General features: G+C 39.3%; 1 protein-coding gene across 5 annotated transcripts; it reads left to right on the top strand.

The window, feature by feature from the left end:
• Positions 1-45,441: 45,441 nt before the first annotated feature.
• Positions 45,442-261,051, top strand: ntrk3b (neurotrophic tyrosine kinase, receptor, type 3b). Of its 5 annotated transcripts, none has more exons than XM_059350867.1 (18): positions 45,442-46,029; positions 83,677-83,751; positions 87,213-87,284; positions 134,285-134,353; positions 150,800-150,954; positions 151,524-151,666; positions 153,654-153,795; positions 166,015-166,314; positions 166,948-166,962; positions 172,349-172,404; positions 173,913-174,006; positions 216,383-216,571; positions 235,220-235,350; positions 240,116-240,288; positions 242,502-242,745; positions 244,066-244,134; positions 256,294-256,452; positions 260,055-261,051. In XM_059350867.1, the coding sequence occupies exons 1-18, from the start codon at positions 45,788-45,790 to the stop codon at positions 260,238-260,240; spliced, it is 2,514 nt and encodes an 837-aa protein (XP_059206850.1). In that variant the 5' UTR covers positions 45,442-45,787; the 3' UTR covers positions 260,241-261,051. The 5 variants fall into 5 exon arrangements, with proteins under 5 accessions (XP_059206850.1, XP_059206849.1, XP_059206851.1 ...); XM_059350866.1 differs by having other exon boundaries at positions 173,913-174,015; XM_059350868.1 differs by lacking the exon at positions 166,948-166,962 and having other exon boundaries at positions 173,913-174,015.
• Positions 261,052-275,811: the final 14,760 nt, after the last annotated feature.

The following is a 275,811-nucleotide window of genomic DNA, read 5'->3' as shown; positions in this document are numbered from 1 at the left end:
AAGTAACACATATGAAATACTTTTGGAATAGTTCAAACTATTTTTGTCTGAGCTCATTTGTCTGGATCTATTATGGCAAATACGTGTCTCATATGAATTTTAGAGCAAATAACAAACAGTAAAAAACTAGAAAGGGCGCTCGGACAGTGCAGACCTTCTCCAGAACCACGCCCGATCTTTGTTATCAAATTGTGAAATTGTAAAAAATTGTGTCTCTAAAACATATTTCTATCCTCACCATCCCTTCCACCAAGTTTCATGAAAATCAGGCCAGTAGTTTTTTCGTAATTCTGCTGCCAGACAGGCAGACGATCCATGTTGACCCGAGAACCAGTATGTGCTGCCAGGAGTCTGACAATGCACCCAAAACCAGTGTTATGCCCATGAGTTTTGGGCCCAAAGGGTGGCCGCTCCATAACGTTCTTCCATGGGTCAAGCCTCTCAGGTCTGGTTCCAGGAGAAATCCCCAGTGTCGTGCTGCAGCTCCTTCTATAACATAAAAAACACAGCATTCATAAGTTTGTGACACTGAACTTTATTAATAAAATAGCAGACTTTCATTCAGTGTCTGTGTCCTTGGTTACACAGCTGCAGCTCACTGCTTGAATGTGCCAGTGAAACATCAGACGCAGCCTCTCTTCTCTTCTTCTGTTTTGACCTCTGAAAGCACAGGCAGTTCCTGAGCTCATCTCAGTGGAAGTTAGCCACTTCGTGAATGGACGTATTGGCTGAGACACAAGTCAAAGTGTATAGCTCATACCTGGTTTTGTACCAGTGAATTACTGTACATTTTCTTGTTAGTCATTGCCAACCAGAGGATGACAAGACCTTCTGCAGGTATCAACAGAGTAACCAATGGAAGCACCACAACAACAGTCTGGTTCTGGATGTGTTGCTGGTTGATCCGACACATTTTATGCTGAATTTCCATGACTGACACCTGCACTGAGCAGTCGGCAACTTGGATGACAGCCTGTGTCTGGGGCATACCATGAGTGGTTTTCCAAGCCTGCAGTCCCCCAAAAATGTTGCCATTGTACATTTCTGCATACCTTAGATATACTGAGATGAAAAGTTTTCATGCACCATTTAGCTTTAACACTGAGCTGGTAGCATTGTGTGTCACAGTCTGCAGAGAGACGTGGTCAGGGTGGTTGAATGGGTCACACAGATGCCAGACATTCACCAAGGAGATCGGTGTTTTGGTCCTGTTTGTGTCTTGTTTGAGACCTAACTTCCCTACGCAAGTATGTCACAGTCTAACATCAAGCTCTATGGAAACCTGCATAACTACATCCAGTAGTTATTTTTTCCAGCCCGAACTCTGGTGTTTTGCTATCCTTAGCCATCTAGTTTAAGTGGTAGTTTTTGTTTAATTCAACAACATATTGTTTAAAACTGTGGGGAGGTTACAGCATCATAGAAACATCGAGATTCAACCCACTGTTGGTTTGTAGAAAGATTCAATACCAACATTTATTCTGTAAAGCAAAAATGCTGTACATTCGTCATATACGATTCAGAGACCTTGAACAGTCTTTGAAGCATTTTCTATCTTCATTCACAAAGCGTCAGTTAAATCCTTCGCTGGTTTCGTACTTGGGGAATAAGATGAACAATAATACATACAACAACTGGTAAATCTGTCTGCTGTCTTGTTAGCTCTGTAACTTTTAGAAGCTCAATGACAGTAAGACACAGTAAGAGCTCAGTATATTTATATTAATTAGGAAAGCTGCTTTTCAGCCAGGTGTGGGCCAGAGAAGTGATAATACAGACCATCTTAAAATATTGGTTTGGGATTTCGTACAAAAAAAATCTCTCAGTACAGACTCCTGCACTCCACTCCAGATGTGTGTCTGCTGCCCACTGGCAGTCTAATAATGTGATTAAATGAATGTGTCACATTGCTTCATATCATGTTTCATCATGTCTTACTAAATTATGTATAGCACAGGTTCTCCTATCTGCTCTTCTTATTCGTACATTGTATGATGCTGTAGATGTTTTTGCAGGGTTTTAATGTAATATATCGTTATCACTCATCAGTGCTGCATCATGGGCTCCTTCATCTCTGCACAAATGTTTGTATTAGAGTGGTGACAATCTATTCAGTCTGTTGGGCTGTTTTCACACTTGGTTGCCCGGATTTATGCTTTAAGACCTACTCACTGCTTTTAAAGTTTGTATGAGCAAACTTTGGTATCACCAACTTCTTCAGTTTAGTGTTTGGAAACATTAAACTTGAAGTCTTAGATCAGGACTAAATGATTCAGGGCCCCCAGACCGAGACAGGAGATCTGGAATGTTTGTCCATTTGGGCTGTTGTAAAGGGATGCAAAATTTCTAGCAGCGTCCCTTTAAGGACTTCTGCACTGAAAGAAGTGATGGAATTGATAAGTTAACTGTGTTTTGTCCAATGAAGTAACGAGGTGTTTCTTTGTAGAAAATGCTGTAAACTAACCTCTGGTGTCTGGGGTGGTAGAGCGGTGAAGAAACAGAAAAAGAGAAGCTGCAACTCAAACAGACTTACAGCCAGAACAGATCAATTCTGAATTAGAGAGCGCACAGATCAGAGACTAAAAATCAACAGAGGTAAACAGCAGGTCAGAGTCCAAGCTTGTTTCAGTTTGCTAAATTGCATTACTGGTCAGAATCAATGGAGTCTTAATACAACTGATGTGACACATGATGATCAGTTCACATGTCTGTCTTATGTTTGAAACAAGTGCCTGAGTTACTTTTATGTAAAAGTCTTGACAGCAGTCTTGATAAATTGATAAATAGGGCGGCTGTGGCTCAGTTGGTAGAGTCCAGTAACCGGAAGGTTGGTGGTTCAATCCCCGACCATGGCAGCTACATGTCGAAGTATCCTTGAGCAAGATACTGAACCCTAAATTACTCCCGATGCTGCGTTCATTGGTGTGTTAATGAATTCCCAATGGTGGCAGGTGGCACCAGGGTGCCCTGGTAGCCTCTAACACCAGTATGAATGTGTGAATGAGCGTAGTGTGTAGTCTAAAGCGCTTTGGATAAAAGTGCACCCCATTTACCATATGATCCTACATTGTAGTAAGATCAACACTTTGAACAAGGCACACATCTTAATTGACAGTTCTGAGATAAACACAATGTATGTTTAAAATGCACACATAAATCCATCCATCCATCTATTACCCTTAACCGCTTATCCAAACTTGGGTCTTGGGGGGCTGGAGCCGATCCCAGCTGACATTGGTTGAGATGAGAAATTCATACTTTAAATAAATTCATGCTTGTTTGCCTTAAAAACAACACTGGAATAAATGTTTCAGTTTATCATCATTTATATGGCTTTGACATGTCTCCTGAACCAGGAGACAACCAAAACTCAACGTTGACTTATTTTAACTTACGGACAAAACTTAATTTAGTTAATAACAAACATTTGTACATATTTTAACTAGTTATGTTACAAACATACTTAATTTAAGCCAAACCAGGATCTTTTTCTAAACCTAGCAAAGTATTTTTTTTTTAATTCACAATGTTAACCATGTGTTTTAAAACTACGTTCGTGTGCACATGTGTCATTTATTACTGTCATTGTTGTCTTTATTGTTCTAATTTGTGATTGTTTCATTGTTGTTTATTATTACTGCCATTGCTGTTTTATTATTATTGTTTTGTTTTTAATTGTTTATTGTAAGGTGACCTTGAGAGTCCTGAAAGGCGCCTATAAATAAAATGCATTATTATTATTATTATTATTATTATTATTATTATTATACCAACAAAAGGGCAATCACTTATAAAAACATCAGTTTATAGATCTACTTTTGGTCGGAAACTTTACAGCTACCTTGAGGTTAATGAGAAGATTCTTCTCATGTCAGATCAGTCTTTAAAATGTGAAGGGTGAAAGGGGAAAAAATGCACAACCACAACAGAACTCAGACCATTGCTTGTACACTACGGGATACTAGGAAATAAAATGAAAATGGTGAAATTGGTCATAAAACTTAATAGGAGGTTCACAAGAGAAGCAGGGGCAATAATTAAACCCTCAATTAGAAATCCTCCCTGCTTCACCCTGTGAGAGAAGTAAGTAACCTTTTCTTGATCATTACTTTCTAGCTCATGGTGATCTCCAGCGGTGCTCTCTCACATCAGATGCCAAATATTATGAGAGCGTTGTGGCTTCTGTCATCATGGCCCTGTCATGTGAATAAAGTGGTAAGGTGCATTTACATTATCTATGTCTGAAAGGCACAAAGCCATCACTTTAACAGATAGATGAAGCTGGCATTGTTATGAATTTTCTGTCTGATCGGTTTTATGTAAGTGTTTGACAAATAATGTATGGCACAACAGATGCACATCACCGTATGCCTCTGATATATATCCATATAACTGAAATGTGTCATATGCTCTACTAGTATACTAATAGCAGACTTGGACATGTCTCCATCACTGACTCAGGCTTGTGACGGATTGAATCATCAGATATTTATAAAATACATTAAAGATGCTGGTATCATATGAAACTAGAAGACTTGAGAAATTCATATTTGAATGAAAAATGGGTTATATCCGTGCCTGTGAGTCTCCTTTTCAAACACATGCCCACTTTACGCTAATCTCATTTTCTCATGCAGTAGAAATGTGTTGTTTTTTCGCCTATTGTATTTTAATATTTCTGCATACTGGGGACTCTAATGAACAACCTAAGAATTACATTATGGGTATGACTAAAGCTGAGATTCATTGAGCCCAATTGTATTCATGTGTGATTGTGTTCGTGTAGTGAGAGCATTTTTTTGACCACTATGATAATCACAACTTTGGGAAACTTTATAGCCACAAACTAGTACAGGATGTTTGGTTCGGTTCCAAAAAAACTCCAAAAGTTTTTCATACCAAATCACAGCATGGGATTTCACATGCTGTTCCTCAAGGCCTTGGTCTCTTAATGTGGTATTTCAGAGTATTTTTTAATTTTTTAAAATTTTTAAAAAGTGCTTGCGTGCTAAAAAATTGTAAAATTTAGCACCAAATCTGTGTAACAAATGGAATAAACCAAAATGTTGCTGCAATAACAGAACATGTAAATGGATATCATGCATTTATAATGTTATATTAGTTGAACCCCTATACCAGGGATGGGCAACTGGAGGCCTGGGGGCTGCATATGGCCCACATCCTCACTTGAAGTGGCCCTCAGTACAACTACATGCATTTATGCATGAAATCCTACAAGTGCAGTGTAAAAATGCACAAAATTACTTCTTGCAATTAATGTTGGTCTGCTGTTCTTGCACTGAAAAAAACTAAATCACAGTAAGTGGTTATTTTTTATTTGCTTCAAACCTTTTGTATAGTTATACTGTTATACATGCATTTGAGCATGAAATATGTTAAGTTACTGCACTGTAAACATTTTTAAAATTGCAGTTTCATCATATCTGGTTAAGTGTACGGTCCTATATGTGGTCCTGTGGTAGTGTCCATGAAAAATTCTGGCCCCTTCCAGCATTTAAGTTGCCCATCCCTGCCCTATACACACTCCAAATTTATTTGAATTGATTAAGTTTTTTTAATTTTTATTTCTGATTGCTGCATTTCAAATTAATCTTCAGATTTACTACTTCTATGTAGCATCCATTGTTGACCTGCTAACTCCCCCTAAAGACTCCCTGTCCCTCACTCGTACACCTTTACCCTGGGGGCGAATGGAGAAGGATTAAAATTGTGTCTCTTTCAGTCAATTAATACGATCTTCTCAAACAGTTGAATTTAAGCACATAATGAAAATGTGTTCCTATATATAATTTACACATCAAAATATATAAGTTTAATAGGGATTACCTTTTATGAGACTTGGCTTTTGGACCACAAATAATACCTAAAGATAGAAATAAATTCCCAATAAACAGGCACTATGCTATTATTATTTCTTATTAGGTTTGTGTCTTAAAGTTGGTTTGCCATGTGAAAGATAAAAATCCTCACTTGTGTATTATTTACAGCATTTTCTGTGGTGGGATATCACTGATGCCGATTGAACATCTGCAGTGGACACACTGCTCCACTGCAGTAATTTAAAATATATAATCGTGTAAAAAAAATAACAGTGCATAGCAGTGGTGAGTCACGAACTGGATAGAAAGATTTTCCAGCATTTCTACACTTTCAAACAGGTTAACTACAAGGTTAAACATTAAATTGGTTTCAAAATAAGAGATGTTGAGTGCTAACAGCAGTTGATGTGCATCCCGTCTCTGTTTGCAAGGTGCTGTAGGCCGATGAATAATTGAAACTGTGGATGTACAGCCACAAAGTGTAGCGCTGGGCTGGCTGTGATAGAGCCTGGCTGAACAAACCGAGAACAGCAGGAGTGTTTTAGCAGGCTGGCTGCCGCTCTGTGATGCCACCTCTAGTCTGGCAGGGACAGATCGCTGTGTAACGAGCCTCATTAGAACACAACTCCATCGCTACATCAAAGGCTTCCCTTTTTATACCAGGAGTGGGATCACAATCCTTGGGATATTTCAGCACCTACTCCGTCCCCAAACCTTCACATCTCCCTCTCTGGGAGCAGGAGGAGGCAAAGTCAAAGTTTTGGGTCATTTTTAGATCTCTGCTGCTGAGTAGCGGAGGCGGGAGCTGATTAATACAGAATTATGATAATGATCTGGAGGATGAGGAAAGGGCAGATGAGGCTTCTTATTATCTCCCCCCCGCTCAGGTGAGGATGGATCCAGGCTCTGCTGCTCTGCTCTGACTTTGGGCAAGGGACAGAGACAGACTTTTTAGTTTTGCCAAGTCAGCAGGCCTCAAATCAGGAGGATGTTTTGGGGTTTTGACTTTTTTTTTCTTTCTCAGTGCTGACGACATCGTCCATTTTTCGGTCAGGGCTTTCATGCTAGGTTGTAAATATCTCAGGGAGGAGAGTGTGACCTCATTTCCACCTGATCTCCCCAAATCACACACACACACACACACACACACACACACCTCCTCCTCCTCTGTTCTGCATTACTCTAATTGGAGCTCAGGCGATGCTGGCATTGCCAGAAACCCTCCTTCTCTCTCTATCAGTCCCCCTCCCTCATGCCATGTCAGAGTCACATTTATGTCTCTCTGCATGTCTTTATCTCTCTCCGTCTGTCAGTTTTCAGTTGAACTGGCTGTTTTATGTAGGGATTTGTTTTATATTTTGGTAGAGACTTTGTCAGGGTGAATATCTTCTTATAATCTGCATGCAGGGCAGCTGGGGGAGAAAGTCAAGAACTGGAACCTGATGTCTTTCTGTCAGCTGCTTTCCAGATGAAAGTCAACCAGATGGATTTACTTCCCTGACACTGTCAGTATATGTTAGTTGTGTCTACCATGGGCGGATCATGAGACAACAGGCCCCTGGGCCCAGACAAGCAGCAACCTCCGAGCCTGAAAAGTGAAACCAATGCGGAAGTGACATAAACCTGTATTCTATCCAGTGGCGGTTCTAGACCAATTTTACTGTGGGGGCCAAGGAGGGGCCAGTGTTTAATCAGAGGGGCCCATTAAAAAACATCAAAAATGATATTTAAGCATTCAAAACCTTAATTTTAGCTAAAAGTATCTTTTAAGTATATTTGGAAAAACTACACTGATTGAAGCAATGAGACTTACAAACATTAACAATTATTTTTGTACGACAATGACATTTCTCATTTTTGTGCACAATTACTTTTTTTAATCTTTATATTTAGCTTTTATTGCACAATTAAACTATTATACAATGTATAATAGATACAAATGTTCCTTTTGTGTACAATGCGATATTGTTTGAACAAAAAATAGGTAAGAATTGTTCCGTTGTTCATCGTTATAAATTGATCATTTTATTATTAATTTGACACAGGGGCCACAGCAGGGGCCAAGGGCTTCTTCACAGGGGCAGTGGCCCCTGGAGGCCCCTGTGTAGAACCGCCACTGATTCTATCTAATGGCCAGCAGGGGGTGACTCAACTGGTTGCCTAAAGAAGTCAGTTTGTATGAAAGTCATTGAGTCTCTTTATGTTTCTTTGCAGCTGCTGTGCATCTCTTTGTAGTTTTTTGTTTTTCTTTGTAATCATTTTATGATCTGATATGATATATTTGTGATCATTTTGAGTCTTCTTCCTGGTTGGGACATCACACTTTAAGTGACATTTTGTAGGTGAAGGCCTCTGACCCACTGGAGCACTGGGCCTGTCCCCGGGAGGCCCGTTCAGTTATCCATCCATGGCCATTAAAGCAGTTTTGGTGTTTGTTATTAATAAAAATCCAAGTAAACATCTCCAGCATTCAGGCATACACATCACACTCAGCACAACCTTTTTGCCACAGCAGTTCCGTACTCCCACTCAGCTCACAGTAGAATATGCAAAAACTACATTAAATACGATAGAAAATATTATCGGGGAATGCTATTTATGGATACTGCTAAAAACCACCACGAGAGTCAGTACACCTACATAGATACACAATTTCTCAAGTGCAATTTCTAATCTGGTAACACACTACTCATTTCCAGATGGAAAGCTGAAGAAAAGGGTCAAAAGGCTCCTTTCATGCAACACTAAGTCAAGAGCAATTTGTTGCTCAGAAACAATTGTTTAAATAATTCATCAAGTTTCTAATGAAACTAGATATTCCAATATCTGCCCAAATACATGTTTATTTGTTGAGACTTTACTAACATAGGACATACACTGAATGTGTTTAAAACAGACTGTCCTAACCCCAAAAAACAGCTGTATAGGTTGTCTATGCAAGCGGCGTATGTTGACTCATAGGGACAGCTAAAGGAACGGTTACAGTGCTTCGAAAACAAACTTAAAAAAACAAATTTTGTAGTAAATTTTGTAAATGACTTGTTTGGCCGGTTCACTACTACTATAGCTACCGTAGCATCCCTTCAGCTGTCTAAGTCTTTCAGACACTAAAACAGCGTTGAGGTATTGATGCTACATAATCTAAATCTAATACTAACCCAAATCCCAACATGGTCTCACAGGAATCTGTGAAATAGCCACGGATTTGCTTATCTCAAAATCCGTGGAATAGCCACGGAATCACTCAAATTTCCGTGAAACTGACATGGATTTCGCTACAATGCAAGTTAATGACAGTCATATCCCGTGGCTATTCCAACATACAAAGTGATTATGTACGTTCACTGAGTGAATATTTAGAAAATAATGCAGAAACTAAGTCAAAATATAGATTTTTCACTAAAAATGAGAGAACTGTCCGCCATGTTTTTTGTTCTGACTGCCAGGATCTTGAAAGTCACGTGACTTGGAACAAACCAATAGGAAAAAATATCCATTGAATAGCCACGGGATATGACTCATTATCATTAACTTGCATTGTAGCGAAATCCGTGGCAGTTTCACGGAAATTTGAGTTATTCTGTGGCTATTCCACGGATTTTGAGTTAAGTGAATCCGTGGCTATTTCACGGATTCCTGTGAGACCAGGTTCCCAAATCCTTGTCCTTTCTAAACCTAAAAAAGTAGTTCCTTTCTCAATGTTAGACACATAATCCACAGTCACAACATTAGATGGAACAATAGAATGGTCATTTATGTCATTTTCAGAGTCAATGCCAAACGACCAACTCTGTCGTTTAGTAATGAGGATGTGTAGCTTTAAAATGACGTAGTGCAACTTTCTCAAAATTTTCAGGCCTAATAACTTGAGCGCTTGTTGTGTTTCACAAAGCAGGGGACTTAGAAATTGGCGACACATGGAGATCAGATGGAAGTTTGCAAGCGGATAGGAAGCAGTAGTTGGACAGAGGAAGTCATACTGCTTTGTTTCCAAGCTACCTTATTGTAGTTTAATGTTTAGTGTGAATTGAAATATCAGAGTTACAGTTATGGGAAGCTATGTGAACTGGTTATACTGTCACAGCCTGTGAAATGACAGAAAGCTAGGGATTTGGGCTTTTTAATATTAGATAGTTTATAGCAGTTGCTTTTTTATTTTGCGTCTGACTTATTATATAATACATGAAAGGAGGAGGGGGAAATCCACAGTGATGACACATTAAAAAAGAAGTGTAAAATTAGCATATTTAAAAAATGTAAACCATCCTAAATAAATACATTTCAAATACAAATATAAATGGCAAGAAATAATTAAAACTACAGCCACATTCTTTGAAACAAAATGAACTTTTTTTTTTTAATGATAAAGAAGATCTTCTTTCCTCTGTTCCACTCTTACTACAGTATGCCCACCTCTCTCTCTCTCTCTCTCTCTCTCTCTCTCTCTCTCTCTCTTCCCAGATCAAAGTAGTTGCTTTAGCCATTCCTGTTCTGTTTAATGAACATATTTCCAGTCCACCCACCTGCTTATTCAGAGCCGCCCACATCAAAGAACCTAGGAGGAACCTTGACTTGCTGTGATGAAGACTAGGCCTACCGCTCCGTTATTCCAGCTCTGCCTCGGGGCTTCAGCTCCAGCGCTGGGAGTTCCTCCCCTAAATGTCCTCCTTCCTGACAGTGGAGAAGTCCGGAGCCACGATTAAGACCGTGCGCGAAGATTTTTTTACAGGCTTAGTGAAGAGGTCAACTTCTGTCTGCAGGTTTATGAAAACATGGGAGTAAACCAGGGAGCTTTGGCCATGGGAGCTTTACCCCTGGGTCACTATTGGCAACATTAAGATGCAAGTACATTACACATAGATGTAGATGTCTTTGATAGCAAATATATACACACCCACTCATACTGTTTTCAATGCTCTTGTGCTTTATGAGCCTGTGGAAAATGTTTTATTTTTGTACACCCCGAAAGATTTGCTCTAACACTCTCTTCCGTACAGCTACCGTATAACTCTCAGGTGCATCGACACAAGTTTCATCAGAATAAACAGAGCAGAACTGAATTTTTTTGCATTGAAAGTGGAGGCCATGTATATTTTCATAAAACAAACAGCCATAGAATCAACAGAAATATCACAGAAAAGGTGATAAATTAATCACAGAGAGCAAATCAAGCATGCTAAAGCGGAAAGTGACTGTATCAAAGCCAGAACTAACATTGGTATTGCCTTTCCAAGACGAAAAGCACTTTAAATAGAGAACTGAAGCTGCAGATGTGGCTCTTATCCAGCTCAAGACAGTCTGATTATGGTCAGCTCCATCACTAAAAAGATTCACTCAAAAGAGGCTTTGCTGCTCACAAGCCAGCTGGCTTTTGTTTACTTCTAAATAACAACTGATCTGATGAAATGATTTCTTCTACTGTAATATTGCATATTTCATAAGAAACACACTGGTTTCTGTGCCGGCTTATGAGTTAGCTGTGTGGATATGACGGCTGTCAGAATTGTCATCAGCAGAGCTCAGGATTTTAAGTGAGGAGGTGGTGGGAAAGTCACACGTTCCTGAGGAATCTGTCATGCTTAGCACTGATTTCAGAAATAGCAATAGTATACCGTCTGACTAAAGCACCAGAGGGACAGATGGCATTTTTCATGAATCACCTTTCCAACATGTTCACGACCAGATGGTCCGGTGGCATCAAAAAAATCCACAACAGAAATAATAAAAATTAAATTCTTATGAATTACAAAATTTCATTTGACAGTTTAAGTACAGTAGCGTGGGTGCGACAGTTTGGTTGTTTTACTTTCTACCATCTCTTAAGGCAAATCTCTGTCCTTTTGCCAGCTAAATGTGCTACTGTGTGTCACCAACTAGTCGCTAACTTTGTCTGTCTGCCATATGGTGCCGGGCAGTAAGCATACAGTAGATTTATCTGAGCTTTTTAGCTGGAAAAAAAAGCAGCTTGCTGCTGAAAAGTGGTGAAGCGGAACTAAAACAGGGTTGTAAGAAAGTGGCAATCTCTACGTCTGAAAAGTGAAGCAATTGCAGAAGTGTCTAAAACCGGCATTCTTTGTGATGGCCAGCAGGGGGCCAAAGAACTCTGATTACATAGAAGTTAATGAGAAAATTACCCTACTTCTCACTTGATTAATTACGTGAGTAAACAGTTTATGGTCTCAATTGCTAGTTCAAGTGTTCTGCAATACAGCATGATCTTTGTTTGTGATCCCATTTATAGTGAAATATATGATAAAGCAGGGTTTGCTTTAAGACTTGACTACATTTCTTATTGATAAGTTGCTACCACAGCTGTTTTCGTCTTACGTCGATGCTTTCACAGTGTGTTCTTTTCCTAACTTCGTTCGGTGTTTCACTCTGTTAAAGAACCAGGGATTACGAAGTAACCCGACATTTTCAGTTCATTATTTTGATTGTAAGATTTTGGTGGACTAAAATGTACTGTTCAGCATTCGGTGGAACTAAGACACTCTAAGGAGTCATTTTGAATTGCAGATGTACCTGGCTGTTAGTATGCATTTCTTAGTAACTCTCCACAGCATGCATTGGTAAACTCAGCACATTTGGTACTTATGGTATGTGTGTATTTTGAGGAACAGACTTTGTGTCTACTGTACATTTGAGTAAGATCTTGATATGCTGACAACACACTGACCACTTCATTCAGCTATGACAGTCTGACCATATAAGCTGACCAGTTTGACTACACCTGACACATAGATGTTTCATCTGTATGACACATTTTCCTGTGTATGTAATGTTCAGCAACCTGCAATGTCCAAAATAGCTGGCACCGTGCAATGACAACCATATCTATGTGTAAAGTCTCTGTCACAATTCATTCATCTTCTGTAAGCATGGCAGAGATGATTCAGACGTCGGGTGGAATAAATGTGCATTAAACAAACACTTCTCTACTTGTTCTCTTCCTCTATCAAACCACAAAATGCATCCTATCACTAGCTAAACAAGCTAGTAAGCTAGCGCTACCGTTAGCTGATAACTTTACAACTTTACATTGTCAGCTGCACCTTCTTGTTCAAATATGGTCATTTCTGGTCTCAAAAAATCCAAGATGTCAACAGCCAAAATGCCAATCTCGAGGCTTATCCACTTCTTTTATTTAGTCTATGTTTGTGAGCTGAAAAACTTAAGCTGTTCATCACATATAATTAGAGTTGAAGCAAACTGCAAACTTAGACAATACGTTTCTGTGGGTTCATTACAAACCACTTTCATATTATACATAATTTTTTAGCACATCTTTAAAACATTATTTCAAATATCTAAATAATATCAGAGGTACATTTTTGCTCATATTGTAGCCTATAGTCTGTTATATCTGTAGTAACACCCACATTCCTACGCCCCCTTTTCCTTACCTGCAGAAACACAAAGTTAGCCAAGGACAGTTTGGCCCTAAACTCCATTAGCAGTCATCTCTGGTCTGCTGACAATTGCTTTTCCCCACGAGCAATGCTGCAAGAGCCTCAGCACCAAGCACATGTGTAGTGGACAAGCCAGAATGCTCTTTATGCGGAGAGGTGCCGGCAGTGTTACAGATATTTTGGTTTCTCCCTGGAGCTGCAGTTGGAACACAATGATAGTGACGACCTTCTGTGCCAGAGAGGATGTGTTCAGGACCAGCCCTCCCGTCCCCTTACAAAGGAAGATGACTCCATGCCACCCACTGGATGACACTGACAGTAATGGCCTCCTGGCCATGTTTGTTCATTCAAAGTGATATTATTCTATTAGTCCAGCTTCTCCTCTCGTAAGGGATTTTTTTTCTACTAAAAGCAAAAACAGACTGCAGGAGCTGTAGACCGTGATAAAAGCACCTACAGCTTGTTTTCCTGCCACCCTCCATGCTTCAGCTGGTCATACTGTGGGCCTAAAGACAGGTGACAGGACTGAGACCTGTCTTTTGTTGCCCCCATAGTGCACAACATATGGGGGTGGTTGGGACCAATTAAAACCGTTTCGGTGGTCCTCCCATAGAAATGTGCAGGGTTGGTTTTGAGTTATAGTTATAGAGCTCCAATCACAATGAGGGGTTTTCTTGGTTTCTTGATGTATGGAGATTATTATGAGTTAAGGGGACATTTAACACATACAAAATGTATCTTTGACTGCTTCTAGGTAAAAAAAAATATTTGTAGCAATGACATGAAGTAGTTGTTTTTAAGCCCAGCTCTGTCCTTTTACCCTAACCATATTTAGGTGTTTTGTTTTTTTAAGTGTCTAAAAATTATTTTGAAAAGCCACTGTCTTGTGTGGTCGTATCAGAGACACAGGACCGTGACAAAGCTTCAGTATCTGATGATTTGGGATGAGAATGTATTGGTAACACACTGACTACGAATACCTCATATAACCCTACTTCAAAAATTTCCAGCTATCCCTTTAAACCTGCTAAGCTCTAGTACTTGCACTCTTATCAATGAATCATTTCATACCAAAGGTTTACTGTTGTAGAGAAATTAGCAGTGCACAGAATTAGTCCCTTGTTTTGTGTGAGAAGATAAGCAATAATGCTGATATTAAAGATTTCCATTTCATTCTTCTTGTCTAACCACTGAAAATGATTCGGCAAGCATTCAGAAAGAGGCCTCTTTTAATTTGTGTAGGAGCTTCTTAATGTTTGGATTATTCCTCCCACCTCACATCTCAGAGGAACAGCATAATCAAGCAAGTCACTGCACACAGTACATGCAAAACTGCACCTTGTACATACTGTGTAATCACATCTGAAACTTGAAACCTGACACTAGCTTGACACAAATCAGTAGCAAAAGGTAACTGAGATTGTATATGTTATTTGATCTGTTTTCAACAGCCACTATGTTTCCTAGTTAGAAAGAAAAGCCTGTTTATTCTGTGGAGCTTTGTTAGTGAATGTGAAGAGACAGACATGTTTATTGCTTCGATTATGGGTTAAATTCTCTGTACAGCATGATACCAAGAGCAGGACCCGTCTGAGTTATGGACTAGTTCTGCTTCTCTATGTGACTCCTGTCTATACACCTACGCTGAAGAATTTTTAGTTCATGAAAAGTTAGGTACAGTAAGACTTAAAGCTGGTGATCAAAGCATTGAGTCCTTTAAAAAGTCTGTAGCAAATGTTTGGCAACCTGAAAGTGCTTCATAGGTTATTTGAACCTCACCTCCCTGCACATCAAGCTAACAAGGCAACTGAATAACTTTTTTGACATGGTGGTAGCTGACAGAAACACATATTTGCAGTATGAGAAACTATAAACTTTAGGGTAAGAGAATCAGGGACTTATGTATTCCCACTGCAATCAGAATGTATAATTTGTGCCTTAGTGAGTTTAGCCAGCTGTGCCTGTGTAACAACTTTGTATTTTGCACTAATGATAGGACATCTGATGTCAATGGAACAACAGCAGAATGAACAATAGCCAGATTCGATTTGTGGAGGGAAAAAAACAAAAACAAAAAAACGGTTGTCCTGGATTTAACCTGTAGATTTGCATGAAATGTTCTTTAAGTCAAGTCAAATATGGCAATGAAATAAATCATGTCATAACCAAATGAGGCAATAAATATATAAATAAATGTACATTTTTCAAAGCTGTACTTTTATGTGTCTCAGTGGACCTTCATTTGCCAAATGCCAAATTTTAATTTCACATTTATTTACATTAATTCATTTACACATTGTGGGGGCCAGCCTTTCTCATGGGGACCAAATGCAAGTAAATCGTAAAATACATTTTAGGATAAATACTTGTCAAACGTTAGTGTACGGGTTGAGAAGTGACTGTTGCTGTGAGGGTGTCTTCAGAAAATGAATTTAAATAAATCCTCTAAAGTGATGGAAACAAACATGTGTGTGTATGTGTGCATGCATGAGCCCAGTGGGTTATATTTTGCCTCAAGAAGACTATTTTGTACTTCACACTGTGTTTAAGGAAGATAAGTGTTTGAGACATGTATCTGTGAGCCCATTTCCTCATTTACATCTGTATTCCCTAATGCCTGGACTTGCAGTACAACTTGTTGGGGACTTCATGTCGCCTTTGGACAGATGGCATCCGATAGTACTGCAATCCTCTGGGCTGGATATTAGCAGCCGAGCTGATAACATCCATCGACACAGTCACCGTGACCCGAGTAATGACATTCACAAAAAGCCAAGCCCATTGAGCTCTCCCCTCACTTATCAGACGTGCATTAAAGTGATTTCCAAGTACTTTTCAATGATGGTGCAAATTGTAGTTGTGAGGTCTCTGTATGTGAGTCAGCAGTGCAGCAACATGCACTTTAGCCCAAGCCAGTCCTACTGAGTTGGCTGCCATACAATCCCTCCTAATATAATAGAAACCAATTAACTGAGTGGGTGGCTTTACCCAAATCTTGATTTAAAATGGAGCTTTATTAAAAAGAGTTACAATGTGGCAGCATGCTTAACCTGACTGGTGGCAGAGATATGATAAGGAATGTAATCCCTGAGGCGAGAGCTGATTAGCTTATCCAGTCAGAGTCACAGCTAGTGCAGAATGAAAATGGCTGCCGTCTTGGGAAAAAAAATTATTTAAAGTCTTGAGAAAAAAAATATTTTTTTGTTTTCGGGGACAGAGAGAAAGACATAGTGGCATAGTGAGAGCTGGAGTTTAGCTGCATGATTATTATTGCCCACAGTGGCTTTCACCTGTTTTCTCCTCTAAACACACAGCAGATTCTGGCCTGTAAATATGAGATTGGGCTCTTTTATTTAAAGCAGCTAGAAGGAACTTTCATTTTGTGTTGAGTTTGGCGGCCCCTGTGGACAAAAGTGAGTGTTTCCAAGAGCACCAGACTGCCATTACTAAAACCTTTAATTTTACTGCAGCAGAGTCTGACAGTCTGTCCAGCTCAGTCCTGGTTCTGTTTTCCATGCTTGCTTTTCTGCAAAATTGCATGAGCCTCCATTAGTGTGATGCTGGCTTCAGCTGAAGCAGAGGGCCAAAGTTCTGCTGGTGGCAGTGGCGGTTCTACACAGGGGCCTCCAGGGGCCACTGTGAAGAAGCCCTTGGCCCCTGCTGTGGCCCCTGTGTCAAATTAATAATAAAATTATCAATTTATAACGATGAATGACGGAACAATTCTTACCTATTTTCTGTTCACACAATATCTCATTGTACACAAAAGGAACCCAGATTGTGTACATTGTATAATAGTTGAATTGTGCAATAAAAGTTTGTGTATATATATATATATATATATATATATATATATATATATATATATATATATAAAGATAATTCTCACTGTACTGCACTTTCAAAATGAAAAAAGTAATTTTGCACAAAAATGAGAAATGTCATTGTCATACAAAAATAGTTGTTATTGTTGATAAGTCCCATTGTTTCATTCAATGCACTTGTATCTTCCAAATATACTTAAATTAGATTAGAATTAGATTTAAATAACCTAAAATAAAGGTTTTGTATGCTTAAATATCATCTTTGACATTTTTTAATGTGCCCCTCTGATTAAACACTGGCCCCTGCTTGGCCCCCACAGTAGAACTGGTCTAGAACCGCTACTGGCTGGTGGTCTGGGGTGAGTCCACTGTTGCTGGACATGGAGCTCTGCCTCACACCGGTAGCTGGTTGAAAGTGGCAGCGAAGTCAATCTGAGTCTGTCCACAGCGGGCTGGTTGCTACTGGAGTTTGAGCTGAAGGAGGTTCTGGATAAATTCATAATTGTATCTGAATTTTTCATAATCCGACCCAGTGGTACTGTGGCACTGGCACTGTGCTGAGAATAACTTGCTTATGGTCTCATTCAACAAGATCTCCAACCTAAACGACAGAAAAGGTCATTCATCAATATCACCCATAACAATGCACAGAAGTTCAGTGATGTTTAAATCATATACTTTGCCTATGTTTTTGCATTGGACATGAACCCCGTTCTCCTGGTTGAAAGTCCAGGCCCACCACACGTCCTGCACGCTCTGAGCGCGAGTTCTGCCCCTCAAACTCCGCCTTGCAGTCATTCATAAATTTTACGCCTGCGAGAGGGCGGGAGGACAGTATCAAACGTAAATATGAGACATTTTTTTGCTGCCTGTACAATCGACTTATGGGGTAGTTTTTGAGGGGAGACGAATGTGTCTCAGGGATGAATTGAAACTGTTTCATAAACACGTAAAAACTCTTTGTAGTACGTTTAAACTCATCTCATTTTTCAGTTTAGGGTTTATATGCAGCTAAACCTGCAGCAGTAGAGATCAACTGGACTCTGCAGGGAGAGAGCTTAACCCACATGCTCACTGATTGGATGAGATGCTAATGATATTTTAATGAGTTATCAATGAGATACTAGCACACCAAGGACCAATGGTCAAAGGATCGAAACATTAGCACATCCACTCAAATCTGTGCAAATTATCCGTCCATCCAACTATCTGTCTTTCTGAGTCTGAGAAGTAGTGATGTTTAATGTAAAATAATCCATAATGCATTATGTTTGTTGCTATGAAACATGCCCTTGCTCCTCACTCAGTGTGGGCTTGTGTTTTATCCTTGTCAGAGCCCCTAGATGTCAATCAAACAGTGAATGTAAAATGTAATGTAAATGAAGCTATGGTAGCAACCTCCAGCTGGCTTGTTTGACTTGGCTGGCCGGCACTCTGTATTGTAGGTACAGCCATATTTTACTCCTGCAGGCTTCCTGTTTGCCTGCTCCTTGTCAGTGTTTATCTATGGATTACACCTTGTCTGCTTGTCTGCATGTCGCACTCCAATTGCTGCCTCGTCTTCTTGCTGAACAAGCATCTCTCTTGGATGGGCACTGCGGTGCAAATGAGGAAAACAGCATCTTTTTACACAAAACAGGATTTATGGGAAAGGTGTTTAGGATTTAGTCCATGCTTTTTTTTCTGAAAATATAATTTTGTTCCCACAAATTGGCAGTATTACATTAAACCTCTTCTTTCAAGCTGGAAATTGAAATGTGTACAATTGAAAAGTATGTGTCGCTCCCTCTGCAGATTTGTGTTATAGAGGTTGAGGAAGCGGGCTGACTTGTTTCATGGAGTGGCTCTGCTCTCACCACCAGCTCAGAAACAATTCACACAGATGCTGTCTTCTCACAATCCCTGAATCTTTCAGGATTTAAAAAAAAACAACTTGTGCCACGCTTGTGTCATTTCCTCATCTCTGACTGGACTTGAAAATCAATGCAGAAAAAGTTTTATTACTAAGGAATCATCACCTTCTATCCACATTATTCCTGGTCCCCACGATACCTCGCATGAATTATAGGCCACTTTTGTTGGAACCTGAAGTGGCAACGTAACAAAATGCTAATCCTCTTCTCTGGAGCGTTTGGGTAATAAAACAATAAAACATGCAGTAGCGGGTGGAGAGACCACTTGTTACACTTGGATAATGTGATCATTCTTCTGCCTTCTACTAAAGCCAAATCGGGAGAAGTACCAGAAGCTAACAAGTCAACATTATTGCAATGACATCTCTGACAATACGCAGTTAATTAACGCAGGCTTTTAAAAAAATAAAATACAATTTTACACTTCTACCTTAATTTTTTTGGGATGTTGCTTGTTGTTTTTGCATGTTTAACTATTGACTTAGTATGTGGGCCCTCTTTTGGGTGGTAAATTATATACTACCACCATACAAACCAATACATATTGGATCATTGGCCATGCAATATACTGAACAGATATACACCACCACTTTAAGGAAGCCCCTTTAAGTAATCACCATAATGATTACAAAGAGACAGACCAACATCCCTTATGTCACACTGCTAGCTAAAAACCGTCCGATGTCAACTATCTTGGCTGTCCTAATTTCTCAAGACAAACTATTTTCATTTGAGGGCGGAGGGTTGGGGCTGGATGAATTTCACACATCTGCATATGACCAATCACTTTTCAGTGAGGCGAAAAGGTGGAATGCATTGGTGGAAATGCAATTCCTCAACCCTTCTACGAGGATTTCGATTTTTATTACCTTTTTTATCTGCATTCATATTAATATCTGTTTATAGAGATGTGGTGAAATGTTGTCCAGACTTAAAACAACTCAAAAAGTTTCGATGAACTTGCTAATCTGTAAACAATGACCAGTGAATGGAAGAGGAGCCCGGATATCTGTTATCCAATATCCAGATATCTGCTGGTTACATCAGGACTGACAGTCAATAGGTTTGAGATTGGTTATTATGAGACTTCACTAACAGACCAGTGTGAGTTTCAATACCAAACCATTTAAATGAAGATAAAAAGTAACCACCCTGATGAAGGCAATATTGCAGGAAACCTTGAGGAATTAATGATGCATTACAGAAGAGTTCCATGACTTCAACAACATTAATTCAATCTTTGTGTTTGCTCTCTCTCCTCCAACATGGTGACACGTATCTTATAACTGTTGGTTAAGTACTTTCCGAACACACCGTGACAAGCCTCTCTTTTCAGTTATCTTACTAACAAGAAGTCATGTCACCTCTGAATGAATAAAATAATGACTTTTTCATCTCCAAACTGTAATTTCTATTTTTCCCTTCATTCCATTTGGTCCTGGTCAGGCACATTTTGTGAACATTACTTCACACATAGCCCGCCTGTGCTGGATAATTGATCAGTGTCTGATATAGGCCAGGATAATGACAGACTGCCTGATTTGAATCAGTCTCCTTTGCAATGTATTATTTCTTCTTCTTGATACTTTCTGATAGGATTCTACACACATTGTCTGGCTGGTGGAGATAAAACAGGGGGGAAAAATTCTACAAAAGGAAAAAAAGCAGTCATAATCACACTGAGTCAAATAATAGTTCACATTTTTAGACTGACAAGCCATTACTTGATGAAACATCCACTTGACAGAGACTGTATGCTGCCAACATGCACGTCGATGCACAGGGGGCTAATTGCAGGGAACCGTGGTGGAACGTTGTTTGACACCACCTGCTGCGATGTAAGTACACAGAAGCATCAGACACCAGACGACTGAAGATGCTAGCTGAGAGACAACCAGGTCACTGCTTAATTTTGCAACCTGTAAAATTCATTCAAAAGACAGCCCTCCATCATTAGACTTGCCTTGATAGTTGTTTTCATCTGGAAGTATAGAAAAACAGAAATTCAAATTCAAATAAGATTCAAATTTGTACATTAATTACTTGATCTCTATTAAAAGAACCAGTGCAACAAAAAAAAAGAAGAATAGTAGTCGCAGGCATGCAGTAATTAGATTCAATACTTATTTCTTTGTAAATTGAGATCAGAGGCTGAGAAATACATGTTAAGCGGTGAGGTTAGTCATCTGTTTATACTGATCATAACCTCATGCATGAACTTCATTTCACCCTCAAGCGAAACACTGGTTGTAACATGAAGTAAATTAGTGGTGGTGTAGTAGCCGAGGGCTGAGTGAAGCACTGCTATACGTGCTGAAATCTAAATAATAATTTCACTCTTGCTCATTTTAAAATTATCTGCATCTTTAGTTGTGAAAGGCTTTTGAGGAATTATTTGCTCTAATGTTTTTAATTGAATAATAACTTTGTGTTTGCACATGAGCCGCTTCAGCTGTGTTTTTCTAACGGGCTGTCTTGTCTGTGTCTGACAGGACAGACAGTTTCCATTTTAATCAGTACAGCTGTGAACACAGATACACATTTTTAGGCTTCATATCTATTTACTTCTGCTTTATAAACGTAACTACAGTGATTGTATTCTGGGCTCTGAGTGCTGCCAAATCACGGGTGACCTACACACTGTAATCATGCCTAACGCATCCTGTGTAGACAATGATGGAGGACTGGAGCTGCTGCTGATGTGCTGTTTCCACCACACAGCCTGTGCAGACATTGTGCCTGAGTCAAAGCATCAAGACCTGGGTCCAATCCAAGTTTAAGGTCCCTCTTTTACCCTTTTTCAACCGCCAGTTTCCAGCCATTGTGCTGGTTAGCAGTTGGTTCAACTTGTGAACCAGCTCTGAACCTGTTTGCTTTTCCCTCAGCCTCTAGAGCAGGGTTTCTCAATTCCAGTCCTCAAGGACCACTTTCCTGCATGTTTTAGATGTGTCCCTCCTCCAGCACACCCGATTCAAATGAGTGGCTCGTTATCCAGCCACTGCAGAGCTTGATAACGAGCTGATCATTTGAATCAGGTCTGGTGGAGGAGGGACACATCTAAAACATGCAGGGCAGTGGTCCTTGAGGACTGGAATTGAGAAACCCTGCTCTAGAGCCACGTCATTACGTCACTGTTAACATCTGCAAATGTCTCCTCCCTCCCTGCAAGTATAATAATAACAGCAGACTACATGTCTGTCATCTGTGCTGTTAATTTTAATCACTATGGACCGCAAATAAATTAAACGCTGAACGTAAGATGTCAATGTTAGACTTTGTTGTAAACTAACGCTGGTCTGCTAACATTAGCATGCTATTGATCTGCTGCTAACGTTAGCAGGCTATCAATCGCCCACTAATGTCAGCATGCTAGCTCGCCCGTATCAATCATATTGTAATCAAACAAATCAAATAAATGAATGATACATGTTTTAGTTGGTCTCCTTAACAGCACTGAGTTGGTCTTGTTGGTCAGAAAGCCCCGCCCCCAGCGTAGTGGTTTGCGGTCCAAAACCAGCAAAGAGTTGGTGCTGCTACCAGTTTTCCTGGCTTGGAGCGGGTTCTTTAGCGGTGGAAAACCAAAGAACCGTTCACAGTTGGGCACTGGCCAGGAACCAGCTCTGGTCGAAAAAGGTTATATTTATTTATTTATTTATTTATTTGTTTGTTTGTTTGTTTGTTTGTTTGTTTAACAGGGACAGTGCGTGGCTCTCAGCCGTACCAGAATTAGCTACTAGCTAAATTTCATCTGTAGTCCCTGGCTATATGAGACCCTCCTCCCCTTTCAGCCTGAGATCTAAACTGTCTCTTTACACAAAGGCTCTGTTTGATGCCTGGTTCACACTACACAACTTTCAATGCCATCGGATTGTTGTGCTGTACTACTACACAAAAAACAGTCCAGGGAGGTGTATATGGGAAATTAGTTTTCTGATTTCCCATGGGCCCCCTTTGACTGGTTCTTGGCCCCTCCCCCATACCACCTCATGTAAAAAAATATCCTGGATTCATGACTGTGGTTTTTACACACGACTTACCAGCGGAGACAAGACACACACTCTTTCAATAGGAGGAAACCCCAAAGAGAGTGTCTTGTTTCCAGACTACGTATTGTCATGAAAAGAACTTAAAAGGGAAATAAGTTAATACCATGCCCAATCAGGCACTGGTGCCACTGCCAAAAATAAAATATAGATATAATAAATTCTACTCCATACCAGAATAAGCCATTCTTTTTTTATGTTGTTGGCACATAGCCTGTTTCCTCAAGGTGCAAACACAACTTTAGTCCATGTTGCAAATTCAATACATAAAGTATGTTGTTGCAGGTGACCCCTCGTCCAGGTTCCCCCTCTCGCTGCACTCTTATTGGCTGTAGCTCAATTTGGACTCTGACAGGTCCAGATATTTAGCCTGCGAGATATGTGGCAAGCAAATAACTGGTTTAGGGTTAGAATAGCTGGCAGGCTTTGTATTTTGCCATTTGCCAATACCTTCTCATTATCCATTGCTTGCTATTTGCCATTCAACTTTGGGCAATGGGTTTTTCATAATGCATCCTGCCTCAAAACAATTAGTGGTGTTAAAAACAATTTATGCATACTATCACATTATCTTTTCCTGCCCTAATTCTGATGTGCATATGAGAAAGTCCTCCACATCTTCTGACTATGTAAAGGGCATACGTCCTATAAACTGGAGGTATAATCTGAAGGACGCCTGCCTTACATGACAGCATCCATTCTTGAGAGCAGCTATCATATTTGTAAAAATGATGGACATCTCATTTTGGAAAGAGCCTTGAAATTGCTAAGCTGCCCGCACTTGCCAGTGTTGAAGTGTATTGAATGTGATTGCAACCACATTCCTACCTGTGCACCTGTCTCGGTAACGACTCTGAAGTTGCTATCTCACACTGTCTCTTTGCTGTGACTCTAGTTGTTCTTCCTGCCTTTAGTTTGCAGGAGTGTATGCCCTTAATCATTGTAGAAGAGCTACTTTTCACTTGACGTTTGCTGAATTGCTTCTCTACTTTGGCTCCATTCCAGGGAGAAAAAACAACAAATTTTATTCACTTTTCACCAGCAGAAATTTTCAAAAAAATAGCTAACATGTCGGTTTATTTGAGTATGCAAACATTAAAAATGACATATCTGCAGTATTTGTGCTGGAAATGAAGGAGTGATTCGATAATAACAATAAATGTACACATGCAAACACATCCCAAACACACTTATACGGCCAATTTTCTTGCCTCCTGAAAATGAAAGAGGCCTATTCTGGCTCTTTGGCCTTCATAATGCTCCCTCTCATTTCTCCACAGTGTTGTTTGTCCTCTCAGCTTCCTCCCTGCCAGCCAGCCAGCGCTGCCTCTGCACCTCCTGCTATTCTGGCCAAGCTAAGCCACAACTGTCCCACATGCCATGTCTGCTGGATGTGTGAACAAAACGGACCTCTTAAGTGAGTCGGACGCAGTCAGGCGGGACGGCTGGAAATGTCTTCCCCTTTGATTCCCTGAGGAACAGAGACGGAAAACAAATGGAGTCTGACTCCCTTATTTTCTCAAGGTCCTGGAAGTGACCTGCCGGTGCTGCGGAACACGGGCTGGAGCGGCGATGTTCGTCGCCTGGCCGCCGAGCTGTCCAGCGGTCTGTCAGCCAGACACAATGGAAAGGGCCCCTCAACCCTCCCCCCTTCCTTATCCCCATTCAATCCCAGCCCCAGCTCACAGCACAGCCTGCTCAGTGCCACTGCTGACAACTCAGTCGGCCTGCTCACATGGCGATGACCCGGTGAGTAATTGGTCGATAGAAGTCGGCAGGCATCGACTTGTGTGGCTTTGCAAGCAGTGATGACTCATTGTGTGTTCGCCCTCACTGGCCATGCTGCGGACGCACACGCCTGCTCCAAGAAATATACGAGATCCTGGGGGATAAAACGGATTTCACAGAGAAATAAAAATAACCGATGAATAATTAATGCAACAATAACAGCATACATGCACTCACATTTATCTAATCATTCCGCAGTGGGAATGTGTACATAATAAGAATATTATCCGTCTGCAGTGTGGCTGCCAACAGGCTCGGCCCATTTGGCTGGGAACTAACAGAGGAGTTTGGCTACCAGTTATTGCGCCGCTGCATCTCAGCAACTGGATAGCTGATTCTGGCAGATAAATACAGGGTTTCCATCTTCACACATCAGAACATTAAGTCTGAATTTAGCATTGTGTTAATGATCCAGATCTTCAGAGAGGCAGAGAGGCAGGAAAGGGGAGTTACAGGTTTTCTATGCACACGCAAACATGCACAATGATGTATGTGCACATGCGGAAACGTACACACGTGCATGACACACACTGCCTGCAGGGTGATGAAACACATGCTGCTCCTTTGTTCTGTGCTGTTTAATACGAGCCAGGTTAGAAAGAGAGATGCAGTACTAGGTGCATTGTCAATACTGACAATATCGACGTCAAAACACAAAATTGTGTCTTGCTCAAGGACACTGTGACAGGAGACGTGACTGGTAATTGGCACAAGCTGGTTGCAGAAGTTATTGAACGCATGAGATTACAGGGAGAGGAGGCTTTTCAGGCCACTCTGCTACCTCACTAATGTTCACCAGCAAATACATTTGCAAAGAAAGGCATGCTGCCTGAACCTAATGGACTGTTACTACAAAGGTATATCAATGTGCAGTGGTTTAAAAACTATGAATGCATAAAAGACAAAAAAATAATTGTATGCTGTAGATCACTTGTACTCACATTTTAAAGGTAAATACTTTTGTTCAGTAGTTTTTTTTATTCACAATCTGCAACATTTTCATACTGAATGCATCTGCAGCATATTGAATTTAGCACTCAGACCACTGAGTTAAAGCTTGCTTAACCAAGTCTGCAGTTTTCCTTCAGCTCTACAGAGTCTTTTTTTGCAAACCAATCCACACTGGAAGGTTTTTCCAGCTTTACTTCAAGTATTCAAGAGAAGGTCATCGATTTCTCTTCCATACTGACCAACAAATGAAACATACAGGCTACATTCTCCTACAAGCAGATGTCCTGGCCGATCTGCTCCGAGATTTTAAAACAGACCCACATGTCAGCTCATTTGTACACATATTCTTATATCACGAAAATAGTTCACAGTTGACAAATGTTTCTTAAAACATGGGTCGTAAAAAAAAAAATAAGCCATGCAGCTGCTCAGTCTGTCGTCATTTAACATCGATAACAGTTGGTTGAAACAAGCATCATTGCTGTATGACGCAAAGAATGCAACAAACATTTTTTATCATGTAAATTATTATATAGAGAGAGATGCAAAAACACTTTTACAAAAACATTAAAATTGACCACGAAGTGATGCAAAATGATGACAGAGGAACTCAAAATTACCACCACCAAGAGGGGCTGGAGGCATTTTACCATAACAGCAGGGAGTGGGATAACAGTTGGCAAGTTAAAATGTGTTTCAGTGGTAAGATTTTTTTAAATGTAAATATATAACATTTATACTGTCAGTAAATCGTTGTACTTCATCCCATTTAAAGGTCAACCATAGACCTTTGCAGGGGCCCTTTGACCCCACAGACGGCCAAGTCCTCAGGGGGCCAAAAAATCAGTAAATGCAAATTCAAGGTTTCGGAAAGATGCAGGCAAGCATTAGTGTTTAGCTTAATGGCAACTATCAACTTTCATTTTACAGAACAATACAGCCATTTCACACCTGGATCTGCTGAGCGTGACCTCAGTCACCGTGTGTGTGACTCTGCGTGCGCTCCCACTATCTCTGCGAGCTGAGTCATTTGGGTGTTAAATACATTGCCTAATGGCACCTCGACAGGAGACGAGTGTATGATGTGGGCATTTTGCTCTCATTTTTCCAGCCCATATTATCTCAGCAGATCACAGATTTGAATAAACAACCTTATGCTCACAAACACACATCTTTAAAGCATTTCAGGGGGCTCTTCACTCCAATCACACAGCCAGTGAGCTAATTGTGAGCTATCTAAAAATCACTTGTTATTCATTTTTTATTTTCTTTCTCTTCACAGTAGCCCCCAGGAAGCAAAAAGAGCAGCGCAAATCCAGCAGAGACAGGAAGTGAACATAGAGAATTCTGATTGCAGTGTCAGTGGTACTCAAAGCTGTGTTGGGCCAGTACAAAGAGAGTTTGTCAGATGGATATCTTTCCAGTCTTAAAATAATATCAGGAATCATGGATTGTACTTTTAAAGATATCTTGTGTCTTCAAAAGATGAAGGTTTGTGTCACAATGTGCACATTCTGTTTCTGGTTAAAATGCTGAATCATTCCATTGATTTGAACCTCATTTTTGGAAAGATTTTAAAAGTTTTTTTCAGTCCAATTTCTAAAACTGAACAGCTGTTTTCATAGATTCCTGATAGGGACATTTATTAAATGAACAATGAGAAATGGATGATTGAACTGGCAAGAGGGATCAGAGGACCTATCTTTGAAGTGATTTTTAATGTTTCTTATTGGAAAATCAATTAAACTACTACTCATTAGCAGAATAACTACAAGGAGACACAAAACAACCACAAAGAAGAGGAAAAAGAGTCCCAAAGAGACACAAGCAACCACAGAATGCCATACAATGACCACGGAGAGATGAAAAAAGGAGTGCAAAGAGACACAGAGCAACAAAGACACAAAATTACCATATAAATGCTCAAGACAACTTCCAAGACATGCAAAATAACCCCCCAACTACAACGAGACACAGAACGACCAGAAATAGATATGAAACAACCACGAAGAGACCCCAAAACAACACCAAAGAGACAGAGATCCACAATGGGATTCAAAAAACAACAGAAAAGAGACACAAAATTACCTTAAAGATACTCTACAGATACTACCAAGTGAATTATGTATGAGAATTTTTTGTATAACTGAATGACAATAAAGTCTCTCTCTAAGTCGAAGTGTCTAAGAAGCAAAATAACCCCAAAGAAATGTAAAACAACTACAAAAAGATATGAAACAACCACAAAGAGACTCAAAACGACTGAGAGGAGATTCAAAATACTACAAAGAGACAAAAAGACTATAGAGGCACAGAAATCAACCACAAAAAGACACAAAACAACTACAAAGAGATGCAAATGACCACAATGAGACTCTATATGAGTACCCCCAACAGACTCAGGGACATTTTACACTGTAAATTCATGTGAAACCCCACCAACAACCTTTGACTGGAAATTTAATAAACTCCCAGTTGCTCATATACACAAGTAAAACTGGGTGATTTTTCAGCGATTTCCCTTTTAAGAACACTTTTCATATCTTTTTTTTTTTTTTTTTTTACCCCTCCAAGGCTGTCAGGTAACAGGCAAGGCAAGGACATGGCTGCTGTCACCAACTTAAACAGAGTGAATGAAGCTGCGGTGTCAGGCCTCAGCTAATTTGAAACATCTAAAAACCTTTGTGCCTTGTTTAAATCTATCAACGCTTGTGATGTAATTACATTTTAAATAGGTCGGGGTAATAAATTGAATCTCTATACTGTTCTGCCCATAACCAAACTTGATTAATCCATTTTTAATCAGTTGGTGGCAGGGAGGTGCCTTGATGTTTCATTTAACTAAGGATGACAGCTGAGACAGTCATGCCTTTGTCACATGCTTAACATTGAGACCACGGGCTGGAGACGAATGAAAGGGCTGGAATTATTTTCTGTTAATTTCATCGTTTCCAAATGTTTGGTCCAGATGGGCACGCTGAGTGCTTATGTTTATTATAATGATGGTGGTGTGTTTGTGTAGGTTGATCTTAAAGAATGACTTAAAGCAGCCTTCAGTTACTGTACAGTGGGTGGGCGACACAACAGTCCAGCTAAGGAGAATTGCTTCTAATTATAGATGACAGAGACAGACTCCCCCAGCGTCTTCCTCCTCCCAGTGGCCACGCTGGGAAGAGAAACACTTCAAAATAAAGGAACCTTTGCCCTCTCATGTTGCAAACTATGAAGCTAAACGCAGTCAGAGGCCCATGATATAGTGTGTACTGAATATAGAAACAGTTGTTCTTCTATGAAACAGGATGTGGCAAAAGTGAACAGTTAGTGGTGGATAGTAGGAACTGGACTTTATCACAACTTGACATACTCAAATATTTATAACTTAGGAATACAATTGAATAGGAAAATTGTCACTAGATTGATTTGACATACAGTACAGGCCAAAAGTTTGGACACACCTTCTCATTCCTTTATTTTCATGACTATTTTCCATTGTAGATTCATCAAAACTATTAACACATGTGGAATTATGTACTTAACAAAAAAGTGTGAAATAACTGAAAACATGTCTTATATTCTAGTAAGCAAAGGGTGGTTACTTTGAGGAATCTAAAATACAAGACATGTTTTCAGTTATTTCACACTTTTTTGTTAAATACATAATTCCATATGTGTTCATTCATAGTTTTGAGGCCTTCAGTGAGAATCTACAATGTAAATAGTCATGAAAATAAAGAAAACGCATTGAATGAGAAGGTGTGTGTCCAAACTTTTGGCCTGTACTGTATGTTGTTCACAGTCTACAAACTGAGATTTACCTTAAAACAATTACATATAAAATATGAGCAGCATCAACTGTGGCATAAACGGTAATTATGCGGAAAAAGGTGAATCCTGAAAGCATGGTAACAGTGGAGAAGAGTCATAAAGTCAGACAGTTACTCAGCAATGTCGGACAGGGCACTCTGACCAGTTAGAAAGCCTCTAATTAGGCAGGCGAACTTTGTTTTGGAAAGGTTGTGATAATTGGAACTCCTTTTTGCAGCATTTTAGGCCATTTCCATTCATTCCTGTGTGATTGAGACTGATGAGAGAGAGTTTGGCTCAACATAGACTGATTATTATCATCAGAGCCAAATATAATTTCTTTTTTTTTTTTTTTTTACAAAAGCTGCAATTTCTTTTCTTTGCAAATTATTATTCTGCCATAACTCTGTGCTGAAAGACTTGTAGAAGCTTACATCTGTTCATATAGAGCATAGAATGATACATTAGTCTACATAAAATATTTCTGTTATTTAATTACGTCTATTTTTATAACTTTATTGAAGTTTGTATTACTTCTCTTACTGTATTAACATTGTAACCATATTTTAATTATACTGATAAAACTGAGCCAACTGAAACAAATAATATATAATAATAATAATCGCTTCATTTACATAATATTCAGTTCACTTCACATCTTTACATAAGTGACAAATGCTTGTTTTACATATCTGGGGGTGGGGTATCAGATGACAAGAAGTTTTTTGAAAATAACAATACATTTATATAAAGTGTAAATACATATATATAAATGCATAACTTGCATTGTCAGTGAATAAATAGTTGTGCGTCCCCCTCATTTGCCTTGGGTCTCTGTCATCTGTTTTGCTTTTCTTTTAACATAACTTGTGATCACAATAGTTGTTTCTATGCGCGGTTTGAAGATTTGCATGAGAAAAACTTGATAGAAACACCAACATTTTATAAACTTTCATAAATGCGGATAAACATTTTTACACTCGCTTGAGGTGGTCTTTGTCTTTTACGAAAAAATAGTTCAACGTAGATGGAAGTGCTTTTTCAGAATAAGTTCAAACATAGCGAACGTAACTGATCAGCTGTTTCCGCTCTGCTCTGACAATTGAATCTAATTCCTGAAGACATATTTTCTCTCATGTGTGGCCAAGGTTGTGAGATTAGCAACCTATTTTTTATTATGTTTTCTCTCTTCTTCAATCTCTCCTTCTTCTACTGTTTACTGACGGATTAGCCTACAGCAGTACATCACACTACCACCTTTTGACCAAAGTACGTTTACGCTGCTTTGTTTATTCGCTCTAAAGCAGTTGATGGAAACATCCCTAATTCGCATTATCTTTAATGCGATATTTCAAAATTTTGCTTCAAAATACAGTTCGACCTTAATGGAAACACGGCTTATGTTAGTTAATGGTGTGCTCCTTTACTTTAGAAACAAACTTTGGTTACTACTATGGATAGTAAGCTAGTTAGCTGGACATGCTAACACTTGAAGCTGATGTTACAGCAGATAAACACACTGTTTAACCCTTTGGAGTCGCCAATCATGCCGACGTGATCACGCTAACATGACTTAAAACGTTAAAACGAAGCAGTGTCAAGCCCTGCCGTCAACTTCCCTCTAAAGCAGCTATTCTCAACCTTGGGGTCGGGACCCCAATTGGGGTCGCGAGATGATTTCTGGGGGTCGCCAAATCATTTTGGAAATCAGCTCTGTCTCCAATGTGTTAAAGTGTTCATGTGTTAATGTGTTTTAGTCTTTTTGGTCACTTAATGTCTTTTTTTTGGTCATTTTGTGTCTTTTTATGATCATTTTGTGGTCAATTGTGTCTTTTTTTGGTAATTTTTTCTTTTTTGGGTCATTTAGTGTTTTTTTTGTCATTTTGTGTCTTTTTTGGGTAATGTTTTTTCTTTTTTGGGTCATTTTGTGTCTTTTTTGGTCATTTTGTTTCTTTTTTGGTCATTTTGTGTCTTTTTTTGGTCATTTTGTGTCTTTTTTGGTCATTTTCTGTCTTTTTTTGGTATTTTTTTTCTTTTTGGGGTCATTTTGTGTCTTTTTTGGTCATTTTGTTTCCTTTTTTTGGTCATTTTGTTTCTTTTTTGGGTGATCTGAACTGTGTGTGTGGGATTGTGTTCAGTGAGCGGGGGTCGCGGACAACATGCATGTTAAATTGGGGGTCACAGCTCAAAAAGGTTGAGAACTACTGCTCTAAAGTACTTACTTGAAGCTCCATGCCAGTTTTTGTTTGACACTGATAGGCCAAGTTTACCTGGAGATAAGGTCGAATATATTTAGTGTAAAAATATTGAACTTCTCCTCATTTTACCTCTTATACGTTATATTTGCAACCTGTGTCCACATTTTCAACATTCATGGGTTTTTTGGAGTTTTTGGGTTCAGGCTGTTGATCCAGTAAATTGAAGTGAAAAAATAATTCTTAGGTTATATAGGTGAGGTTGTGATGAAAACAAATTATGGCATTGTAAACATTTCTGAAGTGGTAATTAGGCAGAATGAAAAGGATTCAAAAACGGACAAATATCCCAAAACTCCAGAGGGTTAATCCATTTCCTTTTTTCATTATTTATGAGTAATGGTTAAAGGTTTGTCTAACACCCAGTTGCATTCACATAATCCAAGGGTGTAGATCAGAATCATGATTCACAAACATGATGTAAATGTCCTGCTTTAACTGCAATGTGGATATTTCATCTGATGATCACATATTGTCTTTGTGTCTACGTGAACCTGCCTCTTTTGAAGACGAGGGCAGACGAGTCATGTGTGGCTGCAGTTTTTCACACTACATCTGGTTACAGATCAGGTTAATGGTACTCAATGATATAGATTGAAATGGAGAAAAAAAAATAAAATCCACCATTTCCGCCAAAAAACATGAAGTGTCACCAGAGTGAGGGGATTACATCCTTTTTGTCGCGGCAGAGGCACTGAGGGGTGTAAATCTCAGGTCAGGATGACAATGTGTAATGCACCTTGACTAATTGACTGTAGCATTTTGAATGACAGGAGCTGAATGGATGTGAAAACAAAGAAACTATAGGGGCTGTTGTGGAGCGAGGTGGGGTATATTTTCTGGACTGCTGGGCATGCTGGCTGCATCCTCGACAGAGCTGGAGTGGCTCGGAGAAAAAAAAACATTCCTCCCATCCTGTCACTGTGAAGCTTTTCTTTCCAAATCCTGCTTTTTGTCCTGTCGCATTCATCTCCTCTTTCCTCCCACTCTCCTCATTTTCAGTTCTCATCTGTCGTCTTTCTACCTTTTCCCTCTTGCTTTCCTTTTCACCTTCTCCCTCTTCTTTAAAAACTCATAGAAAAAAATCTTCATTGCAACAGTTTACGTCATCTAACTATTCTCAGCAATAGAGTAATGTTAAAACTTGTGTCATTTTTCATAAATCTATTCATTTTCGCACAGATTCCCTAAAACATTCAATAACGCATTAGTCACTAATTGCTCTGTTAGCTCGTTGAGGAGGGTCTGACTTTTTGAATGAAATGTTGACACAATCTGTCCTTCAGGGATAGAATCAAACATGACTAAATGCAAACTGTTCACTGGGTGGAAACACTTCATACCTCAATGCCTTTTAAATGCGTCTTTCATTCTGCAAACAATAATTTCCTGAATTTGATATGAGTCATAGCATTTTAGGTTTGGGTATTTAGAATAAGGCCTTGTTCTGAATGGAGCATTTTCTGATAAAACATGCAGGATGTACCAATATTATTTGAGTTTTAGAAACTTTGGACATGTATACAGTGCATTCAGAATAAGCATCTCAACTGGGATTTTTTTACTGCAGCTGGCGACAGTTTATGGCCTCTTGCCCACTAGTATCGTTGTTGTTAAGGAAAGACTGATACTGCTCCTGAAATCAGATATTGGACCAATACTTAACCCTTTATAGGGCACTCCTGGAAATTGAAAATGTCAACCCTGAAGTGTTATTGGAGGATATTACAATAAATCGTTCATTTTTATATTGCAAATCGAGGTCAATTACGTCATTGTTATTATTATATTTATTATAGTCTCTTTCCCACAGCAACTCTAAATAGACAATAACACATCATCTGCATCCATCACCACTTTATCTTTTACCTTTAAATTATTTATTATCTTTTTAGACTACTTATTATATATGCATAATATCTGAATGTCTTTTTAAAGCACCTTATATATGAAAAGCACACGTAAATTTAGTTGCATACTTTTTTAATAAAATGGCAATAAAGGAAAGCTTGAATCCATGTGTTTTTATGAGGAGACCTGTTATAGATGTCCGCTCAAGTTACCAGATATGGTTCTTTGCCTGATAACGGGTTAAATAGCTGGATTGGGATCTATTCAAACCAATTTTATTGTATGTTTGTAATATATACACATTATTTTTAGTGTGATTAAAATTCCTGTCTATGTTTTTACTAATTTGTTGCTGCATTTCAAGGTCTTAACTTGAACCCTTGAAATTTAAGATTTTCTAACAAGCTGCTGGCTCATTATTTATTATTTTAACAATACATATCAACTCAGTAAAATCTTATCTACAATCATGGAAAAAATATTAGAACACCTCTTTTTCTTCAATTTCTTGTTAATTTCAGTGCCTGGTACAACTAAAGGTACATTTGTTTGGACAAATATAATGATAATAACAGCTGATAAGAGTTTAATTTAAGAGCTGATATCTAGCCAATTTCCATGGTTTTCTTGATAATAATTTGGGTTATCATCAAGAAAACCATTTGTCCAAACAAATGTACCTTCAGTTGTACCAGGCATTAAAATAAATTGAAGAGAACAAGGGTGGTCTAATATTTTTTCCATGACTGTATCTATTTATTTGTTTAATGTTATTTTTCAAAGTAAGGAATAAAACGTTTAAATCAAGCCTTGCACATAAGAGAATAATCCCAGTCCCAGTCAGTGAGCCATACATCTCATTGATTAAACACTGGTATCGGATTGGTACTCTAATTATTTGCACAATTAATGTTAAAATATGTGCATGCAAATGATTGAGGCATTGTCTTTTCTTAAATTAGGGTAAAAGTGGAACCTCTTAGTCACAGTGATGTAGTTGGAAGAGATACAATAGAGTCGAAGACAACAGGAACTGAATGAGTGACGTCTGTGACCCATCACTTAACCCAAAAGTGAAGTGTGAGTGAGAACTTTCTCAGAGTTTGAACCTTTCAAAGCGAGTGCCTCTCTTCCATGGGTGATGAGCGCCTCCATTAGTCCTGAGCATCACACAGGAAAATGGATTCCTTAATCTATTAAAACAAATTATGATCCTGATAATGCAATATCTAAGTAGAGAACACGTGTTTGATGGAAATTTGATCTTGACCAGATGGAACTTTGATCTCCTTCCTGAGGAGCAAAAGTTTCAGCCTGTTTTTTCTGACTCTGATTTTATTGCTTTTTGTCACTTTAGAGTTCTTTCATGTGATTATGAAGGAAGTCTGAAGTCCGTATGGCCCGCGGTGCCGCCAATTACAATCAGTCTCGAGCTGCCGGCAGCCTGGTCATCTTGGACAGTGCACATTCTCACGGGTAGCTGGAGGTTAAATGTCTTGCTGATGGCTTTACTTATCATAGTTACTGAAAGAGAATGGAATATTTTGGTAACACTTTACAATAACCAACCAAGTAATGTTTATAGATGGTTTATAGACCAATTATTAACCATTTACAAAGTGCTACATATATTTAATCTTTAAATGTTTTCAATCAATTTCTTTAAGGTATATGAATCATTTCAAAATCATTAACATACTTAATATGGTGTTAAAAATGTTAAAATGAGTGCAACTAAAACTATTAATAAACTATTAATTATTATTTAATTGTTTGATAATGGTAAAGTAACTATAAACTTACATTAATATACCATCTATTTGTCATTTATAAATGATTTAGTTAGTTAAACATTAATAAATTATGCATTTACCATTCTAAATTGCCTATATACGGTTTATAAATGATGATTAAACATTAATAAACTATCTGTTCACCCTTTATAAATGATGGTTATTGTAAAGTGTTACCAATATTTTTCTTTTATGATGAAGATTCAAAGTATTAACTTCTTAGGTTGGCTACTCCCAAGAATAGAGAAAGCAGCAGTGATTTGTGAAGTGAAAAGCTTAGTTTTGACTCCTGCGGTGCTCTCTATAGTGCACAACAGAAAAGAGGGAAACACTGTAGTTACCTGAAAGCTGGAGTGTAAATTCAGAAAGTGCAGGCAGTGTGGCTGCATTGTGGCCTGGTGGTAGGGGCGACCATGACGGAGCCTTCTGTTATATATGACCCTGAAAAGAAAAACTGGTAACGCTTTATAATAAGGTCCTTAATAACCATCAATTAACAAGTAGTAAGGCATTGTTCTCGCTTTAGATCCGGTAGTTGCAAAAAGCATAGTTAACTTATAGTTAACTTATAATAGATGAGCAATAAAGTATATTTTAATATCAATAAGCAAACAAAATAAGATTAATAAAGGCATGGCAAAGACATAATGGGTGGGTCATGGGTGTTTGTAATGCCATTATTAACACTTATATAAGCTTATAAACACACAATAATGTTAATAAGCATCTTGTAAGGACTTACAAGGGGCTTATTACTTGTTAATTAATGGTTATTACAAGGACCTTAATATAAAGCGTTACCAGGAAACTTAACTCCATTATGATTTTCTTACTGTTTTTCTTTTTGTTTGGAAATTGGTCAGTAACATATACTATAACAAAATTATACTGAAAAAAGAATAATTATAAAGCTGCAGTTAGAGAAGACAAGAGAGAAAAGAAGAAGGTAGCTCACTAAATGAGATTATTTTGCCTTATAATCAGCTGCAACCTCATAGGCCGCTTGTGTGTGTGTGTGTGTGTGTGTGTGTGTGTGTGTGTGTGTGTGTGTGTGTGTGACACTAGTGTGCACTAGGGCCAGTTGTAACTACTTCAAACTGCTTCCACTGCCTGCAAATTGTTGAATACATGTTGAATTATTATTATTATTTTTAAATAATTATGACCTTTCTGCCATTTTGGTCCAATGTAACTACTCTCAACCAGATAAAATATAAATTAATTGTAATTTGTCTTCTTGTAAAGACCCACATGGAAACATCATCAGAAACTATACTTGACTTAAGTCATCACATACAGTGGTTGCTTCCTTGATTTGCTGTAAAATGAAGAATAGGCTATGTATGTTATTTTCAGCATCCCTCTTCAGCTAGTTTGCAGATATGATCAGCACATGATGTAGAAGTCTTTCCAGCAAACACTGAATAAACAAGATGGTAGCAGTGAAATGTCAACTCGTTTCCAGGATATTTGTTCAGATTAATAATACCCGCTGATACGTGTTTAGGTAAATTTTCAGGCTAAAAGAAGTAAGGAAAGAACAGTTCTTGAAGCTTGTTTGTCTTTGTCAATATTAAAAAACTGAAGCCTACAGCAGGTTAGCTTAGCTAAGAAAAAGAACTGGATACATTTGAAAACAGCTAGCAGAGAGGTAACGAAATGTGCCTTCCAGCATATTTGTTGCAATATTAGAAACTTTGGGCAATGGATGTTATATAAAGAGTGCAGAATCATAGAACATTGATCCATACGTCACATTCTATGTCATGTTCTGTTCATTTGTCCTAACCTTAGCCAGTAGCTTTATTGCTTATACCTAATAATTTCCTGAAGTATTGTTTCGTGAGGTTTATTTCCAAAGCCACTATGCATGTAATGAGCAGAAACTTTGCATTTGATGATAAAACTGACACACTCTCTTGTCAATAACGGCCACTAGAGTGGTACCTATTGTACCATCTATACTGGACACCGAGGGGCACTGACCAAGCAGAGTGGTGAGAAAGAATGTGTTGGCACCATTTTATTGCAGTTTTTGGGTTGAATGGTTTAATGCTTCCTTGATAAGGAAGATAATGCATGATAAGGTGGGTGTGTCAGAGTTATTAACCAATCAGCAGCAACGCGTGATGAAGTTAGCCATAATGACTGTGAAAATGAATTCTTCTTGGATTTGTCAAAGGTTCAGTTTTGCCATAAGGTTTTTTATCAGTCCCAGTTGTGGAGACATTGGTATCTCTTTCTAGGGCATTGATTAATATTATTTTTTAAACCATGCTTTCTTATTGTTCTTTTGTATGTAATTCATTCTCTGTAATATCTTGTATTTTATCTGAACCCTGAGTCTAGAGTGAAGTTTTGATGAAACCCTGCTGTATTAAAAAGGCAGTGCACTTGTGTTACTCAACTGGGTGTTCAATGCACCACATTTTGCTACATTTTGCCTAGAGTGATGGCGCCCCTGTATTGAAATGTGTTCAAAATGAAAAAGTTGCATCATTGCATCCTTCAACATCTGAAGACTGGAGACATAATGCCAGAATACAAACCTACATTAACTACATTTAAAACTTAAAAAAGAACACATCAATGGGTATGCTGTGGTGCAGTTTCCAAATGTGCTAAAAATGATTCTTAAATCAAGATCTTGTGTTGCTATCCAACATATTTTACAACTGGTGTCCTGTTAATAAGTATATGCAGTATTTTAGGTGCGTGAACATTATCTCTGTGCAGAAACAAAGTATGATTGTACTTCTTTCTACCGAAGCAGATTGTTGGGACTGCTGATCACGGGAAGCAGAATGTTCTGATAAACTTTGAGTCTGATTCTGTAACTTGCCTATCTCTCCTTTCACTGGTGTACAAGAGATCTGAGAGTGTGTCTTCTTTTAAGTTGCTCAGTTTGGAGAGATGGCAGAACACTCCCTCCACTTAATTAGTCCTCTACAACTCCATGCTCTGCTCATGCAGCTCTTCATCTTCAGCTGGACCCTTTGAAGGCTGCACAGTCATATTGGGTGTTCCTGATTGATTTGAGCAGACCAGCTGAGTTGGTAGAGAACTGAAGGGAGGGTGGATGTCACGGCGAACACACATTTTAAATGAGATAGGCTTCGTGCGCGGTTGACGAGCCAACGAAGGATGATAATTGATTGAGCAGGAGGAAGTAAGGAGGAGGCAGGCGTCAGGGTGCAGATGGTCTGGCTTCATGTTGGACTTCCCAGAGAGAGGTGTAGTGATGGGTGACAGCCGCAGTGATGGCAGCCTGTTTGAAAGGAGAAGTGAAGATCGCCCGGGAGATCGGCTGATAGCCCTGGAGATTTTCAAACCCAGTGATGGCTCAGATAAGTTAAATGGAACAAAAGAGTGACGGCTCCACTCATTCTCATTTGATTGGAGATGGAAAGTTGTCATGTGCCCGATAAGGTCTTCACTGACTTCATTCATGGAAATATTTCAAAGACAAGGACAAATAGAACTTCAGGACGGGATCAAGCGGCCGGGCGTCTGAGAAACAAATCACATTTTGATCGAGCTCTGGATGACACTTGAAAAGACTATTCTCCACGGGCTTTTATATCTGTTTGGTTTTAAAAAAAATGAAACTTCACGTCAGATTAGGTCAAAAGGACCATGACAGGTGGTTGTTACTATCAGCCGCCCATCTGCCCCAAAATCTCCCCCAAAGGGGAAAAAGACAGATATTTCAAACAGAACTTTTAAATGAACTTCAGACAAGACCAAATGTGTCAAAATTATTTAAATTAATTGAAAAGTTGAAACAATAAAAAACAAAACAATGTGATAGGATGCATTTTGTGGTTTATTAGAGGAAGAGAACAAGTGGAGAAGTGTTTGTTCCATTCAATGTCAGACTCATCTCTGCCAAGCTTATAGAAGATGAATGAATTGTGACAGAGACTGGACCCTTAACCCATTGAAGCCTGGAAAGCGGATATGTCGTTTTGTAGTATTTGTATAAGCTCTCAAATACTTTTTGAATTTCATTTCTAAAAAAAAAACTATTATTTAGTAGAAGCGTTGACACTTCTGTTGAATTTCCAGAAAAACTTCAGGTTTAAGTGGCTTATTTTAAAATCGCCCAGAGGTTTTACAGACAGTTTTTACAGGTGTTTTAGGCTTCAATGGGTTAAATATGGTTGTCATGGCACGGTGCCAGCTATTCTTGGACATTGCAGGTTGCCGAACGTTGTACATACATAGTCAACGTGTCATACAGATGAAACATATATGTGTCACATGTAGTCAAACTGGTCAGACTGGCCACAGCTTATATGGTCAGACTGTTAGGTCAGTGTGTTGTCAGCATATCAATATCTTACTCAGATGTACAGAGTAGAGACAAGTGTAAATACACACCTACCTAAGTATCAAGTGTGCTGAGTTTTCCAATGCCTGCTGTGGAGAATTACTTTAAGAAAAGCATACGAACACAATGGAACATATATAATTGCTCTGAAATATAAAATACATTAATATAATAATATTCATTTGTAATTAATGTAAATTAATTTTAAAAAAGGCAGTTTGTGAGATGACAACTTTCTATTTTACACACGGTCGCTCACAAAGTTGGAATAAAATATTTTTTTACTTATTATTGTGACAATGTGATTTATTCTTGACAGATAAAGTGCATATCTTCTCAAAACTTTATTAATCAATCTCTTCCAAACATATCACAATGAAAATGAAACCACAATTAACAGAGGATTGTGTCCAAAAACAAAATTATTCCAACTTTATGGCCGACAGTGTATATAGTATCCCATTCCATATTTAATCAACCATTTAATCATCAGTCAGGTCTCTATAGAATTACACTCCCATATAACAAAACTGCGTTGTCAATTCTGGTTTTGAAAGGAAACATTTTTTTTTTTTTTTTAAATTACGTTTGTTGTTGACGTATTATGATTCGAATTAAAGTCTGGCAGTCCACATTGATTGGTGATTGGGATGGATGGATCAAACAAACACAGGACTTTTACCCAGGGGACTGGTGTTTGTTGGGATTTAGTGTTCTCTTTACCTAACCAAAGGATTCAAGTGCAGAACAATAACCAAAGTGTTTTAAAAGTGTTTTAAATAGCAGTTGTTGTGCATTTGTTCTGCTGATTGGGTGGTTTCCTAAACCTAACCTGAATAATTTTGTTTAAATTAACCACATCTTTAAAACTGCGACTGTAACCAGGGAGAAAATACGCTTCCCTCAAATTGTAATTTTAGATTGAAACATTTTTAGGAGACAGGGTTGCATTTCTCATTTCACTGTGGTTTATATACTTTTGCCACATCTTGTCTTCAATACAATATGGGTCACACCTGGAAAAATGATGCAGTTCTCAATGGTGAGAATTGTGCAGCACATAGAAAAAAATCATTGAAATTTCGTAAAAAACTCCAAAACGTTGAGCTGGACTGACGGCTAGTGACTCAGGTATCTACTGCAGTTAGTGTCATCTACTCCGTCTCTTCAAGTGTTTCATATTTTATTGGCTTTCAGATTGTATTAGCTTTATTTCTACTAGGAGTTGAATGAACATGCTCTGGGGGAGACTGTCTAATGGCGTAGTTTCACTGAAGAAAACTGGTTATTATCAGTAAAGTTACACACAGAAGATGTATCAGGAAAGAGACTTGAAAGAGACAGGTGGTTGGGGAACTGGGACATGAAAGTATACAGTAGAACAGGAGGAGTGATTACAGCTTGCCAGGCCTGTTTCATTGTTTATATGAACACCTGACTATTGTTTCAGGACAACTTATCCTTTTCCAAAATCCCATTATTTTACATAGAGGCAAGTAGCACCAGCCAAACATGCTGTTTATTACCAGTAAATTGATGTAAATATTTTTACATTATTTCAATAGAGGGGTTGCTATTAAAATGAAAAATAAGTTGTGTTGTGCTAGAATATGAAAACATCAATTCAATTTTCCATAATGGCGCTTTCCTGGGCTCTCTCCGATAAACGATTCAGGAACAACATTAATTTCATTTGATGCTATCTAGTCCCAAAACTGCCTTGATAATTACATTTGAACATTGAATCATTTTCATCCAGCCTCCCACTGAAGCTGACGTTTCCTCATTGTCAGAACCTACAGAACCCAGAGAGCACCAAATGCAGCATTAATATTCATATTGAACTGTCTATATTAAAAGCTTTTGTTATTCTGTGTTTCTTTATTTCTACGTCTTGTGTCCTCGACCACTTGTGTATGATGTTTCATCTGCATTGACAGGCTGACCATGTAAGCTGACCACAATGAAGTAATATATTACATCTGTGTTTACAACTTGACCATATCAGCACAATGTTAAGCAACCTTCAATGTAGCAAAACATCTGTCACTGAGCCACAACTGTTTAAATGCCGTCCTTGTGCTTGAATTCATTCTGCTGCATGAGAGATGAATCTGACGTCATGTGTTTTAAATAACATGCATTGAACACCACTTCTTCGACCGTGTCCTCCATTAAACCACATCTAGAAAAAACACATCATATCAGCTTCTATAATTTTTTTAAAAATACTGGGAAAAATTGGTGGGAAGATTTCATGTTTTATTGACAAAAGAAAATCAGTCAAAATGATATAGATCTCTACAAAAGGATTTCAATTACAAATAGAAAATATGTGTTTCCATTAGTAGGCTATTTGCCTCCAAATCTGTATTTAGATTCATCTTTTTTGGAGCTATTCTAGCTTTGAATCTGTGTGAGTCTTTATCGGTTTTGTTGCATTCCCCCCTTCCTTCTTTGTCTGTTTTTGTTGTTGAGACAAATAGTAAATACAACGCATAATAACATATACTGTAACATGTTGCCTGCAGTACATACAGACATCAGATTATATGGTCAAAGCTCCCATCAAATCAAAGATTTACCACTGATCTAACATAAACAATACATATATGCACCCACATACATCCACACAACTAATGTAAAAAAAAAAAGGGAGCAGACCATATTTGGACTGTGGAGGAGCCAGAGTGATCTGACGATACTGAGTACACACCTCTCTACACCGGCAGCCTGACTGAGTGTAGTCACTGCTTATTCATGTTAACATTAGTTGCAGCATTGACTGGGATGTTCATTTTGGCTAGCAAAAAGCAAAATGTACGTTACTTACCTAAAAAAAAAACCAGTAACTCCTTGGAGTGTCTATTAGTCCAACCAAACTTTAAACAAGACATTTTTAATGAACAAAACGTTCAAATAAAAATGTCATTCAGTTAAAATACAGTGAAAGGGTCAAAGTTTTGAGACCAAGGTCACAAACAAGATTCGCCTTGTTAGTGACCTGTCAATCAAAGGTAGCCACGCACCAAATCATACGATTATTTATCTTCTACTTTCTTCTAAATTGGGACATCATTAGAACTATTAACATCAAATTGTCTTGAAGAAGATTTTTTTTACTAGTGATTGAGACCATAGGGTTGTCCTACAAAAAAATTCTGAGGTAATAAATCAAGTGAGGAGTTTTCTCATTTTGTATTGAAATGAATGGACCCAAATACTTCTGCAACCTTTGCCAGCACCCCCTGCAGGAATTATCGCTAGAATGCAGGATGAAGGCACATCCTGGTTTGCCCCACTGCTCAGACCTGGAGGTTGCAGCCTGTTACACACACATGCGCTGGTAAGTCTGTGAGGTAGTGATTCGGGGGTACATTATTTTTTTTACATTACATTACATGTCATTTAGCTGACGCTTTTGTCCAGTGCATTCAACCTGATGGTACTAGACTTAGACCACAGGAATCAAGTACATAACTTTAAGAGCTAACTGTCATTGCTACAGGAGTGCTATATGTTAAAAAAGAAAAGAAGAAGAGAAAAAAGAAGCACATTTTTTATTATTTTTTATAAATATATATGTTAGGTGACCATGACTTAACAGACGGGAAGTGTTGGAAAAGATAGGTCTTGAGCCTGCGGCGGAAGACGTACAGGCTGTCTGAGGTCCTGATGTCGGTTGGGAGCTCGTTCCACCATTTGGTATAGAGTTCCCGCCCAAAACATGCACCCTATCCAATCAGAGTGCAATGCGAGTTCTCCATCCTGACATTAAGCCCCTGTTGTACAGCATCAAATAACTATAATCACCTTTGTGATGTGTACATTGAGTTTTAAGTTTGGCCCACGTCCCATGGAGGGGGTGTGGTTTATAAAATACTGCAACCAGCCACTAGGGGGCGAGCGACACGTTTGGGCTTCACTTAAGCTGCCATGCCATCCATCTCTAAATACACTTTATGAGCTGTGCATATCCATTGCCTGAACACATCTCTCAGCGTTGCGGGGCTGAGCCGGCAGCTAGCAGCTAACAGGGTAACCTGTGGGGGAACCAGCAGGTGGCTGTTACACATCAACAACAACAACGTGGAACGGAAGGTGTAATTTAACGATAACTGCCGTATGAGAGCTGTGCAGGGCGGCAATGAGTGAGACACAAATAGGGACTCACACGCCCTCATCACATGCACTTACATGCACGCTAGGCCGGACCAGCTACAAATCAATTTTTTGTTGCTTGTTGCCAACAAAGAAATAAGAAGCTTGGTTTCTAACATTCACAGAGGTAGCGGGATTTAATTATCTGGTCAGGATACCATTACATTACTTCATCTTGACATAGTAAATCGCTTTTTACTGATATATTAATGTTTTGTATGTTGTGTACAGCAACTTAAATCTGGATATGTATCTGAATGGTCCAAAACAAGAAAGCAAAGAAAACATAATACATAACAGTGATTGTTGAGTATGGTTGAATAATGACAAAAAATACACGGCCACCCATGAAGTTGAAATAAAACAATTTTCAGACACAAACCTCTGGTAATTTTGGTTTCATTTTCATTGTGATATGGTTGGAAGAGATTGATTAATAAAGTTTTGAGAAGATATACACTTTATCAGTCAATACTAAATCACATTGTCACAAAAAAATTAATGGAGAGGGATAAAAGGAAAAATATTTAATTCCAGTTTAATGGACGACTGTGTATATAATTTGATTTTTAAAAAATCTTCATCAGATCAATGAGGTCCTAACTGGACCACGGCTGGTCCATCGGGCATAGGACCAGCACATCCATTCTTCTCTACAAGAGCTGGCTCTCTGTCATGTTGCATGGTGATCATCAGAGCTGCCTTTTCAATTCTTAACTGGATTGAGATCTGGACTCGGCTGCTCAGACACATTAACTCTGTTGTTTTTTAAAACGCCAAAGACACATGTGGGACCTTCTTCCACACAGGCATATTTAAATCAATTAAAATCCACTGCCTACACACAGATGATCTCCATGTGTCTTCTTAACCAAATGGCTTTGACAGTGATTATTAAGGGTCCTGAAGGGTATGAATACTTCTGCCAAGACTTTTGTCATTTATATCATATTTTATATTTGTAACTGATCTTGATCACATTATCGAGATTTGTTTTCACATTGACATTAAAACAATTTTTCTATTGATTGGTGTAAAAAAAAACCCTCATTATTTACCCTTGTGTATTTGCTCTGTGGGGAATTAGTGGCATTTAAGATGAAAAGACATTATTGTAAATTATTTTTAGAGATATCTGCAAAGATATTACTCAAATATTATATTTGGTCATAACAATGGGGCTAATAGGGGTTTTACTGACTCAATTATCAATGTAAGGACCCCATTACTCTTTATTTATATTTTTATGTTATACTTATATTTTTATCTTATAATGTTGCTTGGTTTAACATTAACCCCCATATGAAAGTCTCATTGTAATCACTGTTGATTGCATGCAGTTTCTGCAGGTGTCAGTATGACTGTAGCCGGTAGGAGGGACTTGATGCTCCAACTTCTCATTTTGTGTCTGTGAGCTCTCCAGCCAGTCGTCCTGGTCCTGCTTGGAGAGAGACGACGGCATCAGCAGCAGCAGCAGCAGTAGCAGCACGGTATTCCGGGGGAAACACCATGCATCTCAGGCTGAAAAGACGACTGGAGCCTCACATCATTTCGCTTTCTTATTTTTGATTTCCGTTTTTTCTTTTTGTTTCGTCCTTTCCCCCCCTCTCCTTTCCACCCCAATCTCTGACGCGCAAGGACACTACAGCATCCATCCACGGCAGAAACGCTCACATAGAGCCTCCTCTGTACAGACGCACCATAACCACCATCCTCCTCCTTCATTCCTTCCTTCCTCCCACTCTCCTCCTCTCCTCTCTCCTGTTCTGTTCTAACCCAGAGGACATCGGGACCTTTTCTCCCCCCCTTTTTGCCCGGAGACATGGATCTATGGTTTCATTCGATCCGGATTTGCTGGTGGAGGGTTTTGTTTCTGATGAGTGTTTTCCAGGACTATCTGAGCTCCATGCTGGACTGCCCGCCGACCTGCAGCTGCTCTCAAATAGAGATCTATTGCAATAAGTCCGACAACGGCAGGTTTTTCCCTTTACTCGCCCTGCAAGATACTGGGAGCAATGGGACCAGTGTTGACATAGCAGAGTTATTCAAAAACATCACCACTATGTAAGTAGATGCGCATTATCCGTCCGTTTTTTTTTTTTTATTGAATCATTAATTGATGATCTCCTCAATGAGGCGTCTGTGCTTTCAGGGTGTCTGTTGCTTTCTTTGCAGTGATCTGACTTGTTGGCTTATTATTTCTCATTTTGAGACTTTTTGCACTTCTCCCAGTCTGCTAAGTAGCCTTTTATGATAATGCCATCAATGATAATCGGACTTATCTGTTGGCTAAATGCGCTTAAATCTGCCTCCTGTCTCCCCCGCACGACTAAGACAAATCCCTCGCAACCTTGTGGCGTCAAACTACTTGATCTTGAACCTCAGTGTGTATCGTGGACGTCTGATCGTGTGTGTGTGTGTGTGTGTGTGTGTGTGTGTGCTCATAAAGTTGCTCCTCTGCAGCGGCTCCGCAGGCCCTACACGGCCAAAATGACAGAAGGATGTTGCGGAGAACCTCAGATCACCCATTCACTTGATTCCCCTCGTCCTCGTGTAAGGCAAACTGCTCCGACAGATTGTGCTAAATGAAACAGAAATAAATGGTGCAGTAAGGTCAACCAGTTACATTTCAGCCCGCATCCCCTGAGAGACGACAAACTTTATTATGTGCACATGATGCGGGGGTCCAGAGGGGGGAGGGGGGGAGGGGGAGCTGCTGGAAACGTCACTTGTGGCTTTTTTTCCCCTCTATAAAAAGAAACGGACATGTAGCAGGATGCATTAAAACGCTTAAAACAGAGGAGCTATGATGACGGCAGGCTCTCCACCCCCCCCCCCCCCCCCCCCCCTCCTTCCCACACACCCCCACAAGTACATTTTAATTCTGCATCCTCTCTCTCTCTCTCTCTCTCTCTCTCTCTCTCTCCCTGGCATCGATCCTTCCTGCCAACATCAAAGCTTTCTTTCTTGAAAAGTCAGAAAAAAAAGAAGCAAGAGCTCGGGCCTTAAAATAAGACCTCTGGTGTCGATGAGGCTGATTTGCATATAAAGTAAACATCTCCCGTTAACGCACTGGAATTCCCTGCACGGCTTCCTCCGCCTCGTCTTACGCCACAAAGGACTTTTCCTCCCATCAGTTTTCCTATCCCGTTTACCCTTTATCCGTCTGAGGCAGACAACAACTTATTTTGTGACACGGTTCATCGCTTCCCTGTGCCACTAGAGGGTACCCTGGTACCCTCTATACACTCAAGTGCTGCTCACAACACTGGAGTCATTTACGTGACTGTTTTATCAGAGAGAGTTTTTAGTCAAATCAGACCACCAGAATAAAGCACAGCAACGTTAAAAAAGCACTGGATGGTAGAGAGATCAAAGGTCATAGCTCACTATTGGTGATTACTGTGACCCGAGAGTGACCCTTGGATAAAGATTTCCTCCTTGTAAAACCTGCTCCATCCAGGTTCATTTGTCTTTTTTTTTTTTTTTATCTCTCTCAGTAGAATAAACTACCTCTTGGAATTGTAAAAGGCCCAAATTCACTTAATAATAAGCACAAAGCCACACATTGATTGCCTTTTTGCCTTTGAGAAACCCTAATGCAATTGACCCAGGACTAATTGTGCATTTTATGGCCCCTCGCCAACCAGGCCGCTTGTTTTCTTGCTGCTCAGCATGGACAGCAACCTCCACCGAGCACCAGCGGCAGCTCAATGACAACGTATCAGAGACAATATCACTTCCCAATGTCACATCAGCTCACACATCTGACAGGAAGTCATGCAAAAACACAAGATATTTGTACGTATTGTGAATAATTTCATATTCAAATCGGTTCTATGTGTGCTGGTTATGTAGATTAAAGGTGTAAAAATCCTACACGGCTCATTATGTTGCTTAAACAACAACACACTGTCACTAACCGCCTATCTTTAACTATATATTGTGGTAATTGAAAAGTGTAGATTACCTGATGTATAAACATGCTAATTTATTATGTATTCATAGAACGTGCTCTATAAACAAAATAACAGTAACTATAGTGATACAGAGTAGTCAGTAATGGAGGCAGCATGCAGTACAAATTGTCCCCGGCCCTCTCTCGTTGTAAGGTGTCAGATGCGTGAGTTTAGCTAACCAGAGGTCTATTCAACTCATCACAAGGGGAACAGGCCGAGATGAGACAATTTATGAAGATGGAATACTAGAGCGAGGGCTCCTAGCAGGAATTGTGGGATGATCGGCCAGCCAAAGAAAACTGCCAAGTCCAGATAATAGTTTTCCAGTTCTCTCACATTAGAGATTCATCACAAGCGGCATCACTGTTTGAAGTGGATAAAGATAAGGCCTTGCTGTGATACTTGAAGAAAAAACGGTTTTCTGAGAGCAGCTGAAGCATTTGACAGGTTTGTGTAAGTGCAGCTCTGACTGCAGGTGCGCATTTCTTTGCAGAATCCAATCAGCGTTTCCACCTCTGGTGATGACGTTTGGCCTCATTTTGTTTCCCTCCTTTTTTTTTTGCACTTTTTGAGAGCGAGGTCTGTAAGGAGAGGCTAAAGTATCAGGCCAATCTGTGAAAGTCATTACTGTGGTGTGGCTGCTAAATGTCTCCAACTTCGTCTCCTCTGCTCTTAAGTACATCCTTCCATTCAATTCCTATTATCCAATGTCTGCTCACCAACATCCACACGTTCACTGTCCCTGCTCAAAGTGCTGGGCTATCACATTCATTTATGTGAGTTCGTAAAAGGTACATCTTTGATACTATAGTAGTACTTGTAGTCAATCTACACTTAAGCTGTGTTTTTTCTGTGGTGATATAACAGTCAAATGCCCCCATAATGTAATGTCCCTGTAATGTCCCTATAATTATTCTACAGGGACTTGTCTGTAGTCTAGTAGGAATTAACATAAAAAATGGAAAGATGGAATTATTTTTATTAATATATCTCTTCCAGGATATTGAGGCTGCATTTTTGACCAACACTTAAGTACAATGTGAATTTTACAGATAATTGTCCATAGAATATGCTGATTTTCATATAAAGTGTGAAAAGTGAAAGTATAACATTTTACAATTTTGTGCTCCACCTATCTCCACATCTGGCAAAAAATGAGGTTAAGCACAAGTATATTTTAAATGTCCCACAATTTTCCAGTAAAGTTTCTTCACTTCTTTAATACCACTGCAGAATATACACTATGGTGTAATGCCTTTCATAATCTTATAAAGATTTGTGGTTTGTAAATTATATTTAAAGACCCCCCCCCCCCAGACATGTCTTAAGACATAAAAAACACGATGCTTTGAATAATAATTTGTGTCTGATATAGCTCAATTCACTTCTCCTCTAAAAATCCAGAATCTATGAATATGCAAATATTTAATTACATTTAACTACTAGACACAAGAAGACCCTAATGGCCTGCAAAGTTGCCATGTCACAAAATCCTGCCCTTGAGTGCACGTCTTAAACTGAGATTTAAAGTGAGCACAGAGAAACACATGTTCAATTCTGCATATATATTATTCTGCAGTGTAGCTTGAACATCACAGTGAATAATAAAAACACATATTTGAGTGGAGTGGGACGTTAAAGAAACAAGTCATGATTTAGTTAGTAGAGTGGCACTAGGAGACTTCCGCCAAGGCCGATGGTGCATTCACATGCTCTACAGATGGACCCGTTTCCAGAGTTGGGAAGAGGTTTTTTGACTTTGGTGTGTTACTGAGGAAACAACATGGACGCTATGGAGAAGAGGTGTTGTTTTTCATTGCTCAGGGCGTTTAAACAAAGAGGAATCAATGCTGATAGCTGATTTCAGTACAAAATAAATGAATCAGGTGAGCCATGAAATATGTACCATAATATTTAATGTGAATTTTTTAACTTGGGAACAGTTTTTTTCCAATTATTCCAACACCACTTATTCATGCAACGTTAACAAAGGTGAAAAATAATTTTGTGTATCCAGATGATTTTGATCTGCTCTAAAATGGAATGTGGCCTTCCTTTGCCAATGCTACAACCTTCTTCAAAATTTCATGAAAATTTGGTATTCTTTATTCCTGCTGGCAAACAAACCGAGCTAAAAAACATGACCTCCTTAGTGGAAGTAGTAATATTAATAGCATCCAAAAATCTTAAAATGATGAAACAGCTCTTAAATTACTTTCTAACATCCAGCCTTGAGGACATCCCGATTTGGGAGCCTATTAGAAAATCAACAAGTTTATTATTACATTTAATATCCATCCTTCCATCCATCCATCCATCCATCCATCCAAAGAACATCCAAATCCCTGTACCCTAATGTCACTCGAATGTGTATCGTATATTATGCATATCTGATTTAACTCAAATGATGATTTAACAGTCTTCTAACAGTCATTAGAAGACACTGCCCTCCATAAATGTAAATGTTAAAATCAGAAGTCCTCTATTTGCCTTTGAAACAAGAATGCTCTTCCAAAAGCGTCATAGTTTTGGCTTCTTTAATGCCAACTCTTTCTTCAATCAAAGAGATTTATGTGTACTTGTAAAATTGCCATCTGTTTATCTGCAAACAAACTGAGACTTCCACACTCTGAAATGGTTCAGCGTTTATCTACATTGCCAAATGCGGCTTGAAGTTTATCGTTTGATATCTTTTAAAATCTTGATCATCCAGTCAATAAAAGTCTGTGTCTTGTCATTTCCAAGGATTCAAGCTATGCTTCCAAATGCATCATAATGTTATATTTATCATGATTAATCTTTTACTTACGGAAGGTGTCACTTTCAAACGCTAGAAGTCACACATCGGAATGAAGCTAAAACAGGTTCAGGTTTTATTTCAGTAACGTTGAATCAAAGACAGTCTTTAAAGGATAACGGAGTAGTCTCCTGCTGAAAAAAAAATGCAATTTTAGATGTAATATGCCACAGAAAAGGATCATGGGATAGGGTGTGATCTAACAGGACAGGATATGTTGTGAAAAAGAGGAAAAGAAAATCAAAGCTGTCAGATTCATCCATCCACTGCTCGACTGGCTGCATATTTCACCAGCCATCACTTTCAACAATTACCCCCAAACTCTGGCTCCATGCCCGTTACTCTGCTTCCTTAAAAAGTTGTTTGAGAAGTTTTTCCTCTCTCTGTTCTTTTTCAAATTTTAAAACAGCTCAGCTCTGCTTGAAACTATCGATCTGTGGACACCTTCAAATACACATTTATGAAATCTGCCAGCTAGCTGGCGCTGCCAAAGAAACCTGTTTTAATACAGGAATGTTTCCAAGGTCCGCTTATAGGTGACTTGTGTGGGCTGCAAGTGTCCCCCGGTTCAGACGCTGAGCATCTCTGCATTACATAAATTCAGCATTTTATCTACCTCTTAAAACTCCTGTGTAGCCCACGTAAGTGTGTGACTGTGGCCAACAGCAGCTCCAAACATCTGCTATACAGTTCTTGCGTAAGGCTTCTGAATGGGCACTGATAAGTTAACCTATATAGAGTTTCACTGAAATTGAAGTCAGAAGTTGAGTATTTTTTGAGTCTTTGCTCAAGTACTAGTTGACGACCCACTGAAAAATATCTTTTCAACATTTGGTTCATGTATTTAACGGTGCATTCAAACAATTTTGTATTGCATTTCTAAAAAATGCTGGAACCTACATTTCCCATCATGCATTTTTTGTGCTGTCTTTCATTACATCCTCCATGAATGCCCGTGTCTTTCAAACCTCACTCCTCCAGTTTGTAACATGGGGGCTGAATCCAAATGTCCACCCTCGCAGCCTTCAGACGTATGTAGTGTGATGTGTTCACTGTCATCACGTCAAGTCCGCGATGGCACAACACTGCAAGCCTATAAAAAGCCACTTATAGACAGGCTACACATACTAAAACAGAAATATTTGTAAATAAGACTAAAATAATTGGATGATTCTACCAATCCTTCTGTTGTGTTTCAGCCATTTCTTTGATATTTGAGACCACACTGCACATCTTAGCACAGGGCAGGCTGCAATACTAAAATGCAGTTAGGCTAAACTACTACATCATTCAGTACCATGGTGTGGTCAAATTTTATTTCAGGCCTACATTATTCAATTAATGTTTTCAAACATTCGAAGCTTGAAGTTGGAAAGTTTCCAGTTGAAATTTCCAACTTCCCACCTCAGAGTGATCCAGGCTCACAATGCCAGGCATAAACAGAAACATGCTTGATCGTGACTAATTGATATTTATTTGGCAAGTATAATCAGATGAGAACCTTGTTAATTTGTGGAGTTGTCTGGAATGCAGCATAAGTTTGTCTTTTTTATTAGTTGCCAATTGGAAAACTACAGCAATTCAATAAATTGTGGGTAATGGAATCAGTAAAGTCTGGTAAGTAATGCAGCCCAAGTGGACTCTCTGGAGGTCTACAAAAGGTCGGCTTGAGGCCCTTGGTGGACTAGATGACTGACAAAAAAATATTAGACCAGCCTTGTTTTCTTCACTTTATTGTTCATTTTAATGCCTGGTACAACTAAAGGTACAACAAAAATAGCTTATAAGAGTTTAATTTAAGAGCTGATATCTAAGAGCCATTTTCCATGGTTTTCTTGATAATGATTTTGGTTATTAACAAGAAAACCATAGGAAATGGCTAAATATCAGCTCTTAAATTAAACTCTTATGAGCTATTTTTGTTGTTTTCAATGTGTTTGTCCAAACAAATATACCTTTAGTTGTGACAGACATTAAAATGAACAAGAAATTGAAGGAAAATAGTGCTCTCATATTTTTTTTCATGACTGTATGGATCTGGACTGCCCTCAGTGTATTTGGGACATTTGGATTTAGCCATGGCCTCTTACAAATTTGGATGGCATCATAAGGGCAATAGAAGACCTTATACAACTGTTCCAGCTTTATCTCAACTTCCACAGGCTGATTAGTAAATTGGTTGACACGTAAAAACTGTGTTGGTCCCTTTAACAGTTAGATGTAGGAATACATGCTTGGATAAGGGCAAAGGCTTTGGCTAAATAATGGAAAATTAAAAAATCCAAATGTGCAAAGAATTTTATTATTATTTCTCAGGTAACTGGGACCCATTTAAAGAATCATTCCTAAAATCAGTGTTGGATTTTGAAAGCATTAATGGAGATAAATGATGAAATACAAACAGAAACAGAAAATCAAAAACTGTTTGGGACATTTTATACCATAATCTGCTTTAATTGGTAAAAACACTCTGCTAGAGTGTATCATGTTCAGCTATTCTGATAAATATCTTTTGGGAGAATAACTGACATGTCCATGGTTTCCAGGCCCAGTCAGCCTGAACCCAGTTGTGGGTTTTGCTCTGCCCCCTAATCTGGGATGTCAAATGGATGTAGAGTAGTGTCCCTCTCCATCCACAAACACTCACACACTTTGATTCTGACTGAAACACTCCTACCTTTCCCGCCTCACTGCTAGTATATGTGTTTATTTCCCCTCCTCCTCCTCCCTCCTCTTCTTTATCCGTTTCTTTGCCTTTGTTCTCTTCTCTGCTGTGTGAAGTTTTGATGTCTGGCTTTCTGATGCCCAGCTCACCTGTATCTGTTTGTCGTCTTGATTTATTTTTCTTTGTCACCTTGATATTTTTCTCTGTCGTTTCCATTTTATTGAGTTTATTTATTTCTTTATTTTTGCTCTTTAGGAGTGAGAAGTTTTTACAAGCCTGCTGGGGTTTCTTTGTGTGATCTGCAGCTTTCAGTGTGTTGGTATCATTTGAAAGCACAAATAAATTATACCTAAACCTCACTTACCCTCTGTTCACTGCTCATGAGGAGCGTAGCTCAGAGCTTTACATCTGTCTGACATTACTCCTGGATATAAGCACATAGAAAACTCACACACAGTTGTTCAATGCAATGCTGGTACACTGTTCTTACATTAGCACTGATAATATATTTGACACAAAAAACATACTCTCTATACCACATAAATATTGACCTGCAAAAAGAATGTAACAAAAAAGTAAAAAACACAGCATACTTGGACAAAGTTTACTTAAATAAAGAAATATTTATTTTAACAGACACACTTCATTTGCAGTAAAGCCGTATTGAGGTTTGACCACTAGCCTTACATTTTAATCTAAGAATGATTAACTTAGAAGCAACAGAGATTTGATGGCATCACAATTTGCCACATAAATTTTCTCAATGTATTGAATTTAAATAATTAAATCAATCAAACAACCTTTAAGAAGGGCTTCGCAAAGTTAGATTTTTTTCTCACGTTTTGGGATGGTCTGAGATGTTATTTGGAACCTATAATGTCAATTTTCAGGTTTATGTGTGTATTTGGGGTTTTTACTAGAACATATCTACATCCTGGAATTTGTTCTACCCGTATTCACCCTCTGTCTCTTTCACCACCTCCCTAAAAAGCCCAGTCTGTTCTGATTGGCTTGCACATCTTTTCAAAGGTAGTTCTAAAGCCTCATAGAGGGGGATGGTGTATTCTAATAATGAGCCAGTTTGTGATATAGGAAGGGGAGCCCAATCTGAAAGGCCTGTTGAATTCCGTGTTTTCTGATCAAGACAGCCCACAAATCAGTGATTTCCTACGTATAGTTTGTGGGTTAGTATTTACTCCAGACACCCAGATTGATGTGCACAATCAGTGAAAATGTAACATTTTGTGATATGTCCCCTTTTCCCTTTTAGTTAAAGGTCACGTAAATACTGGGCATGCAAGAACTTTGGCTCAGTAAAATAGTTCTACCCTGGCAACGTTTTGAGAATAAGTAAACAAGTTCTGGCCAGCCGCTGATTCTCTCGGCTATGGAGACATTTTATTCGTAGAAAAATATAAAATAAAATAAAATTTGAGGTTGGATTTGGAGCCCTAATTCAATGCTTTTAGAAGTTTCAAATATTTTTGTTAGAAGTAACAGAATACATGATGAGTGGGTTTGCTTACTCAGCCACTAACCACTACAGTATTTGAGAAATGTCTACAGTAGCTGCAGTACTTGTTAATGCAGGGTGTATGCAGCGAGGAGGACATTTTTGATGTCTGCCATTGTAGTTTCATGAGAGAGCTATTCAGACTCATGCATTAATTATTGGCTTGTCTTAGACAATAAAATGACTTTGAAATGAAGAGCTTTTCTTATGGGGTTAAGGTGATCGTGACAACCTTTAAAGCCCTCCCTGCGTCCCTTGTCCCATGCTGCGTCGGTGTCATCACCACGGATGCCGTTTAACCGCCAAGTACGGCGGTTGCTAACACACGTCCTGCCAGTTGGTCCTTACCGTACAGACCCCCTGCCGCCTCCGCATAGCGAGGCTCACCCCAGGCAGTGCACGACGGGCTCCTCTGTTATAAGCATATCATCAAGTTTGCATGAGCCTGTCTTTGTGGAAAGTAGGTCACGGCTGCCATCCGAGAATTAGGAGGAGAGAGCGGCGGTTTCGTTCAGATCCTCTGCATGCAGGGATGCTGTGAGTCCCGGCCATGTGACTGACCCAGCTTCTCCCACGCCCCCACCACCTCAACTCCTGCATCTGCAGGCAGCCTTCGCCGCCTTAAAAGATGCATACTAATGAAGCACCCCCACCCCCCACACCCCCACCCTTTAACAATCAAAAGATGCATTGAGGATCGTGGGGTGAAAAAAAAATACTGAAGGCTCTGCTGTTTCAGCCAGGATTAGAAAAACCCTTTAAAGCCTTGCAGCGGTATTCCAGGGGCTTTCTGTTGACATTTAGTTGAGCTTCTGCTTTTATACAGCAGATTATGAGTCAGTGCCGCTACTGTGGGCAACAGTTTATCATGTCAAATTTGGAAGATTGAAGGGAGCAGAATAAATCATGTATCTACCTATTTAAACCGCAATGTGTTCCATAGTGGCATGAAAAATTATGAAATTCCCTTTATGCATAAGCCATGAATTAACATCTGTTTACATGCACTGTTTTTGCTGTGTTTATTTTACTATTATAATGTGCTGTGATTGCTTACCAGTATGGAACAATTATTAAGCACCTGCTGCTGTTAGATATCTACTGATGAACACTTTTATGTCTAATCAGGTTGCATGAGCTCTACTGACGGTTTATTACAGTTAATCATGTTTAAACATGATATCTGAAGGCTCAGTGAAGAAACACTGAAAGCAGCATTATAGCTAAATCCTTCTTCTGCTTCCTCCTTCTTTATAATGTGTGATTGTGGCGGCTTGGAAACTCTTTTTTTCCCTCTTCTCTTGATCTCTTTCTCTTTCCTCTCTGTCGGTCCATCTCTCTCACACACACCATTAATTTCCTCCAGATAGCTTCTTCCCAGGTGCGGATGTGTGTCTGACCTCCACGGTGTCCATCACCGTGTGCTGACTCCCACCAGACATCACTGACACGAAAAACCCCACCTTTCTCCTTCCTCTCCCTGGGCAACTATTAAAACCTCCTGCTTATTATTCATGCGGGATGTTTTTTGATACAAAAAACATCAATCATCATGTATTATCAAGTAGGAGGAGTCACCCCACTGTCCTCCATGTCAGCCATGACTGGCAGAGCCGTGTGAATAATGCAGCTCACTCAGTCCTCACCGAGCTTCAGCCATGTTCTACACGCCGCGCATGTTGATGGATGCTGTTCAGCGGCTCTTCTCTTTTCCTGAGAAAGGAAATTATTTTCAAACTAAATCCAACATTAATTCATCTGTTTGCACCTGCACTCCTGTAATTGCCTGCATCAAAATCCGGCTTCCACATGTCGCGCTGTGACCTCAGATGGCTTCTGTTCAGGATCACTTGAGGGATGAAGCTTATCCCAGCTTTGCACCAGACTATTCTTATTATTTTTGTTATTCATTTTATCATTTTTAAGGCTGTGACATTTTGGTAAGCTCTAAACTAGAAAAACGTTTTGGTTTTTTTTCAAAACCTAGAAAGTAGTTGCTTTGTGTTTTTGGCACATTACCCACAGTGAGCTGCCCTTCCATCCGGACAAATGAGTGAGATCTGTTGGAGGCAATATGTGCGCCGATGTTTTGACGGTAAACACAGAATGAATTAATGGCTCCACAATCCTGGCTTTTTTAGCTTTGACCGCGATCATCATCAGCGGTGAGGACGGGATAAAGCATCGCAGCACAAATACACCTTCATATTTCCCAGCGAGCAGAAAGATATATATATTGGCCCTGAGCAGCCTCTATTTATTGATTACCTCAGATGCTCTGATATCTGTATTTGCTCTGTTCTGTAGACTATTGGTGCGTATTGCACTACATCAAAACATTATGGACCTGGCAGGCCGTTCAGCTATATTCACTGATCATTCTCAGCCAGCCGAGGACTCTCGGTGGCAGTAGACGGGAGCACCAGGAGGATTTTTTAAGACCCCGACAGAGCTTTGTGTGGAGGCAGATGAGAACACATTAAAAGTAAATGGTCCACTGGGACTCAACTCTCCTTTTACTGGCTCCCTGTTGGTGCAATGACCTTGCTACTCCAGTCAGAATATCACAGTCACTCTCCATCTTCCTTCATAGGCTAAAAAAACTCATCTTTTTAAGAAGAACCTGACATTACCCCCTCTTCCTGCTGATATCTGCCTCCTCTAATATGCTCTCCCCTTGAAGTTAAAAAACCCATAGCCTTTATTTCTCATATTCCATTCCTGCAGTTTGGACTCAAAGTCCTCTGGTTTGTAAACTTTTTAGAACCATGGCACCCTTTCCTGCACACCCCAGCGCACATATACGCCTCATGAATGCCATATATGAACTAAATCCATCATAAATTAAATATAAACAGGTTTACAGCCGATAGCCCCGGATATATTAAATGCCTTATTGGCTTTCTTGCTTAGAGTTTGATCAGAATATCGATGCCACTCTTATAGTTGTCTGCTAAATGCATTGTTTGATGCTGCAGGTCAGTGTAACTAAGCAGAAAGACTGGAAACCAGGGGAATGGAGACTCCAGGAAGACTTCAGGGAGTCACTGCGCCTTGCCAAGAAATAGTCCACATGGGAGATATAACATGTTTTACGGAGCAATGCTGTTATTGCAGTAAGTTTCCTACAGTTAGAATTCCCTCAGTGTTTAGGAGGTTTTTACTGGGAGCTGAATTATCCGCAGAGGCCTCCTTCTCTTTGAAACAAATCAGATGATTAAAACTTTCTCAGCATGTATCTCTGATTAGAAATGAGGAAATTGTGTGTGTATTTCCTGTCAAACTGTTGCTTTAAAAGAATTAATGAAACAATCTGTAGACTAATTGGTTAAATGCAGTTCTTTTTAAATTAGCTTACATAATAAGTTTTGAAAAAGTCATTCTATTTTTCATTTTACATCTCTGGAGACATGATTATAGCCCCCTAACTTAATCATAACCCTAACCCATGTCATATTAATCAATACAGAGAGAGGGAACATATTTTTCAGGTTCCCATTATGAGCTATATGGAGCTAGGGAACAGACTGACCCCATCATTGTTGCATTTTAATTTTTCTTCCGTGTAAATGAGGAACTCCATGCACTGTAAAAAAAGATAAACAATAGCTACTCAATAAAATTGAGGCAACAGATTGCATGCAATAATATTAATTAAATCTAACTACGTTAGAAGTTCAGTTAATAACAACTTAACAGGAAGTGCCTGTCAATTAAAAACGGAATAATTCTATTGTGTTGAAGTCATTCAAAATTCTCTTGATTTAGAATTACATACACATAAAGATTATATTTAATGTGGTCAAAATAAGTAGATTCTATCTCAAACATTTTTATATTAAAGTTACTTAAACAACCGCCTCAAAATCAAGGACGCATTTATATTTAATACATTTTACCAAATATATTAAGTAAAATGAAGTGACTACAGAATAATTTATTACAGCTAGCTGCCCCTCTCCAAGAAAAACTTTAATATTAATATAAGCAAAACAGAATTCACTCTGATTTAAGTTCTTTCAATGTGCCCAGGTTCTGAGCTGCCCCGTTTTTTATGTGGTAAACCTGGAACTAAAAATGATTAAAAACATAATGGATGGAGTGTTGTAGCTCTGCAACTTGCACTTTGTTCCTTGCTGTATTTAATGTTTGGGTTAGTAATCTGGGAATCCCTGTTACTCAATTGCATACCAAAAATATGAAGTGATCCGGGTGAGTGAGCATTGCATTGTTAATGAAGCTGAATGGACACATTGTTGTAGCTGCTGCTATGACTCAGATGTTCTTGAGGGATGAAGGGGGCTGTGGAAGCCGAGGCTTTAACACAAGGATGTTTGTCGGAATAGTCAAAGTAAATTAGCTTCCCTTTTGCTTTTTGATTAATAATAGGAGACATAGGAAATTTGCATTAACAGCTACAGAGAGTCTGATTATATTACATACATTATAAAATAAAAAGCCTGCCAAAGTCACGAATGTGGTGCAAACTGAATCATAATGTGTTCTTTGGCATTCACTTGCTTTCTTTTTTATTTCTTTTAAATAATTAATAGATAACAGAATCCATAAAATGACTTTGAAATACCTCCTGTGCACAATTTAACAAATCACTAACAGACAAACTTTTGACAAATGTTGACCTTACACAGCCGGAATCGGGACACAGGAGATTTCAGCAAATTTCATCATCCCATATTTCATGCACTTCATGAAACACAGACGTTGGTTTATAATTTATTAATCGCATGAGGTCCCCACATTATGTGAGTCAATGTCAACAGAGTCAACAGGGCTAAACAACAGCAACAACAACCATGAGTGCATACATTAGTGGCAGGAGTGGCACCTTTTGGTAGGCGAACTAATGTGATGTTTTAGCTAAATGAGCCTCCGTGTGGAAAAAGTGGCATCTCTTCCTTGACAAGACTTTGATGGAGAAAGTGGCTGGCGCGTCAGTCAGGGGATGTGACTCGGGGCGGCAGCTGTCTACATTTGACACTGTGAACTGTTGAGGCTTCTTATTTCCAGAGGAAGCCATCACCTGTCAAGCATCACTAATGTGTTTATTGTTACTGGAAAGATCAAGTTGTTCCCCTCTGGTTATTTTAGAGAGGAGACGGCAGGAGTGTCAGCAATTCAATGTTCAGTGATTTCAGGGCTGTTGAAGTGTGGTGTTTTAGAGCTTTAAAGTTATTTTTCAAAAATAATTATTCCACTTTTAACTCAGTCTGATACATGGGTGTATGTGGCTGGATAGATTATGAGACAAAACATGAGATTGACAGACACACAAAATGAGTATTGTGTTGTATGTAGTCATTATGTGTCTCTTTTTAGTCGTGTTGTTCCTCCTTGTATTTGTTTTTTGTAGTAGTTTTTTAAGTCTCATTGTAGTTTTTCATCTCTTTTATTGTTTTGCTTCCTTTTGTAGTTGTTTTCTGTCTTTGAAGTCATTTTCTGTCTCTTTGTAGTAGTTTTCTGTCTCTTTGTAGTAATTCTTTGTATCTTTGTAGTAGTTTTCTAACTCTTTGTAGCAGTTTCCTGTCTCTTTGAAGTCGTTTTCTGTCTCTTTGTGCTTGTATTTCAACCCTTTGTAGCCTTTTTGTTTCTTTGTGTTTATTTTCTATCTCTTTGAAGTCATTTTGTGTCTCTTTGTAGTAGTTTTCTTTCTCTTTGTAGTCATTTTCAGTCCCTCTGTAGTAGTTTTCTAACTCTTTGTAGCAGTTTTCTGTCTCTTTGAAGTCATTTTCTGTCTCTTTGTAGTAGTTTTCTGTCTCTTTGTAGTCATTTTCAGTCCCTCTGTAGTAGTTTTCTAACTCTTTGTAGCAGTTTCCTGTCTCTTTGAAGTCATTTTCTGTCTCTTTGTAGTAGTTTTCTGTCTCTTTGTAGTCATTTTCAGTCCCTCTGTAGTAGTTTTCTAACTCTTTGTAGCAGTTTCCTGTCTCTTTGAAGTCATTTTCTATCTCTTTGTAGTCATTTTCTGTCTCTCTGTAGTAGTTTTCTAACTCTTTGTAGCAGTTTTGTCTCTTTGTGGTTGTATTGCATCTCTTTGCAGGCATTTGATTGATTTTCTAACAAGAAATGTAAACAGACACTTCAGACAAAGGCTCTGGACCAGGGGCAGCTTGTCCCCTTGGACAAATCCCTTTCAGAAACCATGCGAATGTGTATAAGCTTATCACCCATGATATGTTCAGCAGGACTTGTAAAACATGCACTGAGAGGTGACAGCCAACTGCCAAGGCTTTACGTCTTGAGGTAGACTGATGAGATGTGTCCTCAGCTTGCCCTGTCTGGCTGGGCGGATTAGGAGTCACTCACAGACCGTCATTTTGATAAAATACTAAGTGTGTATGTAAGACAGAGAGAGCAAGAGAGAGAGAGGAAGAGCCAGAGAGAGACTGAGAGTGTGTGAGAGAAGCAGTTACTTAAATGGAGGCAGGGAGAAAAATAGCAAACAATCAAATATTCAACAACCTTGAGCTATATCTCTTCCCAGTTCCATCTTTCCTTCTGGAGGTAATTGGTTGACACTGTAGATTTATGTATGAACTCCAGTATGTGAGGACTAGATGTTATTGCGTTTCACATCTGAGTCAGAAAACAAGAAGACAAATTTGTGAAGAATTTAACAAGAACCTTCTAAGACTTCCCTTTCCCTTTCGGTAAATTGTAGAAAGTTGATGTTTATTGATTTGCAGGGAGAGATAGAGTCGTAGAGATTTTTATTTCTTGTGTATTGTGTTGTAATGAAAGGATTCTTCTGCCAAACACTGACAGTGTCAACTGCATCTATTCGGTAGTCCACCTTTTGGATTATTATTAGGACTGCACCAGCACATGTACTAACCTGAGACGCAGCTGCTCAGGATCGTTAAAACAGTTCCAAGGGATGTGTTACCATTGGTTTCCTCCACATCTGAACTAAGTGGAGCCTGATCTGTAAATTGCCAGCACTTTAACACATGAGAGCATTTTTGGTGTGATTAGGATTAAAAAACAAGCTCTTAAAATTTATATTTTCAGCTATGGTCCACATAAGGAAAAAACTCAACATTTTTATTATTTTTTTACCAAGAATTGAGCTGCCATCAGCAGCTTTTTAGCCTCTTAGCATGGAGCTTGGCAATGGGGAAACAGCTACCCTTGCTAGGCTTAAAAATCCACCTACTTGTCCTGCTACAATTAATCTCACAAATTAGCATGCTAGTTTATTCCATATACAAACTGAAGTTTTGTGTTGTTGACCAAATTATTGAGCTACAAAGTGAGCCAGTTGTTTGGTTCCTCCTGCTTGCAAATTGACTCCTACCATCCATCAATTTTCTCAAGTTACTGGGCAAGAAATGAAATAAGCATGTTCCCCAAATTTAACATTATTCCTATACACCAAAATTAAGTTTATTTGATGTTTGACCGTTGCAATGATTTTGGAAACAAAGTACTTAAGAATTTATGACATTTTAAAACATATTCCCATTTATGGGTTTGTATGATTTCTTATAAAAAGATATGCCAAACAGTTCATATGGTGTCTTTCGAAATATTGTATTCAATATGTCATTATTTTTGTGACGCTGCGTAGGTCACACAGGTCGTGTAGAATGGGATTGTAGATTGTGGCGTAATCACAAACAGAAGTTTATTTCCAAGTTCACTTAAAATAACAAGTTTATCCACCCACCACCCCACTGACCCACTCTGAAAGGATTTATCAGTATTTATATTTAAAACATTGACTCACTTCCTTCTTCCCTCCTGCCATAACTACTATAGCCACTAGAGGTCGCTGCCTGACAACTACAGTTTTTTCTAACCGCTTTGACCCGTTTGTCAGAACCTTAAAAACTTTTTCAAAACTGTTTCAAAACGCACATCACACCTGAAACACACAATTCCCCAAACAGTGATTTTCATGCTCAAAATCACACAGTGTAACTAAACACAGACACACACTTCCAAAATAGAATAATACACTAACACAGTTCACCAAATCTATTGTATCTATCTATGTAATCTATTCTATTGATCATACATGTAAATTAATGTTTGTGATGATGTTCTTCATTTTTCACTTGTTGGGCATGAATTTTGTTCCTTTTTTTTGTACAACACTCAGTACAAAAAGTGAACGAGCCATGTCAGAGCAGCTTTGCAGAATGTTTATGAAAGAAGAAGACAGTAAATGACAGGATTTGCAGTAAACACTTTACTGTGTTGCAAATAAAAAATGAATTACAGTAGAGTAAACAGGAAAAAAAATCAGCTGTCATTCATTACTGTATTGTCAAATACACAAACACATACACATACACATACACTGTTTTGACAAACTATGTGAAAACAATTGAAAATTCACCAGTTACAGCAACATTTACTGTTTTGGTCTTGATTGAGCTTGTGTGTAAAAGGAGTTAAAACTAATTTTAAGGGTTAGGGTTTGTGTCAAAAGAATATATATATATATATATGAATGAAAACAGCCTAGATACATTGTTTTATTTAAAAAAACATAAAAATTTGCATTGCACTAGGAGTCAGTGGTGAACACATCATGCTGAATCAGATGGAGGTAAATGGATCTCTTCTACTGATCAATTTATTATCATCTCGTTAAAGAACTTACTATGTTATATAAATTGTTAATTACACATAAATGCAGTCTCCTGGAAATAAAACTAAAACTCTCATCTGTATTTAGCTTGGACAATAAAATCTGGATGCACCTCTTATCTTAATCATCTCTCTTTGAGGTGAAATTTTAAATAAATCAAACCTTTGAACACAAAAAGTCTTTGATCCATTGTTTTTAGAACATGATAGTGCTGTATTTTTTCACTGTCTTTCAACACCCGGGTGTGTATTACTCCCCAAACCAGGACACATTCACTCGCTGTCAACCCTGTTAACCAGTGTCTGTGTTCTTGCAAAAATAGCATTCTGTTATTTTGACACCTGGCTAAATATCACCGCGGCTGAATCAAATTCCAGCTGTGAGCCTCGTTCTTTGCCTCATGTGTAAATTCCTCCTGTCAGAGTCCTTCAACATGGGAATGCAAATTTATCTGGAGCTCTAATTAGCACGAGGACTCAGGTGGAGAAGCGTCACACACATGATTCAGCTTAACCTTTTGCTTTGATTTCCCTCAAGTCTTATTTCTGGTGTTCACAGGCAAACAACTCTTGTTGCCCCTGTGGTTCTGAAGGTATGTCATCTCACCGTGTATCATTTTAGAACTGCATTTCTCATGTGCTTCAAGTTACTGTAATACACGGCATATTTTTCTTTGGTAACACTTTACAATAACCATCAAAGTAATGTTTATTGATGGTTTATAAACAGGTTCTTAAACATTTAATTATTATTATAAACATCAGTCGCAACTTTACAATAACCATCAAAGTAATGTTTATTGATTGTTTATAAACAAGTTCTTAAACATTTAATTATTATTATAAACATCAGTCGCAACTTTACAATAACCATCAAAGTAATGTTTATTGATGGTTTATAAACCAATTATTAACCATTTACAAAGTTCTAACAATAGGTCTACATATTTAATCTATAAATGTTTTACAACCAATTTCTTAAAGGTATATGTATCATTTGGAAATCATTAACAAATGTTTGTTAATGGTAAAGTAACTTTTAACTTACATTAATATACTAACTATTTGCCATTTATATATGATGGTTTAACATTAATAAATTATTTATTTACCATTTATAAATGGTCTATATGCTGTTTATAAATGATGATTAAACATTAATAAACTATATGTTAACCATGTATAAATGGTCTATTTACCATTTATAAATGATGGTTATTGTAAAGTGTTACCTTTTCTTTTTACTAGGATCATGTTACTGTGTGGTTGAAGCATTCTTATACATGTTTTTATTGTTGCATTACTGTAATCTTTTTGACTTTTTGCTGCATACAAATTGAACTGATGCTTAAAAAGATGTAATGCTCTCAGATCACCCCTTCAGACTTCTTTCCTCCACCAATATAATATCCTCTTCGGCTCCGTCCTCTTTTACCCATCTTAATATGCTCTTAAACTAAAATGATAACAAAAGGAGGGAATTGTTGTGCTCGAAGCACAATGCTCCAAGATGGCTAAAGATTGCTTTTAGAGGATGAAAAAGGATGAAACCTCTAATTTGTGTGTGCTATTTTTTATTCAATCATATAAAAAAAGTGGTTATGCACCAAAACCTTGAACACTGACTTTGATGCGTTTGAAAAATGTCCCTCTGATAATTCACCTCATGATACAAAATGCAGCCCACATGTTGGGATGAATATGAGAAAAGAAAGTGTCCAAAGTAAGAGCCGACCCATGGTGGTGGACTGGGATAACAATGGCCAGGCCCAGCAGGACCGAGTACGGTTCAGGTAGCGGCTGACTTAAGGATCTGATTGTTCAGTCAGATACCAGAGCACGCACAAGCTATAAGCTTGATCTGGGTAGAAGTAATAGTCATTGAAGTGCACACACAAGGACAAAGAACTGAACTCTACCCAAAGTTTCTAACTTTAAAGAAGCAATCTTAGAAATGCTTCTACTCAAAGGACACGTTCCTTGTCTGTCAAATTTTTATTTTATTTTTTCATGTTTTCAAATCATTTTTAAAATGTATATGTTGTTGTTGAGACCTAGATATAAATATTTAATTTACATTACAATATTTTATGTTTTAATATCATAATATAATTTAATCATTTAATAACTTTAATAATACATTGAAGTTGTATTTTCATTTTGCTTATATTTTATATTTTCGGGACTGAGGTCGTAGTTCAACTGTGATGTCATCGGCCAGCGCACTAGAGGAGCAGCAGTATGGTTTTCCTGTGTGTGTCACAAGTGTGTGTAAGCCTCGTCAGAAAAAGTGAATGTATAACCGAACCGGGACAAATAAACTTGCCAGAACTGTGAGACCGAGTCATGTCTACTTGAGGGTGCAACATTGTGATTATGGGAAATACATGCCTCATTTACATTGAAGAGCAAGAAAAAAACAGAAACTAGAAGGGCATTTGGAGAGTGCATACCTCCATCGAGGCAATGCATCATCTCAGAATGTTGCGAAAGTAAAAAAAATGTATTGTGTCTTTGTGGCTTCTACCTTTACTCATGCTACACGCTTCTATCCATCCATGAAAATCCTTTAAAATAATCTATTTTAAAAGACAGGAAATGTAATCACAATCCCATCAATTTATAATCTATTTGTAATCATCCCCAATCTTTCTTGCAGGATGTAACTCCTCACTGTACACATAGCTTGCTGGAGTGGAGTAGCCACTGTGATGCAGAATCACACATTTATTCCCATTTTCCTGCATCTGTTCAGACTGTTTCTCTGTGTCTGACTGGGTGCTGCACTACAGGTCAGCTCGCATCTGTTAAACCGGGTGTCCGGTGTACACCTGCAGTAGATGTAAAATGTGTCGTTGGTGCTCCTGAAATACATATGAATATTCAGATTTAACCACTTTTTAGCATTTTACCTAATTATTGCAACGCCTTGTAGCCAATCAGTACTATAATCATCAGTGTGTCAGTGTATAATCAGTGGATGTTGGGTTGTGCTCCTGCACCAAGTAAAAAAAAAACAAGCTGAGCAGGAATGAATGTATAAACTGGCAGTAAAATCATTACTATTGTATTTGAGATGTGTTCTAGGAAATAAACCACTTTTCTTCAGTGAACCTTGTAAATTTCAGGCTGAGGGTGTCATCAAAATGCTGAAATTTACATGTAATGGCAGCTTTGAGTTTACTGCTAGATTCCATATCGGTGTTGTTGCTACAAGTATGCACTAATGTTGTCTGACTTAGTAGCACCCTGTAGGGCATGCAAAAGGTAGTCCAATTAATTTTTGTGCTCCGTTTTCTCTTACAAAGCGAGGGGGGAAAAATAATTATGATATTTTAATGAATCAATTATACTCCTCAGGGATACAAGCAAAACGTAGCAAATGTAGGCACTGAACATAAACATTTGATAGAAGACATAAGACAATAAATCATAAATTCACTGGGATGTCTCATTTTAGTACTTAGCAATAAAGTCGCTAAATCAGAGTTTAAATATTAGTCATGTAGCTGCTCTATGCTCAGTGAGTTTATATAAAAAGCAGCAATGAAACAAGCATTATCTTCCGGATGACAAACATAACAACCACATTTAAAGAGGTCAAAGGTCAGAGCATCGAGACAGCAAATGGTGATAAAACAAAATGGATGATAAAGCACTGGCAGATACAGAAATGAAAAATGAACAGAGAAGTCAAAAGATCTTTAAATGTCAGTTTTCACCATAAACTGGAAGATATAGAAAGACTTCTTTCTGACCAGAATGCTGCGATGGAGTGCAGCGGAGTGTATCTCAAGCTAAACCCAGTAATTACATTTTTTTTTTCTCAGCTGATGGGACTGCCGGGATAAGGAAGGTGAGAGGCTGTTCATAGCTTTTTAAGTCCCTAAATGTCCAGAACTTATATAAAAATGGCACTTTGTAGAGAGATGAATGGCAGCGTCTGCAATGTTGAATGTTACATATTGTCGTTATAGCTAAAATGCCGTGTGATGCAGCGATATACATCCAGATAAAAGTGAATGGAGATGACACATTTAACCCAGGTAATTTCTCTGTTTCATAATTGTGATAATTGTCGCGCCTTTGTCACGTAATCTCATAATAGAGATTCTTATCAGATGCTATTAAAGCTAATTATCCTATTTATACCCGCACGATTAGGTACATCCTTGAGACTCACTTTCAGGACTGATCTCAGCTTCAGATAGAGAAGGTGGACATGAGCTGAATGTATACAGTATACACCGCTGTACTGTAGTCAGCTTTGAATACTGAGGGTTGAGTATGTACAAGATGCAAATCGTATAAATATAATAAATACCATCGCTTATATGGAAATAGTGTCGTTTTAGTCAAATTTTTGTTTACCGTAAAAGCAATCGACGTGGTCCGTATTCTTGAATAAATTTCATTCCCACAGAGAGAGGAAGGCCATTCAGAGTATATTTAACTGATAATCGAGATGTGAAGTAATTACAGAGCAGCAGATTTATCGATCGGTCTGGAGGATCTGTCAAGTCTTGCCAGGTTTGAAAAGATTACAAAGTTCCGCAAAGGTTATCTCGACGTGTTGGCAGGTGTCTGGAGCGTCGAGGCCCTCAGTCCAAACCGTCACTCATATTTCAATCCAATTCTAAATTTCAAACTTCTTCTCTCCACAATGACACCCAGCCTTTGGAGAGTGACTTTAAAAAGAGGATGAACTCTGAGCTCGGCTAGTCAAATCAATCTCGTCACGGTGGAGGAACGGAGCGGTTCATTACTGGGAGGGCTGAGGAGCTCTCCGATCAGCTCTCTAATATCACTGTGATCCTCTTCTCTTTTCTTACCTAATTGAATTCTCCAGGAGAGATGCCCCTCAGCTGCAGATTTATCATATCCTGAAATTGGAGGAGACTAGCTCCATGAAGGACGTGCGCGGAACATTTAATCCGCTCCTCGCGATGTAAGCCGAGCTCCATGGTCTCTGCCAGGACCTGACTTATCCCACTGTAGACCACTGGCCTTCAGTAAGGTGTCTTTATTCACTGTTGGCCAGCACGAACAGGAGCTGCAGCAGGAGGTGCACACATCCCGTATCAAATATGCTGCCTGTCATGTACAGTATGACCACTATTTGCAACAGATGGCATCATAATCTGTATTAAAAGCCCCTTAAATGCAGCTCACTGCACAATATGTCTCTCTCTACTTCAAACCTTTCTTTCTCTTCACCTTGCAGTGTGAGATATCCAGCATCTCCTTTCCTTTTGTCTCTGCGTTGTCGTAATGAACGGTTTTGACATCAAAGATAAGATAACCGGGCGGATTGTTTTTCAAAGACACTTCATCAGGAAGGTGGTCAAATGTAGGACGGGGTGTCTTGTTAACATAAAGATGGAGTGCGGATAAGTAGGTGAATCATAAAGAGGAGCTAGTTGTCGAGGACACAATGGAAATCAGCAGGAGGCTATTTAAATTGTTGAGGATCATGTCACAGCAGCAGATCCCATGACAACATGCCTCTCTCATTTAGATTAAGATCCTGTTCCTTCCTGTCCATTTACATGTTATCTTATGTTCTGGATTGTATCGTGTTGAAGGGCTGAACAATGTGGCTGTTTATAACTCTTTAATGCAAATGATCATGCGAGTGTGGGCCTTCTAGTAAATTAATCAGAAATTAAAGGGAACACAGCTCGTATGTGACATTTTATTGGACTTTAGTTTTGAAATTCCACATCATAATGTCCAGTGACACACTGAGGTGGTGTACCGTCAGTTTGTCTTGGAAATATATTCTTTTTGGATAGAAAACAGAAGTGCTCGTCATCCACTCACTGAAAATACAGGAATCTCAAAATTAACCAAAGTTTTTGAGACCTAATCACAGCATGGATTTGTCTGTGTTTTTCCAAAGGTCTTGGTGTATTGATGCAATATTCTGGAGTTTTGATCTTCTTTTAACCATTTTTATCCATTCTCAATATGACATTTTTTTTAAAGTTCAGCACCAAATCGGTGTCACTAATTGTATCAACCCGACCAAATTGCTACAACAACTTATGGGACATAGTTGAACATGGAATGAACTTCAGTGGGACATATATTAATATTCTGAACCCTCATACACCTTAATAGGTTTAATTAATTAATTGATTAAGTCATGTTTATGAGAGATTTTTGACAAGAACAACTTGACACACAGTGCTGCATCTCAAATTAATCTTCAGATTCACAGCTTTCAGATGATGTTCACCACTTCTATGTGGCATTTATTGTTGACCTGCTATCTACCCCTAAACATCCACAACCCCTGTTGTTTTTTCATTTTTTTTTTTTTTTAATAAAAGGAGGCCATTTGATATGAGTTTGACTAATATTCAAACTATTGAAATTCAAATATTCAAAGGTGGTGGTTTAAACAAACAAACAAAAATGATTAATATAATTTAATATTTATGCATTTTCTTTCATTTGTTTTGTATTCATGCTATTCTAAAGGCTAAAACCAGCAGCTCACATTTTCACAGCAATTGTCTGCTTCCTGGACAATAATCTGAAATACCTTTCATGCAGTTTGGATCCTCTCTGTACTGCACAGCAATAGATGGATGACAATAAGTCCCTCTTATCTAATAGTTTAGCCTTGAATTAGCCACAGCCGCTCATGTCTGTGTAGCCAGCCAGAGCCTCAAATCCTCAAGTCTGTCGTCTGAGTGCTTCACAGCTCCACACGTCTGCAAAGAGGCTCTTGTTTTCTTATAAAGAATTTAAAAACAGTCTCATAGAAATGCATGTGGATGATTGAAATAATAGACGAGTACTCTATCTACTATATGTTACTTTATGAAGTGTGTGCTTGTGAGCAGTTCACACCACTTGAATTATAATAGACTGAAAAATTATTGTGGAATTTTTTCCTAATGAGGCCAAATATTTCCTCCTTCCTTTGCTTTATGTGATGAAACAGATTTGTGGTACCTTCAGCAGCATTCGTATTGTTGCATATTTTGCAGAGGATAGTAGTTTGTTCTGCATCTGCTCTTCTGAACCACCAGATAGACCCCCTCTGGGATCTTCCTCCATTTTGAATTGATGTGAACTAAGGACAATTATTGGTGGTGTGTTAGGATATGTGTGTGTGTGTGTTTGAGAAGGAGAGAGAGAGAGAGAGATTCTCCTGCACTTAAAACACAGCCTGCGTTCAATGCATGAATAAATAACTAAAAGGCACAAGGAATACTTTAATATGACGATATGATCTTCTGCCATTTTGCACATAAAATGCTTGAATATACAGGTTATATTTGAGATACCCCTACCATATTGTATCCTATATCCTCTCCTATATCATTTTAATTCTATATCATGAATATTCTATTTAATTTATTTTCCTATCCTATCCAAAGCTTTGTATGCTCATCCATCCTATCCAATATATATCCTATTCTCCTTTATTCTAAATCTATGCTATCCAATTCTATCTTTTATTCTTTCCTATATCATATCCTGTGTCATATAGTAACCTTTTTATACCTTATCCTGTAGCTTATTCTATAGTGTATCTGTCCGATCATATCCCATCTTCTAACAAATCATATCCAATCCACTTTTATATCCTTTTCCTATCCTCCTATCTTGTCCTCTTCTGCCCCGTGCTACTTTTACACTATGCATTCCTTAATATAATCATAAATATAACCATATATATACTCTATTTTCATAGTCTGACTTTTACAGATTGTATCTAGTGTGTGCAGAGAATACTAAGTTTGAACTAGATCCAATGTATATCGCGCCAATAATTATGCATGTCTCCAGATGGGATGTATATTAAGTATACTGCATATCTCTGTACTTAAGGCCTCACACATTTGCATGCAGTATGGCATTTCTGGCAGAGATCCAGTGCTATACGATCACTTATTTGATTAAACATTATCATGCTCAGCAGGACAGTGGAGCTCTAAGAAGAGTTGAGGTATAACTGCTGACAGCAGCAGAAAGCCTTGTGAATCATTCGGAGGTTTTATTGTGGTAGTGAATGGTGGAGATCCGCTCTTCATCATCTAGTTTCTGTTTCAATAACCTTGAACCTCATAAAAATCTACCCATGATTAGGATCATTGTGATTTTCCCTGTGTTTAAAATAATTTCCTATCTCAGCTTAAATTTCACATTTTCTCCTCTCTTTCAGCGTTTTGTTCATTTATTAATGGTTTCGCTCTTTCAAGTTTCCTTTTTCTGCCTAGCAGATGTAAACAAAAAAACCTCTGCTGTAGACTTGTTTCATCTGTGATTCTCCTTGTTCACACTGGTAACAGACAGTTTCTAAAATTATTGAGAGTATTTCTTTTTTTATTTAAGTTTTGACTCAAATGTTCCATTTAAATAAATCAATTCCAAAATTAGATTACCATAACTGGATGAACACTTGTGGTTAACTTAAAGCTACACCTAAAGCTCAACATTTTTTTATATTACTAACAACGACATGTAAGGGGTTGCCTACATCCTGCTACAAAAAAAAAAAAAAAATTCACCCGACACTGCAGTTTCCCTCAGCGGTAAAGAGCATTTTAGCATATTTTGACCTGATGTTTTGGCTTTATGTCTTGCTACTCATTTGATTACTTGTCCTAATTCTCTTCTAGACAAAGTTTACAAAGAAACTAGTTGGAGTACATAGTGGATCATTTAAATGCAAAAGAGTGATATTTCCCTCAGGAGTCGGTGGAAACAAAACAGAGCTAAAAGTAGAGTGAATATTGGACTTGTGTCTGCCTGAATGCCAGAAATGTGACAGTGGGTGTACATGGACAACTCTTAGCTAACAGAGCCCATCGCCAAAATCTGTTCTCAAAACTAGCAGTTTCTTTAACCCTTTATTGGGCAAATGACCATATTTGGTAACTTCAGGAGATATCCAAATGGGGTCCCCATGCCTCTCCGTGAGGTCGTAGAGCCACATGGCTTTCTTCCAGCTAATCAGCAAAGATCAGGCTACATCACAGATAGTGACACCATGGCACCTGACCAATCAGCATAATAATAATAACAACAACAACAACAACAACAACAACAACAACTCAATTGACCTTGATTTGCAACATAAAAATTAAACATTTTTTTAAAAAGTCACAAAAGTCTTCAATGTCCAAGTATTTCATTGAGTGCCCTATAAAGGGCTAAATGCTTATAAGTTATTCAAAAATATTTTTCTGTTAATTTTCCACCGCAAAGCACTTATACCACAAAAAGAAACAACCTGGTCTCACAGGAATCCGTGAAATAGCCACGGATTCGCTTAACTCAAAATCCGTGAAATAGCCACGGAATCACTCAAATTTCCGTGAAATACACACGGATTTTGCTACAATGCAGAGTTCCTATGGCTTTGTGTCAAGTCACGTTACGTTCAAGATTCCGGAAGTCAGAACAAAAAACATGGCGGACAGTTCTCACATTTTTTGTGAAAAAAAAATCAATATTTTGACTTGAGAAAATATGTCCCATTTAAAGCTGGTTTGCCTGTTTCCTTCTTCCAATAAGTGGTGAAGGAAATCTGGAGCAAATGGCAGCAGTTAAATTTTCATTTAAAACATGGCTGTTGTGTTAACTGCATGCCAAATTAGTCAGAGCACAAAAATCCAAGCTGCCGACATGTGAACTAACGCGAAACCGAAGAACAAATATAGAGGAAGCACAACTGCAATTTTATTAATTCCTTTATCAATCAAAGATGCTGATACGCTGTTCTGGATTGTTACGGCCCACTTCAGCCCCTGCCTACAGCTGGTTCTGCTGCCCCCAAGTGGCTCAAAAATGAATTATTGCTGCTTTAAGTTTTGGATTGCCATGGCAACAGAGAGGACTGACTCCTCTCAATGAAACAGTATACATACATTTTCCAATTTGAGTGAGGCACTCACAGGGTGCTACTGCGCTGTATTTGGCCTGTATTTAAGATTTAGAGCATTTAATGGTGTAATGATAACTGTGGGTTGACAGTGTTGACGTACTCTGCTTATTATCCCGCACAGATGGAGGTGCACAGTGTTGAAAGTGACATCCGTTGATGTGCAGATCCATCGCCTTCAGAGCTACTGCTGAGTAACTCCAGAATGGAGCTGAATCCGGAGAGGATCATAGCCTGATGACACTTGGCAAAATGGCACACTAATTATAGTCATTTTCATTTTGGGCAGAAAGGCTTGAGCTTAGTCATGTGCGAAGTGTTGATACCTTTCAGAGCACGGACCAATGCTCCCACGACGTTTAGCCCTGCCAAATCTCTGCTGCGGATTGGCTGAGCCTGTAGCGAACAGTGACACTCAGAGGCTTAGGTAGTTTCCACCCAGGGCTGGATCGGCAGACTAGTGACACAGAACAGTCTGGGGGCAGCAGTGGGACGGCATCCTGGCTGGGAATATTAGCAGCGTTAAAACACTCTGAGCTGATGGCTTTGGCATGGCTTCAGTGCAGCACAGCTCATGCAGGAAGTGAACTGAATGGTAAAGTGGCTGAAAGTTATTTTCCCTCGGTATAGAGCTGCACTTTGACTTTATCTGCAGTTACAGAACAAAAATAATTTAATCACCTTACTTTCTGATAGAAAGGATTAGGAATCTGAGTCTAAAATTGCACCACTCTCTTAAAGGAAATGAATGGTCAAAAATTCAGCGGCTTCTACTTCCCTCTTTTATATATTATATTAAAGCGGACCTATTATGCTTATATTATGTATTATATAATATATATAATGATACAATGACCAAAGTGTCAAATAACGAGGTGAACGTATGTAAAAGTAATCCCTGTGAGCAAAAACTTCAGGTTCTAGACCATTCTGATTACGCTGTTTGAAACAGTTTTTTTCTCCCCTTGACTCCACCTGATGTCAGTTTGTGAGGAATTTCTTTACATGGACCTCTGCTTAAACACATTACTGCAGTGTTTACATTACACATACTATTAAATGTATCTAGCAATCAATTTCTGATTGGAAAATAAGTAATTTTGCAGTGGATGTGACATTCAAAAAGGACATTTTTTTTCTAATTTATTTTTGGGTTCCACTGTATCACCTGACAGGCTAATTGGCTCGACATGGAAATATTGACCAAACAGAGCAGAGAGAGACTTACAGGTGCTACAACAACCATTTTTTTTTTTTACATTAAAGCATGTAAAGATGTTCAAGTAGAAACCCGAAGTACAAGTTTGAACCAAGAATGAGCTTATTAGGTCCACTTTAAAATTATAAACACATTACAGCACCAAATAATAGGTTTAATTTGAAGAATGTTTCAGAATAAGGACTAAAAGTGCAGGAGGATATTAACAGCTGCAGTATTCTCTCTTTAAAAGCATTTTGCTATTGACAGGTGTACAGTTAAGGGTTGTAAAAGAAGTGGAGACTGTGTAGGTAGGCAGTATTAACTAATACAGAAACTACCCACACAGTCTTTGTAGTGCTCTTAAAAATGGCTGTAGACTGTTGTAGCCCAAATAATGGCCAGGTCCACTGAGACAAGCACTTAGTAGAAGCAACTGTTTGGCTGATCGGTCCATATTTGGGGCCATCCCTCCCCTGGAGGATCAGTCCCTGGGAAACCTCTGATAACTAAAGCAATCAATTGAAATTTCATTCCTGCTTTTTCCCCCCATTTCGCTTTGTACTGAGCCATACTCTCTCTCCCCCTCCATTTATCTGTCCCCATGGATTTTCAGATGCAGTTGCTGGAAAAATTGGGCTCCATCCTTAGTGCTGAATCCATCGTTTCTATGCAGGGGAATCATTTTTAATATAGCTGTAATTTGGTCAATTTTGGCTGTCACTTTAATATCGATATCATATTCTCCAGCTCACAGTCTCTGCTGTTAATGTAATTGAGACAAATTGTCACAATTTGCTCGGTTTTCATATTTTTTCCTGGAAAAGTGCGGTGGAGAAGAGTAGTGTGCCCATTTGTATCCATGATGTTTCTATCTGCCAATATGAACACTGAATCATTTTTTAATTTTAAACTTTATTTATCAAAGGGAGACTCAATGAGCACAATGCTCATTTTATGTCTTGTGGCCAACACAGAGATGGAATAAAAAGAGGAAAGCGAGTTATAAATCTCCACCCCAACCTTTATATGCACAACAAGTACTGTTAGTGTGCACTTGCATGGCAGTCCACACCCAACTCCTCGTGTAAAGCTTCTCAGTGTTCATCAGAGTGTATATGAACATGAAGCAGGGTGCGGCTTCGACAGCCTTCTCTAAAGAAATAAAGGGGAAAAAAGTACACCCCATTTGGCTTTGTATATTAATACTGTTGGAAGCCATTTTTTTTAAATCAGACTCTGACCAAAAGATGGAAGGCGGATATAATTTCATAGGCTCATACAAGGAAGAAGGCTGTACATCTGTCTGCCTGAGTGTGTGATTGCATTTGCATAGAGGTAGCAGGCGTGGGTTTGTCTCTGTGAGAAGCCAGGGAGATCGTAATACTTGATTCCTATTTACAAGCTTTGAATGCCAAATGTCCCTTATGATTGGTTTTGGGGGATGACTTGTTCCAGCCTACCAGTTGCAGAAAATGTTTAGGAGAAATAGCTTTCTTTCCTCTGTTTTTTTTATTTTATTTTTTATAAATGCCACTCCTTTTTGTGTCCTTTTAATGTGTCTTTGCAATTCAGCTTGCAAACACCTAAGAGTCAAGCAAAAAACAACAACAACAACAAAAAAACAGGTTATCTGATTGATGCTAGGCGTGTGCTTTAATCTCGAGGAGTGCTACTTTACCACCGCATCCCCACTCTTAAGTGTTTGGGCTGCTGCTATGAAAACAGAGAGGGAGGCAGAATGTAGATCAATATCCCAGAAACACACCAGAGACATTCTATTTTATTAAACATTTTCCCATTAAGGCGGTGGTGCAAGTGTTGTAGATCATTCCAACAAAGTCGTAAATCACAGACAGACAGCGGTATTGGAAACAATGGGCAGAATCAGAGGAGATTACAAAGAAACAGATATTTGGTGTTTGCACTACAGGGAGCCCCGTGTATCTTGTTCTTATATTACCACATATTTCAGCTGACGGATTGGTTTAGTGATAGTGTAGCATCAAAATCATATTGGGTTTATCACAACACAATACACATCTTCATGTGACAGACAATCGCTAATCACTTGTTTCTAATTTTATGCAAGACTGACTGAATTCATGGTGGTTTTAGATGCTTTCCTACTGTTCACAACTGAGCAGAAGTTTGCTTGTCTAAATGGAAGCTCATCAATGACAAAACTACTACATGAATCCAAAGCAGATTTAAAGCTGCACTGAGAAATATAAAACAATAATGAATTATATGGTTATATTAACCCATTAAAACCGGGAAAGCGGATATGTCGTTTTGTAGTATTTGTATAAGCTCTCACATACTTTTTGAATTTCATTTCTATCTGCTACAGAGGCTGAAAAATCTATTATTTAGTAGAATCGTTGACACTTCTGTTGAATTTCCAGAAAAACTTCAGGTTTTAGGAGCTTATTTTAAAATCGCCCAGAGGTTTTACAGGTGTTTTAGGCCTAAATGGGTTAAGCGGATACACTTGTAGAGATGAATACACCTAGATACTTATAACTTGGCACCATCTCGATGTCCTCCCCACAGATATTCACTAGCTGAAGAGGGGGCTTGAACCTGTGGAAATCTCTGATCATTTCCTTAGTCTTTGAGGTGTTCAGTAGGAGATAGTTCTTGTGACTCCAGTCACTGGAGGCTTTTATCAGATCCCTAGATTCAGATTCCTGTCCATTCCTGACACACGCCATAATAGCAGTGTCGTCGGAGTACTTCTGGATGTGGCAGGACTCAGAGTTGTATTTGAAGTCCGCTGTGTACAGTGTGAACAGGAGTGGGGCCAGAACAGTGCCTTGTGGAGCCCCTGTGCTGCTTATAAACGTCCCAGAAACACAGTTCCCCAACCTGACATACTGTGGTCTTCCTGTCAGGTAATCTGTGATCCAGGAGATGAAGGAAAGATCCACTCCCATCTCTGTGAGCTTGTTTAAAAAGTATGTTGGGTTGGATGGTGTTGAATGTGCTTGAAAAATCAAAGAACATGATTATGACATAAGCACCAGTTTCCTCCAGATGAGCAAAGGCACGATGAAGCATGTAGAGGACAGCATCGTTCACTCCCATGTGTTTTTTGTATGCAAACTGCAGGGAGTCGAGTTTGTCTTTGACTTCAGCTCTCAGTAGGCGTAGAATCAGCCGCACCATCCAGTGTGGTCAACAAAAACAACTAATGGTCCATGAAGCTTAACTTGGACATCACCTATAGTTAATAGCTTCTTCTGCTGCCCGAGCTCATAAACATGCCTCCCGGCTGCAGAAACATGTAACTTGCTTCGTGTGCTTTGGTGAGTGTGTCTAGCGCCATCTAGTGGGCTCCATTAATAAAGCAAATGGTTCACAAAGCTTCGTTGTCCCTTCACTAGTGGTGTGTACTTTCAGGTACTATGTTTCCCTGATGGAGCACCAAACAGTCTGGCATGACTGAAGATGGGGTCTAAAAGGGTGGCACTTCATTTCCTCGACAGTTACAGGGCAGTTTGCTCTGCTCTCAGTTGGTGTTAACATAAATATCTTAAGTGAGAGAATGCACACAGGCAAGAAATATCCTACTATTTGCTCAAAAATATCAAGTCTTCCAATATGATTCATCTTGTGGTCCCTCCATGTCCTCAAATCCTGAATAGCACTTTACTGCTCATGCTTTTCTGTGCTTGCTCAATAGTTTTGTCACTTATAAACTTCCGTACAACGATAGCAGTCGTTTAAGAAGAGCAAAGAGCTTCTCACTGGCTTTTATTCCAAAGCTATGATGTTTGAATTTATATTCTTCTTTTCTTTAGATATTTTGCCTGTCTTCTGTCATTTGTTGTTTACACCTATTAAGACATGAAAAACACTTTTTTTCTGGTGCTCATATTCACAGGGGCACAGAACAAGAGAGCAGGTAGGGGGTTCAGTGCGTTGCCCAGGGCCGCTTCAACAGAACAGATGGCTGTTGCTGGGATCGAATCTGTTACTGTTTGGTTCCAGGGTGTTCTCCTCAAGCACTGAACCACCCTGCCACCGAGTTCGGATTGTACTTTGTTGGAGGCCATTTTCTAAAGCAGATGGGAGGTGGCTGTTATTTCATAGGCTTGTACGTTAGAGAGCAAGCTGCTAGATCTGCCCGTACAATTTGTTCTGATAGTATCCTACTCATTTCCTTTGTGCTTAACATGATTAATCAAGTCCTGTCATGGCAAAAATTATTTAGAAAACCCTTTAATAAAACAGAAGTGTTATGAAATACTGTACATGAACAAATAATTAAAGGCGGATAAGAGAGAATGCGCAGATATAAGAGAGCCAGACTCCCATCCTCTTTTCTTCAAGTCTCTTTTCTTCTGTGTAATATTCATCCTGACAAAGCAGCAATTTAAAATTATTGCACTGTCTCATTGTGAGTCTGGATGAGAGTGTCTACTTGAATGCCTGAAATGTAAAATGTTACCATCTTCATTACTTTTGGAATTATGTTGATTTTATTTTTGTGCCGTTTTATTTGTGCATCCTCCAAGGATGTGGGAATAACAGGACAGAGATTGAATGCCCCTGTATAATCATAGCATCTTTGTTATTCATATCCATCTTTTCACAGCAGTCTAATCCACATGCATATTCAATGTGCCGCGGACAATCAGAGGTTCTGAGCAGACAACATGCTCAGGTCCGCAGGGAGGTTGTTCCCTGCTTCCTCTGTGCTGTTTGTTGACAGCAGCTTGATGAAAATGAGGATAGTGGAAAATTTTATCACAGAGCATAAAGCGGTGCTGCAAATAAAAACATTTTGTGCGCATATAAATTATGCTTTTTTTTTCTTTTAATATATCACAATATTGCATCAGTATCTCACGAGGGTATGCAATATTGTTGAAATTATGTCCCATTGATGCAAACCAGTCATATCGCCTTGTGTATTTAATCACTGTAGATGCCAAATTCCTGTTTAAAACATTCCCAACAGCACATAAACAGTATAAAGCTGTCAACTGTGCAGTGCATTAAGTTAGCCTGAACAAGTGTGCATAGAAACAACTGCTAAGGTTCAGCACACATAAAATGATATGAAAAAGTAGTCTGGACAAAAACATGATAATAACGTAGTTCAGTTTACACCACCTGCCTACAACTGTAGATGTTAGAGGAACTAAAGTATAATTAAAGCTTGTACAGAAGGTCTGAGGCCTACGCCTGAGTGACAGGGGCTCTTATGAACCCACGAGGAGATGCAGAACGACCACAAAGAAACAACTACAAAGAGATGCAAAGAGATTCACAACTATGAAAAAGGGCAAATCAACAACAAAGAGACACAAAATGACAACAGAGAGACAGAGCAACTACAAAGAAACACAAAGTGACTACAAGGAGACACAACTACAAAGAGACACAAAATGACAACAGAGAGACACAATGCAACTAGAAAGAGACAAACTGAGGGATCATAATTAAAACTACAAAGAGACACAAAATGACTAGAGAGGGAAACAAAGCAACTACAAAGAGAAACAAAATGACAACAGAGAGACACAGCGCAACTACAAAGAGACACAAAGTGACTACAGAGAGACACATCAAAACTACAAAGAGACACAAAGTGACTACAAGGAGACACAACTACAAAGAGACACAAAATGACAACAGAGGGAAACAAAGCAACTATAAAGAGACAAACTGAGAGACATAATTAAAACTACAAAGAGACACAAAATGACTACAGAGGGAAACAAAGCAACTCGAAAGAGACAAACTGAGAGACATAATTAAAACTACAAAGGGACACAAAATGACTACAGAGAGACACAGCGCAACTACAAAGAGAAACAAAGTGACTACAGAGGGAAACAAAGCAACTATAAAGACAAAATGACTCCAAAAAGGGACAAACAACTACAGACCAAAAATAACCACAGAAAGACCAAGACAAGCAGTGAGAGAAGCACACAGTCTGTGTGTCTTGAGTTGGCGGGGCCTTTTACTTGTCCGTGCCCAGGGGCCTCTTGTCTAACAATCTGCCTGTGCCACCGCAAAGTACTTACTGCAGCTTCCGCTGAAGTTCTGCATCGAGGCTTGCATCAATTTGACATGATTGATGACAAACAACTCGGTCATGTCAGACGCTTCGCCAAAACTATTGGGTCCTCTACTGAAAAACTATAAAACTCTCTAATGCTAAACATCACGACTCTTTAGTCCCAAGATTGACACACAGCATCTGAGGAAGAGGGAGAAAATGGAAAAATGGTGTCTGGATGTTTGATTTCAGAAGCTTGCATCCAAAAAAGATGACAAAGTCTTTTTTTTAGATATTTAATTAAAAAGAGTTGTTTTTTTTTTCCCCTTTCAAATACTGCCCTTATTTCTGTGACTTTCTGTGCTGGGTTTGCATTATAGCTCCTGCTGTTTATTTGATAACATTTAGTTGAGCACTTTTATTTTGAAATTGCTGTATTAAAGGAGCAACATCCTTTAGAGGCTGGCCAAACGTGTGTCTAATCCTCATTGGATAACTGACAGATTCAGCCATATTGTGGTGTGTGTAGAAGCTGCATGTTGTCAAATTCTCCAAGCCTCCCTGCTGAAGGCTCTTTGCCAAAATATTTAGGTTGAATGAAATGCACTCTTCTAGTAAGTCGGCTCCTGTTGTGCTTCTATTTTTTGTAAATTGAGTCGGAATCAATTTCAATGAGTAACAAACTTTAATATTTCCTCTGACTTGTAAAACGTACAATTATGCTGTAAGAAAATTAAAAATGGATTTATAATATAAAAGTAAATTATCTCAAGCTACTGAAGTTTTAAACATTTAGCTGGATATTTATCACAGTTGACTTGTTGACTATTAAAGTTGTTCAGGACACTATAAGCTGAATTATTTAAACTTTCACTTAGAAAGTTTGTAACACAGCTTCAGTGTTGCCAGTCTTTTGAAAAGACCTCAACCTTATAGCAGGTCAGACTCCCCCGGGAGACTACCTGGGTTAGCAGTACTGTGAGTAAGCAAAAGCCTTGTGAGGGGAATCTGTCATGTCTGCCTGCAGGTCACATTACTGACTCAGCTCTGCCTTCAGTTCAACACTGATCTCAATATCAGCAACGTTACTCCGTCAGCCTAAAGCAGTTACAGTCGCCACACATTTTAAGCAGCCATTTGAATTTACGCATGCAAACACGCATTTTGCTAATATGTGGCGGTGAGCTGTGATGGTTGGTGTTTTACAAAATGGAGATCTCATATGACATGTTAAACATGTGCATTTTGTCTGTGAAATGACTACACAAGTAAATGTTGATCAGAATAGCAGTTAAAAGTACACTGTAAAAAATGTTTGTAGAAATTACAGTTAAACACTGTCAAATTGCATCAGAAATAGGGTGTAAAATTAAAAATTTAATATCACCGTAGTAAAAGCTTTTAAATACCGTAAATCATTCATTTTTACTTTTATTTTTAGGGTAATCAACAATTACCCTAAAATAAAGGGACTACTCAGTCTAGATGACAGTTTTTGCTGATATTTACATTTAAATTTACAGTAGAAAACCCGCTCACTGTGTTTTTTACAGTGACGTTCTGGCAACCACAGCTGCCAGTATTTTACCGTAATTTACACAGATTTTTTTTTTACAGTGTAGGTGGTGGGTGCTAAATTTTTTATCCGAGGATTGCAAAGTCATGACCCACCCTAATCTGCATCTAGTAGGTTAGTTAGGTTTAAGCATGCAGATTGACATTGGTAAGGTTAGAGTAAGAATATCACAATATAATACAACATTCTTGATCACGGTTCACCTGCACAAATCTCATTTAGTATGAGTTCAAATGCACCAAACCATTTGACAAATCCAAGCTCTATTTTCTATGAGTCAGCTCACATTTTGGTCTAAATTGCTGGTATTTTGGAGATAATCATAGCTTTAAGACTCATTTACTGGGAAAACATCCTGAAACACCATCACTACTGCTAACTTCTCCCACCTGCCAGACTTCATGAAAAAAACAAAACAGAATTGGCAACCCTGTAGCCAACAATAAAATCATGCACAGCGGGGTTCCACCGGTGCTGGTTACATTTGGCAGACCTGTATCCTCCTTTCCACCAAAGCAGGTGATGCACCCCGGAGCGCAGTGCTCAAATAAACAGAATGTCTCAGAAGCCGCCTCATCATTGTACACCAGATGCACGAGAGCCAAAAGATATGCTCCAGGAGTGAGGTTTGCCAAAACCAATTGCAGGAATGTTATTTTCCTGCTGTTGTCATAAAATACAAACTGCTATCTGATCGTAGAACTCATACTGAACGATGAAATGTGAGTGCAATGCAAATGTTAGGCTTAGGCTGCGAGATTGGTATGTGTGTCTGTGGATGGGTATGTATTTGTGCCTCTATTTGCTGTGGCAAACAGCCATGTAAAAAAAACATCTGTATGTGTATCACTGATTGTTATGTTTGTGGTATTAATTTGGAAAATGACATTTAGGATAAAGTTCCCTTCAGCGTTTAATGATATTTTCCTCTTTCCAAACAAAGCAATGAAGCCTTTGCCATGTCTGCTGCTACATCTCCTCATTTCCACGGCTTAATTGAAACTGGTGTGCCCTATGTGTGTTGCCTATTTCATTTCCAAGTCATAACAAACAAATCATTTACAAATGCTCTTTGTCCTGAAGCTCATTTGAAGGCGCCAGCTTCGCTTCTTTTATCCCACCACATAGAAAGAGTTTTCCCTGGGAGTCTAGCGATTGTATTAGAAGTAAAGTCATCTGCAGTATTTATTTGGTCTGTCCCCCTCACTCTCCCCCCACCCTCATAGATTAAGCTTCAGAAGCCGCCTCTTGGCAATTAAATCTATCAGAGGGCAGCAGAGAGCGCTCTGTCAGAACTGTTCCAATAATTGCAATTTAAATGAATATGGATTTAAAAAAAAAACATTGACAACACACAGCCAGTTGTTCTGTAACTTGGGACTGACTTTCTCCCGTCATATTTGTTTTCGTCTCTCCTCGGATGAGCAGGAACGTCTCATTTACTATTCTCTTTCTGTCTTTTTACAGACACATAGAGAACTGGACGGGATTGCAGACTCTGAGAGACGTCGATATGGAGCTCTACACTGGACTACAGAGACTGTGAGTGTTGATGCTGTTATCTGGAGGGGAGGCCCATGATCGAGACACCTCATGTGTTTCACTCCTACTGTGTTGCAGATGTAGAAAAAAGGACAGTGGGACCTGTACTGCTGTTAATCCCTGTTTTCCATCAGGTTGCCTGCTTGCTCACTGCAGAGGGGCCAGTAGTTTCCTCCTAACATGAGAACAGTAATTCAGCTGAGAATACAAGTGGCTGCAGCAGCGCCGTCACCGGATTTAATGTCCGATACTTCTCTGAATGTGACATCCCGGCTAATTCTCAGAGGAGATGACAAGGTGTTAGTCAGGGTGCGTAGAGGGAAGAGGGAGTGAAGGGTGTGTTTCTGATCCTAACACAAGCTGATGTTTAAACAGGCTTTTAATTCTCGACAGTCACACGCCGGTGGAACATCCCCTCCGCTTTGCTTAGCCACTGATCAAATAATGCTAAAAAGCAGCAGGGAAAATTGAATTAGGGGTCCCTGCCGTAGTGTTGATTTTCTTTTTTTTTTTTAATTCTCATCTCTTCACTTCTTAAAGCAATGTTACGCTCCTTTTCCTGCTTTGCTACCCTACACTATGAGGAGGCCACATCCTTTACATTCCTCTCACCCCGCCGATTCTCCCTTAGCCACTGCCTCCTGACTTACTCGTCTATTTTTTTCCATCTCTGCAGAGAACCGTATTCTCCTTTGCCCTCCAAAGTCAGAGCTGGCCTTTCCCCTGATCCCCTTGATCCCTCATCAGGGAGGCCAAGTGCAATATCTCCACCACAAAATTAGCATTTTTCTCATTACCACCGCCTCTCTCCTGCTGCCTTGTCTGGGGACGCTGGCTCCTCCCCGGCTGGAGTCGGGCCTTCCCAGGGAAGGCTGCTACCTTGTGTGATGCTGCCATGTGGGGCTGTTAGCTATTAGGGTTGAGTGAGGAAAAAGTCACACCAGGATACATTACATCACCATATTTAAATGTTACCTAATTAATCTTTATTTGAATCAAAAGAAAAAGGATGCAATAATTCATTCAAATAAATTGCTCCTAAAAACCTTCAACGGTTTATGGTAAGGCTGGTGATTTTTTGAGTTTTTGTGTTGTCGACAAATTCCATGAAAAGACTAAAACCATGGTTCAGGGTAATAAAAGAACATGTCAACCAGTGCAATGATGTGACTCATTGATGTCTCTTTAATAGCTGTTAGACAGCACTGGAGCTCTATGGCACAGAGGAATAAGATATCACACTTCAGATACACAGGAAATACTTGTTAGTGGGATCAATTCAAGAGTGTAATTTGTGGTGGGGTGGACACAGGGGACATGTCACTTTTACAGCAGGCAGTTATGGACCCCGTCATGTTTTTCAGTTGAAGAACTAATGTTTTTTTTTTTTAGCGATCAAATGTTTTTATTCAGAATAATCACACAGGGTGGCAGAGCACCATCACATGAGTGCTCTTTCAAATGACAAACAATATGCTAAGACAGGAGGAGGTGTCTTGAAGAACTAATGTTATAACTCAGGTTCCAAAAAGAGTTGGAAGAAAAAAGAAAAGTGATCATTTTGGTAACCCTTTGCACAGTTTTCCATTGAAAATATGTCACATAGACAGTGTATTTTATATTCAGAAATTGTTAAACCTTTTTTTTTTTTCAATATACACTCTGATTCTGAATTTGATGCAGTCTGTTACAAAGCTTCACAACTTTTTTTTGGAATTGCTGTTGTATATTATAAAAAACAAACAAGATCAACTGCATACACTACAAACAGGGAAATCAGACAGAGTATTGAAATGGGCACTTAACTTAAAAATTAAAGCTAATATAAAAGATCTGCATAATATCTTTAAAAGTGCTAACAGTAGTATTATAATGGAGCTTGGATTTTCTAATTAAAACATTGTAAGAGGAAATACATTATGAAATCTAGTGCTCTGTAGGGTTTAATTAAGTTATGTTTGACATTGAGATTAAAAAAAATGTTACATTATTACATAAAAAACTTTTTTTACTCTTCACTAAATCAATGCAGGTTGTTCTGTGTGCCACAATGCCACAATTTTGGCATTGCATGTTTGGAAAGGTTTTTATCTTGTTTTCATCGCATTTCTACCTGGCCCATATTTTCAAGGTAGTTCAATAGCATCCTTCAAGAAAAAAATGTTTTGCTGAAGGGCTTTGGTCTTCTTACTGGTTCTTTGCGTGGTTAAAAAAAACAAATGTCACAAAGAGCATAAAGACCCTGTGTTGTCCCTTCTCCTCTTAGTGAATCGTGTTCTGCTCTGGCCTCCTAAACGTGTCTAAGACCTCACATTAAATCGAGCAAGCATCAAATAACTGCTGTTTACAGAGATGATTGTGTTCAATATAATTGTCATCACTGCTGGAAGGATAATAACCACATCTCAGCAGCCACCCTTGTATATTGTTGTGCTAATTTCTATGGAGTGAAATAAGAGTGAAGTTATTGTTAGTAATATGTTGGGGAACCCATCAGGAGGTTTCCAACAGCCCCACAAACACTCTCAAAGACCCTTGAAGGTCCCGGAGCCCCACTTCAGGAACTTTTGGGTGATGAAACGTGACATCCCAGTCCAACACCACAGAGGCGTGATCAGACTTCTAGAAGGTAATTGGCACCAACAGCTGGGTATAATCAGCACACTGCGTTATGAGGCGCTCGCTGATGATGTCGATGACTTCTTTTAGAGAGAGACATCTGTGATTACAAGATTAGAAGTCATTACCATTGTAGCCCAGAACAGTGATTCCCAAACTGGGTTGCTGGGAATACCAAAACTCCTAGAGAGGATTCCGCGGGGTCCCCAGCAAAATGAGGATTAGTTTAATTTCACAGTTATTTCACTCCATACAAGTTAACACAATGTAGAAATGTGAATGCACGCTGCTCTAATCAGAGGTTTCACTCGTTTGACAGTAAAGACACACAAGTTCACAAGTCTTTCATCAAATGGTGGTTCAAAGTGAATTTCAATTTCAGCGCCAGCTCCGCAGCGTGAACACACGCAGATTGAAGTTGAAGTAATTGAAATAGACTGTGGACTGCAGCAGCAGAGGCTAGAAGATGTAAAGAAAAAAAGATGTATTGAAATGTCATATGAGACCTCCATTTTGTAAAAATGGTTTATTTGCAGTTTGATTTAAATGCAAAAAAACATTGTCAAATGGGAGAAGATAAAAAATGAAACTCACTTGGACACAATAGTGACAGAAGTGTCATAAAAGTCGACCAAAATACTGGGAAAACAATCAAGATGAGCAGCAGACAGGCACAAGAACAATGACATGCAGAAATAATAAGGAGAAATAAATGGGGGGGAAAAATAAAAAATGGCCTTGATGCATGATGATCATAACACTGTGGTACTGTGTGCATGTACCCACGCAGGGAAGAAAAAAGTGGTGGTTTCATCTGTATTTTATCATTTTTTCCATTGCAGAACTATCATGAATTGTAACCTGAAGGTGATCCAGGCTCGAGCGTTCGCTCAGAACCCACACCTACGCTACATGTGAGTAAATATTCTATCTTTGACAAACATGTTTCCCGTGCTTTCAAAAGATTTGTTATGATCTGTAATGCTTGACAGCTTGTAGCGTATGACTATAGATGAGTTAGTGTTGAACAGAAGATGATGCAGTTGATAGAGACTGGCTTTGGGGAAAATTGTGGCGCTGCCATTACTGTCGCAATGGCCGCACATCTTAAATGAGACATCCATTATTTGCCTGGGATAATTGGATTCCTATCTGCCCCGGTTCTTTGTGCTTCGGTACAGCAACATGCCAAAGACGCAGTTCCATTTAGTCTGCACTCACCAAATGGACAATTTGTCCAGGAGGCCGAGCATCAGAGAGCTGTGCGAAGAGCAAAGTAATTTCTTTAACAAAGGCTGATGTGTCACCGAATGACAGCCTGTTATTCCCCAATTTTCCGGAGTAAACACGGTGAGGAACTCAGTCACAGTCTTTTACCTGAACACATTGCCATTTGCAATTTCCAGTTGTCAGCTGAGAGGCAGTTTGGTCTCTCTTTTCTTCTGCGGATGACTGCTGTTAGGCTTGAAATCTGTGCACTTTGCACCGTGTGTGTGTGTGTGTGTGTGTGTATGTGTGTGTGTGTGTGTGAGAGAGAGAGAGAGAGATAGCAACAGCAGTTCATAATGTGGATGCAAGTAAAGGAAATTCATTATTTGACATTTGAGAACTTTACGCCGAAAAGTCATTTCACAGCCCAGTCACAGGAAAAAAAAATGTTGGCATTGTACATTTCTGCAAACCACAGATATGTTAATATGAGATGTTTTTTGGCACCCTTTAGAGCTGGTGATGCTGTATAACTCCGTGGAGGGATAATGTTACATGGTTAAAACAAATAATGGAATTTTACACAGTAGACGAGTGTTGTGGTCATGTCCCTTGTGGATATATGTATTTACTTCTGTATGCAAATATGTCATATTCCAGGTCACCCTCTACATCGCCCACTGCATCCAGTATAATCTACAATAAACTGCATCCAGTAGTTAAATACAGAAGTAGATTTTTATTCCTTGACATAAACCCTGATCTTTTTCCTAACCTTAACCAAGCAGTTTTGGTTTCTTGACACAACCAGAGCCTAGTATTACCAGGGGACCTCATGTGTTTTAGAAAAACACACAACATTTTTATGTGGTTCATTTGCACAGGATAAGACAAAATGCACCCAAATCACAAATATGCAGGCTATTACCGCTTACATTTCTGCAATGTTACATCACAGCATCTTCTGTGTTTCTAGTTAACAGGGAAACCATATGACTTGTAACACCAGAAAAGCCAGAGCCTACAAGAGACAAATATCTTATCATTTAATTTGATCATGTGGATGGACATTTTTGTAAAGTGTTTGTTAAATCCGCTGGAAACCAGTGGAATCACTTCTTGATGGTTGACCAACCATTTTTAAGGCGCTTCATAGTTAATGCAGTGATGCCAGGCTGGTTCAATAATGTCATTTAGCAAGAAGAAAATAAGAGAATATCAATATTGAGTAATGTCATAACTGTGAGAACTCAGTCTGACATTGTATCAACCCTTCCAATTTGCAATATTTTCACATGACCTCTGTGTTGGTATAGTAGTTTGTGATGGAAATTTTACAAATTGACAAAGCATGGCCATGGACATTCAAATGGTATTAAAATCACAGATGGCCTCCACAATTATTACACATTACTAAAGATCCCCAGGTAACACAAGTACTAGTGGGGAATGACAATGAGTAGCAGCGGTTCAGAAATAGCCACTGTACGTATCTGTGGTTTACAATGCCAACTTTTTTTTTCTGGCGACAGCAAATACATTGCCTTACGAGCTGACTGTTGTGTGTCGGAGTATGTGTGTGTGTCCCTTGGGTGGGCATGTGTGTAGAATTCTTTAAAGTAAATTTTGGCTTGTCTCTTTATCTAGTTAGGTGATTGGTAAAGCTAATCGAGCTCATCAACATTTAATGAAAGTTTATTAAATCCTCCCTTCTCTTTAATTGTCTCGCCTCAAGATGGATTTACTAACACTAGACTAAAAACAAATAAATGATTGTAACCTTCTCAACCCTTCCTCCCTCGTTCCCTCCCTCTAAGCATAATTGCTGTGCAGTGGTGGGGACTTAAAAAGATCTAAATTTGCAAAGGTATAAAAAAAGATTTGATGAGTGGGTGATGATGCTGTTTTTCCCTTTGTTCTCACCTGTAGTGTAATGACAAACAAAAGTGTGAAGTAAATGATTATCATAATGCAAACAATTACAGAAAAAACAAAAATAAATCCTCCACAAAAGTGTTAATTTATGCGCCCCCCCTTAAAGATCTCATATGAAATTCTCTTTAGATTCATGCTAAAAATGTGATGAATGCTGATCCACAAATAGAAAATGATAAATCAAGTCACTTCACTACATCTTCACTTCTCCCACATGGAGCCATTTGCATCGAGAGCCCCACCCAGACAGCTTGTGACAGGCTCCTTTTGTGGTCTCATTAATGCAGATGGACTGTTGCTAGGTGACACCGAGGATGATGATGTCAAAGAAGATTAATTATTATGCCTAAGCTTAGCCTCAGAGGGCCGACCTCATTGATGTCTGCGTCAGAAAGGTCTGCTCAAAGCCCCGGCCATCACATGCTCAACTGGTTGCTGCTTTGTGAGAAAATTGAAACATGAATCCGATACTGTAAACCAACACCCTACCCACTTACTCTCTCTGCTCAATTCACATTCTTCCAACACATGTATCATACATTATTTTGTATGCACAGTATGTCTTCCATACATTTATGTGACAATTGTACAGCAAATGTCCAATCATAGCAACTGTCGGTAGGCACAGCGGCGTTGTCGTGTTGAAGCTGTGGGCGTGGGGTTGTAGTGATACTCTCCACTCATATGTGATGATATAAATCGGCTTCCAGACCAGAAAGCAAACATTGTGGTAAATGGGAATAAGGCCATTTATAATCCTACTTCTGAGTTAAAGGTCAAATATTGAGATTTAAAAGTGTTTTTTGATTATAAAGCAGGTCTTGGTGCTATTTAAATACAGTGAAGATATCAAAATGCTCAATCCACAAAGAAATTCACACAGCTTGTATTCAGAAACTGTACCTTCTAGAGCCGCATAGACTTCTGTAAGGTTGTGATGTCAAAACAATACTATTATATAGGCAAGCACCAGGCGGCAACTTCCTGGTCTTGAGCAGTGAAGCAAACCTGGAAGTGTCTCAAGATTGCAATCTTTCAAAATTCCAACAGGGGTCGCCAACAGTGGTTGCAAAAGAACTCCGGTCCTATCTATCTCAATACAGAATGAGACAAAACTTGATTTATTACCTAGGAAAAAATTCTGGTGGCAACATTATGATTTCAAATGCTACTTTCCAGTCTTCTTCAAGACAATATGATATTAATTGTGTAAATATTGGTCTAATTTAGAAGAAAATAGATGATAAAAAATCTTATGATTTGGGGTGTGGCTAACTTGTGTGTGCTCGCCACGTCAGCAAGCTGTCAATCCGGATAGAAACAAAGCAAAACAATGCGTATCCACGGTACGTGTACATCTAAATAGTCGTGAACTTGTTTGTCATGTTTTTGTCTCCGAATTTTGACCTTTCACCTTGTGTTTTCATTGAATGAAAGTTTATTTGAACATTTTGTCTAGTTCAGTGTTCAATTGTACTATAAGACTCCAAGGATTAGGCTGTTCAATTTTTCTGTCAAGTAACGTACATTTTGTTTTGGGGTAAAGAATTTATTTTTAGATTCACCTGTCCTTGAGCCTCCCCACTACAAATATGGTCTCTTCCAAAGTCCAAAGATTTCGACGGATGTAAAGCAAGATGGCGAAAGCAGTAACGCTGAACTCAATGCTTCAAACAGGCAGTCAACAAACTAATGGGTGACGTCACAGTGACTACGTCCATTATTTATATTTTACAGTCTATGGCAAGCAACTAATAGTGGCTGTGATGCCACTGATTTGCATAAGGAAACAGGCATCTGTGAATCATTGGGTATATTTTTATTAGCATAACAACCCACGCAAACTTATTTGTTTCATTATGACAATTTGATCTGTTCTGTTCGATAACGTTTAAATTGAACTTATCTGAGTTCCTGGTGTTTTTCTTATGTGCTTCTTGTTTTATGGCAGCACAACGGTGTGGTTAAGGAATGGTTGGGCCCAAAATAACACCTGGTTAGGGTTAGGGAAATAATGTGCTTTGGGTTAAAATGTTTTACATGAAAATATACAACTAGCAACAAAATGTAAAGAGAGGTGGAGATTTTCAGAACTAAGAGACTTCAGAGAATCTTTGGATGGTTTCTGTTTTTGGGATAATGGGCCCTCAGACAAATGGGTTTCCAGTCCTGTGAGAAAATTCTCCTTATTTATCAGTCATCTGAACAATGGCATTGGTCTGTCAGGTCATATGAACTCCTCATAAATGTGTTCCCAACTTTAAAGTTGTTTAAATGAATCAATCAGATACTTTTTACTTATATAATGTACAGACAGCAACAGTTAAGTAAGAAATGGAAGTGAAGAAGAAATGAAACAATGGAGAGAAATAAAGGGTCAATAAGGTGACGCCCCAATATTTCTACCAAAGCATTCTTATGAACAATTCAGACACAAATGTAAAAACTCTGTGTAAACACAGCTTTGCAGCTCTGACAGCCAGCCTAACAGATGTCGAAACAAACAAACAAAAGTACAGTACAGCTTACAAGCTCCAAAAGCCTGAGTATTCTCACCAAAACATCTGCCTGCTTCATTAAAAATGAACTCAGCTATATTTAATACCCTTTTTTGTAGTCTTGTTTATTTTCCTAACACTTCTTGTCAAAGCATCGGTGCTGTAATGATGAGGTGACCTCTGCGGGCCCGCTTTATTTTATTTGAGCCCAAAATAAAACTAATTACAGTATACCATATCCCGAGGGAGTCATTTATTGTGATCAGCAGGATGCTGGTGCATAAAGGAGCAGCAGAGATTGAATTCATGCAGAATCCAATATGTTCAATAATTATTCCCCTGCTGATGTGTCCTTGAGCAAGACACAGAAGCTCTCATTTCCAAGACAACTCAGATGAGAGTATCAGCTGAATGACATAAAGGTAAATATACATTGTGCAAGACAAAACAAAGCTCCAGACTGTGATTAACTCTCCAGCATTAAATCTGTGTAACATACACTCATGGCACAAATATTTGAGCAGCACTCTGAATTAATGTGTTTGCAAGATGCAAACAGAAAATCAACAAACTGTTATATTTACTCTGAGCAGATGTATTTCTGGTGAATGATTTACAATTAGTGTTACAAGCTGAGATTCCAAGATCAAAATCACTACGAGAAGCCAGTTATTAGAGTCAAACAAGATAGAATCGTACACTTTCTGGTCTGTAACCGTCTCCGTGCTCCACTCTGGTCTCATGAATGGAACAGTATGTTTACAGAACATCTGTACAATGATGTATAGTAGGTTATGAAATGATCTCAATAGGATCCAGTAAAGAAGGTTCTAAATAGTACGACAGATGCATTATATACCACAAAATATAGAACAGTTCAAAAGTTTAGAAAATGAAAGAAAATTTGAATTAAAATGATAATCACCACTCGTGTCTTGGCTTTGGTGGAACGAGCTCCCTACCGACATCAGGACCTCAGACAGCCTGAATATCTTCCGCCGCAGGCTGAAGACCTATCTCTTCCAACAATACCTCGGTTAAGTCATGGTCGCCTAACATATATATTATAAAAAAAACCTCTTAATCTTTTCTCTTCTTTTCTTCTTTAACATATAGCACTCCTTTAGCGATGACAGTTAGCTCTTAAAGTTATGTACTTACTTGATTCCTATGGTCTATGTCTCGTACCATCAGGTTGAATGCACTTATTGTAAGTCACTTTGGACAAAAGCGTCTGCTAAATGACATGTAATGTAATGTAATGAAATGTGTGTTAATGCTAAATAGACCAGATTAGAACACGGGTACTATGCAAAAGATCAAGACCACACTTCTTCTGGGTGGAGAGAAAAACTGGATATCCTATAAACAATCTGACATGTGTTTAGATTATCATTTTGACATGTTCGTATGCATGTATTTCTTCCTAAACAAACGTTTATTATAGCTATAGACAAATTTATTAATTGTCATTATGTTCTTAGACTTGAGGGCAATTGTGAAGTTTCCGAGTCACAAGCTCATTTTTCTTATTATTCCCACACTACATGATAGCAGCACACATGTCCTTTGTATTTTAACAAAAGTGAAAAATGATTTGTGTGTCTGCCCCGTGATTTGGCTCCAACATTGAATTGGTTCTTCCTTGGCCCATGCTAAATCCTTCCTCCAAATTTCATGAGAATTGGGCCAGTACTTTTTTTCCTTAATCCTGCTGACAGAGACACATAGAACAGACAAACAAACTGTACCCTAACTAGGTCTGGACAATTTGAAAGTGATATCTAATTGCAATTATTTTGACTGACACTGCAATTTAAATTCAGGTCTTAGGTGAATGACGGAGAATATTCATGTGTCATATGTGACTTAAATGTAAGTGTGAAAGCCTCACTTGCTTCAACAGCTTATCGTCATTTTCCTCTTTCTGTCCTTGCATGACCGCTCGCTTCTCTTGGCCTTGGCGAGGATGCAATGCTGGTCTGGTTGATACAGCCGGTTAGCTTAGCTTAACATAATAGGGAAACAAAAGGAAACTGCAGATAGCCTGTCATAGTCCAAAGGTCCAGCCTGCTCCTCTAAATTTCACTAAGTATCACTTCATGTCTTTTCTAACCTGTACAAGTGTAAAAATGGCACATTATGGTTAAATGTTGAAATTATGTGCCAGACTAATTGTTGGTGTTGATGTCACAGTGAGAATGCCAGGAAATCAGTGGCCTCCATGCAGTGTAATCTGCAGGAACTGAGGCCCTAAAACTATATTCATGGTGTTTTAGATAGAGTATACATAGAGTAAATGGGGTATTTTCTCATTTGAGGACAAAAGGCCTTTCATTGGCAAGTGTTTATGGTATGAATGAGATAAGAAACATTCACATCAGGTGCCGTAATTCCTTACATTAAGTGCAAAGACATAATAAAATTGTCTAAATCTGTAAAACCTATTGAAATGGTAATACAGCTTTTTCCTAAGTTAATATTCAAGTTGTATATAGCCATATAATTATTCTCTACAGGCTCTAAGTTCACTTTGGTCCTTTTGTCTGAGAGGGTTGTGACAGAGTTAAGATATATATCTGCTGTTGCAGCTTCTTCACATAAAATGGTCTAATTTGGCAATGAAAATGTGTCTGCTAACTTAACGCATACGTGCAAATGAGTCTATTTATTAATATTACAGTGAAAAGTTTTTTTTCCCATCGAGCAATTTTAAAATATTTCTGTGGGATTTTTGCAGTAAATCCCATCTCACCAGTTGTTGTGTCTGGAAAAAGTGATGAAACAGTCGCGAACCTCTTAAGTACCATAAGGGGACATTAAAGGAACAATCAGTAATGTTGTAGAATCTTTGCAGAAAACGACTGAACTCAGCAACAGTAAGTTACATCAGTAGCTGTGGAGATGTCAAGCTGTCTTATCTGTACTCCATATTTTATTTCTTGCGTGTCCAACCTATGATCCCTAGGCTGCCACGTTTGTGTGCCACCAAACTTTGCTCAGTTTTATTTGCACTCTTGTAGAAGAAAATATACAGCAAAAACACAGAAGGAAAAATGGTTCCCTTGGCTCTCTCACGTCTTAATTTCACACCACACAACAAAATAAAATAGACTGTTTTTCCAGTAATAGCTCTTTGTTATTTGCAGGCCCTCAGCGTCATGGGAACAGGGTGGGTATAAGGGTTAGGGTGGTGGAGGAGACAAATTTCTACTTTTCTGCTATTCCATCTAACTAAAAAGTCCATATTACTGGTTAGTGAAGCAGTGAATATGTACTGATATGTCCTTATTATTAGAGCTTTAGTTTATAGAGCGTGAGTCAATAAAGATAATTGTATGACAGGTTTTAATGCCTTTTGCTACACTATTACAGGCAGTGTTACCTGTGCAGTCGAACTCAATTTATGAGGGTTTGACTGGTTTAGACAAGCATTATTGTCATCAGTGTAACTGTCTATTTTCTTTATGTGGCTGTATGTCATTTTTTCATTAAAAGTGGTGGTTGTGTTTTCTTACATTCCAGTTAGTTTCTTTATTTAGTTATATGTAAAAAGAACTAAATAAAGACAGGACAAGAAAAATACCCCATGCTACTAAATTATTATGTTGCTAATTGTGGTGTTTAAAGAGACATTAATTGATTGCTTTCAGTCGCTTACCAAATGCATGAATAACACTGATGACTTAGATAATATCACACTCGGTTCCCTGAACACAAATTAGTTAAAGGTGCAATTCCTGTAAAAGTAATTCCTGGCCTATTGCCAATAGGGGACTACTATGTTGAACCAATTCAATTTTTTTTATATTAATTTTTTTATATCAAATTGTAGTCAAGAATATAAAGTTCACAAATAAAGATTGAGACATTAAAAAATATTCTGACAATGTTTTCATCACATTAAACACATGGAACAGAAAAATATGACATTTAGTAAAAATTTACATAATTTCAGGGGAATTTTTGATTTAAACAAACTATGAAAAATCAACATATCCATATATATCTTTCTTTTTTTGACAAAGTATGTAATTTAATAAAAACCCACATTAGATTACATATACGGACATGATTCTTTCCCATTAGAATTACTGTATTAATTGACTTGAGTGCACAATCATCCACTAATGGTGGAAAATGAAACACAACTTTACAGCCATCAGTTATTTAAAAGAGAAATAAAAGATAACTACTCACTAGCAGCAGGACAATATATGACTTAAAATAACAAAATAACTCTGCTATCTTATAATCTATTTTATAAAATGTGGGGCATTGGTCTATAGTTTATGTTTTAACTTGTTTCGGTCAGTATTAGAAAACCAGCAAGAAAACTGCAACATTAAATCCAAATAACGGCGCCAATTGGAATGTTTTTTATACAGTTTGTGTTGTTATTAGTTTTGCTAAATACATGTTTTCTTATATAGTCAACATGTTCCACTTTAAGTCCAGCACCAAACCTCATCTCTTTACTGCTTCCTCCAGCAATGACAGCCACCCCAATATTTCCTCATCTCTCTTTTGATATGTTTTCTTTTGCCACGAAACATGGTTACAAATCTTTACCTTCTTCACATTGAATCTTTAAGTGCTTCATTCCAAACATTATGAAACATTTAAGGCAACCGGTCTCACCACTGAGTTAAATCAATCACGAACAGAGAACAGTATCTTTTTTCCCCAAATGCTCTCTAACCCGTACACTTTAGAAATCTCCTGCAGTAGTCACGTAGTGTTTCTGCAGAAGTTTAGATTCCTGAGATCAATTGTCGTCGTCTTTGTACTGAATGGACTCTCTGCTGCTTCTGATTAGTAATAGGAGCTTTACTCTCACCTGCTGAATGTGATGGTGGAGATATGAAGGACAAGAGCCCTTGTGAAATGTCCTCAGATAATAGTAATTGTATGGAAGCTTTAATCCCCTTCAGAATTTGTGTTAAGATCAAACACACACACACAAACACACATACACACTTGGTGCCACACAATAAAGACGTGAGTTGTGCATTGCTGCTATGGAGATTTATTTTCCAGGAATTAATTGTGTTATCTCAGCTCGGTGATGGGACTGTACAGGGTTAGCTTCATTATCATTAAATCATTATTGGCTATTGCTCATTGTGGTCTCCTCTGTTTGGGTCTCTCCCACACTCGCACAGTTACGAGCTTCTATTCAGTGGTGATATGACCTTGCTCTGCACGGTCAGGCAGTCAGAGGACGCATGCCGTTGAAAAATGGTCATACGGTGCAAGATTGTGCCCCAGCAGTAAAATGCAGTGGTTTCACTGGCTGGCCCCGTGTGAGGACATGCATCCACAAACACTTTTCCCCCTGTGATAACTGTATGTGTTCTTGACCGTCGACCTTTAACATAGTCTGAATCACTCTTGTGGGCACATGGCCTGTGTGTTTGCTTAGACCTTAAAGCAGGGGTGTCAAACTCTGGCCCGCGGGCCAAATTTGGCCCGAAGTGTAATTTTATTTGGCCCGCGAGGCAATACCAAATTATCATCTTATTATTGTACTATAAAAGCTGACCCGCCAGTATTATACGCTGCATTTACAGCTAATACTACAAATCCCACAATGCCCTGCTGTTGTTTTGGCGCGTCAATCAGGACAGGACCCAGAAACGCGCTCCTCTGTGACAGTCGTCATAGCAACCTCAAGCTAGAGCTGTCTCCGAGCTACCCCTTCCCAAAAATGGCGAAAAGAAAGGCAGAATTTATTAACCTGTTGAAAAAGTTTATTTTTATATTTAAATCAGGAATCAGGATGCAAATAGAAAAGAGGCATACGATATTTATTTATTTTTTATTTAATAAATTAATGACATTGATGTGTTTTTTATTTGAAATTTGATTTTGCATGTCTGCACTATTTAGTTATATATTGTATGTTTATGATCATTGCTGGTTCCATATTTAATGTTAAAGCAAAACATGTTGGTATATATTAAAATGTTTATTTGTTCAATGTTGGCCCGCGATTTTATTCAAGTTTTTTGAGTTTGACACCCCTGCCTTAAAGGAATACCGTACTGGTCTCTATACAATGACACTGATTACTAGATGGCCTGCACTTTCATCACCCGTTTCAGGAAAAATACTTTTTTAAGATTTGAAAGTGGTGCTGTTGAGAAAAGGTCCCTAAGAAACTGAAAAGAAAGTCCAGGATAAGTTTTTTTCCTTGAAGCCTTTCCTCTTGAAAAGGGAATGAAACCATTCAGTGAATCGTGTTGCCTAGATATAAGATGTCCTGTCAGACTCTTCAATTGGTCAGAATTATTTAACTTTGCAGTAATCATTTTTGAGATGATTTTGTTTTTTTCTGCATTTTTGCTCATCAGGAATTTATTTCATCACACAAGCTACCAGCAACTCTGTACCTGTAGGTTAAAGTAGGCTAACTAGATGTTTGTAAAGGCATTTTCAAACCACGGGATGGAACTGAAAAACTAAGTAAAAATATGGAAAATACTCTGGCGACTTTTCACATTCAAACATTTTGCAGCAAGACTGACGCGGATATTGATATTCTGTGCATTTCACTGAAAATTAAGTTTCACACCATAAAATAACTTGGAAATGAATGATTCTTTATATGCTACACTGACATCGAAGTATGCTTAGCTTTCTTTTGTAGGCTAGTTGCCATCACAAGCCCAATGAGATCTCCAACCTAAATAATAGCAGAATAGAGTTTGTCAATCCCATCCATAACGACACATATGAGCGTTTCATGGCTACTGCGGCTCATTGTAAAAATAGCACACACGTCATTATAGATGGATAGATAGATAGATAGATAGATAGATAGATAGATAGATAGATAGATAGATAGATAGATAGATAGATAGATAGATAGACTGACTTTATTCATCCCAAGCTGGGAAATTACAGAAACATACATACACATACAGTTAGCGGCTATAAAAAAGGCTGCAGTTTCAGTGAATTTAATGCCGGAAGTGAAGCACTTATGAGGGTGAATGAGCCATGGAAGTTACGTAAAAAACGGAAGTTACTTAAAAAGTGTTTTCACACGGGCCTCGAACCCAGCTCTCTTGGGTGAAAGTCCGTCATTTGTTATATCCTCCCACCCAGAGTGTGACATCTGCAATTCAAACTCGATCATTAAAACCAGTCTGCGGGGGAGACCAGTCTCCACAAGCCTGTTCCACTGCTGTACTTCCTTAGATGTTGCTTTTATCTTTGTTGTCTTTATAATGTTGATTTTGCAAGACCAAATGTACCAGCAGACTTGTGACTTACATGTAGCATCAGGCAGGATGACCTTTACCTCTGATTACACTTGAAGATAATAGCGGGCTGCTAGCTAGGTTGAGACCTGTCAGCGTTATTTCAACAAACGTCCTGTTCTGCTGCTCCCTTTGATCTCTCCATGTGTCTGGGTGTGAATAGCCAGTGTTCTTGCTCTGTTACTATGACATTCATCTCACACACATTTATTCTGCACTCAAAGTACTGGTGGAAATGGAGTCAATCAACAAAGACGCCACTACAAGGTCTTGGGCTTTCAAGTCATTTCTGCCACCGCTGGGTCCAGTTTTCTATTTGATGCTGCTGGCCGGCCAGGCGTCGTGCTTGTCCCCGCCTGTGTCAAATTAAAGGTCAGCGTCTGGATGGTGAGGCAAGTCTTCCCTTTATTCCAGTGCAGCCGAGGGAGAGGCCCAATAAATCTGGAGGGAACGTTGTCACCAGGGAGGCGGAAAGGTCACTCCCCATAGGGAGAAGGAAGTGGAGAGACTCTCTCTAATTAAATCTTCCCGGCTACGTGTTTTTTTTTCTTAGACTTTTTTATTCCTAAATGTCACTTTCATACTCGGGTCAGCTGGCCGGCAAGCCAACAACCTTTAATTAGAAGTCTGATTATTCTCTGTTTACCTTGTCGAGGCTCCTCAACTCTGCTTTCTCTCCGGCATTCCTTTAAAATAGACTTCTTTTCCTCCCTCCTCATTTATGTCTTTCTGAAAGAGTTACTCCTTCAGGTCTTCAGGTAGCCTATTCACTTCAGGCACTGGCTGACTCGGAGATGAAACGGTTCTCCAGATGACACCTGCAGTCTCTAGTGGTCCGCCTGGCGCTTCCACAGGCACATAAAAATAGAGCTGCGATCTCAAAGGTATAAATGAATGCTAAATCCTGATATACTGCCTGTGTCAAGCACCTTACATTCACATTTGAGGCAGTTAGCTGACACTCCATCCCTGAGAAAGCACGATGGCTCCAGTGTAACATCGGAGGTCAGTGCTGTCTTGACTCTTTGGACGTTGAAGGGAGTGAAATTGACTCTTTTTTTTTCTGAGACGAGTTCTGCAGCCATGATGCTAACCCTGACCACTGTAGACAGGTCAGCTTTTAAGTGTGTATGAAATTTCTCCTTTTACTCAGCCTCAAAGGCAAGAAATCAATTCTTAAAAATGCGGATAAGCATTTATTGTTGAAATTAGTTATGAAATAAGTTGTGGCAATAGCCCAACAGTTTGAAAAGTGAAGTCTAACCATTCTGGAGAACAGCCAACTTTATATCCAGACAAACTGGTTAAATTTGTGAGGAAGAAATGAAGCAGATTTTCCTGTAACCTACGCAAGTGTTTCATTAAAAATGCTCAGTTGTACTGTGGAGCTCTTTGGGTGAGTACATAGACTGTAATGTGACATCTTCTTAAAAGTGAAGCCAAACATCTTGATTGCTCCCTGGTGGCTGACTGCAGCATAGGTCATAAACCCTGCCCCCTTAACCTTAGTGGATGGGACATGAGCCAAACTAAAAACTCAAGTTAAATACATTTTCCCCAAATATGTGTTTTGTCTTTTTTAGGTAGTTCCTGTCAGTATCACTTTTTGAAGGTTTCTTTTTTTCCGGAAAAGTTTATTTATTTTTTTACATTTTGAGGGTAACTTTATTTTCCTCTGGATTTCAGTCAGTCACAGTTTTAAACACATGGTTAATGTTGTGAAACAGTCACATTTCGGTTAGCTTTAATCACCAAAAATTACTTGGTTATGTTTTAAACAATATGGCGACACACAACTTGATAAAGTTTAGGCATCAAACCATGGAGTTAGGTTTAGTAAATCTTTATTTTAGGTTAAGGAAAAGTGTGCTTTTAATTAGTTATTTTGGTTTCAATGAGCTGTAAAACTGGGATCTAACTACATGATTGACAGCCCGCATTGTGCTCTGATGGGGTCTGGGTTTTGGGCGGGAGCTCTCTATTGCGCAGTCTCTGTTTCCAAATGAAGTCAACAGCACAAGATGGCAGCGGCCATATCAGGGATATTTTTGCCTCACTTTTTTTTTTTTTTTTTTTTTTGTGGGAGGAAATGTCACCCATATTTTTTTTTAAGTGTATAGGGGGCAGTGTATGTAACAGTAGGAATACAAGGACCATGTTTCATTGAGATTACAGCTGCAACACCATGTAGGGGCAGGGACGTAAAGTGGGGTCCTAAAACCGGGAAATGGGTTAGCATTTTTGCAGTTCCAGTGTCCTCGTTTCAAAGTCAAAGTTCAAATGAGTTTTTTTGAGTGGGCTTTTGTGTAAGCTGCTTGAAATAAGGTCTGTGGTTTACACACGCTGAAGAGATTTTCACGCTTTGTTCTACAGCATAAAAAACGTCAGTCAATGACCCACTCCATTTTTTAGCTTTTACATGTCTTAACTACACATCTGTGGTTGTGTCGATATAGCGTTGATAAAATCTTTTTGGACATATTCACTTACGCAAAGTACTCAAAACTGCTTCTGTGATAGTTCCTGCGACAGAGCCACATTTTGCCATCGTTACACACACACACACACACACACACACACACACAGACTCACAAGGTGAAAACAATAAACTGGCGCGGCTGGTAATGAAGCAGGGTGCTGTTAAGAAACAGCAACATAACATCTCAGGCAACAGTTGAAAAAAGTGACAGCTTCAGAGGCTTTATTAACGAGTAATGCACCTGCTATTGCTGGAGCCTTTTTTAGTGTGTTGCTGGGTAACTTGGAGAGTTTATTTTCATTTACAGTGTTTGACTGTATATGGAAACAAAGCTTTTTAATGAAACACCTTTCGGGATACACGTGTAGAGCTTTTAAAAGCAAAACCAAACTGTAGTCTACTTTTAGCGGTTAAAAGCAATGATCCTTTTTGATACATATTGCACATTAATGTGTCCTTGAAGGAGGTAATTACAATTCCTGGAATCAAAATCTATGTGATTAATTAATGCAAAGTAAAGCAAAAGATGAGGAACATCATTAAAATACATCTACTTCTCCCAGGAGGAAAATATTTCCATCAGTTTTCTGAAGTATTCAGTATTCATCAAATTACAGCAATACAGAACACATTAAATATATATTGAGATATGTGTGCAATCTTGTAAAAGTGAACTCCGTAATGATGGCTACCGTAAATGTTGAGCTTCTGTGGGAGTCACCACATGACTTTTGATTCTTTAAGAAATGCATAGCGGCTGTTTATTTCTCCCTTTCCTGTCCTTTCTCAATTTAGCTCTGCTCTGGAGGAGGACTTCCTCCTACACTCAGGCTGTACTCTTTAGAGACCAACATTGTTCATTTCAGCGAGCCTTCATTTCCATCAAATAATATGTATGCATTATTAAGCTGAGTGCATGCTATACATCAAGCACCAGATGCACATACTTGCATTGCATTGCAGATTCCATCCTTGGATCAACATTAATTCAGCTGAGATCACACTCACACACACACACACACACAGGGCTCCTGCCCACTGTGCTTTGTGTGGTTGCTTTGCCTGCTTTCCGAGTGTGGTAAATTGAAAGTTGGCGTTGCTCTGCGGGTAAAGGTTGCATGGACCTGATTTCCTCCCACAGGCTGGCCTGCCGCTCTTCTCTGCCAGGACTGAAGCCATGTGACTGTGGGAGATGGGAGGTGAAGGGTACTTCAGGATCTCCCTCTTACATTAGATTTTGTAGTAGACCGCCCCCGCCATTTTTAAAAAACCTCACCACCCACAATGCACCACATGAAAACTCTCTTTAGTGTCGGAAATGGACCAGCGAACATGTTACTGCTGTGCCAGCTGCTGTGTTGCTGCAATGGATGAACCGAACTAGTGTTTGATATTGCCGGCTGAAGTGGGGAAAGGATTTTTCCAATATAGAAAAAAGTGACTTTTGCATGAAAAAAAAAGTGCAGCCCAACAACAGAGAAGAACGCATTAGACGCGGCAGTTAAACGGGGCATATAGCGAGGCTTATTTCCCAGACGTGGAGGTTTTGGGAGAGCAAACAAGCAGTTCAAATTGAATCGGCTTATTCATAAATTTATACTGAGTTCAAATTTACATTCCACACTCATGCTCGGGTGCTTGGATGTACGTGTGGCTAATCTCACTGTAAACACAAACACAGAGGCTTGCCACCCTCTGATAGTGGTGTCATGGAGCATGCTATCTGCAGGCTGTGGACTGCAGGGAGAAACGCTCTGCTGCTCACCGGCCGACTATCTGCCGCGGCTTGACCACTGGGACACGAACCGGTTGTGAATGGAATGCATCAGTTCATGCTCTTGGTCTATACTGGTTGTATTTATCCATAGGATAGGAGATTTGTGGCGAGAAGAGATGGTGCAGAACTTCGATAGTGTGATGCCGAGGGAGTACATCTCAGAATACCACATACAGACAAGTGGCTCTGCTCTTCACGGTTGCCAGACATGCCAATGGCTCCTTTTTGTGCGTATGGTTTTTTCGTATTTTCTTTGACTTTAGATGTTGTCACCATTCATTTCACAGGCATCCCAGCATTTTAACTATATGTTTGCACGAACCTGGTCTCACAGGAATCCGTGAAATAGCCACGGATTTGCTTAACTCAAAATCCGTGGAATAGCCACGGAATCACTCAAATTTCCGTGAAACTGACACGGATTTGGCTACGATGCAAGCTAATGACAGTCATATCCCGTGGCTATTGGTTTGTTCCAAGTCACGTGACTTTCAAGGTCCTGGCGGTCAGAACAAAAAACATGGCGGACAGTTCTCTCATTTTTAGTGAAAAAAAATCAATATTTTGACTTATTTTCTGCATTAAAATGGATTTTAATCACATTTCTAGCGAGAAATATATGTTTTATTTTCTAAATATTCACTCAGTGAATGTACATAATCACTTTGTATGTTGGAATAGCCACGGGATATGACTTTCATTAACTTGCATTGTAGCAAAATCCGTATCAGTTTCACGGAAATTTGAGTGATTCCGTGGCTATTCCACGGATTTTGAGTTAAGCAAATCCGTGGCTATTTCACGGATTTCTGTGAGATCATGTTGGTTTGCACGGTGTTGGGGCTGTTTTTTGCTCCCAAGGTTGATCAGGATTTTGCTTCCTTTGGCGAGGAAATTGACTGAAAACTATTCTTTTAAGAGATAAAGAAATTTTAAAACTCAAATACCCAACAATCAATACAATACTCTCACAACAGCAGCACAACCACTATCATTAGTCACAGACTAGTGTTATTATTGTTGTCATTGTTCATCTCTGTCTCTTTCTTTCCCCCTCTCAAGCCTTTCCAACTATCCTCCCTCAAATTCTATCTATTACAATTTACTATGTTGATCTGTTCTGTACAAACAACATCTATTGCACATTTGCCCATTCTGAGATGCTAAAGGGTTTTTGGAGGAGTTTTTCCTTGTCTGCTGTGGGGCTCAAAGGACAGAGAGTGTCGTACAGACTGTAAAACCCTTTCAGGCAAATTTGTGATTTGCGATTCTGGGCTTTTTGAATAACATTGAATTGAAATTGATTTGAGTACTGGGAACACAACATGACTATAATGTGCTAGAGAGTGTTCAGATGTGCTAAATGGTGCTAGGACGAAAATGGTGTCTAGCTAACAGTAAAACAATATAATTGACTTTCTTTTAAAGTAAGCAAAGCCATAAACCTAGCAGAACTCAAAGTTTAGTACATTTTGAGCAACAGTTTTACAGTTTGCCTTTATCATATCTTCCAAATAAATTTCGCTAACCTGGGGTGACCACATGTTTTTCTTGCACTGTGATTACTTTTTCTTTAAATACAGTGTTGAAAGCCAATAGAAACAATGTCGAAAACTCGAAACCCGGCGGCAACCTCCCAGTCTGAGCAGTGAAGCAAACCCGGAAGGTCGCTAATCCAGTGAGCTCTCAATCAGGATATGAGCAAAGCCAAACAATGCTTATCCACTGTGTACATCTAAAGAGCCGTGAACCTGTTTGTCGTTGTCTGAGTTTTCGTCTCAGAACTTTGACCCTTTCACCGTGTGTTTTCATTTCATGAAAGTTTATTAAAACATTTTGGTCATTTAAAACTATCTTGTTTAGCGTTTGGTTGTACTAAAAGACAATCCAAGGAGTCAGCTGTTCAATTTTTTTCTTGTAAGTAACGTACAATTTGCTTTGGCGTTTAACAGTTTATTTTTAGATACACCCGTCCTCGTGCTTCTCCAGTCCAAATACCATCTCTCCCAGTTTACAAAAATGATAGAAACAGATGTTGAGCATGGCAACAGCTGCAACAGGCTATGCTTAAAACAAACAAAAAAAAAAAAACCAAATCACTGTGTTTTGAGTTATTTCTACCTCTTACTGGTCTAAAATCCCTTCAGACAACTTAAGGTGTACCTTAACTGCGAGTGTGTGTTTCAGTGTGTGTGTCACTCAGTGTTTCTTCAGGGCCTTAATTACTTTTCTTGCTTCAATCAGTCAACGTCCTGCCAAATTGATATTAGAGTGATGCATGGCTTCGAAAGGCCCCGGCCTTTCACAGCCATGCATCACAATGTATAATAATACATTATCAATGTATAACGATTTTTATACATTGCATTGTAATGTATTAGTCATAAAACACTGTCCCTGGATTGACAGATGATGCTTTACACTAAATCACAAATCTTTGACGCAGGATCACAGGACTGAGTGAGTGAGAGAAAATCACAGAAAAAGGAAAGGTGGTCACAAGACAGACAGAGGAGGAGAAGCTGGCTGTGAAACTGAGTGAAAAAGTGAGAAATTGGGTGATAAGGAAGACAGACAGAAAGAGACTCAGAAATAGAAACCCTTAGACATAGGCTATAGTTGATAACGATGGGGACAAAGAGCCAGAGAGAGAGAAATTAGGCATGAAAGCACTGCTAAGAGAAAAGGAGGCCTTCACCTCGAGACCCATTGAGAGAGACAGAGAGTAGCCAGGCCTGTGCCAGCAATCTTTACATCCATAATCACAGCAGTCGAACGGAGCCTAATGCTTTATGACGGCTGTGCTGGTCCTGAGACGGCGGTGGGTGGTTGTGGGTCGTGGTGAGCCACAGGAATAATGGCTTCAGTTAATCTGCAGTACAGGACATTCAGTATCAAGGGACTCCATGTCAACCGGCGTGACTGGATCGATGGCGCCTGTAACACTGAGCTCACTCCTACCCTCCTCAAGTTCAAACCTCCCACCGACAGTTCACTGCATCCTCACCTTGCTGCCTTCGCTTTTCTGACGTCGCTTTTGATCTCTCGTGTGTTGAACAACCGACAGGGGAGGTGGGGGGTAAAAATGATCGAGGCGAGACAACATTTTCTTTACCTGAGCTGACAGTGCGGCTAAAAATACTTGCTTTCATCTCGGTGAAGGATTGGTTTTAGGCGGCGTGCAGGAGCATCTCTGCGGCACTCTGTCCTCTTAGCCAAGGTGCTGGAGTGCTTTCAAGTTGTGTGCAGGGGTCGAACATGCAGTGTCATCATGCTCCCCTCTCACAGTGTTAACTAACTGTGTGTCTGTCAGTGCCTGAGACTAAAAGCTGGAGCAGCAGCAGCAGCAGCTCCTCTCAGAGGCAGCCAAATCCCACAGGCCAGATGAGGTTCTGTGATTCCTGAGGCAGCACTTTGCTCCGGCCTCCCTCCCCTCCGCTCACGTCCTCCCTCTTCCATCCACCCACATCACTCGCCACTCACTTCGCAACCTGTGAACTGACAGACAGTTGTCTGGCTGAGGCCTGACATTCGGTGTACACAGCGCCAAGCCCTTCGACACAGGCGCTGTCAATCAAACGACACTGGCGAGAAACCCTCAGATGCGTTTGGACAAGAGGATGAGGATTTCAGCCGAGCAGATTGCTATTTACTGTGCCGCAGGGGGGAGAGGATGGAGCCGATTCTCCCCCAGCCCTGTGGCTCTGCTGCCAGGCCTCTGGATGGAGCCTCCGGCCTCTCACACACTGATGCTGTGCGGTGTCGTGAGAGTGTGGCAGTGGGCTGATTTCCCTGTGACAGAGACAGATAGAGGAGACTGCCTTTGATAATGTGAAAAAGGAAATAAGATTTTTCCCTTCTGTGTGTATCCAGGGAGGCTGATAAGATGGCTGTTTGGAGCGGTGGAGTTATTCTTGTCTGTTTCCATCTCCACACTTTCACAGAATCATAGATTTCAGCTTTAATAATAGATTGTGCAGAAAAAAAATCAAATTTCTTCTCAAATATAATTGTGAATAACAATTGCAATATATTTAAACAATTTTGGCCATCATCATCTTTCTGGGTAGTTGTGTCAAAATCAATATTGTGAGTGTAATTTTCAAATGCAATAACGGTAATTTTAATTATGTCCTGCAAAATTAACAGCGTCTTAAGCTGTTGCACTTAATGAAAACTGTTCATTTCATTGGCTGGAGTGATAACGGTCTCTGACAAATATGTAAAATATTCTAAGGACAACAAGGCAACTTTACACAGTTCACCTTTTTCTAACCAGTGACAATCTCAGCCTTAGCTAAATGCAGTTATGTAGGTTACCACAGTAAGCTGTGAGCGTTAGCATTAGCTGAGGCAACACTAGCTGTGCTAAGTTTGGATATCACAGCGCAGAATGGGAATGCCACATTATTTCTCATCCAAAATTCACACAAAACCACTACCACTCCTGTGTTCTGTGAGGTAAAACAGCTGTTTTTCCAATGGAGTCTGGTGGCATGATGAAAGCATAGACAACAGCTTTAGTTGTAAAGCTGTTTGATGGTAAGATAATGGGTTGAATAATGATCTTAATATAGTGTTCACTATAAATTGATACTTACTTTTTTAAGTAGTCCTTTTTTACAGCAGTACATATCACTTTCTTCAAAGTCACCAGACTCCATTGACAAAAAACAGTAATTTTACCTCAAACAGAACATGAGCTGCAAATGTAGAGAAAAAAACTAAAAAAAACTAATGCACTCACCCTTTTCTGTGAAACCATACTAAAGTAATGACAATGTAATTTGCATTCTCAGAAAAATATTAATTTTAAATTTCCTCAAATCATCTAGCTCTTATTTGTACTATGGAATACAGCAGGGTGATATCATTTCAACATGTACTTTTGCAATTTCTTTACCCTAGATAAGTAGCAGTTTTATCTTATTATTAGAAAATTTAAAGTGAAATGAAGTGTGCCCTCAAAGCAAGCAAAGTGTGTATGGATTATTGAGACTCAACAGTGTATAGTCTACACTGAATGGGTTTACCATCTAGATGGCTATTGATCTTAAAAACAGTGAGTACATTTCACAGGGAAAAAAAACTGCATTTGAGCCATTTTATCTGAGCCAGTGAGATGAGACAGCTCGAGTAAGTGATAATTTTCAGAGGTGCTAACTCCCTGCCTCTCTCCAAATGTATAAAAGACTCTGAAGTGATGTTAGCAATCACAGCTTAAGACTCACTGAACCCTTTGATAATCAGTAGAGCCTTCTCTTATAAATGTCACCACAAGTGTGCTGTGCTGCACACACTCACAGTCTGCTGTCATTATCATTGTCCACATCAGAGCTTGTTAATTGCAATTCCTTTACTTGTGCTTTCTGGTTTTTGTGTTTTCGTCCTTTTTTTAGTGGTGTGTATCTTTCTAAGGTATTTGTGATAAGTGGTAAGTGATAAGTATTTAAGATAAGTGGTTTTTATGATTTCTTCTGAAAATCCTTGCAGCATGATTTATTCGATATGCCACAAAATGTGGAAGGTAATGATCGCTGATTACAACACGTGACGACTGTCGAGTCAGTGCATCACAATCACTATTTCATAAATCACAGTCACTGTTTTAAACACATTGTCAGGTCTGGTTTGGTATCAAAGACACTTTCTAATGTTAGGCAACTAGACAGCTTTGCTAAAGTTTGAGGCTGGAGTGGGACATGGACCTCAGTAAGGAAATGCTGATTCAGCCAATGCAAAACCCCAGCACCAGGGCGCCAAATTTGCCCCAACTATCCGCTGGATCAGCAAACTTTCCGTTAACATACCAATTGTTTGGTGGCTAATGCAAACCTCTGGCATGAGCCACTTGCCATTGAAGCATGGGATCAATATTGAGAAAGCAACTAGAGGGGGTAAAGCTCATATGACGCCATTCACAGGGGACCAAAAGACACAAACCATTACCTTGATATAATACCAAATGTTTCTGGCTTTGTTGGGAACATTTTCTGTAAGTACATAGCATAGGTATTAAACCAAATTATTATGCCTTTCAGTAAGTAGTGAGGTTTTAGGTAATACAGCTATATTTTGTATATCATTTAATGTTATACCTATACCTAAGAGACTGCATAATGCACTGTACTCTTGAGGGAGCTCAGACTAGAGCTGATGGTTCCTTGTGTTGAAAGGGGCCAGTCGAGGTGGTTCTGGCATCTAATTAAGATGCCTCCCGAGCGCCTCCCATCGGAGGTGTTCCAGGTACGACCACCTGGTAATAGGCCCCAATGTAGACCCAGAACACGTAGCAGAGATTCTATATCTCGTCTGTCCTGGGAGCGCCTTGGGGTCCCCCAGGAAGAGTTGAAAAATGTTGCGGGGGAGAGGGAATTGAAGAATACCTTGCTTGGCCTGCTGCCCTTTGACCTGACCCCGGATAAATGGAAAAAAAATGACTGGATGGGTGGATGGATGGATGGATGGATGGATGGATAATGCAATGACGATTTCAGACAGTGCTATGAATAATCCGACATTTAACATAGGAATTTGGTGGAGGTCATGGGGACGTATCTGCTAGCACACACCAACAAAAACGTGAACAAAGCAGAATTCACAAAAAATTTGAATAATTTAATCAGGAAAAAAGTGAAGATTAGTTAGTACTACATTAGTCACTGATTAATGGACTAACCTACATATGGACTACTTATTGGTGTATGCGCTTATGTACATGCATCAGTCAGCAGGGCACAGCAGTGCAGAGAGAGAGTTTGACATGCAGACTACATCTTTTGACTGCTGATTTGATTATCATTCATGCAGAGTTTGGGTGGGATGTGTGGTTGTGCATCAATAGCATCAATAGAATATATTTTTCACAATTCAGATGGAATTCGTTGTCATTTGGTTTTCACTGACCCATCTACAGTTGTTGGTAATATGATTATGTGCATACATTTTTGCAGTGTTTTAGTTTTTAGTGTGCTTCTTTTGTTTGGCAACTATGAACAAACTCACTGGACTGAAGTGAGGACCACTCCTTTGCACCGCCTCTTCTTGACAAACCGCTCCATTTTCCTCAGCTTTTGAAATTCAACCAGTTTTTCCAGGTGCAGATTTAATGCAAACCATTCGGCTCTGGCTGTAATTAAATCTGTTCTGCTAATGATCCAATTAAATCTGAAGAAGTTAAAGAAAGGCTATGGCACTTTAATTAAGTCATGTCAGTGGAGAGTAAAACATTGGCATAGCCTTTCCTTGGCTTCACAGTTGGCTTACTGGCTAACTCAGACTGGAGAGGATTGCTCTGGCCTCTGGTTTGACTGGTGTTCCTTCATGATAATATGCACCAGCTTCACACTTCCTCCTGCACAGCTTGAAGCCACTTGCTTCTGTGCTTTTTTCGCTAATCCTGTAGAGGCTCAACACATTAATCTGTAGTTTTTCTTTCTTTTTTTGAACCATCTTCTGTTTGAATCCATGAAGGCTCTAATATGGTTTTCACTCCATCTCAAGAAAAAAGAGAACACAAAAAAACAACACAGCATAGTAGCATCAGGTTTCTACTAGGGATCATTTATACTCTGTTTTAGAGATGCATATGGATGGAACCTTCTCTCCTTACTTTGCATTCATTCATTCAAATGGTGCAGTACCACTGGAAATCTTAGAGGCAGTGTAGCAGATGTTTTTTTCAGTAAAATATATTCTCTGTCCACATATTGCGGTGTATTTAATGGCCCCAGATCAACTACATCTACAACGCTACTTCCTTTTTTGCCTCAAGGGGAAATGTATGATGATGTCCTCCACAACCCACACGTTTGCAGTTCTCTGAACTGAACTTCTCTGTCGTGGATATATATTGCTTGGCTTCCATGCTAACGTAAAGGATGCATGGAGGTATGTGGAGAGTGATGGTTACATGAACTGAAATGGACGTATCTATTTTTCGTATGTAAAGGGAGAAAAAAATGAAGCTTATGGCCACCTTGGGGGAACACATCTGGGATTGAATGTTCCTTTAATGCTCATTGGCCTGTTTTCATTATTTACTCAAGAAATTCGCTGTTCAAAACTGCATTGAGTATGTTTTTACCAACAGACTGTTGGACTGAAGTATACATCACCTGACTACACATTGTCTGACCTGACTCCCCCACTTTTCATCTCACATTATCATTTCATTCCAAATTGACTAATTTTCTGCTTTTATATTCGGGTTTCTCAACATGAAATCAAGTATCACATTGATATGCTCCTAGTCATCAGGTTGTTTAATTAAATGGCTGAAACTGAACTAAGACTCACAAAATTATCCCTATTAGGATGTTTGGCAGAGTGCTCGCCAATGACCTAGGGGCTGCTGGGAGGCCGGGCTGTCTGAACTGTCTTCACTGGGCCTGGTTCTGCATGGCCCGAGGCCCTCTGTCTCCAGTGGGGCGATGGGAATTAAGATCTGGCAGCCCCGGCTGGGTCAAGGTGGCTTCCTGCTGTCTGAGACTCGCAGGAATGCCCGGCTCGATGCCAGCCACGTCACCCCTGCCAGTTTAACAGTACCATCTGCCCCTGCTCCTCCTTCCACTCAGCCAGCCTCGTCAAAACAAGTCAAGATGGCAGCCCCAGGTGGCTGTGTATGACAGCTACGGCAGAGGGGATGCTGGGAGCTGCTGAGAGCTGCTGTGCGGTAGTGGCAATCATCCAGGCAGGCCCAGGCTGCTGTTATACTGTATAACCACCTCAACACCTTCTCAGATGTGAGACAGCGATGTAGCAACCTGCTGCCCCCTCCACCAGACAGACCCCTGGATGGGGATGACAAGGTAGCTTGGGATCGGCTCAAAGGGGCTGGCAGACTGCCTGCTCTCTGCAACATGGGGGCTGCCACAGTTTGATTTCTGAGCTGCTGTTTTGTGTTTTGCGACACTTCTGTTTCATGTTTTTTAGAGGTGCAATTTGTAATTACTGGCCGCATGCTCCCAAAAACAGAGGGGCAGTATTTTATTTTGTGCAATTAATGCATGATTTACTAAAGGCTATGTTACTATAAATGTTGCAATGTCCTCAAATTTATAGTGAACTTTCCAAACTAAAATTAGGACCTACACCTGAACTGATTTTCTGTGTTCAAGAACTGTAGGGACATGTCCAGTGCAACATAGCCTTATATCCAGCACGGGAGAGATTACGCAGACACATCGCTGAGCGTGTAATCTACGATGGGCAGGACCTAAACACACCAGGGACTCCACCATTGCAATAGTCTCTTGAATGTAAAATAAGTGTTTGTGTGTGGGTCCTGATTTTACTGTAAATTGTTAAGTAAAGTTGCTAACTGCTGTACGGCTACAGTTTTCTCTTCCTAGTCAACCTTCTCTCTCACATGATGTCCCTAGGAACTGTTGTGCTTAATTGCCCAGGGCACAACACCTGACACTCCTACCAGCGGTCCAAATCTATGTGCTACCAGTTTAAACTTCCCCAGTGATCCGAGTAGTCCTGGTAAATGCTGTAAAGTCACTTCTTGTGGCAGTTCGTACCCGCTAACCAAAGTTACATAGTGCAAGAACAAAGTTTTGGGTCGCAGAGTGGGAATAACAGGCACCTGTCTATTGCTATGACAAGTCAGTGTGGCATAACTTTGAAGCTATTTCATACTGTGAGGTTTTAAAAATCATTATTTTTGAGACTTTGAGCATTACAAACTAAATGTTATCTAGTTCCATTATATTTGAGAGAAGGGGATACATCCAATATCTGCAAATTACACCAGAATGATCTTGATAAATAGCCCGGCAGGTAAGAGGGAAAATATGTATTTTTGATATATGGGGTGAACTGTTCCTTTAACATGTAGAATCTTAGATATTAATATATATATAAATGGCAAGTTTACGTTATAAACCTTTAGATTATATACCTAAATATAATTGTCATACCATTGTCTACTGGCAGTATGAAAAAAAACATTGTGCTTTAAACTGGTAATATCCGATATACTGTTTTCATAACTGTTAAATTGTCCTTTAGCTCACTATGAAGAATATTCATAGTATGCTAAACATTTTGTACGTGCTAAAATCTGAGGAGCACAGCTGGTTTATAAGACCTTATATTGAAATCACATTGGAATGTTATTGTCTGGAGTGAGAATGGACCAGAAGTGGCGTTACTTAATTTATGCCGTGTGTTTGGACCATGTGAGCGGTTGTGAGCCACTGAATTAGGAGGAAGAGCTAAATTAAAGTAGTAATATATTCTATGAGTTATCAGTCACACACATTATATAAATCATGTTATCCTGGTTAAGTGATTGATAACAATCGAGTACCAGTACAGGTAAGAGACAAAATACATCATTTTGACTTTGGGGTGAACTGTCCCTTTAAGCTTAAGTGGTGTTTCCCTATAGCTTTGTAACTTAACTCAAAGTTTCTTTGTTCGGCGATGATTGATGTAAATTGGAGTAATAATATTTGAATTAGAAAATAGACAGCTTAACACACACACAAATTAATTCAAAAATTGATTTGCACAATTGATCTGCTTGCTTCTGCCGTCATCTTCCTCCTCTGTCTCTTCCTGTCTAAAATATTAATCTCCTCTGGCTTAGACGCCTCTCTCCTGCGGGGATATTTTCAGCTTCTGCATCCTCTCTTTGCTTTTTGATATTAGTATGTGTGTGTTGTTTGCCACAAGCTTATATTCAGTAGGTATTGATCAGAAATAATGACAGAATTACATTCACAACAGATGATGTTCACAGTCATGAAATGTTCTAGAACCACCAATGTTTAAATTTAGAAATAATATATGGTGAAGAGTAAAGCTGCAGCTAAATCAATCACAGTTCACTTTATTAAAGTGATTCTCAAATCATAAAGCTGGAGTATTTACTGCACGTTATCTCTATAAAGCAAGCTTAAGCAAGCTTTATTTGAATTGGACTTACCAGTTTATTAAAATAAATTAAATTAAATTAAATCAAATGAATGGTAAATTATTAATTTTGGGTGTGCATTGGTTCGGTGAGTTTAAATATACCATCTTTGTTCAGTTTTCAAAATGACAAAATGTATTAGCAAATTATCGCATTTTCTTATTTACATTTTAAACAGAGTCCTAACTTATTTGGAGTCAGGGTTGTACAAGTTTCTCTCTTTTTCCCATTTGCATAAGGGTTAGTGTTTTTGAAACACATGGCATAAAATAAAGAATGCAGAGGTTTTGCAAAAGTCATAAAGTATCAAACTGTGAAGAATAAAAAGTATTATATTTAGACAGTTTTTCAGAAATACCCTTATTTGGTGTGATGGTTTGATATTCTGCAGCTTTAGTCTGCACAAAACAAGGTGAGAAGTTGACAGTTTCAGGTGTGAGATAAAAAGGTTGAACTGCTCCCCTAAATGCTAAATTTCCTCACATGTGATGTCATCATCGTCTACTCTTTTCATCTCGCATCCCTTCATCTTTCACCCTTCTTTGCTCCCGTCGCGCTCAGGAGGAGTTTAAACCCTGCGCACCTGAGTCGATGTGATTAGCTCTCCTTCGCCGCTTCTTTAAACCATTACTCATTACTGGGAACGCTGAGGAGACGCCACTTGGCCAAAGCCGCCCTGATGTGAGATGCATGGCAAGGCGATGGTGTTATTGTTGCAGGAGTGCAGTGTGATGAAAGGATAAATGGATCCTCCATGCTAATGGAGGGAGGCGGCCCAACCTGCAGCCTACTGAGTGGAGCCAGCTGTAACCGAGCTGGGAGGAACTCTCCGGCTGGGCGGCGGAGCTGTTTTTCATGTTCTGAATGTCGCCGTGCTCATTTCTGCTGCCTAGAGCGGGAATGATTTGGATGTCACCTGCTAGGGTTATGTTTCTAAAACACGAGGTCTATCCACCTGAATTTATCATTGTCATTCAGCTCACGGTCCCAATGCTTGGCCCTCTCCGCAGCCAGCTGTGCAGATGTTAGACATGACAACTGACAAACAGCTGCTGTTCACTAAATCTCTGCCTATATTTACTGACCATTAAGAAGGAGACACTTTGTGTTTGGATAATAAATTGACTCGCCGCATCGAGGACGCACTTCATGTCAATATTAACTGCCATCTTTTCAAAAAATCACTCCTATTGTTTTCACTGTGTGCTACTTAAGTCCTCTTAGTTATATTCCTCTTGGCATCAGGCAGGATGTGACTGGACTTGAGCACAAAGTTATTTCCACCACTTTAATCTGCTATTATTATGCTTTTATGAGCAATTCTCAGCATTATTGTGCGAGATGGTCAAGTAATTACTTCCAGCTGACTGCCTCTGGAATATTATTCATTTTGATGGAGTTCCTCTGTGAATTTGAGAAAATACCTCTTGTTGGATTTGCTGTATATTATCATTTCTCTTGAATAGAATTATAGAAGTGTTGCCTCAATTGAAATAATTAACAGTAGGCAATTTTAGAATAATGCCTCACTGTGTTTTTGGTACAGTGGTCTATGTTAACTATTTCCATGGTTTGTCACAACTGAACAATGGATCAATAAGAATGCAGATACACATGCCAAATGCCTTTGATAATCTTCAGGAAATGCATAGGAAAATCACAGTAGCCTATCTCTCAGCCTTTCAGCTTTCTTGTCCATTTCACCAAATACTTACTTTTATTAATACTTATACCATCGACCCATTGGAGTGTTTCCTAAATCAGTGCCCCTACCATGACTATCACTGTGACATCACCCATTGGTTTGTGGACTGCTCATTTGAAGCATCGAGTTCTTTGTTACGGTAAATGGACCTGCACTTATATATCGCTTTTCTAGTCGCTACCACTCAAAGCGCTTTACACTACAAACTGCGCTCATTCACACACACATTCATACTGGTGGCAGAGGCTACCCTAACCAGTGCCACCTGCCACCATTTGGAATTCATTCACACACTGATGAACGCAGCATCGGGAGCAATTTGGGGTTCAGTATCTTGCTCAAGGATACTTCGACATGTAGGCTGCAACGGTCAGGGATCGAACCACCAACCCTTCGGTTAGGGGGCAACCCACTCTACCAACTGCCACAGTCGCCCACAGTAGCTGTTGGCATCTTTGGACTGAGGAGGTGCATGAGATCTGCCTGAGAACCAAGGACATTGCATTGCAAGCTGGAGGAGACCCCATGCTGTGTCAGAGGTCTTCCTGATCAATTAGGTGTTCACACATCTGTAGATGCAAATAGACCCTTGGGCTGGGACAGAGTTCAGGGGTTGTGTCCTTTGTTGGGGGACAAAGGAGACTCGGACTCCATTTTTAGAAGTTGAGATGAGATGCTGTTGCATTCTACATTCAAAACAGTTTAGTATGTACAAATGAGCAAAGTCAATCTGTGGCACACCTATTGGTCCCAACAATGTCGATCACTGTGTTAGCTAACTGTCAATCACAAGGAAACCACACCCCAAATACCCTGCTTTATCATCTATTTCATAATCCATAATCTTGCCACAAGCATTTTTACTGAGGTAATAAATCAAGGGAGAAGTAGCCTCATTTTATATTGAGATAGATAGGACCGGACTTCCTGGCCCCTACCAGTGGCAGGAGATCAACAAGTCCTTAAAATAACTCAACATTAACTTTTAGTTTCACACAGCACACAAGCGATCTCTTGGGTCAAAGTTCTGTGTTTGACCCATCCAACTATCCTGACCTCCTGCTTCCCTGGACCACAATACTTCACCATCTGACTTCCTCTTTTGTTCCCGGCTGGAGCCTCCCGTCATTACTATGGCCATTAAAGGGTACCACTTAACAATAAACATAAATATGTTTGTTTCTCTGTTTAGCTACTTGTTTGTCCGACTACTATTAATATGCTTGAAAAATATTATTATACAGTAAAACCAAGTTTTTAAAGCCACATAGGGTCTTAATAATAATAATAATAATAATGATAATAATAATAATAATAATACATTTAATTTAGAGGCGCCTTTCATGTCACCCAAGGTCACCTTACAAAGTCTAAAATCTTAAACAACTTTAAAAACAAGACAATGTGATAAAAGCAAGTGAAGTAGTGTCCAGTTATACAGTGTATGCCAGTTTGAACAGGTGAGTTTTGAGTTGTGACTGGAAGGTTGTGATGGTGTCAGACTGTCTTATGTGTCTTAATTCAGTATTGAAACATTTTTCCTTTCTGTTTGCTTTCTTTTTTACGGTTAAACACTCCATCACCTTACACGTCATTTTTCTTTAATGTACGGATGACCTTCATCTCGTATTACCTCAGTACATACATGTCCAAGTTGTGTGTATGCAGCAGCTGCAAGGGTGTGGGTGGCAGACCATCACTTTAAGATAACAACACATTATCTGAAGATGCTTCGACAGTAAATCTTCATTCCCCACACTCCTACCTGCATTTCCATAAATTGGCATCGTTGTTGTGTAAGTAAGTAAGTTGATTGTCCTTGAAGCTGGTGTTTTTGAGCTGTCAAGGAGAAGCCGCTCTTTGGATTCAATTCTTTCCCCTTTTTTTAATGAAACAGGAAGAAATGGAGACTGTCCTCATTTCATGTATCACATTGTTAAAATACTTGAAGGCGCTAAAGCGTACACACTTGACACCCTGGGTCACTGGCTGTCTGGTTCTTGTATGTTACTGTATATGCAGTTAACAAGCTGTTTGGACATTATATAGTAAGTGCTCACTGAACAGATGCTTCTGCAAGACACATTTAAGCTTTTAGCATCACTATAGGAACAGTGGACTATAAAAAAAACACTTGGGGTCTGGCATAAATACTGCTGGATTTGAAGAAAAGTGCACTGTACTTCGTGACATATCCCTTTATGTAATGAGTAACATCTTACTCAAATTATAGCTGTCTGTCTCTCTTAGACAGTAATCAGTGTTTTGTCTTCTAGAACTGCTTCAAATGTAATTAAAAAAAACAACTTTCAGTTCTTGCTTTAACTGGTCTCCTGGTTTCCACAGTAACCAATACTCGCACATTATTTTGAGATGCACACAGAGGCTAAGCCACACTACAGCCATAGAAGGAAGGTTTCCTGTGAAATTAATGAAAGATTCTCTATTACTACAAAGTGCTGGCACCGTGCTATGTTGGCAGTGTCTCACACTGACGTGGCATTGGCATTACATTCCTAATAGAAGCAACCAAGCAAAAGGCTCAATGTGTGATGGGTGCATTCATCTTCTTATAGCGCATTAAAAATAACCAGAGATAAAGTTGTTGTTCATGTATTGATGATGTACACAAAATCACAAAATGGACAGTAATGCTCACAGGCTTTGATGTCCAATTTACAAAAGATGACACATTTTTCAACATGACAGACTCTGGAAAAGTGGATAATATTTTACGCACTAGTAATTTGTGAAGGAAAATGCTTGCTGCTATAGAAGAAAAACATCAGTTGTGACTCTAATCCAGCAGTGATTGAAAGTTTACTGCAGAACTTCACTTATTTTACAGCAGTATTTCCATTTTATTCAATCAGTTGTATTTTCAGATGGAATTATTGTACATTTTCTGTCTCCACTACAGTAGAGTCTGACTGATTTATCTTTCAGCCGATATTGAAACTTAATTTATATAATAATTTTTGATCTGTAGGTCCATGACTTTGATAAACACTAAAATATCTCAACAAGTATGAGAGCAATTGCCATGACATTTTCAACACACATTCATGTCCCCCTCAGGAAGAATGTGAATCACTTTGGTGATCCCTTCCCTTTTCTTAAAGCACCATTTGTCCAGTATGTTTTATGGCCAAATAACAGCAAAGTCCTGACATGTCCACCAGCTGCAGCTTTAATCTGTGGGACCATAAGGCTTCCATCCAGAATGTATCAGTGAGGGAGGAAAAGTAGATGTGACTTTTCTTAATTTCTATGTGGGAAAACCAAAATATGAATCATAGTAAAATGTGTCTGAAAGGGAACTTTAATTAAAAAAAAAAAAAAATCATATTAGCATCTAAAAAAAAAAAATCATATTAGCGGCCTAGTCTTGTTACTTGTAACATAGTTTTTTCATAGTTTTTTTCCACCAACTGTATACAGTGATGACTGTGGTGCATATGCATGACTGTACACTGTTTTTTAATTTCCTGTAGACACTCTGAATCCACTTAAGACCAATGGGTGCATCCCTGAGGGCAAAGGTGAACAAAATTAGATTTTTCTGGACAATTTCTCTTGAGGAAGTGTATTAGGGGTTCAGCAGGTCTGCAGTAAAAAGTGGGATTTCTGCAATAGCTCACCCTGCAGCTTCTGACAGCCGCACAGGATTCCCTTGCTCCACATCTAAGTGATAAGAGCTTTGATTGCACAAGCCTTCGGCGCTCGAAAGAGTTATGTCCATTTTCTTGCAGCTCCCATGGCTGTTGTCCCGGTTATTGGTTGGGAGAAACAATCATTGTGGCAAAGACAGAAAGAAGGGCCAGGCCTGTGGCTCGGCAGAAATGTTTTAATTAACTGAAACAATGCTTAATCCAGTCCTCTGGACTGTGGAATTACAAATGGGCACAGCAGAAGCCCAGTGCTGCACTCTGGTCTGGCTGTCGGCTTCAGGCAGCAGTGGATTTGGATTCAGGTCCGCCTTGTATGAATGCCTCGAACACTTCTCTGAAACCCCTGGATTATGACTAAAAAGCACTCAGCTTGTCAGGCTCACAGCTACGGATTTAAGGGGTCCTGCTTGGGGCAAAAGAGCCAAAGACACATGGTCATCTTTAATGCCTTCCCCTTGACTGTTTTTTATTTTCTAGATGGAAATTCTTAGAAGCTGATGTTGTGAGAGCCCAATAACCCAATTTACCTTGTCAGTCTTGGGGTTCATTATTACCTCCGCCCGAACACATGTAAGAGTATTTTTCCATTACGGACACTGACGTTTCACTGTGTAGCAAACAAATACAAATATGGAATGTATTTACTACAATCACGCTGTGTTGACTTTGCTTGCTTGCTGGAAAAGCACTCTGAAAAAACACGTCCGGAAGAGCTGAAAATGTTTCTCGCAGTCATCTGAGAAAAATACTCCCGGGTGTCGTTATTGGTGTTTTAATCAACTCGAACATTTTATCGATTTCAGCAAGAGGCATTTCATAAAGCAGCAGGCCAGAACAGGTTGGCAGTGTGTACCTTCAGCTGAACAAGCAGCAAACTTCTCTCCATGGGAACCATGAGCTCTCTCACAGTCAGAAAACTCCACCGCAGCCCACTGCTGCTTCTTTCACTGCTGTTTCTCTCCTGGAACGTTTTTGCATTGCATTTCTTTTAGGCTCTGCATATTTCATGCCCATAATTAACAAAGGCAATCAGAATTATGGCTAAAAGGTTCAAGCCTACCTGTGGCAATGCTGTCAGCCCAGTGGCAGTTCTGTCTCTGCTTGTCTCATTAGATTGATGACAATTTTCATTACGTTACACAGTCTATATTAACATCTCCGTCCCTATCTGGAAAAATAATCAGAATCATGGCTTAAAGGCTTCATTCTCTTGTGTCTTGGAACGTTGACTCACACCTCTCCCTTACAATCACCAGCGAAGACGGATGACTGTGCACAATATTGACTTGCATTAATTACACTGACAAACTGAAAGCTCAAATTATATTATATTCCAGTAACTAATGCCTAAAATCTAATCGTGCTAACCTGACTTAATGGCTCAGTGAGCCTGGATGTAAGGTGCCTTTCATGCTGGCCCATAACCCTTTTTCACTTTATCTCCTTTTCCATTTATCTTACTACCCGTCGCTATCAACTAATGCAGAAATAGCACAAAAATGCTGTTTAGAGATTGGAATCAGCCAAACAATGCCACAACACAGACTAATTTGTTGGCATTATTATACAGATAGCAAGATTCATAAAGAGATTACTGAAAAGGCAGGATTAAGGCCTTATTAAAAGTAATCATTCCTCTTCATTCGCAGCTGTTGCTCGAGTGGAAGTAACAGATAAATGGCTGTTATGAGTCACCATGAGGCCTTTGTTTACAGTTATTGTGGTGAAGATAAAGTTATCTCAAATCATGATTGATTATGGTAGCATACCTTTTGTTATCCCTTGATATTTTTTCTTCTAATGCAATTACCGATATTCTGCTGGGTTAACGATAAAAACACTGGACAAAAGTAAGGCCAAAATATCTCGGATGTGGGCGCTGCCATCTTGTGCTGGTGCTTGGAGCCAGAGTCGGTGCAGTGGTGCATTTTATAGGACCAGATGACTACTTAAACAAAATGTATTTAAAAAAATTAAAACTTGAACTTACATCAGCATGGTAAGAACAACCTTAAATGACAAAACCATGATTGGCAATTTCTTCTTTTTTTCTACTGTGATTTTTTTTAGTTTGGCCTCTGTCCCTGTGTTTGGCTTATATGGGAGAGGCATGGAATAGGTCATTATGACTATGACCTATTCTGTTTTTGGCTTCACTTTTGGTGAACTATCTGAGTTCTTTAGTGGAGTCTTCTAGTACATAATAGTAGCCGTGAGTAGGAAAGTATGTGAAGAATTCTGTTCATGATGCTGTCGGTTTTCTGGATAAAAACCAAGTATATCTCTGACCTTGATAACCTGTTTGTTCAGACGGATTTCAAGGTGAATTAAAGAGGCAATAAATTGCATATAAAGTCAATGGAAAGACAGAAGGCATGGATTTTCCTGGGGGTGGCGTAAAGTGTGGCGAAAAAGCTTCCACAAGAATTGAAAATGTTTCAACTGGAACAAAATATCCGTGTTTATCTCGGGGGTTTAGGAAACTGCTTCATATAGAAGACAGACAGGAGGGAAAAGGGAGAGTTTCTGCTGAGTTCTGAGATCAGTCAGAGTCTAAGCTGCCACACAAACACACACAAAGCTGTGCACACATGGCCTCTGTGTGCGCTTCTAGCTAGCTTACAGCTAGCAAGTGAACAGTTGGTACATTACTGTAGCTGTTTGGGGCAAATCAACACCGATTGGCCAAACGGTTCAGTGGTCAAATTTGTGCAAATAACATGAAGTGAAAATTTGCTTCTTGTCCAAACACACTGTTTTGTAGAAATTGCTTTCAACAATGTTCCATCGAGCTCCATGCATTTTTTTTACTGCACCACTTCACATCACGTTGCACACATCTCCTGCTGAAACCATAATACAGACTGCTTTACTGATTGTCAAAAGTATAATGGCAGCTTTGAATGATAAACAGTTGAACTCATTAAAACAGCTGAGGTTTATGAACCTTGCTCAAGGGTGCTTTCATAGTAGTTCCAGTTTCATGTTATTTAACCCGGTTGGATGCGGAGGAGGAATAAACAGGTTTAAAAGCAGATGAGAGGAATTTTGCTGCGAGATTAGCACGACACATGCACGCATATACCACAACCAGAGGATTTTTCTGAGATTAAAGAATCGACTATTTTTATCCCTCTTCCCCAGAGCCAACCTTACCTATGCTTGATGCAGATTTGGGGCGAATAATATTCATGAGTATAATGAAGTGGTGGCTGTTTGAAGTTTCTCCTTGGCTGTTTTTGACAAAAGAAATTCCATATGCTACCTCCAACACAATTTATGGATCTCACTGCCCCTCTCACTCTTTATATTTCCAGTGATTGAACTGCCTACGGAGGGAGATTTTTAATTACATTCGGTCTAATTCCTTTATCAATACAAGTGCCGTCTCACTGAAGCACATCCATCAATGAGATACACAAGATTTCATATATACATTTCATAAATGATTTACAGCTAGTCTTCATTGTGGATTGGTGGTGAACCAATCTGATATGTTTTGATAGAACGGGACTGTTGAAATAGAATATAAATATCAATACTACTGTGTATTCATTCCCAGAGCTTCACCACAGAGAAAACTGACTTAAAGAGGAAAACCAGCAACTGGAGATCAACCTGTGGCAGACGCTGCACTCTGTTGCTTCTTGTGTAGAGATGACAGTCCATCTACTGAATGTATAGGGAGGGATATGAGTGAAGACAAACTTAATTTGCTTTCTGCAAATGATTCTAGTTTTAATTATGTCCCACAGTTTGACATTAATAAATGATTGCATCATTGATTCTGAGACATATGGGTAATGACTGTAAAAAATGAGACAATCACCAAGTCGTCTGTCAGCGCCTGGGTTGCATTTTACAATAAATTGTCCTCAGGTTGGATTATGCCAAAATCATCTGGATTCTTTTTTATACATCAAACGAGACTGATTTATGACATGGATCAGAAAAATAATAAGTGATCAGTTCCTCTTCCTCTTCCTCTTCTGTAAGGCAATGACCTCGGTGATGAGAGGGGCAGAGTCATTGCATAGTAACATAGCGGGAAGTCATTTGATCCACTGTTAGTATGAAACACATTGAATAAGAGGAGCCTGTTTTTTGTGTTTTTTGGGCATTTTATGCCTTTATTTTTTGATAGCAGGGGAGGGGAGAGACAGAACATGCAGCAAAGGTCTCTGTCTCGACGTGGACATACACTGTAAACCCAGATTTTGTTTCTAATTAAACTTCCGAGTGATCATTACTTATTTTTTTATGTTTTTTAAAAACCTGCTATCATTACTAAACAACATTAGTTGCTTGTGCTATTTAGCTGAAATTTTCATTGCACTAATCATGTCTAGCAGAGATAACTTGGTATGTTTACTTTTATAAGAAAAGGGAGGGGTCTAATTCAAAAACGTGCCTGGTCACGTGATAAGGCCAGCGTCTTGGAACTGGCGTCCATGGTGCTCTACACTTGGCGGGAGGAGCACAGGCATCGGCGGCAGATGGACTCTGACCAGGAAACAACTTTACCCCAAGTGGAACGGTTAGTATGTAAAATAATTGTTCACGCAGCCTTTTTTCTGTCGAATGATACTGTTGGAACTTGTGCATGGTGTTAATACATGCTTATAGCAGACTAACGCTAGCTAATGTCTACTCAAAATAGTGTCAGCTACCATGTTGAAGTTAGCTTAGTGTTAACAGTCTGGGGATTTCCACCGGGCGAGTAACGGCTCCGCCGCGGTTTTGCTCCGTCCTCTGCTCGGCGTCAATTCCCACCGGGCACGGAACGGCCGCGGATTAAATAGAAATGCTACGGATTGAAAGCACAGCGGAGGGGAGAGCCGCGGCTGGGACACTGCTGTTCCACGGTGCCCGGTGGGAGGAGCGGCCGTTACGCGCCCGATCGAAATCAGGCTTGAGTACTGCTCACATACTGGCAAGCTTGAGCGATTGTATCATTTATATTTCCTTCACTTTACGTTTATTTTTTTACATAATTTATTTAAAATTTTACGCGGTAGAAAGTTACGTCATTTTACGCGGTAGAAAGTCGGTTCAACCGCTGTTCACCAACCAAACATTGCTTGGTTGGTTAAGCTTTCTCATAGATCATTATTAGCTATCTAACTTGTGTTATTGTGTTTAATTCCCAAAAGACTACAGAGCCAACTGCAATCCGGACAAAGGAGCTCAGGGGGCTTCCCATCATCCTTGAGGACGACCCCACAAACTTCTTCAAAGCAGGTTTTGTAAGTAAGCTCTTGCTTTCTTATAGTTTTCACCATTATTTATTTTTCACCATGACACTCTTATATTGATTAAAGTTGTTTTTTCAAATGAGAAATCTAATGTAATGACTGCTCTTCTGTTATTCTTTATTAAGGACTCTGATGGTGATGATTCCTTTCACGACCTTGACATTGGGATACTTCTCATTGAGCCTGATGGTTCTGTGCTCACATCTTCCCAGCATCTCAGTCCAACCTCGCTAAAAATCATCTTTGAGGGACAAGTTGTGAAGGACAACATTCAAGATCTGCCAAAAGCAATGTGCATTCTGTTTGCACTCCATCTTAACTACCCAAAGACTATGAAGTGTACATTTCAGTTCATCCAACAGGTATTGCTCTCGTTGGGCCACACTGACCTAAAGCCAAAGCTACAGACTTTGAAAAATCAGCTTGCAATGTAAAGATATGTCAAGTCTACTGTAAGAAGCTGTTGATTTCTTTTTTCTTTTTTTTTGCCACACCAGCAAAAACACTTTCTGACCTGTGAGGTAAACTTTTTTATTTTCAGAGAAGAGAAGGTGTTTTTTTTTTTCCCCTAAATTTGTGATATTTTTGTAAAACATTTTCTTGCACATTTGAGTGGGGTTTCTTGTGAATTTACGTTTAATGGATTTACCACTTTATTCTCTGGGGACATCCAGGTTTTTTTCTTGTAAGTTTGTGACACAGGCACATACAACACCCACACACAACTGTTTCAATTATTTGAAATGACCTTTTTCAGGTTCATCTTTGTAGGTTGAACGTGTTGAGGTTGACCTGATAAGTGTGTCATAACAAGTTTGCCTGTCTTTTGCCATTTTTCTTAAAAATAAAATGCATTGGAACATTAAGAGGTGTTTTTTTTTAAAATTTCCATCCAATTTAATTGAAACAATTTTTCATACGGTATTTGAAAAAAATGCAAAACTAAATTAGAGGAAAATACAGTAATTGTAATAAATGATAAGTATCAATAACTAGTCATATTAGCTAGTTTTAGCTAATGATTTTGAGTACACACTACTAATAAATATAAATAATAAACTTAAGGTTCCGTGTTAATACAACTCAACATATTTAGTTTTAGCTTGGTAAAAGGTTAGAGTTCCATGTTAATACAACTCAACATATTTAGTTTTAACTTGTGTAAAAACTAAAGTGGTATAGGGCAACGGGTTTCCACGCGATTTGCGAGTAAAGTCAACTAATCCGGGTTAACAGTGTAGGATGTTTTAACACCTAGGTCATAAGGGTGCCCCAATTAGGGGAACCTTAAGAGTGTGCAGCCACAGTCATGTTGGAAAATGAGACCGATTGGTAGAGTTTCATTTCACACTATATACTCAGCACAGTCTCCTTTGGAACTATATTCATATGGGATGATTTTGCAGGACTGTATTTACCAGGGATGTGGACTTGGGTCACATGACCTGCACTCAATTTATCCATTACCCTGACCTGCTTATCCAAATCCAGGTCACGGGAGGCTGGAGCCGATCCCAGCTGACATTGGGCGAGAGGCGGGGTTCACCCTGGACAGGTCGCCAGACTATCACAGGGCTGACACATGAAGACAGAAAACGATTCACGCTCTCATTCACACCTACGGGCAATTTAGAGTCAACAATTAAACCCAAGCTGCATGTTTTTGGACTGTGTGAGGAAGCCGGAGGACCCAGAGAGAATCCGTTTTTACTTTAGCACGTGTGCTCAGCAAGGTTCAGGACATGTTTTTTTTCTGTGGCATTCTCAGATTTCCTCTCTTGTCCTCCCAGGGGGTTGTCAGTTGGTTTATCAAACAACTTCAGACACCTGGTGTCTTCAGCGTAACACAATACCAAATATACCCAACCAAAGAGCCTGAGAGTGAACATGAGATACTCTTCGAGAACATGCAAACTCCACACAGAAGAGCCACAGGCTAGAGTCAAACCACCGACCGAGAGTCGAGAATGCTGCAGTCAAGTCAGACTCTACCCAAATTTAATGACTTTACACCCAACTTGAATAAATCATAAAGGACTTTGACCTTGTTGGAGTTGGAATTGTCTTGTTGTATTGGTCAAGTTTTTCCTGGTTATTGATTCAGGATCGATTCTACAACAGGATCCATTAGATTTGTTTTAATGATAAAATGTAGATTAATTTTGTTTATTGATAGATTATTTTTGTCCATTCAATCTCTTTAATCACTCTTTTAGCATTGTAAAGTCGCCATTGCCTATTATGGCCTTGAACAGGATCAATTTGCTGTGAACTTTGTCTTGACTGGACCTGGTCTTGGTCTTGGTCTTCACTTGGACTGCATTTAGTTGCTCTTGACCTCAGCCCTGGTTTTAACCAATCTGACAGCATCCAATCAAGTTGGAGCAGAGAACTACGAAAAACAAATAAATACAAGTTTTTATAAATTAAATATTTTATTACTCTGTTGTTAAAATTGCATTCCAGTTGGCAGAGCGTAGTGTCACTTTTTAAGACAAAAAACAAAGAATTGGAGAGAATTGGTGCTTGCCAGTCTTCACTTGGGACATGACTCAGCCCTTAAATGCAGAACTTGGGAATTACTTGTGACTTGCAAAACAAAGATTTGGTACCACCTCTGGCATTTATGTCGAATGCTCGTGTTCAATGCAAATGCAGGAAGTAGTGGGACTGGGGAAGAAGTAAATATCTAAAGGTCAGGTTGGTGGGCGGGCATAGAAACCAGAACTCTGATTAAGTGCCCTCTCCTGATTACTGCTAGTGTATATTTTTACATGATTTTTAAAACATATTACATCCATTTATCCCCAACTATGGCTTCACTTTGTACCACAGTTCAGTGAGAGGCACTTGGATCAAGAAATTAAAAAAAAAAAAAGAACGTTTAAAAACTAGATCTTAACAAAATTCAACAATGCTAAAAGCAAAAGGTGGAGGTTAGATTAGATTAGATTAGATTAGATTAGATTAGATTTGACTTTATTAATCCCACAGCGGGGAAATTTCTTTGTTACAGCTGCAAAAAATCACACAACTTTTAAGATAAGATAAAAAAAACCATCTAAGAAAAGACATTTAACAATAAACAAAATATACAAAATAATATACTATATACAACTTAGTGCAAATTAAGTGGAGAATGTGCAGAGTTGGCCTGGAGAAAGCCCAGGGAATCATGTAGCCTGTAATACTGAAGAGAACAAAAGCAGTGAGGGGGTTGTTAGAAGGTGCCATACAGCTGTCAAGGTGTTTAAAATTGTTTAGATGAGCTATATTTAAGGACTTTAATGGTATCTATTTCATTTGCCATTTACATTTAAATGTGGATTGAGTTCTAGTGGGTCAAAGGTATCAGCCCTCAGATAATATCTTCAAAGAGCTGAGAAGGTGAACTAAGAAGGCTGAGATATTCCAAATGAGCTCTTTCAGCCTGTGACAGTAGCACTGCAGGTATGGGTGAATATGCATAACAACATAGATTTGGTATTTTATCACCATGCACATTCAAGGATACATGTACTATTTTTCAGCTGTAGAGCGGATAGTGCATTGGAGCGGTGGACCATGGGATGAAAAGCATGAAATAAGAGTATTACCAGGCAGACACATTCTTGTATTTGTCACTATGGAGGTGGTATATATGTGATTTTCCAGCTATAGGACAGTCTCTGGGTTGTAGTTAGTTCAACCTCTGCAAATGAGGGCATGTATTTATTTTTGGGAACACCTTTGGTGATAAGCTGCAGAGGCTTTGATGTCTAAAGGAAGTGGATCAACATAATGAACTGCAGAATCATATGAGGCATCTTTTGAATGCAGAATTTCAATCTTCTTGGAAAGAGTGCTTTCAGGTAAAGAGGGATCTTTTCGTGCTGGTTTGGATGAACAAAAGCTTGAACTTGACTGCAGGCTGAATCACTGTTGTGTTGCGTCAGTCAGAGATAGAGAGAAGCAGAGTGAATGTGTATTTTCATAAAACAGGTTTGTATTTTATATAATATTGTAATTACCCTTTTCACTCATCTAAAACAGCGTTCTCTGGATTGTACATGCTTTACTGCCAGTTTCCTGTTTGAGACCAGATATGGCCTGGATCAAAGTGCTTTTACCTTTATATTATTAATGCAACATCATTTCATAAACTGCACATGGCTGCTGTATAAAAGAAAGCTCCCTTCTCTGAAATGTCAGCTCTTCAGGACTGAAGAAAAACAACTTTCTTTTAAGATTGACACCCATGATATTTTAAAGTTAGACATCATATTTTTCTTTCATTTTTTCGCAACTCACAGTCGTCAATGTTACTCGTGTTAAATGCAGTAAAAAATAAAGTGAGGAATGGAAGCAATTAGTTTATGTTGCTGCAGCAAAAATTAGCAGCTCCTCCTCAGCTTGACAGATGACGACTAGATTTCACGACGTCCATACTGCTGATCCGTTGCGACATCTCGCTCAGTGGCTGCCTGGTTCTCCTCTGCGTGGTCCTGAATGTCAATCTGCAGCGCTCCCCCACACTCAGACAGTAGCTACCAGTGATGCTGCACTAATTAGCCAACCCTCTCGAGTAGCCAAGCCCTCCCAATGGCATCTGTGCCAAACAGAATTATTAAAGAAGGAGGGAGGAGGAGTCGCACCTCCTCTGCAGAGGAGCAAACACCCAGGTTCAGTTTAGCATTCACTTCGTCGCCCTCTGGCTGGGGAGCCGACGCTGTCATCAATATTAACACCTAGATACATCCGTCGCCGTAACGCATATTTTTTACCCCAACCTAATGAAAATTTCATGTGAATCACATAATTATAATTCCTTATTCAAATGAGCACTGTCTGGAGATGATTTGTGGCGGCTCAGTGACTGAAAAGCAGTTGGATGCCGACGCTGTGTCTGCTCTGCAGTTTAGTCAAAGCGGTGGAGGTCTCTGTGTATACATGTGTGTCTTGTTGGGTGGGCGTTATATGTCCTTCCAGGCCTGGAAGCAGAGCTGCCTAGCTTCTAAATAGATTAATTTTCTACACCGCTAATTTTTAAATTTAATAATCATCGCCCCCCTCCTCTCCAAAGCGCTTGGCCTTCCTCACCTCCTGTCTTTTGGCATTCCATCGGCTTTGATGGCTTATTTGCTGATTTGTTTATATATTTATTAATTCATTTACCCCTCCCAATCCAATTTTAGCTGACATTTCTTGTCGAGATGCGAGGGATGACCTTTGAAAACAGAACACTTCCTGCCAGAGATGTGAAGGAGGTCTCACTCTCTGCTTAGAAAACAGTCCTCCACTCCTCTTCACTTATCTGAAGCAGTGACAGAAGGTGTAAAATACATGTACATTAACACTTCATTTAAAGGCTTATGTCTATCAACATTTGTATGACTGTAAATCTTATGTGTAAATGTTCAGCAAATAATACTTCTCTTACAGTTTTTTATGATCACTAGTTTTAGAGACTAGTATTGCTAACCAGCTGTATGGGCTCCTGTTATGGGTCCATTGTCCAGAGACCTGCAGGGGTCCTTGAGGTGTTTCCAGGAGTCCTGAAGGTGGCTCCAGGGGTCTGTGCAGGGTCTCAGGAGGTCTCTCCTAAAATAGGGATAGGTGTCATTTTAACCCATAAGAACCCATGGTGACACCCATGTAACAAACACTTTAAATCTATTATAATCTCCCATGTTCAGCTTTCTGCTTCACATTTCACTCATTAAATCCCTAAGAGACGTATACTCAACACCCTGGTGTGGTGGTCATGTGACTTTGACAAGAATGTGGCTGTGACTGGAAACAGAAATGTGAAAAAGTAGCTAATTTTAAAAAGCTTGTTTTTTGTGACGAGGCTAAGTTTAAACCCATTTAACAATTCTAATCTGTTAATAGTTTGTCCTGTATTGCATTTAACTTGTTCTGACCATATTTCTTGCACAAATTAAAGTCACAATTTTGATAAATGTTATGGTAAAAAGGTAAATTTCTTAAATTTAAGTCTCTGTAAGCAGAAAATGTGTCTAGTTTTTTTCTATTTTAAAATAAGAAATATCATAAACATAAAGACCATAAACGCCCATTGTAATGTTTATGTCTCATCACAGATCTTTGACATTTAGGGGTAGAATTGTTTTTTAAAACATCAGAAATGTGTTCTATGTGGTCCACTTATAGAACACATCCTTTAAGGATAACTGGCTCTGGGTTCTTATGAGTTAAGAAGTGATCCAATTAAAAGGCTTCTGTGCAATTCTGAAACTTACTGTTTTATAATAAGATGTAAAATAAACAACAGGAGCGTCAGATGACGGGTCGTGGTCTGATGTGTGTCTATTTGAAGGTCTTGCGTCTCTGCGTATCTGTTTGCAGGTCTGGGGTCTAACGTATGTATATTTGGAGATCTATTTTTAAAGTCAGTCATTTGACGTGTGTCTATTTGGAGATCTGTGGCCTAAACGTGTGTCTATTTTAGGGTGTGTGATTTGAAGTAAATGCTGAGCGGCCCTGCTCTGCATCACCTAATGAGCTGCTGTTTGCACGCCCACCTATTCTTTCTCTCTCTCTCCCTCTCTCTGTAATGTAGTCTTTCAGTGTATAATATAGTCCCTTTGGGACCACGGGTTTTCTTTGGGAGGTGAAATTTCATGCAGCATCTTCACATATTCTCTCACACATACCCCTGTATTAAGCAGTGCAGTGCATTTGCACAAGCACACATTTCAAGGTGACAATATTTAACCGGTGCGTGTGTCTCTTAATGCAAACTGTGTGTGTGTGTGTGTGTTTTTGTCTGTGTGTGTGTGTGTGTGTGTGTGTGTGTGTGTGTGTTTGTGTGTGTGTGTGTGTGTGTGTGTAATTGCATGTTTGCATGTGAGATATCACAGGAAATAAGAAAGACCTGCAACATCCTTAGCTCTCTGTTGCCATGGTGACACTTCTGGTTATAGGAGTATCTAATAGGTCTTCCATACAAATTAACCTGCCATAGAGTATGCACTTAAAAGGAAATTTACTGCTGTTTGCTTTCATACTGATATATATTTATGAATTTAGTCATTTTCATTTTTTTCCAATTAATCTCATGTTGTTGTTATTTTTTTTTATGTTTCTGTCTTATGCCTCAGTAAGTTACCTCCTACCACACACTTAAAAGTCAAATTAATTCATTTTTTTGCACACATTCATAACGGTGTAAACATCTGAGTCATACATAAGGTTTAATATGCTTTCTTCTATTAATATCCTGTTTTCCGTTCCTAAATTCTACTTGCATTTGAAATGCCTTCGTGTCTTTTATGTCACGCTATTTGCTGTATCCTGCATGTTTCACTTCGATAAGTGGCTAAATAGATGAGTCTTTCCTGCACATATAGTCACTGTGAGGTGTGATTTAGGTGTTTTGTCACGATAATGTGCCAAGCGTCTGAGTCATAAACCAAGTGCTCAGGCAAAACCATGTGCAAGCACATCAAAGAAGACAGACGGTCATATAGAACGTCACTCTTTAATTTTTCCCTTATGATGTAATACATGAACTGATAACAGGATCTGATAGTGTCCATTATGACAAACTATTGGGCTAATGCTCTCAGGGAGATGTCGTATGTCTTAATAACTGTATAAACAAATGCCTGATGCTCATGTTAAAACAGATTCAAGGTTCTGGTCAAATCACTTCTAAGTCTCTGGTTATTTGCTATTGAGTTTAGTGGCTTCCTGAGCCGGAGGGGTTCTTAAGTCAATTGAATTATTTGACTTGAAAGCGGTCAACTTTCTTTTATTGAGTTAGCTGAGCCCCGAAGCTCCACACAGCCAGGCCTGTTTCCCTTTCTTTGTCAATTGTACTTTGCCTTTTCAGCCATTAATGCAGCTCCCCCACATGGCTGTGTTATTTCCCTTTACTCTATTTTAGTTTTGTTTAGATTGTATTTGCTGAAATGGTGTTTGGTTTATTTTACTTACAGATACACACTTTAGATTTACACCTCCAACTCTTATGGGGGAGGGAAGGGTGGTCTGAAGAATAATTTGAGATGCAGCTCAGGTCTGTGTGTGTACAGTTTTTGTATTCATGAATATGATTGAAACATTCGACTTTGGTTAGGAGCATTTTCAAATTTTGAAGTGTAGAATACTATGATACTATTATGATATGAGTATATGAAGACTATTACTGTTTACATGTTTAATTATGTCTCATTAATTGTTGTAATTGTTGTTTATTACACAGATTGGTACTAAATGTAACTATATTTTATTTATTTTCTATTTATTATTTTTACCCCTCAAATAGAAAAAAAAATCCTTCAAAATACCACAGTAAGACACCAAGACCCAGAGGAAAATCTATGCTGTATATGGTATCAAAGACTTTGGCAATAATTGCATTTTTCTGTAATTGGATGGCAAGCATTTCTGTTCTTTAAACCAATTAGAAACCCCCTTCTTGTCAATATACCTATAATTTCTGTACATTCTCTGAATACAAACGCTTTCTCAGTAGAATAAAATGGCTACAATGGGGTGAAACATCATCACACATAAAAACAACTGGGTTCATTGAATCCACAAAAGTCCCAGCTTTAAAGTGATATCCAATTTATATAATTCCAAGACTGTTTATGTGACCCCAGTATGCAAAAAAATATATACAATAGGTATGTAAAGGCATGTCTGTGAAGGGGAGACTTGTGGATATCCATAGAACCCATTTTCATTTAGATGTCTTAAGGTCAGAGGTCAAGGGACCCCTTTGAAAATGGCCATGTCAGTTTTTCCCCACGCTAAAATGTAGCCTTATTTTGGAGTGTTATTAAGTTATATGTTACAGAAAAGATATAATGACATGGTCAGCGTCAATGTATTCCTTAGATCCAGTTTCACATGATAACAGTATCTTGATCTGAGGCTGCTACAGACTCTAAAAGACAGAATGCTGGCAGAGGAAGTCGGTGTCTGTGTGGAGTTCAAGATGTTAAGTAATAAATGTTGTGAAGTCGAATAAGGAAAGCCAACTCTGACTTGAAAACTTAGGGAGTAAATGTCAAAATGACCCAAAGAAAGACTTGCTAATTGGGTTTCTGAATCCAAATGACACTAAAACAAAAAAGTGAGGAAAGTTAGACAGAAAAAGACAGGACATCAAGCAAGATATATAAAATAATTCCTATAAAATAAATGTGTTTAACTTTGTTTTTTCTTTCCTCTGCAGAAACTTGTCAAAGAACCCTCTCACCACTCTGTCATGGCAGCTCTTCCAGCACCTCCAACTCTCCGAGCTGTAAGTCTTCTTCCCTCGTCTGATCTCTCTCGTTGGCTTTTGTTTGTATTTTATTAGAGCAATTCATCATCGCTCCCTGCACACTATCCGCCTCAATACAAATTGTCTTTACTGCATGCCATTATAATTCCTGTCTTTGTTGTACAAAACCTCTAATTTGTCTGAACGCATGTAAAGACTGAACCTATAGGCGGTATAGTGGCACTGTGATCTTATAAGTCATTTGTTGACTTAATTAAGGCACACAAAGGAAATGTAATGGCCTGGTAGGAGGAGGGAGTCTAACCCCATTTTCTTGTTTGTCATGAATATTTTAGCGATCATTGTGTTTATGAAATGAGTTTGCTCTTTCACCACCAGGGAGAACACTGTGATGTCGACCCGCTTCGTAATTTACACATCATTACGCATGTCAGCGCTGTCCATCATTTGAACCTTCGCCGTGCTCAGAACACAGTCCCTGCTTCCTGTGCCTCCTGGCATATAAAGCTGAGGTATAGCAGGATGCGATACAAGACTATTTCAAGCAGGCCTCTTTATTGTGCTATTTTCAGAGGTAGAAGCAGGGCAGGTCCTCTGAGAGCACGGCACAATGCTGATCTGGGGTAGTCCTGCTGCTGTACACTCCCGGCAGCAGAGCGAAGGGGGAAAGCCCTGCTTACATTGACACTATAGTTTTGCATTTTTGGCATTTAGCTTGCACTGTCACCCTGAGCAAAACGTATCCCTCACATGTGCGGGACCCACCGATATTACAGAGAGCTCATTCTTATCTGTCCTGTGTAGGAAGAAATTCACAGCGGACCCCATACCAAAGCTGCACAAGTGTCATCTCACTGCGCGCCCTCATCAGAGGCAGATGGGTCCCTGAATCCCTCATTGTGCCTGTTATTGGGTTGTGAATTTATTCTTCACTGTAGTTCTGTACTTTTGTTATCTTACCAGCTGTCCAATTCTGTTTTTGTAGAAGCTAGTTTGGCCTTTAGCTCAGCTCACTGCTGCTTCTTCTGCAGTATCTAAGCCTTGTATCCCGTGCTTCCATATGCACAGTATGTTATGTAATATATTCAGTGATGGATAAAAATACTCCAATACAAGTCAAATTTAGTTTTCTCAATTGTACTTAAAGGCTCTTAAAAGTTATTTTTTCAATCAACTTTTTACTAGGAGTTACAGCATTCTACACAAACACAATGCTTTCTTCCCAAGGTGGAGCCGTTTTGGTTATTTTCTTCCCCATAAACCAGTAGTGGAAGAAGTATTCAGCCCCCTTACTTAAGTAATTTTGTAAAGATAGGGCTCAATTTATCTACTTAACATAATGTTATGAGGTTTCATTTTAAAACATTTCTAATCATTTTAAATTGATCATGTTTTTTATGTTAAATCTTGACCTGAAAAGTAACTAAAGCTGGCAGCTAAAAGTAGTGGAGTCACATCTACTTTTACTCCACTACATTTTGAGACTATTAGAATATTGTACAGTTACATAACATGGAAATATTCAAGTAAAGTACATGTAATCAAAATGGTATTTGAGTAAATGTACTGTATAATTATTCTGTGACCTCTAGAGACTGTAGTAATTATTAGGAGGTGACACTTCTATTTGTGTGATTTAAATTTTAAATTGAAAATCGATCGAAATTAGATTGTTTCATTTATATTTCCGTACCCTTTTTGGAATGTACCACTAAGTGTGCTACTTAACTTATGTCACATATGTAACATACCTGATACCTAGACTTTAATTTTAACCATAACCATAATTTTTTCCTAAACCTAGCCAAACAGTTTCAACATTAACTGCATGTTAAAAACTGCAACCATTACCTACCAGGACCTGTCGATCTTCTGACACCTGTAGAGGCACTCAGTTAGTAAACGTATTATAGGGTGAAAATAAACGGCCCATGTAGTTGTATGGGTTGGAGGACTTATTGGTTATTTCAGATCAGAGATTTCAAGAATTATGTTTTCATCTGTGGTCGACTGACTAGTTTAAAGTGGGCGAAGTCCAGTCAGAAAAATGTAATGTCACATACTTCCTTGAACAAATCAGGATTTAGCATTTAAATCAAACTACAATGGTGGGTTTATGTATTGCTGATCAATCCAAAACTCAAAATGGCCTGCCAATTAAATTTTGATTATATACATTTTAATAAATTACTAAATATGCCATTATATTATTGGATTATTGATTAAAAGTGTAAGCAGAAAAGTGAAGCTGGAATAATTCACTCATCTTAAAATGTTGAGCAGGTTCTGGTTCTGTAAATATGTATAATGTGTTGCATGCCGATCATATGTGTCAGATGCTCAGCTTGTATACATTTAAACAAGAAAAACAAGACTGGGGCCATTTCTGCTGCAGAGTGCAGTATTAGAGTTCAGCATTCAGATGACCTTACATTCCTCGACAGACTGAATCGCATGCAGCAAACTAAAATAACTAGTGCGAGTCTTCTTTAACCGAATCACCAACACAGCTCACAGAGCACGATTTGCTCTGATGTGCAATCCTATTTCTTCTTAAGCAACCATTTTAGATGCGTACAAATGGTGTCTTTGTTGTTCTACATGAAAAGCAGGGCCAGGGTGATGCCCGTGTTTCCCAGTGAATGCTGATGAGGAGTGAGGGTTTATGTCTATTCCATTTGGTGTGTTTGGTTAAGAGGTGTCAGTTGGAGTGGCGTGGCGGCACAGACGTGGGCCGAGGCGTTGTGCGAGAAGGAAGCCATGTGGAATCAGGCCTCGCTAATAGGAAATGAGTCACTCTATCATGGGCAGAGTCTGCGACGTGGCCCTGACATCATTACTCTCTCCACTGTGTCTATGTGCTCACCCAAACCATATTAGCTTGGTAAGTGCCAATCATTCAATCGTGCCAAATGAAGCGCGCTCACCGGGCGGCTATTGCCTTTAATTATTAGAATACTACACAATGCAGTATCAATGATAAGTGCCCACCCGTGCTGCTGAACCACACTGATATTATGTAAATAGAGGAAGATCAAACCAGCTGAAATAATTTCCGTTTTATGTGACGAAAGGAGAGAATGGCCCTTTGCCATGACGCTGTCGCTACACCATGTTATCTCAGTCACTCTAGGCGCTGTTATTGTAATTGTATTTCATGTTTAATTTTTTTTTAACAATGAAAGAGTACCACTTTCAAAGCTGCAACACGGTGACAGTGACCTGCAATGAATAGTGAATGTGGAAATCATTTTTTAAGCCTGGAATTACAATATAAGTCCTTCAAAAGCGTTAATATTACAATGCTTCTATGGATTAATTCATTGCATGTTTTATTGTTTTATTAATTTTTTATTCTAAAATTGCTTCCACATCTTATTGTGAAAAAATGAAAGCTTGTCAAAAAATCAAAATACCTTTTTTAATTTTATTTTTGGCAATTTGACAAAAAAAACATGATTAGTTTTCTTTTCTTTTTTTTAATTAAAAAACTGAAAACTACATTGTTATTAATTAATAAGCTTTAATATGATTTTGAAAACCTTAGAAAAATGAAGGACATAATTACTATTGAGAAAAAGGGGGCATTTGCTGATCAAAAAGTGAAAACAAAAGGAGATCAAAATGCTAATACTCTACTACTGAATCACATTAAACAACATGTAGTTTCATTAAAGAGCTGTGACGGTCCGCGTTAGGAATTAAATGCTACATTTCCTCCTTTTAAGGGTGACTTCACACATAGTCAGCTAGGTGTAAAACAGGATCTATTCAGTAAAAAGAAGCATGTAACCATTAAAGAAGCATTTATTCAGCTACTCTAACATGAAGGCAGGTCTTCTTTTGTTAACCCTGAACAGCCACAGAGTGTGTGGTCCAGTGCTCACCCACTTTGTGTTTTTTGTAGCTTTCAATGCTTCAGAAGAACCAATTTAAATCAGATTTATGATCAACCGTCAACCTGTATGACGAGGCAATAGTTCAAAGTGAAGAGAAAAAAGTACCTCCTAGCAGTCAATGCACATTAAGTCTGTTTTTCCCTTATCAGGCACTCCTTATCAAGCCTCGTGAAGTGTAACTGCAAAACAGTTGCTTTGTTTCGCAGGTTGGTTGCACAGATATTTCACACTCCCTGCAATATCTTAATATCAGTGACAATGACAACACTATCAGTGAAATCTCAATAATCTCAAGTCTTTTGTGACTCCTGTGAAAAGGCCCCAACATCACATTGAAGCTTCACAATAGACGTCTGCTGTGCGCTGCCTCTGGATGAGACACAGATAATCGGCTCTGCCTCTTTGTTTGTGTGCCCTTTAGCCAAAGGACCAGAGCCACCGCAGTGTGGTGCACAGCCCGGCCAATCACAAGCCAGGGATCAGCAGCAGGGGGAACGGGGCAACTAAATGTTAAATCTGCCGCTGTGGCATCCAGTGTGATATTATTGGAGATTATTTGAAGCAGAGTCAGTGGCAGTCATTGATACCAGCGTCTTCGAGGAAGCTCATTCTGTCTGGTCCACAAAAAGTGGAAAATATTCTCCTTCTTTAGCAACTGAAGCGATCCACCGGAGGCAATGTGCATCCCGAATCCCTTTATTCTGTTAGCGCTTCTTTAATCCCAGCTCTCCGGGAAGCAGGGGCCAACGCAGAGTCAAACATTTACGCCTCTCAGAGCAAAATGAATTTTTCTTTGAATATGGATGAAATATGAAAAGATCAAATCTGTAATCTTCTGATATGACTGCCAGTGGATTAGGATGAATTAAACATTACATTTCTAAGGGCTGCATGACAGGTAAATACTCAATTTTAACCTTCATTTTATTGGGGTTCCAATTGCAGTCAGGGCAAACTCTTGATTAAATTACATGACGTTTACACTGACTCCTCAAAAACATCAAAAAGGGACTTTCTAGAGGAAAAAGGAGTATTAAAAGGTTAAAGGTAGTAGAAGAGACTGGCTTTTAACATTTATGATGTCTAGGCCACTGTTGCCCCCCAATCCACACTGCCTGGTGGACAATACAAGCCTTTAATTATTAACACTATTTTTTATAAAAGCAGCCACATGAACAAATGCAAAAACAACGACAAAGCAAAATACCTCAGTGACATATCATACTAATTAAATAGGAAGAGCGTACAGCACAGTTGGTATGCTTCCAGATATATGCTATAAGATAATAAGTTCAATTAACTGCATTAACTTCCTGTACATATTTTAATATTGTGTGTATGGTGTTTGATAACTGATATAATTAGTACAATAAAGTCAGCTCAATAATCATTTGCAATGGAATTAAAGATTTAGACGTGCACAATGCACAGAAGAAGAGATGGCACGTGGAACACTTATTCCTGTTACTATATGATGGCAACAGAGTTTAATCAGCTGAAAAGTAGAGATTTCAATCATGTACAGTCAGCAGCATCATGGTTAAGAATCGCCCATTATTCTAACCAGAAGTGCCTTAATATGACTTTAGGCCCTGAAGCCCTGTCTTCCCTTCAGTGAAAACATGGCAACATTAATTCACAACTCCTCGCTTCATATAATTCAGATCATTTTTAATCAGTAAGTTGTCTTTCCTGAATCTTTGAGATTTCAGGTGGTTAATAATATTGGGTCTTTTTTAATGTATGCCTACCAATATCAAGTTAATAATAATAATAATAATAATAATAATGATAATAATAATAATAATAATAATAATAATAATACAATTATTTGTATACCACCTTTCTTCACAACAGCAAAATATAAACAGAATGCCATAAAATAGCAATTATTTATTTTATTATTTTCTACATTAAGTAAAAAGGGCACATCCATAAATATCACATACATTTATATCAACATTTCAATATACCTATACACGCACAAACATAAAATAGATAAAAGGAAAAAAAATTAAAAATAGAAAACAAAGTCTCGTGACCACTGTAGTGTTAATAAATATGTGAGAGAATAGAATAAAATGTCCCCTGTGCTGCAGCCCGCTGTATTCTGTCTCTTTGATGTGTAGCGCTGTCCATGGTGCTGATCATGCAACTGTCATAATGTCTCTGTTTTACTGACTTTGTTTTGCACTAATAACTACATAATTCCATGTGTATTCATTGTTGCATTAAAAACTATTTTGTGAGGCCTGTAATACTTGGTCAGAGGCCCTGTGTTTTGGGACATAAGCTCCTTGTAAGCCCATGCATAGAGGCATCATTGATTCTGATTTAGCTCAGCTCTGCCTTAATCATATTACAGATTATATTTTAATGCATGTTCGATGTGTTCTTAATCTTTAACTCTTTACTTTTGATATGACTACTTTTGAGTAGTTGTCTTGATTTTAATTCTGAATCAAAAATGTATCAAAATGTCAATTACAATAATTGAAATCAAAAGCCGGATCGTCAAACATCTAGAATGTACCACAGTGAAGTGATATGGTCAGTTACATTACACTTGATACCATGCAGCCTTACTTTTAAAAGATGAATTCATATTTTTTAATTTAAAATGTAAATGAGAGATGTCAGGGCATAAAACCAATTATTTCTCTATCTTCCAGACTGTGGCATAGCAATTGCATAACTCTCAATGCTGAAAAAAAAGAAATGTTTTAATCAAAAACCCAAGTGAATCATGAAACCCCAACGATTGAGTGTTTTATTGATCCAATTGGGCTTGCGCAGAGAATTTTAGTTCAAATTAAAGTACTGTCCGTTGGTTTGTATTGGGTTTGTTGAACTTAATTACAGTATGAGAAAATATACAAAATATTGGTAAAAAAATAAAATTGATCTTGCAAAAAGCAGTAAAATTCACAGAAGGCTTCATTATACATGACAGATTGTAGATACATAGTACACATATCACTATATCATCCATCCTGAATACACAATATGAATTCACACCAAAGAAGTCAATCCTCTTAAAATAACCACCAAGAATTTCTTTAGTATAAAGTGTCCCTGCTAAAATCTTTGACTCAGAAGGAGAAATTGCCTGAAGCTATCGCTTACTTTGTCCATTTTTCCTACCTGAAGCCTTCCCTGACCTGACTCGGGTGTCCCCTCTCCTCTACATGATTGCAGTGCAGGTGGTGCTGTCGATAAGCCAGAGTCAGGTCTGGCTCCTCAGACAAATAAAGCCGTCGTGGTTTGAAAAAAAAAAAAAAGGAGAAAAAAAAATCAGGCAGTGAGAGAGCCTGCAGGGAGGCTGACTGGCCTGCACCCTCACAGAAAAGCAATGAGGGGACAAAACGGTGATTTATTTATTTGCAGCATACTGCTTTATCCATGACACAAGCAGAAGATACAGCGTGAGAATGATGGAGCGGGTCCAGCGACAACCAGCAGTGTGGAGAAGCAATGACACACACTTAGTACAGTGTGGTTAAAGCAACTGTTTAGCAAATTTAGCAGGATCAGGAGGAATGCTTATGTTGTAAAAGCTCTTGCTGACGAGAAGAGTATTAAATTTGACATCGGTTGAGTCAACTCTCTGCTTTTACCAAGGTTTATTCCTCCTGATTGATTTACACTATTCTTTCTCAACACTCTAATCTCTCCAACCCCTGCAGTACAACTGAAAACTGAGCATAATATGACATTTCTTAGCGAAATAAAGAAACTGTGGAGCATTTCTGTAGCAAACATGCAGTAAAAAATGAGACCAGTTCATGGCTACATCTGTTTATTCAGCCTATTGCCGATGAATAAGTGTCCGACTGTCAATCAGCTGCTTCAGACGCTAGAAGCCAATCTGATGGCATGACAGCTAGATTATCTCTTTTGCACATTGTTATAATAATGACAGTACTGGCCACACTGTTTGATTGACAAGTGATCTATGGGATGTGCAGTGCAGAAACACAACAGCAATGAATGCTTTGCATCAATCAGTCAAATAGAGTGATATGATTAAAAAACAGGCAACAAACTACTATTTAATATACCATCAAAGAGAGAGAATTTACTGTTCACTGAGCACCACCCTTAGTTACTGTTGCTACGCCTGTCAATCTTTCCACGAGTACAGCATGTACGGTTTACAATGATTTCTGCAACAATGGCTTTTTGATGTCACACAAAAGCAAACAAAAGCACTGTGGATTCTGTCAGCTGGATGACTGTTGCTAGCAGATTTGGTCTGCTGTAGCTAACATGAGTAGAGTAAGCTAATGCTAACACTAAACTTTGGAAGTTGGTTGATAATAAACTCTTCAACCTTTTAAAACAAAACATCTGTAACAGAATCTGAAACTTGCACATGATAGCTGCATACAGTGGTGGAATGTATATATATACATATATATATATATATATATATATATATATATATATATATATATATGTATATACATGTATATATATATATATATTACATTACATTACATGTCATTTAGCAGACGCTTTTGTCCAAAGCGACTTACAATAAGTAATATATATATATATATATATATATATATATATATATGCCCTGAATATAACCCCACTTAGTATAAAAATATATATATATATATATATATATACTAAGTATACTTACTCAAGTACAATTTTGAGGGATTGGTACTTCCATTTTATGAAATTTTATACCTCTATTCCACTTCACATATATATATATATATATATATATATATATATATATATATATATATGTATATACATACAGAAAATATTTTGTCAGTGGAATGCCTTTAATTTTAAGGAGCAGTAACAGGAAATATTCACATTGGATTTGCTGGTGAGGCTCCAACATGAACAGCATATTTGAGACTGGTCTCCCCTCAAAAACGACAATATAGGGTGTGTGTACAGGCAGCTTAATACGACTCATAATAGTAGTACGACGTAGTAGTAGTGATTGGTGGCGATGTAGAGTTTAAAAGGCAGATGTCACAGTCTGGGCTGAAGGGACGGAGTGGAGGTGTCCTATGTGAAAGAGAAGGGGTTTCGTTTCCTGTGTGAAAACAAAAGTAAACGACTTTTAAGTAACTTACATTTTTACTTAACTTCTGTGGTTCACGTTACCCCCGCAACTACTTCACTTCCAGCATTTACGTACATTTATTTACTGTTTTTATAACCCCTAACCAGGAGGTTTTTTGCCCTAAAGCTAGGTCAGTGGTTTTGTTGCCTAAATTCACCAAACTGCAGCCATTTTTACAACCACGAACTGAATGTGTATAATGAGGTGTGTGCTATATTTAGAATGCTCTGCTTTACTGCGAGCGCTCATAAAATGTTCAGATGGGTCATTTTGACACACTCATATGTGTCATTACGGATGGAGGTTGGAGATCTTGTTGGTATGTTTTTAGAGCAGTGACGAGTCAGACTCACCACTGTATTTATATATTTGTCTCAGAAACATTGTGTAATGGGAGTAGTGTTGTGCCCTTTGATATGTTGCCACAGTTGTAGCTCAGTTGGGTCTGTGTGTACATGGAGTGGCTAACTTTTCTCTATGAGCAGCAGGGTGTTAAACTGGACCAACTTGTGGAGACGTCTAAGGACTGAGAGCCAACAGCACTCTTGGTGTTTTCCCACATAACAGCGTCACCAGGCAATATAGACGAGAGTCAGCTGGCTTAAGCTCACTTATTATTCTGACTCACATTCTGAGGTACTGCTTTAACATGGTCCTCTATATCAGCTATTCTCAACCTTGGGGTCCCGACCCCAATTGGGGTCGCGAGATGATTTCTGGGGGTCGCCAAATCATTTTGGAAGTCAGCTCTGTCTCCACTGTGTTAAAGTGTTCATGTGTTTTAGTCTTTTTGGTGATTTAATTTGGTCTTTTTTGTCCTTTTGTGTCTTTTTTTGGTAATTTTGTGTCTTTTTTGTCATTTTGTGTCTTTTTGTGGTCATTTTTTGTCATTTTGTGGTCAATTTTGAGTCCTTTTTTTGCTTAATTTTATGTAATTTTTTAGTCATTTTGTGTCTTTTTAAAAATCATTTTATGGTCAATTTGATTCTTTTTTGGGTAATTTTGTGTCTTTTCTGACAAATCCCAAAGTAGCAATTATTACTTTACAAGGAGTCTCTGGCTTGAGCGGGGGTCGCGGACAACATCCATGTTAAATTGGGGGTCGCAACTCAAAAAGGTTGAGAACTACTGCTGTATATAATGCTATGATGTTTTCAGTGAGGCTCTTGGTAGCTGTCAATCATAATTAAATGGGTGTCCTGATCACTGCTGTTTACATGTTATTGAGTCTGATTTGCTGTTTCCTTGCGAATGAAAAATTGGAAAATGAATATAAATTCACTTCTACTGTAAATAAACAGTATAATGCATTGGGCAACGCTCTGATGTTTAAACTAAAATGCAACTATTTCCATAATGGGTTAGCTGAATATCCCAATGGATTTCTGCTCAGAATGCCCTTGACTGCTATAAGTCATTTCGCTGTACAGTTTTGGAGAAAATGAAAGGAAAAGTCACTCCTAAAGTCGAAATGCATTGTAACACATTAAATATGACTTCTTATTTGAACTCTCATAAAAGGTTTGCTTAGTTCCAATGGAATGCTGTTCATAATGACATTGACAATAACCATATGAAATATGAAGAAAGTTTACTGCACTGTGTTGGAGAAAATTAAAGGGGAATTCACTTCCAATGTCAGAAAATAACATGGGCCCAGTCACTGACCTTGGCTCCCACACGGTGAATTCCTGCCCTGAATATAACCCCTAATAATGATGTAGTTAGAATAGAAATAAAGCAAGCTTTCTGCTAGTCAGGGGTTTATTCGCAAATAAATATTTCTCATTAATATGCATTAACATCTTGATCTGCTGTATTGTTGTAAACGTGACTAACAATGTGACGAGCAGAGCGCCGAGAGCAACTTACTACGCATTTTCCTGCTGAATTACCACAAAGCCAGGCATCACAGCAAATACAACATACAGTCACACCCAACATCAGTAGCTCTGTGGTGAATAAGGCGATTTATTAAACACACAGGATTTAAAAACCTCAAATAATTCCCGACAACAGTATAAGGAGAGGAAGCAGTGCATTCAAGCTGAGATCAAAGCACACGAGCAACAATGCGGTATATGGCTTATCGTTGCCTGTGATCCACGGCTCCTCAGCCAAAGCACCTGTGTGTACATTTCCCAGAAAAACAGCCTCCGGTGGTGATCATTACCTCTCCTCTGGAGTAGCGGGGTGGATCGTTAGCCAGCTTCAAGGAAACATCATGCTGTTAGCTCTCTGTATCTGGGGTCACACTGCTGTTTGCTTTTGTTCTTTTCAAAGTCTAATCTGCTCTCCTCAAGACATTTATCAACTTCCAGCTGTCAGTTTGCGGTCTTTTTTCTTTTGTTTGTCTTATGGCTTGTTTAGATGGTGGGGCTGTAAAATCACAGCCATGTTACTGTATTGTTCAGGCTGGGCGTACGTTTGAAACCAAGGGCCGCCACTTTAGTATTTAAGTGCAATACCCTGCTTTTTTCCAGCTTTTTTTCCGCATCTGCAGCTGCATGACGGCTTTCCCAAGAGAAATAGTGGTTAATGTATGGAGGTGGTGGTTCTTATTAACAATTAACTTAATTACAGTATAAGGGGGGAAAGCCTGGGCTGCCCTGCTCTGGTGAGCTTTGATCCCTTGTGGTTCAACTTGCTCAGCATGAAATGAAAAACCTTAACAGTAGAATTCTCTTTCGCACCGTCATGTAGGGAGCTACCTGTCAGAAGAGTGAACCCGCTGTGCTACAGTTTGGGTTTTCTAGTCCACATAATGATATAGTGCTGCTTTGGTGCACTGTGGGATATATTTCTTTTGACAATTTTGACATTTGACATTTTTTTAAAAACTGGGTATTAATCAGACTCTCAGATTCCAGTATTTTAATATTAATATTCAATATATTTAAATGTGACTATTTGGGCCAACGAAATGAGTTAAACCTTATTAAGAGATTCGGTATTTGTCAATCAGAATTAAAATTCTTTCTCCAACTGTTTACTCCATTTTGACCTTCATGTTGGGAAATAAAATGTTATTGCTTGATATCTTGAGTAAGTTATTCCCTCTCTCACACACACTTACTCTCCAAAACATGCATCTGTCCCGTTTTACTGCTAATTTCTATGGAAGTGCTGAGACCTTATTTACATACTACCTGTGATTATAACTGAAATATAGTCATGTAAATGGTCTGTGTGATCTATTCTGAAGGTAATTTTTTGCTGCATTTTTTTTTCCAATCAAAAGTACAATTAAGTTGTTTTTTTCCATCTAGATTTGGAAACATTAATCAGAAAAGAAAAATGGTTTTGTTTCCCAATGAGGGTTCTTGAATCAAACCACAAGTTGCTGGAATAGAAGACTCAGTGTTCACTTTTAGATTTGATCTTATTGGTTGTTTTTTGCAATGTTATAAAAAACAAATCCAGACTTTTAACCAGAAAAAGGTGTTCTAGTCTCATTGGTGAAAGTAGTTTTTTGATTAACCCTCACTCTGTTTTTTCTCCCTAACGTTAGCTAAGTGTTTTAGTGCCTAAACCTAAACATTTTACAACATTATTGTGTTTAAAACACCAATAATGACAGGTTTCAAAAATAGAGATTGTCACGTTTATGCAATGTGGTGTTTTGTCTCTTCCTTTTTAGCTCAATGAGTATGCTGCCATGTAGTGAATATAAAAAGGCTCTGCTCTAACTACAGAATCAGATCCAGTGAGCACCTGATAATAAGCGAGATCCACCTGCGGAAATCTATTCTCATTACTTTATATAGCATAGTGGACGTACCGCATGCATTATTCATGCTCTCTGCAATATCTTATTGACCTCTGTCAAGGACATTTGGACAGGCATTCATCTTGACAAAATTGGCCAATCACAGCCTCCAAATTGGACATATGCAAAATGCAGAGGTGGCGTACAATGTAGAATAATGTGACTGTCACACTGCACACTGCTGTAAGAACTAAATGTATGCACAGAGGAGCCTAATGATACCTGCCTGCTGGTAATAGAGCCCGAGACTGATAGCATGAACACTGCTTTGACCTTTGACCGTCTCACATTTGAATGCCGCGGCGCAGGCCTTCAGTGTTTTTCCTCTGGTCTGTTGATTTGAATAAATCCATTTTGTAACCAGATAAAACATTGTCATGCATCTGAGGTGATATACTATATATGCCAGGATATTTTGTGTGTGTGTGTGTGTGTGTGTGTGTGTGTGTGTGTGTGCGTGCGTGTGCGTGTGTGTGTGTGTGTGTGTGTGTGTGTGTGAGCAGTCATTTGAATAGTTTTATTATTGACACTGGTATTTGTATTATTATTTTTGATATTGTGATGAATGCTGCTCATTAGGTTTCGAGTGTTGTCTGTGATGTTACTTTTTGTGCCATTGCTTCTCTCTTGCTGTTTCCAATAGAGAAGTTTGCAATAAGTGTGTGCACAGCTTGGTGAAGACAGCAGACTGAAGGTTATGTTGCCTCCTGAAGACTAGATTATAGGTTTCCCTGTGACTTTCCAAGAGAATACCATTTTGTACTGATATTCCCAGGGTTTCCTGCCACGAATGGAGTTAGATTTTAAACAGAACTACTGATATTGAAAATGTTTACATTTAGATTTTCTGAGGACTTTTTTTCACATTATATGCAATTAAATAGGCTGCTATATTTATGTTTATTGATAGCCGCCAACATCTAGTGGCCATTGTAATTAATGCAGGAACGAAGGAGAACATCATGTCGTATAAAGAGCACCATCGTCCACGCAAGGAGTAAAGTCAGTGTGGTTGATGGCTCTTTAAATACAGGACTTCCACCCAGGAGACCAAATTTGCTTCCTCTAAAACTAACGTTGACTTTTACAAGTCATTGTTATATCAAATAAGTGTTCCAACATAGGTGTTAAGGTATTCATCAAAACCATCATTGTTATTTAACTAAACTTAGCCGCAAGGTTTGTCAATTAATTAATCCAACTCATTATGTTTTTACTCTAACTCCAACCACATACTTTTAATTTTCTAAATCAAATGTGCTGTCTGCGCCTAAACAGTTCTCTCATTTTTAGTGAAAAAATCAATATTTTGACTTCGTTTCTGCATAAAAATGGATTTTGATCACATTTCTAGCAAGAAATATATGTTTATTTTCTAAATCTTCACTCAGTGAATGTACATAATCACTTTGTATGTTGGAATAGCCACGGGATATGACTGTCATTAACTTGCATTGTAGTGAAATCCGTGTCAGTTTCACGGAAATTTGAGTGATTCCGTGGCTATTCCACGGATTTTGAGTTAAGCAAATCAGTGGCTATTTCACGGATTCCTGTGAGACCATGTTGGGCCTTCTGGACCTCGGACCCATACCTATGAGGAAGATAACCACTGATCACATTCAAATGTTATGTGGCAGTAGAACACCCTTTCTTATGAAAAGGACATTATCTCTGTGCTGAAAGAAAGAAAGAAACAAACAACCTCTGGTTGGCCTATCTTCTCAATGTTATCAATTGTATTAAGCCTGGGTGCATACAAGAGTGTATGACCATCTTTATAGTGCTGACGTGGTGGTTTGAGGAATGGGATTGAATTGGTGGGCGTGTAGTTTTAACATTACCTCTGTACGCAATGCTTCACCTGCTAGCACGGTTTCTGTTTTTTCATTTTGCTTTGTTCACAGTTGGTAAGATATTTTGTCTCACAGCTGAACAATAGTCTGCCATTTTGACATTAAAAATAATTGGAAGACACAGCTGTAGTTAAAAAGTCAACAAGTTGTTTTGCAAAAATAATGGCATTCAAGGTTGGCTTGTTACTATGGCAGTTGCATTGTAGGGTTAATTGAGGATTGGATGTGTTTTGGTTTCGATCCAAATAATAGCCTTCAATACTCCAACACAGGTGCACATACAAGCATAAAAATGCCAAATAATTCTGCTTTTCTCAGGGTCTCTTTCCCAATTAGATTATAAGCATTTCTGGCAAATAGTGGGAACTTTCTGACATGCTAAATATGACTGTTGGTGTTGAAGAGGATTATTCCCCTCAGTTGTAGACTTCTGTGGCACTTTTGTTACTGACTTGTCACCCAATTGACACATTTTCCCGACAAACATCACACCACTTCTTCTAACAGTCAAAAACAACAACAAAAACACTCTTCCTTAGATCCTGGATCTTACAGGTGGAGTCTGCAGTTCTGAAGAAATATTGTTAATGTTTTGAACTCAATATCCAAACAAATGCACCGCTCACATCATTGCTGCGGGTCCTCTTCCACAGAGACTGCTGCGCTGCACTGCCATGTTTCTACAGAATGACCAGAATGGAAAAACCAAGCACTGGCTCTAGAGAGGGCCTTTTGTATTTTTCCTTTTTCTGAAGGCCTCTGTAGTTTCTGCTACATGCTTGGAAAGGGAGGGGTGAGAGGAGGGGTATACACAACCAGCAGTGGTGGAATGTTACTAAGTACATTTACTCAAGTACTGTACTTAAGTACAATTTTGAGATATTTGTACTTTACTTGAGTATTTCCATTTTATGTGACTTTATACTTCTACTTCACTACATTTTGAGGCAAATATTGTACTTTTTACTCCACTATATTTAGCTGCCAGTTTTAGTTACTTTTCAGTTCAAGATTTAACATAAAAACATAATTAATATGAAATGTTTGCTAACATGTTAACATGTTTTAAATTGAACATCATAAGAGTATATTAAGTAGTAAAAATGAGCCCTACCGAAAATTAAAGCGGTCTGTACATAAATGCATCAAAAATAATAATCCAACAATATATTTTTAGAATATATGAAACAATCTGAGTCTATTCTGCATAATGAGTACTTTTACTTTTGATACTTTAAGTACATTTTGATGCTGATACTTTTGTACTTTTACTTCAGTGAGTTTTGAATGCATGACTTTTACTTGTAGTGGAGTAATTTCACAGTGTTGTATCAGTACTTTTACTTAAGTAAGGGATCTGAATACTTTTTCCACCACTGACAACCAGATGCCGATGAATCTTCAATATCTTCTTTTTTTTTTTTACCAGATCTGTTGCTCAGTACAGAATAAAGCTTGTCTAATATAAAGCTTGTCTAATGTTCCACAGGAGCTCTTTTTACCTCAGGATTTAATATTATAGCTTGGCATCGCAGTAACTTGATAGTGGTTGGGGACCATAACAAAAAAATTTTTTTTACAGCTTTTCTACATCTGCATGCACAGCCTCTCTTGACTTAATATACATTTTTGCCATGGACACCTCAGACCAACTTTACATTCTCATTATGTACACAGCCTCCAGTTTTTAAAGATAAATGATGCAGTATGGCTGAAAATATGTGTGTGACAGAAACAGATAACAGATACATGATGGTACAGATAACAGCTTTACATTACATCCCTAGTGGTTAGACTGGTGTTATTGTCTTTGTTGATGTTGTTGTTTCATAATTGTGCTTCCAGGCGTCTGGATGGCGTGGTGTTCCAATGCGGCTGTGATATCCGCTGGATCCAGCTGTGGCAGCTGAGAGGAGAGGCCGGGCTCAACACTCAAGAGCTGTTCTGCAGGAACGGAGCCTCCAAGATACGACTGAACAACATGTACATCCACAACTGTGGTAAGAGGAGGAGGAGAGGAGGGAGGGAGGGAGGGTGTGATCTGCATTTTTCTTTTTAAAAGAGGGAAAGAGAAAGGAAGGGGAAGCAGCAGAGGGAAGAGGGAGGGCGGGTAGAAGTAGAACAGAGGAGAGGGGAAGAAAGTGGAGGGTGAAAAGGAGAATGGCTGACGGAAGGAGACAGGAAAAGCAGTTTAAGGAAGGAAAGGGTTAAAGGTGAAATGGAGGAAAGAGGAAAAGCAGGAAGATGAGTGGAGGCGGGAAGGGGAGGAGGTGTGACAGAGTTCAGAGGGTGAATCTGATGTGAGGAGCTGTGCGTGCGTTGATTCTGACAGAGGCTGTAGACTCTGCAGTATTATCTCCTGGTGGTGACTCATCCCTGTGACTTCTTGTGTGTGTGTGTGTGTGTGTGTGTGTGTGTGTATTCTATTGCTGCCTTTGTACTAATTTTGTTCCATTAATGAAAAGTGATTAATTGATTTGGTGTGAAAATATGTAGACACAGGCAGTGACAGGTGTGTTAACATGAACCTACACTGTGTGTGTGTGTCTTTGTCTGTGTGTGTTTTTAGACTTGCCAGAGATCAGTGTGAGCCACAGCAGTGTGTTGGCGATGGAGGGCGACAATGTGACGGTGAGCTGCAATGGATCTGGATCACCGCTGCCTGAGGTGGACTGGACTGTCAGCGGCCTGCACTCCATCAACACACACCTGGTACGACACACACACACGCACACACCACACAAACACGCACACAGCATTGAATTCACTCTTATTGGTATGCTTTTATAGGTTTACAGCCTCAAAATGACACTGAAAAAAGGCCAAAATGGCTGATCCTTTTGTGTAATAAGAATAAGAATCTTTATTTATAAAGCACTTTTAATAGTTGAAATTACAAAGTGCTTGAAGAGCAGCAAATAACACTGACAAGTCAAAAAATCATCAAGTTTTAATAGGAAACAGAAACTTTTCGGGTATAAAAAAACAATATAGTGATGCAAATATGATTTAAAGGTCATGAAAGACAATTAAAATTCATGTAAAATCAGGAAAGACTCTCCAATAAAATTGTGTTTTAAGAGGAGCTCACTGTCTCAGCTCGGGCAGATCATTTCTTTTGTTGCTCAAACTTCAGGCACAACAATATCCAAACAACTAATATAAGTTAGGAGGATGTTGTATTAATCAGCTTCATAGATATTCAATCATTTTTGTGTATTTTCCTGTTGTGTTGTTGAAATGTATTCATCCCTTATTAGACACAGTTTATTCTTTAAAAATGTGCTTATATCATAAAACACATTATTCAGATTTTTTTTTTTTTTAATTAAAATTACTTTTAGGGCCCTACTTACTACAAACTATTTTTGGACTGTGAAAAATTCAGTTTTTTTCTTGTCTTAGTGTCTTGTTATTTTATTTAAGATAAGAGCAGGAATAAGGAAACATTGGTGAATCCCAGCTATCAATGGGTACAATACCATTGTAATACAGTCAGTTATAGTGAGTAAATCCGGTTTCACTGATTGAATTGGTTCTGACAAATATGAGGGAAAAAAGATTATTGTTGCAGCACTGATCATAACCCCACTCATGACCCACCTTTGTCTTTCAACATGATTGTTGTTCATATTACCAAAAACTAAACTAGGATTGCCTCTTTTTTAAGTTCCTATATAATTTTGATTGTGTACTTTATCATGTGTAAGTATTTAATTCTTCATTGAAAAGAAAATAATTACACCAACAGATTGTGAGGATTTTAGTAACCTGCATATTCCCATCTAAAATCCTAATTTTGTCATATTATACTGATTCTAAAAATGAGAAACTTATCATCATAATCCATCTTTCTGTGATTTAATATTGACCTTAGTAGGTTTGGGCTCTTATACTTGTTGCCATGACAACATCTTCAGATACATTCCAAGTGCACTTTAGGAGAACTAAAAAATTTGGGCTTTTGTTTTCTCATCAACAATCTTATTCACATGTGAAGGACAGGGCTTTGGCTTAACCTGCTCTGTAGCTCTGTGATTCACTGTGCAGCATCACTTACTGTGATGATCCACCCCTGTGCAAAATAAGCTAGTTTAGTGAGACTGCGAGTCCTGGGTTGAACCCCCAGTGAGCCAGCTAACCCAGGCCCCAGGGACGTCACAGCAATAACAACTGCAGAGATAAACAGCAAGAAGAGGAGAACAGCGGTGTCTGAAAATGGCGCGTGGCTGTATTTGTCATCTGTGTCTTTAATGCTTGAGGTGACTTTACAGATGAAAGTCACCTCAGCCTCAGGCTTGATGTTTTAGGGGGAGACGGATACTGTAGCTTATTAGGATGAGTGAGGTGTTGGGGAACCTGGCCAACTGAAGCTCAGGCATTGTATTTGGCTATCTAAAGGTGAAAAGTTGAGAATCAGTGAGTCACATTAGTGCCAGAATGTACAATACATCACACTTTGCATTCTTGCTGCACTCTTCAGTAATAAAATCAGACTAGATCACTGAAGCGATTAATTCCCACTGGGACTGTGTGCTCCTTCTCTTTATTGTGTTTTATTAAATCGATCAATAATTCATTTTAATTAGGAAGTACATAATTAAAACCCAAAAATATTGATTGTTTATATGTATTTTTATATCCTTCAAACCTAAATGTCTATTTTCTTCTGTCTGGGTCTCTCATTCTCTTTCCCTAGTCCAACGTATACTGGCCGAACATCCACTCTATCAACCTGACTCTTTTCAACATCAGTCGAGATGACAACAATTACCAGCTGACCTGCATCGCAGAGAATGTGGTGGGGATGACCAACTCCTCCATCCAGCTCAATGTACAATGTGAGTTGGATTTCTACTATAATTAACTGGAGGGAAACCCCTCTGCCATACCCTGCAGAGGGGAACGGAGTGAGGTGAAGGCTCCATTTAAGCCCACAGTGGAACTCACAGCCAATGAGACACATTTCAAATGACCTGCTTCTACCTTGTGTACCTTGTTGCTTAAATTTGCATTTTAACAAGAAAACATTATTCACTTGAACTGAGTATTGCTTTAAGATTCAGAGTTCATCAATGACAGAAAATAAATGTTTATTTTTACTAATATGCTAATTAAAATGTTGATTAGCATAACTCTGTAGGTTGAACCAAGGTGTGAACATATGCTGGAGTAATACTACAAGGTCAACAATGGCAGAAGAAAAGAGAAAATACAAGCAGAGAGCAGGATTTCTGCAGAAATACACGGTGACACACTTCTAGTGGATCATAAGTAATTGAACAGCCATGCTAACAGCTCTGTGAAGCTGTGCATACGCACTAAATGCTAAAACTTGGTGCTAAGATGTTCACAATTCCAATGTTGATGTTAAGCCGGTATGATGTTTACCTTATAAGTGTGTTAGCAAGCATGCTAACATTTGCTTATTAGCAGTAAACACAAAGTACAGCTGAGGCTGATGTGAATGTCATTAGCTTAGCAAGTAAAACCAAAGTACTGGAAAAATGTAAATTTTGACCTGCTGATGGTGCAAGATTATGAAATGTAATACAATTTGAGGATAAAATGAATGTCTCCACCAAATTTTATATCAATCTATCCAGTAGTGAGCAAGAAAAAGATGTTATGGTTTTAATTCAAGTGGTGGATTGGCAGACCAATATTGCCTCCTCTACAGCCATGGCACTAGCATGGCTAAAAATGCTAGGTCATGTTGTTTCCTCTTGATTAAATATAGGGTCAGTGTGGATTAGCCAAAGGTAAAAAGTTGAATCTATACTCACTAAGAACCTTCATCTATCCTGAAATGGTAAATGGACTTCTAGTCGCTTTGCAACCACTCACAAGGTGGCCAAGGCTATCCTGAATGGTGCCACCTGCCACCATTTGGAATTCATTCACACACCGATGAATGCAGCATCGGGAGCAATTTGGGGTTCAGTATCTTGCTCAACGATACTTTGACATGCAGGCTGCCATGGTCAGGGATCGAACCACCAACTATCCGAACAGTAGACAACCACTCTACCAACTGAACCACAGCCGAAATGAAATATCATCAATTCCACATTTGTATTGTCTTCATCAGTAGTCATTTTTGGGTATTACATCTTATTTGTTCACTCGTCATGGGTGCTCTGAATATGACCTTCATGCTTTAAATGTGTAATTATGCTGCTTTGTGGCTGAAGGTGCTAATCAATGAACACTGCTGGTGTAGTGATTGTTTGTATTGAAATTTCCGCCGACCACTGAGCTAATGCTTTATCCACATTAGAGACCATCAACTCATATGGGGACTGCCATTGTTTGGCCGTCTGGCTAGAACAATTTATAATCCAGTACACCACGAGACAGCACAGTTTGATAGACTCACATTTGTACAGTTGACAGCTTCATTGTTTGTCTTCTTCCAGTCAGTTACTGCAAGTCAATTACTACTAGCTACTGTGTCAAATAGGTCAAAGCCAAGACAAGCTGCTCTGGTTTAATGACAGTAGATCTGCGGGCTGTGATTTTGACTGACGATGTATGGAAGAGCTCAAATTAGTTTTTGTTTTTTGTTTCCACTCGGTCTTATCACTTTAATCAATATTGTTTCCAGAGGCAGCTTTTTTCAGCAAAAAAAAACTCACTGAGTTGTTCTCATAGAGTTGCATATAGCAGCTCAATGATGATGTTAGTCCCCATAAGAATCATTTCATTGTCGTGACTCGACCTTTCTGTATACAATTACCCGTTGTGACTTCTAGTATAATCACAAAGACCTAGATCATTCATCATCTTATATTGCAAAAATTGCTAAAATGCAATTATTGCAGAAATGTCTTCCTTCCATTCTTAATGTCTCAATGTGTTATTCTGTAGGGATTTTTTGAAACACTTTCGTCAAATGGAAAAAATTTGTATAATTGAGCACATAGTTTGTGTAACAAATGGTATCAACCGAAAAACTGCTGCCATAATGTTTTAAGCCATTACACACTTTCACAATTTTAATTGAATCATTTTTATTTCTGACTTATACCCAGGGGGCAAAACCCATATTTTTTGGAAAACTGACACGGAATGTTGTAAAAGGTTTCACACCAGAAATGATATCTAGGACCTTCAAGGATCACAACCTGGGTGGACAACCCGGTCAACTAGCTACTGGAAAGCTACAGGGGGCCAAAATCCCCCTTTTGGGGACATTTTCCTGGCGAAATTTTGTAAATGCAAATATTTAGGTACTACAAAGGCATAAATAGTCCTACAACTTTAAAATTTGGCAGAGAGTATCCTGACACATAGGGGAAAGCAGGAAAAAAAGATGCTGGGGTTTACTGCAACTCTAGTTTAAGATATCACCCTCAACATGCCAAAAAAGACAAAAAAAAGTACTGTTCGCCTGACAAATGCTCATGAAAATTCATATTTTTCAACACTTTATGTTGAGTATCTATACCTAACATATATATAGAAAACTTCCCTAATTCATAAGCTTCCATTTGAGTCCAAGATGGCCTTTCTACTAGCTACTTGAAAGCCATAGGGGGGGTCCAAACAATGCAACCCCTATTGTGAAAAAAGAGTCAATTATGCGGATCAGACTCCATTCTATTTCTGAGTGGTTATTTGGAGATAGATTTGGAGAGATCATTCTATAAAAAACTGAGCCAACCTATCGAAAGAGCACAAAATACACTTTCAGATGATGCCTTGGTTAAGCAGCTTGGTTCCCACTAAAGCTACATGAGGGAACTGTGCATTTTGTGGTCTCCCCAAAATGAACAAGCAGTGCACTTGTGGTCTTCTGGATTGCTTGCTGTTCAAAATAGGTAAATATGCTTAAAAAATTATTTCTTTATAAAATACTGAAGGATTTACATTAATATTACATACAGAAGGACAGTATGTATGTTTGCCACCTATGCTAATTTTAGATTTTTTGATGTTTCAGAAACAGAACTGTTTCAGCTTGCTAGCTTGCTAGCAAGCTATTAAGCTAGCAGCTAACATTCAGCTAACATTCTGAAAGAAACTGTAAGTCCCTTGTACTGTATTTTTCATTTTATCAATATATATTTTATATATATATATATATATATATATATATATATATATATATATATATATATATATATGTTTATCACTGATTGAGAGTATTCCATGTGATGTACCAACCATTTGTTGCAGTGCTGTATGGGATTGATGCCACACCATGATGTACACGATGAAACATCTATACTGTATTTAGCACAAGTAAAGAATAGAGTGAGTATATTGAGACAGGCTGCACTATATATGCTTCAATATATTTTTATAGAACATTATATTCAGTGGTGGCTAGTGGTGAAATTGATTGGGTGGGTTAACAAATAAATTATAAAGTAAAAGTAACTCTCTCTCTCTCTCCCTCTCTCTCTCACACACACACACGCGCGCGCCGTGATCCACCTCATTCATGTTAGCGCCTGCCATTTTTTCTTCTTCTTCTTCTTCTTTTTCTCTCCCATCTTGTCATTGGTCTGAAAACAGCAGTATTGGGCTAAATGAAATCAGCCCAAATGACAAGTAAATCACGGGGGAGTGAAACGACACCTGTCAATAAGTTACCGGCCACCAGCCTGCTTCTAATTGGTCAGAACCGATCGGCCTGTGGGCTGAATGAAAGTAGCCCAAATGGACAGCAAATGGAGAGGGCGGGACATGGACGGGCCTGTCAGTCATTTACACCCGGAAAATAAATTAGAGCACCCATTTAGAGATATCCATGTTTTCCTTTTAACTATTTGGTGCTTTTGCCACTTTAGATTTGACTAAAACTACATTACATTACATTACATTACATTACATGTCATTTAGCAGACGCTTTTGTCCAAAGCGACTTACAATAAGTGCATTCAACCTGATGGTACTAGACATAGACCACAGGAATCAAGTAAGTACATAACTTTAAGAGCTAACTGTCATTGCTACAGGAGTGCTATATGTTAAAGAAGAAAAGAATAGAAAAGAAGAAGAAGAAGAAGAGCAATTTTTTTTTTTTTTTAAATATATATATGTGTTAGGTGACCATGACTTAACCGAGGTATTGTTGGAAGAGGAAGGTCTTCAGCCTGGCGGAAGATGTCCAGGCTGTCTGAGTTCCTGATGTCGGTGGGGAGCTCGTTCCACCATTTGGGAGCCAAGACAGAGAAAAGTCTGGAGGAGGTTTTGAGGCGAGTTGACCCACGCAAGGTGGGAGTCGCCAGCTCTTTGGCTGATGCAGAGCGGAGAGGACGGGCAGGGGTGTAGAGTTTGACAAGGTCCTGGATGTAAGTAGGACCTGAACCGTTAGCAGCAGAGTACGCCAGAGCTAGAGTCTTGACGCGTATCCGCGCAGCCACTGGTAGCCAGTGGAGGGAGGGAGGAGGGGTGTTGTGTATGAAAAATTTGGGAAGATTGAAGACCAATCGAGCAGCTGCATTCTGGATGAGTTGTAGAGGTCGGATGGCTTTGGCAGGCAGACCTGCCATGAGGGAGTTGCAGTAGTCCAGGCGTGAGATGACCAGTGCCTGGACCAGTGCCTGGACCAGGACCTGAGCTGCCTTCTGGGTGAGAAACGGACGGATTCTCCTGATGTTATGCAGCAAGAATCTGCAGGATCTGGTGGTGGCGGTGATGTTTGTGGAGAGGGACAGTTGGTTGTCAAGAGTCACGCCAAGGTTTTGGGCGGTTTCTGTGGAGACAACCACTGTGTTCTGGACAGTGATGTGGAGGTCAGAGGTCAGAGCCCTTCCCTGGGAGGTAGAGTAGCTCAGTCTTGCCCAGGTTGAGTTTGAGGTGGTGCGAGGACATCCACTGGGAGATGTCGGCCAGACATGCAGAGATACGTGCTGCTGCCTGTGTTTCAGACAAACTAAAACTAAACTTTAAACAACAATCTTTTGTATGTTATTTAGACAACTATAACTTTCTCATCTTTATTGCATAATATAGGGAAGGCTTAGCCCTGCTAGCCCATTTATACCAGCCATCACTGATTATATTGTAATTTTTCACAATTTAATCCACTACTTTAAATTTACAATTATATAATTTGAGTAATTTCTTTGTATGTTCCTTCTTGTAGCAAGATGACAAGCCAGCCAAAGAAACGTGGGAGATATTGCCATGCCGCTGAAACATGGTCTGGTGGCAAGGGTTGTGAAGACAAAAGCACTGACTACACAAAGTGTATCATATGTCAAGGACAGTCTGATACATACCTACACTTTATTACTCCCATAACGAAATCCAAGTTTAAAAAAGCTATTAATGCGCGTCAAGATGAAGTCTTCCAAAGACTGCACCATGATTCTGTGTCAGAAAAATGGTTGGAAGACAGTGCACCAAAGTGGCACCCAAAATGTCGGAATTGGTACATAAATGAGAGGAGCTACCAATATGCTGAGAAGAGACGTTCAGCTGATGTGAGTGCACAAGCATCAGATTTAGCTGATCCAGGATTCAGCTCCTCACACCATGATGTCAGGTTCACCAGGCGAAACACTGAAAAATTTAAATCCAAGAAGAGGTGTATAATTTGCAATAAGCAGTGGCTGCGAGGAAAGGAGCCAACCTCTTTGGTATCCTGTAGCAATGACAGTTAGCTCTTAAAGTTATGTACTTACTTGATTCCTGTGGTCTATGTCTAGTACCATCAGGTTGAATGCACTTATTGTAAGTCGCTTTGGACAAAAGCGTCTGCTAAATGACATGTAATGTAATGTAATGTAATGTAGTTTTAGTCAAATCTAAAGTGGCAAAAGCACCAAATAGTTAAAAGGAAAACATGGATATCTCTAAATGGGTGCTCTAATTTATTTTCCGGGTGTAAATGATTGACAGGCCCGTCCATGTCCCGCCCTCTCCATTTGGGCTACTTTCATTCAGCCCACAGGCCGATCGGTTCTGACCAATTAGAAGCAGGCTGGTGGCCGGTAACTTATTGACAGGTGTCGTTTCACTCCCCCGTGATTTACTTGTCATTTGGGCTGATTTCATTTAGCCCAATACTGCTGTTTTCAGACCAATGACAAGATGGGAGAGAAAAAGAAGAAGAAGAAGAAGAAAAATGGCAGGCGCTAACATGAATGAGGTGGATCACGGCGCGCGCGTGTGTGTGTGAGAGAGAGAGAGGGAGAGAGAGAGTTACTTTTACTTTATAATTCATTTGTTAACCCACCCAATCAATTTCACCACTAGCCACCACTGAATATAATGTTCTATAAAAATATATTGAAGCATATATAGTGCAGCCTGTCTCAATATACTCACTCTATTCTTTACTTGTGCTAAATACAGTATAGATGTTTCATCGTGTACATCATGGTGTGGCATCAATCCCATACAGCACTGCAACAAATGGTTGGTACATCACATGGAATACTCTCAATCAGTGATAAACATATATATATATATATATATATATATATATATAAAATATATATTGATAAAATGAAAAATACAGTACAAGGGACTTACAGTTTCTTTCAGAATGTTAGCTGAATGTTAGCTGCTAGCTTAATAGCTTGCTAGCAAGCTGAAACAGTTCTGTTTCTGAAACATCAAAAAATCTAAAATGAGCATAGGTGGCAAACATACATACTGTCCTTCTGTATATAATATTAATGTAAATCCTTCAGTATTTTATAAAGAAATAATTTTTTTAAGCATATTTACCTATTTTGAACAGCAAGCAATCCAGAAGACCACAAGTGCACTGCTTGTTCATTTTGGGGAGACCACAAAATGCACAGTTCCCTCATGTAGCTTTAGTGGGAACCAAGCTGCTTAACCAAGGCATCATCTGAAAGTGTATTTTGTGCTCTTTCGATAGGTTGGCTCAGTTTTTTATAGAATGATCTCTCCAAATCTATCTCCAAATAACCACTCAGAAATAGAATGGAGTCTGATCCGCATAATTGACTCTTTTTTCACAATAGGGGTTGCATTGTTTGGACCCCCCCTATGGCTTTCAAGTAGCTAGTAGAAAGGCCATCTTGGACTCAAATGGAAGCTTATGAATTAGGGAAGTTTTCTATATATATGTTAGGTATAGATACTCAACATAAAGTGTTGAAAAATATGAATTTTCATGAGCATTTGTCAGGCGAACAGTATTTTTTTTTGTCTTTTTTGGCATGTTGAGGGTGATATCTTAAACTAGAGTTGCAGTAAACCCCAGCATCTTTTTTTCCTGCTTTCCCCTATGTGTCAGGATACTCTCTGCCAAATTTTAAAGTTGTAGGACTATTTATGCCTTTGTAGTACCTAAATATTTGCATTTACAAAATTTCGCCAGGAAAATGTCCCCAAAAGGGGGATTTTGGCCCCCTGTAGCTTTCCAGTAGCTAGTTGACCGGGTTGTCCACCCAGGTTGTGATCCTTGAAGGTCCTAGATATCATTTCTGGTGTGAAACCTTTTACAACATTCCGTGTCGGTTTTTTTACTTTGCCCCCTGGGTATTATGACTTTAACAACTTTGCACACAGCGCTGAGTTGCATCAATGTGACTCAAATTAATCTTCAGGTTCCCAGCTTTCAGATGATGTGCATCACTTCTATGTGGCATCTACTGTTGACCTGCTATCTCCCCCTGAACATCCCCTGTTGCCCAACCCAACCCCTCTGAAAAAAAGAGGTGAAATATATTCAGGGAGTCAAAGCAAAGCAAATTGCTATATAAACACATTATTTAGACGACAGGGCTGTCTGTGCAGATTTGTAGCTGTTTTAATATACTGCTCATGCTCAATGAATGGAAGGCGGGGAACATATTGACTGTGCTGTCTCAGTCTTGTTAAATCACCTTAATTATCTTAAATCAATAAGAAATTGCTGCATTATGATAGATCAGGATTATGATATAAATTGTGTATGGAGTTGGTAATATGGAGATATTATTAGTTGATGTTGTTTGGTTCTCTTTTATATTTCTGTAGCATGTACATCTTTACAGGAATGGTTGCCACAGAGTTTTAGTTTAACTGGACAGACCGCACAAAGCAATTCTGTCAGTCAAGAAAAAATACTTATTTAGAATAGCTAGTACAGTATGAACGCTTGGAGGTAAGAACACTGGTTTCCTTTTGCATAAGATGCCTTTCATTGCAGCTTTGATGGCCTTATGTTGAAGCCTGAAATATATCTTGTATTACTGACACTGACAGTCTAAGAGAATAATTTACAACAGGGAAAAAAATCTCCTTTATCAAGCAGAACAGCCAAATTATGCAGGTACATTTAGAATGCAATGAGGTGTTGCACAGTTACAAACCAAGTGAAATTGATGTAGCCAATTAGCAAGAATATACCCTCCAGCCCACATGAAAGCTCAGCCTTGATCTGAGCGGAAAGGGAAAAGGAAAAAAATACCCTCAGCAATGATAAAGCAATGATTTGGTAACCATGAGAATGTTTCTCTGATACCCAGACCATGAATTACACTATATACGTCAGCTCTTACATAAGTTTACCCTGTGGATTGGCCTTGGGCAGATTTGGGACGGACTGTATTCAAAGCCAATATTTATCAAGGTGCCTGACATTTTTCCCTTTGTAGCAAGCTTGCTGTTGTAGAGCACAATTGCTGCTGTTTGCAATGCATCACACTACAGGACAGGGGAGATTTGTCACCAATTCAAACATTCCCTACTGAAGCAGAGCTGCTAAGGACTATGCTCGAATGACAGATTGACTTTGCAACATCTAGTCTTCAGGGCTTCCTCCACACGGACACTCTATGGATGTACGTCTCCAGGCATTTTTTTTTCTGTTGACACTCTCTGCTGGTGCTGCAAATTAACTTATTAATTTTTCACCACATGCTCCGATGGTAATTACATTTCCTCCCCTGTGCAGCCTATTGTCTCTGGAAATGTCATAAAATAGCTTAAACTGCTGCTCTGATTAGGGAGTAATCTGATTGACAGCAAAATTACCAGCCGCCAAGTAACATTCTCTGCATTCAAAGATGAGTTCCCCATTTTAGCGAAACTGTAATTAACCACAATGCAAATTCTGCAGTCCCATTGTTCTGCCTCTCTCTGGAACAATAGCAGCTCTACAGCATTGTGGACTCACACAACTTACCATGTGTTTTCCTTTAGTCCTACTGTATTGCCCAAGGTTTCTACTAGAACATGTTTATCTACTTTAATGTTCAAAAACACATTTTTTTTCTTGTACTTTTTGTCTGAATGTAAGCACCCTTTGTCTGAAACGCTTTGTTTAAGTGCCTGTCTCCTTAAGGCCCCCCTTTGTGAAACAGTCTAGTCTGCTCTGATTTGCCAGTGTTTCTGGGTTTTTTTGCATCTGGCCTCTCTGCACTGTCATTGCAGCCAATGTCTCCAAAGCGGGTGCCAGTTTTAAGCATCCCTTAGAAGTCTGGGTTTACATTTTACAATATGGGGCCTTTAAAATCTTAATAACAATGTGGTTCGTCCCAAAGAGAATACGTGGCAATATCAGTCTCATCACACTCCCCTCTCACCAGCAGCCATGATGTCCTATCTGGCTGCAACATGGCATTTGAAGTGAGCCACCAGTGTAACCACGAGATAACATTGCACAACCATCCTTGTATTCCATGTTCTCACTGATCAAAGGCATGTAGTTATCAAAGCTTGTCATCTATATGAGCTCCACGAGGACTCCATGTTGTTAGGGACCAGTATGGAACGCCATAATGACTTGTATTGTATTGACTGAGGCTGGGGTGACAGGCATGCTGTGGGGAAAATGGATCGGTCCCTAACTGTCCATCAACAAGCGGGAAAAAAAAGAATTTCCTCTCCATTTTTCTTTCTCTCTCTGTATTTAGGCTGCACAGCTATATACCACCCTCACTCCATGCCCATCTTCATGCCTCCTCTCTTTCTTCTCTCTCATCTCTTTTTTTCCTTTCATTCTTCCTGCACTCACAATCACAGCTCAGCACACGCCCCCACACCAGCATGTTCACACATACACTTGCTTTAGCCTTTACAGCAATTGAATGACTTTATTGTCACTATTGTCTAGCAGGAACAATATCACCAAAGCAATTTATGAAATGACAGCTTTCAAACACTAAAAAGTAATTTATTCATCTTTTGACTGGAGGAATATTTGACTTGAAAACATGAGCAACCATTGGTACACATTCAACAGCAGTTATAATAACAGAACTTTAACTGACAGGTACATATAAATGTTATCAGTTTATCTTTATACATCAATCAATCAGTCTATCACTGTATTTTAATATACATACAACCTAAGTTCAGGCTTTACAGTTAGGGTGGGGTGATGCTAGAACAGACTTAGTTGACTGACCACATTGGAAAAGAGCTTTAATCTGTTCTGAAGAGCCACTGGAACTGATGCACCGCCCAGGATCGAAATGGGCCAAGGAGGAAACTTCCCACAAGCTCCAAGTTCAATAGGTATCCATAAGTTATATTTCAGTATTTGTGAATTTGATTAGCACTGCAGCAGTAGAGTGTCAGACATTAAGACATCATGGTGGCCCTCTGTCGCACAGCAGAATGGCAGTGTTGCTCAATCCACTTCTTTGGTCTAGACCGAAATATCTCTGTTAAACAAAGGCATGTTTACATTGTCATCATTAGCTTGTTTCCATGCTGGTATTAGCATGTTTCCCCCTAATTAAGTCGGCTGTAATAAAATTCACAGAAAACTTTGGCCCAACCAGTATCACTGTTTAGTTGTGTGGGCAGACAATAGATCTGTTTGCTTCAGGGACTTAAGGGTACATACACTTTACATAAAGGCTCAAAGGTGGGTCATTATCACTGTTAAGTGTCTTTGAGAATTCTCCAAAATACACAAGTTGAACCTTTAAATTCATTGTATTAAATGGGCCTCAGGCTTTTAGAAATGAATGTCAGTGAAGCTGCTAATTGTTTAAATTTTCTGCAGCAAACACAAGTAAACTGCAAAATGTGTCCACCCTGTAATAGACAAATTCAATCAGAATCAGAATCAGAAGGATCTTTGGTGTTCAATATGCGCCCAACAACAAACATTCTCCCTGTGGCCTCAAAGCAGGTTAATCCAGTCATTCAAATTCCCCATTTGGTGCTTGTAATCATCAAATATTTGGTATTTCTAATTAATAAATGACAGAAAAAATCATGTCTCTTGATTTATATTATAATCAAAAACATACTATCTAGCACATTGCATGAAACTGCAGGTGTTGGATCATTGGGGCAGCGGAGGGTTGGCTGAATGTCAGCATAAACACACACATGCAACCATGATCTAGCAAATGTAAATTGGAATGCTCACACATGCGGTGTGAGCGGTGGTGGTGGGTGGGAAGGTTTGGTGGTGGGGCGGCTGGTATATAGAACAGACACAGAGAGAGGCTGCCAGGTAATACCATCTGCCAAATATTTCCTTTTGATGATGTAGCTGCAAGACTGACTCATCGCAAAGACAAATCAGTGGATGAATTGTTTATGAAATGTATCTGATGGTATTAAAGTGATAAATTGCCTCTCAGCTTGGCGGTGTTGTGGATTTAGAGGTGTGTTGCTGCATGTCATGAGAGGCTATGTGCTTGTTTATGCAGAGGAGATTCCTCTGTCTATTTAAAGCAAGAGAAGTCCCTGTATCTGTTTGTTTTCCTTACTGTCCCATGTTTTCTGCAATATAAAACACACAGTAAAAAGCTTGTTGCCACTCCCAGGAAAGAAACTTGCCTCCTAAATGTCAAGCTTCCCAGAACAAATCAAAACAGCTTTGTGTTTAGTCTGCTGCAGCATTTTTTTGAGGTTCTTCAAAGAATAAGGACAGGTTTTTATCAACCCAAAGGGCTGCAGAACTTTCTAAACACATAAAGGTCTCTGTAATACTTCAAGTTCTTGTTATAACAAAGGATCAGACAAACCGATGAGGTTCAACAGGGAAATTAGAACGTTTTGGTGACCAGCAAACCACTCATTCTGCTTTTTCCCTCATGCTATGGATGGAGTGTCGGAATGTCTAAAATGGTAATCTGTCATGTAAATGACATGGTTTCTTTCCTTCTACACGGCAGTTCCTCCAGTCATCCTGAGACTGGCTGAGCCCGAGCAACGCCACGACACCTGCATTGAGTTTACGGTCCGGGGTTACCCCCATCCCAAGCTGCGCTGGTTCTACAAGCAAAAGGAGATTCTCCAGAATGATTACATCCGAACTGAGATGGACTTCTACCAGGACTATCTGGAGGGCTGTCTGACCTTCCAGAACCCAACACACGTCAACAATGGCAACTACACTCTTGAGGCCAGCAACCCTTTGGGAACGGTCACCAAGACGGTGTATGGTCACTTTCTCATACCACCGGAAGAAGATGGTGAGTGGATAATTTCAGCTTGGTAGCTATTCCTCACTGTTCTCATAGTTGATGAGTAATGCACTATTGGCAGCTGGCAGCACTGATGTCCCCATAATCACAATTGAGGGTATTCTCAAAGGTAAAATGTCATTTATACAAGGGTTATTAACACATTTTTTACTGCCTTCGTTCTTCTGGATTTAAATAAGAATAAAGGCACAGGAGAAAAGATGAAATACTGCCAAGCATCTCACAGATTCCCACAAGAGCTAGCATGGCCCACTTTTTGGAAATGAGCTTCACGATTGGAACAAGTCTTCAACTAGTTGAATTTCTTGTTTCCACTACCTGTTGTATGAATAACAGGTCCAATCCAAGGTGGAATAACTATTGGGAGCTTTTAGTTTTTATTAAAATCTCCCTTCGCATGGTGCAGGTTGTGGAGCTGATCCCTGCTGGCTGGATCGCAGCCAGAGTTCATACACAGTTCAGTCAGGTAGATTGTTCACTCGCAGTTCATCCTGAGTTCACAGAGAGGGGGAATAAACCCACAAAGACTGGCAAATTTCTCCCCATGGTCAATATGCCAAGGTTAATACCTTGTGTCAATTTATTGACATAGTGTGACTTTCTCTGTCTTCTCTTTTGCAGACTTAATGGGACTAGGTAAGTGTTTGTAATTTAACACTGCTATTATATCTTTTGCTTTTGTTTTGTTTTTTCTACTTGCTTATCTGGCGTCTTTATGCACACACACAAAAACTCATCACTTGTTGTCAACCTATACCTTTTAAGATAGTAACCATGGAGAAAATTGTGCACTTTGTTTTGCGGCTCATGTTAAGCTCTTAAGCTTTGCTGCTCACTTTCTGTTGCTTCTCAGCAGTGTATTCAAATCCAAGCATCCCCATGGATGTCTTTTCTAGAGTCCAAATGCTAGTTTTCAGAGCTTGTCTGAAAACATTTTCCCACGTGACCTGACATAGTTTCTGGATGTCGATGTTGTTACATATACAGTCTTTATCCATAGCCAGTTTGGAGAAGCAGCAACATTTATACTGAAAAGCTATGTTTATGCATATGCCTTCAAGGGAATCTCAGCTTTGTCATTCACCTTCCCTGCTTGGATCACCCCAAACAGTGAAGAGATTTAAACTGGAAACCTCAGATGTCAGGTTGTTTGAGGTCTGTAAAGCGGGCCGGCTGCCGCTAAGTGGCTTCCTAGGTTTGATGATGATATACCAAGTAAAACTGGAGACAAGGTCAAATATAATTTGTATAAAATGATAGAACTGGATGTAACCCTCTTATATGTTATATTTGCAACCTTTGTTCACATTTGAAACATTTAAAATTCTTTATTGAGCATGGTAGTGTTTTGAAAGTTAAAAAAAAAGATTCAAAATCACATTTTATGTTGGACTACAGGACTAAAAAAGACACAAAATGACCAAAATAAGACCAAAAGATACAAAATGACAAAAAAAAGACACTAAATTACGAAAAAAAGACACAAGATGACAAAGAAAAGACCAAAAGACACAAAATGACAAAAAAAGACACTAAATGACTAAAAAAAGACACTAGATGACCAAAAAAAGACCAAAAGACACAAAATGACAAAAAAAGACACTAAAGGACTAAAAAATACACAAAATGACCAAAAGAAAGACACTAAATGACTAAAAAAAGACACAAGATGACCAAAAAAAAGACCAAAAGATACAAAATGACTACAAAATTCACAAAATGACCAAAATTGTTACGCTAAACACACAAGACATAAACATTTTTAAGTGGTGTATACAGGCAGGATGAAAAGGATTCAAAAATGGACAAAATAGCCCAAGACTCCATGGAGTTAAGTTAACCGTATCTTTATGAGTTGGTTGAACTTTCTCCTACTAAGTTTTCTAAGTTATAGTTGGGTTGTTTTGAAGTGTATTACCTACAGTAGATTGGAGTCGACATGTCCCCAGATTAGAGGCGTATTGACATTGAAGCAAAGCAATGTACTGCTGGAGATTTGGAGCAGCAGTAAAATGTATGTTCAGTCTACTTTATATTGGGAATACTTTCACCACTTTGACCTCACTAAATAATGTAGCATAAAATGCTCCATGGCTCTGTGAGTAATGCTGAGTAACCACTGTATGCTGTGGTATCGCTCTCACTACAGCCCCATGACCCCAGCATCAACATAATCTTTAATTCTCTCAATTCTCTTTAACGATCAGCAACTCAGCATGCATAACGCCTCCTCTCTAGCTCCTAACTAACCAGCCACAGTGTAAACAAGCTAGTTTCCCACCCCGTTAGCTGGTAATGTGTGAATGTTTGTGAAGCAGTAAGTGCAGTCATATTGCTGGAACGATGCTTTGGCCGGCTCTCACACTGCATCGTAAATCTCCTGTGTGTGATGTGTGGTTTGGCCTCAGGCTGTTGTGGCAGCCTCACTGTTGACGGCTTAAACTAAGTGGGCTGGTCTGATCTCTGACCTTCATCAGAGTCTTTTCCATCTACATATGAGGCCATTCTTTCTAATCAGCTGTGGATTATAAAGCTGCAGCACGGCCGGGGAAACGGATGGACGCTGACTGTGTGGCAACGACTTCATGTTGCAACACACACACACACACATGCATGCTCACACAGCTTCTGGGAGTGAGGCAGGTGAGGGAGAGGTGTTTAGGTGACGAGAGTGTGAAACATTATAGCGGCGGTGTGTGAGGGAGTTCAGCTGTAACAGGGAGACTGACAGGCTGTCTGATACTAATGCTGCTGAGGAGAGAGGAGGGCAAAGGGAGGAGAGGAGAGAGGGATGAAGGCTGGAAAGGAGGGACAGAGAGATGGTAGTTAGGGCACGCACACTCACACACAGAGCGATGCACTTTAGTGTGCTGTGTGTGTCTGAGCCAGTGGCAGCCAGTCTACCATGTGGCCATTAATTTGCCCACAATTACTCTCTGATGTCCTGGCTGGAGGCCTCAGACTGGAGTTTCCCTGACACCAGTTCATTTCGTTTCATGGCTCTGTCTCTGTCTTCTCCTCCTTACACTCCGCAGACCTCTGCTGTTTGCCAAAAGTCACATTTGTAGAGGTGTGACATGTCACATTTTAACATCAACTAGGAAATTGCACTCAGTAGAGCACAGTTCTCCGTCAGGTGTGTCTCCCTGAGTTAAATCTCATTCACTTGTCTGATGAGAAGAGGGGTGAATACCTGGAAAGAATTAAAATTAGAATTTAACACATGTTCTTTGGTGAATTACGTGTTTGCAGAATAATAGGAAATACTTATAGTCAGATACAGAAAAGATAGTGAATCTAATTTATCTGTGCATTTGGTCAATAATTCGAGCTGTACTGTTATTTTCCTTGCTTTCTGAACCGATTTCTGTAGGTACAGACACTAGCTCAGACAGCGCAGCCGGTGAGCAGTTCATGAGCTGCTTTAATCTTCTTTTCAGCTTCATTAGTTGACTCCACCCTTCTGGTTCATGGTAGCTAGCAAAATCTTAACAAGTTGTTTGAATCATTAAGAAATCAAATGCTATAATACTAATACTATTGCTGCTCAGTTCCTAAAAACATGTGACTAAACATTTTTGTTATTGTAAAGACAGTGAGTCAAACGAAGACATATACAGTCATGGAAAAAATGATTAGACCATTGTTTTCTTCAATTTCTTGTTCGTTTTAATGCCTGGTACAACTAAAGGTCATTGTTTTTGGACAAATATAATGATAACAACAAAAATAGCTCAAAAGAGTTTAATTTAAGAGCTGATATCTAGCCATTTTCCATTGTTTTCTTGATAATAATCAAAATCATTATCAAGAAAACCATGGAAAATGTCTAGATATCAGCTCTTAAATTAAATTCTTATGAACTATTTTTTTATTATTATATTTGTCCAAACAAATGTACCTTTAGTTGTACCAGGCATTAAAATGAACAAGAAATTGAAGAAAACAATGGGTGGTCTAATACTTTTTTTCCATGACTGTATTGTTGAAATTGTACTTATTTTTCTTAAGAAATCCCTTTTCATCATCTGTTTTGTAAAATGTTATTTAATTAGGATGTCACAATTATGTTTTTATACATATGTTTTTATCCAATCGACCCACTCGATATGAAATAGGAATGCATTTGGCCCATGAACTGAAATTAGCTGCTCCCACCCATAGCAACACACTGCCCACTCCTGTGCGATTGAAAAATTGATTTCAGGATATTTTTGAGACACTAATATGACTACTGTAGACTGTGGAGTCATTCTTCCTGTCCTGAGTTCAGTAGGATCCAGTTTTTTTATTATAAAGACATAAAGTTCGAGCTAGTGTATTGCATTTTTCAGCCAGTTTAAAGGATCTTTACACAGCAGCAGAGCAAGTTTAAGGTTCAGCGTCTGAGCAGGGATTGTCTCTACATGGCAACTCATCACATAAGGAAGCTTATGAACAACCCTTTTTTAACCCATAAGAACCCAGAGCCAGTAATCCTTAAAAAGGAAAATTATGGGGGATATACCATAGACCAAGTGGACCTTATGATATATCTTATTTTTAAATGAATAAACTAGACACCTTTTCTGCTTACAGAAACACAAATTTGCCTTTTTCTTTGCATCTCCACCACATATATCAAAGTTGTGACTTTAATAGTGCTGTTAGACAACAAATTCCATTTCAGATTTGTTTTTAAGTAACAAAAATAATAATAAATCGAGAATAAATAAATATAAATAACACTGCCTTATTGGACGGCTTCTCAACAAGCTACTGTAGCTGTAGAACACTAAAAAACACACTTATGTACTTGAGAAAACATACATGAATATTACTAGAACATTTAAAATGTTTGTGACACCCATGTCACCGTGGGTTCTTATGGGTTTAACACACTGGGTAGTCACATGCACATCCTTTAGATGCACACACAGCTGGCCATGCTGCCAAAATAAGTATCATGGAAGCTCAGATTTAAACACACACACACACACGCACACACACACACAGGGAGAGGACGCCATTATTCCCATTATATCTTTATGTAGAAAATGTTTGTTGTACTGTTAATGTTCTGAGTGTCGTGTTCTGGGCACCTTTAGTTTGATTTGATTTAACATTTGGTGCTCTTGGCTGTATGACCTTCCTTTCAGTTTTCTTCTCTGCATTTTAATTGTGTAGAAATCTCAAGCAGCTTGTTTTATTATTCTGTGTTTTTGTGTTTTGTACCAGCACGAGCATGCTTTTTATCCTATGATCTGAGGCTGGGATCTGGCTAAAACTGTGGATAGCAAATTCCAGGTTTTGTAACAGGTGTCAGAATTTAGGTGCACATTTAAGGCTGTGCATGATTTTAAATGAAAGCCTTTTATCAGCCTTTGCACAAAAAAATGCATTGTTCACCAACATTTCTCACATTCTCTCAAGCTTTTATGGCGCCAAACAGTGTCAAGGTTCTACCTGTTTATGTCAATCTGCTTCCTAGAGGGAGGAGAGTTTCAGACCAAGGCGAGAGATGTAACATTTATTCAATACTCATTGTTCCAAACATGAGGGGCAAGTGCTGTTATTTTTATAGAATTTATATGAAAGGGACACACGGATGAGTAGAGCACAAAAGACAATTTTCAGCTAGCAATGAGCTCTTCACAAAGCATTTATAAAACCATCTGGCTTTGTGGAGAAACAAAAAAATATTCTCTCAATTATATACACTAGAGAGCACATCAGGTCATCTTATTGTAGCCTGTTAGACTGTGCATTAACCCGTGTAAATGTTACTTACACTTATTTAATGTGATAATGGCTGCATAAACAGGTTCATGCAGTGAGTTAAAGCATACTGTGGTAGACTGAAAAAACAACAGCATATTCTCGTGCATCCCCTGTGCACAAGAATACATAATAATAAGAAATCATACAAAAGTGTGAAACTCAGTTTACTATAAATTGACTGTAAATAAGTGTGGGAGTAATCCACAGCCATTAAAGGTTTATTCTAAGCCACTGATGCCTGGTTTGTGTTTTTGTGTTGCAGTTCCTTACACGCCATCAGATGGTGAATCAGGCCAACCAGATGAAGACACGTTTGGGGTGAGTTTTCTCCCTAATGATGTTGATGAAACAGCTGCTAAAGATGTTGCCCCTGGACTCAACAGAGAACTGCTGTGTGTTTCAACACTTTTTATTTGTCAAAGGACCCTTGTAGGGGTTTGCACTGTGTGTTGACATGCAGCGCTGAGGCACAAAGAGAGCGATCCACCAAACAATGCAGTCATATTTCAAAGTTGCATGTTTGGACATTAATGATGTTGATGATGGTAACACTGCACTATCCTGTGGTGTGTGCTGCTGAAATTATTTGTAATATATGGGGGATTCGGTACTGTTTCCCAATACAATGCTGGTGAGATGGAAAAAGATGCCACGCTACTCTGGTTAATGGGCTTTTCCAACCCTTGTGCATCTCTTTAAAAAAACTCCCTTGTTACCTTACAGGAAATAGGACTAAATAACTGCAGTAATATTATATATTATATACTATTTTCAACTTTAAATCTTTTAACAAACTTCAGTCCGGCTCATAACTACCTAATATTTACTCGTTTTCACAAAAGCCAGTTGGTTTATATGTGGAAAAAAACATTTTAAAAATGCTGCCTTGATGATGCCTTGCATCAAACCATGCAGTGTTCCATAACAGAGCAGCAGTAACACCAGTGGAAACCATTGGGAAAACATTGGAAAATGGCTCAATCTGATGGAAAATAGTAAAAACTACAATTTTGAGGCTAGGGGCTCAAGATTTAAAGCTTGATATAATAGAATGATTCTATGCTGTGATGGCCATAGAATAAAAAATGGGTTTTTAATGGGTTTCAATGGACATTTTGGTCTTTAGGGTCTTAGTGTCTGTGCCTGTATATTGCTAGACAGATTAATTACAGGAACTAAGGCTGAACTTATAAAAAATAAAATAAAAAAAACCCTTTGAAATTAATGTTATATGCATGAACACAGTCAAAATGATTGAAAAATTAAAAAAGTCACTAATTTCCCTAAAGATGCAGAGCTGGAAGACATTTTGACACATCAGAGCAGGAAAAGCACAGGCGTGAGTAATAACGGTGATGAAGGCTATTTACTACTGGCTGCTAGTTAGCCTGGCATGCTAACAATTGCAGCTTTCATCAGAAACGTTAAATTAATTTCTTGTACTTTTGCTCTGGTATTTTTGGTAAAACAATTCATTAACAGTTCAAACCCAAACAGCTTGGATTGGATTATTGAACACAGTTAATTCATTTGACTGATTTGATCAAAATAACTGGTTGTAATAGGAATGGTGATAAAGTAGCTTTACTGCATTTCTTCCACACACACTGCACTGAAAGTCTGGCTGTAGATGAGGATCACATTTAAATTACGTTCTGTCAACTGGAATCCGTCGCAGCTCAGACAGGCGTTGAACTTCCCTCCAGACTGCTGCAGCAGTCACAATCTAGTGGATTAAACTGTGATTTGCAGTATTTAAGATGATCAGAAATCTGGAGAGGATTATGATGTGAACACAGTCTGACACAGCATTTCATTTCTCTCAGGTTTCCATCGCTGTGGGTTTGGCGGGCTTCGCTTGCGTCCTCCTCCTCGTCCTTTTTGTTCTCATCAACAAATACGGCCGGCGCTCCAAATTCGGTATGAAAGGTAAGTCTACACAAATAGGTAGACAGGCAGATAGGCAGGCAGACAGTTAGCTTTGTTTTTCTCCTTTCTGCCAGTTGCATCATTGTGCAGAATCTATTCCCCCAGCTAATCTTCTCTTCAAAACCTTTGTTCATCAGAAAATGTACACATGCAGCTACTGTAGAAGTCCTACTTTTTACTGCATGTTTACAGACCCACAACTGCACTTTGCGTATATCCCCAAGAGAAGTTGTTGGAAAAAGATAAAGGTTTTTTCCCCTTTGAAAGAGACTATTAATGGTCTTGAATGCTGGAGTTTTGTGTTGCTGTGTGCAGTTGAGCCCTGATAAAGGCCATACATTTGTAACCACCCATATACATGCACACAGATATAGACAGCTAGATCAATATGAAAGGACGGCATGCATGCAAACGAGGTCTATGCACTGTACATACACCTCACACTTTCACCGTGTCTGCTATGTAGAGCGATCGCAGAAGGGATCCTGAATTAATTAGTGGACTCGGCGCTGTCGATCATGCTGAGAAATTCAATAGGATTAACAGGGCTTTTGTGCATGCTGAGCTTTCATTTTGTGTCAGCTCCAGGTTTTGCTTGTCTCTCTGGCGTTGGCGTTGTGGAAGAGGCAAAAAGCAGTCTTAGCGCTGATCTAGGAACAGAGAGCAAAGCAGAGAAGAGACGACCGTAGCGGCTCAGGTCCTGTGGTTTCAGGTTCAAGTGTTTGCCCACCCAACTACAGCTCTTATCAGTTGGCAGGCTGAGTAGCGGCATTGGCTCGTGTTTGGTGGTTTGCAGGGGGGTGAGTTTGTGCATCACTCACAAAACACACTTCCCTGAGTCCCTTTACGACAATGGATTCTAGCTTCTGATCCTTCCTCATATATATATATTTCTTCTCCCAGCTGGTTTGAATTCACCCTGCTCGTTTCTCAAGCATTGTCTTTTTTCCCACTTTAATCACACTATGTTTTAATAACACGTCTCTTTGACCCTTCACCTCATGGGCATATTATTAGACACCTTACCACCATGCATGTTCCTCATTTTATACCATAAGCATGGTCTAAAGTAGCATTAGCCGCTGCCACCTCTTAATTAGCTACTTTACCGGATTAGAGTTCGTTACATACCTCGGTAAAGAGCCCTCCGCTGTAATTATTTAGGGGGTGGCAATTATTGCATTGGCCTAAAGCTGACTCTAATCAAGGATGAGTCTTATAGTTAATGAGGCTTTACAGACGTGTTTGTAATGTCATGGCAAGTTGTATGAATTTAAGCTGTGCTAACAAACTGGTTCGACACACAGAAATCAGAACTCTCAGATCTCGAAAGGAAATAAAAGGTAATACATGTGACACTACGTGAATTAAATACAGTGTGCTATAAACCTCACTGCTCAGAGGCAGTTTGACCATTTGTGTTGGTATACAGTCTAAAAGGTTCAGTTTAATTGGTGCCACAGCTGCTTGCTAATGATGTGCAGTAACTTTCTTATTCCTTTTTATTTAAAGCATCTGAGTCATTCATTGAAAACTGTTAAAGTTGTGTCTGCAGTATATATAAATAAACGTGGGGGTTGTATAAAATGGACCCGTATTGGTGTATTGCTTAACCCATATTAATGCCTGATATTGACCAATCAAAAGCATATATCTGTATCTATCGGTGTCTGTGTATAAGCTGTCAGATATGCACAAAATTAAAACATTTTTTAACACAACATATAATACAGAAAATGATGCTTGAGCTGATTTAGAACTTATAGCATAAAACTGTCAATATTGCTTATTTATATTGTATTTTCTTTGCAAATAGATTTGTATAAATCATATTTTTTAGTTTAGCTGTAAGTTAAGTGTGATGTTAGCTGTTGTATATATATATATATATATATATATATGAAAAATAATCAGTGCTTGAGCTTTAAAAATATGTTTTATTGTCATTTTTTATGCTATTAAATGTTTTTTTTTTTTTTAAATCCTTCGGTTGTGATCAAAAATGTTTAGATTCCAAGGTCCAGTCTAGACAGTTTCACTGCAATGCCTCCTTTATACAAGAAATAACAACGCACTTAACACAGTCGTTTGATATTTCAAATATGCAACCACAACCATGTAAACCAAATAAAACTCAATCGAACAGGAAGCGGTGTTCCAGCTGTTGCTGTTGCTCTCAAAGAAAAGAAGGCAGTGCTTTATACTGCTGGCAGCCTTGAGAGCTAACCATGTTTTAATACTCAGAACACCCAGAGTTACTGCAATTCAACTCTTTTACAAAATGGTGCTTCAAGTGCAGTTTCAGTACTTTCCGAGCAGAACCCATGAAGAGTCTATTTATCTCCTTGATGGCAAGGTCCAAAGTTCTTTTGAAACCATAGGGCGTCTTTGTAAAAATTGCAATGCATAGCTATCTCCGTGAGCGTCATGTGGTTCTCCAGCACACTCGCTGTTTCTTACAATATGTTAACTTTGGCCGCTATGATCAAGGACACTTCAACAGTTTCTGTCAAGAGACTGAAAAGCATTTTTTATCATTTTTTCTCTGCTCAGGTTTTCTCTTCTGAGCTCAGTTGCCTTGTTCAAGGTAACAACTGAGTTTATGGATTACTGTGATAGTGCCGGAAACAAAGTATATTGAAGGTTGAGCCATCTGCCCAGTTGAGTCATTACCGCTGTTGATAATTTTTTTCCCCGTTTTTACGTCAAGGTCACTGTTATGTGGAGCATGTACTGCAGCATGGTGTGTTTTTCCACTGATCTACACCTCCAATTTCCTGTTCCTCCCTAACAAGGCCCAGGCTGAGCCATGACTGGTCCCAGCTGAGACCTTGCTGGGTCCATGGCTGTTATGATATCCCCTGTGATGACACAGTGAATGTGATCTGTCTTTTAGCACTATGAGTGGAAACCAGTTTCAGTGGTTTTCCTGGTGGCTGCATGTGTAATTTTTATATCTCAATAAAGTCTGGCGGCTTAGGACCAGATTTGAGAAGAATGGGGACACGCCGGACAAAAGCACCAACATTTTTCCACTTACTCTCTATCACCATAGGTTTCCATTTTTGGTAGGAGCCACTTCATCAAGATTGTGGATCGGAGATGGCAGCCATATAAAGTCTATGAGAACCAATATATCTTTCAAGCCACATAGAATGTCAATCTTGGTGTCAAAATCTACATTTTCTGAGTCAAGGAATTATTTAAAGCTGTTGAGAATATCACTAGATGACTCACTGTAAATAATTTGTTGATCAAGATCTGACATGAGATGAAAGCTTTCCCTTGATTTTTTTTGAGGAGTGTACATTGCAGCTTATCAGCACTCTCCCGTGAACATAGATTCCAAACATGTTCAACCCAGGACTCCCTGCTGCAGCACTTGAAGCGAGTTGCCTACCAGTATGTGTGAAAATTAACTTGATCAAAAAATCATCTAGTGATATTTTCAATAGCTTTAAATGATTCCTTGATGCAGAAAATGTATATTTTGACACCAAGATTGACCTTCGAAGTGGCTTGGAAGATACATCGTTTCTCATAGATTTTATATGGATGCCATCTCCGATCCGCAATCTTGATGAAGTGGCTCCTACCAAAAATTTAAACCTATGGTGATAGAGAGTATGTGGAAAAAGTATGGTGCTTTTGTCCGGCGTGTCCCCTTTATTTAGCTAAGCCGCCTGACTAATAATGATATCATCACAAAAAAGCATGATTATGATAATTTTATGAATAAATAAATAGTTATATTACATAACCACATGGTAAAACCTGGTTTTTGTTTAGTCCATACCTAATATTAGCAAAAGAGCGGAGTGTGCTGCTCTCTTGCTCTGTGCACAGACGGCACACTCTGCTCCGCCTACATGTAGGCTGCGGAATGTAGATATAAATATTTATTCTGTGCCTTCATATTGGGCATTAACCTTGCACTTATAGACATACTGTGCAAAAAATAAACTTGAAGCATAAATATGCGAGACAAAGCTGAGACGCAAGCCTGCATGGACCCACTGAGCATCTACACGGAAAAAAAATGCTAGACCCCCCTTGTTTTCTTCAGTTTACTGTTCATTTTAATTCCTGGTACATTTGTTTGTACAAATATAATGGAGGTCAAATTTAAGAGCTACTATCTAGCCATTTTCTATGGTTTTCTTGAAGATGATTTTGGTTATTATCAAGAAACCCATGGAAAATGGCTATATAAGCTTTTAAATTAAACTCTTTTGATCTATTTTTGTTGTTATAATTATATGTGTCTAAACAAATGTACATTTAGTTGTACCAGGCATTAAAATGAACAAGAAATTGAAGAAAAAGGGTGGTCTAATATTTTTTTCCATGACTGTAGACTCTGAGTTTGGCCACTGGTCTTTCAGCATCACGATAAAAACATAGAAGATACGATATACATTGTTATACCATTTTCACAGTATATATGGTCATATTGCGCAACCCTAACGTTAAGTATTATGCAATTAACAAATACAGATGCATCAATGTTAGTGCTATTACTTCCTTTTTTCCTTTTCTATTGGGGAGTAGTTTGTTTCGTCAGACTGCAGGTGCTGTATGTAAGACACTTCAGTTTAAATAGAGATGCTGCTGTCTCCACTGTCACTGTGAGTGATTGAAGGTATAAAGACTTAAAGAGAGGTGATGTCAGCGTGGACTCTTTCACGACCTCACGCTGTTCTGTACAAAAGCTTGATTTTTTTTCTACATAGGTGTGTGTGTGTGTGTGTGTGTGTGTGTGTTATCCCCTCCCACTCTTGTTCTGGAGAATCAGCTGGAAGGCTTGAAGAAGTCATTACCTTTGGATGGAGCCATAATGGATTTTCGCTCCACTAAATCACTGTGGCTCTTTTGGCTGTTTGAGTTTGATCACCGACCGTTTCTGGGCATCCAATAAAAACTCTGTTTTTCTTTTTTTTTCTTTATGTGGCTGGAGTGTGTGTCTGTGGGGGTGTGCGTGCGCAAGCTGCATTCAATTGATTTGCTAGCATTTCAAGGCCCATCGCCAGGTCCATCCACTGGCTGCCGTGCATTTACAGCTCTGAATGATATACTCCAGCTCTGTTTATGTGGTTGTAATTGTGGTTTTATGAAAGATACTTCGCCTGTCTGCATGTGCTTGTGCGTGTCTGTCATGTGTGCATGACAATAAACTTGCACTTTAGATAACCTGTTGCTCTGATCAATATGTTGTCAACTTACCTCCCAGCTAAAGTCTCTTGACTTCTAAGCAGTTCCTCTTTTACATTGTGATTCACACCAGTGGGTTTGAAGTGTCTTTCACACAGATTTTTGTCAGCAGGGAATCAATAATGCTTCTTTAGAAAGAGACACTCAGCATGTCAGTAATAAGTATTATGCTCCCCTGTCATCTTTTCTTATGTTCTGGGAAAATTACCCCACCCCTGCTGCTGTAAGTGCAGCCAATATACAACCAAATGTATATCATTTTGTCACCTTTGCCGTCATCTTAAAAAAAAATCTAAAATCTCCTGAAAGCAGGCCAGACGTTTCCATATTTTTTGTGTTAAGAGCTATTGAGTGCACCATCTTTTTTAGAGTGGGTGCAGTCAGCCTACTTTAAAAACTGTAACTGACGGCAAAAGCAGAAAATCTCCCAAACCTCATCATGACTACAGTGATTTTTGGCTTTGGAAAATATCTTGACACTCTGGAGCGAGGGAGTCACTAACACATCTAAAACTCAACAGCAGATGTGTTGACACGAGTCACATGATTCAAGTCCGACTTGAGTCACAAATTGGGTGACATTAGGCTTTTACACTTGACTTGAAAATGCTTTCTCAAGCCCAATGATTAAAGTATGTTACAAACAGTAATGGTGTTCATTCATTCCACTTTTAATCTGACATTCTCTGTCAAATATTTTGTCCTTATAACAATATAGTAACTTACCGCTATTTGGAAATCAAACCATATTTGAACTAATTCTGAGGGTCCCAATAGGGTCTGGGAAACAATGCCACATTGTGCTGCATTCTGGGTAATTCTGGGGCTCATCCACAATAGTTGTTGGCAGCTGCTGTGTGTTTATATAAGGAGCAGATGATACAGACGCTATTTTTGGCTCCATGTCACTGCAGAGTTGAGACTGAAAATATACAGTGAACAAATGAAGGCAGAGGTAACACGTCAGGAGGAAATGATGGAAGAAACTGCATTGAGTGACATTCATTTTAGGAAGACGAGACACAGGTAGATATTAATCAGCAGTTCAAAGATGGATGTTTTCTGAACCAAGAAACCTGATGTATTTTTGTATCAATCTTTGTATTTCACTTTTTTTCCAACTTTTTCCTTTGATGTAGAATTCAATACAGTAAAAGTATTTTTTCTCCAAAACTTTCTTTTAATGTCCCGCTGCAAAGTTGTATGGCTCCTTTTGGAGACAGAGTTGGGAGGAAGTTACTGCAACTTGCCAAGAAATACCATATAACCATCCGTAGAACTATAACTTTTTGCTTGTTTGTATGAATTAAAAAAACATAAAATAATGTGTTAGTTGAGGAGTTTTAGAGGTTCTAGTTGGCAAGCTTTGTTACTTCGGGGATAATTAGGAATTAGTGGAGGACGAGTATACTGCGTGCTAGCTGATTGTCCTTTCATTCCTGATAATGGACACTTTGAAGGGCATTAACCCACTTAAAAATGAAGACTATGAATTAATGTTTTTGTGCATTTTGCAATCAAAATCTAACATTTTTCAAAAGCCATAACAAAGGGTTGGACTAATGCCTGGAACAACCATTAAAATCTTCTATTGTTCTTATGCACTGAAGATGATATTCACTACTCCAATAAATAGGACAAACCTTAGATACGACTTGACAACAGCTCATAGAACCCTTTGGCTCAGCTGTTAGCCAGAAAGCTAACGTTCCCCTAGCAATATTCAAAGTCAATTAATTAATTCAAGGTCAAAATATACGTACGGTTGACGAATAACAAATGAAACCGACCATATGTTAAACAACAAGACAAGCTAGCGATCCAGCATGTCTCTGTCCCCAAATCAATAGCATTAGCAAAGTAGCAAGTTGAATAGGGAATGGGATGTGATACAAAGTACCATAAGGGTTGAGAGGGGCAGTGTACTTCTTACTGCTTCTGTGTTCTGTTGAATAATTATTGCAGTAAATTGTAAGGAGAGGCTTTAACTGCACTCCTGTTGTTGTAGTAACTACACTGAATACACTGATGCTATGTAGCCAACACATTCATTTAGGATGCTAAAAAAAGTTTCACTGGAACTACTTAGTAGATGTCCATTGTCAGGAACTGATAAACACCCTGCAGCCAATCAGAATGTAGTATTTACTAAACCATGTTATAACTTTAGATAGAGCCAGGCTAGCTGTTTCCCCCTGTTTCCAGTCTTCATGCTAAGCTAAGCTGACCTTCTTCTGGCTGTATCAAATTTTTTTACCACACTCATGTGTTCCTGGTATCGACCTCCTCATTTAATTTTTGGCAAGGAATCAAATTGAATGCATGATTACAGTGTTTACACCCAGTCCAGTCTCATAAGACAGACAAGCAGCAATTTCAGGCCAGTGTGCCTGTTGGATAAATCACACACCAGTCTGTAGCTGCATCTGAAAGAAATTTGGCCCTCAGTCTTTAACCCTATTAAATACTATGAGGCTGAAAATGCTGACCGAAGCAAATGACTGACTCATAAATGCTGAGACACCATGAAGTCAGGGTCAGATGAAGCAGAGTTAGAGAGAGCGGGGAGGAGGCTACCTGTGAGTCGACAGACACTGCTCCCATTTAATCAGATTTAGCCACCGAGCTGTATAGTTAACACTGTTACTCACAGAGCACAGGTGGGGGGGTTCTCAGTGATCAGTAGAGCATGTTGTGAGAACTGAAACTGACTCTTTTCAGACATTAGCCAGTCTGCTCTTATTAGAATTCTGATTTCATCAACACGGACAGTTTTCACGTTTTTAGACATGGTGATAGACACGTAGGATGATGACACAGAGAGGGCCACAACACGCTGATGAACACTGACACACACACCTACAGTGGCGCACACACACTCACACACAAACCGTACCCCGCGGCGGCCCGCTAGCCTCTGTGATCCAGGCGTGTGTGTCAGGGCGGCTTACCCTCCTCTCCGCTACATTACCTGAACCAGGCCTGGGGATGATCAGCCCACACACACACACACTGCAGCGTTTACTGCATCACTGCCTCGCTTGGCCTCCAGTGGCCAGAGTGAGCTCTGCCCCCGAGCAGTGAGACATGTCCGTCTACAGACAGACGGGTAGACAGACACTCCTGCTATGTGTCTGTACAAATGTCAAGCACCTTTCCAGCCAAAATATCTTTCAATTAAATATGATTTACATAATCCATTCAACATAAGTCATGTAGCCAGAGGAGGAAAGATTTACTGAAGTACAGTGGAACTTTCAGCTACATAACAAAGATTTCTGTTTTATGCTGCTTTTGCACTACATTTCAGGCAAACGTAGATTCTATCTGACAGCTGTAGTTATGTAAATTTTATACAGAAAACCTATGATGAATTTATAAAATGATGCATTGTTAAAGGGATAGTTTAGATTTTTTAAAGTGGAGTTGTATGAGGTACTTATCCATGTCTTCTATGGTCAGCACACCCCCAGTTTGGAGTGGCCAACAGGAGTACTGACATGGAAATAAAGCACTATACTGCTGTGGATGGGGGCAGCAGTAAACCACTAACCAACCAAGTGCACGCTATATTTAGAATATTTTCACCGCTTTACCTTGCCATCAGATAGCCCTGTTAAAGTTTATGCTGGAAGAACTCAGGCCGTTTTATGCTATCGTCAAATCCACCAGACTTAATTGACAAAAACAAACTGCGGCTTTGTTGAGAAAGCCTGGTTAGAATGAGCACCAACTTTAACTTGAGGCTAAGCTGTTCCACTAACGCAGCTTAGCCGAGTCTAGTCAGCGCTAACTCAACCCAGGCTATACAAGACGGCTTTGTCTGCCAGCGCGGAATATATAAGCAGCCCGTATTAATCGATCGTAGAACAGCCGGGAACAGCCAATAAGATGTCGCAAAAAGTGGTGAAAATCAGCGCTGAAGGAGCTTTATGAAGATTATCAAGTGACGGTCATAAAAAGAGGTGAAACATTGCTGATTTTTCCTCGGCGGCCGAGCAAACAATGCTGTTGGAGCTTTATGAAGAATATAAAGTCACAGTCACAATAACAAGACAATACTACTACTATTAACAGAGCCAGGGAGATTGCATTAAAAAAAAAATGCAGACTGATAATATGCATGAGTAATTAAAGCCTACTTATTGTGTTATTTGTAGTTGTTAATAAATTATCAATTAAATCACTAGATCAATAAGAGTGGTAATATTATCAGTAGGCTGGATAATACCAGCTGGATGTTCACAGTTAGGTGTAGGCTAAGTTGGGAGAACTCACAACTAAAATTAATTTACTGTAAATTGGCCTAACTCGGTGAAGTAACCCTGTCGTATATTAATTATTCTGTTACATATCAACAGTAGGAATCCAGAAAAGGACGTGGACAAGTGAAAACATAATAATGTTTGGGCTGCATCTTCATTCTACAGATTGTGTATAACCATGCACCTTGCTGCAGGACACAGCTGGAACAACTACTGCAGCAAGCGATGATGAAACTGAGAAATTAAATAATAATTGGCAACGTAATCAGCTAAGCTACTCTTCGACACCTTTTCTTTTACAGGATTTCGGCGCAATCTGCAAGCGTCATGTGGAACTGAAAACCAAAAAGTCGATATGGAGACAAAAAGCTAAAAATGGAATAGTTAAATATTATGCAAGTACATTTAAAATAAAATTAATTCAACATAATTTATCTCAACACTTATTCCCACATTAGCATTTATATGTGATAATCATAGTTTATAGGTCTTTTGGTGGAACATGGAAAACAGAAAATGGTCTTTAAAAATACGCAGCCATGTTATCGGGAACAAAAAGGCTAATCTGAAAGCGTAAACACACCAAGTCACAGAGGACAGACAAGTACTCACACATTTATACTATGACTAATCATGTGCAGATGGAGACTTTTAAAATGAGGAAACTAAATGTATGTTTTCCCTCATTCTGGACAGGTGATGTAGGGACATTTTAAACCACAATGTATGAGACTAATACGCTTTGTGTGCTGCTTTTTTCCTGTGATGTTAAAAACATCACATATAAAAATACCCGGCATTGTCAACAGAGGCGGAGAGATACAGATCACAAACCTCTCGTCTTTCCTGCACAAATGGTGTTTACCCTTTGCTCAGTTGCTACAGCACCAGCCATCTTAATTGGCAGTAATTCATTCCTCTGAACACATGCGACAGATGGGGACTGCCAAGAAAACAGCAACAGGCGCACCGGGGAAGTAGTTCTTGTTATTTCTCTTCCCAGAAAAGAAGGCAGTTTTCAGGAAGTTCACCGTCCATCATGTCTGCCGTCATATTGTTTTTTTAGACTATCTCGACCGCTGATACCACAGATCGCCGACGCTTTTAGTGAACCTTAAAAGGATCTGGATGCTGCCTGCAACCTCTCAGCCATAGCATTATCTCACATGTCGTTCCTCCGCTCTTTTTGCACCTTGTATGGAAAATGAAAATACAAAAAAGGTGTTTACTTATTTACTTCACCTAAAAATTGCATGAGAGCCTTCCCTGGCAGTATGGCTGTGGTGCTCGTCTGTCCCTGGATGGATATAGAGTGCAGGGTGGCCTTAGGTTGTTGCTGCGGACATACTGTTCTGGTACAAATAGGATTGCTATTTTTTGTTTTATTTTATTTTTGACTTCGGACTGTCAGCACAAGACTGCTAACAGCTAAGTGCCTTCTGTCCTCATGGTGTCTTTCTGCAGAGCTGTACATTGCTCTGCTGTGCTGTGCATTGTAAAGTAACCCCCAATAAAAGGCCAGGCTTGCAGAGTGGTCTTGTTGAATGCACTTTGGCTGGGTGTTTTGAAGCTTCTTCCCTTTTAAGTCTTTGCTATCAATAGTTCAGAAGGTTCGCCTAGGTCTTTCGAGTTTAACAATAGCTTAATATAACATCTTTTTAAAATTTCAGCACATGGGCAGAATAGATATAGATGTAGGAGTAGAGGAAGAAGCCGCACTCTTCCACCGCAGGCTTTCTGAACTGCTGCAGCAATTTGGCTCCATCCCCAAGGGGAATTGTTTAGAAAATATCATGTTTGCTTCTTTTTTTTTTACAGCCATGGAAAGCCACAAAAGCTAGCTGTGTGAGAGACATTTTGTCTTATAATGAATACAAATGTAGTTAGACTGTAAGCCATTTAAGCGGCAGAACTGTCTTCGGTGCAGCTGAACAATAGGTCCATGAAAATGCATCAGGGACAACTTGTACATCTCCATGTTTCAATTAGTATTGATCAGGAAAAAGCCTCAACTGCAGCCTCATACTCGTTTTCTTTTTTCATTGTGTGCTTTATGTGGAATAGAGAAAAACGTTCTGTGAATCAAAACAGTACATCTCAGTGTGCTTTTGTTCCGATGCCAGTCCAATCAAGTATATTAGTATTGTTAGAGAGAGCACAATACTTAATCGTTTTAGAATTTTCACAGTTTTTTTTAAAACCTTTATTTAGCTCATGGTAGCAACACATTTCTTAATATTTATCCTGCACAGCACACCCACAGTCTTTTGTCAGCCAGTTACTGTTGTGGCCATATTTCTTTTGAGGGCCTGGGTTTCGCTTGAATTCACATTGACAGTTGGATAACAAGGGGGAAATTTGTACAATTAACTTCCTGCCTAAACCTCTGTGAATGGAACTGAAACACCTCTGCAGCCATTAATGTACTGCTTCACCATGTACAATCATGATTCTAAAAAAAGCTGCTCTGTCTAAAACAAAAACAAAAATAGTGTTGTCATTTGTTAATCCTTTTTGAAATATATTCAGTTTCACATTGTGCAGACAATATTTTTAATGTTCTAACTGATAAACTGCCAGATGACTTTGATGCCTGCAACACATTCCAAAAAAGTTGTGACAGGTTCATCTTTACCACTGTGTTACATCCCCTTTTCTTTACAAATGAAATTATTTCCTATTCTTGCTTGATATATGACATTAGTTGATCAACAGTCCGGAGTATCCCTTGTCAGTTTTTTGTACATTTTCAGTGGGAGACAGGTCTGGAGTACCTGCACTCTTTTCCTGCAAAGTCATGCTGCTGTAATCCATACAGAATATGGCTTGGCATTTTCTTGCTAAAATAAGCAGTGACATCCAGGGAAAAGAGTCTGCCTGGATGGCAGCATATGCAGCTCTAAAACCTGTATGTACCTTTCAGCTTTAAGGGTACCTTCACAGATGTGCAAGTTGAAGCCACGGGCACTAACACACCCCTATACCAGCAAAGATGCTGCAGCTGTTGAGCTTGGTTCTGGTAACAGTCTGGAGAGTCTGGAGGCCCGAAGGACACAACATCCATGATGTCCAAAAAAAAAAAAAAATTGAAATGTGGCCCAGAGAAATTGGCAGCGTTTCTGGATGTTGTATATATGTATGGCTTTAACTTTGCATGGTCGAGTCTTAACTTGCATTTATAGATGCAGCGAGAAACATAAATATAGGCATACATTTACAAATATCCATGAAGTTGATGAGGTAAAACGCTAAATATGTTGTCTGTGTATAATTGAATAATATCTCATTCAGTTTATTAACATTTTACACATCACCCCACCTCTTTTTGAAATTGGGGTTGTAAATAACAGACTGGATAAAGATGCATTCATGCAGTCTTTCCTTTGTCTTTTTTCTTTTGTGAGAGACGAGAGACTCTCTATTAGCTCCGTAAGTAATCATAAACACATTTATTTCTTCCTTGAACTTTCATTCAACCTCCCAACCATACAGTATATTCCCTATCCTGGAGGACTTTGCTAATGATTATTGAGCTCATATTTTCTGCAATTTACATGAGGCCTTGAAATAGACTCATGCAGTATAGTGCTGATGAGTTTCTTCTAAGTTAATGAACATTAAGGGACTCAGTCTCACCAGACAGCCCTCTTGGAGTACAGCAAACTCAGCTTGGACAGCACTGCTTATATCCTGCAATACAGTGTTGACTGTTCCCTGTTGGCTGCATGGTGTCAGCAGGAGGTGTTTCTAAGTGCTGCCCTTGTTGTTAACATTAAAAAAGCCATGTTCAAGCCCTGCTGTGGCTCAAAAAGATATATGAAGGCCTGAAAATTGAAGATGTAGGGAAAGTTTGCTTCCTCAACTGCTGCAGGCTATTACAACAACTCAGCTACCAGCTAACTGGGTGTAGAGACAGTAACATGCACAGTAAAACTAGCCCCAGAAACAGGCTAATAAAGAGGTGTAGCTCAGTAATAAACCTCCAGCTCATGCAGCTCAACATTTCAGCTCTTTGTTCCCCCTCCGGAAACCTTTGGCACGACCCCAGTTTGGATTTTCTACTTAGGGAGGGTGATACGTTGCTTATTAAACCACGCGAAGAGAGCATCCACTCAGAGGTGGGAAGGTGATTTTCAGGGTCTGAGATGAGGTTCCTGCCTAATTTTTAAGAGGACTGAGAAATAGAAGCATGCTGTGAAGGTTTTTAGCCCTCACTGTATCCACTAGTTGATTCAGTGTGAATTCTAGCCACCGGCCCGGCAAACAGCTCATGTTATGTAACAGCCAAATGTGGGGTGCCGAATGCTCACTCCCACGCTGGAGAGGATTGTGATCCTTTTACACTGACGGATACAAAATACGAACAACTGCACTGAATTTATTTATTTTTTCTAAATCAATGATTATGAGACAGTGTGTTCAATAATGACAGCATTCTATATATATTAAAATGATTGTATTTTCTACCATACATTCAAATATAATCATTACAATACTGTATATGTTGCACAATAGATTTAATAGTGACAGTTCTATAGCTATGGCTGCTTTATACTGAACACACACAGCACTATACTATGCTTCATAGCAGCATATTCAGCTATATATTTGATGATGACATATTCTACTTTGTATATCTAGAAGCGCTCCATATATAATGTGTCATACATGTATTATATATTAATACATTATTCATTTACATACACACGTTATGCTTTTATGTATTTTACAAGATTATATTTTTAATCGTCATGTTCTGTTTTACATGATCTTGTCTTCGCTCAAGCAAGTAAACGTTTAGAAACTGAGCACATTAATTTGTGAAGTTTTGATTTACCATTCTTGTGATATTCATGACTTCAGCTGCTCAACAGTCTGGGGTCTCCACTGTCATCCGTTGAGAGAGTGATAATTGTACAGTACATTACTGGCCATTAAGGAATACACATTATTATCATATAATAAATTATATATTTACATATGCATTTGTTATAGTAGTATATTAATACATTACTATATGTGAAATAGTGACAAGATTCAGTAAAAGCATTCTAATGTATGTAAATATATGTGTGACAGTATTGTATAACAGGTGGATTAGTGCTGGTACAGTTTTTTTTTAACAATGGCAGAGCACTTCTGCATTTATAATAACAGTGTTCAGCCTTATACACTATATTAAGCAATTCTATTAGATGTTTACCATTACTTGCTTAAATAATACATATTTATATTCCTTAGTTCTCTACAGCAAATTAAACATATTATATGTTATATATTTTTATATTTTCATTTTTATTGTTATAAGTGAAAGGATTGCTCTATATTGTATAGTGAGACAGTGAAACATATACACAAGAATAAAGTGTTGAACTTAAGGTGTAAGAGCCACTGTGCTAGACTATACTGGGGCAGTAATCTACTCTATAATTCTTCTTTATATTACAATACATAGTCACAGCATGTTCCAATATGTGCATGGTAGCAGGATTTTGACTATATATATAATTTCATAACTCTAATATACACAACTGTATTAGCTGTTCTAATATTTAAAGGTGTACTTTGCAATATACTTTGCCCCCCAAAGGGTTCATTTAAGTACTAAAGAAGTCTGGGCAGGAAAACCTCACTCTGCAGCACTGCACTGCAGTAACACATGAACCACACACTGCATGTGTAGCAGCCCAGCAAGCCTGAACTTATCGAGACCAGGCTGCCTTCCTTCTGTTAAATGTGGAGCTGTCCTTCCATGTGACACACTTCCCATCTCCCCGTATTCCCATTGGCTCATGTTCCCATCAGCCTCTCCCCAGTTTGCATTAACACACCTCAGGGACCGGCAGACCGCAGCCCCCATGTTATAGATAGAGAGCGAGCCTCCGTCTTTCATAAGGATGGTTAAAATTTTAGCTCTAGAGAGTAATTGTTGTGTAATCACAACTAGGGGATTAATTATTCATAGAAGCATGCACACACACACACACACACACACACACACACATACACACACACACACACACACACAAAGTGAATCTCCTTGAATCTCTTTCTGCATCCCTGTGTCTCTCGGCTCATCTATTTGTGTGTGTCTCTCTCTACCTTTCTTTCCATATGTCTCTCTATCATCTGATCTCCTCTCTCTTTCTCCATCTCTCTTTCCACACTAATGGAGTTAGTGAGCACCGAGGATAAAACAATTAAAACCAAATTCATTTGAATGAATTAAAGAGCAGGGAGCTGCAGTAGCTGACACTTCTGAAGCAAGACGAATTATCCTGCATGGCTGCTTTAGTAGCATTTTGTAGTGGCCTTGTCCCACCTCATTAACCTGTTTATTAACCCGTAAAGAAGCATTGTTAGTACACAGTAATGCAAAATAGATAGAGGGTGAATATGTGAGGAAAGAAATGTGTGAACGTCGCTATTATGGACTTACCTGCGAGCCTTCCATGACTGTGTGGTGAACAATAAGTCATCTTCCAGTCATCTGCATGCATTTTCAAATATTTTCCAGTGAGCAGCAACAGGAGATACACAAAATCTGCAGCCTGGCTTATGAAAGACTTCAGAGGCTGTTAAGGAAATGCCAAGGCCATCTGTGCTGCTCTAAGAGGGTGTGAAATGAAGATGGAGAGTGTGTCACACTGCAATGAGAGGTCATTACTGGCTCCTCAAAGGCAGCAGATTATGTCAATTTTACAGGTCACAGTCTTGTGGGTCACTACATTTTTTATCCTCTTCGTCCCTGCGACACCTTAACACTTGATAATGAGTTCAGAATTGTCTGGAGTTCAAATGTGCATTAGAAGCTGTGATGCTCAGGAACAGCAGCTAAACGGGTGTTGCTGGTGATGATTAGATGCAGCCAGATGGCATAAGGATGTTGCTTCTTGTGCTCCGAGTCACTGCAACAATCATTCTCTCTCTCCTGGCAGATTGTCACTTTATGTGTTTATATGTGGCGTAATGACTGAATACGCTGTGCAGGTTGTGCATCTTGCTAGCTCAAAGCACTGTTTTCTATCAACTGGACTGTCTGGAATCCAGGAGGTCTAGTTGCCCTGCTGACGTGTTCTCTAGCAAGACACTAAAACCGCTCTCAGCTTATACTGTTGCTCACCCTGACCTGTGACCTGTCTGTGGAGAGGAGCATGAGAAGACAGGATTTCCCTGCAGGGATATGTAGTTTCAGGGCTTTAGCAGGGATTCAGACTTAAAACAGACCTGTGTTGAAATAGTGCAGGGATAGTTCAGACTTAGCGGGGCTATAAGGTCTTTATCCACAGTCAGTGTATAACCTACAGTGGTCAGCACTACCCCACTGTATTTTGAACATAGAAACACCAAAGTCACACACTAATACAAACAAACTAAACAATCGAGGCAGTGGTAGACCAACTACCATGTTCTGCAAATAAAATTACTGTTTTTGTCAATCGAGTTTGGTGGCTTTGAAGAGACCATAGATGGAGATAATGGCTTTAGCTCCATGTTGGAAAGGGCGGTCTCACGTGAAAATATTCAAAATATAGTGTACACTTAATGTGAAATTTCTTAAGAAGGTGTTTTTTTAGGTGGCTCAAATACATTTTTCTGCTACCCCCATCCACAGCAGTACAATGCTTAACTTCCAAAGCTGTACTCATGCCTGCTTCTCCAAACTGGGGGCGTATAGTATTACCAATATGTACCTCAACCCCACTTCAAAAAAATTCAAACTATCCCTTTAAGGTACCAGTGAGAAAATAGAATATGATCAGTTTTGACTAACCAATGAATGCATTTAACACTGTACTTGGTTATATGGCTGAAAGAACTGCCTTTCATCACAGACGGCTACTGTCGGTCTGAACACAGATTTTTACACACATTTTATGCAAGTGCAAAGCCAGTGGAAGTATACATTTAGATGTTTTCTAATTAAGTTACCTGTATTCCAATTCCTGTTTTGTTTAAATAATAAGAGGACAATGTCTAAACTTTTGGTGCACCACATTAGTGGTCACAAATATTAACAGTTTTAAAATTAAACATTTAGAGTGTGAATCATCCAGACTATATAACGCTTCTTCTGATCTCCATCCATCTTGTGGTATGTCCAATTGTCCCATTAATCAAATATTTCCTGTCTCCACCTGATGTCTCTGCATTTCTCCTGCTAACAGGAGAACATTTTTTAATGCTGCACATTTTGCTTTTAACTCTGGTCACCGAAATCACTTGATTTTACTTGCATCAATTTTCATGAAAATGGAGTCCACAGAAACCTTGACCTCAACGTTAAAGGGACATTTTCTCCTTCCATTAAAGTCACGCCTGTTCAGCAGCCATGCTTTTAAAAATAAAAGATTCCCAGTGGAGTCTGTCTTTCTATCCCATTTACCGTGCTTTTCAGAGCTTTCTGAAAGTCCAATAGGTGCTGTAATATTGTATTGTAACTGTAATATCGCGTTTCAGCTGCTTGGCAAAGTGGCTTTCTTTCTGTTTGGGCTTCATGGCAGCTAACTGGCAGGGAGATAAACTCCATGTGGCCCAGGGGAGCGTGGTGATGATGAGCTAAACAAACAGGCTAACAGGCTAACAGCGCTACAGCACAACGGAGTCTGCTGAACACAGCATGTTCTTTATGTATGGGGAGGAGGGAGAAGAGAGGGGGAAGGAAGGAAAGGAGGGAAGGAATAGAGGAGGGGAGAGGAGCAGGAGGAGGTGTTAAGGGAGCCCTGACAGGCTGGCTCAGCTGTGCTTTAGCTAATGGGTGAAATGGCTACTCTGCTGACTCTCCTCTGTGACTTTTGGGATGAACATTTCACTGTAGTAGGTTCAATTCCTTTTAGCTAAAGGCAGCTGAGGGTCTAAAACAAATCTCTCCAGTCCTGTGAGATGGAAGGTTGGACATATTTAAACCACCAAGACATTATAATTATTACTTCAGCAAATACACAAGAGTGAGTAAAAGTGAGGTAGAAATAAACTCACAGCGTCGACAGTTTTATTATAATGCCACAATGTGGATTACTCATGAGACAATATGCTGCAAAAAATTACATCATATCATATGCATGATGTGGAAAAGTGACCTTTTACTCACATCATGAGTGCAGATTGTTACATATGTATAGGTCTAGAGCTGCATTATGGTGCATCTGTGCGTGTGTGTGTGTGTGTGTGTGTGTGTGGGCACACTTGATTTAACACCACCTCCAGGGACTGAGCTCTGATTTAAGAGCGTCTTCATGGCGACCACGGCAATAGGCACTTTCTGGGTCATGTGAGAGCTGGCATCACTTAGATTTATATATCAACCTCTCCCACCCCATACACACACATGCACATATTTGAATGTGTGTGTGCACACAAAGAGTGAAAGGAACACAGGGTCTAGTTTGTGTGCCTGTGTTTATGTGTGTGTCCAGTATCTTTGCTCTGTCAACAGTAGAACACAGTTGAAGCCTATTTCCACTGAGAGAGGGGCAGCAATATGTTTTGGACCAAAGCTGCAGCAAAGATAAGATCCACGCTACTGCAGCCCACAATCTGATCCTGCTGCTGTGCCAGAGGGCAAAATCCAATTTCCTCCACAGTGTGAAAAAAAAGAGAAGCAAAACAAGAAAAGCAAAACATTTTTTAATCAATGATTAATGCTTTGCAGGAGATGACTATTCATCTTTTTGCATAACCCAGTAAGACAAAATGTAGTGGCTCATACATTGTTTGTACTCTCAGTAGGTTTTTGGCAGAATAATTGTATGATAAGGCCTGGCACGTCTTTAACCTGAGCTTTTGTCTCTCCCTGGCCTTCTTCCACCAGGCCATGTTTGCCTTCTCACAACATGACATTTGGAGCGCAAATTGTCTGGCCTTTCAGAAGGCTGGACTGTCTAGCTCATACTGACAAGACAGACAAAACAGTCTCTCAGATAACTGCTCCATCCTCAATTATTAGACTTCTTTGAACTAAATGTTTCCTGTGCTGTGCATGTCTGTCATCTGCTGGAGATAAGCAGAGGGGCCCCTGGTGCAGCTGCTCCTCTGCTGTTGATTTGTTGCTCGACTTTGTGTCACTTTGTGTGGGGAGAAGCACTAGCTTATAGGTCAGTGTGAGACTATTAAATCAAAACACTAGGATGTACTGACCATTTTCTAAACCCCACCCCCGAACAATCATCCACTCATACAGTAGCTTAGCAACAGTAACTAGCCACAGCACTCCTGTCAAGCATTGGATTTTTTTTTTTTTTTTGCATGTTAAAGCAACGTGCATGGGCTGTAGTAAGAGTGATACTCTGTGTATAAAGAGTTTGGTGGGTGGTAACTCCAAAACTAAAAATACAGGAAAGTAAGGAATGGATTAAACCATGTTTGTCTGCTCTAACAGCTCTAATGTGTTTATATATATATATATATATATATTTATATATATGTGTGTGTGTGTGTGTGTGTGTGTGTGTGTGTGTGTGTGTGTAAATTAAACTAATAGTTCACCCCTTAAATCATCATTTGTATATTAATTATGTTGTCTAGCTTGTCTTTTCTTGCATGACTCCACGGTCATCCAAGAATCCACAAATGGAGAAATATCTTGATGAATTCAAGCAAATTGTGGCTTAATTTAAATAGAGCAATACTATATCAAAACATCAGTTTGCAAGCTCTCACAGAAATTCATCAGTATAAATCAAGTCTCATTTATCGAGTCGCAGTCGGGATTTTTCAAACTGTAGGACTTGCACTGGTAGGTGCTGTGCCTGCGCAAACCTGTTTTAGTTTGACTGAAAGTGTTTGGCAAGTACTGAGTATACAGCTGGATAATTGAGACTTGCATTAAACTGCAGAGGTTGTGTGAATTTGTAAACTAGTATATAGTTTTCCTGTTGCTAAACACGGCCCAGATTTACATAAATCTGTCAAGATTTTTCTCTGTCATTGGATTATTCCTTCCCTCTGGAGGCATGCAAGCAAAGAAGTCTTCTTCAAGAATTTAAAGTAACACGTGATGAGTAATTTACACAGAAATTATCATTTTCTAGGGGAAGTATTCTTTTAAGAAAAAAAAAGGTGCCGTTTTGAAGTTCTGTAGCTAACGTTAGCTTAAAAAGCTAGGTAGCTGCAGCTAATAAAATTTGCTTGCGAATATTGTTTAGTAGGCAAGCTTTTGTTCAGACTTTCAAAGGGTAACTTCCAGCATTTCAATGTAAACTACATAGTGAAAGCTTGACAGATGTAGCACATGCAACTAAGGGGAGCTGAACTCTGTGAAAGGTCATATGTTCATTTCACTTATTGACTTATTTGTAATAACAACAGATCAGGTGATTAGCATTTAGATTTAATCCATTGTGTATTTAGGTTTTCTCTAGTGTGCCTTAGTTACATAGCATTATTAGCCACAGATGTGTAACATAAAGCTCTCTCAACGAGCTTCTAAGTAAACAACTCTGTGTAGTCCAACTTACAAATGAAGATGATGCATAAAAAGAGGCGGGAAAAAAACAACCTGAAATTTATACCATCTCTCGTGAGGATGCAGCCAAAGTGCATCAGCAGTTCATCAAGCATGCAGCATGAAGAGGCAGCGCTACAGTCGCACCATCTGTATGTAATCCTCTGTTCATTAGCATGTAGCGCTACTGTATTTCTCAACTAGCCAGCTCCTCTTGTTGCCCCCAGAGTCTTAATCCTTCCTCCGCCTGTTGTGTTTCTGCTCCACTGGGGACCAATCGTGCCAATTCCACTCATCGAGCTCGATAATTAGTGACAATTGTAAAAGTAATTTACAAACTCAAGCGATGCCATTGAGCAAATGGTGCCAATTAACTAGAGATGCTAATGTGGGCAGAAACGTGGAAAAGCAGCATCCGACCTCTATTACAGTGAGGGGAGGAGGGCCGGGAAGCTGTCCTCTGAGTGTCGGGAGAATTGTCCAGGGAGGAGAGGGGAGCCGATGCACATTGTTGGGCCGGGCATGTCACCATGCTGCAGATTATTCCCACAATACAAGTACAAGTATCGTGACCAGGGCAACAACCTTTTAATTTACATTTAAGGCTATTAGCCGATGCCCTTATTTAAAGTCGCTGCAACTCTGACAGTGGAATATGGCCCAACTCCTCACCGGCATTGCAAATAACTAGGCTGTGTGGAAATAATCTGTTCGTCTTCCAGCTGAAATTAAAAGGTGGTGTGCATCACTATCACAGCTAACTGAGATGCTGGACATTACCACAAATTGTTATTGGTTTTAAATGTGGTTACTGGTTGAAAGTCTTCACCACACACAGAGGCTTATCAGCTGAAATGTTACATCAAGAAACCACAGCAGACCTTGTCTCTCGAGTAGCTGCTTCTTAGCCCGGTGGGATGATTTATGGTGTGAAAATGTACTTTTTTTAATCATGAACTAATTAATATCTGCAGCCTGCAGGTTCCCTCCATTTAATTAATCAAGCAGAATAGCCTGGAAACTGAAAATAAGAACCGTTTAGCTTAAAGGTTCACCGTTTGACCATTAGACGTGCTTTAAGGAGGTCATGAACCGAGGTAAAATACTTTCAAACTACTGCTGTGCAATACTAATTCAAACAAACGGGAAAAGTTAAAGCCACTCAATTTTCTATGTGACATGTATTTATGTATATTTGTTTTTTAAATGTATGACCTGTGAAAAATTTCAATGAGCTCAATTGAATGGAATTTTTTTTGGCTGGCATGTGACTTGTCTGTTTTCAATTTTGTTGTAATTTCATATGAAATATTTCCTTTCTTTCTTTTTTTTTCTTTTTTGTAAATTTCTTTTGAGAAATATTTTTCCCAGTGTAGCTTTGCTGTTATTCAACTTCTGTAGGTGTGAAGTAGTATCTTGGTAATTTTAAATTTAACACTGCTGTCAGCCTTGGTGTTGACTCTTAGTGTTGTTTTATAACATGTGGGGCCACACAGTCAAACATTAGATTTCACACAGTTTGGCAGTAAGGATTAATTTCACAATTTTTTCTTTATTCTGCTTGTTATTAAACCTTGTGCTCTCTTTTATCAGCAGTATAACTAGGTTAGGTGTTGGAAACAGCTTTACTGTAATTGCACATCTGTCCCTCAGCAGTAATTTTCAGGAAATGGGATTCACTTTTGTTTTTCTGTCCAAATATCCCCTGCCTTTACCCTAAGTCTCTGTTTAACATGTAAACTAAACGTCTTTTATTATCTCACTTCCTAGAGCAACGTTTAGGTTCTTGATTTCACAAATCGAGACATCTACAAGACTGCCGGCGTGTGAGAACATAATATACTGTAGATGACGTGGACAGATTAAAATCCGTTCTATTTGTGTTTTAGCAAAGAGAAAGTCTGGAAGAGGCTCGTTATTTGAAGTCAAGGCCCCGCTGTCTCATTATGAGTGCTGTAATTGTTGCTCGGTTCAATGCTTCCAGCTTTCCCAGACCTGAAAAAGAATCTGTAATGTATCTAATCCAATGTAAGCAGGAGAGAGCCTACTGGTTAATGGTTTGCCCTTTGTGCCAACCTCTCCTCTCCTCTCCTCTCCTCTCCTCTCCTCTCCTCTCCTCTCCTCTCCTCTCCACCTTCCCTTCATCATAAAAACAGGAGGTGTATTCCCATTCTGTCAGTCAAAGCCACCCTGCCTCCTAGGCCTCAGCCTCTATCAGTGTAAACAGAAGAGGGAAAGCAGTGTCTGGTGTTTTCTCCTGTCTAAAAAAACGCCTTTTGGTGTCTCTTTGATCGCCGGCACTGGAATAGTAATTGCTATCACTTATGAAACAAAATGACAAGCGCTGCCAACAGTTTAGCAATGCAAATACAAAAGGAGAGAGAGATGTGGGGAAAGAGGTCTACAAGAAGAGTTGATGCAGTTTGCCTGAACTGTGTGGAGGTCCTGATCTTGCAGCTTATGATTGATATTGGAAGAAAAATTATTTTTAAAAATATATCATTATAAAGTGGCAGTCCACATGACCCAATTTGTCTTTTTTGGCGCAGGGTAGTCATTGCTGTTTTTTTCTACGCTATTTCAAAGTCAAGCCATAGGCAACTCTGGGTGGAAGCTGCTTTTTGAATAAGTTTGAAAAATCAATTATTAAAATTACTGATTGTAAGACACAAGGGCAAAGGCAGATGCATACAGTAGTCTATATATGCACTGTATCTTCCCACACACTGCATTTGAGTGCACATGTTCAAGCCTAACCTCCCTGTTGTGTCTTTATTTTGAAATTACAATTAACCAAGACGGCACTAAGCCTGCGAGTGAACATTGATAAAAGTGTCTATATTATAGCGAAGCCTTCCAGGAGAGCTCAGAGCCAGTCCTACTGGGAGCCGAAGTCTGGCCTTTCTGGCTTACATAAAGTGGTCGCAGCCAAAGCAGTGATGGCTGGATGCTGGTTATTCAAACAGAATACAGAAAGAGAGAAATGAAGGGGCTGGATGGCTCCTCTTCCCTCTTTAAAGCTGGGGAAGTGGATAAGCCTCTGGTGTTATTCACAGGCTCCCTCTGACATCTTCTGTTGATGTTTATTTAAATGGCGCTCAGATCGGTGTGGAAATCGTCCCGTTGCGAATGCCCAGCAGGACACAAAACAGCTGGGCTCTGGAAGGGAAACAGAGAGAGAGAGAGAGAGAGAGATTTCTGAAAGGACGAAGGAAGAAAAAGAAGAGAGAGAAAAAACTTGAGGGTTTTATGTAAAGGAAGGGATTTGTGTGAAATGTATTTTGTGTAATGAGACGCCCCAATTCTGCTCTTTGAAATAGCGTTACCTGGAGCTGGAAAATAAAAATCTCTCCTTTTGCCTGTACCCCATGGAGCCGGCTGTTCTCGGCTTACACTGGGCTCTATCCTCCATTTCACAAAAACACTCCAGCTCTGTATTTTCTTAGATTTAGTCGTCAGGCTGGTCGTCTAGAGAGGGTGTCATTTCGGAGCTCCTGCTGGGAGATTGCTCTTTCTTCCAGGACACCCTGACACGAGCGTTAATAATGTAGCTTTCCTTTCATAGCACTCGCAAACACAGCCATCGACCCCATTGGCCATCAACAGAAATGTCCATCCCCTGAATAAGCTGCTGTTTTCTGCTGTATTCGTCTGCGTATTTCATCTAGTGGGGTTTGTTGCTGCTGTTTGGAAGGCGTCGGACACCCATTTTGCTCTTACAACATGGGATCACTGTTTTCTCAGTGTGATGAGCATCATTTGACAGTCCCCTGCCTCAGCATCCTCAGCATCCAAACCCATTTACAGCCAGCTCATTCACTTTATTGCCATTCGCTGATGGCAGCACTTTGAAGTGTTTGCTAAGGAAGGGTGGGGGTGGTGTAGGGGCAGGGGAAGTTTAATTGGCTGCATTAGTTGGTTTGCTTCTCTTCTTCTTTCTTGGTGCCCCCCAGTCACAGTGAGCCGGATTAGGCGACCTACATTTTAGTTTTGCTTTTTCTCTCCCCCCATCTTGATTCAGTGCTACCAGTCTTCCTCATGTCTTGTTTAGGTTTCTTTGAAGAATCACTGTTTATCTCCACCAGCTCCTTGCAAAATGAGTTTTGGTTGTTTGATTTGCGTGCAAAAAAGAAAAAAAAAATCACACAATGAGGCATCTTTAAGCTCAAGTCCACAGTCTCCTGCATTTACATGGCTATGGTTGTGTTCACACAGACTACAGGGAAAGTTAAATTTAGCATCTTCATCCCTATGCACATGACACTGATTGACAGCCCGCTGTGGGTAACGATGTGTTCCGTTTCACAACGTGTCGCCCACAGCAGTCGCCCTCGGAGAAGTTTTGATGTTTGTTTTGTTTGAAATGCCTATACGCTCTTGTACATCCAGCGTGACATCTCCTGCAGTAAGTTTGGGCAGGATGAAACTTCCATGTGGAGAAAGACAGTCAAATCAATCACTATAAGGGCCTGACATTTTTTTGGGAACAAGCTGTTGATCGGCCTTATCTTTATTACATTTTCTTTCAATTTGCCTTTCTTTTTTGCTGCTTCCATTTCTGTCCTGGAGCCTTGCATAAAATGCACTCTCTAAAAACACACAGTAGAACCCTTTATGGAACATTTTTTAGAAAGGTACAACATAATATAGAATCTATACAGAGAAAACAGGCATTGACTCCCTTTGGTGAAAATAGCACGGATATAAATATGTTTGACATCAGGTCAGGCCCCTGAAAAAGTCCAGTATCCAACCTGCTTCACTTATATCAATGCATGTGCTGTTTCTCTCCTACTAAACAACTGGTGAAGCAACACTAAGTTCAGGAGAAAGGGAAATGAATCATGAGATTTGATGTTTCTAATCCTGGCCTTTGGATGCTAATTTCAAATGGTCACAGAATAAACAAACTGAATGCATCTTAATGTCGAGTTTCAATTCTGTCTATTATTGACCCCAGGTTGCAGACTGGAACCATTTGAATACATCTCATCTCACCCCTCCCTTTCCAAGCCTGTAGTTGGCCCTCAGGTAATGCAAATGGTCCTCTCTAGAGCTACTGTTTAGTTTGTCCGTTCAGGGCTACTGTAGTGGTGCAACATAGATACGAAGGGCTCATTCTAAGCTAACCAAAACACAACAATTCTTCTTCCCTCCAGGTGATTATACATTAATAAAAATATAATTATGAATATTATATTCCCTTTCAGGCAATAAATCCTACACACTGGTCCTTTAGCTTAATCCTCTTAATTGCATTTTGTCACACATGCTATAGCACCATTTTAAACCCATTAGACCCATTTAAAAGCTTAGAAAATGGTCAACATCAAACAAAGTTTCGTAAGAACTGCACCAAGTACTTAATCCAAAATATATTTATTATATTTGAGGCATTATGTGACACGGAATACCCAGAAGAACCTGTGAAGAAGAGTCTTTTCTCTGGGCGTAGTAGTACAGTGTTCAGGTTCAAATGAAGGGAGCTTGATGTTACAGCTAACCTTGGCTATGCGCCCTGCATGGCTGCCCCTGTAAGCCATCAGTCTGGTGGGAGTCTGACTGAAATATTAAAGAGCCTGTCTGCTCGCCCGCTGTAGCACCTCACCACGGAGCAACCAGAGTGCATGGTGCAGTATATGTCATAGGTACAGTAGGATATGTAATGGATGGAGGCCCAAGTGAAACAAGATTGTAAGACTATTTTCAATTTAATTGACACTCATATCTCCATCAGTTCTTTGAGATATTTGTCCATCCATCTCTAAATGCATTACCTGCCTGCAATACATTATATTTGTTGCTAATAGAAGATTGAGGGTATTAATACATCCTGTTATTATGGAGGTGATGCCCTTGCAGCAGTATAAAGAAGATGGTAGTCACCTCCCCCTTCTGATCACCTTACAGCACACTACATTACACTCCAGCTCTGATTTTCTTCATGCAGGTATAAGCATGTATTTGATAGGCAGCCTGTAATTCAGCAGTCAAGCCATATTTACATATTTCAGCTCAGCATCCCGAGGAATTAAGATCACAATTCTGCACCTTATGATTTTATTCCAGTGCCAAAATTCAGTGCCATCACAGGAAGCAATATAGACTTGTAACGAGGCGAAAAGTATAGGAGGTCGTGATGAGGCAGACGTGTGAAGGATGATTTGCATTCATGTGTGGTGGTGAGATGTTTAATTAGCATGACCCCAGCACACATCCACATGCATACAGAGACGTACACACACACACACACACACACACACACACACACACACACACACACACACACACACACACACACACACACTGCCGTCTCCTTCTCAATGCTGGAAGTAGTACTATGTTATTTAAGTAAAGGTAGCAATACCACCATGTACAAACCATATATCAACAGTTGGGAGTTTGGAACAAATCCAGAGTAAATCAACGCTGACAGTGAGAAAATCCACACAGCAACAAGATTCAAGTTCGTAGTGACCCTGACCTTGTCGCTGCAAGGCCACAGTGTAAACCACTGATCCACTGTGCAGCCCTATATACCCTATATACTTCTACTGCATTGCTTCATGACTCCTCCACAAGCAGCTGCTGGTGTGCTGCTTTAATGGATTGCCATGACAAAGAAGGAGGGGCAAAACACCAGCAGAAAAACCATGACCTGAAGCTCAACTTTCCACCAACAGGTGGCAGCAGAAAAAAAGCTCTATGATGTTGGCTTGCACATTGGCAATGGTTGTGTCTACAACTGGATATTGTGACAAAATTACAGACTCCAGCAGCATGCTTCTTCTGCAGGTATTTAGCACTTTCTTGGTGCTCTTCAGCTCTGGGTTACTAGGCCCTAATGTGGGAGACCCACTCCTCCTGGAAATGGGTCTTGAGAGCATGATACAACGTTTCCACTTCCAGCAGAGTAGCAAATAACCCAAGCTTACTTTCTGCCATGGTGCATGGTGACCTCACATACCTTTAGGATTGTTTCTGGTGTATCTTATTCAAAAAATACACCAATGAACCACAATGGTTCTTCCATCTTTGATACGATCATACTAATGTAGCCTTCAGTAGTTTAGTACTCTCTTGTGTGAGACCTGATCCTCAATCCAGGAAACTATGTGCTGCTGGTGAGTATTTCAGACGTTGAGATTCTAGGATCTCAATGTGATGACACGCATGCATACACATTTTTCTTCCAAACAAAATACGAACTAGAACGGCACTCTGGGGTGGCAGACCTCTGCCAACTGACCACTTCCAACTGTGGTGTGTTCATGGCCTTTAAATCGTAAAAAGGGACACATTTTTCTGATTATTCCAACACCACATGAATACAGCACATAAGCCCTATCTTGCTATGTTAACAAAAGTGAAAAACAATTTGTGTCTCTGCTTTATGATTTGGATCCACTCCAAACTCTAATGGGCTCATCATTGGCCAACGCTGTACCCTTCTAACAAGTTTCAAGAGAATCGGGGCAGTTGTTTTTTCTGTAATTCTGCTGGCAAACAGACAAAGAGACAAACAAACCAAGCTGCAAACATGACCTCCTTTACAGAGATAAAAACAAGCATCTCCACTCATAAGTAGTAGTGTCACTAGTAGTATAAAAGTAACTAGTAACTGCATTTATCAAATACATGTAGTGGAGTAAAAGGTAGAATATTTCCCTCTGAGATTTAGTGGAGTGGAAGTATAATGTAACATAAAATATTCAAGTAAAGAGAACCTCATTTCTACCTTAGTTCACTTTCCACCACTGCTTTTTCTTCTTCCCTCCCTCCTCCACCTTTCAGGCTAACAGATCTGTTTGGTGCAGAACCCTCCAATGGAGGGTTGCAGTTGTGAAAGAACTGAGGCAGCAATCAAGACCCCTGAGGCTAGAAACAAGAAAGAGGAAGGGAAAAAGCCAGGGACAGAAAGAGACAATATAGAGAGATGAAATAAATGATGGGAGTCTTTTTAAAAGTGCTTTTAAGTTATGATGAAACAGCACTTGCTCGAGTAAAACATGCCGATAGAGGAATTTAGGTTGTGAACAAGTGCTGTCGCTGTCATTCTGGAGGCATTTTTTTTTTTCTAATTATTATTAGTAGGATTGCTAGAATTTTGACTGACTTTGGCGACATGTTAAACATCCTGACAACAAAAGCACTTGAATGGAAATGAAGTAATGAGGGAAATGGTGAAGGAAATGAAAGAAAAGTGGGTGCACGAGAGAGAGGATAGAAGAGAGCTGCAAGAGAAAAAAGGAGAACATTGACACCTGATTGATCGATGTCCCACAGTGGGTCAATGATTTGATTGTGTGTGTTTGTGTGTAACTGAGACGGAAAGGAAATGGGACCTGAATTCACCCAAGTGCAGAAAATGTAGTTAACAATGACCTTAATGTGCTGCCTTCAATTCATTTTAAGCCCTCACAGACTGCTTGCCTTTGTTACCTTCACCAGCTGGGGAAACCTCTGATTAAAAATGAATCAGCTTTTCACTGGTGTATTCTAAACTGGCTCTGCCTCGTTCACTTAAGCATTACAAGAGTCTAATGCTTCTCTCCTGGGAGGGTGGCTGTTTAGCCATGCTTGCAGGATTGCTAAGTTGGTTGGGCGCTCGAGCACTTTGGTCCAGACTTGAACATTTCAACAACAACATGGATTGCAATGAGATTGTACTTAATTTTAGAGGTTCATTTTGGAATTTTGCTACACACATCCATGCTCTCCAGGTGATGAATTCTAAAGATTCTGGTAAAGCCTGTTTAAAAAAAAAAAACCTAGCTAATGTGGTAGGCATTCATGGTTCCCAGAAGATGTATCATAATGCCTTTGGTGGTCCTCAGACCGTTCCTCTAGTACCATTTATAGTTTTTAATAAACTATTGGTAAAGTATATATATATGACAATCATAGTGAACATTATAATCACCATGAATCAAAATGACACCTGCTGAACATCAGAATGTTCATTGTCCAGCCCACTAGAGATGCCAAATGACCACAAAGAAACAAAAAATAAAACCCAACTAGATTACAAAGACACCAAAAAAAACCTATAAATACATTTAAAACAGTTGCAAAAAACCCACAGACACCACAAAAAGAATGGATGAATTGGAAAAGCCACAAAAAACCCCCACAAAAACACAAGATAACCATGATGAGGCACAGAATACAACCGCCGACTCTATGTGTGTGCTATTTTAGAACGTGCTGTTGTACAGCAAGCCGTGATACGTACCTATGTGCCGTTATTTGTGGTACTGACACACGACCTCTTCTGCCGTTAACGTTGGACATGTGCCAACAATGTTCTAAAATGTGCCACAATAACCATAAACAAAAAAAATCCTGCAAAAAGATTAAAACAACTACAAAAAGACAAATGACCACAAAGAGACATAAAACAACAGAGAGAGTCTAAACATAAAGTTTCTGTCAGTTGGTCATGTAGGAAACATTGTGGGGCCTTCTGTGTGGCTGTGCCCAGGGGTCCACTGTTACATAATCCGCCGATAAAAATCTGTCTCTTAGTCCAGCTTGTCTGTAATGCAGTACAGTAAGGGGCACAGTATTCCTTGTGGCCAATCAGATGTTTGCAGACAAACTGCTTCGGCTCTTTGGGTTTTTGCCACCTTTTTAGATACTCAGCTACACTGTTCATGTTCCTTGTGTGAAGACTGTGAAAGCATTTTTCTTCTCTTGGGAGCTCAATGAGGTAGCTGTCTGTCTAGCTACAGAGCAAGTTATAAATATTTATACAAAGGGAATCATTCAGGTTCAGTGCTGCCTTTGAATTCAATTTGATGCTATATGTATGTTAAGTAAACGCCTTCCAAAATGTTCAGTACATTTTACTGGAATTTATGATATTAAAGAAATATCTTATCAGCTCCTTTGAATATTAATTTACCTCTCTGCTCACTCCCCACCAACACCGCTAAAACACTTGTTTCATCGCAGTAGAATGGCGGGACACATTAGCATGCAGGGGCTTCACCCGCAGCACTGATGTGCACAATCATCAAGCCGTTTTGTGGCTGCAGTGGCTGAATGTGGCTCTCCTTTGTGATTTACATGCAAACTCTGCCAGATGCTCGACATTGGGGAATCGTTTCATATTGTAATGCCATGACAAGAAATATAGCCATCGAGTGTGTGGCTGCTGCTGTGCATATGTTTGTACTGTGTGTGTGTGTGTGTGTGTGTGTGTGTGTGTGTGTGTGTGTATGCATGCGCTGTTGGCTTTACTGCTGAGTTTATGATGCAAACTAGTTTCCGTAACAATGCCACCACAAGCTTTTCATTTGGCCCTTTCTGATTACATTTCCATGAGAGAAGAATGAAACCCCATACAGAGTGGAGACTTGTATTGCTCCAAATATATTCTCAAATTGCTGTATGGTTTGTTTTCAATTTGTGTTTGGGCGCGTAACAGGTGATAAAATGTAGGTTCCAGTTTTGGTAAAGATCCCGACTCCGTTGAAGTCATAAATCAAGGGACAGATCCGGGACAGCTTGGCTGTTGGATGATGTCATTTTCCATCGCTTCTCAGACTTGTGTAAAATTACTTCGTCTGTCTTCAGGGAGCTTACAGAGTAATGTGTTGTCAAAGATATAAAAGCTGATAGGGCACTGTGAGAACAGAGTCAGAATAACAATCTCACTGTTTTGTTTTATTATCATTCTGAGCATCAAGGCCGCAGATATACAGCAACACAAGCTGTAATTGGTTCAGTGCTGTGTCATTGCAGATAATGTTCGGCACGGTGTAGGCGCTTCACTTTAGAGGACGTACAAGTGGCTTCAGATGCAATGAGTGATAGGTTTACAGCAGATTTCAAATGCGTGTTTATTTCTGTCTCGACTCGGCCGTCCTTCCCCTCAGTGTTCGCTGTTGTTTATACCACAATAAAGAGAGAGCACATTGAGCTGTGTGGGGTGATTGTAAATTGTCGATAGCCTACATTGCAGAGGATCATAAATATCAGCTGTCTAAGCGCTCAATATTTGCTGGTCACCATCAACTGGAGAGGACACAGCAAACAGTCCGGGGGTGCTTCACTGCGTAGAGGCTGCTTTCTGGATACGGCCGACCTGCGCTGTCACATGTTCACCGTCTGTGAGTAGGAGGTGGAGTGAGCAGGTTGAGGCCACTTGTCAGAAGAGCTGTGCACATGTCTTCTTCAGTGCAGTGAAGGGAGTTGTCATCTGAGCAGTACACATAACCTCCAGGCTTCTTCACACGATGTGGCATTTGGTAATTAACGGGCCTTTTTATAGCACCAACGCTACACTTGCTGTGTGGATTCGCTGCGACTAAGCAAGCAGTCGAGACATCATAGTTGTTTTTCGATAACCGTGAGGTGACTTACTAAGTTAGTATCAAAAATGCTCAGGATTTGAGTTAAAGGTTCCTGTTTGCAAGTGACAGGTGTTAAGATGTTACATAAGCCATTTGCTGGTTTCAATTACGGCAATATATCAGTGAATTAACCTGCTGTACAGTCAAAGAACCGAATGGCATAATAACAACGCTGATAGATTTAGGAACAAAGCTTTAATCATTATAACACTTGATTAATATTTTGTTTCCATCTTCACAAGCATGACGTTTGCCTTGATTTCACTGTTTTCTACGCTTCCCACGTATGGACTTAATTTGTTTCAAATCCATCCTTAACTAGAAGCGTGGCCTTGCCTCAGTGAGTTATCCTTCCTGTGTTCTCTTGTTCATTTTACATGTCCTCAAGTTAATTCCAGTCCTAATTAACTACCTTTGAAAGGAATCTGTGCGATAATTACCACAAGGAGGTGGAACGGAAGCAATCACACTCTGCACAATTTATTCCCCACCACAGGGAAAACCCTACAGAGTCACCCGCTGGCTTTTTTTGAATTTTTTTTCAAACTTTTTTTGTCCTGAGAACCACCTTCAGCACTCACTTTAGAAGCAGGGACACTTCAATCAGGTGGCTCCACAGACATATCCCCCTGCTGAGTTTTAAGTCTGGTGTGGCATATTTGTACAAATAATTATTCTAATAAAAAAAAGAGAACTGTAATAAATACAGTGTGCAGAAATGCCAAAGAATGTTGTGAAAAATAGGTGCGCAGCAGAGAATGAGGAGGAAAAATGAGATATGGACATACTAATAACATCTTGTAATACCACTGAGAATGGTGCATAAATAAGGACACACGTTGTCATTGACCCAAGTCTCAGACCCAGACAATATGGTCCTCTTCCAGAGACACATCACCAGCAGTTTCAACAGCAGTGGCACAGGCAGTTCAACAATATCAGAAATACTATGTATTGTAAACATTTGTATTGTTAATGTACTTGATATTGGTGAATATAAGGTGTTAATGATAACTGGCCTCGAAGGGTAGCCTTTTCTTTTTAGCCGACATAAAATTTCACCAACCTCAGCAATCAGATGGATAGGGCAGCTCACAGAAACCGAATGAGAGTAGAATTGACATTCCCATTTAAATCAATAAGTCAATATAGCAGGGTTGTCAGAGCAGCAGCCATTTTTTAGTGTACTGTTGTCATTGCAAAAAACTATTACTAGTACTACTACTAATTGTTGGAGTGGCTTACTTCCATGTACACTTCAGCAGAACAAAACTATGTGGACTCACTGAGGTGAGGTTTTCCAGTCCTAACCAAACGAGCAGTGAAGCAGTAGGAAGCATGGAGAGCCAGCCACTAAATAAAAGTCAAATTTAACAACTTAATGTTTCATCCACACATCAGTGTGTAGGTAAGCACATTGCTATTGCCAGATGAGTGACAACTTTGTTCTTTTCATTTTCTGTAACCTGAATTTATAACTGAATTAATAAGCTAGCTAACCAGCCAGCTGAGCTGTCTGTTTGTTAGCTAGCTAGCTCGCTGATTCCGCCATGCTTTCATGCTACTGGTGAAAAGTGAGGCCAACAGCAGACGTATGGTTTAACTATTCCGCCGCCTTACTCCCCGTCGCAAGTAGACTATTTCGCCAGGAGAAGCCAGGCCGGAGCTTTTGACACACTTTATGATCCCCAAGAGACTCAGCTCTATGTGGCCTGAGAGGCGAAAGCTAGGGCAAAAGAAAGCCCACTAGACTCTTGCTGCTTGCTGCCAACATTTTAATCAACTTAGATCTTCTCTCATCTGGACTATGGAAGGACAGTAAGAGAACCAAGGAAATAAAAGTGAGGGAGTTAAAAATAGTAAGTGGACATGGCTCCCGTCCCTAGTGCACTCCCCATAGTGTCATTGTCTGTTTGTCCCCCTGGTTAATTTAAAGAGGGAATAAGAAGGTTCTAAGCACATTTTAGTGTCCAAAAGAAAAAATGCTATGACTATTTCAGGGCCAGAGAGGGACTCGTTTTCAGCCCTGACACCATTACATTTCAGTTTGCAACCTATTTTACTGTAATTATAAAATATAATTATATTAAATCTGTTATAATGCTCTGATCTCTTCAACCCCACAGTGTATTTTTTAGAACATAATTGATAATTATCTCCAGGTCAGTGAAAATAAGCAACACAACTTTATATTCACAATAACAAGTTGGGACATGAATATAAAACTTTGAACCGAAAGCAATAATTTGTATATTCAAATGAAAATTACAAAGACAATACATCTTGTGTTTAAAAGGAAAGGTTTGCTTTTGTAAATATAAACTTTATGCATAGTACTACCAATGATTGGCCCAAGAGCTGAAGTTAGCCGGAAACTGGTTCAAGGAGTACTTCCATATGAGCAGGGCACATTGGTACTCTGCTGTGATTGGACAGCTGGGTAAAAAGTAAATAAAGTGGCAGTGTTTTACCCAAGCAGCAGCCTCCGGGACCAAAATATGACAACTGTACGAGGGCAGAATTTTAATGTAACTCACCAATTTAAATGATATAAAGGCTTAAAGTTATGCATAATTAAGGACATGGCAGCTTTGAGTTTTTCTGTTTCTTTCAATTAACCACACCGTCCCCGGTCTGTTTCACAAATATTATTATATTTAGAATATTTATTTAATTATACTTCTGGAGGTAAATACATGACACACACACACACACACACACACACACACACACACACACACACACATACACAATAAAACAAAGAGGGAAAAAGGGAGAGAAAAAAAGAGCTCCACCCGCTTTAGCCTGCTAAATGCTACCTGTTCAATAATTACAAACTGTATAGACTCATGTACAAAGAACCAACTATGTAGTCCTGAGTTAGTCACAGAGATATAAGAAGGTTTTCTTCCACATTTGCATGTTTTTTTTAGCATTCTTAAAAAGGTTAATGCGATTATGCTTCCAGGGTGACAAAGCCTGGAGATAAAAGTCAGCTTGTGTCTGAAAGGTGGCTAGTTCAAAGGTTTGCATGCTCTTTTAATTTATCAGCGAGGCCCAGGACTCGGACAATACCTTAATGAACAAGTCCATTTTGAAAAACCTAGGAGAGGAAGGCGCCTCTGTCTCTGTTCTTGTTGAGTAAATTAGATTGACTTCTAAACTCAGAGAAACAGATGATGCAAATGTCACACTTGATCAATTGATTTGGCTGAATTAGCTAATGCACCTGCATTTCACACCTTACATAAGCATAAAGCATTTGCTGCACCGCCCGAGTAATGCCGACTGAAGTGACGCATCTCTTGGAAAATAATGGAGGAATTTCTTCTGGAGAGACATGTTTCCCACAGAAAAGTAAAAGGATGATTTTCTGGAGAAACATATTGGCAGGCGAAGCACAGAAGGATGTGAGCAATGAGATTTAACTAACCTTCAAACGACAGCCCGCCACTGTGATCTAAGACTTTCCCAGAAGGAATCCCTGAACAAGCTGGTGTCTGTTACTCTGAACATGTTAAATGAAGGCTTTTTTTGCCGGTGGTTGGGTGTCCTTTGATGATCAATTGCATTCTTGCCAACTTCTGTGTGAAATGCAGCTGTATATGAGGCTAGATATGAGGTGAGAAAAGGAACAAGTCAATTCTTTTCTGAGAAATGATTGCATTGAGTTGTTGAGAATATTTGACTTAGCTGTTTGATATCTATATATTCTCAAATATTAGTTTTTTTTCTTAATGCTCTTATTCACTTTGTTGCTGAGTGTTGAATGAGAAGATTAAAACCACTCTAATGTCTTTATGGTAAACATGAAGCTTCTACCAGCAGCTGGTTAGCTTAGCTTAGCATAAGCTGATAGGCTTACTCAGGCTGTTCTCATTAACTTTTCATACTTATGCATATGAAAAGAGCATACAAACCTTTGATCTAAAATGATTGTAAGCCATGAGGCACAGCTTATTACAACCTGTTATTAGGTGCCGACCTCTAGAGTAATTAGGGAAGGAGCAAAGGAGGAAATCAGGCAACATTGTATAAAGAGCAAGAAAGTCCACAAAGGCAAGAGGTTAAGGTATATGGATGGGTCGAAAAGCACAGGACTTTTACTCAGGAGACCAGAGTTTTTGTGAAACTTAAAGACTGTAATAGATGCTTCTATGGACAAAGTTCTGATCATAGACTCTGCAGCACCATGGTCACAGAAACAAGTCTGGTAAAAATCTGCTGTGGCAAAAAACATGAGCTTTCTGTTTCTTTATCAGAAAACATCATGGAAGATTTTTTTTCCAATTGGAAAATGACAAAACCTTGGATTCATGGTTAATGGCTGAACTGTCTCAGTGAGGAAAAGAAAAAACATAGAATTAATCACCTATTTTTGAAGCTGAAACAATGAAAAACATTTTTAAATGTCATTTTTAAATCAAAATAATTTTTCAAATGATTGATTTCTTTAACAGCTATCCATGCAATAAACAGGTTAATGTACATCATGCAGGTCATCATTGCAGAAAATAACCCCAGCAAGGTCGTTTAACACCTTCATGGTGATACAGACTAAACAGGTACATAGAATCTAAGAGACACAGCCACTGCTGCATTAAAAAGTTATTTCCAGGCAACTGTCTTAAACTTTTAACAACCAACCTGCTTTTGTTTATGGGACCGACAAACCTGCATATACGCTTCAATGTTCTGTTTTTTATGAGCAATAAAGTCTAAGGCAGTCATGGTGTGAAGTCGTTTTATATAATTTTGCACTAACAGTATGCGCTTGATGATACAGTTTACCTTGATCTTTTTTTACCACAATAATTGTAGTGTATTTGATACTGGCACATTCCTATGTGGGATTGTATCTATTTTATCATTTTTATATTTGCAAGAAAGCCCAAAATTCCTAAAATGTTGTATTTCTTTAATAGTACATACCTGCTAAACATCATGAAACTGATAAAAAAAAAAAAACAGACAGATGGACTTGAAAGGTGTTGCTGAATAGGTTGATTTGAGGGGAATGTGGATGTTTACGTATTTATCATAACACCTGTCATGTTATTAGACTGTATTAAGTTGAGGAATAGAAAAGTTAGAGCTGAAAAACCATCCAAAGTTCTTAGTCAAGGTCTGAATTAGACCCGGTGGCCATTCGTAGTGCATGGCTGATTTAACCTTCTGTATGAACCATATTACTGCTAAAAAAAAAGTTGTGAAAGGGGTGAGAGATGAAAAGAATGAAAAAATAGCCGAAAGTTGGCTCATTTCATTTTCCAGTTCTCCTGAATAAATCAGAGTTGGTTTAATAGAGAGGAACTTTACTCTCAGATAGACGTTTCGGGGGAAAATGTCCACTTCCTGTTCCAATTCCATTCTGTGCACAGGCAACGTCTCAGAAGATAAAAACCCCTCGGAGGCCGTTGGGCCTTTTCATCACTCAGGTAACATAAATGCAATTTTTTTTGGATGTTCTGAAGTCAAGAAGTCCAATTTCACTTTCACTTCTCGGGGAAACCTGAATCTCTCAAAAAATCAAGTGGGAGGTTTTTGTGTAGCTTTGAGTGCAGCGGTTTGGAGGCAGGCCAGGCATTCCCCAAGGCCGCATCGATCTGTACTGGAGTCTGACCAGATGGGTTTTCATTCCAATTCAGATTGTATTTAAAAAGCACAGCATAATCGAAGAATCCTTTTGAGGTATCTTTTTCTATTTTTTAACAGATTTTACACTTCACACCATCTAGCGCTCTACGTAATGATTTTATTTCCAGTGTAGTGATGTTTGAAACATTGTGCTGCACATATATCTTTCTGTCGTGGAGGGTCAGAGGCATCGGCAGAGATTTAGGGCTGCAGCGTGCCACTTGTCCCCCGTGGTTGGGTAGGTAGTCGCCCGGTGAGAACCTGCGCTCACCTGTGCACGTCTCTCTCATAAAGCAGCTGCTCAGCTATGAAAATCATGCATAAGAGCAAATGTTGTAAATAAATTGATGCTCATATGTGTCACTTCATCACAGCCCACCTCCCTGCAGCTCAGGGTCTATAATTTGATATGACTGGGTCTTGATTACTATTTACGGCGTTGTCAGGTGAGCGAGAGACTCAACTTTGTGGGTAAACAGATTGACGGTCACAGCTCCACTGAATCAGCTTCTGTTGCCTGTTGGCTTTAAATGTTCCTTTTCCCTGTGAAGATTGCAGTTGTCAGAGCTGTGTGTCACTTTAAACACAGCAGCGACATAACAGGAAGCTGGATTGACTGACAGTAAATCATGTCAGAGACCTCTTTTGAATTTTGATTAAAGAAATCAAATTATGGTTGGCTGTCAAAGTAAGATAGCTCTATTATGGGTTTGATGAGTGACAACATTTTTTTTTATTATCTTGAACGTTCTTAATATTCCTGCATTCCCTCTATCCCTCCATGTATGCCAGCCAGACACATACATACACAAAATGTCTTTTATCAAACAGACGTAACCCTTTATTTATTTATTATTTATAATAAACTTATAAAGTGAATTTGGCGGTGCAGATTTCCCTGAATATCGATCCTTCACGACCCCATGCAGGAAACGTGCCTGAACATTCACTCTGTTCAACATATGTTGTTGAATGAATGTTGAAAAAATGCCGGCCCAAAAAAAAAAGATGTTTCCATCAACAAATTTAGATTTTTACTTTCGCAAACTGGAATGCATAAAAGTTTCTACACTCGATTGAGGTGTTTTTTGTCTTTTTTGAAAAACAGTAATGCGCTAAACGGGATGGAAAGGCTTTTTGTGAATAAGTTCTGATTAGCAAACATTTAACTCACATGACTGATCAGCTGTTTCCACTCTGACATGAAAGAACAATTACAAGTTGGCCAATTGAATCTAATCCCTGAAGACATATTTTCTCTCATGGGTGGTAAAAGTTGTCCGATTAGCAAGCTCTTTTTTTTTAATTATTTTTTTCTCTCTTGCTCAATCTCTTCTTTTGCCATCTTCTGACCAAAGTACATTTACGCAGCTTCTTTTATTTGCTCTAAACCAGTTGATGGAAACATCCCTAATTCACTTTAATGGAAACACTGCTAATAATAATATCAATACATATAATACAAAAATGTAAATAATACATTTTATTTATAGAGCGCTTTTCAGGGTACTCAAACACGCTTTACAGTTAAAACAAGAGGAGTGTAACGATTCATCTACTACATCGATGAATCGATTTATATTCCTATGATCCATCTACATTGATCCGTGCTTGGCAAGTTGGCCTTCTGGATGACATATATCGATCTAACATTTTTTGAAAAGGTAATCAATCGATTGTATCGATACTAGGAAATAACGCATTGGATTTAAGCACGTCAGACATTATATGGATGTGAGTTTTTTTTAGCACTTTTAATTATAAAGGCGTTAAACGTTACTCGATTCAGTCTGCCTGTCTGTGACTTCATCACCACGTGCCAGCAGCAGTGCAAATATCAAAACATAGCATGATGGCAGATGGCAGAGGAGAAGCCGGATCGTATTGTTCTAAATGAACCAATATCATCCTTGAATCGTATTGGCAACCATGAATTAAGATACGAATCGAATCGTTGTTAAAACGAACTGTTACTACCCTATAAAACACAGTTAAAATGCAGTTAAAATAAAGACAAACAAACAATCAAAATCAACGACATTGGTCGCACATTAAAAGCAGTTCTGAAAAGGTGAGTTTTGAGTAGTTTTTTGAAAGTGGATAGATCTGAGCAGTTTCTGATGTTCTTAGGGAGGGGGCAGCAATTGAAAATGTGATATAACATGTAGAGTCATGAATTCCACAGTTTCCAAGCCTATACCCTATTACTATTTTGAATGATCCTACATTATATGCAGCTTAGGGCATTCACTTGTCACTCTGAGTGCCAATACGAACTAAACAAATTAACCAACGGGCCAACCAAATTTTCGGTTGTCATTCCCCCTGCTCCGTGTTCACAGATCACAGTGAGAGCACTATAAATGCTTTAAAAAACAGACAAATAAAACAGAAGTGCACTTGTGTGCCAATGTAAAGGCACGCCCGTTTACTCTAATTGCAACCCGCAGGTCAACTGAAACCCGTTTGTTTATTTGCACAGACAGTCATACTTAATATATTTTTTTAACCAAAATGGCTAAGAGCTCAATTATAAATGTAGGCAGCATTGTGCTGAAAAGAAAAATACAAAAATATAAAAGAACGCTATTGATTGATTGTATTGAAAGGCTTAAGAGTACCTTGATAACATCGAGAGATGAGTTTACAATGAAATGCATTAAGAATACACTCCTAGCACAATCAGTTCTGATTTCCCCTCATGCTTGAAAGTCAATACAAATCTAATGTAAGTGCTTGTATTTTAAATGTATCTATTTAAAAAGGAGAATGTACTGTGCCTGTAGTTTGAAGTGATTATGAGCATTACCATCTGCTCTATTAGAGATTGGAAAATGTTGCCATTTCATTTTGATACAATAATTGACATTTCGAATAAAGTCCTGTGACTCATTTCTTTTTTTGCACCTATTAGATTGTTCATGGACATTTTATCATTGGCCTGAAAAAGTCTTTTTTTACCTTTAAGATGTAAAATGCGTGGGGGCCCTGTAATAAGTTTTATCATAAGTGTACTGAAAAATGCTAATTATAGTTTCCTGGAGTCTTAAGTGACATATTTGCCTGTTTTATCAGACTAACAATCCAAAAGCCAAAGATACTCAATTCTCTATTATACATGACAGAAACAGAACCAACTAAAAATGTTTGACAAGCTGGTACCAGAAGCATCTTTGCTTCAAAAATGTCTGAAACAATGATTTGATTATCAAAATCATTTTCTGTCAGCTTTGGAATAAACAAAGGAATATTTTCATCCATTTGACAAATTTTGAAATTACATTTTGACATCAGTTGACAAATTAAGAGTGTTTCTCAGGAAACGCACCGACCTTGTGTGTCACTTAATCATTTGTGTTAAATAGCTCCTTTTATCTACCCAGACAAGTTCCTTCTGTAAGGTATTTTTAGAATTGACTAAAAATGTTTTGGTTTTTTTCACCCATGGACAACATTTAAAGATTCGGGATGTGTTTTACACATGTAAAGATTTGTTGATGCCAACTGTCAAATAAGTCTGATGTTCATTATCAGGTTTCTGCATAACAAGTTTATTTTTGTTCTTTTTTATTTAGTTGTCATTATTTTTGTGCTTCATGTGGCAGACACTACTAGATTAGTAGATTAGAGTTCATATAACTAGATTGAAATTGTACATGAAGTCATTTAGCACCCTGAATACAAACACACACCTCTTCACGTTTACAGTTTCAACACTGTAAACACTGCTGTAACTCATTTTACTGGCCTGTGGTGCAAAACTGCAAACAAGCCACCCACCACCCCAACAGTAACACATGTCATTTGATTAAGCTGACTATTATTTAAAGCTCTGCTTCTGACATGTTTCCAATTACCTTATCAAAAATGATTGAAATTCAGTCAACTCCTTCTCCTTCATTGAAATTCATAATGTATAGATATGCAAATATTTTTCATTTCTAATGTTTAACTGCTGGACACAATGTGTCTCATACCTCAATGAAAGGTCCACAAGCTACTTCCCACATTACATTACATTACGTGTGGAAGTTGCATACTGGATGTCAAGCACAATTTACAGCACAGTGAAGTGTTGAGCTTATTCTATTTATAAGAAAGGTGTAGCCCTGGGTGTCTAATACTGACACGGAGGGTTTTACATTGGAGTTAGTGGAAAGCCTGATGTGTCACATACAGACGCTAAAGGATACAAAATATTTTTCATATGTTTCTATCTGTAGTTTGCAGAAATGCACAATGCAAACATTGTTTTCTGAAAACTGGCCTGGTGGAAGAGGCTTATGACTTCCATGTATGATACCTAAGTCAGATTTATATTTGACTCCATAAGTAACAAAGACAATTACCAACAATATGATATATAAGTCAGACAGATATTACTTAATCTCTACATTGAACTTGAATCTGCCAAATAGCTCATTCCTCTGTGTCTTCTCTCCATCTTCCAGGTCCAGTAGCTGTGATCAGTGGTGAGGAAGACTCTGCCAGCCCTCTCCATCATGTGAATCATGGGATTATTACCCCCTGTACTCTGGATGCAGGTCCTGATGCGGTTGTCATAGGGATGACACGTATCCCTGTGGTGGAGAATCCTCAGTACTTTAGGCATGGGCACAACTGCAACAAGCCAACCACTCGTAAGTCAAGTTCCTACTTGTTAACGCTTCTTGTGACAATGTTGTGTCTTTCATTACCACTGGTGACCATTGTTTCACAGTATTTGATTTTATGGCGATACAAAGGGACCCTTGAACTGCTGTCGTTCAAGCATGTGGATAAGTATACTAAAACTCTTAAGGCACTTAAGAAACACAAACTCCCACAGAATGTTATGCACTGTAAAGTAAAGTGCAGCATCTGGTAAGGGAGTGATATCAAACACCACGCCTTTTATTAGGCTTTCTCCAACTGTTGCATCTCCATTGTAATGTGCTGTTTACCTTTACAATGAGGAGTGCCAAGGCCCTCGGGGCAAGAGCATAATGTTGTGTCATCTACAGGCAGTGTGATCATATGGTGTTAGCATCTGCTGGCCCAGTTCCAGGCTCTTCATATAGGGTCTGTTTTGATAAAAGCAGCCTTCTGTAAACCAGCTACTGGAGTTCCAACACCCCCCCTCCATTTCACTTACTCTCCCTCGGGACTCGTGTTCCAGGTTTGGGAAAGACAAGACCACTTTAAGGCCTAATTACTCACAATTACATCAACTGCTCAAGAGAATCAGCAGAAAACAACTGTGCCAGCAGCCAGCCGCAGCCGGGCGCCTGCTGCTCCCCTTCCTCACCATACCAGTCACACCGACCGGATTTAGTGAGGGAAAAGACTCTTGGTGAGATCAAGCCATCCCCAAGACTTTCAGCTGGGATGTGCATTGTTTATATCTTGGCTCTCTCTCAAAATGGCCGTTGGTCAGGCTAACAGAAGTTGACTTCTGAGTCGGAGCCAATGAGAAGGAAGGAAATCCCATTTAGAGGTGATAAATAAATGACGGGTCTTATGTTTTATGAATTTCATGAATTGTTAATGGCCAGCCGGTGACTGATTTATAACGTCTCATGCCTTGCACAGGAGATCTGATTGCTAGCTAATGAATAAATGACAGTGGGCACAAATGAAACTTGCGCCTGGAATTGAAAGTCAGAATGTGGCTTCTGCACAATAGTGGCTTTAACGTGGACTTTACAGATGCTGCATCCTTTGTCTTTTTTTCCTTTAGATTTAATTCTATGTGCGTGCATAATAAAAAGAAAATGAACCCTGAATTCATCACAAGGTCATAATGGCCACTGCTTTCTGCCGGCGGCTGGAAAAACAAAATGGCTCCAAACGGCTTCTGCCTCTGCCGATCATTCACTGAATATGAATGTATTTTTTACCCTCAGGACACACACGGACGGGGAAAGGAAATGTCTTTGTGTGTATAACTAGTGTATGTGTGTAGGTGTGTGACAGAGAGAATGAATCTATGCATATATGTCGATGTGGGCGTACAGTTAGTGTGGCTGGAATGATATCTCACCTGACTTCCCTCCACCTCCTCTATGGTTTGATAAGTGTCTTCAGTCAGGGGTCCCTTGGGTGCCCATTGTGCTGCTGGCCTGCTCAGGCTGGCTGTCCTGCAGCTTCACTCCTCTCACATACAGTATGTCGGCGTTATTGATGCTCGGCCACCAATCCATAATGTATTCATTCATTTACTTGAAAGCCTCTTATCCAGGAGAATAGCTTACTGCCAGTGTGTCTCACACACGCACGCGCGCACACACACACACACACACACACACACACACACACACACTATTCACACTTCATACACTATGTATCTATTTCCTGTAGACTTACTTGAATCCTGACCATAACCACTACTTGCCATAAATCCTAATTTCAATCTTAACTGAACATCTTTAACCTTAAAAGGTAGCCTAACTTGAAGACATTGCATAGACTTACATTCATTTCCTGGAGACTTACCTTTATCCCTAACCTTAACCACCACTTACTTAACCCTAATCGTAACACTCATATCCTAACCCTCACCACACACCCAAAAGTTAGAAATAGATAGATAGATTACTTTATTCATCCCCGAAGGGAAATTCGGTAACATTTACTTGTGACTCTTTTGGGGATATTACATAGACTTACATTCATTGCGTGGAGACTTACCCTAACCTTAACCACTACTTGCCTAACCTTAAGCACTGACACACAAATCTTTTTTTCCCCATTGGGGATGCAGCTTTTGTCTCTAATTGGCTAAGCTGTCCCTAACAGGCCTTTCAATCTTAAATGTGTCCCTGAAGGTGGCCTAAGTTAGGAAAACACACACATACACACACACCTCCCTTGTTCAGTCCAGCAGCAGTCACACTAGCACGCATAAATTTAAATACACTCATACTTCTCCTTACCTTTGTCCATCAGGAGTTCACTAATGTGATGGTCATTCTCAGTCCACTTCCAACACCCGTCTCCTGCATGATTCATGTTGCTCCTAGCTGTTGGGCTCTGTGCATTTTCAAACCAGCTCAACAATAAGAGTGAGTATAGAAGGAGGAGGAGGAGGAGGAGGAACAGTCTGTTGCTGCTGTCTGCCATGCTGGCTTCTGTTAAAACAGCTGCATGTGATGGGAAATGGCTTGCTGCAGAGCTCACACCAGAGCCTTACCAGATGTATAATTTATAAGTGTTTGATCTTCAACTCAATCCTGGAAAATAAAAATTATATATATATATAAATATATATATGTGTGTGTGTGTGTGTGTGTGTGTGTGTGTGTGTGTGTGTGTGTGTGTGTATTAGTTCTAGTCACACAAACAGAATCAGAGGGAGGAAAGACTGAGCATGCAGCATCTCGACTGTGACGCAGTAGAAGTGCTGCTGTCATTCCCACATTGCAGGAAAAAATAACAAATATCCAATTGTAGCTGCCCTCTAGTTGAACCGACAACCTGTACACATACAGTTGTAAACAAGCTCGAGAGATTGAGAGCATTAGGAATAAAGTGTTAGCACAGTTGTCATTTTGATGCCAATTTAAAAGCATAAAGTGCTGTCATTCAATTGCTTCATCTTCTGGATGAACCGGTGGCCTCAACTTTGGTTGCGGTAAACAGGCGAGCCGTGACTGATTAGGTCATTCGTTGAGATCAGCTCTTTTTTTTTTCATGCCGCGCTGAAAAAGACCAATCCTGGGGAAATATAGCCACATTAGGGAGATAAAGGCGGAAAAGGCAAAGGACAATTCTTTAGCCTAATGACAGATCCATATCTAGCCGGATCCGCTGTCTCCCAGCAAGTGGCTTTGTTTTATCACTCAGCTTGCTATTTTAATTACGGATTTGTCACATCCCGCTGGCCAAAATTAGACAATAGCTTTTGATGTTGGAGTATAGCGCGTAGCCTTTCATTATATCCATGTTATTAGGGCTGTCATGCGTGGGCACAACTCGGACTAAACCCCACTCTGTCCCCTCTGCTTTTGGTGTAACAGAGACATAATTATGCTCAAGGTGATGTTTTTGAAGATTAAAATGTTTCCAGCAGAGATGAGGAGTGACTAATTTGGCATCTTGAAAGCTCAGCAAATGAATGCAAATGTAGAGCAGATTGATTGAAAGGCAGTTATCATGTTCTGAGGCTATGATTCCATGAATTATAGTTTGAAGCAGAACAGCCCCACAGGCTAGCCAGTTGTGAATTCAAACAACCTACTTTGTTACTCAGGAAGTCCAAGATGAGTTGCTTTCAGCTCAGCAAAGAACAGAGCAAAGTAGAAAGTTCTTGGTTGAAAGAAAAGATGCTTGTTCATGCCAGTTGCAGTGTTATGAAAACTGTATCCAACTGGAAACCACATCAAAATTCGATGAAGATCTGACCAGATGAACCCCATACACAGTAGAAAGTGCAAATGCAACTGCCTTTTTCGGTCCATATACAGTACAGTTCTACAGACTAAGCAGAAAGCAATGAAAATGAAATAAATTAAAGAGTAAATTGAAAATGTTTGCTTCTGCAAACACATTTAATTGGTTTGCAAGCCTTTTGCAAACAAGAGCGCTGGCACAATTCTAAAAACAAGCCAGAGTCAATTAAAATACCAAACCATTTCTCCAAATTATTGGCTCCTTTCACTCTGAGTTTAGACAAACATGTGGTTTTAATATAAATATGGGACATATATAATGAGAGCATGTGGTGTGTACAAAAAACAACTGCATTATCATTAATACTGGACCAAAGAGCTGCCAATTAAAGTTGGATGTAAAAGTAACTCAGTCTCATGAATGGTAGCAGGTCAGCACTATTGTGAATAGATCGTTCCCATCACTGGTGACCCGGCCTACTTTTTTTTTAGCAACAGAATAAAACTTACATTAATGTACTTTTTGCTTTTATAGTAACAGATTATATACTGTGTCTGTGGGGACTAACTCCATAGCTCCAGATGTCACACACAGCTATGTTGTGATGGTAGTCACTTTTAAAGAACCTCCCCTGAGCAGAAAGTGTGAAGTACTTAGCGCTTAAGTGTACTTAATGCTTAAACTTTAATCCAGCAATAACACCAAGGTTGAGCTTAGGGAGAAGCTATTGTCAACAGGAAATCAATATACACTTTTATCTTTATAAGTGTTGTATATGGGTATGGAGCCACGAAATGTTCACTATTCATTTGAACTAAGCTAATTGTGTGAAATATTTAAATACACCAATATGTTCAAATGTCAATTTATTCTTAACTTCACATTAACAGAGTTTCATTAGAGCTCATTTTTATTTAATCAAAGACATTTTATCTCATAATGACACTTTATTTCAGAATACTGTTTTCAAGATAGCGTTCATTATCCCCTCATTTTTCAGCCAATCACAACGCCCTGCCTCTCTTGGTGCTAAGACAATGACATTAAAAACATTAATATAGCAGCAAACAAATATTTGCTCATGTCCCCCTTGATGGCTGGTTGGCGCCATCTCGCCGCCACTCTGCACTGCATGCTACCACTCTGCGGATGATCTGTGCACACACTGAGGGTTAGCTGCTGATAGTGCCTGCGTTCCAGTGGAGATGGTTAATGTCACTGCTGATGGGTGCCTCTCTCACGCTGAAGCCAGGTGAATGTGAGCTAACTATAGAGCTAACCAACCCCCATTATTACTGTTAGCTCTGCCGCTCATACCATTAGCACTCCCTGTTTCTTCCACCCCCTCCCTCCCTTTGTGATCTACTGATCGGTGCTAACTTCTGTATGAACACTGTTCTCCCACCGAAGCCTGACCCGGGTAGCATGCAGTGCAGAGCGGTAGCAATTAGCTACCCAGTGGGAGCACTACTGTTGTTGTTAGCAGCCATTGAGTTTGCTTGCACATGAGAGGCGACAGCCATGTGCAGCCCCTCCTGGCCCAGACTGAATGTCAATCACACAGAGTGGAGGAAGTCTCAGCCTAGACAGGATTTTTTCTTCAGTATTTTTAGTACAGTTTCCCCAAAATAGTGGGAAAAAAAGTAGCTAAGTGTCCATGTACATGCATCTTTGTACAGTAATATTAAAAGACTAATTCTCAAGAACATTTACTCAACCCGGCAAAAGACAAGAAGGCAGTTATGTAATACTACTTACATAATACTACTTTGGTTACAATGTCGTGGACCCAACTCCACACAGTAGCTCTTGTGTGCTTTAATCTGTCTTGCTATATATTAGAAGAATGAAGGACGCGGTAATTTGTAATGACTATCCCATCCACACTGGGAAAATCAGTCATTTTGTCGGAAAAATGGCTTTTGATATACGAGTTTCGGTTTTCTGGAGGAAATGGGATTGGGCCATATGGGCTGGGCTGTTTCTTTGTCGTTGGTTATTGAGACATAATAAATGTAATCAGAATAATTTTATGTGTGATGCATTTTTCGCTGTGATCGCTCAGCCAGGCATCACTCAGTGTTCATCAAGGCTGGGCAGCAGCGACAGTCACAAACACAGGCCGGCAGCGAGCCAGCCGCAGCAGGTTAGGAGGAGGTTCCCACTGAGAGTCAACAGTAAGTGCTGGTTGTTCATGTCAGTCGCACAACGATGCCAACAGACACAGAGCCCCTGCACAACAGTGAATTTAATGGCGGGGAGCTTTTTGTATGCTATTAGCCGCTGGATGAGTACCTCTCACCTAACTATTAGTTCCCTGCGGTGCTCGCTTTGTAGCTTTGTAGATAAACTATGAGTACATTACAGATCTCAGTGATATTTTTGTCATTGTGACTACAAAATCGGGAGTAGAAACATTGAGGTGATATTAATATATGTGGCAGTGTCTTTGTTCCTGAGAAAAAACTGTGAGTGAATTATTTTTACTGACAAGTTACTTTATGTACAAAGTAACTAATTGTAAAGCTGATAATAATAATAATAATAATAATCCATTTTATTTATAAGCACCTTTCAGAACACCCAAGGTCACTGTACAACAAAACATAAAATAATTTAAAAACAGTGGCAACAAAATAAAACGTCGAACAGTATTGACATAGTGAGTGAGTGACTAGGTGGCATATGCTTGTCTGAACAGATGAGTTTTGAGTCTGGATTTGAAAAGTGGCAAGGAGTGAATGGTGAGGAGGTCAGGAGGGAGAGTGTCCAGAGCCGGGGAGCAGAGCGGCTGGAGGCTCTACTGCCCATAGTGACGAGGCGGTGGAGGAGGTCTGAGATGTACGGTGGAGCCAGGTTGTGAAGCGCTTTGAAAGTGATGAGGAGTATTTTGAAGTTGATCCGGTGTTTTATTGGACGCCAGTGGAGTTCTTGGAGGATGGGGGTGAGGTCGTGAGCGGTGGGAGTCTGGGTTATGATGCGTGCGGCAGAGTTCTGGAGGTGCTGCAGTTTCTGGAGGGATTTGTTAGGGACACCAAAGAGCAGGGAGTTAGTCACGAGACTATGGACGAGGATGGCAGTGGTGTGTGGAGTGAGAGAGGGACGGAGACGAGAGATAGGTGGAAATATGCAGACCGGGTTAAGTCATTGATGTGTGAGTGAAAAGAGAGAGTACTGTCGAGGATGACACCCAGACTCTTTACCTGAGGGGAGGAACAATGGAGTTGTTGATGGAGATGGAGAAACTGTCAGATTTGGAGAGAGTGGAAAAGGTGCCTACCAGGAGGACTTCAGTTTTAGAGTTATTAATTTTGCGGAAGTTGAGAACCAAGAATGAATTTCTTGCAGACAGAGGGTAAGGGAGGTAGGTGGAAGTGATGAGGAGGGTTTGGTAGATGCAGGAAATTAGAATTTTTGGAGGATGTCCTCTGAATTTTTGATTGCGCTGCTGCATCTCAATGTTAACGCATCCACCCTGCAAAAGACATGTTGTCAATGACCAGAAGGCACGCATTGATCGACCCACTACACACATACATACACATGCACGCACGCACACACATACACACACACTCTCAGGGGGGCTGTCAGGCAGAAAAATACTCACGCACACACCTGTGAGGCAGAAACACACACATGAATGCACAAAGCTGGCAGCGAGATGGAGAAAAACACACCTTCAAAACACACACAAACAGAAGCACACATATATAGTGAATATGGGGAAAGTTGGCAGGTAGTTGTGGTCAGATGCACACACACATACACACAGACACAGGTACAGAACAAAGCCCTCCAAACATCTGTGCTCCCCCAGCAGCCTGACCTGACTAGCTGAATGAAATGCGGTTCTGCGTTGTCTCTCGGCCTCCAGGGAGAATGTTTGCTGGCGTCGAGGCCTCAGGTGAGCCAGGACAAATGAATGATGCTGAGCTACGGGATGGAGATTTAATCTCAGGGCTTTTCAGCGTGCCACTCTGGGTAAATAGGCAGCAGGATGCAGCCCGAGTCGGCCCGCAGAGGAAACTGAAGGTTAAAGTAACTTGTCCTCGCCACTGTCGATAGGCACGCTCTATAATAGCTGCTTCGTTCCCATCAGTGTGGAGGAATGAGATGGTCAGTGGCTATTTAGCAGCTGAAGAAAACAACCCTAGATGGAATATTTACATCCAGGAAATAAGGGAGAGAGGGCAGCGTGTACAAATGGAGAGTTAAACAGGTTTTCAATGTTGCTAAATTAGCAACCACACAGTGGTATCCTCAGGAGAACTATGTGTTTCTTTCATTAACTTGCTGCAGTTGTGCAGACATTATTTAACAGTATAACAGTCAATTAGCAGGCAATAACCTGAAATGTTTTCACTGAACCACCCAGCTTTGGTGATAATATACTCATCGTTATGGTTACAGTAGGTTAAACAAGTTTTGGCTGAAAGAAGGGAGGAAAGAAATAATGGCAAAAGCAGCTTGTGATTAAGAAGGCCCAAGGCTACGTTAGCAGCTACTAGAATAATGCATCCAAATCTCCAAATTTGGATGAGTTGCATTGTTGGTGATGGACATGACAGGTTTTCACAAGGAAAAGGAATACAGAGAATAAAAAAAGATATATCTGATTCTTGTTCGAAAGCTTTGAGAAGCCTTTAGAATTACTTATTTAAGTTTATGATTATTTTAAATTATCAAACTTGCAATCTGTGAACTTTTGTATTGTAATATGAATTTTACAAGATAAAATGCATAATTTATTAAGACAATCCAATCACATTTATTTAGTCTAAAATGCATCAAATTGTACAAGTCAAATTTCTTCTCGGACACAGAGTGAGTGCAGGAGATGACTTAGAGTGAAATAAATTTCAGGCATCAGACTCAGCACAGCTGAGTCTGATGCCTGATGCCTGATGCCACAGCACAGCACAGTAAGTGTTTTTTGGTGATTTGCAGGGGAAAAGACAAAGCTGCAGTGTTTTAAATTATAACCTATACTTCAATAGCATTTCAATGACTATATTTTTCAACATGTGGCAGGTTTTATGGTATCTCCCAGACATATTTCTTGGCAAAAACAGCTCAAAAGTAAAATATCATAAATAACAGTGGTACAGGCTTTAAAGTGAGATGCCACTGCAGAAGCAGCAGCTTGTTTACGTCCCCCCCTCTCCTCGGATTGGTCCATATGTAAACCTTTGCTGCAATCACTATGTACTGATGGATGGGTTCCATTTTTATATCAACATCAGTCTTACTTTTAGAGTTAACAATATATCTCTGTGAGTCTTATATTGTTTTAGGCAATGTACTGTACGCGGGTGTGGTTCAGTGCATCACTTTCTCTCTGTTTTCAAAGATTATTTTGGGGGGAATTTTTCAGCTTTATTGGACAGTAACAGTGAGAATGGAAGTGGGACAGAGGGAAGACGTGTGGCAAAGGGACCTTAGGCCAGATTCGAACCTGAGTCCACCGCGGCAAGGACTCAGCCTTAGTGGTATGCGCTCTACCAGTGAGAACCTCTTTTTTTAAAATAATGTCTCTAAACGGGGTTGAAAAGTTTCCAAATCTGGTGACAAAGTTGCTAAATTGGCAGCAAAGTTCATCTTACAGGAGGAAAAGTGACACTAATGTTCTGTTATAGAGTCCACGAAGCTTGCCAAGTCAAGTTCTCATCAGTTATTCTACTCTGTTACATTTCTTGACACATTTTGACACCTGCATTTAAGGCATATTTTGGCTTTTTGACTAAAATGTAACCTGTCATATTCCAGATCACAGCATGTAACTTCTAATACCTGAGAGAGAGCAAAAAGAGTTTTTTTTAACAAAAAGATTCCTCGAATGAAAGTGCAGAAAGGGTTCATCTCACATCCAGTGAAGGCAGCCTTCCTCTCCGTCATCAGAAGGCACATGTCAGACAGAAGAGTGAATTTTTAAAATGGGGAAGTTAATTTAAAGTCACCCTCAACTCATTTCGTTTTTATGTGTAGGCCCCCTAAAATGACCTTGACGATACTGACTTGTTTGTCGCTACACTAACTACACTTACCGTTCTTATATGTCTGCTAGTCTCCGATTTTAATGCACAAGAGACTCCTCACCTGAGTCTGGAGGCTCACTGATGTCTTTTCTAATGAAGAAAGAAGGCCTGATGCTGACACTACCTCTGCAGTCTGCCCGACTTGACTGCATTTTCACCAGTCAACCTTGTACTTAAGCAGCAGTGATGGACAGGTGGAGGACTGTTGTCTTCCCAGTGTAGGCTGAACCATTTATGGCTGAATATCTTCAATGTGTCCTTCAACTAGCAAAATAGATCAGATCGTGAGCAGGTGTGGTCAACCTATTTTGATGCAGCTCAGCTCTGCTCACTGACATCAACCTAGCAAGCTAGCAATGGTTGGCAGGACAAGGCCAGATCCAGAATTTTTCAGTTATCCCCCTTTTCAACCAACGCAAATCTAGTTATTTTGCTAAACTGGTGCTGTAGGTGGTTCACCTTCGGTTCAACTTGTGAACCATCTCACAACCTGTATGCATTTCCACAGGCCAGAGAGCCACATCATTACATCACTGTGTGCGTCTGTATGTGTCTCCACTCACACTAAGCATGTTAACAACAACAACTGACTACATCGTCTCTTTACAGATGGTGCTCATGGCTTTGCGAGCTTACATTGGCATCCAAACACGACATGTACAAGGATCGCGCTAGATTACAAAATAAAACAGATTTCAAAATAAAACACAGCGGATCGTCTTTTTCTGGCGAGATCTTCGCCACAAAGTGATTATGTACATTCACTGAGTGAATATTTAGAAAATAAAACATATATTTCTTGCTAGAAATGTAATCAAAATCCATTTTCATGCAGAAACAAAGTCAAAATATTGATTTTTTTTCCACTAAAAATGAGATAAATGTCCGCCAGCGGATTGCCGTAGTTGTTGTTGAGGATTGTGGGTAATGTAGGCCTTTCCGCTATCCAAAACAAACGAATAAAAGTTTATTTCTCAGAATCGAAGGAGAAAAAAATGATACTGAGAGCCACAACATGAAGCTATTTTATTGTTGAATTATCAGTGAGACTTTGATGTGTTTGTGTTGAGAAATGTTGACGATGTCATTAAAAGAAATCCTTAAAATAGTGAGAAAAATACTTCTGTGCACAGGGTCCTCGGTTCTCCAATCAGATTGTCGCTCGCAGCGTCATGGAGGGCCGTGGTCGGGATATCATTGGAGTGAATAGACGGCTGTAGCCTCTGCTCTAAGCGTTTCTCAGCGCCGCGAGCGGGTTTATATTGGAGTCAATTGAGAACCCAGAGCGTTTCACACAGACGTGGAAGGGTACCCTTTGCGTCAGTATGATACATCCAGGGGTGTGACAAATCGTCAGTATATTACGCTTTGGGAATGAGAACGGGTTGGTACAACACAAATGCGTGGCTCATCTTGAATGCTATGGGTGGAGATTACATTGTTATTAACACATTAACATGTTTATGTTAGACTTTGTTGTAAGCTAACAGTAACGCTAGCCTGTATCAATCACATTGCAGTTGAACAAATCAAATCAAATGAATTATACACATTTTAGTTGATCTTGTTGGTCACAATAATCCGGCCCCCTAAGTGGTTCGTGGTTCAAAACAAGCAGAGAGATGGTGCTGCTCTGGAACCAGTTTCCCTGGCGGAGAGCCGGCAGTTGAGAAGCAAACTCGTTCAAGATTAGGCACCGGATCTAACCGGCCCTGGAACTGCTTTGGTTGAAAAGGGTTATTAGTGAGGAAGAGCAGATGTGCTTCCAGCCCTGTTGAGAGTTTTTGCTCTATGTGGCAAAACCACGCTAAATGAAATATTATTCACAGCAAAATATTTTTATATACCTCTCAATTGTTTCTGGAGGGGGACTTTCACAATAAGTGTGTTTCAGTTTAATTTACATAATGACAAAGATGGATGGAGTAATGTGACAAAACTGATAAGATATGACTAAAACAGATGCAAATCCCCAATTTGCACATGTGAGATAAGACATCCATCTATGAAATATCACCTCCCCTCGCTGCAAAGCAGAAGATGCACAAAGTAAAAGTCCAGATAACAATCAAATACTATCTCCAGACGAAAAGTTGGAAAAATAACCATATTATATTCTGGCATTGTGTGGTTAAAACAGTTTCTGAGCCTCTCCTCCCTGATAGATGAAAACCTTCACAATTTTGGCATTTCACCAGCAGTCTCATCCGTAGAAGCTTAATGGCAGGTGCAACAATAGAATAAGCTTCTATACCTGGATCATCAGCCTGACAGAGAAGCGATAATAAGGCCAACACAGATTCTTGAATGATCATGAATGATGGAGTAGTGCACAGTAAAAGAATAGAAAGGTTATTCTTATTTCTTTAAGTCAGTACATTACTGGAGAAGTAGAGATAGGATTCAGTGGGGGATTGATGTTAAGTCTGGAAACACTTATGACGAAAGAAAAAAGTCACTGTTCCTTTATCATCTGAGAAAGTGTCTGAGACATTTAGCCTTCGAAATCCAGTCAAAACACATCATGAATTAGCTGTTTGTGTACTGACTTAAGGTTGTATTTTTCAGTCTTTCAGTCAGGAAAGCAGAATTTTAGAGGAAGAAGCTTTGACAGCAGAGATGTGTGAGTGTCCCTGGTGGGGTTCTCACCCGGCAAACTGGCTGCCAGATTCTGCAGACACTTGTGTTCTGATCTACTTCAAAACTGGGACATGTCTTCATATTTAACACTGATTTTGGAAATGATGGTTAAGATTCTGGCTGATGGGAACGCCAGCAGAGCAGGTGACATTTTTGTAATCACCTTTTCAATATGTTGGCAACCAGATGGAGAAAATATAGGGGGAAAAAACAGCGGAATGGCCAGGCCGAACTAGTAATCTGAGTCTATGAATGAGGAAACATTTCAGAGATTACTCTATTTGGTAAACTCCTTTTGGGTAAAGCCATTGCAAACACTGCAAACACTGCTGCCTCCCGTTTATTATGTCTCACAGCAAATACTATACAAGTTGTATAATGGGATCACAGGTGGTAAGGGTTCCAATAAATTAACTGGGAAATTGTGGTGCGGTAACCACTCACACCGTATATTCAGAATGTATTTATTAAATTGACTTAAACCCCTTCCCCTGAACAGCAGTTGCCCGGTGATTGCTTAGCAACCGTGACTTGGGATTGCAGTTTGTCAGGCTTTTCTCAGCATGTTGAAGCTTTCTTTCTATACAGCCCTATGTATACATGGGGCTGTATGGAAAGGTACTCTCAGTTTTTACCCTCTGCAAAACAGAAAACACAAGAGCTAGTGTATGGAATGAAGGAAACTCTGTGTTTTTATGCGTTTGTGTCCTAACAGCCAATTGTTTGGTCCATTAATGTGCTATGATTAGCTGCTGGCAGCTACAGTTATGGTTAAGGTGTGTGTTACAACTGGTAAAAACCATAGACTGTATGTAAATAATGGACGCCGTCACTGTGACGTCACCCATTGGTTTGTGGACTGCCCGTTTGTAGCATTCGAGTCCCTATTAACTGGGGAGCTCGACGGCGGGTGTATCTAAAAAGAAAGTCTTAACACTAAAACAAAATGTACATTACTTACCATAAAAACAAACAGCCGACTCCTTGGAGTGTCTTTTAGTACAACCGAACTCTGAACAAGACATTTTTAAATGACCAAATGGTCGAATAAACTGTCATGAACTGTATACACACTTTGAAAGGGTCAAAGTTCTGAGATGAAAACACGACAAACAGGTTCACAGCTATTCAGACGTACACAGTGCCGGGGATGAGCATTGTTTTGCTTCATAGTGACCTGTCAATCAAAGGTAGCCACACCCCAAATCATACCCTGCTTTATTGTCTATTTTCTTCTAAATGGGACCATTATTCACACAGTTAACATCATGCTGTCTTAAAGAAGATTTGAAAGCGATTAAGACTGTAATCTTAACAAGAGATTATTTTCTGAGGTAATGAGTCAAGTGAGAAGTCTCATTTTGTACTGAGATAGATAGGACCGGAGTTCTTTGGCAACTGCCGTTGGTGACCCATGTTGGACTTTTGCATGATTGCAGCTTAAAGCACTTCTGGCTTTGCTTCACTGCTCAGACTGGGAGGTTGCTGCCTGGTAAAAACACTATGTGACGTTCAAATCAACAAAGGCAGTGATTAACAGAATCTGGCAATCTCTTGCATGTTGCACAATTATGTTGTGTCACAATTACGTCTTGCAGAGAGTTGTGCAGTTTACTGTACGTCTTCCTCTGAACGTTTTGGTAGAGCCCAGTCTATAATCTGTAACTGTAAAAGCTAAAAACAGGATGACGGATGGAACTTTTCCAGCTCCACTATAATTGATTATAAGTTAACACATATGATTTAGGAGAATACTGAGGATCATGCATATACCCTAAGTTCATACCACATGTCATTTATTTTTAACTACAATGAATTTTGAAAAGTTGATTTATTTGAAGTTCATGAGAGTAAAATAGAAATGGCGTGTACCTGACAGGTGGTACCTGGCTGCTAACAATCTCTGAGTGAACTGTGCAGAGGCAGATTAGCAGCAGCTGCCTCAAACAATAAAACATGGGCTCATAAGTCAACATGCAGTAAGTAACTACTGTAGGTCCGTGCTTAGTTTTGTACTTTTACAATGGGAAGGCTTTCGTCTCTGCCATCTCACTCGCTCACTTACATGAGCAGTGAAGCAACCAATTCAGTGAACACCCTCCACTGGTGCGCATCTAATGTTACCCTCCATTAAATAGAAACAAAAATGCTACAAATGCGGATAAGGATAACAGATTGTCTATTTGAAACATTGATAACTTGAATTGCAAAACTAACATGTTATGTTACTCGCATTTTTTCCTCTAATTGAGTTACACTGCTTCAAAACGAACCATTAGCTGGTAAAGATACTGCCTTTTTCACCTTTGGTCTCTTTCTTTTAGCATAATATCTTGAATGTAGTGACTATGTGCATATTCAAGATCCTTACAGGATTGTTGTTTTCAAACAAGTCAGCTAGAGACAGCAATTTCAGTAGATTCATGAAGCCGACGCTAGCCTAATACGCTAGCTAGTTACAGCTAACAAAACTGTCTAGAAATGAGAATTTGCTTTTGTCTGCCACTGACTGAAATCGCAGACCTGCTACTTCACCTGATACAAAAATTTGAGTGGTAAATCCACCACTGTCATCTATGTACTTTGCAACAACCGAAAGCTTGACAGGCTACAGTAACTCAAGGCAGCACGGGCTGGAAATACTAGCCGAAAGTAAATCTCTTGCACTGCAGAAAAACATCAAATAGCATGCGGTGTAGAATCACTGACCTGCCTCAGAGTTTTAGGATGCCTCTCTGTTGTGTTTGCTGATGACAACAGATGAAATGGCTCATGAGCTCTCACTGCTGAGACATCAGTGTTTTCTTAGTATCGCAGTCTTGTGTGCTCAATGACATATTTTTTATGATTCGTATACAACCACTAAGTGTGATTTGGGGAAACACACAGATGGAGGAGGGATAAAGATCCTGGAAGTTTACCTGTCTACTAAGGATCCATTAGACTTGGTTACTGGGCTATAAGAACTTATTGGAAGCCTGAAGGTTGTGAAAATGATGCTTGATGTCTCAGCAGCATCATCGTCTAAAATATCTCATAAGAGTTTAATTTAAGAGCTGATATCTAGCCATTTCCCATGGCTTTCTTGATAATAACCAAAATCATTATCAAGAAAACCATGGAAAATGGCTGGCAATCAGCTATTATTATAGTCCCATGTAGTTTTTCTCATGTAGGACAAATCTGTTATTTTCACCTGTTGTATTAGAATGCCCGAAACAGTCTTTGAATGACATACATTGGATATCACTGGAATTCTGAGAGTCTTGTGGATTCTCTTTTTAATATGATTCATTTGATGATTCATTTTTTGAAACATTACCTCATAAAATTACCTTATAAAATTACTTCCTGTGACCTCAAAGATAACCACAACCTCATGGCATCTACTGGTGATTTGCGATCTCCCATTAAAAATCCCCCCTAGAAAGGAAAAAAGGGGCCCATGGTGGGTGCCTAAGGGTTAAAACAAGAATGGTTCACAAACAGAATAATCTGTCCTCTATAATGACATATTTAAATTGGTAGCCTGTACAGTAAAAGCAGTTATAGTTAGACAAATATTGGACACTGATTAAAATTCAATCACTAAATAAACTATAAAGGTTCACATTTAATTGACTTTATAATTTATGATATTATTTAATATTTAATACATTTGTTTTGGCCCTTTACCTATGGTTTTGTTTACTGTTATTGAGCATTAAGCATGCTCCTTTAATTTCATTTATATTTTAAAGCAGAGAGAGCCCCTGTACAGCTGGAGCTGTTTTACGATGTGTAACTTTGTATATTGTGGTGTAAAGCGTTCACATAGTGCCTCCCATATTTATCTAAAAGTCTTGTCGGTAAACTGTGTATAAATATATAAGTGTGTGTACGTGTACTCTTTTATAGCAGCAGTGCAATTTTCATGGCAAACCTACAAGCTGTCATGTTTTATTCAGAGTGAAGCATGAAGAGCAGCTCTTCTCAGGAGCCAACAACTCCTACACTTTCACAACTCTTTCATTCTGAGCTTGGCAGGTATCAAGGGGTAAAATGTTACCCCTGATACCTACCAGGCTTCATATTTTCCCTGTCACTACTTCTCTTTCTTCCTCTATCTCTGTCTTTCTCACTTGTTGTGCCTCTTTCTCTCGTGACTGTGGTCAACTTGCAAAATTTACCAGTTTTGTTGATAATCAATAGAAAAGCTACAATTCTGTGAGCAAGCAAACCTAGAGAGAGGCAAAAAGGTTGAATGTCGCAACATCTTAAATGGAGAGAAAAGGCTAAATAATAGAATAAGAAGTATAGGGAGAGACAGATCCTGTTTTTTACTCCACTCAGCTAGTTGTTTTATTTTCTTCACTGAGATTTTTCAGACGAAGACATTTTACAATTCTGTTCTTATTAGAAAATGTCTCCCTGTGTTGTTTCAATGCCAACAGTAAAACCAAGGAATCCAGATAAGAGATTTGCAGCTCAGCAGGTCCAGTGTCAGCTTGCAGTTTATTTGCGCTTTGGAGATTTAAAACCACTTGAACCCTAATGTCCCCAATATTCTCTCTTAAGTAGCTTCAACGTCAGATAAAACATTTTTTTTTTTACAGTTTGACAATATCACAAATTGTGTAACTGCTCCACTTTAGCTGCATCACACTTACATTAAGAGAAATATTCAAAGCTTCAAGTCGTTTGTTTTTGATGGATTCACCATTACATCAAAGAGCAAAATGTAGGATTTCTTGTGCATCATTTTGTTCACCCTTCCTCAGCATGACATGTTTGACACTGTGTCTGAGGAAACCTGAGATCCTGACTAGAATTTAAAACACTACAACAGCACATACAGCTGCCAGTACACTGTATCTTTGTCTCTCTTTGCAGTTCTTGTCTTTTACTGCTTCATATTCTCTCTCCCCCTCCACTTCACATCTCTATTCCTTTTTACATTTGTTTATCCCCATGCTCTACAGATATTGATATTCATGTGGGGGTGAAATATTCCCGCCAAACATGTTTTGTCTGCAAATATAGCATAGTTCTCTGTCCCATGAAAATATACAACAGTTTGAGGTCAGAGAAATGTTTTTAATGTCTCCATGCTGGCTGCAGCTGTACCTGAAGGCATTATGGAGTCTGGTTGTCCATACTTCTCTATGTACATCCATCCGTCCCTCCCATTACTGTGAACGCGATATCACAGGACCGCCTGGAGGGAATTTATTCAAATTTAGCACAAACTTCCGCTCAGACTCAAAGATGTACTGATTTGATTTTGATGATCAAAGGTCAACGTTACTGTGACTTTACAAAGTACATTTCTAGCCATAACTAAAAAATGAATCGATCAACAACTTCTTCAACATAAACGGCAGAAGAGGTCTTGAAGAGGCTTGTGTTTCAGGGCACATGTTTGTATCGTGGCTCATGGGCTTGCGGTACAACAACATATTCTTATAAAAGCACACACGTACAGTCCGCGGTTGTAAAAAAAAGACTGCAGTATCTTGTAAAACCACTGACTTAGGTTTGGAGCAAAAAACTTCTGGTAAGGTGTTATAATAGACAGTTTAAACAGTAAATAAATGTACGTAAATGCCAGAAATGAAGTAGTTACAAGGGTCAAGTTACTTTCAAAAATATGATTCACATAACTTAATAATGGTTTACTTTTGTTTTCACACGGGACACAAACCCTGCTGTCCTGGGAGAAAGTCAGTGGAATGTTTGACCAATCCACCACGCCAACCTACAGCCAACTGTGGGAATCCGCCGTTTTAAACTTCGATTGGCTGTCAATCACTATTATGTCAGCAAGATGGCAGCGGCGGCATTACAGAAGACAGTGAAATTCATAAATAAAGCTTGTTTTTCGCTGCCTGTACACACAACCTATATTGAATTCACACAAATGTCTAATAGGATAAAATGGTGAAGTAAGGACATTTTATATCCAAAGGTTAACTTCACTGTGACATCATAATATTCAGTTAAGCAAAAACGCTTTCCTGGCCATTATTCAACAGCATTAGTCAGGAACAGAAGGGGAGACATTTGGTTGGATACTGAAGTGGTGACACTTGAAACTGTGCTGATTGTACAGATGTTCTGAGATGTGTGAGTCTGGACTGAGTGTCTGGACAGACATTAATGTAAACAGCATCTTGACTTGTTTGCGGGGGGATACATCAGCAAAATAAAAATGACTTTCTTTTCTCTCTTTCCTTTTCCTCTCCCTGCCTGCGTGTGGTTTAGTTGTCCAGCATATAAAGCGGAGAGACATCATCCTGAAGAGGGAGCTGGGTGAAGGAGCGTTCGGTAAAGTCTTTCTGGCAGAGTGTTACAACCTCAGTCCCACCAAGGACAAGATGCTGGTGGCTGTCAAGGTACGTTTTCTCTGCGTGGTTGTGTGAGAATGTATGTTTGTTAGAAACGGCACAAAGGGAATCATTTGACATTTTGTGCAATACACTTTTCAACAACTTTCGTGGAGGGTTAGATGAGACGATCACCACTCATCTTGATGAAAATATGAAGCTAAGGCAGGAAACTTATCCATGCTGTAGTGAACTCAAAACAATAGTGTCCATGTTATGTACACTGACTTTTTCCTAAAAACCTCACAATGCAATGCACCTAATGTATACAGTACAGGCCAAAAATTTGGACACACCTACTCATTCAATGCATTTCCTTTATTTTCATGACTATTTACATTGTAGATTCATCAAAACTATTAATGAACACATGTGGAATTATGTACTTAACAAAAAAGTGTGAAATAACTGAAAACGTCTAATATTCTAGTAAGCAAAAGGTGGTGACTTTGAGGAATCTAAAATACAAGACATGTTTTCAGTTATTTCACACTTTTTTTGTTAAGTACATGATTCCATATGTGTTCATTCATAGTTTTGATGCCTTCAGTGAGAATCTACAATGTAAATAGTCATGAAAATAAAGAAAAACGCATTGAATGAGAAGGTGTGTGTCCAAACTTTTGGCCTGTACTGTATGTTTATAAACCACAGTGGTGCAGTTAGTTATCAGTACAAAATAAAATGAGCAACTCTGCTCCTGTTAGTGATGAAGTGAAATGATGATAACTAATAAGTGTCGAAAATCCCAATTAACTGCTCACTATGTGGCAACTGACTGTTACTCAGGCTAGTGACTGGAGTCTGGCTCATACTGTAAGATAGGCTTGGCCTGATTGTAGTTTCATAATTAATGGACACATATGGGAGTGATATCGATCTTCTCATCTAACTCCCAGCATTACCTGATTAAGCATAGTTCCCCAAATGTCAAGCTATTCCTCTAAATGACAATAAAGGAAACCAGGACCAAAGGTTCAGCTGGTGATATCAGAAAATCACTGTCGTTATTTTCCTTTATGAACCTGGTTACTGTAGGTTGAATAGTTACATTGTTATACATTAGTTATCACAGTTATCAGATGCCAGCAAAATTAATATTGACTCATATTTAAATCAAGAATAAATACTATTAGTAGTGAGTTTTGGTATCTGTATCCACCAGGGTTAGAAGAGTTACTTTAAAAATGAAACAATTATAGTTAAATTTTAAAATATCTAGTCAGTAATGTAATCAAAGTATCACAAAGTAACTTGATTACTCTTTTACTTTAGGATTACATTTATTAACTATTCAGCTGGCTTCAATAATTAGATTATAGGGTATAATACTGATGATTAAATCAATAATAATAGTAGTAATACTTACTGTTGGTTTTATTGTTATTGTTATTAGTGTTTGTCCTGCTAATAAGTAGTGGTAGTAGAAATAAAATCGCTACAAGTGAAATTATATCCCAGTGTTCACCTGTGTCTCTGGCTGCAACATCATTATGTGCATTTAAATGTATGCTAACTTTAGCCTCTCTTAGTATGCTATCCACACTCAACCTTAAGTAAATATATTCTGGTGTGGAAGACTGTTTCCCTGTCAATATTTTTTTTCCACTACCTAAATCCAAACCGTAACCTTACCGGGAGGTGGGCGCCATTATGTAAACAGGAGAAAAAAACAATATTTAACAGGGTAACAGACAGGCTGGTGTTTTTATCCACACAGTATCCCAGTCACCAGCATCACCACCTGTTGTAAAACCGTATTACGTTATACATTAATAATGCATTAGAATTCTCCCTTCTATTAAACATATAGATAACATTATGTCAATTATGTCTTTTTGTCTCTTTCCAGTGACTGTAACGTAACACAGTTTCTATCCTAATTACGCAACACTGTTCTCTCAGTTCCATAACTAAAGCAGCCTGGTAACCTGAGACACAATGTAGAAAAAGTAGATTTTTATCAACTGTTCTGTTTGCTGGCTGAGGGCTCTCCTACCTACCTGGGTCTGGATGCCCCAACCTCTTCCTGTCTTTGTACCCATTCAAAACCTGTCTAGGTATCAGCCAAGGGACCTGCAATTACTGTCAAGAAAAGTTAATACTCCAGTGAACTCAGTGCTTTGTTTTAAAGAGCTTAAAGCATTTAGAAGTATTGCCCCTGCGTGGTGGCTCTTAATGCTTTCACAGTGCTCAACATTAAGTTGTGCTTGCCAGCTCCTGGTGTGATTATGAGGAACTGTTTGAATATGAAGCAGGGTGATTCTGAATGAGGTTGCACACAAGGTAAAAGAAAAAATCCAGTAGGAAACCACCCTGACCTTGACAGCATAAGTTATTGAAAGAGTTAAAATGAAGATGAAGGATTATCTGATTGTGACTCTCTCTTCTTGGTATTACAGGATTAACAAAAAACAGTTTTCCAATAATCTGACCTCTATTTTTCAAAACACAATGCAATGTGCATTTTCATCTGAACGTGTTCCTCTCTGTGATAAAGCAGAAAGAGGCTCTCTGAATACACTTAAAGGTCAACAAAGGGAAAATTCATTGCAGCGCTTTGCCTCAATTTATTGTAGTCGAGCACTTGAAGGTATTGTTTTGGAGGGATGCCCAGACAAGAAACATTTCCTTAAGAGTGCGGTTTGATTTGGTAATAGAATTTTATGGCCATTTTACCTACTCTGCCTTACATCTCAACCACCCCCAGCACTTCACTGTAAGAACAGCACATATGAGAAAATGTATTTCCATCCCAAGGTCTTTCCATCTGTAATAACGTCAGCAGCGCGCTGAGAAAGAAGGACTCTGGGCCATGGAGATCAAGAGAGGCAACTTGCTGTGTTTTCTTGTTGCGGATGAAGTGTCAAGAGTCTTTTTCCTCCAATAGAAGCTGCAATAAGACACATTATTGGTGTTATTGGATTTTTTCCCCCCCTGCTTTTTTTCTGATGCTGGCACCTTCAACTGACATCCCATCGAGATTTGATATTTCATGTGTACTCCACATCAAAGGAGTTCAAGGTACTCCTTGCTTGATCTGTCTACCAATCGGATCAATTTGTTTTGTGTGCAGTTGTTCCAGTCAGCTGCCTCAGAACTATGTACAGGATTATTAAGTGGATATAATTCACAACCACTGTATTATGTATTACCAAACAACAGAGAATGTGTCGTTCAAAAAGGTCAGACTACTTTACAGTTTCAAAGCTTTATTGATAACTATAAAGGACGTTTAACAGAATTTTCTATTGACTCAGTGTTGTGTTTATCATCAGCTATCAGGCAAACCCAATAATCAAACAGCAACTGTTTCCCCTGTTATCTTCTCTATTCCCATGGAGTCAAGCTGGTGCTGGTGGGGATAAAGGAGGCGGTGGGCAAACAAGTGCAGCAACAACATGAGCTGGAGGCAGTAACAGAAAGGAAACAGATGATTGGTTATAAAGAAAGAGTTCAGAAGACAGTGTTTGAGTTCACCACACCCAGGACAACAAGACTAGGAGTCAACAGCCGTGTTAGCTGCTCTGTGAGGCTGAATGTACTTAGGTACAGCAGTGCTGGGAGCTAAATGTTAAGTCTGGTTAAAGATGTTCCAAGGCTGTTAACACCAGCACAAAACTGAGGTGTTTGCTTATCAGATAATAAGTCCTAAAGCTCAGATAAATGCCAATGCCAACATGCTGATGTTTACGTGGTAATGTTTAGCATGTTTAGCAATGTTAAGCATGCTAACAATTGTTAATTAGCATTAAACCCAACGGTGTTAGCACATATGGGGTTGGTTGGAATATCATACGTTTTTTTAGGCATTTGGTCATAAACATAAGACTGGATAAGGTGAAATAAATAAATTAACCTGCCGGTGGCATTAGATGAAATCTAAAGGGTTCATAAAAATATTAGGGCTTACTGGGGAACTTGGATATCGTTTTTTATCGATTTTATCGTGATCCATCCAGCAGTTTTTGAGCCATTTTACTCAAAAACTGACAACCTTATTGTGGTGCAAGTTGGTAGGATTCATTCACTGGGGACCATGAATGTCTGTACCTAATTTAATGGCAGTCCATCCAATAGATGTTTCATTCTGGACCAAACTACGGATATTGTCAACCCTTTGACCTCATCTCTAACCAGGGAACACATTGAAGGACAAATTGGATGAACTGAACGGAATATTCAAGCCAAAAAATTAGATAACTAATAGGAGTATAGAAAGCAAAGAAAAGAAGAGGACCAACTTTCAATGCAGCAAAATTGAGTGGCCTTACACAGGATGTGGCCAAAAAAAGTATATATCTGAAAGAACCTGCTATCGGCTGAACCAACAACAAACAGAGACACAAAAAGAGACAAAGTTTTAGTCTTGAATCTCACAAAGTTGGAACATTATGGTATTTTGAAGTGGCTGTTTTCAGTTTGTATAGACATCTTTTTATCATAAAATGTCCGGAAAGTTGCCCTCATATGGCTGCCAAAGTGGGTTACTTGTTGGGCTTTAATATATGATCAAACAATGGATGTTGCACTGTTATTATAATCATATTACTTCCATTTATGTGGACTTTTATAGTTTTATAGAAGGCTGTCTTCAGTCAAATGACTGGCACAATGGATTGTAATGTATTAAAGACTGCTGGGGATACATTGGTTTATTCTTCCTACGTTGGACTGGATCAAGCTTTGTCAGTCATTGTGATGGTCCCAACCATCCATTCTAGTGTTTACTTCCTCTGAATGTACAAAGACATTTTTGTATTTTCCCTTTCAGACACTGAAAGATCCTAACCTGTCGGCGAGAAAGGACTTCCAGAGGGAGGCAGAGCTGCTGACCAACCTGCAGCACGACCACATCGTTAAATTCTACGGAGTGTGTGTAGACGGAGACCCTCTCATCATGGTGTTCGAGTACATGAAGCATGGAGACCTCAACAAATTCCTCAGGTCAGTTCTCCACTGAAGGTTAAGTCAATTTAACCTTAATGTAACAGGCTGGTGCTGGGTGAGCAAATTAGAAATTCATCATCTGAGCAGACAGTAGCAAAGTAGAGTGGGTGAAAGCCTAATTACTGTGCAAATGTGTTTGTGTGTGTGCCACCTGTGCTAGGAGCATTTCTACTCAGGGTACCGGTTGGACTTTTAGATGGATGTGTCCAACGCATTGACAGAAAGTAAATGTAGAACTTCAATAGGACTCCAATAAAACTAAAATTACTTTGTCAAATTCCTGCTGGCGATACAATATCCAGCCAACTTCACAGCTTTCTGGGTTAGCAAACATGAGTGCTTTAGTGCTTTTGTTCCATAATGTCAGACTGTACCGAGGGAAGTGACCTCTGATAAGCCTCAACAAAAGCGACACGATGCCTGTACAGCGAGCACTTTGGTAACGGGAAGCTTCACTGAATTTGATGTCAGTGTGCGCAGGAGGAGTCTGGGATAGAAGTGTGTTGTTTCATGTGCGTTGACAACAGTAGTGTGTGTGTGTGGTCTATCTTGTTTTTGAAGTTTGAGCCATAGTTGAAAAGATGACATGTTGCGATTGAGCGTAAGTGTGTGTGCAGATTCAAGAGCGCGTGAAGACTTTCTGTTGGGAAATCATTCCTGAAATGAAAGGCAATGTCGCGAATGATGAAATTCTTTCATGCAAGGTGCAAGACGTGGATGATTTTTGGTCTATTGGTCCTGTTGGTCACATTTAACAAATGAGATGTGTGTGTGGAAGCTGGAGGAAAAGAATAGAGTATCTGATGTGTGGGTGCGGCATTCAGATAAACGGAGGGCGACCTGCACTCATTCAGCCACTTCTAGATTTCTCTGAAGTAAAACAGAGTTAGAGAGACACACACTAAGAAAAAGTACTGCTAATCCCTCTACAGTGGAGCCGAATTATTACACACATACTTAAAACCAAGAACATTGAATTGCACTAAAATTGAGAGATGGTATAAGAAAGACAGCCTGAGAGAGAGTGTGAGAGCTTCTCTGCATGGCGCCTTGTCATAGTTACCAGAAGGTGAAGAGAACAGCAGGAACCTCTCACAGGAAATGAGTTCTTCATTGTCTCCCACAAATGTTAAGCAGGGAAAGAGCTCTCGACCCATAGTCAACTTGTTCAGGTAAATGCCCGACTTAGAGTACCTTGATAAAAATTTCCGAGCCTTGGTTAATATTCCTCTTAGGCTTGAATATATGAAAATGTAACAAAAATAGCCACTCTAAAACCACCAAAGACTCATATAACAGCCCTGAAATTAATAAAAAAACAGTGCATACACTTAACAGTTTATCATTGCAATTAAAGCTGGCTGAGTGTTAGCAGGTTATAGTCAATTTGTTTATAGTTCTTTCTTATGCAAATTTGTTCTCAATAGCTGCAAAAAAAAAGTTTATTAACACTCCAAGGAGCAACGGGTTACTTATTAAAGGGGCAGTGAGGTCACAGTCTGCCATGCTGAAAAAACTTCCCACAAAGGTTCCCACGTCCAGTTGTTAAAGTGAGATTATGCAACTTTTAAAGGTACACTTAAATTCACAAACAATTAAAAAATATTCAGTACATGCTGCTACAGTCTTAATGTAAGAAAACTTCATCAATGACAACTGAGTCAGTTAGCTGACTTTATGACTTCACTCTACTTTATTTTATTCTACTTGTCTGACTGTTACCACGATCCATGGATGGAGTATGGAACGATGGGCATAGACATATAAAACGCTTGTGATGGTGGTCATTTTCAGTCTCTTTGTGCTTGTTTTTCATTTCTTTGTAGCTGTTTTGCATCTCTTTGTGTCTATTCACTTTTTGGTCATTTTGTATCTCTTTACAGATGCTTTTCTTTTGTTTCCACTGTGGTCTCTTGGTTGTAGTCATTCTGAACCATTTTGTTGTGGTTTTGTGTCACTTTTTAGTGTTTTGCATCTCTTTGTGGCTGTCTTGTGTCCCCTTGTAGTCATTCTGCATATATTTGTAGTCATTTGATTGACCTATCAATGGGAAATGTTAAAAATCACTTTGAACAGAGGCTCCAGTCCAGGGGCTCCCTGAGACCTTGGCCTTCTAGGCGTATTTGAATAATCCATTCCTGACTCCATCATCAATATTAGGTCATTAATTCAATCATCAGTGATTTACTTTTTCTTTTTTTGTAATCCAGAGCCCATGGGCCGGACGCCATGATCCTGGTAGACGGCCAGCCACTGCAGTCCAACGGAGAGCTGGGCCTTTCCCAGATGCTGCACATCGCCACCCAGATTGCCTCAGGCATGGTGTACCTGGGCTCCCAGCACTTTGTCCACAGAGATCTGGCAACCCGTAATTGCCTGGTGGGTAATGGCCTGCTGGTCAAGATTGGAGACTTTGGCATGTCCAGGGACATCTACAGCAGTGACTACTACAGGGTAAGACCTTTACAGTCCTTATTTACTCAAAATTCTGCAGGCTTTTAGAGTTCAGACTGCCAAACTGATTAACATGGAAGATATGTAACATTTTGCCACACTTCAAATATGTTTTGAATAGTCACATTGATTTAAATGTCACTTTTGGAACCTGGTCTCACAGGAATCCGTGAAATAGCCACGGATTCGCTTAACTCAAAATCCGTGGAATAGCCACGGAATCACTCAAATTTCTGTGAAACTGACACGGATTTCGCTACAATGCAAGTTAATGACAGTCATATCCCGTGGCTATTCCATGGATATTTGTTCCTATTGGTTTGTTCCAAGTCACGTGACTTTCAAGGTCCCGGCAGTCAGAACAAAAAACATGGCGGCCAGTTCTCTAATTTTTAGTGAAAAAAATCTATATTTTGACTTAGTTTCTGCATAAAAATGGATTATGATCACATTTCTAGCAAGAAATATGTGTTTTATTTTCTAAATATTCACTCAGTGAATGTACATAATCACTTTGTTTGTTGGAATAGCCACGGGATATGACTGTCATTAACTTGCATTGTAGCGAAATCCGTGTCAGTTTCACGGAAATTTGAATGATTCCGTGGCTATTCCACGGATTTTGAGTTAAGCAAATCCGTGGCTATTTCACGGATTCCTGTGAGACCATGTTGCACTTTTTGGTCCTATAAAGTAGCACCATCACTACGCCTCTTCCTGTTCATTTCAACACAAAGCACATATGACAAACACATTAGTAGACTCCACCTGACACATAAAAAGTACATTTTAGGTTGTTGATGTTCACAATACTTTTTACTTTGTTTGTAATTGGGTCCAAAACAACCCTAAATAAATCCTGCGGGCATGCTTACTAAAAAGATATTTCTAAGGGGTGAATACTGCTGCTCTCTCTTTGGTTGTTTTTTGTTTTCATGTTTTTGTTTCCATCTTTTCTTTTCTATGGAGAGTTAACAGCTCTTCTTCCCCAGTGCAGCCCCAGGCCCCCACACCAGCCCTCATACATTCATGTGAGGATGGAGAGGTTTAGCAGTGTGGTAGGAGATGAGCCTGCTGAGCCTCCAGCCTGATGCTTAGAGGCTTGTTTATATAGCTTCCGATTCATGTCCTCTCTACTGTTTAACACGATTAGCAACTCAGAATGCCGCAAACCAGGCGGCAACTGCTGGGCTGAAGACTTTAGCATTCTGCTGAATAAATAAGTGGATATAATAGAGTGATGGCTGCTTCATATCTGGACCCCTTAAACAGCCTGGTGTTGTGAAATGACTTTAGGTGCGTCTGATTTTGTTTCCCCAGCGTGGCACCTGGCCCAGTTCGGACCTTGCTGAGGGCAACGCCAGCAGTTATGAAGTACTTGCCTGCTGGGTGGGTGAAATAATTTGTAAGGAAATTTGAGCGAGATGTCTTTAGTGTTTGGTACATTTTTGCTCCATGCACACCATCTGTGTGGTGTGTATATTATTAAAATCTGAATATTTTCTTTGGGTTGTTAAATAACTGTGGCAATATTTTGCAGGCTTGGTATATTGTTAAGTGTGTTTCAGCATAGCCAATCTTACTAACTCTTTAGTACAAATGTCAGGCTGTCAATATAGACAGGAACAGAAAATCTGTCCTTTGACTTGATTAAAAATTGTCATGCATAATTCTGTTTAAGATCTCTGCTCACAGCAGAGCAGTGACGCTGTTGAGATCAAACAACATAAAACTTAACAACAACATAAACATGTACATTCATATGCAAATTCCATCACTGTTCCAACCAGCTCACATATGAATTGAATTTTGTTCTCATATGAAACAATTTAAATTGCATAATATCAAAGACGTCCCTCATACTCTGTGACATAGCTTAATGGCATATTCATTTCCTAGCCATACTTGTGAAATATAATATTCAAAGCTTATTGTGGGTTTAGCATCAAGGGCATATAAATACTCACTTACAGTCTTGAATACTCATTATAAGCTCTGTGTGGAGGAGAATTATTGGATGTTTAGACTCTCCATGTTGGCCAGTTTTATGGTAACCGTGGAAGATCTTTTGCTATTTATCTTGCATGTAGGTTATTGCAGCATCAAATCTTCCTCTTACAGTAGAAGGATAATGCACGCATGGATTGTGTGTGTCTCATTCACATTTTGAATGTGTGTCATCTACACTATAGTTATTTCACAGCTGCCTATGAATTAACATTTGTAATCATTGCAGTAACCTGAATTTGATTTCTGAATAGTAGATTTTAGCCTTATTTTATCTAATTAAATATTTAAGAAATAGACTGTACACCTATATTTATGGTAGCAGTAAAACCTGTTTAATTGGGGAAAAAAGAGAAACGGCACAGCCAACACGGAGACATTACCAGTCCATTTCAAAATGATACTTTTTCAAGTACAGTGACGATGCAGAGACAGAGCACAGATGTAGAAGAACTAGAAACGCTGACCAATAAGAGCCGACTGGGCTTTTTGCAGAGGCCAATTTATTTTTCACTGGAAGGGGCAGGTTGTTTCCCTCCCTACTCTGCCTTTAATTGACTAATACTCATTGCCTTCAATGGTTGGGGTTGATTAAATTTAGCACGAGTGAGATTTGGCCAGGTTAGGGTAAGAATATCAGTAGCCAATCAGAGGCAGAGTAGGGGAGATCATTACTTATACAGGTATATTAAGACAGACATGTTCTAGTAGGAACCCAAACTACAAGTATAAACCTAAAAATTAGCATAAATCCCCTTTCAGAGATGTATATTTTAAGTTACTTTTGCTTAGTCCACCAAAGGATGTCAGTATTGCACTTGAGTGTATTCGAATTCACTCTCCTATACCCTCATTTAGTCAACCACTAGGACTATGAGTGTACTGGGCAGCTCCCACTACGTCCTTGGAACAGTGAAAGCTCAGGTGGGCCCTCTGGACAAATAAAGGACAAAGCTGTGTGTGTGTGTGTGTGTGTGTGTGTGTGCGTGTGTGTTACCTTGTTTTGGCCCAAAGAACAGTTCATCTAATTGTCTGTAAGGACTAAGTCACATCTGATTTAGCAGGCAGATACTGCTCCATTTAAAGATTAAATGGTTCAGCAGATTGTTCTTGTCTGAACAATTATAAGCCTACTATATATTTTGGGTGCTGTGAGTTAACTGTTCTGTTAAAAAGACAGACAAAGAGCCCCTGCATGACAGATATAGGACCTAAAGGGGAACCAAGGAGCTGTGTAAGTGGGGTTTTGTACTCTATTCAGTGAATTGTATTTTATGGCTTGACCGTGCTGTGGTTAGGTAAGGGAACAAAAACCACTTGGTTAAGGTTGGGGAGCGATAATGGTTTGGGTTGAAATGATCACTTGTAGGCCAGAGCAGGCATGATAAACTAAGCAATGTATTGCTGTGACTGGAGGCAGCAGCAAAACATGTTTTTACCACCTAAACTTGTAAACTTGTGTAAACTTTAACTGATGGCAAGGTCAAGGGATGGAAATATTGTTAATATACCATACACTTTGTGGGCTAAAATACATTATGCTGCTGCTTCTGTCAACAACAGTACATTGCTTAGCTTGCATGCCAGTACTCCTGCCAGCTTCTCCACTGGGGGGCCTGTTGACCACAATTCACTGCAGCTAAACACTGACTTGGGTTAAGTATTTCATACAGCCTGGGGCGTCCCGGTGGCTCACACTGGTAGAGCGCATACCATTAAGGCTGAGTCCTTGTTGCGGCGGACCCGGGTTCGAATCCGACCTGAGGTCCCTTTGCCACATGACTTCCCCTCTGTCTCCCCCTTTCTATCTATCACTTTCAATAAAGCAAAAATGCCCCAAAAGAAAAATCTTTAAAAAAAAAACAAGTATTTCATACAGCCTCACAGCAAAAAATCTGAACTATCCCTTTAAGGGCCAAAACTCCAGGGAGAGTGTGTATTTCCAGAGCAATGACGTTTTGTTTTTTTGGATAATGGCCTGGTTGACAAATGTTGGTCTAGTGGGAAATTTGTCAGACTATTGGGCCGTCGGAACAATGGCATCCAATATTCAGATGTACTGTACGTCTACACTCTGATATTATGTAAATGTCTGTGGGCGAAAAAAAATTATGTATATAGAGAGTGTCAGGGTGTTGTGGGGTAAAAAGCACTCAGCTACTGCTGCAGGGAACCAGCTTCAACCCTGGACTGCAGTGCCCGGCACAGTTATATTCATAAGTGAGAAGCCAGTGAGGGATCATGTCCTTGACACTCCACTAGGGACTCATGCTGGTTGCTCGGTGTGTTTGTGCAGAGGGGAGTAGACCTCCAAGCACATTATACTTTTCACTGACAGGTGAAAAGAAGCAGCTGGAGCCTCCACTTGTATGTACACCGTGGCCCTGCTAACAGCGGAGTTAGCAGAGGAAAGGACCTCAGTGTGAGGGGAATCGGCCAGTCCAGACTGAAATAAAACAGGGATATTCAGCAAGACACCTAGCAAAAATGTGTTCAAAACCATATCACAATTCAGAGAATGGATGATACAGTTCTGACTCAGTAATTTACTGATTCAGAAAACACACACTAGCTGGAGTGAGGAATAGTTCTTGCAAATTTCTGTGATGGATTCGGGAGAAATCAGAGAAATGTTTTGCCAAAAAAGGACCAGTGTCAGTTTGAATTTAGGGTGTGTGTGTGTGTGTGTGTGTGTGGCATGCGTTGTGTGAAGCTGCTGTTTGGTGCGTTGTGATAGCATCGCTGCCCGCCTACACAGTGGAATATTGACAGAGCCGAGAGATAAGGAGCTCCTAACAGTATTGGACACTTTCCCTGTGTTGAGTGATTATAAATAGCAGCGCCCTGCCAAGAACACAATCCTCCCATCGCTGACTAGTCGTATTGACGCTTGTTGCCCTCTGGGACTCCCAAGACACATTGCAGCAGGAGGGAACAACCTCAAGAAAGAGATGAATATTGTCCTAAATCACATCCATCTGTCATATCCTCCTGCTTTGGCTGCTCTGAATGCGCTTTTGTGTTGTTTCAAAAGAGACAACTGCAGAACCTGCAGAGGCCGACGGCAGCACCATTGCCTGTTATGTAGGTGTTTTATACCACTGCTTCACGATATATCAGGTAATGTTTCCCCGAGTTCAGAGAGTAAAGCACTGAATTATGCATGTTTAGGAAGGTATAAATGACAGAGAAGGTGGCTATGCATTAAAGTAAGAAGACTGAGTGAAATAGAGTTTTTTTACGAGAAATGTTTCAGGAACAGCGTCAAAGGGGAAAGATGGAGGAGCCCAAGTAGGTTCTCTGTCAATCTTCAGCTCTTCTCAAATAACATTATTATATGTTTTATTTTCTTGCAGTGTAATGTCAGCTTTCTTTGTACTGCACGTCTTCCTTAATACAGAGCAGAGTTACTAGTACAATATGCATTGCAGTATATGTGATGGCCTTTGACAGTTAATTTCCGTCTGTCATTTTCCCTATAATACCCAGTAACGTTTGTACAATATTCATTGGCTATGTTGAATCAGTGGTCCAAGAAAACTGCTCCCTGATTTGCAACAGTAATTGTATTTTTGTAATTTGAGTTAAATTAAATTCCTGCTGGCATGAGAATAAGTTCTACTAAAGTTTCTGCTTCTGGAAAACTGCAACCTTAACCTCGGTTCTTCCAGACAAGGAGAGAAATTGCTTCAAAACAGCTCATTACAGACAAATTATGAACAGTGACATATAGTTTCCTGTCAGAGGATGAGATGTAGAGGCTTCCAGCTTCAAATTCTTTTTCCTGGAAAATATTAAAATTCTTCCGACTTTTCTCCAGAGGTTTGCTTGCAGCCTGTTTTCATTCAGCAGTGGCAGGGTTTTGTTCTTCATTTCAATGAGTGTAACATTGTCTGAATGTAAAGGAGAGTGTTGTTGAGAAAAAGAAAGCATGTGTCCAGCTAACCTTAGTTAGGTAAAATAATTACAATTGTAACATTTGGGCAGGAAATGGAAATAGTTTAAAGGCAGAATGTGCATTTTTGGATCAGACTAATAACTATTAAACACTGTACCAATGTTAAAATCTAATGACTCAGTTTCAAGGACTTAGTGTTCTCTGTGACTCTGCCAGGAAGCCTCTGCTTACCTGCACTGCTTTGCTTTGAAGAAAAATGGTCCCCGGGTTTCTTCTGTTTCAAGGATCAAACAGACACTCCTCTGCTGCATTATTTATCAAGCACAAGCTCCTCAAAACTGTATGCAGCTCGCTGCTAATGAGTACACAGGCCATATTTATTACTGCTGCATGAAGGGATGAAAAAGCTCTGTTTTGCCTCTCTCCTTGGGCCTTGTTTTTTCCATTCTTCATCTTAACCTAGAACTCCTGTCCTACATGATCACTACCTTATTGAGTAATAAATCTAAGCAATGAAGGAGATTCTGCTGATGACTTCACAGGAAGTCTTGTTTTAAAAGGCACAACAAATACATTATCTTGACGAGAGTTAGGTGAGAATTTAACATTTTGGACTGTTATTTTGAGCAGGTAAGCACGCTGTTGTTAGAATTTTGTTCAAGTACAGCTTCATAGAGCTGCTAGGAAATACAACATTTGACAACTTATTATTATTATTTTTAGCTGCAACCAGATGGAGCATTGCTGCCAACATTTGATGATTGATTGTCACCTGCCGAAATATCTGCCTGCTTGGTTTCCAATTGTGTTCAAACTGAAAAAAATAAAATAAAATCTGACTGTTATAAGGACATCATCCGGATATTCATAATGCACTCCATTTTAATTGTCAGTATGAACACACTTATGCACTCAAAATAGCAAGTGTCAGTGTGGAAGAATGCAAATTGAGACATATCATATCATTGTCTTTTTATTCATTATCACCAAATGTAACCCATCCAGTGTATAATGTTCCAATTTAACATCCTCACAGGGCTAATAAATCAATATTCTGAGTGCAGATATGAAGTCTGCAGCAACACTAAGGAGTGACCTATCTACAGACAAGTTTACCTGAACATCTAAATGCTTAAAATGTGAATGTGAAAGTGCATGATAGCAGTAGTGTGTGTATGTGTGTTTTGAAAACCTTCAGAAAGTTTCACCACCCACTGGCATGCTACGGCCAGAGTAGATACCACTTTATCTCCACTTGGCAGCAGCGCAGCAGGTAGAAACCTAATGGACATCATAGCCTCTAAGAGTGAACTTGTGTTCGCTGCTGTTTGAGCTGGGAGAGCACAGATAGCAGCATGGTTAGAGCAGGGAGAGAGAGTGTGTCTAGATGGTTATCGGGGCCCTTTAAGATGTCTGGGGCCTCCCAGGGCTCCCTGCAGGCCACAGAGCGCCCATCGAAGAGCCCAACTGGGCCAGTAATCTATCCCCCTGCCATGCTGCTGTGCTCTCCACGCCGTTAATCCAATCACTCCCCTGCCACGGTGGGACAGGCAGAGCACTAATCCAGTTTACACAGCAACAAAAAAAGCCCCAGACTCATTCCTCACTCCCCGCAGAGCATTGCCAGCTTCTCGATGTGACATTGAGTGAGAAAGATGAGGATAATTACTGGGGCAATTATTTTATTTTTATTATGTGTTCAGCCTTTTTTTTTCTTTTCTCCCCCATGTTCCAAGCTAATTGCCATGGCCTTGTGACAAAAACCCAAGGTGATAGCATGCAATCATTTGGGAAGCAGAGAGTCAGCCAGTTTTAATGCCCCTCGCCACAGCAGCAGCGGTTGAATCATTAGTATGCATCTGATGAGGTTTAGCCTTGCGTGCAATGGGCTGGGCGGACCTCAGATAAGTCATTTAGACTAACGGGAACTTAATTAATTTTGTTTAATCTTTATAAAGCTCCACAGGGGGACAGATTGGTATACAGCCCCTCGCCAACTCCTTCACCTCACTTTCAGCCCACCCAGCCAGGCGTGGCCCAGAGGTTTTACACTACGGGGGCAACTGGTCTCGGCATCAATATTGGCTTAATGTTGTGTACAATACTAAAACGTGTCAGGCCTAATGAGACCAGGTGGGGTATAAGTCAGTGTTCATTTGGCCATTAGCTCACAGTGGAACCCCGGCAAATGAGTTTGAGGGTGAACAAGAGGGAAAAATACTGCAAATCCTCCTCGTCAGCGCTCACTCTGGGACTGTCAATAAATACCGTGTGTGTTCAAGATGTAGCGAAAGGGCACCTCACTCGAAAAACCTCTCAAATTTTTGTTTACCTTAATTACTGTTTTATCTGTTCAACCACCAAGGGAAAACACCAGCAGCTTCAAATGTCTCCACAGTGCCGGTGGATCATATTTGTTTAGTCTGGGACTCGGCCAGAGAGCGAGCTGGCAGGGAGGAGTTTGGAAAATTAGGAGGTAAAAGATGTTTCTCTCTTTGAGATTCTGCTAACACCTCAGATGCCCTTGGGCAAGTTATAGAGAGGCAGAATTGGGACTGGAGGATCCGGGGGAAAACGACACAAAAGTGTTCTCTCCTCACATTACAACCCTGAGATGCACTGAGATGCAGTTGAGCAGAGCACTTAACCCCTGGTGGGATTAGCAGAAGACTGTGGTTGTACTGGGCGCCTCTGAGGCGTAAATTTGTGTAAATGTATTAATGTGAAGCAGGATGGAGCTGCAAAATAAGTCTCTCTGGACTTTAAGATAAATGTGAGAATGAAAAAAAAGTTTGTGTGCTGAGAAGTAAAAACACTCAACATAACTAAATTTTTCTGTCATAACAAACATAAATTTAAAATCCAGAGTTCACTTATTTTAATATGCATTTGAAGACACTTTCTGAAGTTCTACTTTCATCTAATCACTGGTGAAAAGAGAAGAAAAAGAATGACCCCAGCGTTGAACATTTTTTCAGTGAGGGAAGAGTAGAAGTGAAACGATGCCCTCCATTTGCTTTGCTGAAACACATCTAATACCAAAAGTTTCACATGCTTGAGGTTAATGGAGTATGCTTTTGAATTCACAGTCAGCATATAGGTGTTCTCGTAGAAAACTATCTCTAATGGTCTTGTTGACCTCCAGGCCATGTGTACCAATATCGATTTGTGTTAAATGTAAGGAAGGCGTGCAGCCTTGTGATATGAATGTGCAGTAAATGATCCCCAGCACATGAAGTTATCGACTTCTACAAGACACTCAGATCAGGTTACATCGAGGAGCTCCAAGGTCCAATAATGCACAAAATACCATGCAGGCACCATAGTGTAGATCCAATATCCAGAGAATCCTGAAGTCATAACAACCCTTATTACCATTTATGGTGCACTTCTTCAAGGCAATGTCTTGGGTAAAGTTCAACATCTAACAGTTACAGTATTTAAAGATCTTTCCTTTTCAAATTCACTTTACTATAGGTGATCATTGGTAGACTCCTTCCATGTAAGTGTACAGCTCCTCTAAAGTAAGCCACGATCAGTAACTTTGCTTAGCGGCCACTGTGGCCACTTTGACTATTTTGCTTGATGGTGTAGACCAGGCATGCCCAAACTATTCCACAAAGGGCCGTGTGGCTGCAGGTTTTCGTTTCAACCAAGCAAAAGCACATAGTTTGACCAATCAACTGTCTGAAGACTGAGATCAGTTGATTAACTGAGTCAAGTCTGGTGTGCTGCTGCTTGGTTGGAACGAAAACCTGCAGCCACGCGGCCCGTTGTGGAATAGTTTGGACACGCCTGGTGTAGACTCACAAAGCAGCAGCTAAGTTCAGCAAAATCCAGCCAAGTTCAAAGTATCTTTTAAAAGCAAACTGTAGCCAGGAAAATATGCACAGCCAATCAGTAAACATTCCTGGGACATGATCCTGCCTTAAACAGATGAACACGCCTCCTCGCCACATAACGGGAACCTGAAAAACATTTTTATGAAATATTTAATTTGAACGGATCAAAACCAACCCAAACACTATAGTCTACTATAATGGCAAGCTAACATTAGCCTCATCAGTCAGCTTTATAACATTTCCAAAAATTGTAATGTTAAATAATTAAATTACCAAATTCCTTTTTATTAGCTCATCATCATCAACCGTGTCACACTCATTTTTGACGCTATTATTACTACTAACTGACACAAATGTTTTTTACATTTATGCATGTATAAATTAATGGCAAATTTAAGTTAAGTGTAATTTTAGCTCTTAGAACCACTATAAATGTAAGTTTTATACTAACACTAGTGATTTGAAACACAATAATTTAATTTAAACCTTTCTCAGGTTTTAATTGTGAAACCTGATTTTATGAATCACTTCTTTAAAATGAGCTAATAGTTGAAGGGGTTTAACACATGAACTAATAATGGATGTACAAATCACTGGTGCGACCCAATCCAGGACTGGAGAGAAGGTTATAGATGAAGGACAGGTAAAGGCAAACAAACAGAGGCCTCATACTCAGCAACTAAATTTGATGAAGTGTATAAACTAGAGGACGTTCTGTATAAATGCCCAGGAAGTAGCAGCCTTTTGGCAGGATGACAAATCTCATGTTTCTTTAAAACATCCAGAAGATTCATCTGCTGCGTCAAGCTGACACGCAGAGATTGTGTTTGACTTTCAAAGGAAATGTGCAATGAGCGCGCTACGGAACTAGGAGGTAATTAGTAAGATTTCAGCTGATTTTTTTTCTCCTCGAGGCTTTAAATGCCACACAATGCTTACAGCTGAAGGCACACAGATGTTGGAGCTGGTAAATGGAGTTGGGAGAAGAGCTTATTATGATTAAATGAATGTGATTGTGTTGTAACCTGGAGGTACACAGCAGAGGAACCAATGAGGGTGAATGCAGATACAGTAAGAGTTGGTCCTAATGATGATTTCGGAGCTTATGGTATGTGTGACTGTGGATCTGATTTCTTTTTGTCCTTAAAGCTCAGAAGGATAGATAGATGCATGGACGGATGGTTGGGTAGATGGATCAGTGAATGCATGGATGGATGGATGGGTGGTTGTGATGATGGATGGATGATAGATGTGTCTGTGATACGCTGCAGGAACACTTCCACTGACTTAGAGATAAAAACCTCAAAGGAGCTTAAAAATCCATCTTATTGTTATCTCGACAAAAATGTCAAGATAACAACAGCAAAGGCTAAAAACTAGACCAGATAACGAAAACTAAATGACAGCCAAAATCACCAAGGAAGAAAGTGATACAACAACAAATTCCATACAGTAGTTATTGTACATGTTGTTATGCTATGTATTTAGTGTTATAATACAACACATTGATACCTGTTTTTATGATCAGGTAGGGTTCTACAGTGCACTGTAAAAAAAGATAAACAATAGCTACTCAATAAAATTGAGGAAACAGATTGCACGCAATATTATTAATTAAATCTAACTACGTTACAAGTTGAGTTAATAACAACTTAACAGGAAGTGCCTGTCAATTAAAAACGGACTTATTCTATTGTGTTGGATTCATTCAAAATTCTCTTGATTTAGAATTACATACACATAAAGATTATATTTTATGTGATTAAAATGCATAGATTCTATCTCAAACATTTTATATTAAAGTTACTTAAACAACTGCCTCAAAATCAAGGACGCATTTATAATTAATACATTTTATCAAATATATTAAGTAAAATGAAATGACTACAGAATAATTTATTACAGTATATTTGAAAAAGTATATACTGATGGATCACATATAAATCTGGAGGAGGTCAGGGTGGATGTTTGCAGTGCCTGAATTAGACCAACAAAGGTTCCAGTGTCCTAATTCAGCAGTTGCATGACATCAGCATATGTCCTGAATAAATTAATATATATATTTTAGTGCTGTTGGGGGTCCTGAAAGTGTGATTTTACATAAGAATGACTTAGTTTTCCCACAACAAATCATGATATTTAGCTTATTATGGTACATCCCCAATTCCAAATAATAAATTATAATAACCCCCAATAAATATAGAATGCTTTAAATTCAGAATTCAGATTGTATATTTACAAAACTAAATTTAATTGAGTTTGAACATAAAATATACTGTTTTCAATGTAATACAGTCATGGAAAAATTATTAGAATATTGTTTTCTTCAATTTCTTGTTCATCTTAATGACTGGTACAACTATAGGTACGTTTGTTTTGTTTATAATAACCAAAATCATTATCAAGAAAACCATGGAAAATGGCTAGATATCAGCTCTTAAATTAAACTCTTATGAGCTATTTTTGTTGTTATTATTCTATTTGTCCAAACAAATGTACCTTAAGTTGTACCAGGCATTACGATGAAGAATAAATTGAAGAAAACAATGGGTGGTCTAATATTTTTTCCCATGACTGTATATGTCACAAAGGATGAGCAAATTCTGTTTTATTTATGTCAACAGCATCCCAACTTCTTTCAAATCAGGCCTGTATAACTATCAGCCTATTCATTTTCAGCTCAATTGTCATTATGACCAAAGTATTGAACATGATAACGTCAGACTGTATATTGCGATGATCGTTATACAGTTACACCAGTTAAAAAAAATAATGAAATTAAACAGAAATGAATTTGACTTTGATGCTTGAGTGTCAGTCAGCTGCATAGATGGAAAGAGATCCCAGCAGCGGTTGAGCTTGCGGTAACAACACCAGCATGTTAATAACATTATCTATCAATAGTGACTCCACAGTGATCTCTGTAATTAATACTAGCTACTGATTCCAAGCTGAAACTTGCAATACTTTGCCACTCATTCGCACATCAGTCTTGTCCAGCTCATTAAAGCAGTGTCACTGACATGAATGGGACATATATTTTAAAACAATGCCTGCTAATGGAAGCTGAGAGCAAGGATGATTAATGGATGATTGTTTAATCGATTAATATCCAGCCTCAGAGGATTTACAGCGAGGGAGACTCAGTTCATGTTTTGCTGGTTTCAGGAATAATAAAAGGGCTTCCAGCTGATACCTCCGCTGTCTAAGCTGGCACCTGGCTTCATGCAAACCGTCTTAGAAATTCAGGTTTATATGCTGATATGTAGTATGTATAAAGAGGTAAACACAATAGGATTTAAATACATTTACATTAGTAGCCATATGAACTTCTTTACTGTGAGGATCCTTATGATCCTGCATTGAGCAGTTTTCTTAACCCCTTAGTTGAAGCTGATTCATTTAAAAACTGATTAGAACACATTCAATTCGATGCTTTGTGACTCTGATCCTCTGCTTAGTGCCAGTATTTCTGCCGAAAGGGGATTGCAGATTTCTCATCAAGAACAAAGCACCGGTTTAATACCATAACCTAAAGAATTTCACATTCTGCGATTCAATACATACAGAGCAGGTGGCAGATAAGTCAGCATTTTCCTGTATTGCATCAGTGTCGACATCCAACTGCACAGCAGACATTCATGAGATGTTAAGCCCGTCGTATCGGTTACATGCAAGGACAGTTAATCCCCCGACGCCTGGGAGTTGTGTTGATGACTGCATTTTCTAATCTGTGTTTTAGCTACATTTCATTTGCAATAAATATCTCCTCTCTTCTCTTTTTCCTTCTTCTCTCCGCAGGTTGGAGGACATACCATGCTACCTATTCGCTGGATGCCCCCTGAGAGCATCATGTACAGGAAATTCTCCACGGAGAGCGACGTCTGGAGCTTTGGAGTCATCTTGTGGGAGATCTTTACCTATGGGAAGCAGCCTTGGTTTCAGCTGGGTAACAACGAGGTAAAAGAGCCTGAAGCTTTTGGATAAACCTTCACAAATCACAGCGCATATATTTTATCAAAGGCACGCATTGAGAATCACGGCTCCACTTGGTAAAAGTCTTTTTTATGTTTTTAAAGTGGAAATCGAATAGCTTGGCCTTCCTTCACAGAGTGTCGAGGGCTGAAGTGAAAGCTTGAGTTTCCTAATAGCAGATTTAAATGAATACTGCCATTTTGGATGTTAATCTACTGCCTCGTGTTGTTCCTTTTCTCTTTCTGAGACTCGCGCTAGCCCAACGAGGTGATAAATTGATGCCGCTTTGCCACCAGACGAGATGCCGCATTACATAACACCCATGATTGGTTTGTTTTTCCATTGGAGGCTCTGCTTTGAATCAATAAAATTCAATTAGGATTACTCTTGTAAAGCGAGCATGTTGAGAAAATTAAATTGACCTAAAAGAATAACCTGGCATGCATTGCACTTATAAGTATTTCAATTGAAACATCAATATGTTCTTGGGCTTGACACAAATTGGTATTTCCACATTTCTGTGTATCTCGAGCTGAAAGATTTTTGAGACGCTCTAAATGAAACACTCAGCTGATTAAACTACACTGCCGAAACCTCACGGCAGTGTAATGAGATGAGCAGCATATTATGTCATAGCCAAAATAGTAAAAATCCTCAATCTGTGTCGCGGTTGTAATTTTGTCTTCAGGTGCTGTTAGATTAGAATATTGGACTTATTATTCAGTTATTCAGATTTGTCTAACACATTACGCAATGATACATTACAGCAACAATTACAAATGGGTATCAGTGACAATGACAAACTATCACCTAGGAACTGAGGGAACCTGTTTCAAACAGGCCTCATTCTCCACCCGGCTCAATAGGCTCCGCTAAGAAAAATTACATTACAAGTTGCAATGAAACATTCAAACCCACAAAACCATTTTTTAAATTCTAGACATCGCAACATTTTCAAAGATACCAAATATGCTGTGTTGAATTTATAGGAAAATGTGTATAAAATTATGCATTAGACATTTGATGGAATGGTGCAGTCATAAAAGACAGTTTTTAATATATTTTACTCATGGTTTAACTTTTTGCAAACATCACATAGCTTCAATGACGAGCTGAAGCAAGCTGATACAAAATAGATACAAGATACTGTCAGGCAGTGAGAGAAGTTGACTCTAACTGTTCTAAAGATGAAATAAAAGGAGACATTATGTGCTAGCATTATGATGAGATACCTGTGGTAGCAAAGGGCAGGGATGAACTCCTGTAGTCACCAACTTTCTCCTGCCTGGCTCCATGTAGCAGCTGATCCTTCTCTAGCATGCTACACCTCGCTGCAGCTGAGACTCCTGCTGCTGATCCGTCCATCCGAGTTGCTTGTTAAGTTGCTGGACAGGAGTCGTGCTGCTTATATCGCTAGTTCTGTGGCCAAGGGGGGGATCATAGAGCTCGGGTGACAAAATAGACTCTTTGTTTTTCATTGCACCCTTTTCTATCACAAGTAGCCTTATTTGTTCCCTTCTAAGGAGATTTTTAAGGGCTGGGTTGTTTGAGGTATTTATCCATATTTGGCATGCATCCACTTTGAAGCAGGCAGGAGTACAGGCATGGAAGTGGTCCTACATAGTCCCCTACACTCCCTCACAGGTGTTTTCACTGTCTGATTAGCCCTCTCCTCAGTATAATGTGGGCGTGTACAAACGTCTCCCTGCCTTCTGTTGTACCTGTTAGGGTGCGACAACTGACCCTGTTATCATTCTTATAAGTACCGTAGAGTTTGAAGTTATTCCCAGCACAAAGGTCTAATCAGCCAGGGTAATTGAGAACACCTGTGCGGGTGTATGGGGCTTTCGATAATAACAAAAGCTGTCAAACAAAAATGTCTAAAATTTACAATAAAAGCCCCTTAAGTGTAGTTAAGCAGATAGAATATCATAGTAAAATGTAGGTAAGTACAGTTATACATTGATATGTTGCTTAAAAGGGAAAGGCACAACGTTAATCCAACAGACACCACTTATCACATTGTCATATTAATTATTGAAATGCTGCCTCATAGTGTTTTCCTGAGCACAGTCACAGGTCAATTACACAGCCAAGGACTCGGACTGTACTTAATGTAAACTGGTGAGTTATATGGAAATTGTGGAAGTAAAAAATAAGTGGGAAATTAGCTCTAGAGACCAAAAATGTTGAGGATTGACTCCATTTGGAGTCAGCCTCAAGTGGCCAGTTAAGAAAATGCAGATTTTGGCACTTCACTCCCAGAGGTTGCTGCTTGGTTTGGGCTGAAGACTATAAAAAAAAAAAAAAAAAATCTTGGACTTGAAGTTGGGGAGCTCTTACCAATCCTCTGCCCCCTGCTCCTAATCTCTGCCTCAGCAGGAGTCTACATTACCAGTTACTAGCGTAACACAGCCGAAACCTCCACAACCTTGTAGTGGATTTATAAAAAACATCTCCATAGGTTGCAACAGCACTACAGTTGTAAATGAGTTGGATTCTCTGTCAATCATGATTACCGGGATTTTTTCACGTTTGGCCAGATGCTGTTGCTATGACCACTGCTGCCTCTCCGACTGGTTGTTTGTGATGTTTGTGATCTGGGAATTTATGCAAAGAGGCTCCATATGTCTTTGCAGGAATTGATGCTCTATCCCCTCAGTCTAAGTCTCAAGGCAGTCTGTCTGCAAGGCCTTTCATCCTTTGGTGACAAGACATGAGAAACACAATGAAACAATGGAGAGAAAGCGGTGCTTTACCTTGGTAAACAGATGCAACAGGTGGAACAATAGAACAGGTTTTCCCAGTTGATTCTTGTAATATTCTGTATTGTTTCAGGTGTTCTCCATTGTTGACACTCTTGAGTAAAAACAACACTGAATTATACTTATTTAAACACAGATTAGGTTTCTACTACATTCTTTCTGCAAAATTAAGCTTCAGATAGCAGGAGATTATCAAATGCTTTGTTCTGACACTGTGTTGTTGTGCTGCTAGACTGCAAGGGCATGAAATTGCATTACACCATAATATGCATTTCCATTTTTCCTCTTAAATTAGGTTGAAAATTATTTTGTGATTTAATAACAGAAAATGTAGGTTTGAAATTTATGTGGTGGCAATGCACAAAGAAAAAACAAACTGAAAAGAAGACTCTTTCTGTGCAGCCAACGTCATTATACAGAAAAAGACCCCTATCCAATCTCTTGAGCTACAGAGGTTGTTATTGATGCAAAACATAGAGTCAAATTGTCACAACAGCAATGACTCATCGAGATATTAAGAGCCATGTCCAACAAAGAAATGATCAATCCCGTTTAGCAACATCTCAAACATCCACCCCTACTGATTTCCAGTCGTATTGTTATTTTGTGCCGTAGCACAGAAGAAAAACATCTTGTTTCCCCTTTAATATTGGACAAAGTTAAGAGTGAATGCATACTGTTTATTTCTTTCATCTCAGTTTCATTAGTTCAAACCTCAAAGGACTGTCTGCTCAGTGTCACTGGTTTCTCATTATGACCAAACCAAAGCAATCAGTCAGTGAAAATCGTCTGTCTCACTCCACTGCCCTGTCTCCTCTGCAGGTTATTGAGTGCATAACCCAGGGTCGGGTTCTGGAGAGGCCACGGATTTGTCCTAAGGAGGTGTACGACATCATGCTGGGCTGCTGGCAGAGGGAACCGCAGCAGCGACTGAACATTAAGGACATTCAGAAGGTCCTGTTCGCCATGGGGAAAGCCACGCCGGTCTACCTGGACATCCTGGGCTAGCAGCGGCCAGCGGTGGCCCATTCCTCGCCAGACTGACAGAACAACAGAGACATACAGACAGACCGACAAATACGAATCCAGGAATAACCAAACCAACCTACTCCACTGTCGAAAAACACCTACAATGTTTGGGAAGGACTTAAGTGCCTGCAACACTTTTGGATATAGTGGATAAAACGTATTCAAAAAACACGCACTTTTACATTTTGTTTACTTGCGTATAAGATGTACAGGTTTGAAGAAGACTTTTTTTTCCCTTGAAAAACTGCAAAAATACACAACAATGGAGACATAAAGGGAAGTGGACTGGCAATAGGAAAATGGCCACAGTTTGATTATATGATGGAGAGAACACATCAGAGTTAAAATCTATCCTGGGTTTGGTTTTATGAATATATATAGAAATATTACATATATTTTATATTTATTTCTTTTTGTCAGGGTGCTGAAGTGAAGGGTCTGCCATGTGTGTTGCTAAGGGCTCGGCCCTGTCTGATGACGTCACCAACAAACTATTGGCAGGGACTTGACGACGGTCGCCTTACTTGCACTCTGATTGGCTGGCACGAAGCTTTTAATGGGAACTCTGCTTCTGTGGAATAACACTGGATGGTTGGAGAAAAAAAAAAAGGAGCGCTCTGTAGAGGACCTACCCAATCAGACAACCGACAAATCTATTTTAATTTAAAAATAATGTACATATTGTAAAATTCTATGTGTCAAAATTATGTTAACTTATTTTTTCGGGTGTTATTTTGATTCCTTTTCTGACTGTGATCTGGGTGGCTAAAGTATAAAGCTATGGTATTTGTTTTCATCCTAATCTAGAGGAGATTTCTCTTGGGAATTACCTGTGTCAGTGCTGGTAAGATGTCTTATGTGGTGAAGGTAAATGGCAGTGAATACAGTTCGAAAAAGTCAGCTGACACCGAATCAAAGAGACTCTGGAGATTGGGGGACAACTCGGAGCCATCAACACTTTTCAACACTCTTTTCCAAAGAGGCGATGAAGCCTCGTATTCACTTTCCAGTTCATTTGCTTTTTATTGCAAGAGTAATGCATTGATAAGTAATATCTTACACCACACCCCTCTAACACATACACACGCTTTGAGAAACTGTTCTGTCATTATTAGGCGTTTTGGTGTGAAACTGCTTCTCCAGTCTAAAGAAAACATTTTTGTAACTGAAAGTATGAATTATTTAGATAGTTGCAGGTGTGTGTTGCATACACAGCCTATGAAAACTGTTACTTAATACTTAATAGTTAGACATTTTGGGAAATATGTTTATTATGTTTATCCGTCACATCAATTCATAGTTTTCACATGACAAGACACAAAAAGACAAAGCTAGCTTTTACTGTCCACCAACAACAGCTCAGATAATACTACACTCTCAGCCAAAGAGAGACAAGCCTGGGCTGTGTTTCAGTGATTTAAAAACAGTGATTTAATTTGGTAAAACTTGGAAATATAAATTACTGACATTTAGGGCAATAATGTAACGCCTGGGTTCCACTGGATGCGTAACGACTCCGACAGGGGTCTGTCCGCAACGGCTGCGTATCTACGCAGTCCGTCAACACCCACCGGATCCATCTGTGTCGGAGCTGTTGCGGACAGCAGAGTCCCGAGGACGCACGACATCTCGCGAATTCACGCCTAATCAATTGATATAACTGGAAGATAATCAACATCTCCTCGTTAATGACTGGAGACAAATCCAGCGACTCCGTCTTAACGAGCGCTAACGAGGTCGGCCGGCTTGTTAACGAGCCGGCCGACCTCGTTAGCGAACCCGAGGTATTTTATTTTGAAAATATACCGGTGTCTTATTTTGTGTCTGTGCAAGACTTCCTGTCCCGAACGATCTGCTCTGTGCTGAATTTATGCGTAGTGCTCCGTCGTCCGACAAAAATAGAAGCTCTGCGCAAGTGTTGCAAGGGCTGTCGGATGGCCCTGCGTTGTCGGACTCATTACTCAGCGGATCTGCAGTCGGTGGAATCTCACACATTGATTATAATGGGTGCGTAACGGCTCCGACGACGGATCTGCAGCCGTTACGCATCCAGTGGAATCCAGGCGTAAGTTAGCACAACAAAGGAAGCCAGTTGTCTGCTCAAAAACAAGTTTGTGAGTTGCTGTTACTTATATCTTTAAGTTGGGGTTGACAACAAGGGACAATAGTTCTGCTAACTCTTATTTCTTTGTTGTGAAATTTGGCCATTAGCGAAAGCTAACGGCGAACTGATGCTAACGGCTAACTGATGCTAGCGGCTAACTGATGCTAGCAGCACTGCTTGTTACAGCTACAAGAGTAGCCATTAGCGTATAAATGCTAACTCAAAATTGTGGTCACAACATTAGCTGATATTCATAACGGCTTTACAATCATGCCAGAGAAATTCAGAGTTGAGCAAACTCAAAAACAAAACTTAAAATATTTAGTTTAATTGCCCAACTTAAAATTTTATCGAAGTTTGTTGCCTTGAAATTTTGAGTTCACCCAACTTTTCTTTTTATGCAGTGTACTGACACTGAAACTGACCACAATGCCAATAATCAACAACACCAGTCAAGCTTGCCATCTCTTGCATCTCCATGGTCAAACTAGCTCATTAAAAAAATATCCTACTGATATTGCTTCGCCAAGACTTTGCTCTGCTCTGCCTGCGTCTTTCTTCAACTCCAGCAGCGGCTGCTTCGAGCACGGAGATGCGACTGACAGCTAGCTTGAGCAGTAACTAACGTTAGGTAGGTAGCTTTTCTACTCTGCAAATGAATAATGTTTTTCTTGTTATCCAAACAGCAGCATTTTTGACTAACTCAGATCGAAAGTACAGATAACTGTAACTTTATGCTTTCTTCTTGGTAAACGGATTCTCCACAACAAATAAAATAAAATGTGGAAGCTACACAACTTTTCAACTAGCTAGCATAACGCTATCTGCTTTTCAGCTCCTTAATCATAACAGAATGTAGTAACTTGTTTTTGAACTTGGAGCTTATTTTGGAGTTAATTTTATAAGTAGCTTCATATTTACTTTACAGTCATAAGAGTGGTATCAAACTTCTCCTCTAACTCTCGGCAAGAAAGCAAATGAGCGCATTTCCCAAAATGTCAAACTATTGATTCCAAACATTTTAGGTTCATACCATAAACCACTACACAAACAAAGAAAAGGGACACGATGGCTTTGTCCTTCGCATTCGTTTTTACTATTCTGATTTCTTTCCCATCAACTGTACATGAGTCACAGTCACTCTTTTATTCCTCGCACTCGTGGCCTTTGCATGTTTAGCAAAGATGAGGTTTTGAACCCGTCTGTTGCTTTGATAAAAAAAACCTCTCCTGCTACGACCAGAGAGGAGCCACTGAAGAAGTTAGATACTTGTGTTGATTTATGGACAGTACATCTAAAATAATAATCACTGAAGTGGATCAGCTAACTGTGTGGTGTTGCGCGTTCCATATTTTTGGTAATTACAGTATTTAATGAACTGGAAAACCTGAAGAGTTTTGTTCCAAAATGTGGCAGACGAAAACATGACCCCTCAAAAGATTAACAGCAAAAAATAAATTAATTAAACCAAATGAAATTACTTTTAAAGACTTGTTCATAATTAAGTGCTCACAATGAGTTCATTTTTACAAAGTGGATTCTGTAGATTTCTCAGACAACGAATGATAAACCTCAGGCAACAATTTTATTTTATGTTGTATCTGGATAGCGTTTTGGAGTGGAACTCTTCACATCTCTTCCTTATTATCCTGACATGAATTCTCACAGTATCACAGTGTTGTCTCTCTTCCCCTTGGGACTATGTAAATCATTAATGAGCATTCAGTTATTTCAAGTATTTTATATGAAAGGCAGGATCAAATCCAACGAGTTACCCAAAGCATTGAGTTTTTGTGTATTCTTTTGTGGTAAAGATAAACGCTTAAAGACATTACGACACAGACCGTGAGCATTTGCAGGGTATTGTAATCCTTTCATGGTGAGTTTAATATTGTTTAAACCGTTTTTCTTTTCTTTTCTTGGATGAACTAACTGAACACTTTTTGAAGCAAAGTTGGCATATTACCATGTACACATGTTACAGAATATAAAAATGTGATATAACAACTGCAGTATATAAAATACTGGTATTCCATGATAGATCTTTGTATTAATGTGACTCTCTTAAGAAAATGTCTTCAAACAATCAGACGATCTCCTTTTCCATTTTGTCCTGTCTTATAAAGATGTGTAAATTTGACAAAATCTTGTCTTCATCTAAATCTCTCAGAAAGCTGAGCAGCATGTGTTCAGAGTGCGTTCTGTGTCATCTACTGTTCTTTCATTCACTTCTGAAGAGATAGAGGCATGTATTGTCTAGGGGGGCGGCTGTGTTTCAGGAGGTGGAGCAGGTCGTAGACAGTACTAATCACAGGGTTGGCGGTTCAGTCCCTGGCTTTTCCTGTCAAATTGTCCTTGGGCAAGAAGTGCAGGCCAGAGCATGACCCAAACATGGAAGTCATACACATTAGGGATGGAACGGTTCTATTAAAAAAATCTGACCTATTACATTCACTAGTCATGGTGCAAAAAGGGTAGATAAATCAACTTTATGAACAGACAAGGCAGGGGATTATTAATATGTGTCAAGTTCTGTATAACCATAACAAAGCAGCATTATTTGTTTGAGCTACTTTGAAAAGTCAGTAACGCTTTATATAAAGGTCCTTGTAATAACCATTAATTAACAAGTAATAAGGCCCTTGTAAGTTCTTACAAGATGCTTATTAACATTATTGTGTGTTTATAAGCTTATATAAGTGTTAATAATGGCATTACAAACACCCATGACCCACCCATTATGTCTTTGCCATGCCTTTATTAATCTTATTTTGTTTGCTTATTGATATTAAAATATACTTTATTGCTCATCTATTATAAGTTAACTATAAGTTAACTATGCTTTTTGCAACTACCGGATCTAAAACGAAAACAATGCCTTATTACTTAATTAATGGTTATTAAGGACCTTATTATAAAGCGTTACCAGTTTGTCTTTTTAAAAATATTTGACAATCCTCTATCCATTGATATGTTGGGGGCATATGATGATCCTGAAGCCGGGTAGGCAAAAAAACAATTGCTTGGATCTTTTTTCTTCCATAAAAACGTACCTGTAACAGGTGTAGTATGACTCACATGTGACTTGACTGCATTTTCTGAGATGCTCAGTCTCTTCCCCCAAGCCTTGTAGTTACTCTGCTGAAAGGGAGAGAAAAAAACATTTGTTGAAAAAAAAAAAAGAGGCAAGATTTTACCACTTGAAAGTGGTCACACGTGGTTACTGTACTGCAGTGAAGAACTCGGATAACCCCCTAACTGCTGTGAGAAGCAGCAGCTTGTTACCTCCAAACCTGCCAGAAGACTCACATTCAAAGTAGTAATATGTAAAAAGTCAAATCAGGCCATATCTAATTAACTACACGAACCTGTGGGGATGTACCCAAATCCAAATGTATTTAGGAAAGCACAAATAATGTGATGGAAAAAGAAAAAAGCCATTATGTTGCTTGAAATGATGAAAAAAGTCATAATGGAGATGTGGAAATAAACTAAATAGTTATTTATATTATTATTTAAATAAACTTGATGCTTTTTACAGAGACATATTTTTGTGGGTTGAACAAACACAGTAATGGCACTGTGCACTTCTACAAACCAGCTAACCAAGCATTAGAACTGCAGATTGAGTTCCTTACTCAGAGGCGGATACTTTGTAATTCTAGAGGAGAATGAACATGTTCTTTGACAACCCTTGTTAACAGAAATAATGCCTTTATTGGCCAGCTGATAGTATGAAGCCTGGCAGGAAATGAAGAGAGGAGAAAGCAACAAAAGTGTCTGGCTGGAATCAAACCAGACACATTAAAATCACAAACCCTGGTAAGAACATAGTGTATGCTCATGTGTTGTTTTGAGGTTTTCAGATAGCTCGAGTTATATAATCCATCACAGTAAATATAAATGACTTCACAGTCTGACGAAGCAGAAAAAGAAACACAGATATTTCAGCTTTCTCTGAGGCTTTGTTGGCGAGTGTCCACATATTAGATGACAGCCATTCCATTATAGTTTTAGTTGCCCTCTTACAAACAACAGGAAAGTGGAGACACAGTCAGCGCCGAGGGATTTGAGGTCAGTAAGCAGTGTGTTATGATGGTGGTACCTTAATTGTTTATTGATTTACAATTACACAGTGTTTTGTGTGTTTACGTTTCTCTATGAGAGTGCATGCTCATATTTGCGGTTTAGTCTGGAGTGTCTCAAGTGTCCAGTTTCAACTTCTTTGTGCTCTAAGTGCAGCCTGAAACATCAGCTGGGAAATATATACAGGCTAGACTAAATGTAAACACATCATTGCCGAGCATTTGAACTAAAAATCACATTAATACAATTTCTGTACAATTCTACCTTCACGTTACTGTAGCTCACAATAAGCTTTTCTTATCCTATTTTTTTTTTATATATTAAATGTTAGGTAAGCAACCGAGCCCAATAAAAGCTAGATTATCTATTCTCGAGCTGCATTAGTCCAAAAAATTATACTGATTAACCAAGTCAGCAATAAAGTGAAAACTTTTTACATCACATGCTAATGAACATACCCAAACTGCTGGCCATGTGTTTAATTAAAAAGACAGACACACTGTTACAGTAAGATGTTGGAAATTGCTGCTGTTTGGCAACAATACATCAGGTTTCCCTTAAGTGTTTTTTAAGTTGTGTGTTTGTGATTTCTTCCATATCCAGACTTCTTTTCTTTTAATGACATTTAAACTTGCATTTGATGCATAATCCACTAGCACTGTTTGTTAGTGTGGCTTCAGAAATAATTTATTACTAGTACTTGAATACTTTTTGCACACTTTATATTTCTTTAGATGCCATTTTAAATGGATGTGATAGTCATATGGTTTGCACATTAATTAACACTCATTTACTAAGAATAACAAAATAAAAACAAGAAGTATTCAGATCATTTGCTGTGATGCTCTAAACTGTTGTCTGGTGCTTCCTGTTTACTTTAATTCTCATTCAGATGTGTCTAGAACTTGATTGGCATCAATGTAGTGGACCATAGTTGGTCTGCATGGTCCAAATCTTACCCTGAACAAACCTAGTAACTACTGCCCCTTTAAAAAGGAAGAAAATAATCACAAGTCATTCTTTTAAACGTTAAATTTGTCTCTGTGCTTTTTTTGTTTTGTTTTGTTTTGGCTGATCTAAAAAATGATCAGATGACTCAAAACCGTGATACAATCCAAACCATGAGTTTTGGGATCTTTTTGCACCACCATCGATTGGAGTCCACCTGTTGCAAATTGAATTATTTGTATAAAGTTTAGAAAGGCACACACCTGTGTACATAAAGGTCCCACAGTTCACGCTGCATGTCAGGACAAAAACCAAGCCAGGAAGCCCAAGAAACGGTATGTAGCCCTTTGTGATAGAACTGTGGGAGGCGTGGATCGGGCAAGGGTGTAAAACCATTTTCTAAAGTTTTGAGTGTTCTGAGGGGTACAATGGCTTCAATAATAATGAAATAGAAGAAGTTTGGAACCACCAGAACTCTGTCTAGAGTCGGCCATCCGATCAAACTGAGTAACAGTTCAAGAAGAGTCTTGGTCAGGTATGTGACCAAGAACCCAGTGGTCACAGAGCGCTTCAGAAGTCCTCTGCAGAAATGGCAGAACTGCAGGAAGAGTGACCATCTTAACAGTGCTCCATCGATCAGGCTTTTTAATGGTAGAGTGGCTAGACAGAAGCCACTCTTGAGCAAAAGGCTTATGACAGCCCACTTGGAGTTTGCCAAACAACATTTAAAAGACTCTGAGAGCATGGGGAAAAAGATTCTGTGGTCTGATGAGACAAAACGTGAACTCATTAGGCAGAACTCCAAGCACTATGTCTGGCAAACACCAGACACTGCTCATCAACTGGCTAAAACCATCTCTACACATCATGCTGTGGGGGTTCTCCTCAGCAGCAGGGACAGCCTGACGAGTCGGATTGAGGAAAGGATGAATGCAGCCAAATACAGAGAGATGGAAACTTCCAGAGCGCACATGACAGACTGGGTCACCACTTCATCTTTCAGCTTGGAAACGTCCAAAATAGCACAGCTGATACAATGCTGCAGGACAAGTCTCTGACTGTCCTAAGCCCAGACTTAAACCCTATAGAACATGTGCGGAGAGACCTTAAGAGGGCAGAACACAGATGCTTTCCATCCCATCCTTTGAGAGTTTGAGAGGATGTGCCAGGAAGGATTGTATAAACTTTTCAAATCTAGGTGTTCAAAGCTTGTAAAGACTTACCCAAGAGGACTTGAAGTTATAATTGTTACCAAAGAGGCTTCTGCTGAACTACTCTCAGTACTAAATTCAAGGTCGGAATACTTTAAATTAAGAGATTTCAGTTTTTATTATTGATAAAAAATGTCATTATGGGTTATTGAGTGTTCACTGAACAAAAGAGACACTTGTATTCATTTAAAGTTACATCAAAGAAAAATGTTTGTGTTCTGGCTATTTTTGTTGACTAATCATCTGCATGTTCATATGTTAGGCAAGTGAAAATATCAGGAAAACGTGATTCATTTAAGGACCATTTACATTCTGGACAACCCAGGGCTGGAAATCGGCCCTTGAACCATCTCAATCTGGTCCCTGACGGCCTCAAAGGGGAAAAAAGGTTTTATTTACGTTACACAGAGTTTCCTAACCGTTTTGGAATCAGAGGTTGTCATTCAGCACTGAGTTTCATTTCTCCATTCAATAGTCCAGTGTATGGCCCTTAGCTGACTTTATCTAATACAGTTTGGCCCTCTGGAAAAAAGAAATGTTGCAATCTCCTGTTCTAGCACATTTTATCCCAGTGAATGCAAATCGTGTATACTTGATGTTGCCGCTGACAATTATCCAAAGTGCATCATAGGATTATAGCCATTGGCTTCCATTTATTTTAGAACGTTAATAAGATTTTTTTCAAATAGCTCGAGATACATAATCCATCACAGTGACTGATTAGTTTTTCTATGTGGGTTTCATTACTGTTGAAGGTTAATGTAGTTTCAAGTAGAGATTCTTTGGGAAGTTTTAAGAACACTCAGACAGAAAACTACTGGAGACTATCCAATCAGCATAACACTCAAATAATATGGTCCGTTGATGAGATGTGTGTTGTATTTCATAATCTACATACAAGTTACAAAACACACTGAAACCAGCGGGTGGATCTTAGTGCATCATAATTATTCGGTCATTATTTCACAATACTTATACTCATTTATAATGTTTATGTAAACAGTTCCACTTGCCTGTAAGAATAATAGATCTCAATAGATAAGTGATATTAGGTTTGAGTTTATTGTGACATTGACAAACTATTTATAATGCTATGTTCATGTTTCCTGTCATTCTCACAGTCATAGTTACTGTAACTCTATGTTGCGTGACAAACAGGGCTGAGGTTTCCTCTAATTTTACTGTGAAGAATTACTGCTGATTAGAATGAGAATGCCCAATCTAATCTGTGTTATATTCTGTAATGCTCATGTAACTCTATTATCTGGTTGGTTGGTTGGCAGTAGGCAAGGAGAAGAGAGGTTTTTAAAACTGAGGCACTGTTCGGGAGGGGGGGCCATGAGGGAGAGATACCACATGCGCTGAAAGGGACAGGTGCATGTCGGTGTTCTAAAAGCAACAGGAAGTTACTTATTGTAGTCTGGCCTGCTGATTTAGCCGCTTATCAACATGGTCAGCATTTAGAACTGCAGCTGTTGCCATGACACACAGCTCATTGAAGCAAATAAGGTACTTTAAAACCATTGGCACAAAATCATACTCAGCCTGATTGGCACTACAGTGCCATAGAAAGATAGATACGAAAAGACCCACGAGAGAAAGGCCTTGAAGTACCAGCCCTTAGCTCAGGAGTGTCTGGACAATGCATGGCAGGCATGGCTGTTCCCTGTGGAGATTGACTGCAGAGGCTCCCCAGCCAAATCAGCATGGCGGTTGTTGTCAGCTCTGGGCCTTGACAAAGGAGCAAGAGACAAGCTACTGCAAGTGGCTTGCAGAACAAGCATTTTCTGGATTTGGATTAGGCGAGAAAAAGGAAACTGGAAGCCAGGAGCAGATGGGCAGTGACTTGGCCACCACCGCTGTAACACCAACTGGAGAGTGACATGGTTAACGGCTGAAACACCCAGTAAAGGTTGGGTACCACCTGATGACATCTGCTCCTCGCCACAGGCTACAGTTACACCATTAGGTAACCAAAGAATGCACCCAATAGTTTGTCACAAGCATGGATGGATTACTGAACAGACCTAGTGGGCACAGGCCAAGAGGCCCAAAATGTCATAGCCCTCTAACCTTCACCTACAAAATGCCACTGAAAGAGACAAGCAAGAGACTCAAAACACCACTAAAAAGAAAGGCGAAAAGTACTAGGCCTTTGCATGTCTGAGACAAAAAATACCCATGGTTACAAGCCTTCTAGGGGTCATATCTAAGTCAAATTAATATGATAACACATATTTTTTGATTCAGATTACACTCTCCGGAGGTATCATTATCTTCAATTGCCAAAAAACATGCCAATAAATGTCCATAAATCTGCTTGAAACTCGTCAATGTAACAAAAAAAGCTTCATGAAGTTGCATGAAATTTATCCCAATAAAATATGCAAAAAAAAATGGGGCTCAACAGCAAGCTAAGTCACTCCACAGAGAGCTACCACTGCACCATTAAATATGTGTCTTGATTTGTGAGGACCACAATATCAGACTCTGAAAACGACTGATTAGACCACAAACACAAATCTCAGCAGCTTGTGTCCAACATTTCATAGATTAAAATTACCAATATTACTAAAATTGTGTATATTACTTTTCAATCTGCAGCTACTGCTGGTTTTCCATTTGGCAAATGGAACTTATTTGCTGTATTTCTTCTCATACACACCAGCTGACACCGCTGCAGTGAACAGTCGCCCATGCATGTGACATGAAAGCTCGTGCTGAGTGTGTATTTAAAGTGAATATATTGTTGTGTTTTTCAGGCAGATTGCTTCTCGGTGTTCCAGCGCTGTTTGTCAGCATCAAGTGCTGCAACACCGCCAAGCCATTTGAGCAAAAATCCAAACATATACAGAAAGGCGTTATTTCGAAATTGCTTTTAAAAGTGTATTCACCTTCAAGTATTTCTGTCTGACTCACTCTCATCTGTGTCTTTCAAAAGCAAAATGACTACAAGGAAATGATTCACTCTCCAAACTGAAGATGGTGTGTCTCATTCTGTCAAAATAATCCTGAACTGTATTCAGCTGTGTCAGCTTGTCTTGGATGAGCATCATAGAGGGGTTTTTATGGGCGTTATAGAAAACACAAGGACAGAAAATGGGTGAGGGCTCTGCGCATTTGCTCTTTGGTGCACGAGGAGGCGAGCTCATTTGTGAGGAATAGGTTGTACAAACAAAAAGAAAAGCTACACTGAAGCTCATTATATAATCCAATACCTTGCTGTTTTCTTACCCGCAGACACGCAAGCAAATGTACTGACCTTGAATGCAAAATTGCCCACCACTATTTGATCAAAATGCTTCCTTCCGTTTGATAAGTTGAGAAATCATAATCTTCTGTTCTGCCTCAAAGCAGTCTCCGGTGCTATCGCACTATAAACAGTGTTTCTGCTGAGTACCTGAACCCAGAGCAGCCTTCTCACCACCCAGGGAGAATGCCTTTGACTAATCCCCAAGGCTTTCTTATCAAGTGTGATTGAATAGAGCCTTCAGTCCCCAGAAGACGGGCTAACCTTTATCTTGCCTATTTTCTATTTCTGCATCTCCTTCTTTTCTCTCCACAACAAGGTGTTTGTGGGAAAAAGGAGACCTGTTAACTGTTTACACCCTCCAATATGCACATCGTTTCCCCAGTGGGCGTGCATTTGAAACATGAAAGGCTCCTAACAAAATGGAAAATTTCCACTCCATTTGCCATGCAGCCAATCAGTGCGCAGTGACCCAGATAAGGAGTGTGATATTGATGATGACAGCAATAAAGACGTATTTTCACCACAAGCCTTCCTTCTAATTAGGTTGATCTGCGGAGAAAATAAATGAATTTTGACAAAATGCAAAAGAGGTAGTGTGCTGGGCGGATTAGAGAGAAGAGTGTGACAGGAGAGAGGGGGGTGAGATTCAGAAGGTTTCTGGGGGTTAAGTGAGTCCACTGTTGGGGAATGTGTGACAATTACTACTGAAATGAGATTTCGTGGCTTCAGGTGCCTTCTAAATACGGCGTTTGGTCAAAGTAATTGTTCAGGGTCAAGTGGGTGATGCTCATTGATATTGCTTTGGCTGTTTTTGCATCTCCTGACAAGCTCCTGTACCTCTGACAAACTACTGTGTGTACAGTACTAAGAGTGTACCTTTCACTGCACATTAACTGCTGATATATTATAATAAAGGAATACTTCACCTTTAAAATGACAATTACGCACCGTAAAATGTAGTATAAATTATTATTAGAATTCAATTAACAAAGGCCAGTGGACTGAGTGGGCAGAAATTCACAGTGTATTTTAAAACTATCTAAAAGTTAGTGTAAAAGGCAGCAGTTTAGCCACAATTTACTAAATTTAAACTTCCTGGACTCTGTTTGACAGAAGGTAAAAGTTGGAAAAAAAAATATTCTTGCAAATTGTGTCTGAATTTAATTACAACTGTTACCTGCCATGCCTCTACATGTTACATGTTTTCATGTGAGAAATTAAAGAATGAACTCCAGGTGGTGTTAGTGTTGCTGTCCCCCCTACATTTATTTACACCATGCAAAAAGATGAACGCTTCAAGTGCTTGAGAATGTCATAGAGGAGGTTGGGAGTGTGGCCAGAGTGGATAGGAAGCAATCAAGCAAGCAAGTAAGCAGGTCAGCAGCCAAAGTGCCAGGAGGAACCGTCATGCACGGAAGCACTGAAATACCAACCTCTACACTTCCTCCTGGAGGGAGGATGAAATCAGCTGCCGCATTAAGTTTCCACAGCGGAGGGTAAGATGGGGGATGTCACCCCACAGCAATCCGCTGCACACTCAGCAGGTGTTGACATCTAGATTAACCTTGGACTGCTGTGAGTCCAATTCCTCTGGAAGGCAGTGTCTTATTAGGATGCACACAGAGCGCTCGTAACCAATCCCTGGCTTCCGAGGCTCCCAGGTACTGCCCCTCATTCACCAGCCTGTCAGTCAAAGGGTCATCAGAGCATTGCTGCAGGGACGTGGGAATCTTGGAGGCTGGCTGGGACTTTCAACCCAACAATGATGGAGTCCAGCCTAATTCATATTAGCTCGACTGCTCCTACAGTGGCTTTTCTAAGGCAGCAACGCCACAAGGTAAATTCAGTAAAAAGGATCTTCAACTTAACCCTTACATCAATCAATCAATCAATCAATCAATCAATCAATCAATCAATCAATCAATCAATCAATACATTTTATGCCATGTGACATTGTACAAGGTAGACCTGCAGTGAAAGCCAATCCTGTCAGGTCCTTCAGATCATCCAGTCCACCATCCAAGACCTACATTGGCCAGTGGGATGCCCCCAAAGAGAAGATCCACAGGAACAGGACTACAGCCAGTGTCCACATAATGCATTATGTACACTCTACAGCAGGCATGTCCAAACTATTCCACAAAGGGCCGTGTGGCTGCAGGTTTTCGTTTCAACCAAGCAAAAGCACAAAGTTTGACCAATCAACTGTCTGAAGACTGAGATCAGTTGATTAACTGGGTCAAGTCTGGTGTGCTGCTGCTTGGTTGGAACGAAAACCTGCAGCCACACGGCCCTTTGTGGAATAGTTTGGACATGCCTGCTCTACAGTGTACTGAGAGGGTTCGCCTACTCTTACACCAGACCTTTACAGTTTAATAAACTCAAGCATTTCAAGTATTTCAAGCATCAGAGATATAACCTTGGAATGAATGCCTTTGAGTCTGGAAATAGCCAGGTCCCAAATAGCTAGATGATAGCCAGTGATTCATATATTCCAGCATTACTAGGGGGCGCAGCTACGTCATGGAAGGTGGGTTGCTCAGAGCTTACAGTGTCGAGTATGAAGCAATATGAAGCGGTTATTGAGACAACTGCAGGCAGCAACACCAGAGGCCTCGTTATCGGCCCGTTCGCAATAGGCACGATTTGAAAAGGCATTAAAATAGTCTCAAACTGCAGACAAAAATCACTTCAATTTGATAAATTAATATAAACTAAGAACTTTTTAACACATAGTTTGTTTGCTTTAGTCCGCAACAGTTGATGACTTTTCAACACAGAATCAGAAATACTTTATTTACGCCCAAAGGGAAATTTGGTTTTGCTCCAGTTACTCCATCAAGAATTGAAAGAAATTGAAGTAAATATATACACTTCTATTTCTTCCTGTTTTCACACAGAGAAAAGTCAATCAAAATGCATCATACATTCACTTAACTTAATGGTCGGATTGGTCTGGGGTGGGAGCAAGAAAGTTAATTAAGGAATAATGTCTTGCATTTGGTGATCAAGATCAAACTGCTCCAGAGTTTGTTTGGAAAGACAAAGACTACCTCCACCCGAGGATCTCAGTGCAATTGTTTTAGTCCGTACCCAAGTGTGATTACTGGGTTTACACCAGCCCAAACAACATGTACCTCCGGGGGGAAATCAAACCAGAGTCCTATTTAACCAGACAAAAAAACAGGCGTAAAAAAAACAAGACTAAAATTTAATCAGGTGCCAAATTTGACACTAATGCATAAAACAAGGACATTTCAGTCAGACAACTCACATTTGTTGATGCAATGTTTATTGCAACAGTAGAACAAGATTCACATTTGGCATCTAGACTCCAGCCTCATCGCTCCTCACAGGCAATTTACATGAAGTGTTTTGACGAGTGATGAACATCTATATTCCCCCCACCCACCCCAGTCAGAGACTGCAGGTAGATGCCGGGGCAACATGGTCTCACAGGAATCCGTGAAATAGCCACGGATTCGCTTAACTCAAAATCTGTGGAATAGCCACGGAATCACTCAAATTTCCGTGAAACTGACACGGATTTCGCTACAATGCAAGTTAATGACAATCATATCCCGTGGCTATTCCAACATACAAAGTCATTATGTACATTCACTGAGTGAATATTTAGAAAATAAAACATATATTTCTCGCTAGAAATGTGATCAAAATCCATTTTTATGCAGAAACTAAGTCAAAATATTGATTTTGAACTGTCCGCCGTGTTTTTTGTTCTGACCGCCGGAACCTTAAAGTCACGTGACTTGGAACAAACCAATAGGAAAAAATATCCATGGAATAGCCACGGGATATGACTGTCATTAACTGGCATTGTAACGAAATCCGTGTCAGTTTCACAGAAATTTGAGTGATTCCGTGGCTATTCCACGGATTTTGAGTTAAGCGAATCCGTGGCTATTTCACGGATTCCTGTGAGACCAG

This window comes from Centropristis striata, chromosome 2, assembly GCF_030273125.1.
Source record: "Centropristis striata isolate RG_2023a ecotype Rhode Island chromosome 2, C.striata_1.0, whole genome shotgun sequence".
Taxonomy (NCBI): domain Eukaryota; kingdom Metazoa; phylum Chordata; class Actinopteri; order Perciformes; family Serranidae; genus Centropristis; species Centropristis striata.
Note: the sequence above shows the minus strand (reverse complement) of the source record. Positions and strands in the feature narration are given on the sequence as shown.

Bases quoted from the DNA above. Each gene is read 5' to 3' on its own strand.
- ntrk3b (XM_059350866.1), top strand. From the start codon at position 45,788: ATGGATCTATGGTTTCATTCGATCCGGATTTGCTGGTGGAGGGTTTTG. The intron at 153,796-166,014 runs GTGAGTTGGATT...TCTACACGGCAG, and splicing joins CATCCAGCTCAATGTACAAT to TTCCTCCAGTCATCCTGAGA. The intron at 172,405-173,912 runs GTGAGTTTTCTC...CATTTCTCTCAG, and splicing joins CAGATGAAGACACGTTTGGG to GTTTCCATCGCTGTGGGTTT.